A 248097-nucleotide genomic window follows, 5' to 3' on the forward strand; every position below is an offset into this window, starting at 1 on the left:
TGTTTTTTATCGTACCTCATTGACTCATTATGTGCATGGTTTCAGAACTCCAAAGGAAATGGGCCAATGACCATTTTTCTCAAGCAAAATACTTCAGTAACAATTGGGTCTAGAGCAGTGATTCTCAACCTTCCCTCCCCACCCACATCCCACTTTCAGTCTTCTTCTTTGGCTTGGCTTCGCGGACGAAGATTTATGGAGGGGGTAAGTAATCCCTTACTAATCACAGAGCACCGATGGCGAAGGGATTACTGAAAGTGGGATGTGAGTTTAGGGGACAATTTGAAAACCACTAGTCTAAACCTTTCCTACCCATGTACGTCCAAGGAAGTCCCATTTAAATCTTCCCCTCTTAAACCTATAGTTCAAGGTTCCTTTTATTGCCACATAATCATTAAAAATGTAACATACGTGATATACTTCAACTTTTGTCTATGGTAAGGCAGAAAAGAGACACCATTAGTGTTGCCCAGCGCCCCTTACAGTACGAGAGAAAGAGAAGCTAAAAAATGTCCCTTCAGAGTCACTGAGTGAGTGTCCATGGATTCGCCTCCACTGCTCCCGAAGCCTCTGCAACCGCACAGACTCCTGTTCGATCCATCCGAGTTCCAGATCCAAACCTCCGACACGATCAGGAAGCCTGCTTGCCCTCAGCGCCCTCTCGAATCCAGAGACAATCCTTTCATCCCATCATGTCCCTCCTGACCAGTGTATCTATCTAGAACAGCCATTTCCAATGGGGTCATAAGGCCCCCTTGGGGGCCATGAACTGAAATCATAAAATTATTTCGGCAGGAGAGAAGTACTGAAAAAAAAATTGGCTACTTCACAGTGAAAGGGGCTGTAAACTTTGAGCAGAGTCCTAAGGAGGCCATAGCCAAAACAATGGCTGCTCTCGAGTCATATAACATTGAACAGGCCTTCAGCCCATCTAGCTATGCTGACCAGGTTCGCATTCTGGATTAATCCCATTTGCCTGGATTTGGTTCATATCCCTGTGAACTTTTCTTTTCCATGTATCTTTCCAAACTTTTTTTAATGTTGCAATTGTTCAAGAACCATTGAAAACTATAGCACAGAAAACAGGCCCTTCGGCCCTTCTAGTCTGTGTTGAAACATCATTTCTCTAGTCCCAGTGACCTGCACCCATTTCCATAACTCTTCAGACCTCTTCCATCCATGTATCCAAATTATTCTTAAAACTTAAGAGTGAGCCCGCATTTACCACGTCAGCTTGTCCACACTCCCTCCACTCTCAGAGTGAAGAATTCCCCCTAATGATCCCCCTAAACCTTTCTCCTTTCACAATAAAGCCATGACCTCTCATATTTATCTCCCCAAATATGACTCTGTCTATACCCCTCATAATTTTGTAAACCTCTATCTAATCTCCCTTCACTCTTCTATGCTCAAAGGAATAAAATCCTAACCTGTTTAATCTTTCCCTGTAACTCAACTCCTGAAGACCCAGTGACATCCTAGTAAATGTTCTCTGCACTCTTTCAATCTTACTGATATCCTTCCTGTAGTTCGGCAACCAGAATTATACAAGGCTCCAAATTTGGCCTCACTGATGTCTTATAAAACCTTACCGCATCCGAACTCCTGTGCTCAATACTTTGATTTATGAAGGCCAAGATGCCAAAAGCTTTCTTTACAACCCAGTCTACATGTGATGCCACTTTCAGGGAATTGAGATTCTGTATTCCCAGATCCCTTTGTTCCTCCACAGTTCTCAGTGCCCGACGACTTACTGTGTATGTCCTACCTTGGTTAGCCCTTCTGAGGATTTCTCTCAAATTTTCTAATTTAAGTAAAAGTCTCATTTTCTTTTCACCTCATGTAACATAAATATTTTTATGCCTTTTTTAAGTAGTTGGCAGGACAGAAGTGCAGAAAAAAAAAACTTCAAAGGGTCCCATAAACTTTGAGGAGAGTCCTAAGGAGGTACAGTTGAAGAAAGGTTAAGAATGGCTGGTCTATATCAGTCCCACTTTGCCAGCTTGGTCTACATGGACAGGGTGAGATGAAGAGGCCAGTTTCTGAGCCTCTATGACTGAGAAGTACTGACTGGCCTTCATAGGCCAACATTACATCAAGGTGATGAATGTTTGCACAGTGAGGGAGGGAATCGAGGAAAATTACGAGGGGGCAGGGATATGGTGAAACGAGAGGACATAGGTTTGAGGTGAGAGGAGAAGATTTAAAGGGGGCCTGAGAGGCAAGTTTTTCCCACAGAGGGTGGTTGGTGTGTGGAAGGAGCTGCCAGAGGAAGCAGTCGGGGGATTTGGATGGGATCATGGGTAGGAAAGGTTTGGAGGGATATGAGTGATTGTAGGTATGTGAGATTTGATCAAGAATACACCTTGGCCAGCATAGATGAGTTGGGCTGAAGGGCCTGGTTCTCTGCTGTATGTCCCAATGACTGCATCTGATAGAGTAACTTGCTCGACAAGTTATTATTCATCCTAGGCAAATGCAATATTCAAATTCAGTTTATGCGTCAGCTAATAAACTGGCCAAATTTCTGATGACTTCTCCACAGCAGAGAGAACACCAGCTGAGTGGTCTTTCAGGGCAACTGAAAACAAGATACTCATTATCAAAACCTCATTTGGAACAGTCAGGGATAAAAATAGAGAGGGGGAGGGTTATGACAGAGCTCGCTTGAAGAAGATTCTGACACACAAGTTCAGGTTTATTGTTGCTTGGTGCTAACTGATCTTCCTTTTTTATTGTGATCCTACACTCTGTAAATTGTCTTCTTTACACGGCTGTGTGAATGTTAGAGATAACCTGTTAGACTGTTGCAGAAGAATTTTTCTCATTGTACAATGCACTTGTTTTTTTTAACATACAGCACACTTAATGGGCCCTTCCAGCCCACGAGCCCGATCCCTCTCAAATACACCAATTAACCTAAAACGCCCGTATGTTTTGAAGGGTGGGATGAAACTGAAGCAACTGGGCAAAGCCTACTTGCAAACTCCTTATGGACAGTGTGGGATTAGAAACCAGGTCACTGGCATTGCAACAGCTTCACACTAACTGCTGCATTGACGAGCAGCTATATTTTTTGGAAAAATTTTAGACAAAGAGCGAGTGACAGGATGGTTTGAGGGAACAGTGACTGCATTCCCTTAGAAGACTGAAGTGGGCAAGGCTACCGGACACCATCATCTCATCCTTCTACAGGAGCTCTATCGAGAGCGTCCTGACTGGCTGCATCACCATGTTGTTGCTGTGGAACCTTGGATTGGAGATCAATCCACCGGACCATAAGAGTGGCAGAGAGGAACACTGGGGTCTCCCACCCCCCACCCATCGACATGATGTATTGGGATATTTGTCTTCAAAATTATCAAGGTCCCTTTCAGCTGCTCTCGTCGGGGAAGAGATACAGAAGGATCAGAGCCAGCACCACCAGGCTGAGGAACAGCTTCCCATGGGCAGTGAGAATACTGGACGACTGACGAACTGCTCACACAAGACTGATTTATTTTTATATATGTATAAACATACTGCATATGTATCTCTTGTTTGTATGTGTGTTATGTCTGTAGCTGTGTTTGCTGAAACAACTGGATGACAATAAACTTGAACTAGATCTTGAAATTTCAGAGCTCAAGGCCTTTATAGGTGAGGCACACCAGCAGAGGTAGGATGTTTAAATGTTGGAGGCACACAATAATGTTTTTTAGACTGCAATGTCGAGAAAATCGCTGAAAAAAATTAATGTAATTGCTGCCCGTGTGGTCATTCACACTGTGTGCCTTTTTAGACTGCAAGTCCCTGAGTGCGACAGTCCAAGGGGTTGCAGTAGAGTGGATGACCGTCAATGAATTTTTCCGGTATGATTTACACTGCAGGCTTCCTCCAAAATGGTGTAGGGGTCCTGCAGGATAAATCACGGTGCAGAAATTGACTCAAAGTTCCCGTTTTAGACTGCCCATTGTTGGAATCTAGGGGTTAAAACATTATGGAAGAAATGATTAATTAATAAGGTTATATGTACTGCATGGGTCAGGGAAAAAGAAGAATGTGATTAAGTGGCAATCACAGCATGGAGCAAAGTTGGCTGAGCAAAATTGCCTGCTCCAAAATTCAGGGAGAGGAAATGCATAAAACGATTTAGGAGGAATGCTCAAACTGAAGGAGGTGGTGAGTAGCACAGGAGACACAGGCCAGACCAGAACAAAGAATGGCCTGCAAGAAACAAAGGGAATGGAAAACCAGTCTAGGAGGAAGATTAAGGCAGGAGGAGGTGTTAAAGAGAACAGCAGAAATTGGCCAGACAGGAACAAAATGGTGATTAGAAATGTCTGGGGATGAATTAATTTCTGATCCAATCAACAGGATAGTCTGGCCTGGAGGATTAAGATGGGAGTGCTACACCCCAGATATCTGCAAAACAGGAGATGACTTGTGATAACCCTTATGCAAAAAGATCTAGCAAAGGAAGCCAACTTTTGTTCTGTATGATAATGAAATCTAGCAAAGGAAGCCAACTTTTGTTCTGTATGATTAGGTTGATCTATATAAACTGAGCCAACTGGACAATAGGGGTCAGTCTTGGGGAATAGCTCACTGTGCAGGTGACATATGAACTAACGACTGACCCAGAGTTCTGTTAAGTTTTATTCTTGTGCTGTGTAATAAATTGACTGTTGAACCGAATACCTTCTCCTATCACTTCATTCAAAGAACACGCTGGACTCAGACCACACATAGACTAAATTAAGAGTAAGGTAAAGCCAGAGTCCGACACCATGTAGTGGCAAAATTCCTCGATTGTGCCGTTACATGCCTGTAGTCTTAAAAACCATTATTGCCAGAATTAAATGTGCACAGAGCTATAAACATTGGCGCTCCACATCTCGTGTTCAGCCTCCTGGAGTTCCAAGTACGAAGAATTCTCTGCATTTGCATTGTGCCCCATATCATGATAAGCCTCTCTTTAGTAAGTTTGTAAAGCAGTAATCGTCACCTGTGATCTACTGAGGGACCTGTATTTGCAAGGCAAATTGTAAATGACTCATGGCTACAGTCAATTATCAAACACTTGATATGTTTGTTTAAGTGTCCTGGATTTGTGTAAAACAGGTTGAGGTAGCACAACTTCCACACTGCAAACTGTGTGAGAACACAGGTGAGCTGCAATCCTACCCTGCGTCGGAGCATTCACAACTGCACTGTAAGTAGAAACTGCTTCAGGGTGTCAATTAGACTGCTTATATATTTTTGGCTCTCCTTGAGAGAGCTGGCTGATGGGGTGGGAGAGTGGGTGGGGATTTGATTTAACTTTTTTTATTATTTTTTTATATATATTTATATAAAAGTTTCTTTATGGAATGTATTCTGTATTACTACTAATGATCCTTCAAATAAATAAAGTTTAATTTAAAAAAAGGTGTCAATTAGAAATCTTTTAATGTTGAGAAGAGGTTAAACTGATTGGCAGTTAGGCTGGATTGCTTTATCTTAACTCTGTGGTTCTCAACCTTTTTCTTTCCACTCACGTCCCACTTTAAGCAATCCCTACACCATCGGTGCTCTGTGATTAGTAAGGGATTGCTTAAGGTGCGCTTTAAGCAATCCCTTAAGCAATCCCTTACTAATCACAGAGCACCGATGGTGTAGGGATTGCTTAAAGTGGGACGTGAGTGGAGAGGAAAAAGGTTGAGAACCGCTTTCTTAACTCTTCTGGAGTACATTCCATACTGAGAGATGAGAGTTTCTGAAGGTGATTCAGAAGAGGATCTTGCAGCTACGATATGTCAATGCTCAAGGTGTAGAACCAGATGAAGGGTTAGCCTTTAACCAGGAGACCTGTGGTGCCGGACGCACAGACAGATTTTAAGAGAGGCAAGGGTTATGAGTACAGGAGGAAAGTGAAGCACTCAAGATTCCTTTATTGACATGTACAGGACATGTAATATTTCATAAAATTGGCTTCTGCCTGCCTTAGGGGCTGACAAAGTGTAACCATTAGTGTCGCACAGTAAGAGAGAAAGAGAAGCAAAAGCGAGTCCTGTTGGAGTCATTAAGTGTCCGTGGATTCGCCTCCAGTGCTCCCGCAGCCTCTACAACCCCTGTACATTTTGAACAAGTTGTTGAGGGATGCAGACGACATGACAAATTTCCTCTGGTGCACTTGTTGACCATTTCATCGATGAGGGGGAACAGGGCAGGTCACGGTGATTTGAACTATAGAAATGAACCCTCTTTGGTTTTCCTGTCTCCAAAACAATAGACTAAAGTCTTTGACCTTCTCATCTCTTCATAACTGCTCCAGACTTGCCTTTGCTCCCTCAGCGAAGCCACGGTCGTGGGTTGTATAAAGGCAGGGGATGAGTCAGCACACAGGAGGGAGATTGAAAACTTGGCTGAACAATGCAAGAACAACAACCTCACTCTCAGTGCCATCAAAACTAAGGAGCTGATTGTTGAGTTCAGGAGGTTTACAATCCAGTGATCATTGGGGAATCAGAGATGGAGAGGATGTGGACCACACCAGGTGACACTATCAGAGGGGGTGACACCAAAATGAGTGTCTATAAAATGTTTGTTCAGTGTTTCAGCAGAAATGTATTATTTTTTATAAAAACATCCCTATCATTAGTTATAACAACAAAGACATTTTTCGTAAGTCCAGCTTACACATATCAATATACCTACAAGGTTAAAACTCAATGCTCATTTACTTCTTGAACCTTCTAATGTGCTCCATTCAGACCACCTGCAACTCCCCCTACCCCCGCCTGCTCACCACCCCCCCACCCCGTTCAGCGCCACTGCCGCCACCCCAACATACAAGGAAGATGAACCTATTTCTTCTACACTAGGTACACTCATACACTCAGTCCATAGGTGGGGGTGGGTGGGGTGACACCATGAGTCATCACACCGGGTGACACCAACCCTAGTGATGCCACTGAGGGTGAGCAAATTTAAGATCTTGGGAGTCACTATATCTGAGGATCTTTTCTGGATCCAACACACTAATGGCATCATGAAGAAAGCACGTCAGCACCTCTACTTCCTCAGGAGTTTGCGGAGGTTCGGTGTGAGACTAGAAACCTTGGCAAATTCCTAGAGACGTGTGGTGGAAAGTGTGCTGACTGACTGCATCACGGTCTGGTATGGGGACACCAATGCTCCTGAGTGTAAAGCCCTGCAAAAGGTAGTGGACACAGCCCAGGACATCACAAGCAAAACCCTCCCCACCATCCAGAACACCTACAGGGAACGTTGCCGTCGGAGAGCAGCAGCAATCATCAAGGATCCACACCACCCAGCACACACTTTGTCTCACTTCTGCCATCAGAAAAGAGGTCCGGGTGCCACAAGACTTGCACCATCAGGTTTGGGACCACCATCAGACTCCTCAACAACAAACTCAAGCAGGGACTCACTTATGGACTCTTACTTGTGCACTTTATTGATATTTTAAAAATTCTCTCTGTATTGCACAGTCATTTTGTTTACATTCATTATCTGTTTACATGTTTACGCTGTACAGTTTTTTTTGCACGACCAATTGTGCTAATTCTGCCTGGCCCGCAGAAAAAGGAATCTCAGGGTTGTATGTGAAGTCATGAATGTACCCTGACAATAAATCTGAAATCTCTGCAGTTGATGAGTTGAACTGTTGTATAGGGTCAGTGAACACTTTTTATTCATTCCCTAAGTATATGTCCTTGGCAATGCCTATCACTGGAACTATTTTCTCTCCGTTTAACCCATCTCTTTCCCTTCTTATCTTCAAAGTTCTATGCAAATCACAGTTAACTTCTTGGATTCCGTGAAACGCACCCCAAGTTTCATCAGAATTTAACCTCTGAAATCCAGATATCATTCTGATAAACCTACACTGTGGTCTTGATTCAAATTCAACATATCCAAAGAAGTAAGCAATCAGTGGGTTAATTGTTCACATGGGTGTATTTGGGCGGCACAGGCTCGTGGGCCAGAATGGCCCATTACTATGCTTTTTGTCTAAATTAAAAGGTTTAAAGAATTAAATATCCTTCCTGGGGTTAGAAGGTTCAATGTGAATTCATTGTCAATACAGAGTAAAAGTTCAAGTTCATCAACTAATTATATAAGCAGCATTCTTTGATCCACCGTGTAAAAATATGCAAACACATATATTGACGCAGCACACATATTTACAACCAATCCATACGTAGTGTGTATATAAAATTAAGTATTGCTATATAAATAGCAATGAACAGAGACACTGAAATTCTTAACTTGCTGCAGCCACTCAGGTTAGATCTGCAAACAAAAGCAAGATATTAAGTTACCACAATAAGCCAAGACAGAAAGGAGATAATAAATAAAAGGATAGATGGATAAAGTAGCAGTGCTGTTGGTTAATGCAATGCTGTTAACTGCGCCAGCAACCTGGGTTCAAATCCGGAGCTATCCGTAAGGAGTTTGTGCGTTCTCCTCGTGTCTGTGTGGGTTTTCTCTAGGTGCTCCAGTTTCCTCCCACCCTTCAAAGTATACTGGGGTTTTAAATTTTAAATGTATTCAATTTTAAATATATAAATTTAAATCTGGACATACAGCATGGCCACAAATGTGCACCACCCAATTTACACCCAATTAACCTGCATCCAGGGTACATTTCATACAGTGGGAGGAAACCGGTGCCCCTGGGGTAAACCCAGACAAGGTTATAGGTTAATTGAGTGTCATGGGTTTAAATGGCTGGAATCAGCTTCTACTGTTTTGCAAATAAATACATTTTAAATTTTAAAAAAGGTGATGTTTCAGAACACATTGATTTTTTTGGTGGTTCCGGAAAGGTTCATGGGTTGTACCTGGAGGTTCAAGAGCCTGTTGAATTATAAATTGTCCTAGAACTTACTGGTATCGGCCTTTAGGCGGTTACGAGCAGTGAGAAGAGGTCATGAGCAGGGTGTGTTTAAAGGCCAATTACTCTAAACTAAGCCGTTGATTCTGAGACCATTCTGATTTGAGTGAGTACGTTTAACTCAAGATTATGTTTTACAGGAAAGTGCAAAGAGATCAAGTCGTTGCCAAATATGACCACCAACATCATCAAGGACTTCCTGAAAATTCCAGAGAAATTTTACTTTGTTCAGCAATTCAACCAGTGCATCATCTTTGCCTCTCAACGAGCCAAAGAATACATTGATTTTCAGGACCCTGAGGGCAAGCTGAAGATAAGTAATTCCATGCTGACTGACATTTTCTTGATGACCTACATTAACAGGAGCATCCAGTGCAAACTCACCGATGCCATCAGTTGTACAAGAATGACAGAAGAGCAAGTCATCCTGCTGGGGGCAGATTGGGTTTGGGCTGTCCATGATTCTCCTTCGAAAAACCCCAAGCTACAGATTGCAGTGCAAGTAATCCACGTGGAGAGGAAGGAGGAGGAGGAGGTGGAGGAGAAGAAGGTTAAGATCACCGAGTCCATGAAAATAGCAAGGGAGGAGTCGACGAATAAAACCCACTGGGAGAAAATCGCCGATTTCTGCTCTTCCATCGGCAGAGATTGCTACAGCCTCTTCCTGTTTTTTGGCTCCCATAGGGACCCAAAGGCAATCTGTGGCGTCCTGAGCAATGACTTCCACACGCACCTGGCAAACGACCAGGAGCTCGACAATCACTTCCTGCTGGAGACCGTCGAGAAGGCCAAGACCTTCGTCACTCCGGGAAGGATGTTGGAGCTTATCCTTCAGAAGGACGGCCCACCAAAGGACCTGAAACCAATCTGTGTCAAGTTCACTCAGTGACTTTCACTGAGACACACACCTTTTGGGGAGGTCCAAGTTGCCTAAATCCTTTGGTTTTCTGATGTATGACAGGAAGGAACATTTCCTCCCAAACCATACACTTCACCACTCCTTCTATCTGCCAGTCTTCCACCAACTGAAAGATATCTCCACAGAAGATCATTTTCAGCCTCATCAAGACTAGAAATTATAAGAGCATAAGATGTAGGAGCAGAAATATGCCATTCGTGAGCTGATCCATTCTCCCACTCAGCCCCACCGTCTGGCCTTCTCCCCATAACCGTTGATGCTCTAGCTTGAGAGATGTATGAATTTGGACCCCAAGATCCTTCTGTTCTTCCACACTCTGAATAAAAAAGTTGCCCCTCATATCTCTCTTTAAGCCCTCTCCCCCCCCCAGTTTGAGTTTCTACCCTACAAAACAGACGGTGAACACATATTATGCATACATCTCATGATTTTACCAAGACGGAGCTGTTTAACTTATACCCCAAACTTCTCTTCTTGAAATGATTATTTGTTCAGTTTTCTTGTTGTATAAAAGGCCATAGAAGGATAATGTAGGCAAATGGGATTAGTGTAGTTGGGCAAAGGGGCTGAAGGGCCTGTTTCTGTGCTGTTCACCTCCAGTAATCCAACACATCCAGACAGGCAACACATTCCAAAGATGACAGCATAAAAATTATTTTCTTCAATTTGCTTCGAATCCTAAATTACTTCAAATCGGTGGCTTTTCAACCTTCTTCTGCAGATAGTTTCTCAATCCCTGGTTTTAATGCTTCGATAAATGACCACGAATGGAGACCTCTCACTGATGATTCAGTACCTAGGTGCCTGTAAATGCTTCTAGTTATCAAACAATGCTAGGAGATTTGGCCAGGAATCTCTCAAGTCTCCCTCCCCCACCCATCCATCCCCTATTGCCACTATCATCGAATATATAGAACATTCCAGCACAGTACAGGCCCCTCAGCCCACAACATTATGCCAACCCATGTAAACCTACTCCATGACCCTTCCCTACCTCACAACCATAACCCTCTATTTTTCTTCCATCCATGTGCATGTCTAAGAGTTTTTTTGAATGTCCCTATTGTACCACCCTCCACCACTACCCCCAGCGATGCGTTCCAGACACCCACCTCCCTCTGTGTAAAAAATGTTACATCTGACGACTCCCCTAAACCTTCAACAATATTTGCTGTTGTCACCCTGGGATAAGTAATTGATCAAGAATTTTGGAAATTCTGATAGTGTGATGGGGGTCGTCAACGCCAGATACAGGAAGGTGCGGTATAATTTCCTGTACCTTACACCTCAGAAGCTGCACAGATTTCAGAAATGTATTTCGGATGTGCTGTGGAGGTGGGAACTTTTATCCATTCTACCTGGCTGTGTTCAAAGGTCAGGTCTTTTCGGGAAGACCAAGGGGGACATTCTAAAAATAAAATTACAAAGAGTGGATTTTACACAGGACTCTGACCTGTTCCTCTTTGGGGAAGTGCAGTTTAGACTGACTAAATACAGCGGTTTTGTGGAAGTCCGACTCCCAGCTAAATACCACACAGTGGAATATGGAAATGCAGAGTTGCATTCCCCTGGAGAAAATCATATAGAACCTACAGGGGAATCATGACACATTTGGTAGAGTGTGGCAACCTTATTTACAATACATTGGTACTCGGACAGATTGATTCACCCCTTTTAAATAGAGATAAGACAAAAATCATCACAGTAAGGTCCAGAGGTGTGAATCTGGAAATGGGACGGCGCAGACCATGTGCCTTTTCTTTTCTTATCAGGTCTTTGGTTTCCTTCTTCTTTTGAGTTCCTTTCTTTTCTTTTTCGTTTTTTTTCTTTTGAACGCCCTTGCCATTGTTACTTCTTTTCATTACAGGTTTTGATAAGGGGTCCCACGATGACTGGGGTCGAGATGAATTATTGGAATGTATTCATTCAGGCGGGTGAGGATAAATACGGACTTTGGGTGTGTACACGCACATGAATGGAATACTGGAGGGATGGCTTTGTTCATTGGGTTTGTAAAGTCTGTGGAAACTAAAATAAAATGTTCCAAAAAAAAAAGAATTTTGGAAATTTCCAATAAATTCTCCAAGAGCTGATGAAGGGAACTGTTGGAAAACTCGGTGCAAAGGTTTACCCCCAGATTCTTTGTGGAAAAGGCAAAAGGCGGAGGTTGAAGATGGAAAAAAAATTACAATGGCATGCTCGTCTAATAAAAATTACACTGGCATGTTCGTCTAATGAAAGTAGGTCTGGTAGAATTTTAGGCTTATTTTTCAAAACACACATTTGCTCATTCTTTAAAGAAAAGCTAATAAAGTTGTAAAATGTAACAGTGTGTTTTTAATAGAATAAACACAATTTTAAAAGTTGAATTGATTTTTTTGTCCATTATATTAATCAGGTTTACAGGGAAAAGCTAAATGCATTGTGAAACCAAAACATTTTCCTAAAACAGTTGTGTGAAGAATTACTTAATCATCGCAGAATGTTATACCTCAGTTGAATAGACATTTTAAACAATTAGCAGAGGCCTGTTGGGCCAAATGGCCTCTGTTAGAACCCCCATCCCCATCTTTCCCCCATCTCTTCATTTTTCCCTTTGTCTTCAAAATCAATTCTTACCATATAACCGTTTACAGCATGGAAAAAGGCCATGTCGGCCCTTCAAGTCCGTACTGGTTCACTTGAACAACTCCACTAGCTCCTCCGCAAACTACTGAGGAAGAATTGCACTTGAACTTCTTCCCTGCTGATCTCGGTACGGTCATTGACAAGCATGGTGAAATGTTTCACCAGGACATTGCGACCATAGAAAAGTGGTATCCGTGCAACTGGAATCTCTCAATGCTGGTTGACTATTGTTGGACACTGACATGAGAGGCATCAGATGCTGAGTACAAACAAAAATCAGCAGAAAAATATTTTTAGGTCAGTTGAACTAACGCAAAGTGTCATCATCTTTATGTGATTAAACATGCTAAATTCAATATCCAGTTAACACCTTTTGTCTGTTGGTCGCCCCCTCCCACTCTTCCCTTTTCCCCAGCCTTCTCTACAGACACACCTCTTTTTTAACTCACAACCTGAGGAAGGGTTTGTAATGCGTGTCGAAAGAACCAAAGACTTGTTAATCCAAACCAAGGCTTTTATTAACTAAAAGACTGGAGCATATCACAAGTAGGTCAACCAGTCCAGAATGACCTGGTCTGGCTAGGAGCAATCCTTTAAGACCTGCCAGTAGGTGTGGCTACACTCTCAGCCAATCACAGTCATCCTACACTACCATCTGTACATATGTACATATACACAGTAGTGATAGAATCTGTACTATCACAGGGTTCAGGCCTGAAACATTGGTTAAATGTCTCTACTTCTTATGGGTGCTGGGAGATCTGCTGAGTTGCTCCAGCATCTCTGCATTTTTTAACACTAATGGTTCCCACTCGTCAGTATGGTGGGATGAATAACCTGATCCCGTGCTGTGGGAGTCTGCGATTCTAAAATTGTGCACTCGAAGACTGTATTGATTTTACTGACCCTTAGGGTATAAGAACATAGGAAATAGGATTAGGAGTCGGCCACTTGGCCCATCGAGCCTACTCCGCCATTCACTGAGACCATGACTGACCTGGCGGTGGAATCCGCTCTACTTACCCTCCTGTTCCCCATAACCTTTAATCCCCCTACTCTTCAACAATCGATCTTCAATACATTTAGTGAGGCAGCCTCTTCTGCTTCCATGGGCAGAGAATTCCACCGATTCACCATTCTCTGGGAGAAGCAGTTTCTCCTTGTCTCCGACCTAAACCTACTACATATTTCAAGGTCAATATCTAAAAAAATAAATTGTGGAGTAAAATGGTGTAGAGCAAGAAAATAAAATATACAAATCTGTAAAGAAATAACAACTGTGAGACAATGGAAATTATTCAGGAAGCATTTTAATTTCTGTTAGATATTAAACTGTGGACAGTAACATAACAATAAAATACAAATCACCAAAGAATGAAAGTATAAAATCCTTACTGTCCCCAAGCACTGATTGATTTAATGTTACATGTATAAATATAGGTTAACATGTAAATTTTCAATACTTGCTCAAAATGCCAGGTGAAGCATTAAAACATTACATTCCCAGCAAATTAATACCTTGCAAGCAATTGATATTCAAAACCTGTTTACTATATGTTCAAGATTAAGTAAGCCATTCAGTAAAAAAATGTCTCCACAGGTTTAAGAGAGAGAAAGAGAGGGAATGTGCAGAATTAGACCATTCAGCCCATCAAGTCTGCCCCACCATTCAAGTCACAGTGGATGTACTTCTCCTCTCAATCCCATTCTCCTCCCTTTTCCCCACCACCTTTGACATCCTCACTAATCAAGAACCTATCAACCTCTGCTTTAAATCTACCCAATGATGTGACCTCAACTGCCGCCTGTGGCAACGAATCCCACAGATTCACCCCCACCTCCACCTCTGGCTGAAGCAATGTCTCCTCATCTCTGTAGTAAAAGGACATCCTTTTATCGAGACTGTGCTTTCTGATCTGAGTCTCCTCTACTACTTGAGAATCCAGTAATAAATATAAAGATTCTCTGAATAAATTATTCTTTTAAATATCAAGATTATTTTGGTTATAATGTGTATCATTCTACAATGTTGTGCATAATATAATATTGAAGGTGGGGTTGAGAAAATATCCTTTACATTTGATTGTTAAACATGGTTTATTTTCAGTTCGTCATTTAAAATAAGAAAAGAAGCATTAAACTGACGGGTAACAACACCAACATGCTGGAGCAACTCAGTTGGTCTTTTTAAGCGACTCTCCTTCTTTCCCTCCCTCCCTCCCTCCTTCCCCCTCCCTCTTTCCCTTCCTTTCTCTTTATATATCTCTATCTCTATCCCTGTCTCTCTCTCTATATCCATGTCTCTCTCTCTCTCTCTCTCTCTCTCTCTCTCTGTGCCCCTGTAACGCACTGCAGTGCAAACAAGCAAGCTCAAACCACGAAGGCTGTTCTACAGGCTTTAATTAGCTTAAAACTTACACATGAGGTTCAATATCCCTTCTGGTTCCATGTGCTCTACTGCCTACAAGAGGGCTGGTGTGAGACTTTATATGGGGTTGGTGACTGATAGGAGAAGGTGGAGCCATCCTCCCAGGTTACCTCCCTGCAGGTACAGTAGGTTGCCCCCTGTTGTAGGCAGGTAGGAATGCAGACAGGTGCAGGTAGTCACAGACAGTGCAGTGTTTGTATAACCACACTCCATCCGCCCCATTTCTCTGCTTTTACAGCCTCTGTCCCTTTCTGCCTCGCCTTCCATACCCCCTCCCATTCCCCAACTCACCTCTCTGCCCTTTTGTCTGCATTTTGCACCTCTCAATGGGTCATGGGTCTCCAGCCAGTTGCTATTGTCTTTCAGTTGGCTTGGCCTGTGTTTGGGGCAAGGTCAGTGCTGGGGTGCATGAGGAGATCTCTCATCACTCCATGCCATGCAGGTGTATGCTATGAGTCGCTCACACTTTAAATCCTTCGATGGATTTGGGGGAAGTGATATTTGAGTGTAGAATTGATTTTTAAGATAATTGTGGCTTAATTGGGTGTAAACTGGGCGGCATGGACTCATGGGCCAAAATGGATTGTTACTGTGTTGTGTTTGCCAACCTTTTTGACCTGAGTCCTTCCTCAAGGAATCAGCAGAAAGCCAGAGCAGGAAATCTCAGAAATTCTCAGAATTCAGACAATGCCGGCTGGGGATGGAATCCAGACCAACAAAAGGTTGTATATGATAAAGGAGGAGGTAAAAATTTATCATGTTTGTGTGAAAGGAGACTGAATAGAGAAACAGAGAGAGAGGATGTGGCAGAGGAAGAAGTAAGGTGTGGCCAGAGAAGTTGATGTTTATGCCGGACGGAAGTTGACGTGTTGCTCCTCCAGTTTGCGGGTGATCTCAGTCTGGCAGTACATGAGACCATAGACAGACATGTCGACAAGGGAATAGGATGGAGAATTGAAATGGATGGCTATTGGGATGTACAGAGCCGAGGTGCTGAACAAAGTGATCTCCCAGTCTGTGTTCAGTTTCTCCGATGTAGAGGAGACCACAGCGGGAGCACCGGATGCAGTGGACGACCCCTGCAGATTCACAAGTGAAATGCTGCTTTACTTGGAAGGACTGTCTGGGGCCCTGAATGGTGCTGATACCACTTTTCCAAGGTCACAATGTGCTGGTGAAACTGCTCACTGTGTTCGTCACCAACTGTGCCAGGATCAACAGGGAAGGAGTCCACGTGTGAACACAGTAAATGAATTTTCAATGACATGTTCCACTTCATGGTTTGGTATACTTAACTCATCTTAAAATATGACAGGAAATCAGGTTTATTTAAAAAACGGTACTTGACAGGAAAGTTTTAAGGTAATTTTCATGATTAGCCCAAAATCCATAAATATACCCAAAAATATTTAGGAAGCAAAATCTTCATTGTCCAGCATTATTGGCTCAGAATTCTAGCAGCTTCTAGTGAACGTGGGGTTAAGGAGAAAACCAGTAGCGCTATACAAAATGATGGTCCTCTTACATAAAGTGGAGCAAGAAAGGTTCCTCTCATTCGTGCATCTTATCAGGACTGTGGGACATAGTTTCAGGCTGTGGGTGACAGGAAGGGGGAGATGTCAGGAAGAACCCCCGCCCTACCCCATGAGTGACCGTAGCCTGGAACTGAGAGCCAAGAGGGTGGTGAAAGGAGAGAGGATCAATAATTGGGAAAGGATATTGAATCCATAGCCAAGGAAAATAAAGCTGCAGCTGCAGAACTACAGTGACTGAATGGGACAGATAGCATTGGGTAGACACACACTTGATGGACTGAGTGGCCTCTTTCTGTACACTCTTTGGTGGAGCAAAGTGAATACAACCAATCGTACTACATGCTCCTCTTTGCTGTTGTCTTGCCTCTCTGAATCCGTTACATGTGAAGCTCCATCAAGCGGAGATTGAGGCCAATTCCATGGTCTGCTGGATCCACGATCTCAGAGCCTCCACCCTGGTGAACACCCCGGGGGTCCCTCGGTCATTGGGTAATTTCCGTCCGTTGTCCACCCAGCTGCGACCGCAGCCTATCCCCCACGAGGTCACTCCAGCCACTGTCCAGGCACCTCCCTCACGACGACACATCAGAGGGCCGCCCGAGTCACCCTCCAGGAAAATAACAGCCAACACATTAAAGTTTTGTCCCACTCTGGACGCAATCTCTTCACCCCCTCCCCCCCCAACCTGGAAAAAGATTCACAAGTGTGAAATCACGCACCACCCAATTCGAGGACAGCTTCCCAACCACTGTTATCAGACTGAATGATCCACACTGGAAAAATAATGTTGCCTTTGCTCATTCCCAACTTTTCTCTGTAACTCCGTGGTCTGCACTGTGTTTCTACTGCCATTCTACGTCTGACATACAGCAGGGTAACAGGCCTTTTTGGCCCACGAGTCCATAACCAATTGACCTGCAACACCTGTAATTTTTCAAAGGGTGGGAGGGAACTAGAGACCCCAGGTAAACCCATGCAGATGCGGGGAGAATATACCAACTTCTTACAGACAATGTGGGATTCGAACCCAGACCCAATCGCTGGCGCTGTAACAGCATTGCGCTAAACGTGCTGCCTTTGGGTTGACTAGCTGATTTGCCCCCCTGCATCTCAGTACACATGAAATAAACTTTAACTAGCAAAGGACCAAATTACATTGTCAGGATAAGTGGGGGAAACACTGGTGGGCATTATCTCCAATCGTGTGCCCAATCGCCAGCTATTGATCATCTGGCTATACATACACAGCCCAATGAAACACACACACACATATATATAAACACACACATATATACACACGCATACAAAATGCACAACACATAATAATATGTATACATAAAGATACAATTTAAAATAAATATATATAATTTTTGGGATGATTTACAGTTTACAAGACACTGTTCATTAATAAAATCATAGGAGCAGAAATAGGCTATTCAGCCCATCGAGTCTGCCCTGCCATTTAATCATGACCTGATCCATTTTCCCCTTCAGCCTTCTCCCCATAACCTTTGATGCCCTGGCTAATCAAGAACCTGTCAATCTCAGCCATAAATACATCCAATGACCTGGCTCCCAAACCTCCTGTGGCAACAAATTCCATAGATTTACCACCCTCTAGCTGAAGAAATTTCTCCACATCTCTGTTCTCAGAGGGTTGTTAATTCGGCCAGCGACTTTACTCCATCGAGGACATCTACAAGAGGCGGTGTCTTAAGAAAGCAGCCCCCATTCTCAAGGACCCCCCACCACCCAGGCCTTCCCCTCTTCACTCTGCTACCATCGGGAAAAAGGTACAGGGCTCTGAAGATGAGCACTCAGTGGCACAAGGACAGCTTTTTCCCCTCCGCCATCAGATTCCTGAATGATCAATGAACCACAGACACGGCCTTTGAATTTTTCTTGCACCATTTTGCTTATTTATTTTGTGAGGTGGTTTATATAAATGTTTGCACTGTGTGATGCTGCTATAAAACAACAATTTGTTCATGACAATTGTTCTGATTCTGATGTTTATACCGCACCTTAAGATGTCCTGAGATCAGAAGAAATTTGTCTTTTTATTTGGCACTCGATATTCCTTTATCCCTTTCCTTACCTGGCATGCATCCCTCCCCCCGCTGGGGTACCCTGCGCACAGAAGTGTCTCCCCTTTGAACTGCCGGAACAACAACGCCATCACATTTAGGCAGTTCTCGCTTTCGATGATGGGAAGTTCGACCTCTTGCTGAGTGTTGGGCAACCTCCCACCTTGAAGGACAATGCACATGGAACATTCGAATTAGGACAAGTGGTCAGGATTCTCACCCTTCCCCACACCCCCACTCGCCCAACTCCAAAACCGTTCCAGGACATTGCGGCTGGTCGGTTGCAACCCACAGAAGTGCTGGGGGGAATTCGGAAAGTCATGCTGCATCCGTGCAGAGCACTCGGCCACCGACCTTTCGGGCCTGAGCCCCCCCTTCAGGGGCTGACGAGCATCAGGTGGGGCAGGAAGTTGGACCACAGACTAGAAATGGTGGGGGAGAGAGGAGCTAAGAGGTGACAGGGGAACGGCAGGGGGCTGGAGGAAGAGGCTCCATGATGGGAAGGAAGGGAAGAGGTGGGGAGCTAGAGAAAGGAAGGTGTGGGCGTCGGGCAGGGGGGAGAGGGAAAGGAGTCAGACGAACGAGGGAAAGCAAAGGGAGGAACTGGGGGAGGGATTGCCAGAAATTGGAGAAGTCATCTGGCCCATCGACACTGCTCCGCCATTCAACAAGATCGCGGCTGATCTGGCAGTGGACTCAGCTCCACATACCTACCTTTTTCCCATTACTCTTAATTCCCTTCTATTCAAAAATACATTAACCTGTGTCTTAAATACATTCAATGAGGCAGCCTCTACTGCTTGGAATTAAAAGAGAAAGTCTGCGGACACTGGGGTGCTGTGAGGTACACAAATGTTGCAGAGAAACTCAGCTGGTCATGGTGCATCTGATGAAGGACTTAGGCTCCAATTGTCGGTTCCACTTTACTTCCTATGGACACTGCATGACCGGCTGATTTTCTCCAACACATTTGGGTGTTGCAGTCTCTACTGCTTCCTTGGGTAGAGAATTCCATAGATTCACCACTTCTTGGGAGAAGCAGTTCCCCACCCTAAATATATTCCCCTGAATCTTGAGGCTCTGTTCTCCGGTTCTTGTCTCACCTCCCAGTGGAAGCAACCTCCCTGCTTCTGTCTTATCTGCTCCTTTCATAATTTTGAATGTTTCTATAAGATTTCCCCTCAAGCTTTTAAATTCCTGTGATGCAGAAGATTGAAGGCATCGGGTAGTTGTGGTGGACTTGGGCTATTTGTCACTATTCCAGGATTTCCTTCCTTCCCCTCGGACAACTGGGCTGCATCTTCAGGCCATGGCACCCTAACACTCAGCCCTTACCCTCAGAGAGACGTCCCCATCCAGTCGTGGTGCAGACAGTTCCTGTCTCGAACACATCATCCTCTCCGGGAAGGCAGGCTGGATAAACATTGGAACCTGGAATGGGATGGAGTGAGGTCACTGGGAGAGGCTTCCCATTTCAGTAAATGTAGGTCGGCTTTTCCCACTGAGGGTTGGTGAAATACAAATCAGAGGCCATGGGTTAAAGGTGAAAGGGGAAATGCTTAGGGGGAAACTTCACCCAGAGAGTGGTAGGAGAGTGGAACGAGCTGACAGCTGAGGTGGAGAACTAAACCTATACATCTTTGGAATGTGGGATGAGACCAGAGCCACAGGAGGACAGAGACAAAATGAAAACAGACCCTTCATCCTAACTTGCTCACGCTGACCAAAATGTCCCACCCACCCTCGCTCCATCTGCCCATATCCCTCTAAACCCATCTAAACCAGGTGCGTGTCCAGTTTTTCACTTATACAATGCAATAGTATCTGCTTCAACCACCTCCTCTGGCAGCCCCACCACCCTCTGTGTAATGAATTAAGTGGGAGAACACGGGGAGAACGTACAAACCTCTTACAAACAGCAGTGGATTCGAACCCCAGGTTGTTGGCACTGTAATAGAGTTGTGCAAACCCTGCCACCCATTTCTTCAAAGAAATTATGGAAATAAATAACAAGCATAGTTCCACAAAAAGTTACCAAAGGTGAAATTGCCATTGAGTTGCAGAAGAGCAGCATCATACTCGACAGGATAGGCAGCCGTGAACTTGGGGTGGACGATGATACGTTTGACTGTCCGCGTTTGCTCCTCACTGTCAGTTTTCCTCAGGTCATGTTCCCCGGCCATCACCCTCAACACGGACAAGATGTTCCTGAGGATGACAGGGATAGGCCGAGAGTCACCTCCTCCTTGCTGACCACCAACATAGGGACACCCCTGTGCTCAATCCCCCCCGCTCTACTCTCTGTGCATCCATGACCATGTGGCCAAGTTCAGCTCCAACGCGGTAAACACATTTGCTAATGACACAACCGCAGTTGGTCAGACAAACTGGAAATGAGGAGTTAGAATTCAGGATGGAGACCGAGAACCTGGCTGGATGTAAATGAAAAATGGAGGATATTCAAAAAAGAAATTTTGAGGGTACAGAGCAGATATGTCCCAGTCTGGATCAAAGGAAAAGCTGGAAGTCATAGGGAGGCTTGGTTTTCGAAGAATATTGGAAATTTGGTTAGGAGAAAAAGGGAGGTGTACAAGAGGTATAAAGAGCAGGGAGCTGAGAAATTGAAGGAGGACTACAAGGAGTGTAGAAGAAATCTTAAGAAAGAAATTAGAAAGGCCAAAAAAAGGCACGAAGAGGCTTTGGCAGACAGAGTAAAAATAAATCCAAAGGGTTTCTATAGATACATTAAAAGTAAAAGATTAGTGAGGGATAAAATTGGACCCTTTGTAGATAGCGAGGGTAGTCTGAGTGAGAAGTCAGAGGAAATGGGGGAAATTTTGAATGATTTCTTTGCCTCGGTATTCACTAGGGAAAAAAATATTGAACCAGTTGAAGTAAAGAAAAATAGTGGGGAGGTCATGAAGCATATAAGGATAACCGAGGAGGTAGTGATGGCTGTGTTGAAAAAGATAAAGGTGGATAAATCTCTGGGACCGGACAAAATATTCCCTAGGACACTCAGGGAGGCTTGTGTACAGATAGTGGGGCCATTAACAGAGATATTTAGGATGTCACTGGCCACGGGGGTAGTGCCAAAGGATTGGAGGGTTGCTCATGTGGTTCCGCTGTTTAAAAAAGGGTCCAAATGTAAACCTGGGAATTATAGGCCCATGAGTCTGACGTCTGTGGTGGGCAAGTTGATGGAAAGTGTTCTGAGGGATGCTATTTACAAATATTTGGAGGTACAGGGATTGGTAGGGAGTAATCAGCATGGTTTTGTCAGGGGTAGATCATGCTTGACAAACCTGATTGAGTTTTTTGAGGGGGTTACAAAAAAGGTTGATGAAGGGAAAGCTGTGGATGTTGTCTAGTTATACTTTAGTAAAGCTTTTGACAAAGTTCCCCATGAGAGGTTAGGAAAAAAGGTGGAGGCATTAGGTATAAATAAGAAGATAGTGAAATGGATTCAGCAATGGTTGGATGGGAGGTGCCAGAGAGTAGTGGTAGAAAATTGTTTGTCCAATTGGAGGCCGGTGACTAGTGGAGTTCCTCAGGGATCGGTCCTGGGTCCACTATTGTTTGTTATATATATTAACGATCTGGAAGTAGGGGTGGACAGTTGGGTAAGCAAGTTTGTGGATGATACAAAGATTGGTGGTGTTGTGGACAGTGAAGAAGATTATTGTAGATTAAAAGGTGATTTAGGAAGGCTGGAGGTGTGGGCTGAGAATTGGCTGATGGAATTTAATATGGATAAGTGTGAGGTGTTACATTTTGGAAAGGCAAATCAAAATAGGTCATATGCATTAAATGGTTGGCTATTAAGATGTGCAGAGCAACAAAGGGATTTAGGAGTTATGGTAAATAGTACCCTCAAGGCTGATACTCAGGTAGATGATGTGGTGAAGAAGGCATTTGGAATGTTGGCCTTCATAAATCGGAGTATTGAATTCAAGAGTAAGGAGGGTATGATGAAATTGTACAAGGCATTGGTGAGGCCAAATTTGGAGTACTGTGTACAGTTTTGGTCACCAAATTATAGGAAAGATATAAACAAAATAGAGAGAGTACAGAGAAGGTTCACGAGAATGTTGACAGGATTTCAAGGTTTGAGTTACAGGGAAAGGTTGTGCAGACTGGGGCCTTTTTCTCTGGAGCGTAGAAGATTGAGAGGGGACTTGATAGAGGTGTTTAAGATTTTAAAAGGGACAGACAGAGTAAATGTGGATAGGCTTTTTCAATTAAGAGGGGGGGAGATTCAAACTAGAGGGCATGGTTTAAGATTGAAGGGGGAAAATTATAAGGGGAACATGAGGGGAAATTTCTTTACGCAAAGGGTGGTGGGGATGTGGAATGAGCTTCCGGCAGACGTGGTCGAGGCGGGATCATTGGTTACATTTAAGGAAAGACTGGATAGTTACATGGATAGGAGGGGACTGGAGGGGTATGGACCGGGTGCTGATCAGTGGGACTAGGAGGGTGGGGATTTGTTACAGCATGGACTAGTAGGGCCGAACTGGCCTGTTCTGTGCTGTAAGTGGTTATATGGTTATATGGTTATATGGATGGTGCCAGAACAACAGTCTCAACATCACCAACACCAAGAGGCTGATTGCTGATTTTAGGAAGGACAGGCTGAGGGGTCTTGCACCTTCTGTGTTGATGGGATGGAGGTGGAGAGAGTCAGACCCTTCACGTTCCTGGGAGTCCATACTTCAGAAGACCTCTCCTGGACCCAACCACGAAGAAGGCACACCAACACCTCTACTTCCTGAGGAGTCAGAGGAGATTTGGCTTGTCATCCAATACCCTATCAAACTTCTGCAAGTGCACTGTGGAAAGTAACTGGCTGGTTGTACATCAGCCTGGTTTGGGAATTCGAATGGCCAGGAACGCAGAAGGAAGTAAACACAGCCAGTCCATCACCGGCTCTGACCTCCCACCCACTGCAGACCCGCTGCCTCAAGAAGGCAGCCAAAATCATGGGGGGCCCATCACACTAGTCACTACTTCTCACTTCAGGAAGAAGGTACAGAAACCTGAAGACCAGCTCCTCTAGGTTCAAGAGCAGTTTCTTCCCAATGGCAATAGACGTCTGCACTATTTCAAGTCGTTTTTTGCACTAGGATTACTGAGAATATTTATTCCCTATCTCATGAATCCAATACCTGATTACATAAATGCTATACTAACCCCATTTCACTCTCCCTACATTCGCAGGCAACCTCTCTCACCTTCTACCACTCAGCTACACAATCTACCAAGGCCAATTAACCACCTCTCTGGGACATGGGAGGAAACAAGGGACCCCAGGGGGAAACCACGCAGTCAAAGGGAGAACATGAAAACTCCACAAAGGCAGCATCTGAGGTCAGGATCGGACCCGGGTCAATGGGGAAATGAGGCAGCAGTTCTACTCACTGTACCCCGCCACTCCACTCATCCTCTCTCCACACTGTTCCTCCAGATCTGCCGCTCCCCGCCTCACACAATGACCTCTCAAGCAGACCTGTATAAACACTGTTTGGAAACCGACAGTGCCTCAGAATGTGACCAGCCTCCTCATAACCATGGAAACAGCTGTGTCCAGCTGGCTACCAACCACCATTGTATCAACCTTCTACAGGAGCTCTATCGAAAGCGTCCTGGCCGACTGCATCACAGTGGGGTACGGTTGCTGCAGAGAAATGGATTGGAGGTCAATCCACAGGACTTTAAGAGTGGCAGACACAATCACTGGGGTCTCCCTTCCCCCCATCGACATGATCTACCAGGATTGTTCTCTGAAAAGGACGCACAAATTCATTGAGGACCCCTTCCACCCTGCACACAGCATCTTTCAGCTGCTCCCATTGGGGAAGAGATAGAGGAGGATCAGAGCCAGCACCACCAGGCTGAGGAGCAGCTTCTTCCCATGGGCAGTGAGAATGCTGAAAGACCAAAAGAACTGCTCACACTCACCCTCCGAGACTCTCATATTCATGAAAATATTTATGTATTTATTTGTCCATGTGAACACTTGTTCTGCACATGTATCCTTTGTTTTTATATGTATTTTCTGGTTGTGTGTTTGTGCATTTTGCACTGAGGACCAGAGAATGCTGTTTCATCAGGTTGTACATGTACAATTAGATGACAATAAACTAAACTATTAATCAAATATCCTCTCAAATTTGAACCCAGTGTACCCATGCAGAATTCTGTCCTCAAAGCTCAGCTCTCTCCCACCATATACACAGGGTGAAGTATTCCATGAAAATACCCCTTGGGCCAGAGGAAGTAGACAAACTGCAAATTTATCTTTAGATGTGGCAAATAGGCAGAGGTGAGAGGGCAATCCCCTGGGTCAGTACCTGCCCCGGATGCAGTGAGCTGCCGTTAGCACCCATTGAGCATTGATGATGGTCCCTCCACAGTAATGAAGCTGCCGCCTCTTCAGAGATACCTGCCAAAGAAGAAAGAGGCCTGAATGTGGGGAGAGTGAACCAACATCACAGAGACAGACACAAGTCACACACAACACCAGCCAGCCAGTCTTGCCTACCTGCCAAGGATGAGATCCAGGCTGGGACTCCTTGCCCCCAACAATGCGTTTCCACAAACGCATCCAGTGATGGATCCCTCCATGGCCAGGTCGAACGCCACACTTCTCAGCTTAGACGGAGGGCAGAGCAGAACGTTAGTTTAGCGTGAAACAAAGCAAACCGCCTGATGCTGGGGGAGGGGGGCTGTCAAGCAGCATCTGTGGCACAGTTGGCGTAACGGTTAGCACAATGTCTTTACAGCGGGGAGAAAAGTTGAGAACCCAATTGTTACTGAAATACAGGTATACCCCATTTTATGAATACTTGAATTCCAAAAATTACAAAAATTCGCTTTAATGAAGAAAGCCATGTTCAGTTTTATGAAAGGATTTGAATGAGTTTTAAATGGGGTTTCATTCTGACAAAAATAGCCTCCAATAGTAGTGAAATGTTCTTCACTTTACGCCATTTCATCTTAAGGAAGGTTTCCTAAGAATGCTCTAGTTTCAACTATAGAACCACTAGCAGAATTGATAAGAACAGAAAATAATATAAAAGGGATAAAAATAAAAGACAAGGAATATAAAATCAGTTTATTTGCGGATGATGTTATAGTATACTTAACAGAACCAGAACTATCAATAAAAGAATTATATAAGAAATTGAAGGAATATGGAGAAGTGTCAGGTTACAAGATCAACGTAAATAAAAGTGAAGCAATGCCTATGAATAATGCGGATTTCTCAAAATTTAAGAAGGAATCACCATTTAGATGGCAAATGCAAGCAATAAGATACCTAGGTGTACAAATAAATAAAAATCTCGGCCAACTATATAAACTCAATTATTATCCACTAATGAAAAAATTACAGGACGATTTAGAGCATTGGAAAGATTTACCACTAACACTAATAGGAAGGATAAACTGTATTAAAATGAACATTTTTCCAAGGATATTATACCTATTTCAGGCATTGCCAATACAACTGACAGAGAAATTCTTCAAGGAGTTAAAGAAAATAATAAGGAAATTTTTATGGAAAGGGGGGAAACCGAGGATAGCACTAGATAAATTAACAGAATGGTATAAACAAGGAGGCTTACAACTGCCAAACTTTAAAAATTATTATAGAGCCGCACAATTAAGATACCTATCAGATTTTTATCAAACAAGGGAAAAGCCAGATTGGACCAGATTAGAATTAGATAAAATAGGGGAAAAGATACCTGAACACATATTATATAAATTTGATGAAAAATTGGTACAACATAGAAGTTATCCAGTATTACATCATCTACTCAATATTTGGAAGAAGATTCATGTAGAAAGAAATAAAACAAATTATCAATTACCAAAACTAATATTGACGCAAAACAATAGATAACCTTTTACAATAGATAACCTTTCCTTTAGAGAATGGGAGAAAAAAGGGATTAAAAGAATAGAAAATTGTTTTTCAGGAAATAGATTATTATCCTTTGAACAAATGAAAGATAAATACAATATAACTCAAGATACAGCGCTGGCATATTACCAATTGAGATCCTACTTGAAGGACAAATTAGGAAGCAGTCTGAGGTTACCAGAGGGAAGTAACTTTGAATATGTGATTACAGATACAATGATAATCAAAAGATTTATAACAAATATGTATATTAAACTGCAAGAAAAGGAGAATGAGGAAACAAATGGTAAAACTAAACAAAAATGGGAACAAGATTTAAATATAAAGATAAAGAAGGAAACATGGGAGAAGTTATGTTCTGGAACGATGAGAAATACAATAAATACGAGGTTACATATGATACAATATAACTGGATACACAGGCTATACATTACTCCTCAAAAGTTAAATAAATGGGACCCAACAATATCTGATAGATGTTTTCGATGTAAAAAAGAAATGGGAACAACAATTCATGCAATCTGGACATGTGAGAAAGTAGAAAAATTTTGGGAAGATCTAAATCAGATATTAAATAAAATTACAGAAAACAATATACCAAAGAATCCAGAGATCTTCCTCCTAAGTAACATAAAAAACAAAGAATTTGGAATTGATTTGGAGGATGCACAAAAAAGATTTGTTAAGATAGCTCTAGCCGTAGCAAAAAAATGTATTATGTCAACCTGGAAATTGGAAGATAATTTGAAAATACAACAATGGTATATAGAAATGAATAAATGTATTCCATTAGAAAAAGTAACATATAGTTTAAGAAATAATATTGAAATATTTGAACAAATATGGGAGCCTTACATGAAACACAATAGCGAAAACCTACCGGGGACATTCACTACCTAAATTAACGGAAGGAGAAGGAAATGAAAAGAATTGACTCAGTGGAATTTCTTGTTTATTTTTATTGAATGACAACATTGTTTGACTGGTTTAATGTATCCTAGATTTTGTACTTTAAATGGATGGGAGGGGGGAGGTAGGGAGGGTGGGATGGGAGGAGGGAGGGGGGGAGAAAATGGCACTGTATATGTTTGAAAAGGAAAAAGTGTGTATCATGGCTAATGTGGTTTATGGTGTGAAAAATAAAAAATTTAAAAAAAAGAAAAAAAAAAGAATGCTCTAGTTTCATAAAGCAGGGTATACCTGTATTTTGCTTGAAAAAAATTGTCATTGGCCCATTTCCTTTGGAGTTCTGAAACTGTGCACATAACGAGTCAATTAAGTACAATTAAAGCAGTCGTTTTCAAACTTTTTCTTTCCACCCACATCCCACCTTAAGCAATCACGGAGCACCAATGGCACAGGAATTACTTAAGGAGGGATGTGAGTGGAAAGAAAGTGTTTGAAAACCCTGATGTAATATATAGACAGACCCTGTGCTCTTAAAATAACCTCTGAGGTGATTTGTAATCATAATGTGATCTTGCAAGCTTTTCTCGCGGGTGTTATGTGACATCTATCTGCAACGAGATAAAACTTTGGTCAGGCCGCACTTGGAATACTGCATGCATTTCTGGTCGCCCTCATTACAAGAATGATGTGGAGGCTTCTGAGAGGGGACAGGAGAGATTCACCAGGATTTTGCCTGGTTTAGGGGGTGTGAGCAGTGGGGAAAAGATCGGACAAACCTGGGTTGTTTTCTCTGGAGCTGAGAGGAGACCTGATAGAGGTGTATAAAACCATGAGAGAGGCATTGATAGGGTGGACAATCGGAATTTTTTTTCAGGTTAAAAGAGTCACACACTGAAGGACATGTGTATAAGGTGAGAGTGAGGCAGTCGAAGGGAGATGTGCAAGGCAAATATTTTACAGAGTGTTGGGTGCCTGGAACAAGCTGCCGAGGGTAATGGTGGAAGCAGTTACAATGGAGGAGTTTAAGAAGCTTCTAGTCCAACACATGAATATTCAGTAGATCAGTTACAGTTCAGTAACAGGCCCTTCTGGCCCACGAGCCTGTGCTACCCAAATACCCCAATTAGCCTACAACCCTCCTCCATACATTTTGAAGAGTGGGAGGAAACCAGAATACCCGGAGGAAACCCACACAGACACGGGGAGAACGTGTAAACTCCTTACAGAGAGCGCCGGATTCAAACCCTGGTCACTGGCACTGCAATGGCATCACGCTAAGCACTAGGCTAACCGTCGCCCTAATTATCATCCGTGCCAACATGAAGGGCTCGGGGGGATATCTACCAGGTGCCAACAGCAGAGGTTTAATCTGATTTGGGCATCATGTCTGGCATAGTCATGGAGGACAAATGGCCTGTCCTGTGCTATTGTGATTCCTACATATCACCTGTGTGGTACAGAGTGTCCTTAACTTGGAGAAATCTTGTGCCAAGCCTCAGGAAGTTTGAAAGGATGGGGGGAAAGGGTAATGGGAACAGGCAAGTCACGGGCAGAGCAGCCATAAATGGCAGAGCCAGATGTATGACTCCTGTCCTGTTCTGAACATCTCATTTGAAACCGGCTTCTCTGATGCTGGACCCTTGGCATCAGTGAATGAAAATCAAAAATTCGTGGACGTTTGAAATCCAAAACAAAGACGGAAAATGTTGAAGGACACACCAGGTCAGGTGGCATCTGTGGAGGGACAGACAGAGTCAACGTTTCAGGCCAAAGATCCTTCGACAGCAACTGGGCTGATGGCGCAAGGCCACTGACCTGAAGCATTAAGTATTTCTCTCTCCGCTGATGATTTCTGACCTGCTGATTGTTTCAAGTAACAACCGGAGTTTAGTACTCAAGTCTCAGGACCAGACTGGGAGGAAGGAGGCCATTTGGCCCATTATTTGCCCAGATTGGGTTAGAACTCTGTACAAATAGGAATCAAAGGAAACTCTTCAGTGTCTCATTAGTATCAACCAAGGGTAATTTCTGCTTCAGATTAAACTTATCTTTTTAAGTCATTATACAGTGCGGCCCCATTACAAGACAATCATTGTGGCCCATAAAATGTCGTCGCAAAAAATATAGGGTCGTGCAAAATCGGGGTTCAAGAAAATCACTGTTCAAACCAACCCAATGTTGACCTAACATCCTAAAACAACCCTATTTTCACTCAATTTGACCCGTTTTTTGTACGTTTACCTTCTGGCAAGTAAATGACCTTTGAATTAAATAATTCCGCAAATAAGTCGGTGTTACAAAAGAAATTAAAACACAAGTTAATTTTAGTAAACAAAGCAACAAATAAAAACATTCAAGAACATTAGCAATCATCATTTACAGTTTATTTCTTTAAAAAGTGATCGCATTCCTTGCTTGAACATAGCTGGTGGCAGAACTGTCCGTGGAGCAAATTTCTCCAGACACTCACACTTGAGAAATCCTGTGATGACATTTAAACCCGTCTCGCCATCCACTGCTAGCTTTTCTCCGTGGATCAGCTGGTCAAACTTCTCGGCTTAAGCTTTGAGAATAGGAGCAGAGATTGGAAGGCCTCCTGAACGAGATGGAACTTGTACAGGGAATCCTTGAGGCTGACTTCCTTGGCTGTCTTCACGCGTTTGGCTTTTAGTCCTGCTTCTTCTTCAACTTTGCAAAGTGGCGCACGTAACATCTCTTCTCGAGATTTCTAGCCACGAAGTGTTGATTCTGGTATCCCAAGGTCTCGCGCAATATGAGTTTGACTTTTAGTTTTGATCGCATTAAGTGTGTGAACCTCATCTTTCACAGAAAAAGATTAAATTGGGGTTTCACTGTAGTTGTATTTGATTCTTTAAATGATTAAGCAAATAAATTTAGTCTTACCATTCTGACTCTGAACTGGAATCGAATCAGTAACAGGGGTGAAGTACAAGAACATCACCGTGAGCAAAATCTTGGCAGGAGTCAGCAGTATCATGACCAAAGTAGGGGGGTGGGGAGAGAGAGAGAGAGAAGGACAAATAGACAGAGATGAGAGAAAGAGTGTGTGAGAGAGAGAAGTGAAAGAGAAAGAGGAGAAATAGAGAGGTGTTAGAGAGAGTGAGAGAGATAGAGAGAGAGAGAGAGAGAGAGAGAGGACAAATAGACAGACAGAGATGAGAGAGAGAGAGCGAAAAGGAGAGAGAGAGAAGGACAAATAGACAGACAGAGATGCGAGAGAGAAAGAGTGTGAAAGAGAGAACAGAAAGAGAGAGGAGAGGTAAAGAGATAGAGAGGCGTTAGAGAGAGTGAGAGAATGGACAAATAGACAGATGAGAGAGAGAGAAAGAGTGTGTGAGAGAGAGAGAAGGAAAAGAGAAAGAGAGGAGAGGTAGAGAGACAGAGAGAGAGAGAAATGTCCTGTTCTCCAGAAAAGGTAGAAGAGGTCAGAGATCCCAACAGACACTGTCCACTTACTGGTTAACCAGGTTAGCTGTAACTGATTGAGAACAGGGAGCTCACTGCCTGGGTTTATAGTGGAAGATGATTCATTGTAAAGGTTGCACAGGAACCATAAATTGCATCGCTGCATTTTACGCAGCTCGAAAGAAACACTGAATTCCTAGGGAGTGAGAAGTGATAACTGACATCACCCTCTCCTGTCCCAGAGGGTGAATGGAAACAGTCCTCAAAATATACTGACCACCTGTCTCTAGAACATTGAAACATGGACTCACGCACACATATGGGGGCTTTGTCAACATCATCATGAGATGCAGAAGTTATAGACAGATGGGGTGGCGCAGCAGTTAGTGCAACGCCCTTACAGCACTAGCGATCGGGACTGGGGTTCAAATCTGGCACTGTCTGCAAGGAGTTTGTATGTTCTTCCCGTGTCTTCGGGGGTTTTCCCCCCGAGGGCTCCGGTTTCCTCCCACCCTTCAAAAACATACCGGAGGTGTAGGTCAGTCGGGTGTAATTGGGTGGCACGGGCTCATGGGCCAAAATGGTCTGTTACTGTGCTGTAGGTCTAGACTTTAGAGGAGTCTCTGACCTGAAATATTAACTCTATTTCTTTCTCCATGAATTCTGTCTGAACTGATGAGTGTTTCAAGCACTTTCTGGTCTTGTTTTACATGTAGGTTTTCCCCAGATGTATATAAAATGGAAGCGAGAAGAGGCCATTCACACAGAGTGGGATCCTGGAATGGGCCACCAGAGGCAGTGATGGAGGCTAATATGATGACACTGTTTAAAATGCATTTGGAGAGGTGCTTCCATAGGAATTTAGACATACATGCAGTACAATAACAGGCCCTTCTGGCCCACAAGCCCGCGCCGCCAAAATTCTCCAATTAATGGAGAATGAACATTTTTGGAGAGTGGGTGGAAACTGGAACTCCCGGAGGAAAGTCACGCAGAGAAGGGAAGAACACGCAAACTCCTTATAGACAGCGCAGGATTCGAACCCCAGCTCGCCAGTGCTGCAATAGGTGGGTAAATGGGAGTTTGGTGGATAAGCATCGTGGACTGCACTGAGAGACGGGTCAAAATGTTTCTTCGACTATCAGCGTGATCCAGGTTCTCATTTTCCCATCTGTATTTGGAGATCGTTTTGGGAAGATGGAATTCCAGCTGACCTGTTTCCCAGGGCAGGATCAGCAAACACCAGAGGACATGTGTACAAAGTGAAGGGAGGGAAGTTTAGGGGAGACGTCAGGGGTATGTTTTTTTATGCAGAGTTGTGGGGGCCTAAAATGCCTTGCGAGGTATGGTGGTGGAGTCTGAAACATTGGGGGCACTTAAGAGACTCTTAGACAGGCACACGGATGGAAGAAAAGAGGAGACTTACAGGGTAGGGAGGGTTTCGTACTTTTTTTTAGAAATATATGGGTCGGCACAACATCGAGGGCCAAAGGGGCTGTTCTGTGCTGTAGAGTTCTATGTTCTAATAAAGGAATCTTGAATGTGAGGTGGGGAGGGGACAGGCCAAGGACAGAGCTGGAAGAAAATAGTTGCTGCCATGACTGACTCCACCAGGTCAAATCAGCAGAGCTTCCAGGGCACCAACTCTGGAAGAAACCCACAGTAGCTTGATGCCTCTGCAGAGATTCTCTCTTTTTAATTCCTGTTTTTTTTAAAATGTCACTGGGTTACTTGGCCACTGTTTGAAGGGCAAACTAATGATTTTTTCGCCATACATGACAATAAATTAGATTTTGAATCTCCAAAGCCCAGCAGGAAATGTGATGAGCAACATGGGGGATGGACGGAAATAACAAAGGACAATGATTTCCGAGACATGGTCTACCTTTCAGTCAGAATGTCACAAGCCCCCCCAGGGACCAGTATGACCAGGAGATACTGTGAGATCTTTCACACCCTGCAAAAGCAGTTTAATTCTTGCCTGAAATCTGAAATAGCATCACATCTGGAAATTGTGAAATTCTTTTATTTAAACCGAAGAGCTCACAGCTTGGACGCTGGACTTCAGGTAATGAAAGCATTGTCCCCTGCCAGCCTTGCAGGGACTTTATCCAAAAAGTCCATTTCCATTCTTGTGGATGGAGAGGCGGCTGTTACGTTAACTCACTCCAGGCCAACACTTTACAGATACTGTACTCCGATTATCCAAAATGGCCAGGGCCAGGCCTACATTGTGTGAGAAACAGAAGTACCTTCACAGAAATTGCTCGAGACAAAAATTGAGAACAAAGAACATTTATTATACAACAATGCAAAGTTGGGTGCTTCCTCTTACCCTGGGAATACACACATACACTGGGGCTCACCCAACTTTTATACAGTTCATTTCAGTGTAGAGGTACCCTCCCCCCAACATTCTTCTGCCTCCTGGATAAGTTTGGCATTAGGCAATCCTGTCTGCCTACGTGCTGTTTCTGTGAACTTGGAGGACCAGGGGGTATCCTCTGTGTCCCATCATGTCATTGTCCTTTTTCACCTGCCTTTGTCCTTATTCACACCCTCCCGACCCTCAGGGCTTACAAACTCTTATATGCCGAACTTGCTAATTCTGTCTAAGCTAGAAGACCCCCCTTATCTTATTCAGACTAACCCTTATCCTATTCATACTGGCTTTATTCATTACACATATTTTCATATTAGTTTTACTCATCTCTCACAATTGGATAAATGGTTATTACAGAGAACTGGTCATTTTTAAAAAATACCCCAGTAGCATCAGCACTTATAACTGTGTTTAAACAACAACAACCCACAAAGGAAGGCTTTTAAAGCATGAAATAATTTTTAATTCTCACCAAAAAAAAACTGAACAAAATGAGATCAATCCATCACCAAAAGCTCAAAATTCTACTCAGAGGTTTTTCCAAAATTCCAGAATTTCTTCAACCTGCCACATTTGTACGGCTCCAGAAAATCTTCGGATAACTGAGGATTTCTGATGGTTTCAGATATCCTCATTTATCCAAAAAATTTCAGAGGCGAAGCGACATCATTTCGGCTCCAGAATTTTTTGGATAAATGAAAATTTCTGATTTTTCTGAAATCCTCAAAAATCCAAAAAATGTTTTGGAGCCAAACAAACATCACTTCAGGGTCCAAAAAATTTCGGATAATTGAGGACTTGGGATAATCTGATTTCAGATAATTAGAGCTGTACTCTACATACATCCCCTTCCATCTCCCCTTCCTCTCCAAAGTGTTGGAATATAGGGGTTAATCAATCATAGAAAATATGTAGAATATGTGCTTATGTACTATTCAGTTTATTTACATGAATCCAGTACTATGTAACAATTTAATATTTACCTCATGGTGAAGGGAAAGAGTAATGTAAGTAAGGGGCAGCCACAATATGTAGCAAAGTTGACTGATTACAGTAGGTTTAGAATTGTCTGCTCCCCAAATACAAAAGAGAGGATATGTATGAAACAATTTAGAATGTGTAAGGCAAAAGGAGGTGTTGATGGGCACAGGAGACCATGGCCAGACAAGGAACAAAGATAATCAATCAAGTAAGAAGGCTAAGACAGAAGGAGGTGTTGAGTAGAACAGAAGAATATGGCCAGATGAGACAAAGAAATAATTAGAAATATCTGGGGTATGAATTGATTTCTGATCAAAACAACAGGATAGTCTGGCCTTGAGGATTAAGATGGTCTACGCCCCAGATATCTGCAGAGCAGGAAATTACTTGTGATAAATCTTATGCAAGAAATCTAGCAAAGGAAGTCAACTTTTGTTCTGTATGATAAGGTTGAGACTGGACAGTAGAGGTCAGTCTTGGGGAATAGCTCACTGTGCAGGTGACCTATGAACTAACGACTGAACCAGAGCTCTGTTAAGCTTTATTCTTGTGCTGTGTAATAAACTGATTGTTGAACCGAATACCTTCTCCTATCACTTCATTTAACGAACACGTTGGACTCAGACAACACATAGACTAAATTGAGGGTAGGGTAATGCCAGAGTCCGACAATTTGGTGACCCCGACGTGATGAAGATGGAGAAGTGACGGAAGAGAAAGAGACGAAACAACGGTCGATTGTGGTGTGGTGATAACAACAAGTGGCCACTCAACAAAAGGAGGTAAGCAGACGCCTGTTTAAATGAAGTTCTGCTATTGGCAATGATAAAATTGTGTGTTGTCACCACTCTGCAAAAGTTCTAGTAGAAGCCAAGGAATAAAGCTTAAAAAACCAGGGGTTAGAGTCCCCTGGAGACACAGGGGTTAGAGTCCCCTGGAGAAAACAGGGGTTTGAGTCCCCTGGAATAAAAACGGGGGTTAGAGTCCCCCTAGAAAAATAGGGGTTAGAGTCCCCTAGTAGAGACATAGATATAAAAGTTAGAGTTCTTGGCCAAATGGATTTAGTGAACATATTGTATAATAGTTACGTATTTTAGTAGTGTGCTAAGATTTCCTTGTTCAATATTGTATAATAGTTACTTGTTTTAGTATTGTGATAAGTTTTCCTTTTGTGTTTGTAGGAAAGTGTAAAGGTTCAAGGTAAATTGCCGGGTGGTGAAATTCTATCAGGTGAGAGACTCATTGAATTACGAGGTCTGAAGGAAAAAGATAGGAATGAAAGATGGAAGGAGAATTAGGGGAATGTCAGGAGTATGGGGGATGTGAATGGATTCCTCCATCTGTAAACCAGCAGTGGGAAAAAACAAGGAGTCAATTAATGGGCGGACTACCGAAGGGAGAGGAAGTAAAGGCTATGAAACTGTATGATCAGATATGGAAAGAGCTGCAGAGTCAGGGGAAGGTGCCGCTAGGATTAGGAAAAATCAGGCTTGTATTGTACTTAGGAGAAGCCGAAAGGGAGGCGGAAAAGGAGATGCAGGAACATGAGAAAGAGGGACAAGGGTCTATCTTGGATAGAATAAAATTTAAACAACAGAAGAAAGCGAAGGAGCAGAAGAGAGAATATTTACATAATATGACATTGGCTTGCATGGCTGTGGAAACAAACCTTCAGCATGCTACTAAAAAGGCATCCCCTATCATAAAGGAGAAAATGGGAGAGGAGATGACAGGGGAGGTTAAGCCATCAGCCCCGCTAGATCCAAAGTTACCAGAGACATTGCCAACACCTTATCCGATTCCCCAGATGCCAGTGATGCAGATAAATGAGGGAATAGTGAATGTCACTGAATTAGCAGGTCACGAACTCCAGGAGGCGAAGGAGAGACTTAAGAGAGTTATGGAGGAAAGGGTGGAGGAAATGAAGGAGTTAACGAAGGAAATACAGAACGATGTATGTAAAGTAAGTGAAACTAGTATGCGACTGGAATAAACAAATGAGAGAGAGCAAGAACAGACACTTGAGAATGCCTTCTCGGTAGGAATGTCAGAGGATCACTCCACCCCCTTTACAGCTTGGGCTGTGGGAAATACAGCAGGTAGAAATGGTCGCAGGAACCACTAGGTGCCCTGATGCCAAACCATTTGCAAAACATGCTACGGCACTAGGAGGTGCAATGCGGGATAAGTTTCCTGTTCTCCCCGGTGTCATGTAGTCCCTGACATTTTCCATTAAGGAGGATGAGGAGATCTCGATCTTTTTAAGTCAGTGTAAAGAGAGTTGGACGGATACAGCCGGAGTACACCCAGCCACAGGACCCTTGCAAACTACACTATTTAGGTCTGCCGTAACAAACGGGTTGCCAGCTGTAGTTAGGGAGGCATTAGAGAATAACCCTGATATCCGGGTTGCTTGACTGAGCAATGGGAAAAACATTTGACCCATCACATGAAGAGTTATAGGAGGACAAACAAATTATGGAGTCGGCACAAGTGCAACTCCTTAAGCTTCAATTGGAAGAGGCTAGGAAAAAGGTCAATGAGGCAAAAAAGAATCCCTCAAAGGGTGCGAACCATATGATTCAGCAGCCACCGCAGCCACCACAAGGGAATAATATAAATTGGCACCCGGCCCCAAATTGGGTACCGGGTTCCAGCTATGGGATCAGTACTGGGGGTCCAATGGGGGGATTCCGAGTAAGAGGGAGAGGTCAGGGTGTTCCACGAATGCAGCCAGCCGTATGATTTGGATGTGGTCAGCCAGGACACTGGAAGAGAGACTGCCCCCTAGCATGGGGTCCTCAGGGCACTGGGGAAAGGGGATATGGACCACCACAATATGAGCCTTGGGTCCAGCCCCAGAGATCGTCAGTTCCACCCCCAGTACATCAGGCACCCCATGCGGCTCTCGCTCCGACGAGACAATTCCCATTGCTGACGGAGGAGGAGAAATGTTACCAGCAGTGACGGGGCCCGAGCACCCAAAAGCAGGTTAGGTTGGCAGACCCCTTCCTGCAGATTAAAGTGATGGACATGGAAGTATCTTTTTTAGTAGATACGGGTGCCAGATTTTCAACACTTAATGGCGCTGAGTTTCAATCTAAAAAGTCATCCTCTAGCGTCCAGTTGATAGGGTTCTCGGGTACACCAGAAAATCTGCCGTTTTCTACACCACTAATCACTTCTGTGGCAGGACAGACTTTTGCACATCAATATATTCTGTCGGCAATGTGACCTACTAATCTTTTGGGCAGAGATCTGCTGGTCAGGTGTGGAGCATCGATCCTTTGCGGACCCAGCGGAATAGAGGTCACCTTTCCAAATGGGTATTCAATGAACTGTTAATTAACTACACTTCGTTCCAGTTCCCAGATGTTACTGTCAGCCGCTGGAGGATCCACGTCTGAGGGACTATGGGCCGACATTTACTGGGGGCTGCTGGAACCAGAGGACCCACAGAAGGGAGGGCTGCTAAAGCTTTATAATCAATGGAAGCCATGGATCCAGACGTTACACCCATAGGACCCCCTCCATGTTACCCTCTTTTACGATAGAGATGGGGATGAAATTTATCAGCATGCCTTTTATGAAGAGGTAGAGGGCATGCAATGGGAGATTAATTCGGACTACATTGTGGTAGGAAAGGAGGGAGTGGCCGCTACGGTAGCACTGACATCTGAACAGCTGGAGTGGTATGTGATGGCAGGTGAGGCCATCCCGCATGTCACCCTTGCAATTGGCACTACTCACCAGGCAAAAGATTTGGGACCGATGTGTCGGAACTTGATGTCCTTGAGGGACTGGTCCGACACTCAATTACTGATAGTGCAGTTCTCTCTATCTGGTCAGGCGTACAGGACTTTGTACCCTTCAAATGATCGGGTCCTCCTTGAGCATAGACAGATTGAACGCTTTCATGGTAGAGAAAGGATGGATCATCCCGACTCTGCCCCTATGTTAGATTCTATCCCTGAGGACCTTTGGTCAGTGGGACCAGCAGACGTGGGTTTTTCCCAGCAGGTTGATCCCATAACATTTGAACTTTCAGATTATACTCCCATTTGGCAGACACAGTATCCCCATAAACCCGAGGCTGAGGTGGGTCTGGCAGATACCATTGATGGCCTTATGTATTCAGGGGTATTGGAACATTCGTGTTCAAGTTGGAATACACCCATCTTACCTGTTCTGAAACAGGACACGGACAAATATCGGATGGCCCATGACTTAAGGCATATTAATGGTATTGTGCGAACACCCACAGTTCCAGTACCGAACCCATATACCGCCATGACTGCTTTAACTCCAGACCACAAGTGGTTCTCTTGTATAGATTTAGCGAATGCTTTCTTTTGTTTGCCGCTGGCAGAACAGTTTAGAGATGTGTTTTCCTTTACGTATAGAGGTATAAAGTTACATTATATTCGACTCCTGCAGGGCTTTATCTTATCCCCAGGGATTTTCAATCAGGTTTTGAAGAACAGCTTGGGGGGGGGGGGGCTAGTACTGCCAGGTGGGGTAGTTCTGATCCAGTACGTAGATGACATCTTATTGGCAGCACCTGATCATGTCTCCTGTTTGGAGGCTACAAAGCTCCTGCTAATGCAGCTGTTCAAGGCAGGTTTTAAAGTCTCTCGTTTAAAGCTGCAATGTTGCAGACAAGTGGTCTCCTTTTTAGGAAGAATGGTCTCAGCGAAAGGTACAGGGATATTCCCTGTGCATCGAACAGCGATACTACATCATCCAAAACCTAGGATAGTTAAGGAAATGCTTTCGTTTTTGGGTTTGACAGGTTATAGTAGGCAGTTTATCCCATCGTATGGTGAGTTGACACATCCACTGCGAACTTTGGTGAATGAGCAGGGGATGAGGAATCTGGGAGCTACACTTGATTGGACTGCACAGGCTGAGATGAGTTTTATTCTACTTAAGCAAGCTCTTACAACCGCTATAGATTTGGCGATTCCAAATTAAAGACACCCTTTCTTTTTGGATGTTTCTGAAAAAGCACACACGATTGTTGGTGTCCTTTTTCAGAAAAAAGGGGGTGGAAGATGCGCGCTCATGTATGTAAGTATAACACTAGATCCGACTGAAGACAAACACCCACCATGCACTAGACATGCAGCGGGGGTAGCAAAGATTTTACAAAAGGTGGCACACATAGTGATGGGACATGCCCTGACGGTATTAACAACACATAGTATTGTAGCATTTGTGAGCTCGACAGCGTTTACAATGACATCACTGAGGCAGACGAGACTGGAAAAGATCCTGAATGCTCCAAATATTACATTTACCCATGAAGGCATTAATATGGCAGACAATATGGGAGAGGGAGAACCACACTGTTGTGAAAAGAGGGTTCTAAGGGATATTAAAATAAGACCTGATTTACAGGCTTCACCCTTGAGAGAACCAGATGAAACCTTATTTACAGATGGTTGTTGTTACAGACATCCCACAGACGGATTAAAAGTCGCCTATGCAGTAGTACGGAGAACCACAGAAGGATTTGAAGAAATTATTACAGGGACAGTGAGAGGAAAGGAATCAGCACAACTGGCCGAACTACAGGGAATGATAGCAGCATTAGAATGGGCAGAAGGAAAGGAGGTAAATATATATACAGATTCGGCATATGTGGTAGGGACAATACAGGTTGAGCTGAGTCAATGGATTAGAAGTGGGTTTTTAACAGCAGCAAGGACCCCAATTAAACACGAGAAGGATGTTAGGAAATTGGCTGAGACCCTCTTGAAACCAAGGGCATTAGCAGTTATTAAATGTAAGGGCCATGATAAAACAGATACGATGGTAGCTCGGGGAAATCAGGAAGCGGACACGGCCGCAAAAAGGGCAGCAGGGTACAGCCTTCAGTTTATTATGATGCAGGCAGATAGAACGGCACATGACTTATTGCCACCTTGTGAGGTAGGAGTAATAATTCAGGAACAAGCGCAGGCATCACCCCAGGAAATGATGGTATGGAAAGAAAGGGGGGCAACCGAAGATCAAGGACTGTGGAGATCAATGGACGGTAGGCCAGTATTACCATCTGGACTCATGAAACCCCTCCTTGAGGAGGCGCATGGGTTAACCCACTGTGGGAAGAAACAGATGATAAGGTATTTGGTACATTGGTGGCACCCCTTCCTGCCGGCGATGGTGGAGAATCATATCAGAGAGTGTAAGGTATGTATAACATATAATGTCAAGGCGACTGAAACCTCACGAAAGACAGTTTCCGTTGCCTAAGTTACCAGGGCAGGAAATTGTAATTGATTACACGGACATGATTGAGAGGGCAAGTGGCTATCGATACCTCTTAGTAGCAGTAGATGTGTTCACAGGGTGGCCGGAGGCAATCCCTGCCAAAAGAGAAGATGCAAGGACGGTAAGTAAGTTCCTGATCAACCAGTATATTCCGAGACACGGATTCCCTTGAAAAATTAGGTCAGATAATGGAAGTCATTTTAAGAATGAAGATCTACAGGAGGTAGAAGTGATGTTGGAGTTGAAACATGCCTTTGGAACGGTGTATCATCCACAATCCCAAGGAAAAGTGGAGAGAATGAACCAAACAATAAAAGGTAAGATCGGGAAAGTACAGGCACGGCCCAAATTAAATTGGGTGGATGCGCTGCCCCTGGCATTGATGTCAATAAGGAGTTCGGTAAGTTATGTGACAGGATTTACTCCGTATGAACTACAAATGGGGCACCAGTTTCCAGGACCTGGAGCTGGGATTCATACCTCAAAGGAAGAGGTAAGCCCAATGAAATGTAAGCTTTATTATGATAAACTAATGGCTCTGGTATCAGCTTTTTCACAACAGGTTACAAGTACCGAACGGAAAGATGAAACCCCGATACCATCAGCCGCGGAGTGGGTTCTGCTAAAGGTGATCAAGAGAAAGTGGTCGAAGTCCTGGTGGACAGGACCCTACGGAGTGGTGGAAAGAACGTCCCACGCGGTTCGACTACAGGGAAAAGGAGAGACGTGGTATCATTGGAGTCAGTGAACAGCAACGGACCCACCTACACGGACACTGGAACAGATTCGAACGGAGATGACTGGGAACCTGTGAAGCAACTATGGACTAAGAACTTTTTGAACGGGTCCCTTTAAAGAGACTATTGGATTACGGTGACTGTATTTCAGTATTTGAAGTGATATTTCTATACTGAAGTCAACAGAATTTAGGGGGCTGTGATGGACACTATGTGAGGACTATGGGTGATGTTCCTAGCCCTTGACGCGTCTGGAGAAGGAAACAACTGTACAAAGTGTTTGCGGTCAGCCTGGGAGGCCCATAACGAACCGAAACAGTACTTTGCGGATTGGACTGACTTTCCTGAACACTGTGTTGGGGCCCCCACAGGACTGAAGTGTGTTCATAATGGCCAAGTTTATGAGGTTAAGTTTAATAAGGGGTCGGAGATGCTGGTCCTTGCAAAAACTCCTGAGGTCTCGGTCCCATAAGTGGTTGGACTAATTTTCATGAGACCAAAAGGGGGACTGTTGGAATATAGGGGTTAATCAATCATAGAAAATATGTAGAATATGTGCTTATGTACTATTCAGTTTGTTTACATGAATCCAGTACTATGTAACAATTTAATATTTACCTCATGGTGAAGTGAAAGAGTAATGTAAGTAAGGGGCAGCCACAATATGTAGCAAAGTTGACTGATTACAGTAGGTTTAGAATTGTCTGCTCCCCAAATACAAAAGAGAGGATATGTTGAAACAATTTAGTAGGAATGTGTAAGGCAAAAGGAGATGATGGCCAGATAAGGAACAAAGAGAATCCTGACAGAGACTGTCAGAAACAAAGAGAATGAAAACTAACTCAAGTAAGAAGGCTAAGACAGAAGGAGGTGTTGAGTAGAACAGAAGAATATGGCCAGATGAGAACAAAGAAATAATTAGAAATATCTGGGGTATGAATTGATTTCTGATCAAAACAACAGGATATTCTGGCCTTGAGGATTAAGATGGGAGCTCTACACCCCAGATATCTGCAGAGCAGGAAATTACTTGTGATAAATCTTACGCAAGAAATCTAGCAAAGGAAGCCAACTTTTGTTCTGTATGATAGGGCTGATAACGCCTCAAACCGTGCATCTTGGCGCCTCACAGTTTGGCGGGCAGCAACCTCCTTTGAAGAAGACCGCAGAGCCCACCTCACTGACAAAAGGCAAAGGAGGAAAAACCCAACACCCAACCCCAACCCACCAATTTTCCCCTGCAACCGCTGCAACCGTGTCTGCCTGTCCCGCATCGGACTGGTCAGCCACAAACGAGCCTGCAGCTGACGTGGACTTTTTACCCCCTCCATAAATCTTCGTCCGCGAAGCCAAGCCAAAGAAAGATAAGATAAACTGTAGAGACTGGACAGTAGAGGTCAGTCTTGGGGAATAACTCACTGTGCAGGTGACCTATGAACTAATGACTGAACCAGAGCTCTGTTAAGCTTTATTCTTGTGCTGTGTAATAAACTGATTGTTGAACCGAATACCTTCTCCTATCACTTCATTTTCCATCACCAAAAGCTCAAAATTCTACTCAGGTTTTTCCAAAATTCCAGAATTTCTTCAACCTGCCACATTTGTACGGCTCCAGAAAATCTTCGGATAACTGAGGATTTCTGATGGTTTCAGATATCCTCATTTATCCAAAAAATTTCAGAGGCGAAGCGACATCATTTCGGCTCCAGATTTTTTTGGATAAATGAAAATTTCTGATTTTTCTGAAATCCTCAAAAATCCAAAAAATGTTTTGGAGCCAAACAAACATCACTTCAGGGTCCAAAAAATTTTGGATAATTGAGGACTTGGGATAATCTGATTTCAGATAATTAGAGCTGTACTCTACATACATCCCCTTCCATCTCCCCTTCCTCTCCAAAGTCATCGAGACTAATGGCATCCAGTTTTAAGCACACACAGGCATGAACAACCCGGTCACTCCTTGTCTGGAATCCAAGCTCCTGAGTCTTCTTTGTCCCTATCTCTCTCCTCTTTTCAGGCCTTGTTTAAAGCCTGCCTCTCTTGCATTCCCTGAGACCTTTTAATGCGGCTGAGTAGGTTTGACAAAAACTGCTATGGAATGCCTTGGGACGTTCTAGGGCAGCCAATCTCAACCTTTTTTTCAGCTATGCCTTCCCCCTAACAACCCCCCCCCCCCAAACCCTTCCCCAGGACTTGAGCAACGTTATGGGCCCCCTTCCCTATGACTCAGTCAAGTTTTAGTTTCTTCTGCACTTCTCTCCTACCATCTACTCAAAAAAAGAAAAAAATATTCATGTTACATGAGGTGAAAAGAAAACAAGGCTTTTATTTCAATGGGTTGTGGTCCCCATTAAGAATGTTCTAAGGCATTGTTTAATCAAGGTTCTTGTCCCCATCTATCACGGTTGGAAAAGGCCATGTTGGGGAGTGATGGCACCCTGTCAATTAAAGGAGGGGAAATCCGTGATGTGTCTACAATCCATGAAGGCGGTGGGTCTAGTCACGAGTTGAGCTGATTCACGGACTCACCAGCTGTCTGTCACTTCAGCGGCTTGGTTGAGACCATGTTTCACAGAGATATGGAGTGTGTGAGGGTGTAGCCCCTGCTCACGAGATTGAAGGGGTTGCCATTCAGCCCATTGAGTCCACTCCACCATTCACCCACTCAGTCCCACTCTCCTGCCTTCTCCCCGAAACCTTTGATGCCCTAACTATTCAGAGACCTGTCTTAAATACATCCAACGACCCTGCCTCCACAGTTGCCTGTGATAGCAGATTCCAGAGGTTCGCCGCTCTCTGGCTGAAGAGATTCCTCCATGTCTCGGTTTTAAATGGGCTGAAGTTGTGCCCTCTCATCCTAAGTCAGTAAAAAGAGTGACAGCAGGTGATGGACGCAGAGCCCAGGAGGAATTCAGCAGGTCGGGGGCCCTCCAATTGGATGGCATTAACATCGACTTTTCTCTAGCTTCTGTTAGCCCCTGCCCCCCCCCCCACAACCCTCCCCCCATCCTTCTCTGTCTCCTTTCCTCCAGCTCTTCCTTTCTCTTCCCTTTTCCCTCTGTCTCCTTTTCACCAGCTCTGCCTTCATGGAGCTAACCCCTCCCCCCATCAATTCTCACCTTTGGCTCAGCATCATAGGGAAACATTTCCAGACCATTCCCCCCACCCCTAAATGAGTTATTGTGCCCCCCCACCCCAGCACTAGCATCTCCACGTGCTATAAGCACACGTGTTTGTCTGTTACGTTGGAGGGCGGGGGGAAGTGTGACAGTGGTTCACGGAGGAGGTTCATGGCAGATTATGGCTCCTGCTCCACTACATCCCCAGCTGAGTGAGTTTTCAAACGTCAGTTTCCTCCCTCCCCCCCCCCACCGCGGTTACCCTAATGCTCCTCCCACCCCGATTAGACTTGTTCTGACGCCGACTCTGGCTCTCCTCTCTCCAGCCCTCCTCTCCTTATCCAATTAACACCTTTTGTCTGTTGGCCTGTATTCCTCCCCCCTGTTCTTTTTCCATTTTTCCCAGCCTTTTACTTCAGGCACCTGCTGTTACACAGCACGGTAACAGGCCCTTTCGGCCAATGACCCCCTGCTGCCCAATTACACCCAATTGACCTACAAGCCCTGGTATGTTTTGAAGGGTGGGAGAAAAATGGAGCCCCCGGGGAAAACCATCAGGGAGAATATATAAATGCCTTACAGACAATGCGTGATTCAAACCCTGGTTGCTGGCGCTGTAACAGTATTATGGTAACCCCTACACCAACCATGCTTCCCCTTTTTTTGCTTTTTACTCATACCTCGAGGAAGGCTTAGGCCCGAAACATCAGTAATATATCATTACTGCGAGGCCGGCTGAGTTCCTTCAGCATTGCTGTGTTTTTACTACAACTGCCACGTCTGCAGATGTTCGTGTTTCACTAGAAATGATCAGTCAACCCTTCAAGTCAAAACCCTTTATCCGATCCAACATTGGAGACACTGGGAAATCACTTCGTTGAGCACCTCAGCTCTCTCCACCACACAGCGTGGATATCCCAGTGGCCGCCAATTCCAATTCTCCATCCCATTCCCTTGCTCATGGTCTTGTGTACTGCCAGACTGAGTCCACCCACAAATTGGAGGAACAATACCTCATCTTCTGATTGGGCCCTCTCCAACCAGATGGCATTAATATCGACTTCTCTGACTTCTGTTAAATCCCCCCCCACCTCCCCTTTCTTCCCCCGTCCCTCCCTTCCCTGTCTCCTTTCACACAAACAAGATCAATTCTAACCCCTCCCCTTTTGTGGGTCTGGATTCCTCCCCCATTGTTTGAATTCTGAGACTTTTTGATATATATTGCTTCTCCCTTTTCTGATTTTTCCTTAAAGAAGAGCTCAGGCCCGAAACGTTAGCGATGTATTGTTGTCACCTACGAGCGCTGAAAAATCAGCTGAGTTCCTCCAGCATTTCAGTGGGTTTTGCTCAATTCTACCCATGAATGCTCTCTGACCTGCTGAAGGCCACCAGCAACTCTGTTTGCTCAAGATTCCAGCATCTGGTTTAGTGTTTCTCAGAGGGAATGGAAAGTGTATGTGAGCTTTGGAGGTTGGCAGGGGTGGGGGGAGAGGGAGGGGGAGGATCACAAAGTTCTATAAAATCATGAGGGACATGGACAAGGTGAATGATCACGGACTGTTTCCCAGGGTAGGGGAGTCTAAACTTAGAGGCTGGAAGTTCAAGGTGAGAAGGGAAACAGGATCTGAGGGGCAACCTCAGAGAGTGGTGGGTGTGTGGGGCGAGCTGCCAGAGGAAGTGGTGGATCTGGCGACAGTTGTGGCCAATATTTAGAGAGGGACGTGAACGGGGAAGGCTCAGGACATGAGGCCAACGCAGGCAAATAAGGTCTAGCTCAGGTAGACAGCCTGGTCAGACTGAACAATGTGGGCCAAAGTGCCTGACCCCGTTCTGCACAATTCTGGAACTCAGAGAGAATAATGTACCAGGTAAATAACAAGGGAATGGGACTAATGGAATTGACCTGCTGGGTGCTAGCATGGGTCTGATGGGCTAAATTCCCTTCTGCATCTGAATAAGTGAATGAAGTAAGATGCAATAACTCCTCTGAACCAAAACAGCCCTGCTCATGGACTTAAATGTTCTTGCAGTCACGGTCATCAGCTCCCATACAACTCACAAATGACTTGCCGCTCCCCCTGCATCACCATGGTGACCATTTTAATCAGTTACAAAGCCCCCGGAATGTCCCGGGGCTGGTGAAAGGTGGACCAAGTTAAAAACAAGTTCCATTCTTATTTTATTGGTAAAACAAACCAATAAAATGAAGCATTAGCAGAGAATCCTGGTCTCATCGTCATTACGGAGAATAGTGATCCAGAAACATTGCCCTAAAAGCTGACAAGGGCCTGACTCACCAAATACTATTCTGGCTTTTTTGGGTTGGTGGGGGGGGGGGTCATCAATGCCACCTTCAGTCATTTCCCTGCTGCCATGGTGACTGCAAACTAAATGCAGTCCCCATGGTCACATTGAGTTGGCTGTGGCCCAAGTCCACAGGTGCACCTTTACTGAAAGAGTTATAGTTTAGCGATCCCTTTTTTATGGCCTTGTAATCACTCCCTACAAACTCCCACCCCCATCTAAGTCTGTGCCAGGCAGTGGACACTGTTATATGTTGTGTAAAAGTCCCTGGAGAGGTCTTGTAAACCTCTTTAGTAATGTTGAGTTAGCTGCTCTCACTTTGCAACACTTCAGGAACTCATTGTCCAGGAAACCTGTGAATTAACAAGGGTGGCGGTTTCAGAATGCCCCAAAGTTCTCCTATAGAACTATAGCACATTACAGCATAGAAGCGGGCCCTTTCGGCCCTTCTAGTCTGTGCCCTACCATTTATTTTTGCCTAGTCCCACTGATCTGCACCCAGTCCCTATATCTCCATACCTCTCCCATCCATGTACCTGAGCAAATTCTTCTTAAATGTTAACATTGAGCCCGCATTCATCTCTTCAGCTGGCAACTCGTTCCACACCCCCACCACTCTCTATGTGAAGAAATTCCCCCTCATGTTCCCCCTAAACTTTTCCCCTTTCACCCTTAACCCATGTCCTCTGGTTTGTATCTCACCTACCCTCAGTGGAAAAAGCTTGTCTATATTTACTCTTTCTATTCCCCTCATAATTTTAAATAACCTCTATCCAATCTCCCCTCATTCTTCCATGTAATGAACCAACTTACTTACAATGACATGAGAGATCATTCATCCCTTCAGGCCCATGCTGATCCCCAGGAGAACAATCCCACCAGTGCCATTCGCCCAGTTATCTCTCTACAACCAACTTTCTCTCAAATGTCTGCAACTTCCTCCCATGGCCGCCCTATGCTAAAGGGGCAAATTTACAGCCACCAATTAACTTATTGACTTGCACATCTTGGAAACGTCGGAGGAAACCAGAGCACCTAGCAGGGCGTTGGTTACACCCACACGGTCATGGGGAGAAAAGCCAAACTCCGCAGGATAAATCGCGGTGCAGGAATTGACTAAAATTCCTGCACTTTCCTATTTAGACTGCCCGTGTAATGGCAAATCTCGTTGATTGTGACATTACATACCTGCAGTCAAAAACCCCTCTGAAGAGATTCTCTTTTGCTTCTCTTTCTCTTATTGTTAGGGGCGCTGGGCAATGCTCACAGTGACTCTTTGTGGCCTTACACCAGACATATGTGTATCACATTTTTAATATATTATGATGTGACAATAAAAGGAACCTTTGAACTGTGAGAGTACTTCAACATCTGAATTACCAGATCCGCTTCTCCCGGATGCAAGAGTTTCCTGAACGCTCAGTCCAATAAAAGTTTGTTGGTTTTGAATGGGATGAAACAGTATTTTGCATTGTAATGTCTGCGGGTCAGGAGAGAGATTGCAAGTGCTTCTGCTCAACAGTTTTCAGTCTTACAAAAGCAGTACTTTGGCAGGGATTCAGAAACAGAATCATGACCTGAAAAGCGATTAGAAAGGAGCAAGCTAAACATGAGGAGGAGAGTTACCCGGAAGATAACTCCCAGCATTGTCAAAAAGTTGGATGCTTTTCCAAAAGTTGTTGATGTCTGCATTGAAACCTCCGCTGTTGGGGGCACAGGTAAATAATCCAAACAACCTTCCTGTCGCAAATCTTTGTCCTTCCAGGGATAGTTTCTGTGACAATTAGACTCCCGTTTGTACTTTCTAGTGTGCACCACGCTGGATGGTGCATCTGTAGTAAAGACCAGCACGATGACAGGAACTTGTTCTGGGCAGCAGACATGCAGACAGAGACAGCAGGTGTGCTGAGTGGAGGTCCTCCAGCAGATTGGTTTTGTATTGGGCAAGGCGTCTCGGTCTTTGGTTCCACTCAGCTCTTTGTCTTCTCGTCAACCCCCTCTGAATGCACAGAGAGGATTTCAAACTGGCAGCTGATCCTCCCATGCTCACTTCAGGATGAGCTCCACCGCAAATTTCTGAGAGATTTCAAAAGCGGACAAACTGAAAAGGGAATCTGCTCATTTCTGGAGCGCTCTTCAAAAAAAAATAGGGAGCAGGGGAGAAAGTGGTAAGGCAAGAGAGTAGGAAGAGAAGAAAGAGTGAGAGAGTGAGTGAAGGAGAGTGAGAATGAAAGAGGGAAGGGGAGGAAAATTAGCGTGAGAGACCAGAGAACATCGTACATGAACAGGGCTTTCGGGTCACAGCTATGGTCCTACTCAAACGGAATTTCCTGTGCCTGAACGTGGTCCATGTCCCTCGACTCCCTGTACTTTCAAGGATCTGACATATTTAATGATTTTTATTTATTTTAATTTCTTAAAAACAGCGTGTCAAAAAATGGAGAGGGTGGGAGAGGGGCTCCTTCTACTGGAGGAATCCTGAAGGAATTCAGTGGGTCAGACAGACTCCATGGACCATCTCTGTTTCAGCCTGGACCATTACTTCCATGGATGCTAGCTGGCCCTCTGAGTTCCTCCAGCACTTGGTGTGGTGCTCCAATTTTCAAGAGTTTTTTGTCCAGTGTAGAGGAATTGGTAACCAGAAGACATGGGAGAAGAGGGGGGAGAAATGTAACAGGAACCAGAAGAATAACTTTTCTATACAGGGGGTGGTGGGTGTGTAGAACGGGCAGCCAGAGGAGGTGGTTGAGGCAAGTACTGTTGTAATGTTCATGAAAAAAAATTAGAGGGACACACAAGTGGGATGGGTTTAGATAGATATGGGCAAAACACAGGCAGGCAGGATAGAGTGGGTGGGACATTTTGGTCAGTACGGGCAAATTGGGCCGAAGGGTCTGTTTCCACGCTGTATAGGTCTTATGTCTGTTTCCACCGCACCGAGAAACCTCTGAGAGCACCATTTAAGAGGCATGCATCAGATCTGGGAAGCGAGAGGGTGCCGAGGACAAGAGGGGCTCCCGAGGGGCATTGGGCACTGAAGGCTTCCTGATGATCATGTCAGAGGTTTGTACCTGGAGCCCGGCTTCCCAATGGTTTGGACTGAAGACTGTGCGGAGCTGAATCCACAGACACTCAGCAACTCTGAAGGGGATTCTCTTTTGCTTCTCTCTTTCTCTCTGATTATAAGGGACAGTGGGAAATTTTGCTGATGGCGAATCTTTGTCAGCTTTATGGAAGACTAAATACAATTTCATGTAATATTACATCTGTTATTTTATAATAAAAAAATCTTGAATTAAGACAGATACCTGAACATGGAGGGATGCAGATCACGTCCACACAGGTGGGATCAGTTTAATTTGGTGTCGTGTTCAGCAATGAAAATGCACCGTCCTCTTCTACGTTCTGTAACCTAAGGTCGCAGAAAGCCCCCAGACGAGATGACGTGATGGATAGATTGTAGAGAAGGAGCTTTAATTTATATTGAATTCTGTCTTTGTAGTTTAAACACAGAAATGCAAGAGGAACTCAGCTGGACTCGAGACGTCCACAGGAGGTAAAGAGATAAGACTGACGTTTCGGGCCTGAGCCTTTCCTCAAGGTATGAGTGAAAAAAATCAGGCGTCTGAATTAAAGGCTGGGGGAAGAATGAGAGGGGGAGGAATACAGACCAACAGACTCAGGCCTGAAACGTCGGTAATACTGTGGTTTCCCCCCATCCACGGTTTTGCTTTCTGCGTTTCCAGTTACCCACGGTCAACTGCGATACAAAAATATTAAATGGAAAATTCCAGAAATGATCAATTTGTAAGTTTTAAATTGTGGACCGTTGTGAGTAGCGTGATGGAATCTCACGCCGTCCCGCCCGGGACGTGAATCATCCCTTTGTCCAGTGGATGCATCCACGTTACCCACCCATTAGTCACTTAGTAGCCGTCTCAGTTATCGGACTGACTGTCGGGTTACCACAGTGCTCGTGTTCAAGTAACCCTTTTTAATTATAATGTTCTATTTTATTATTAGTTATTGTTGTTAATCTCTTGTTCTGACTAAATTATAAATTAAACTTTATCATAGAAAAAAACATAGTGTATATAGGGGCTGGTTCTATCCCCAGTTTCAGGCATCCACTGGGGGTCTTGGAACATACCCTCCCATGATAAGAGGGGACTGCTGTATATGTCTACCTCCTCTGGATGCTGCGAGACCGGCTGAGTTCCTCCAGCATTTCTGTGGTTTTTACAACCACAGCATCTGCAGTCTTTCATTTTTCACACCTTTCCTTGTAGTTTCACTCCTTGCTTTCACACTGATAGCAACCTTGACAGTGGGGGAGTATTGGTTCTACCGTGACACCCGGATTAGACACAGCTATCAAGTTGACACTGAGATTTCCAGGTATTACTTACAGATGTTCTTTGAGGCCAGGTGTTAGAGGGGCGAGAAACAACACCTCATCCCTTGCTGGAGAACCCTCGCCTCCCTCCCCGTTCCTCTTTGTCTTGGTATTTGTCCCTCGCGGGGTGGTGGGGGGATGGGGGACAGTGGGGGAAAACAGACTACCTGAGGCCCTGCAGTCAGGGAGACCATGTGTTTGGGCAAGGGAGGTGCAGCTGAGGCTCGACAATCGTCTATTTCCCCACTCAGCCCTACTGTCCGGCCTTCTCCCCATAACCTTTAATGCCCTGGCTGATCAAGAACTTATCAAGCTCTGTAATAAATACATCCAATGACCTGGCCTCCACAACCGCCTGTGGCAACAAATTCCACAGATTCACCACCCTCTTCCTCCACATCTCTGTTCTAAGCGGACGTCCTTCAATTCTGAAGTTGTGCCCTCTTGTCCTAGACTCTCCCACCATGGGAAACAATCTTTCCACATCTACTCTGTCCACGCTGTTCAACATTTGAAATGCTTCAATGCGATTTCCTCCCCCCCCCATCATTCTCCTAAATTCCAATGAGTAACAGGCCAAGTGCTGTCAAACGCTCCTCATATGATAACCCTTTCATTCCTGGAACCGTCCTAGTGAACCCTCCCCGAACCCTCTCCAATGTCAACTCATCCTTTCTTAAATGGGGAGCCCAAACTCCAAGTGAGGTCTCGCCAGGGCCTTATAAAGACTTGACATCTTGTATTCTATTCCTCTTGAAATGAACGCTAGACATGTTCTGTACTATTACATGACAATAAAGGAATTTGAATCTTTAGAAAATCGAGGGTGATGATGTTTGCCCTAGAAAGTGATGCAGCTATGGATTTGTTGGATTCATCCTCCGATTGTGTATCAAGTTTCTAAGCCAGTTTTCCTCCTTCTTCCAGCAAACTCCAAGTAAATATTGACATTACAGTGGCCATGAATTGTGACCGTAAGTACCTATAGTTTTCCGAGCAAAGTGAAGGAACCAATCCCTCCTGATCTACTGCTGGTGGAGGTACATACTTTCTGTAAGATACCTTTGAATCTCTTCTGATATGCCCTTCATACAACTGGACTGGTTGGACTACCCCTCCCATGCTGGTCCTACTTTGACTAATCTGAAATTCCCTTCCCAGGAGCCAGGCTCAGCGTCATGGGGATGGTGGGAGCATTCGCGGGCCATGCCCCCCTAATGAGTTATAGTGCCCCTCCCCCCCACCTGCAGCACTAGTGTAACTAGGTGGTTGTGGACTTCACCGGGTGACGCTATTGGAGGGGGTGTCAACAAAATGAATCATGTGGTTTCGTCTCTATGCACTGTAAGCCTGGGCGTTTATCCATAATCCCTTACTATTCACAGAGCACCGATGGGATAGGGATTTACTTAAGGTGGTGTGTGAGTGGGCAGGGAAGGTTGAGAATCACTGCTCTACACCCAATTGTTACTGAAATATTTTGCTTGACAAAAATTGTCATTAGCCCATTTCCTTTGGAGTTCTGAAACCGTGCACATAATGAGTCAATGAGGGATGATTAAAACAAAACCGTGATTTTCAAACTTTTTCTTCCCACCACATCCCACCTTAAGCAATCCCTTACTAATCACAGAGCACCGATGGCATAGGGATTACTTAAGGTGGGATGTGGATAGAAAGAAAAAGGTTGAGAACCACTGTTTTAATCGTCCCACATTGACTCATTATGTGCACAATTGGGTCTAGAGCAGAGGTTCTCAACCTTCCCCTGCCACTCACACACCACCTTAAGGAATCCCTTACTAACCACAGAGCATCTATGGTATAGGGATTACTTAAGATGGTATGTGAGTGGAAAGAAAAAGGTTGAAAACCGCTGCTGAAGACTTCCTGTCCTGTGCATTGGCGCCTCTGTACCAGACAGCGATGCAACCAGTCAGAATGCTCTCCATGGTACCCCCGTAAAAATTGGAAGCCTTTAATCTCCTTCACCTCCGCCTGGGCCCTCTTTTTCACCCTCCCACAGTCTAAACACTCCCCATTCCCAGTGGCTAATTCCCAGCGGTCCCCAGAGTTGTAGAGCTATACCGCACGAGAACAGGCCCTTCATCCCATTTCTGAATGTGCTGACCATCCCAACTGACCCAATCCTGTGTGTTATTTTCAGTTCCGTCATTTTCCAGAAGCCCCTCCACATACTCTTTTGATGTAATGAGACTACCTGCTCCCATGGTTTTCGGGATGTGCGTTCCAGTATCCAGCTTCTGGGTGGATAAATTTCTTTATTAAACCATTACGAGAGACTTAGGCAACGTGGGTAGCCAGCACCTTTTTCCCAGGACGGTAATGGCCAATACTAGAGGGCATTGGTTTAAGGTGAGGGGAGGAAAGTTTTAAGGGTGATATCAGAGGTAAGCCTTTCACAGAAATAGTGGTGGGTGCCAGGAATACCTTGCCGGGGATGTTGATGAAGGCTGGAACAATAGGGATATTCAAAAGACTCTGAGACAGGCACATGGATACAAGAATAAGTTTATGGGTGTGAGATGGGGGTTTGATTGTTGTGGAGTAGGTTTACAATGGTCAGCACAACATCATGGGCTGAAGGGCCTGTTCTGAGCAGTAATGTTTTTTTATTCTGGAATTAATTTTTGTTGTTGTTGTTCTTTGTTGTCCAAAGACATCGGAGCAGACATCACTGACCGGATGGAAGAGGCGGACGGTACATCTGGGGAATTTCAGTATCAGCCAGTAAGGTTCCTTTCACTTCATGAATTGTCAGGATTTTTTGAGTTGTGAGCTGGTTTTGCGTTTCGAATGGTGGGAGGGACCTCCTGGGAAAACCCACACAGACACGGGGAGAACTTACAAACTCCCTTACAGACAGCACGAGATTTGAACCCTGGTCCCGTTCACTGGTGAGGTAACAGCTTTGCGTTAACCGCTATGGCAACCCTGCTGCCCTACACTGCTCTCCGGCTCCCTACCCCACGTCACTGAGAGGTGCCCCTAAAGGATTTGTCCCTATATCTCTCTACGTGGCTCTATGATCAAGCACTCCTCCGAAGGATATTGGGAAAATCTGAACACTGAAAATACATCCAGCAGTATTGCCCTTTAATCAGTTTCAATTCCAATTCGTCTTGGTTCACAGACAGACTGTGTGATACAGGTACAGGGTGAAGGGTGCAGGACAGGGTGTTGACGAAGGTGTCTGACGTGTTTGCCTCCATTGGTCGGGGCACTGAGTACAGGAGTGGGGAGGACCTATTACACCTGCACAAGATAATGGTCAATCCACGCTTAGAGTAATATTCCCAGATGTAGGAAGGATGTCTTTAAGCCAGAAAGGATGCTGGAAAGCTTCATGAGGATGTTATCTGGTCTGTTGGGTTTTTCTTCTCGGAGACATTCTTAAGGTTGGGACACTTTTATCCCATGGGAGTGTAAGGGGGTTGAGTGGGGGCGACCACATAGAGGTTTATAACATGATAAGGGGTGCAGATAAGGTGAATGGTCACAGTCTCTTTTCAAAGGTCGAGAAGTCTAAAGAGGCCATGGGTTTAAGGTGAGAGGGGAAAGATCGTAAGGAGGAACGAGCTGCCAGAGGACATGGTAGAGATGGGGACAATTACACCATTTAAAAGGCATTTGAACAGGTCCATGGATTGGAAAAGTTCAGAGAGATATGGGCCAAATTCTGGCAAATGGGACTAGCTGAGGTAGGAAACGTGGTCAGCACAATCAAGTTAGGCTGAAGGGCCTGTTTCTGTGCTGTCATACAGTCTCATGCAATCTCTACTTTTTTTTTATTTTTAGACCTACTTTGAGCTCTCAGCTGAGAACAGAGTGTGGCAGAGGTAGGCCTGGAGAAAGGTTTTCTTTTACTGCCTTGACATTCAGATGCCCGCATTAACCAATCATCACGGAAATATGTATTTCCCTGCAGAATGATGCAAAATATTCATCAACAGCTGCAGGAGGAGCACAACTTCTTGGACGCTCTCATAAAGTCACCGTTGAACAGGACAAGTCCAACTGAGGGCCCGAGGTAAGGTCACAGCTCTGAGGCAGAACAGTTCCAAGTCTTTCCCAGATACATAAATCTGGGCAGGCACTCACTGGGGAGAACTTGCACGTAGATGCTGAGGAAACTACAATCATGGAGAGAGACACTGCAGGAACAGGCCATTCAGCCCACTTTGTCCATACCATTAACCACCAAACCAACATTAATCCCATCATCTCTATACTCCCCACATTTTCATTGGCCTCCCCTCAGATTCTACCACTTATCCACACACTAGAGGTAATTTACAGTGGCCAACTAACTCACCAATCTGCACCCCGAGCAGCCCTCAGGGGAAACCCACGCATTCACGGGGAGAGCGTGCAAACTCCACATAGATAGTGGCATAGAGCAGAATCGAACCAGGGTCTTTGGAGGTGGAAAGCAGTGGCTCTACCCATTGAGCACACTGTTCCCCTAGCCACTTCTACCACCTCAGGAGTGTTGGTGCACAAAGGGATCTCGAGGCACGAGTCTGTAGATCCCCAGAGAGGGGAAACACAGAGGGACAGGTTAGAGAAGGAGCTTTCTATCCTTGCTTTTGGAGACCAAGGCACTAGTTGGAATGTCACATTGCAGCTAGTTGGATCGCACTTGGAGCACTGTGCACAGTGGACGTAGCAATAGAAAGAGCGCACAAGAGATTCACCAGAATGCTTCCTGGAATGGAGGGCTGTAGTTCTATGGAGAGAATGGATAGACTGAGATTTTCACTGGAGCTTAGGAAATTTACAGAATTATGAGGGCATCAAGAGGATGAATAATCAGAGTCCTGGGTTGGGGAATCTAGAACTGAAGGTCACAGATTTAAAGTAAGAAGAGAAAGATTTAAAAAGCATCTGAGGGGAATGCTTTTTCACACTTTAATAAGCTGCTAGGTAAAGGAAACTGCGATTACAGCATTTACAATGCATTTGGACAGGTACTTGGACAGGTGGATCATAGAAGGTTACAGGCTCAGCCAGACACATCAATTCCACAAGCCCCAACTGAGAAGATATATTTCCACTTTTCTTTCAGAGACGTCGACTCTGCCGACCCGCCAAATGCCTGCAGGATTCACGGCGCAATAGAGGTCAACAAAGTGGCAGGAAGTTTCCACGTTCTGTCTGGAAAGTGATTACAATGGTGCTCTGTGGTAGTACGGGTTTGGGGTGGTAATTTGGAATTGTATTAGAACATAGAACAATATAGCACAATACAGGCCCTTTGGCCCTCGATGTTGTGCCGACCAATATATTCCTTCCTAAAAGAAAGTACTAAACCCACCCTTACCTGTGACCCTCTATTTTTCTCTCAACCATGTGCCTTCCTATAATGAGGTGACCAGAACTGATGTGTGGTCTCACCAGAGATTTGTAGAGTCACAACATGACCTCTCTACACCTGAATTCAATCCACCTATTAATGAAGCCCAGCATCCCATTGACCTTCGTATTCTGGAGAAAACTTCACGGCCGTGTTCACAAGCTGGTCATGAATGAAGAATGAGTTTCTATGGATACTGCCTGACCTGTTGAGTCTCTTCAGCAGCTCAACTCTTGCTCAAGATTCCAGCATCTACAGTCTATGTGATTCTTGCTTACCCCCACAGCACCTCTTTGGGCTATTTCATTTTTATTTAGGGATATAGTTCGGTAACAGGCCCTTCCAACCAACAAGCCTGTGCCGCCTAAATATATCCACATGACAATCAATGTTTTAACCCCACCCATCTTTGGAATGATGGGAGGCACCCAGAGCACCCTGAGGAAGCCCACGCATACAAGGGGAGAACGTACAAACTCCTGACAGACAGCGCCAGATTCGAGCATGCTGTAATAGCATTGTGCTAACTGCCACACTAACCGTGCCGCCCTGACTGTGGCGGTTGCAGGGAGAACGTCCAAACTCTGCAAAGACAGCACCGGAGGTTGGGATTGAATCTGGGTGTCTGGAGCTGGTAAGCAGCAGCCCTCTGCACTGAGCCACAGTGTCTCTCCTGTACCTTGAAGTGTTTGCACCAACACTGACAGCTACAGGGGGCTCTGATTCCCTCCCCTGAAGCACACTCAGTCCACGTGAATCTTGCGCGCACCTTTTACATCATTTCAGTCAAGGTCAGCGTGGACCAGGACATGTCACAAGCTTGTGAGCCAATTATCTCCAACAGAGGAAAGTGGGAGGTTATGAGGGAGGGGGAGTTGGGGTAGTGCCCATAGTCCTGGCTCCACATTCAGTCAAAAGGCCCCCCCAGTGGGTGAAAGGGGAGAGGGGAAGAATGTAGCCTTCCCATGAGACAGTGGATCCCCACCCTGAGACCGGACCTTCACTCAGTCTCAACATTGGCTCTCCCATTATTTTTCAGATCATATCAACTCCCAGTGGGGCACACACATGTGCTTACAGTGAAGACTCCGGAAGGTACTACTGCATAATTTGTGACTTCTTCCCCAAGGTGGCAGGGATCTTCTATCTCATTGATCAGAATCAGAATTTATTGTCACGGACGTGTCATGAAATTCATTGTTTTGTAGCAGCATCACAGAGCAAAATAACTATAAATTACATTTGTAAAAAAATAGTTCAAAAGAAGAGAATGTGAGGCCGTGTCTGTGGTTCATTGTCCATTCAGAAATCTGATGGTGGAGGGGTGATGCTGTTTTTGTAACGTTGGATGTTCGTCTTCTGGCTCCTTCCTGATGGTAGTAGTGAGAAGAGAGCATGGCCTGGTGGTGAGGGTCCTTGATAGGAGCTGCTTTCTTGAGACACCGCCTGTTGTAGACATCCTCGATGGAGTGAAGGCTGGTGCCCGTGATGGTGCTGGCCAAGTTCACAACTCTCTGTAGCCTTTTCCTGTCCTGAGCATTGGCACCTCTGGACCAGACCACAATGCAACCAGACAGAATGCTCTCCATGGTACCCCTGTAGAAATTTGCAAGAGTCTGTGCTACTGCTGGTCCATCTATGAGTTGGTTATGAGCATGAATACTTTAGTGAAGTGTTTGACAAGGTGCAGCACACAAATGTGCTGGAGAAACTCAGCAGTTCATGCAGCGTCCATGGGATGGAGGAGGCAGTCGATGTTTCGGGCCTAAGCTGTTCGTCGGGAATCAGGAAAAACAGGCAGGCACCCCAATAAAAAGGTGGGGGGAGGAGGAGGAGGAAGGAAGGGGCAGGGGGAAGAACACAGGTCACTGGTGGGAGGGTAGCTGAGATGATGAGAGAGAGGTGGGCCTCTGGAAGGGGAAAGGGGAGGGGAGCTGATGGAAAGGATAAAGAGGGAAAGCGAAAGAGAGAGTCAGAATATGGGGAGACTATATAGATACGATCTGGTTGGAAACAGCCCAGACAGAATACAAGATGTTGTTCTTATCATTAGCTTGTAGATGTTTTCACCCAGAGGACATTGGGTCTGGTGTTCACCAGCCGAGATGCTGGGAGAGCTACAGACCTTGGTCACGGTTGAGCAGTGTTTAGGGAACACTGATCCAGGGGGCTGAACATGCGGTGATGGGACCAGGCTCATTGGCTCTTCGTCAGTGTGGTTATCAACGTTCAGTTAATCCGTGAAAATAACTGCATCGCTCTTTTTGCAGGCTACAATTTTTCCCACCGGATCAACCATTTCTCCTTCGGAATGCCGGGCTCAGGATTCGTCTCCCCACTAGATGGCAGTGAGAAGGTAACAGAGCTGAGTGAGTAAACCTGGACAGACCATGTAAATTCCAAACACATTTCACTTGAAACCCAGTGTGTTACAGCAAGAAATTAATCTCATTCGGTTTTATCACACGTGATTTGGGACTGTTTCCTTTTTGGATCTAGATTTTTGAACATTGTTCTTTGAAAATTGTAGCCCCAGATGAAGGGGAGATTAATATTTCTTGCATGCACGTGTCTAAGAATCTTTTCAATGTCCCACACCTCCTCCCTTAGCACCAGTCGTGGCCCCAGAAAGTCCTTTCAAGTGAAGCAACATTTCACGTGTGATTCTGCAGGGGTCATCTACTGCATCCGGTGCTCCCGCTGTGGTCTCCTCTACATCGGAGAGACCAGACGCGGACCGGGAGATCGCTTTGTTGAGCACCTCGGCACTGCCTGCCACAATCAGGGAGGTAAAGATGGCAGCACTGCCGGAGTCGCCGTAGCCCAGATTCTCTCTCCATAGATGCTGCTTGACCTGCTGAGATTTTCCCCCAGCATTTTCTGATTTATTCGTGTCAGTCGACCAGATGGGCTTTTAGATCAGTCCACTGGTTTCAAGGTGACTGGTATAGATGCATGCTCTTTATTTCAGATTTATTTAATTAAAATGAAAAGAAAGGTAACATTTATGTAATGAATTGAAAATCTCCATCTGTCACAATGGATTTAAACTCCTGTCACTGGATCCTTGTCGATTAGTATTATGTCCCGTGTACAACTGGCAGGGTCAATAAGCAGCTGGGAAGGAACAAGGTTTCATCTCGTTTGTGTCCTCAGGATACCCCAGAGCTCTTCCTTTTTAAAACAAAGTCCTCAGTTCTACAGTGAAGCGATGGCATTCACCACCAACCTCAAACGAACCTGCCCTCGGAAACCGGATAAGGGAAGTTCAACATTTCTTATATAATACACCAGAATGTAATATACACGATATACTTCAACCTCTGTCTGTCATAAGGACAACAAAGTCACCATAACATTTGTCCGGTGCCCTTAACAACAGATAAACAAAAGAAAGCCCCCACAGAGACTTTCAGTGATCGTGGATTAGCCTCCAGCACCCCCGCAGCCTCTACAGCCACACAGACCCCCTGTTCGATCCATCGGCCGCCCTAGCTCCAGGTCCAAAACCCCCCACACGATCAGGAAGCCTTCAGCCCCCTGAGGCCCCTTCAGGAGCTCTTCGCACTTGTGGAGATGCTGCCTCACTTTGATTCCGACCTCGGCCACTGTCTGTGGGTAGCTTGCATGTCCAATCCAGAGACACACGGGTTTCCTCCAGGTGCTCCGGCTTCGTGCCACATCCCAAAGACTTGCAGGTTGGATAACTGGCTGCTGTAGGTTATCTATGGAGAAGGAGGGATGGTTGAAGTTTTGGATCTAGGCCCTGCATCAGGATTGGTGCAGACTCGTGAGCCCTAACGTTGGCCATCGCATTGCTTCCATGAATTCTGCTCGACCTGCTGATTTCCTACAACCGTTCATTGTTAGCTCTGGATTCTAGCACACACCCTTATGTCCATGCCATACGCCTCCCTCACCACCCTATCAATCAGTGCCACTCCTTAACAAGGAACTATTGAGAGAGGCATCAGCTCTTTCTCTCTGCCTTTTTGTCTTTCTCTTTCACTCCCTGTCTCTTGCTCTCTCTGTTACACACAACTACACACTTACACCATCTCTCACAGCTCCACCCATTACTGTATATGCCCTACCCCATCTGACCTCTCCAGTAGCCAGTGCGGAGTGTTGGCACTGAATAAGTCTCCCTAGTTTTATAGAATTTCTGCCACATCAATTATATCTTCTCTTCTCTGCCCCACCCACAATTGGAGATGATTTCACCAGGTCCTCTTGTTTATGGACTTACATCAGCTCTGTCTCCGACTTACCCAGTTCCTGCCAACCTCTCCGCCCAGGTGACTAACCGCCACATGGACATTTGCTGCCACTTGTTCTTGTTTAGTGATCCTTCGAGGCACTCCAAACGCAGTCAAACTAAACTTCTGTAGACCTTCACAATTACCTTTTTATTCTGTTTGATTCCTGGTTTTCGTTTGAATTTAGAATACTTTTACATTCAGCGAAACTGAAACAGAAAACATTGGGAATCTGTAACCTTATGTAAACTACTTTTGCAGCAACAACTTTCATTTCTACCAAACCTTTATAGGATCGTAGTTCGTCCTTGCTGGCGAAGGTCCCAGGCCCGAAACGTTGCTTACCCCTTGATTTCCCACGGATGCTGCATGACCTGCTGAGTTTCTCCAGCACGGTTGTGTGTAGCCTTCGACCCCAGCATCTGCAGACTCTCTTGGTTAACTCCAGGTGAAGGCAGCATTTTGCGTGCTTGACTTTACAGCTGCACAAGGCCTTGGCAGGTCTACGCTTGGTGTATTGGGCATAGTTCTGGTCACTAGGCTGTAGGAAGGATGAGTTGAAAAGGGCGCAGAGAAGGTTTACAAGGATGTTGTCGGCACTGGAGTTAAAAGGAGCGAGAGTGATCCCAGAGCATAGGAGGGCGAGGGATCTAGAAAATCTTGAGGGACGCGGATAAGGTAGATGATTTAATTTAGACATACAGCACGATAACAGGCCCTTTCGGTCCACAAGCCGGTACTGCCCAATTACATCCAATTGACCTACAACCCCCAGTATGTTTTTGAAGGGTGGGAGGAAACCAGAACCCCCAGAGGAAACCCATACAGACATGGGGAAAACATAAAACTCGTTAGAGACAGGGCTGGGTTTGAATCCAAGTCGCTGGCAGTGTAACAGTATTGCGCTAACTGCTACACTAACCGTGCCACTCTCCCCTGGAACTAGATGGGAGAGGAGCAAGGGGAAAGATTTAAAAGAGGCTTGGGTGCAACATTTTGCAGAGGGTGGTGGGTGTGTGGAATGAGCTGCCGGAGGAAGTGCCAGAGGTGGGGTTAATGCTCAGTAGACATTTGGACAGGTCCCTAAAGAGGGTAGGTTTAGAGGGAAATGGGCTGCAGGAAGCAACTGGGGACCAGCTCAGGGAGGCAAATTGGTCGGCATGGACAAATTGGGCAGAAGGCCTGCTTCTGTGCTGTATATGACCATGTTGTGCAGGGTAGATAGGATGGGCAATAATTACTACCCACTGCCTCCCAGGCCATGTGAACTAACTTAACAAGTTCCACTTTCTGTGTGGCATTAGAAAAATGTGCTGTAAGGGAGAGAAGGTTGATTGACATGGAGTGGGTTGGCACATCATGGGCCGAAGGCCTGTACTGTTGTGTGCTGTTTTCAGAATGTGCTGGTTTTTTGCTCTCTAACCCTGCTCTTATGTCTATCCACAGAACTCTACATGTTCCAATATTTCCTGATCGTCGTGCCGACTGAAATAAACACCTCCAAGTTCTCCATGAGCACCCACCAATTCTCAGTTACGGAGCAGGTGAGAAAAAGGTCAGCCCGTTAGCCCCAGGAGGTGTAGACGCGGGCTCTGTCGAACTGGCATGCAAGCTAACTCAACCTCCTGTTCAACTACAATGAAAGTCTGAACCACCCTAGAATCCGGACTGCTTGAAAACTCGGCTGAAATCCAGACCAGCGGAGAATCCAGACAAATTTAAATTTAAAATTTTGACATACAGCATGGTAACAGGCCATTTTGGCCTATGAACCCATGCCACTCAATTAACCTCCAACCCCAGTATACTTTGAACAGTGGGAGGAAACCAGAGCCCCCGGGGAAAACCCATGCAGACACAGGTAGAACGTACAAACTCCTTACAGACAGCGTGGGATTTGAATCCCGGTCCCAATAGTTGCACTAACCGTTACGCCAAACTTCTCGACATCTCTTGGCTTTTGCGTGGCTGCATTGCATGCATTATGTATCGTATTAGATGTATTGCCTGAGAATTTGGAAAATCCAGAGATCTGGACTGACCCAATCTACAAGCAGACCAGGTTTTGGGACTTTTACTGTACCACATTCACAGAGGATTCACGGAGAGTGAAGGAGCAACAAAAGTCAAGCTACCAAAGGCTGAAATATTAGTTGATATATCAAGGAGCGCTATAATTGTGTCCAGTGGATAGAGGCTGCCTCTTGGCGTTGGAGACCCAGGTTCAATCCTGGCCTCAGGCACTGTCTGTGTGGAGTTTGCACCCCCTCCCTGCGACTGCCTGGGTGCTCTGGGACAGAGGTTAATTATCCACTAAAATCAGGGTGTGAGTGGAAGCTGGGGATGTAGGGAGAATGAAGTGGGATCACTGTCGTATTATTTTGAATGAGGTACAGAAAGGATTCTGTGGAATCAATAGACTGTAGGGCCTGTTTCCATGCTCTCTGACTAATTACTACGAGCTCACATCACATAAGTTTTGGGCAATGCCATGGTACACAGGATGACGCATCCAGACTGGTTGTAGAACAGTACAGTAGAGAAACTGGCCCATCAACCCACGTGTCTATGCCCAAATTTAGCCTAAATCTCTGCCTTCTTCTATCCTTGCATCACCTTCATATTCATGGGTCTAGATAGAAGTCTCTTAAACATCACTTTTGTATCCATTTCTACCACTAACCCTGGCAGCATGTTCCAGGCACCCACCTCTCTGTGCAAAATATTTGCCCCACACATCTCCCTTGAACTTCCCACCATCCTCACCTTAAATGCATGTCCTCTATTGTATAATATTTTTATCCAAGAAAAAAGATTCTGACTCCCTACCCCATTCACGTCTCTTATTTTATCAGGTCTCCCCTCAGCCTCTGAGGCTCCAAAGGCAACAGCCCAAGTTTATCCAACCTCTCTCCATAACTCATTCCCTCTGAAATAGGCAACACCCTGATAAACCTCTTCTGTGCCCTCTCCAAAGTCTCCACATCCTTCCTGCGAGGGGCAACCAGAATTCCACACAATATTTCAAGCGTACCCTTTCCAAACTTTCATACAGCTGCAATCTTACTAATCAGCCTACCTACACTTACATCCAAACCAGATAGAGACACAGACACAGATTTTTATGTACATATACACACACGTCACAAACAACAGAGGTCCCAGGACTGATCCCTGCAGAACACAACTGGTCACAGACTTCCAGACGTAGAAATATCTCCATTACCTATGGCCAGGTCAATTTTGAATTGAATCTTCTGAGTTCTCTTGGATTCCATGTGTCTTAATTGTCTAGACATGATGGACCTCGTCCATGACAGACTTACTGAAGTCCATGTAAACAACATCCTTTCTTTTTCACCTCATAAAACTCAATTTTTTTTTAAGATACATCCCTCACGTAAAACCATACCGACCATCTGGAAGCCTACACTTTTCCAATAATTTACCAACCCCTCAAGCAAGGTTTACTGGCCCATAATTTCCTTCTTTAACAGAGGAACAACATTGGCTATTCTCCAGTTCTGTGGGACCTCACCTACGGCCAAAAGGCACCTAAATATGTGTCAAGGCCCCAGCCAATCTCCTCACTTGTTTCTCTCAATAACCTTGGACAAATCCCATTAGCCCCTGGGGACTTATCCAACGTAATGATGTCATTTTGATTTCAAAACTGATTATTGCTTGTAATATACATCAGGTTTTGAAAAAAATTAGTTCTCATTTTATTAATTCTTGCTGCAAAATTGCAGATTCAGCAAAATTCAGCGGTTGTCCGGCTCTTATGGGATTGGTAGATGTCAGATAAGTGTATTTACCAGGTTCTTATATATTTTCCTTGATTTTTTGGCCAGTTCCTTGAATTCTAGATAACAGAATATAATTCCGTAACTGCCGAATATTCCCTAATATCAACCTTTTCCAGGCTACCCACTTGCTCCGGATGAGTATAAAACACCTTGGGATTAGGGTTAATCCTTCCCCAGCAAAGACTCCATGTCCTACGACCCTCATAATTTCTTTTCTGCCTCCTTTATATTCCTCAAGTGCCTGATCTGTATTTCTAAACCTTGCACATGGGTTCTGAACTTTTAGACTTAAATTTACAACACCTCTCATCATCCGAGGTTCCCGCACCTGCACCTTGCCATCTTCCACACAGGTTGGTGCCTTTAAAAGACACCCACGTGAACCTATCCAAGAGCTTCTCGTAGTCTCCCTCCTATCTAATATCATTGGGATTAGCCTTCCCCACAAGATCCAATCTTCAATTTAACCATCTGTGCATAGATCGCTGTTCCCAAAATGCTCTCTCACTGAAACTCCAATCTCGAGGGCAGAGGTGAGAGGCAATTAAATTGAAGAGGGACCTGAGGAGCAACTTTTTCACTCAGGGGAAGATCTTTACCTAGAACAAACAGTTAAAGGAAGCAATAGAATCAGGTACAATTACAAAAGCCAGATACACTGATACAATATGCAGCAAATGGGATGAGGCCAGAATGCGAATGGGGTTGGCAAGGATGAGTTGAGCTGAAGGGCCTGATCTGTGCAGTACAACTCTATGATTGGGCTAGGCTCATTTCCAACAACCAACCAGGAACTGCTGTGGCGCACCCAGTTGGATGAAGTGTGACTCATCGAGCTTGCATTAGAACACCCAGGCCACAGACAAGTCAGAACAGGAAGGCGAAGGGGAATGATAGCACATGCGCTTGAGAATGAGATGGAAAGGTTCACATTGCGCAGCAAAACACCAATGATCTCACCAGTCGGAATGATCAGGCAGATGCTCTTTTGTATAACTGCAGGAGAAAAAACTAGCAGGAATGTCCAAGAAGCACGATACTCCTGGCATTGTAGTGAAATACGACTTCAGCTGCCTCAAGATCTTGATCTCTGAAGAAGGAATGTCCACCACCCAGTTCCTAGTCCGCCTTTGTGGTTTAGTTGGTGGGATCTTTTCCACTGCAGGTGAGAGATGGAACAAGCCTACAGAATGTCACTTGTTGCTCTTATACATCTAATGGGGATCGTTTACTTCAGGCAGCCAGGCATACTGTCACATGGACTGAGATGCGGTGAAAAGCTTTGTTCTGTGTGCTATCCAGGTAGGTTAACCCATTGGTAAGACAGTAGGTGGTGCAAAAATAAAAACAGTTCAGGAGATAGCGTTACAGAGAAAAGTACAGTTGACCAGAGCTTGGCATGGGGTTTGGCTGATGGGAGGTCTGCTCAAGGGTCTGGTAACAGCAAGAAAGGAATTGTCCTTGCATCTGGTGGTTCAGACTCTTGGATCTTTTGCCAGATGGAAGGTGGGTGAGAGTGTGGCAGGGTGGGATGACCCCTTTGGTTTCAGTGGGAAGTGCTGTTGATGGAGAATGCAGATGTTGGAATCTGATCCAAACAATCTGCTGGAGGAACTCAATGGGTTGAACAGCATCTGTGGGAGAAAATGAACAGTTGATGTTTCGGGTTGAAACTCCTCATGGAGATGTTTTGGCCCAAAAACATCAGCCAGTGACAGAGGGGAGGTTCATTTGTGTGATGATGACTCCTACCATCAAGCCAACCTTGTATCCAATTGGCTAGCAGACTGGATCACATGGAATCTGACCTTCTGGACCAGCCTACCATGCAGGGCTTGTCAGAGATCTTGCTGAAGTCCATGAAGGCAGCATCCCATCACCCTGCACCTCACCCCTTTAAAAAAAATCTATCAACCTGGACTTTTATGCTCAAGCCTCAGAAGTCGAATGCAGGAGTCCAAATTGGGCAAGATCTACCATGACTGATGCTTAATATTGGAACCAGTCAGAAACAGGACATTTGTTTATTAGTTCCTAAATATTATTTTGCATTTGTCCCTCTAGGACTTCTACATAATATTTGTGGATTTATTGTTAATCTTCTCTGCTGCCACTGGGAATCCAGAAAAAAGATGCAGAAGTGAGTTTAAAAACAAATTCCAATTTCTTGCAGTTCTGTTACAGGAACCACACAGCCAGGTCAAACTCCAACATGCACAGGACATGAATCTATCCGCAAACCCACATCCTGCCAGAGGTATCAACAATTCACTGGATTTCCCATTATCCACACCACTCAAGCATTCTGCAGCAAGCTCATTATATTTGTGAAATTGCTATTTACAAATGGACTCCAGTTTTCAAAACTTACTTTTGCTTTTTTACCATTTACCTCTCACATGTGTCAGAAAGGATAAAGAAATGGGTACCTCACAGATGAAGGGGAAAGATCAGGAAAGTTGGATTTTAAATTTAGACATACAGCACAACAACAGGCCCTTCCGGCCCGTGACACCCAATTACCCTAATTAACCTACAACCTCTGTACATTTTGAAAGTTGGGAGGAAACTGGAACACCCGAAGGAAACCCATGCCGACACGGGGCAAAAATATAAACTCTGTACAGACCATGTCAGATTCAGACACGGGTCGTTGGTGCTCTAATAGCTTTGCACTAACTTGTTCAGCTTGGATCAAATGATTAGAATTAACAGAGACCATAGGTTTATAGTGAGTCCGAGGGGATCTGGGGAAGAATTATTTTTCACCCGGCGGATGGGTGGAAGCTGGAACACACAATTGAGGCAGTGGAGGAGGTAGGTAGTCAATATTTAAGCAGCATCTGAGTGCTGGAATCACTAAGGCACAGATGGGCCTTAATGCTGGCCAATGGATTAGCACAGATAGAATTGAGATGTAAGGTAAAGGACAGGGTGCAGCAAAAATACAGCAAAACCACAAAGTACAACACACAGATAATTTATTACAGTTACACTAGCGGGAATGAGCAGTAATTAGGATTGGGTAGACAAGGTCACCTCCCTAATACTGTTGAACCTCATTCAAAGTACAAGGTTACAGAGTACAATATTTAAGGCATTTTTTATGCATATACCATTCCTTTGAGGGTATTGTTTCAAGCTGAGGTGTTACAGTCAGTGTTTGCTTATTTCTTGACAGAAAATTGGTTATCATTGATTGGCTTTCAATAATTAAAAGAATGGATTCGTGGCAGACATGAAAACAGTTGTTCAAAAGGGTCCTTTAAGACAGTGGTAGCCTGGCTCTTGGCACATGTAAATGGTTGCTTCCTGAGTGATCTCCATATTCATTACTTTTAACACGGTTAGTTGAATTCTAGACACTGAAACAAAGCCATCGGCGCTGTCGTTCTGCAGGCTTTTGATGTTTCCACTTTCTGCTTGACAAGCTTGTAGCGCGCCGAGGACCAGGAGATGCTTTGTGGAAGAGGTGATACGGATAGTTGTCTGGAATGTTGTTAATTGCAGCTGATCTGTCTGGGTGGAGGTTCCAATACCCATTTCTCAGCAATCGTTCAAAAGTCTATAGTTATAACAATTGTTTCAACTTATTACACTTCTACACGGCACATTCATTTCATGATATTGTCAACCAATATCACAGAGGGAGAGTAAAGGCAAGCAATAAAGTTTAAATTTAGCGGCAGAAAGGAACATCTCATTCGGAGTGCTCCATCTAAAAGGGTGGGAAAATATACATCATTGGTGTTTTCAAAAAACATTTCATCGTGTTGTGGAAGGAGACCCGTCTGGGGAAAAAGCTGGGGTACAAAGTCCAAGGAAAGCTCCCTCAAAACAAATCGGGCAACGTCACAATGTGGTGAGTTGCCTTCCCCTGTTAAGATTCAAAGTCTCTTTGAAGTTGGCCCAGGTTTCTCAAACAACCAACTCTGAAGATCAGACTTGAACAGAACAGGCCTTTCGACACATTTGTGATTTGTCTGCACTTGAGACAGCCCTAGTGCACACACACTTCCAATCAGCAGGATGCCATGACAAACATTCCCCAGGAAGCCCTAGCATGTGACCCTGCCCCACATTAGAAAATTCCCACTCTACTGCATGCTTCAATCCAATGGATCAATGACCAGTTGCCTTCAATCTGAATTAGCAACGTCACTTTCCCCCAACAGAGAACAACACAGCACAGTACAGACCCTCAGCTCACGATGTTGTGCCGACCCATGTAAATCTACACCACCACATTCTAACAAACAAAAGGTCCCTCAGTGCCAATAGGAAGCAAAGATATATAACCAACGCTTTTGGCCTGAGCCCTTCGTCATGGCATGAGCAAAAAGCAGGTAGGCGCCTGAATTAAAAGATGGGTGGCGAGGAGAGATGAAGGGGCGGGGGCGAAGCACTCAAGAGGCTAAAGGTGAACATGGATTGGAGGGCAGGAGGGGGGGGGGAGGCATGTAGCTGTGTGAAAGCGGAGCTGCAAGAAAGGAGAGACACTGTGGATCCTGCTTTAACTACAACCAGAGCATCTGCAGACATTTCACTCCACAACAATCTAATCCCTTCCCTCCCTCAAACCCATAACACAATTTTTCTTACATCCACAAGCCTAGAAGTCTTTTAAATGTCCCTATTGCTCCAATCTCCACCACCACCCCCAGCAATGCATTCCAAGCACCCACCACTCTCTGTGTAAAAAAAAAGAGGTTACCTCTTGTATCTCCACTAAATGTTCCTCCACTCACCTTAAACAGATGTCCTCTGGCATTTGATTATTGTCGGCCCGGGGAAAAGGTTTTGGGTGTCCAAGTTATCTAAGCCCCTCATCATTTTCTATACCTCTGTTAAGTCTCTTAATAGAATGTTTGAATCCACATTCCTGGACGAGAAAGCCAGGTACGTTCTGTGCAAGGCCATTAGGGATGCCAAGAGGCAGCATTGAACTAAACTTGAATCCCAGTCGACTCACAGGCACCAGGTGCTTATGGAGGGTATGCATGCCCTCACTAGCTATGATGCAAAATCGAGCAGAACAGCAAACAGTTCCCCTGGATGAATTGATGCAAAATTATGCTGCCTTCGAACTCTCTCTACAACTCTGCACAAGTTGGATTATGTCTTAATCATTGAACTTTGAGATAACTAACTGGACTGCTTGGGAAATTAACTTTATCAGAATAGTTGGATTATTGGGCTTCATTTAAGAAAGGATGTGTTGATAGTGAAGAGGGCTTCAGAAGTTCACAAAGATGATTCCAGGAATGAAAGGGTTATCATACGAGGAACATTTGAAGGCTCTTAGCCTGTACTTATAACCATATAACCATACACATTGGAATTTAGGATAATTATGGGAAGGTCTCAATGAAACATTTCAAATGTTGAAAGGTATGGCCAGAGTAGATGTAGAAAGATTATTTCCCATGATAGGAGAGTCTAGGACAAGGGGGCACAACTTCAGGATTGAAGGCTGTCAGCTCAGAACAGACACGCAGAGGAATTTCTTCAGCCAGAGGTGGAATTTGTTGTCACAGGTGGTTGTGGAGGCCAGGTCATTGGGTGTATTTAGGCAGAGATTGATAGGTTCTTAATTAGCCAGGGCATTGAAGGTTATGAGGAGAGGGGCGGGCAGTGGGACTGAGTGGGAGAATGGATCAGCTCATGATTAAATGGCAGGGCAGACTTGCTGAGCTGAATAGCCTATTGCTGCTTCTCTGTCTTATGGTCTTATCATTGCACATGACAATAAACTGGAACATTTATTCTTTTTCTCATTAGACGAGAATGAAACTACTTCAATCAAAGAGCACCAATATCAAGAACAATGTAACTGTGATATTCCAGTTGTTTTATGTGGAAATACAAAATAGAACGCATGAAAGAATTGCGAGCAACTGGGGACTGCAGAAAAAGGTCTCATTTAAATGAACAGTCCAGTGTGTAATTGATTCTGAAAGGCACCCATTTAATTTTCCATTCACAAATCACTGTTGTACTGCTAACTGCAACATTGAGATGCTTGTCTCTTTTTCATACTAACTGTAAAAATATGAATGCTGACATAGGATGAAAAAGTATCAAGTGTACAGAAATTTTTCTTAGTTAATTCTAATAGAGAAACCCTACTTTTACATTAGCTGATACCAATAAATATTTACCTTTCAATTACAAATGTCATCTATTGTCCTTTGTAGAAACATTCACTGAAAACTGTCATTGTTTAAGGCAGCCAGTCAAACAGTGCACACTGAGGTACCTTTCTGACAACCGATTTTAAGTGCACACGAAAATCCAGTACCATTCACAGACCAATGTCCCCTCACCCACCACCCACGTTGGTCGAACTCCGCACAAGGACCAGTAGAGGCAAAACAGACCGGCAAATGATCTGCTATTTACAAAAAGGCCAAGGTCAGTCACTCCAAGCAGGCAAAAGTGGATAGGGCTTGCACTGTTTACAACATGCTCTTGCCAGACTCAGCATGGTTTAGATTACAGATCCAACCGCACCATAAGAGATTTGGGGGAAAAGCGCTACCCCAGCCTGTTTCGAGAGATAGGCAGCGATGGGCAGGAAAATGGAGAGAAACAGGCGCTGCAGAAAGCCGAGAGCATTCGGGAGATTGATGTATTTCACCAGGGTTTAATGCAGGTCTAGTGCAGAGCGTGGTCACACAGAGGCAAAGAGGGCGATCGGTTCTCTCACTGCAGCCCAGTCTTTGTGCTGCCAGCCTTCCACTGACATTTCTCCCACACCTCGTGAGCATGGGAGGTATCGCACGAAAAGTATGGGGATACTTTCAGGTTGTGATATGAAGGGAGTCTTCTAAATATTGAGGATGCAGTAATTAATGTGAATGAGAGGCTGGCAGCTTTGGGTGTTTGGTTTAATTTAACTTCCCAGCAGAACCTCCAGTTTCTTGAAATGGTTCATCCAATTTAATTTAGATAGAGATTGCTCTGACATCACATCCAAAAAGGATCAGTAACTCATACAGCTGATTTGGTTAACATTGAGTACATCCATAACCAAATGGGCTTGACACAGGTCTACATTTTAGTCATCAGACTGACCAGCACTCAATATTAACATATACAAGCTTGTCATAGTTGAAACACAAGATTGCACTGGTGTGCAAGGCCACAGAGAAATAAATGGGATACTCACAGTTGACATCTTAAGGGAACTCTCTTTGAAAACCAATTTCATAAAACAATACAATTCCCAAACCAACAATTTACTTGTGTGAAAAAAGACCAGCATACCCAGCTATAAATAAGAGGCCAGATAATATTTTGGCATCAGTTTTCCATTAAAATACAACTCTACAATGAAACCAGGCACATTCGACCACTCCCATAAGACGGAACATCTTCCCACAAAGATCGAGGCAAAATTACATTCCGAATGCTTTCCAAAACCCAACCATTTGCACACGTCTGCAGAGACCACAGTGCAATACTTCAGCAACACCACTTAACCTTTCACGAACGTCTTCAGGCACAAAGATTGGTTGCATCTTCTACATAAAGCACGCCCCCTCCCCTTATTTAGAAAACCTTGGGCTGAGGAAAAGGGTGAAATTGGTCATGGGTACACTGTATACTGCCAGTCTGTTCCATCAGTCTGTACTTCAATTGAAGTCCACCAGCCTTTCTCCCTGCTCTCTCAACCAGCCTATTGTTCTGCAGCCAGACATCCAATTAAAGTACAAACTCTGTGCTGCAGTATTTATAGCACCCAAAAATAAAAGGTCCCCTCTAACACCTTCAGTCAAATGCATCCCAAGCTGTTTGCATTTTTCAGCCAAGAGCAGGTTTTAATATTTACCAATTAGTGCTTTGTTCAGCTAAAGCAATTAGTACTATGACTGAAAGGTTACCAAGAGGCCAGTCAGAAGCTGTTTGGAGGAAAGCTCAGCTACACTGCACGGTTCCATGTGGAGAAGCAAAAAAGCAGAAAACTTGAGCCTTGCTGTCAATATTAGGAGACTTTCATCCGTTTCGTTTTATATCACTGAAGTTCTAACTGAATACCCTAGGCAGTGACCAAAAGGTAAATGAATAAAAGCATGCATTATGAGTAAATGATTAAGTATGGACAAACTCCACTTACAGTAGGACGCTTCACGAACTCCAAAGTGGCAGGGATGATCGACAGAAATTCAAATACAGCAATTCGATGGAAAAAAATAAACGTTTTCCCCATGTCATTCTTCCTTCAGTGTTAAAGCTTATTTTAAACCCTGAAATAGTTTTTTTTACTATACTTCAGTGCATTTCTGTACTTATAATGGTGCTAGATAGCCGTCCTAAATTATAATAAAGTAGCTTTAACAAATTACATACATGACAAAATAGAACCAGGTACAGGTTTTGTCTTTAGTACGAACATTAACACAAGATTTTATCAATGTCCAGTACAGCTATCCATCAATGCATAGGTGACTGAGTACTTGTAGTTTCTTCAGTATCGCATGGTACTTGATGCCCTGAAGTAGGACAGGAACTTGTAGCACAGGCTGACCACAAAGTACCAGATATTCCGTGCCATCTGTGATCTTGCGATGAAAACTCTCCAGATCAAGACGACCAGGATCGTATTGAATGCATAGCGGATATTTCTTAACCTGCAATTCAAAGAAACAGTTTCTCAGACTTTCAAGTATTAAATGATCAACAATGATTATCTGGATAATTGAACATTTCACATGGGGAAATGAATTGCAGACAGACATTGTGTAGCAATGGTTAGTGTAGCGGTTAGCACAACGCTATTATAGGACCAGCAACCCGGGTTCGTATCCAGCATTGTCTGTAAGGAGTTTGCATGTTCTCCCCGTGTCTACGTGGGTCACCTCTCGTCCTCCAAAACTTATCGGTGCTGTCGGTTAATTGTATGTAATTGGGCAACATGGGCTTGTGGGCTGGAAGGGCCTGTAACCGTGCTTTATGTTTAATTTTTTTTAAAATGGGCTTTGCTGACGAATCACATTGTTATAGAATCAAATCAGGTTTCCAGATTTAACCAACGAGGCAAGTCATGGCAGACAATTCAACTGTGAGGAAGTAAGTGCTTTAACTGAACCAAGTGTTCTTCAGGCAAAGCCCCATTAGCTGCCCTAGGAGGGGTCAGATTTGTACATCTACAGGTGGCTTGATCTGCTACGTTTCTCCACTGGATTGGAGAACATGACTTATGTGCAAAGGTTAAGCAATTTTCATCTTGGGACAACGGCCACATCATCTCACCTACATCAGAGAGACTGGATGCAGACTGGGAGATCACTTCGTTGAGAACTCTGACTCTGTCCGCCACAATAGCATGGATCTCCCAGTGGCCACCCATTTCAGTTCCTTATTTCATTCGCCTGCTGACATGTCTGTCCATGGTCTCATGCACTGCCAGAATGAGATCACCCGCAAAATGGAGGAGCAACCCCTCACCTTATCTCTTGAAGAACGGCTCAGGCCCGAAACATTGTCCCCTATGGAAGCCGAAAGACAGGCCAAGTTCCTCTAGCATTTCAGTGTGTTTTGACTTAATACATCATAGATAGAGGGGACAGCCAGAGGACATTTGTTTAAGGTGAGGGGAGGAACATTTAGGGGAAATGCAGAGGTATGTTTATAGAAAGAGTAGCTGAAAATAACATTTAATGAGATTTGGGGTGGGGGTGGGGGGGAATGATTTAGCTAGTAGCCCAGGCAGGAGAAAAACACATTAGCAAGAGAAAATCAGGTTAGTGAGTTTATTTTTGTAGATGTGGGAGAGGTGTTTCGAGCAATGGATTCAGAAAGACAGGGAGATGGAAGGAGCCCTCTGCAAATGGAAAACAGTTAAATTTAAAAAAAAATTGTGAATATACTAACAGCATAATACACTGCTGACAAACAAATAGAGTGGAATTCACAAATGTGTTGGAGAAGCTCACACAGCATTCATAGGAAGTAAAAAAGTAAAAGACAGTCGACGTTTTGGGCCTGAGACCTTCGTCGGGAATCTGGCCCATGGATGCTGAGTTTCTCCAGCATGTTTGTGTATTACACTGAACCCCAACATCTGGAGACTTTCTTGTTTAACTCTATATATAGAGCACATTTTGACTGGCCACTACAATAATGGTGTAGCACAGTATTTCTCAAAATGTGATTCATGGGCCACTGATTCTCCGTGGGCTTATTAGTGGGGATCTGCAGCAAGTAAAGGAGCCCACCACATAGTCAGTGGGTGGAAGTTGAGAACTACCAGTGCAGCATCTTAAAGCTTATACAAGGTGCAGTGCAGGGCAGATCAATCCTGCACTTAATCAATAGGCACGCACAGGCAAACGGGCACCTGCAAGCAATCGGTTAACCAGGCGACAACCAGCTCAAAGATGACATCAACAAGGCGAAGCATTGCAACACTGTGAGCAGATCCCAGCAGAATTTCTCCTTTCACACTCCTCCACCACTCTACTCACCTATCCCCCAACTCCGATATCTGGGAAATAACCAACTCTGCTTTCCAAAGTGGGGAGAACATACAAACTCCTTACAGACAGGGCCAGATTCGAACCCTGTAATAGCGTTGCGCTAACTGCTACACTAACCATGCTGTCTATCTTTCCAGAAAGTAAAATTGCTTTTCCTTTGCTCTGTACCATCTAATCTCTCTCAGTAAAATGCACATCAGAACTGTGTTGTTTGAGAATTTCTGGTTAGATTGCCTGCTAAACCAACTTTATTACTACATTTTGTTGCACATTACAAATAAAATTAAGTGTGGAACGTCAGGTTGGCTTGCCGTATTTCATCCCAACCTCACCCCCGTATTGGTCTCTTGCAAGAACAGCAAGTCCAATCTCACGTCACCAGGTAACTATGCCAACATACTTGATCAGATGTTTCCTGGCAGCAGGAAGCCCAGAGAGCTCTTCATTGAGCACATATTTCTTGGTTCCCATGCAGTAATTTTCCATGTATTCTGCCCAGTGAAGCTGTCTTACATCACAGTTGAAAACCTGAGGAGCAAACAGAAATCCTTGTTTAAACAATGCTCGAACAAAGGGGACAATGGTTTTCCAAGGAATTTGATGGTCAGAAATTCCTGGAAATGCAAATAAACCTGACCATTGCACATCTGGGTTTCTATCGAAGCAGAAATTCTGTTCAGCTTGTACCTCACAAAAAAACATTTCCATTGCTGGGATTGGAAACTATATTCATACCGTCATACAGGACAGAACAAGCTCTTCAGCCCAACTCATCTTTGCCAACCAAGTTGGTTACTCAAATGGCTAGTCCCAGTTACCTGCACTTGGTCCATATCCTTTCAACCCCCTTCCTATCCAAGATATCTTTTGAACATTGTAATTGTACCTACTTCTACGGCTTCCTCTGGCAGCTTATTCCACCAGAAAAGGGATCCAAAAGCAAGATTCTCCCTCCACAGAATGGTTGATATCTGAAACTCACTGCCTGAGGTGGTGGTGGAAACAGAAACAATCCATATGTTTAAGAATAGGCCAGGTATAGGATATGGGCCTAGTGAAGACAAATCAAATGGAGCAGTGTAATTGGGGGTGGCGGGGGGGGGGGGGGGGGGGGGAAAGAAAGATCGACATGGACTCAGCAGGCAGAAGGGCCTGCTTCTATGCTGTATGAGGCCTCCATCATGTCAGGTGGCATCGCGTGCAGCCATGTTCCAGCCAGTGGAGATTTTGCTTCACAGCCCCAGTAACATGGGTTCAATCCTGACCTCCAATGCTGCCTGAGTGGAGTTTGCGCGTCCTCCCTATAACTATGTGTAATGGGGGCAGGGCGTGTAAACCCATCAAAGATGTGTTATTGGTCAATTAAATGGTCACTGTAAAATTGACATGTGTCAGTAGGTGGTAGAATTTATGGGGATGTGGAAAAAATTGGTTTCAAAGATAACTACTAGCAGATGAGATCGCTTTGGAAGTTGGCACAGACTCGGCAGGTTGAATAAGGAAGTATGGAAATAGAAACAGGACCAATGACCTTTCATTGGAACTACGGAATGATCTCTGCATTCTCCTCTCCTTGGATGCTGCCTGATCTGCTGAGTTTTCGTTTGCATTTCAAGGACAGTGATCACGCTGGTAGACCAGCATGGGGCTCTGCAGCTGAAGGACACACAAGGCTATCTCCTGCTGGTGACTTGCAGGTGAGGAACCCACAGAGGCTGCGGTTGACGCGGTCAAGGGACTTGTGCCAGGCTATGAGCTGCTGGAGGCTGGCTCGTGGGAGATGGGTGTCTGGGCTGGGATTTAAGAGGGTGCTGAGGACAGGGAGGGCTCCCAAAGGAATCTGGGTGCCAAAGGCTTCCTCATTGTGTCGGAAGTTTGGATCTGGGCTCAGGTGGCCAATAGTTTGAACTGAACTGGAGTCCTGTGTGGTTTGCAGAAGCTGCAGGAGTGCTGGAAGGGAATCCATGGACACTCGATGTCTCTGGGGGGGCTCTTTTTTTTCTCTTTGACTGTAAGAGGTGTCAGACAATGCTAATGGCAAATCTAAAGGCAATTTTGTGTAAAATTAAATTTTTGTTTTATTACATGAAATAAGTAGTTTCTAATCTAGTTTCAAATGACTATTGAACACCATGGGGCAGGAAGGGTGGGAGAACCTTTCATGTTTACCTCTACCTGTACTTCCAGTCCAATGCCATGCATTCCATCAAGGAGGTGCAGTAATGTTCCTTCAAGATCAGATGAATAAGTAACTGATTTGCCCACTTGAAGAAATGCTTCCAATTGTGAACTGATTTTTGCCAATTAAATCCTGCTCACCTTAACTGCACACCCGAATCCTGATTTCGAGGCAACACCCGAATCAGTGATCCCCAGCCACTGCCAAATACACACTTTAAATCATTAGGGGTTTTTCAAAAATATTTTCTCCCCAAACATCCCAGGGAGTAGCAGAATGCTAACCAAAACAGAATCTGTGGTACTCAACAAGATATATATACACACACATATACCTCATTGCCATCAGAATACCACAGAGACAGATAGATTTTCTTTTACACAAAGTTCTTTACTGTACAACAACGCTACAGGCAATAAAGTCCAGTCAAGTATGTAATAAAATGCAGCAGCCAATTGAAGCTAAAAATAAAACCTTATGGTATAGGAAAGTGGTTCTCAACCTTAATCAATTACCACCTTAAGAAATACAGTGCACCTATGGCAAAGGTACTCGGTGATTAGTAAGGGATTACTTAAGGTGGTAAATGATTGGGGGAAAAAGGTCAAGAACCACTGATATAGGATGGTTGGCATGGATACAAGACTAGCTAGCTAACAAAACTGGGAGTGTGCTTTTCTGCTTCACAATGTGCAAGGAATGGCATGCCACAGGGACTGGTGCTGTTTGTCGAAATGACTTGGATGGAGGTACTGGCCGTGTGGGTGGTAAACTTGCTGATGACACAAAGGGAGTCAAGGAAAGCAAGTAATAAAGGGGATACAAGGCAATGATAAAAGGGACATTGAGAGAGAGAGAACATGGCCAGGCAAAGATCTGGCAAATGGAACACAAAGGGGAAAATACGATAGCGCCACTTTGGCAAAAATAAAATATCTAAATGGCGAGAGGCTGCGGTGTTGAAGGCATCTTAAATGTCTGCCTCTTGCTTTAGGTTCCCTGACCTTGTGAAAAAGCTCAGTGCTCCTTGTGATTTTATAAACTTTGAAGGTCCTCACTTAGCCTCCCTCACTCCAGGGAGAAAAGTCCCAGCCTATCTTCATAATTCAAGCCTACCAGTTGCAGTAACATTCTCGTGAATCTATTTTGCACCCTTTCTGGTTTAAGATCATTTCTCCAGCTGGGTGACCAAAACAGCAGTCTCACCAACACCTTGTGCAGTTGTAGCATGACATCCCTGCTCTGTACTCAAGAATGCCAAACGATTTCTTCACAACACTAGCTACCAAGAGCACCTCACTTATGGAACTACCTAACTGCACCCCTGTGACTCTTTGTTCTACAGCACTCTCCATCAGGGGTCCACCATTCACTGTGCAAATCCTGCCCTGGTTTAACTTCCCAAAGTGCACCACCTTCACTTGCCAAGAATTAAATCCCATCTGCCATTCCTTGCCCCACTTTCCCAGTTCATCTAGATCCTGTTGTAATCTCAGCTAACCAGCTTCACTGTCTATTATTCCACCAATTTCAGTACCAACTGCAAACTTATAAACCATTCTAAGGAGGTTTACTAGGATGCATCTGGGAATGAAAGGGTTCTCAATTTGAAGAGCATTTGACAGCTCTTGGCCTGTACTCGTTGGAATTTAGGAGAATGAAGGGAGATCTCAATGAAACATTTCAAATGTTGAAAGGCATGGACAGAGTAGATGTGGAAAGATTGTTTTCCACGGTGGGAGAGTCTAGGACAAGTGGGCACAACTTCAGGGTTGAAGGGCGTCTGCTTGGAACTGAGGTGTGGAGGAATTTCTTTAGCCAAAATGTGGCAAATCTGTGGAATTTGTTGCCACAGGCAGTTGTGGAGGCCAGGTCATTGAGTGAAGGCAGAGATTGATAGGTTCTTGAAGGGTCAGTTTCCATGCTGTATAGGTATATTACACACTGAAATGGATTATGAAGAATTTGCACCGCAGAGGTTCACTAGTTAAGCAACCTACCTTCTTGTCATCTTGGCTCATTTGACTCATGAGCATGTTTATGTTATCAGTGTTCCACACCCATGAATGGCTTGTGAAGTACTCCACCAACATCATTGATCTGTGAAGCCGATTAATGACCTTCATCATCCTAAAATCAAAGTTAATCAGTGCAATTAAACACATCCAGCGGCAACTAAAAGAAATAACTGGTATGACGCTAAGCTCAAGTTAAATCGGACAGAACCAGTCATGGACAAGAATTTTCACATCATTGGTTGAGCAAGTGTTAGGTTAAATTCATGAAGGTTTAAATCATCTAAATCAACTTATGGACCAGACAGGTTCAGTTAGATTTCCAAAATATGATCAAATTAATTTCACATTTGGCTGTCAGATTAATTCAGCTCCAACACAAGAGGGCTATTATCAGGTTCACCCAGAACATCTGCGTGACAGGTTTGTATAAAGGGCACTGAACAAAGATCAGAGATTCAAGGGACTGTATTTCTGATATTTTTGCAAATTTCACGAGTAAACAAGGGTACATGCCGGACGCAGTCAAACCACAAACAGTAAAAATTACCAGCAGAAACTATGGCCACACACAGCATGCCATATAAATTAAGGGTGAAAAGTTTTTCCCAGAGGTTGGATGACCAGTGTACACCAGAAATAAATAAGAAATCCCTTTTCTCATTGCAAATAGAGTTCAGGGGGGTAGGTATTCCAATCTGGAATAAATTTTCTCCTTAACTGCACACCAGAATCCTGATTTCGAGGCAACACCTGAATCAGTGTCAGAAGCCAGCCTGGAACGCTGAACTTCCCACATTTAGTACCCATATCTACAGCCGGGTACAACTGAAGACATTGATATATGGAGGGCATTCTACCATGCTGAATCGTGAGCAAATAAGTGCTGGAGGCCCTCAGCAGGTCAGGCAGCATCCAAGGATAGAAAGAGTCAGTCAAAGTTTCGACTCAAAACATTTCTGACCCGCTGAGTGCCTCCAACACTTCTTTGCTCCCTGCTCAGGATTCCAGCTGCTGTCACTTTACTGAGCAGTGCTCAGATTTGTTTACACACAGGCCTACTGTTTTCTGAAGTCCAGCAAACACAGCCGTTGCCAGAAATAAGGAACTCTGGTGTTTTGCAGGTGAAGTTGGACAGTTGAGGACATATCTTCTGTAAAATTTCTGTAGCAGTTCTTAATAAAGAACAGAATTTATTTTCCAACAGCACACCACATTTCATCATACAATATGCTGATGCGGTCAATCATTTTAAATTACAGAGCTAATCAACTGCAATCACATGCTCATTTAAAACCTGCAATCCCAATTATTATCTGAGAGTATTTATAAGCAAGCCTTTAACTTATTGCTTTCATTGTAAATGTACACTGTACTGGTATTTAGGACAAAAAGCTTTATTCATTCACTTTCACTTCCTGAACCTTTCAAGCATGGAATCATAGAATGCTACAGCAAAGAAACAGGCCCTTTGGCCCTTCTAGTCTGTGCCGAACTAATATTCTGCCTAGTCCGACTGACATGCACCATCATATTTAGAAGACTAAAAGTCTCTTGTTTAATCACATTATACCTAGAAGGGTTCTTTTGAGAGCAGTCTAATACGCTGTCTCTAATTCATAAAGCAGTGTAAAGTACAGAGCATAGAATTGCAATGTGAATTAGCACCAAGCAAGGATAACATAAGAGCACTGCTGTGGGGTTCATTCAGGAGCTTGATGGCTGTGGGGAAGAGACAGGCTTCAAGCCTGATGGTGCGTGCTTTCACACTCTTGGGAGGAGGGAGAAAAGAGTAGTTCTGGACTGTGATGCATCCTGTGTGTTGGTGACCTTTCCCAGGAGGTGAGGTTAGAGCCCATTGTGGGGGAAAGAGGTTTGTGTGATGTTCACCACCTTCTGCAGCTTCTCCTGATCTTGAGCAGAGCCAGCTGTTCAATCAGAAGGTTGAATCTGCCTTAGTTGCTTCTTAGGGATCAGCCCTGACTGCAGCATTCAATGGATACAAGGCTATCACATTCATTTCTTAAAAATCACACATCAACCTCATGGTTATTGATATAACCTCAATTTGTCCACTACTGGACTGACTCAGTCTTCCCTTGGTTTACTATCAGAATTTAATGCATCTTTTCCATAAAAAGATCCAAACTAAAAAAAAATGCACAGAAGAAACCTGGCCACTTGAGTCAAGCAGAAAATGTCCAATTGAAGGTGTTGAGACACCTGTAATCCTGCAACCCTGACATCCACCTCCTGCAGGAGCATCTGCATGTGCCACACTGCCCTCATTAGCTGCCTCCACCATACCAATAGTGGAGGTAAATCACCCCTTTTCCAAAGAAAACTGCCCGAGAAGCAGTTGTTTGGCTTCAGAGGCATCTCTACAAGGGCACCGAGTCAGATACTTTTCTCAGATCACACCTTAGCTGAAAGGCGACATAAACTTCCCTTAAATCTGAGACTAAGCATGCTCTGGCTCTCCATCTCCAAGACATCCTTGTGACATTTGCACACCAGTCCTGATGCCTCAACACCACTGATACTTTAATTAATTTATTGAACTCAACCCAGAAATCAATGATATGAGCAATGCAAGCATCAGTTTTTCACACTGAACCATGCCAATAAATTACTCTGGTAGGGACTCCAACCAGACAGGCCTCCTGCCTGGTCCATTTATTCAGTTCTCCCCGAAAAGCATGAAGATGCTTCTTAAGGAGAGGAGCTGACAGGAAGAAGTTACGAGGGTGAGATCCCACATTCAAGGACAGTTACTTTCCTGCTGTTATCAGACTCCTGAAAGATCGTTAAAAATTGGAAAACTATGTAGCCTTTGCTCCATACAAACTGATCTCTGCACTTCTGGACTCTGTCTTACTTGTACTATGTATGAGATATTTACTGGATTGCTTGCAAAACAACCAGGAAATGAAACCTCCTAAATTCACTCTGCACTTCTTAACATATCTCATTTATTCTCCCTTGTAAAGGATTCACCTAAAATATGCAAATTCTCCAACTTAAACATCCACTTCATCGAAATGCTTCACAAATTAAAAGTCTCCATTAGGTCATTTGAAATTGTGGCTTACTGATGAATCTTCCTCAGAAGTGCAGTTCATGACTTCTGCATTCATTAATATTTGCATATATTTAAATACTGTAGCTAAGTAAACATATATAAACCTTTATTCTACAGCACAGTATAGGCCCTTCAGCCCTCAATGTTGTGCCAACCCATAAATACTTTAAGAAAGTACTAAACCTCCCCCCCATCCTGTAACCCCCTATTTTCCTTCTATCCATGTGCCTGCTCCTAATGTTTCAGCCTCCACCACCAACCCCAGGAAGGCATTCCAGGCACCCACCACTCTCTGCGTTAAAAAAAAACTTACCCCTGATGTTTCTCCCAAACTTCCCTCTCTTCACTTTGTACTCATGTTCTCTGGTGTTTGCTATTCCTGCCCTGTGAAACAGGCACTGGCTGTCCATGCCTTTCATAATCTTGCAGACATCTATTAAGTCTCCCCTCATCCTTCTACACTCCAAAGTAAAAAGTACCAGCTCAGCTAACCTTGCCTCATAAGACTTGTTTTCCAATCCAGGTAACATCCTGGTAAATCTCCTCTGCACCCTCTCCATACACAACCTTCCTGTAATGATGTGACCAGAAGTGAACACAATACTCTTAAGTGTGGTTTCACCAGATATTTGTAGAGTGACCTCTCGACTCTTGAACTCAATCCCCCCTATTATTAATGTCCAGCATCCCATAGGCCTTCTTAACTATACTATCAACCTGTGCAGTGACCTTGAGGGATGTATGGATTTGAATCCAAAGGTCCCTCTGTTCATCCACACTCATAAGTAACCACCTATTAACTCTGCACTCAGCCTTCTGGTTTGTCCTTCCAAAATGAATCACCTCATACTTATCTGGATTGAACTCCATCTGCTACTTTTCTGCCCAACTCTGCATTGTGTCCATATCATTTTGTTACCTTCTACAACCTTCAATTCCATCCACAACTCCTCCAACCTTCGTATCATCCACAAACTTACTGACCCATCCATCCCTCCTTCAGCCAGGTCATTTATAAAAATCACAACAAGCAGGAGTCCCAGAACAGATTCTTGCGGTACTCCACTAGTCACTGACCTCCAGGATGAATACTTTTCTTCCTCTACTACTCTCTGCAAGCCAATTTTTTATTCATAGAGCCAAAGTTGCATGAATCCCATGCCTCAAGACTTTCTGAACAAGTCTCTCATGCAAGACCACGTCAAATGCCTTGCTAAAATCCATGTAGACCACATCTACCACCTTACACTCATCAATTTTATTTGTTATCTTCTCAAAAAACTCAATAAGGCTCATGAGGTACCACCTTCCCTTCACAAAGCCATGCTGACTTTAGTAGACGGCACTTCTCCAAATGTCATAGATCCTATCCTTAAGAATCCTCTCCAAATAGTTTGCACTCCACTGATGCAAGACTAACTAGTCTATAATTCCCAGAATTCTCTCCATTATCTTTCTTAAACAAGGAGACATTTGCCATTCTCCAATCCTCCAGCACCTCCCCTACGGCCAAAGAGGACTCAAAGATCATAGCTACTGTCCCAGCTATCTCTTCCCTCACTTCCCACAGAAACCTGGGATACCTCGCGTCTGGCCCTGGGGACTTATCAATCTTAATGCTTTTAAGAAGATCCAACACTTTCTGTTCTTTAATCTCAAGACAGTCCAGCACACAAGCCTGTTCTATTCAGACCTCACCCTAATATGGTTCTTTTCTCTTGTGAATACTGAAGTAAAGTATTCATTTAGGACCTCCCCAACCTCCAGGCACATGCTGCCTCCTTTATCCTTTTACAGCCTTGCATTCATTCTCATCATCCTTTTGTTTTTTATATATGTATAGAATGCCTTGGGGATCTCCTTAATCCTATATCTCAAAGCCTTCGTCCCTTCTAGTCTATGCTGAACTACTTTTCTGCCTAGTCCTACTGACCCACAGCTGGGCTATATTCCCACTGACCTGCACCCAGAACATAGCCCTCCATACCTCTCCAGTCCGTGCACCTGTCCACATTTTTCTTCAATGTCAAAATTGAGCCAGCATTTACCAATTCATCTAATGGTTCATTCCACACTCCCACCACTGTCTGTATGAAAAGATTCCCCCTAATGTTCTCCTTAAACATTTCCCCTTTCACCCTTAACCCACATCCTCTGGTTTGTATCTCATCTAACCGCAGTGGAGAAAGCCTGCTTCCATTTACTTTTTCTATACCTCTCATCATTTTAAATACCTCTATCAAATCTCCCCTCATTTTTCTAAGCTCCGGGGTATAAAGTCTTGACCTCTTTAAACTCCGGGGTATAAAGTCTTGACCTCTTTAAACTTTGCCTGTAACTCAGTTCTGGGCAACTTCCTAGTAAATCTCCTCTGCATTCTTACAATCTTATTGATATCCTTCATGTAGTTGGGTGACCAAAACTGTGTACAACTGTCCAAATTTGGCCTCACCAAATTCTTGTACATTTTCACCACAGACTCCCAATTCTTATACTCAATACTTTGATTTATGAAGGCCATGTGCCAAAAGCTCTCTTTACAATCCTAGTCATTTGTGATGCCACTTTCAAGAAAGTATGTCTCTTTATTCCCAGATCCTTCAGTTCTACTGCACTCCTAGGTCAGTGCCCTACCATTCACAGTAAAAATCCTACCTTGGTCTATCCATCCAAAATGTCATTTTTAATATTTCACTTTGCACTCGTCCATGTTAAACTCTACCTGCCACTCCTTAGCTCTCTTTTCCAAATTATCGATATCATCCTGTAGTTTTAGACAACCTTCTTCACAATCCAATACACCAATTTTGGTGCCATTCACAAATTTACTACCCTGTCAACTACATTCTCAACCAAATCATCAATATAAATGAGAAAACAGCAGATTTAGTACACCACTGTTCACAGGTCTCCAATCTGAAAAATATTTGGACAGATATATGGATAGGAAGGGTTTAAAAAGATATGGACCTAATATGAGCATATGGGGCTCATCCAGGATCCCAACCTGGTCAGCATGGACTAATTGGGCAGAAGGGCCTTTTCCACACTCTGAGCTTCCACTACCACCAAGCCAATTTTACATCCAGTTGGCTGGCTCACACTGGACCCCAGATGAGTTCACATTCCCAAACCATCTGTGGTGACCGCTTGTCGAAGCCATGTATTAGTGCACAGGATTTTTGACAAAGTTGATGAACTTTATGAGCACTGGTATTGTCAAAACCTAAAAGTCAGGGATTTTCACTGATAATCACCTGTGTTGAATGAAAATGTAAATTCGTTCTGTGGAGAGAAGGGACAGCGTTTCACACAGGAGTGCAGCAGAGAGAAACAAGCCATTCAACCCATCACATCCCCCTATTTCTACTGGCTACACTAATCCCATTTGCTATGTTAGGTCCACATCCTTCTGAGCCTTGCTGTTTAAGTTTCTGTCTAAAAACCTCAAATGTAGTGATTGCATCTAATTCCACCTCTGGCAGAGAGATCAATCACTTACCCTTAAATCTCCTTCCTCTCACCTTAAACCTATGCCCTCTTCTTTATGACAGCCCTACCAATGATAAAAGATTTTGCCTATCTACCCCACTCATAATCTTGTATTCTTTTGTCATTCTACCTCCTTCACTCGAGGGAATCCAAACCCAGACTACCTAACCTCTCCATTGAAGTCCTCTAATTTGGTTCTAACAAGTTTCCTCTTCCCTGTGCCAAATATTGGCGATGAGCTCCCATAACTTGGTAATCAGTTGCTGTTAATTTTACACAGAGGGTGAAAGGCAGAGAGGAAAAGAAAAACAAAACCTGCCTTTTACAGAATGCTTTTCACTATCTTGGGATGGCCTAAAGGAGCACACGAAGTCAGATCGAAGGGCTGCCAGGTTCTTAATGTGGCATAATAAATTAATGCCCTTTCTCTTGCCCCCATGTACTTGTGTTGAAAGATCTTTATGCAGAATGAAATACTTTTCAACTACAGGTATGCACTACTTAACGTCCATAATACGTTCTGTGAAACTGGATGTAACTTTTGCGATGTGGACATTGTGCAAACACCATATTATATACCTAGGAAAGCTATATGGGATACTGCAGTGTACCTCTAAACTTATTATTTGTAAATAGAGATCAGTATGGGGACCGATACAGGGCTGTGGGCAGAGGGCATGGCAGTGGGATCAGTTGGGACTGACACAGGTCTGTGGGGAGACATCCAGAAGATAGATGTGGAAATTACATTGGGAACTGTAGAACGTTCAAAAGACATATGGACAGATATATGATGGGAAGGGTTTAGACGGGTATGGACCGTATGCAGACATATGAGACAAGCTCCGAGTGCCTACTTGGCCAACATGAATGAGTTGGGCTGAAGGGCCTGTGTGATTTGAATTTCTTGACAGATTTTGACAAATCATCGAAGTTTGTTAGAATTAACAGACCTGCTCAGGAATTCAAACAACCGGCAAAAACAATCATGGAAAATAAATGGAAAAAACAAATTCACTTATCCGGCATCTACAAATCCCCAGAGGTGCTGGATATCGGGGGTTTCACTGTGACAGGCACTGGAAATCTAACCGTTTGTCAGAACCAGATCTTCTCCAGTTCAGACCCAATAACGTTGTTTCTTTTCTCACTTCATGAGTGTTGCCAATGTTTTTTATTTCTGTTTTTATTTATTGTAGTATTCCTTGGGGCTTTTTGTGAAACAAATGAATGGGTGGCAGAGGGGTGAAGCTCGACAAGCTCTAGTCTTACAGCTCCAGCGATCCAGGGTGCCATGTTGAGTTTGCACTTTCCCCATTTGACTGCATGGGTTTCCTCTCGCATCCCAAAGACAAGCAGGTTGGTGGGTTAATTGGCCAATGTAAGTTGCCCCAAGTTTGTGGCAGAATTGATGGGAATGGGGGTAAAATGGGATATTAGGAAAATTTGTCGGGGAATGGGATTTGCAGCAACTTGAATGGCTTTTGGCATAAGGAAACATCAAGATTCAAATTATTGATATGTACTCGAAATACAAAGATCTTTCCTATGTTTGCACTGCAAATGTAAGTTGGGCAAGCAACCCATTGCTATTAAAAAGTGAAGTAAAGGAGAGAGCCCATTCAGAGAGAGTGTCTGAGGATTTCACCATTTCCTCCGACATAATCACCTTACTCTCATTCCACCACTGCCTGTTCTCCACCTAACGTCAGAAAGGTGATAATCGTGACAGCAGTGCATGAGTAGCTCTCATGCAGGAGTTTGAAAGGCACAACTCTCACCATACAAACATAACCCAATAGCAACAAAGCCTCTAACATGGCTCTACTAATAGAGAACCACCCAACTGGGAGAAAACGTGGGAAAAAAAACAGACAAGCAAAATAGTACTTTTGTAAACATTCATCCACAGGTTCGGAAAATAAGCAGGCCACAGATCTCCAGGGTCATCTTAAGCCCCAGAGAATACAACACAAACATAGTCAACATACGTTTTGGAATGTACAGATAGAGCTTCCTTGGTATATAGGAACCAATGTCATATAAACCCCCACCACCCCATTTTTAGCATGAAATTTGGGACCAAATTGTTTTAGTGTATTTACGGTACCTAAATGGTTAGCGAATGGTTTCCTCCTGCAAACCCCCTTTCAATTTGCTCGGGGGGCCGTGTTCGTCGAACAAAGACTTAGTGTGGAGCCTGATCATCGAGGTCCAGCGCTCCACTCAAAGCAAATGATCGATTGTAACATCGTCATGTACTACAAATATGGCTGTGGCGCTGCTGGCGGGGGCCGCCGTGGCTGGCCTTCTCACGGGGAAGTGAGTGACAGCGGCGGAAAGCACGGGCCACCTGAGGGAATGTAGTCCGCGAGCCTACTTCCCGGACAGCCGCAGCACCTTTGCAGGCTTCTTGGAGCTGGGTGAGTAGTTTGAGCTTTGTATTTTGGTGCCCAAAACGGCGGCACCAAAATGTGTATAGAACTTGGGGTGGCTTTTGAGGTGATTTTTTTGTGGGAAAAATAGCTGGGGGGGTGGGGGGGGGTCCCTACACACTGTCAATTACGGTACTTGCATAATAGCTTCCAATGCAAACCATCATTTGCATTCATGTATTGAGAAAATGGAAATATTAAATGGCAGAAGTCCAAAGACAAAATTAGTACAAGCTTTTATTTGCATAAATAGGTTTCAAAGTCAGCAAATCAGATACAAAGAGTCTCCACCTCTTAATAGCCCACTGTTTGGCTACATTACATAATTTTACATTGTCCAAGATTAGACAGTCCTCATTTAGATAGATTAGATTTAGTTTGTTTAGATGTCTAATTTAAAAAAAATTATACAAGCCTCGTTGATTGATGTATATTCATAACAAACAGTATTCCTTTGCTCTATACTTGCGCTTGGTTTTTGTAATACAACACCCTGCACTTGTTGACTTACTATAAATACTACACCTTGCACTTTTGTTTTATTGCACTACTTGCTGTACTTGTATGAACTGACTTGCCTGGATAGCACACAAAACACAGCTTATAACTGTATCTCAGTACACATGAATGACAATAAACAACCAAATGTATCAGTTTATTTTCTACTCCAGCCTCCTCTGAAGTTCATCTAAACTTTTCACCCCATCCAATCTGTAATGGGCTTGTCCCAGAATCTCACCACTGATGAAGTAGCTTTGTTTGAATTTCTTGGTGATGTTGTTATCTTGATATCCTCTATTTAATTTTTAGACATTCAGCACGGTAACAGGCCCTATGGGCCCACAAGCCTATCCTGTCCATGTACGTTTTAAACAATGGGAGGAAACCGGAGCCCATGGAGGAAACACATGCAGACACAGGGAGGACATACAAACTCTTTACAGACAAGATCGCATTGGAAACCGGGTCATTGATACTGTAATAATGTCGCACTAACCGCTACACAAACCGTGCTGCCCACCAGTTGTGCACTAACTCACATGAAGAAATATTCTCTGCGTCAACTCTACAAAAACCTTAGTTTTAAAGACCAAACCTCATTTTCTTTTCTCAAACAAATAAGGATTGATAGAAGAGAAATGGAATCAGGTCGAGCCCCTTTCTCTGAATGAAAGAATACAGAAGCAATGGGGAAGGGAGGGAAAGAGACGACAAGCTACAGGTGTATCCTGGCGAGGAAGGGTTGATTGGCAAATAGAATCCAGTGGGAGTAGGAAGGTGAAGATAATGACAAGAGGCTGGAGGATAATTCGTGGAGGCTACAAAGGGTGCAAATTATGAAATTTAAGAAGGAGGGTGTAAGTGGAACCAAGTGAGAGGCATGGTGGGCAGACTGTAACAGTGGGGGAAGGGGATTGAGGATCCCATACCTGCCCATCGCCCGAGGGCACATGGGTAGATCAAACGGAGAAAGGGACAGAAGAGGAGGGGGTTGCACAAAATTGGTGAATTCAATACTCGTGCCATTCGATGAAGGGTCTCCACACAAAACATCAACCACTCTTTTCCCTCCCCAGACACTGCCTCACCCACTGAGTTCCACAGCAGGAGTTGGTTTTAGTGCTCCACATTCCAGGATCTCCCATCTCTCAAGTCACTGATGCCTTTTGCGCAGGCATGTAGTGAATGAGGGCTCTCTGGCAAGCCTGGAATCTTGCTCCAAGAGCTTACCACCTCAATGGAAAATAAAGCTAAATCCTCACCAACTGACTCGCCACTACTTACGGTGCCTCACATCAATGACAAATGTAATCAGCAGCTCGTAAATATCGATCATTATTCAGTTTCTTTACTTTCAGTCACTTAAAACATCAACTGGAAAACCAAGGAAAAACATGAAAGTCTGCAGCAAAAACACAATGCTGGAGAAACTCAGCAGGTCACACAGTGTAACGTATATAGCAAGAATAATGTTTCAGTAAGGTGAAGGTAAAGGTGCCTGCCTACATTTTGTTCATACCTTGATGAAGAAGTCAAGCCCAAATCCATAGAACAAGACAGCACAGAAACAGGCCCTTCAGCCTTTCTAGTCCATTCCAAGCTATTATTTTCCCTAGTCCCATTGACCTGCAACCTGACCATAGCCCTCCATACCCCTCCAATCAATGTACCTGTCCAAATTCTTCAGTATTGTGTTTTAACTGGAAAACCAAACTGCACAGCGGGTTCAGGATTCTCTTCCTAGATTTTCTCTCGACAACTCCATGCAATTTGTATCATCACCTATCTGATTCAGCCCAAATACCTAAGTTGAGTGAAATGGAAGACCCAGATTACACCATGAGACAAGAGAACAGAAAAAGGCTATTCAGCCCATCGAGTTTTCCCCTCCATTCAATCATGAGCTGATCAGCTGATCCATTTTCCCACTCAGCCCCACTGCCCTGCCTACTCTCCATAACCTTTGATGCCCTGGCTAAACAAGCACCTGCCAATTTCTGCCTTAAATACAGAGAGTGACCTGACCTCCACGATAAATCCTACATATTTACCACTCTGTGGTTAAAGAAATTCCTCCACATCTCAGTTGTAAGGGAACACCCTTCAATCCTGAAGTTGTGCCCTTTTGTCCTAAACTTGCCTCCAAGTGAAACAATCTTTCTACATCTACTCTGTTCACGCCTTTCAACATTCAAAATGTCTCAATGCGATTCCCCAAAATTCCAACAAATACTGGTCAAGAGCTGTCAAACTCATCATAATCCTTTCATTCCAGGAATCATTTTTGTGAACCTCTACATTCACTATATTCCACACCAGTTTCTATTAATCCCTGAATACAGCTTGTTATTTGTTCCAGATTCTAATGTCAGCAGTTTCTTGGAACGCCATTGATAAAGCTAGCTATCTAATCTCGGGGATGGATTCAGAGCTTGCAATTCATCTGCAAGGACAAAACAAACTGTTCTAGCTCTGAAAAAACAAAGTACACGGAAAGCACTCCTTCACCAGCGATCTTCAACAAATGCCAAAAGAGTTAACCGACAACCCTTTTTATTGCAAACTACAAATTGTGCTCCAGCTGTTTGGCAGATTTCGGACCACCAAAACAGGTAATTACATATTCAGGCACAGCTGAGCTTTAATAATACTTGTGCTTCTGTAATAAATTCAAACTGAATCATGTTCTACATTGACACCACACAAGTTTACCATGAACAACTCAATTTCAATGCCAGAGATTCATTTCTAATACTCTAAGGGCAAACCACCATCAGCTGCCTGATGAATGCTATCAATCTCTATACCAAACAAGGATCAGCAGAAGTTCATCTCAGCAACTACTCCATCAGCCGAGAGGCATTCAAGATCAATGAGCAGCTAATGGTTAGCGCGACACTATTACAGTACCAGCAACCCGGATTCAAATCCAGCGCTGCCTGAAAGGAGTTTGTACGCTCTCCCCATGTCTGAGTGGGTTTCCTCCAGGTGCTCTGGTTTCATCCCAGCTTTCAAAGATGTACAGGCGATGTAGATTAATTGGGGTATCTAGGTGGCACAGGTACTGTGCAGTATGTCTAAATTAAATTAAATCAACAGCAAGCATACAAGCAAAGAACCACCTCCTGGGTCGAGCTGCATCAGTGGAAGAAAAGAGAATGATAAACATTTTGGCAGAATCCTTCATCGAGGCTGGGAGATTTGATGAGTTTATAAATTAGATTGACTCTCTCCTCTCTGCACTCTAAGTCTTGATGATGGGTTCCGACATGAAATGTTGATCAGCTCCCACTGATGTCACTCGACCGAGTTCCTCTAGATTGATTTGTGTTCCAGCTTAGGCATCCACAGTCTCTTGTGCACCTCCATCGAGCGCAGATGCATGCTTTCTTCAGGTAGGCTCACTTCCCAACACTGGCACACGTTTTCCAATATACCTAAGCAACTGCACTTGGCATTCCAAAACAATTAATGAAGCAAGGGTTAGATTCCCCTCCAAATCACATCACCCCGTATTCCCTGCCGTTTGGTCTTGGAGGTAGTTTAGGTAGGGAAAATGATGGCGCTGCTGGAGTTGCTGTAACACAGCACTGCCGCTGGTGCAGACCAGCGGATAGCAGAGTCACAGCACTCCCGCGGGGTCCAACCGTCCAGTCCAACTGCTGTCAGCTCCATACAGGCTTTAAATGACCTGTTAATGGAGCCAATGGTAGTTTTATTTAAAAATACTGCAACCACGGGACCTGCGCCCGAGATGGCAGTGTCTGTGATCGGCAGCAGCCATGAGGGGTTACTAACTCCAAGGAAGCAGAGGATTGACGCAGGGCACCAGAAAATGGGGAGATTACCCTCCCTGTTTGAGAAGAAGCTGAGGAGATGACCACAGCGGTGGACCAGTGCGGTTGAAGAAACATGTGGGCAGCAAGCTGTTGATGATTCGAAGTGAGGAACCCACACAGGCTGTGGACTGCTGGCCACTGTGATTGAGGGATTCATACCGGGCTGTGGACAGCTGGAGGATGGCTCAAGACTGGCTGATTTAAGGGTAATTTACAGCAGCCAACTGACGTGATTAAGATTGGCGCACCATCTTACAAAAAGCAAAAAATGCATCGTTAAACAGCTTCAAAAATAGTGTTACCAAAGCCAGCTTTAGTGAGTTTCCAAAACACTGCCAATGCAAAGGCAATTCTTCACCGAGCTATTCTTACCGGGGTTTGTGACCAGTCAGCATGAGAAAAGCATCATAACACAATGCAGGTACTGTATGACTGACAGCAATCCAATATTGGTTCAAAATGGGATTGGAACGCAGGTTTACATTTGGGCGTCTCATTGCCCGTTCTAAAGGATTCATCTTGAAGGACATATTTACATGATACTCTGCAGAGAAAATAAATATTACTGCTTTTTTTGAACATCACATACCAGATACTAGTGGGATAGTAAAAGATTTAAAGGAAAACTCCAGGCTTCAAAGTCATAAAACATTGCTCCATTTCAGATAAAATTCACTCCTATAAATGAACTCAGAAAATACTGATAACACTCTGCATTTGTAGAAAGAGTCAACACCATTTTCTGGTGCCCTGCGTCAATCCTCTGCTTCCTTGGAGTTAGTAACCCCTCATGGTCAGACATCCAAGCTTCTCTCTCCACAGATGCTGTCTAACCTGCTGACTGTTATCAGCAGTGTCTACTTTTATTTCAAATTTTCAGCACCTGCTGGATGATGGGAAACATATCTCAAATATACAAGCACTTCTTGCCCATCCACAGGACACTATAATCAAGTGCAAACACAAGACCCTTCCCCTTCTCCAGTGTTTTCTCTGTCCCTCTGACCCAACTGTCCCCTCTCTGAAGCCAGAATCTGAGGAATGATCATGGTTGAATACTTTGAAGCTGGAAGACTTCCTTTAAATGGGTTAACAAATCTAAGCTTCACCAATTTCACGATTAACTGACATGAGAGCATTTAGTTGTGCACTATACTATTTCATCCCTTTGGAAAGTGTGACATCACACACAAAGACACACACCAGATCACCGATTAGTACTCATGGTAGCTCTGATCAAGCAGCCAATTGCTGAGGTCCTTTAGACATTAAATGGCTTTGTGGAGGCGCTGTACATTGAGGGCTGAGAATTAGAGTACATTTTTATTGATTCAGTTAAGCATACAGGGTAAAGCTAGCCACCATTACCTTGGTTTTCTTCCAGTAAGCCTGAGGTAGACATCATACAGGAATGCTGGGGCCTTGTGGCTTACAGCAATCCAGTACTGATAGATCAAGTGATTGGAGGTTAGATTTACATTGGGCCGTCTGAAGGCCTGTTCGAGAGGATTCCTCTTGAAAGTGGATATTACATGGTATTCTGAGGAAGAAAAGTTGCACGACAGTATGTTGATTTTCTGCATCTGCTCAAAACCTTCAAGCAAGGTCAACAAGGATTATTTGGGGGTGGGGGGAGGAGTTGTGAAGGAAGCATCAGACCCGCTGCACAAGTTATCTTTGGTCATCACAAGTGGCACTACCAGAAATTAGCAATGCAATTTCACAGGGCAATCAATAAAATGTCTCAAGATTTGCCAATCACTGATTATTGATCACGTAATTCTTCCATGATCAAGAGATAAGGACTTGCTATGTAATTCGGTGTCATTTTACAAAGTTCTGGCAGTATTACCACTTGATTTATGTTCAGTTGGGGAACTAAACAATCTGACCAAAGTAGAATTAAACAGTTCTTATTTTTGAAAGATGCATTAGGACTAGAATTTGATTTTCTGTTGTTGTTTTTTTCAAAAGAAAGAACTGCAATGCCAAAGTGACTACCCACTGAGGAGGCAAAAAGGCATTTCAAAATTCCAGCAGACCCAAACACCCAATTGTAACATGTCTTTAACACGTAATCCTGTCAGCTGCAGAATGACTACCATGAGATGAAACTGGCAGTGGGACACAAAGACTACATTAGTACACAGGAGGTGCCTTTCAAAATTGGCTTTGTGCATTGTATGAGAGGCACAAAGGGAACCTGCTTGGTTACTTAAGAGGTGAAATTAGTCTTCATCTGAAATACGAGGCAAGCAAATGATGAATTGGAGCATACTAAACTTTTGTCTGCATCAAAGTGCTGAGCTACTGCTTTAGACTAATTCTCCCACTCAATGCCATCTTTGTGTTACACTCGGGAAAATTATTAAATACAAATCTGCATTGATAAAGGAACATTAATGTTTTTTAAAAGCTTTTAAAGTTGAAATTTTACTCCTTTAACAGCCTACTTGTATTTTAATTGTAAAACACAATTACTTTTCAGTGTACTTTAAGACACTTCAAGATGTGCATGAAACATTTTATAATTGCATTGGCCATCAATAGCAATAGTTTGAACCTATACAAAACCAACTTTCACCTCAAATGGAAACAACTAACTTCCGTGGAATTTATTTTTAAATATCTGCTTACTGAAAGCACTTAAAAATGTAATATCCAGGTGCCCAATGCTCAATTGAAGTCCTATGTTCACAGTCCAACAACTCCAATTTCAAAGTCTCATTGGTTGCAGTTTATTTTGAACAAAGCAGTTTATTAAAAAGAGAAAAAAGCACGTTTAATTTGAAAGATGGGGAGGCTCGGACAAATGCGAAATGGTGAACGTTTAATGGAAATGAAGTTAAATGGAGTCAAGGCAACTTTGATTACAAAGGAATTGGCAACTTTTTTATTCCTGGGCCATTTGGGATTGCTTTGGAACACAAACTTAGCTGGACCGGAACTCCACCAATTTTGAAAAGCAGCATGGGAAGATCACGTGAAAGAAAATGTCACCTAAAAACTTAGAGTACACCACAGGAGAGCTTTCAAACAAAAGTAATCAAAAGCTAGAAACAATAAAACTTTGTGAAAGACTAGTTTGAGAGACAATTGACCCACAAAAATATAAAAATAAATTTGAGATATTTTCCAGGCCAAAATTGTGTTTGTTGCAAGTGGAAGAAAATTAATCTGAATCATTATTTTACTCACAGCAACATTAAGAAGCACACATTGTACTTTTCAACCTCAATATATTACCTAAGTTGTAGTGGTGACTTTCTTTTCTGTACAAGCAGCAGTGCCATGCAGGCAATTTGCCAGGAGACGACAGGGCAGTCAAATGATCTCCTTGTGTAATTTAACTCCATGGGTCATGTAACTGCAAGAGGCTTCAAAATCATGCAGGAAAAGCTACCCATGCAAAAGGACCATAACGTGTACACTTTTAGGTATCTCCCATTGCTTCCTCTCGGCAGAAAATTTCAGACCGCTGCTGCATGCAGTTGATTATTCCAATGCTACATTTCACGGTTTAGCACAAAACAAGGATGATACGAAAAAGTGCGGGCAGTTATCATCTGTGCAAACAATAAGCGACATTTCATACCAACTTCACCCCAGTGGAAAGGATTGGTGCCACCTGTGGTACAGTTGTAAACCAATATATTTCTGGGCCTGAAGGGGAAAATTAGAACACTCAGTAATGTGGATGCACCAGATGGTTCTGAAAATAATACAATGAACACAGACAATGAAAACAGCATTCATCTGTAAAACTTAAACCCAGGAGTCAGTATAAAGGTTTGTGGGAAGGGATAACCAATGGCAATCTGGTATCACACTAAAATCTCTACCTGAACGCCCCAGTTCTATGATTCATTTACATCCCTATCATGAGATAGGAAGCTATTCTGGGAAACATGAAGAATATTTGAACTGGTGAATAGGGACAAAATCTAAATAAAGTCAGAATCTAGGCCTTTCAAACGAGTAAAAACAATCATACTGTGTATGTAACATCAGTCGGAGAAAAAGAATGGTTAATGTTGATAAAGGGATCCGACCTGAAACGTTTGCCATTCTTTTACTCCCAGCAGATTGTTTTCTTTGCTCCAAATTCCAGCATCTACAATCTGTGACTAGTTGAGAATGAGGAGGGAACCTCATAGAAGCATTTTGAATGTTGAAAGGCCTGGACGAGTAGATGTGGAAAGTTGTTTTCCTTGGTAGTGGAATCAAGGACAAAAGGGCACAACTTCAGGATTGAAGGGCGCCTGTTTAAAACAGAGTTGCAGAGGAATTTCTTTAGTCAGGGAGCGGTGGACCTCTGAAACTTGCTACCATGAGTGGCTGTGGAAGCCAGATCATTGCGTGCATTGAAGACAGAGATTGATGGGTATCTGAATAGTCAGGATATTAAAGGTTATGGGGAGAAGGCAGGGGAGAGGGGTGAGTGGAAAAATGGATTAGCTCATGATGGAATGGCAGTGCAGACTCGACAGGCTGAATGGCCTAGTTCTGCTCCTATTTCTTATGGGCCAAATCTTTTGAAACTGGCCCTCAGCACCTAAGTTGATTCCTTCCAGACCTTCTCACTTTTGGAGATGACATTTCATTCTTCTCAATTTGAGCACCAACCAATCCTACTCTCTATTTGTAGGTCACCCTTCCAATGAGTACTTTCTGAAGAATTCCCGGCCCTGTTAAAAGTGCAGTAGCTCTTAAATTTGGTGGAGTCACCTGCTGTACCTATGAACTCCAGAGTACCATGCAGCTGCCAGAGTCATGTTTATAACCACGTCCACTGGGATCAGGTCTGCTACAGCACTGTTTGCTGCTCTCATAGTGCGCAGGATTCCCTTCCCAGCCTGCAAGATGAACCAAACAGATATGGGAGAGGGCAAACATTCACAATAATGCTACATTTCTCAACAGTACGTGACCAGCCAGAGTTTGCAGCTGAAATATTGTCTTTATGCACAAAACATTCAAGTGTTTAAATATCACATGTTCTCCATGCAAGCAAAATGCACATTGGGAGCTCCACTCAATTACCTGAAATGCATTTTTGGAAGATGAGGCTCTGTGACAGAAGTAGAATATTCTAGGTAAATTCTACGGCCAGTTACCATGTGGTACGTCTAAATTTAAGTGTACGTGTTTTTTTTAAAATCACTTTTCTTTCTTGTATTACCAATGATTAATCGCAAAATCAAATGGAGTGAATTTTGGCAACACTAAGCGTGCGTTGGAAGCATTTTGAATGCGTCTGTTCTGAAGAACTAAAGCAAAACTTAGTTTAGACCAGTTGTTCTTTGCCACTGATTCTACCATTGTAGGACAATGCGGACCAAACACGATTCAGTGTCCATAATCAGGCTGTTAATCATGTCCATAATTAGGAAGTTAATCACGAGCTCAAGCTACATTGAACAAGACAAACAGAGAATCCTTGGACAAAGAACGGTGGGCAGTCGCTGACTTGTGACGGCAACCAAAATCCATACCAATTCAACTTCTGCACCTAACATACACTGGGTAAACAGAAGTTGGAAACTAGCTTAAATATGCATGTAGACAAAACAATATCATATTAAACTGATGATTACACAAGTCTCGTTGACATGGTATTATAAAGTTCATTTGCCAGTACAGTTAAATATAGTCAAAGGTTTTGTAAAACACATTACAACTTCTTCAGGACATACCATGTGTTATCACAAACATTTTAAGATCTCGTGTGATGGTAGATTATAGGAAAAAAAATTATGGGGCTGCTGTAATGGCAGCGATGCCGCTGGTATGGACCCAGGAGAGCAGGAAGCGGAGACAAAGTGCTCCCTTCTGGGGTCCTACCACCCGGTCCCACAGCTGGTGGCTCCGTTACAGACTTTCAACAGCCTGTTAAAGTAGCAGACGGTGTTTTTATTTAAAATGCTGCAACCGCAGGTCTGGGCCCAAGCTGGACCCACCTGCGTTCAGCAGCAGACATGAGGGCTGCAAACTCTGGCAGAGCAGTATCAGGGAGAACACCCCTTCCTTCCCATTGAGAAGGAAAAGAGGAGACGACCCAAGGATGGCGACGGACCAGCGAGGAGCTCTGCAGCTGAAGGACACGCAGGCTGTGGGCTGCTGACTACCTGAGGTCAAAGAACTCACACCACGCTGCTGGGTGCTGGAGACTGCCTCATGAGAACCTGGTATCAGAACCAGGATTCGAGAGGTCATTGAGGGCAAGAAGAGCTCCCAAAGGGCCTTGGGCACTGAAGGCTTCCTCATGGTGTCGGAGGTTTGGATCTGGGGTCAGGTTGCTGATGGTTTGAACTGGAGTCTTGTGTGGCTGCAGAAGTTGCGGAAACACTGGAGCCGAATCCACGGGAACTTTGAGTCTGGGAGGACTCTCGTTTGCTTCTCTTTCTCTGGCTGTAATGAGCACCAGCCATTGCTAATGGCAAATCTTTGTCTGCCTTGTGGCAGACTAAAGGTAATATCGTAAAATATTACTTTTCTGTTTTACTTCATGACATTAAATAGTATCTGAATCTACATTATATCTTCCAGTTTCTAGCGATCAACATGAAGTAATGCGAGCGATGCAGCCGACACACTGCAATGGATATCACACAGCAGTATTAGCTAATAGCCTCTTGGGTTATAGGTGATGAGTACTTTACTTTGCTAAGGATAGTCAGCCTTGCATTACTTACAGCAATGAAGAGTCCACTTGGTCCATTGAAATTGTCAATCCAGCCCTGGTGGCAGAAGATAGAAAATAAAGCATACTCAAAGTCCTGATACTTAACAACAATATTAATTATCTTCTTAAAAAAAAACTAATCAACCCAAAATGCAAAACCAGAATAAAAATAGTACAGGTGACGATGAAAATAACTGAATGGTACAGAAGCCCATTTTATTCACCAATGCCCTTCCTGGATTGAATTTATCGTTCTTCAACCTGGAGTAACAATGCTGCCATAGAACAGATGTGTGGGGGAATTTCTTGAGCCAAAGGATGGTGAATCTGTGGAATTTGTTGCCACAGGCAGTTGTGAGGCCAGGTGTTTAAGGCAGTGATTGATGGGTTCTTGATGAACTAGGGCATCAAAGGTTATGGGGAGAAAAGGCCAGGCAGTGGGGCTGAGTGGGAAAATGGATCAGCTCATGATTAAATGATAGGTCATACTCAATGGGTTGAATGGCCTATTTCTCCTCCTATGTCTCCATAGTAGGGGAGGTTGTGGCAATATCTGATGGGTGGAAATTGTTAATAAGGAGGTTTGAGAGAAAAAGAATCTCATGGTTGTACGTGTTGCTGTGTATGTAACTTTGATGATAAATCTGAAATCTGAATTTGGCCAGTTATGTTCAAAACAACCAACCACCTGTTCAGGACACATCCTGGGATGCTGAAGGTGATCATGATTGTCTCATCCTCCCACGATACAGGGGAGTTGCTGGAAAACTGAGGCATGGCGGACGCAATGGCCTCATGGGATGTGACCCCTCCCTCCCCCTCCTGAGTTGGGAGACTTCTTAACATCAATCTGAAATAGAGAGCAAGGCCCCCTTAGAGAAGAAATTTAGGGTGAACATAAAATACAAATCTTCCTGGCAACATCCACACCTCATGAAGAATAAAACAACTGGAAACTAGCATTAAAGAAAGATACAGTTGAGAACCCCTTCCGCCCCTCACACAGCATCTTTCAGCTGCTCCCATCGGGGAAGAGATACAGGAGGATCAGAGCCAGCACCACCAGGCTGAGGAACAGCTTCTTCCCACAGGCAGTGAGCTTGCTGAATGACCAAAGGAACTGCTCACACTGACCATCGAGACTCTCATATTCATGAAACAACATTTATTTATTTGTATATATGAATACTCATCCAGCATATGTATTGTTTATCTGTATATATATTATGTCCAGTTGAGTGTCTGCAAGTTTTGCACCGAGGATCGGAGAACACTGTTTCATCATGTTGGACTTGTACAATCAGAACAACTTATCTGTTGGCAATCTGGCCCACCAAGACCAGACACGCTCATTGTTTAGCACTCTTGGGATTTAGTTGGGGGGGGGGGGGGAATTAGAGATGACTGCTGAAGGCACCACTGCTTTGGTGGTGGTGAAAATCTAACTCTAATGCGGCACTATTAGCTTAGCAGTTAGCACAAAGCAGTTACAGTGGTAGTGATCAGAACTGGGGTTTGAATCCGGCACTGCCTGTAAGGAGTTTGTACATTCTCAAGTCTGTGTGGGTTTCCTCCAACCGTTCAAAATGGTGGCACAGGCTCATGGGCCAAAAGGACCTGTTACCGAACTGTGTGTCTAAAATTAAAATTTAAATACCAGCAACTGTTCCAAGCAGCAGCTTAAAACACAGGGACATTTATGGGAACACAGCATACAAGGTCAGAGAAGCTCTGCAGTCTGCACACAAAATGTTAGAGAGCCGAACTTTTTGTCTGGTGACTCCCAATTTTCTTAACCCTTTTTGATTGGTCAATAAAATCTGGGACTGCTCCTTGTCCATCTTCTACTTCTTTTTCAGATGTTTCTTAATATCTACCTTTTTGACCAAGCACTTTGATTACTTACTCAACTGACAAACAGTTTATGGCTCAAGAGCTTCCTCTTCGATTCAGTACAATCCAGGCATCATGACATCTTAAAATTTAGTCTTCAATGTAAAGAAATTTCTCAACATCTCAGTCCAAAGTGGCTGTCCTTCTGATTGTGGGACTATGCTCCCAAATTCGGCAGTGCTGCCAAACAGTATTGTCATATGTCCAAATAATTTAAACCCAAATCAGGAATGAAAATCAGCCCAAAAATAATGGGGCGCTGCCAAAAACGGGGGGAGGGGGTGATGCCGCGATATACCACTCCGGTTCGCAGGGATAGCTCAATGCGGGAGTGATGGCCATCTTCATTACCCATAATCCCCACGCGGCTGAAACCACTCTGCCAGCACCAGAGCAGTTCCAGTGGCATGGGGGATTATGGGCAAAGAAGACAGCCATTGATCCTACATTGTGACACAATGTGCCTGTGACACAAGCGCTGACATCACGAGATTTACCAGGTAAGCCATTTTGTCCTTTCAAATGAGCAGAGGATGCCCCGGTAAGTTTTCGTGAGTTCCCAGACCACCTCTGAGGTAGGTCAGGACCTGGATCAATTCTGACCAGGCTTGCCCGGTTAGGAACTTTCAAATAACCCGATCCCAAAGTCTTTAACCGAGTAAATTGCCCAATTAACCCTGTTTTACGGGGCAATTTGAAAGGGGATACTATCTGTTAGGGAGATGCCAACACTCAAAACAAAGGGAAGGGAAGGAGAACGAAGAGTAGGTTAGCAGAAACCAGAGAAGCTGATGCTAATGCCATCCAGTTGAAGAATGCCCAGATGGAAAATCAAGTGCTGTTCCTCCAATTTACAGGTGGTCTTGGTGGAATAGTACATGAGGCCATGGACAGACATTTGAGCATGAAAGTGGGGTGCAGAATTGAAGTGGTTGGCTGCTGGGTGACCCCTGTCACTGATGTGGACAAAGTAAATATCCCAGTCTGCACCCAGTCTTTCCAATGTAGAGAAAGCGACAAAGGGAGCACCAGATGCAATAGATAACTCCCACGAATACACAATTGAAGTGCTGCTTCACTTGAAATGACTGTTTGGGGCCCCAAAAGGTGGTGAGGGAGGAGGTGTGGGCACGTGTGGCACCTCCTGCAGCCACTAGGCAAGGTGAGGGTGGAGAGGGGGGCGGGGGGAGAAAGCTTGGCGTGGGCAAGGTGCTAGGGGGATACTTGGTTAGGAGAGATGAGTGGACAAGGGAGTCACAGAGTGTCTGGTCCCTATGGAAGGCAAAGAGTGGAAGATGTGTCTCGTGGTGGGGTCCTGTTGTAAGTGGCTGAAATTGCAGAAGATAATGTGTTGGATAAGGAGGCAAATAAGTGAGGACAAGGAGAATCCTGTGTTTGTTACATCTCAGGGCAGAGGGGGCCAGGGCAGAGGAGCAGGAAATGGAGGAGTTGCGGGTGAGGCCTGAGTTGATGGTGGTGGAGGGGAAGCCACATTTGTGGAAGGCAGCAGACATTTCAGATGATCTGGAATGGAAGACTTCATCTTGGAAACAGATGTGGCAAAGACAGAGAAATTGCAAAAAGGGAATAAAATCCTTGCTGGGGTTTGAGTGTGAGGAAATGTAATTAAGGTAGTCGTGGGACTCGGTGGGTTTGTAAAAGCTCCTCTCCCGAGATGGAGACAGAGGCCTTTTTATAGAGGAAAATAAAGTGAATGTAAAGGCAGATATTCTCTTGTGACAGATTATGTTATATTTTATATTATGTATAGATAGGTTTTAAAGGAGATAAATTGTGGGGGTTTTTTTTAGTGTAGATCACAAACAAATACAAAAACTTAACCGGTGGACTTGAAGGGCCGATATGGCCTGTTTCCACACTGTAAACTGTAAACTTCAAAACAGATCTCATTTAAAATGCAAGAGCTTGGCTCAAACCAGACAGTCCAGGCTCCCAGTGCCTTTGTAAAGACAACAGAAACTGCTTTGCTGAAGGACTTCACAAGTAGGTGTTAATTGGACATGATTTAATGAATTATTGTTTTGGAAAGCAACAGATGATCAGCTCAGAAGACTGGGTCCAGTGCAACAGTCTGTCTGAATGCAGTTTGCTGTCCTAGATCAGGTGCTGAACTCCATGGCCCGGGAAGGAGGAGGACAGATGCTGAGGAGTAGAGACAAAAAAGCAGAGCCGGGGATTCCATTGGATATAAGAGGGGAGCAAAGAGCCGTGCTTGGCATGCCAGCAGGGTAGTGCCGGGCAGAAGAGCTAGAAGAAGGACCAATGGCCGTCTTCGTTACCCATAATCCCCCATGCAGCTGGAATCACTCTGCATTTCCTAGAGTGCTTCCAGCTGCATGGGGGATTATAGGTAACGAAGACAGCCATTGCTCAGCACGCATGTTAGACCTCATGGCAATGGACGCTACTCGTCCACCTCCAAATGCTCCAGAGGACATTACGAGGTGCCGCTCTTCATAAAAGCAGCTTTTTAGGGCTTCTCCATAAAAAGTTAAGTTCAAATTTTTTTCCATGGATGGAGCCGACCTTGAAGCAGAGGCCCGGCGTAAAAACACCTAGAAAGATATTGAGAAAGGGGAAAGTGTTGCTGGTTAACCTTTTCTATTCCAGAATCATACATGACTCATTAATATCACATCCCATATTTCTAATCCAGAGTGAAAATAGACAAATCTTACTCCTTATGGGTCAATCCCCTCATCCAAAAAATCAGAACGACTTTGATTTTAACAACGTTCAAGGTGCCAATTTAAATTATTACATGGGTGCCTTGTTTTAAGGAATTATTTATCAACTTACAGGAAATGGCTCTTTCCAGCTGGCTCCCACAATAGAAGGTCTAACAATGGCAACGTTTAAGTTCCCACATTCTTGCTGCACAACATATTCTGCCATTGCTTTTGTGTACGTGTAGGTGTTTGGCCTTTCACCGATCAGCTTTCTTGTAATGTCCTGAACCAAATCATCGTCCATCCACCTGTGGGATAAATGGAAAACCATGGGAAAAAAAATTGAAGCCTTCAAATTATTTGCTAAAATCAACAGTTTAATTGGGTGAAACACGAAATTTTGCAGATGCTATAATTGTAGTAAAATCACACTGAAATGCTGGAGGAACTCAGCCGGTTTTGCAGCGTCCGTTGGAGATGAAGCTATATTGCCGACATTTTGGGCCTGAGCCTTTCTTCAAGGGGTAGGCAAAGAATTCCTACTCCTTTCCTTCAAGGAAATGCCTATTAGAACCACAGAACATTACAGCACAGAAACAGGCCCCTTCAGCCCCTCTAGTCTGTGCCGAACCATTTTTTTTGCCTAGTCCCACTGACCTGCACCCACTCCATTGCCCTCCCATCCATGTACGTGTCTAAATTCTTCTTAAAATTGAGGCTGTCATCACCACCTCAGCTGGCAGTTCATTCCACACTCCCACCACTCTATATGGAAGAAGTTCCCTATAAACTTTTTCCCCTTTACCAATGTCCTCTGGTTTGTGTCTCACCTACCCTCAATGGAAAATGCCTATCTACATTAACTTTATCCCCTTCATAATTTTAAATACCTCTATCAAATTTTCCCTTTCTCTTCTATGCTCCAGGGAATAAAGGCCTAACCTGTTTAACCTTTCCCTGTAACTCAGTTCCTAAAGTTTGGGAAACATCTTAGTAATCTTCTCTGCAATCTTCTAATCTTCATGATATCTTTCCTGTAGTTAGGCGACCAAAACTGCAGACATAACTCCACATTTGGCCTCACCAATGTCTTCTACAACTTTACCATAACATCCAAACTCCTACACTCAAATCTTGAATAAAGGCTCAGGCCCGAAATTTTGTCAATATATCTTTACCTCCAGTATTCTGGTCAGTTTTTACTACAGTTTAATTGGCCTAATTTAAGGGAGGGGGGGCGGTGGGAAATCAGGAGCTTTTAGCTCATCGGGCAAAATTTATCAGTCCAACAATAGGACAGCATAAACTTAAAAATCCAAACAGAGGAAAAGCTTCCACCCTTTCAAAGCAGAACTTTACAAAGTTCAAATGTTGAATTAAAAAAAATATTATTTCCCTTCTCCTGAGCACAACAGTCAATTTAACACCTGATAGGTTCCCATTCAGGGATTAGATTGAGACTGTGGTGGACCTCAAGCACGTATTGGAGTGAAGCATGCAAGTAAAGCAGTTAAAATTCAATATTCCCAGAATCTATCCAAGTTTTAAAATGATTAAATTGTAAAGACAAAGTCATAATTTTACTGCAGGGGGGAAAAAATATCTAACTAATCACACCATTTACTTTTACAAAGAGCTGGAAAGAAATAAGACCACAAACATACTCCAGAGCTTCAATCAATTTTTTGGGGTCAACTGGAGGTGGATAAATGACCTCCTCAATGTGCTTGCGATTGCAGTGCGCATAGGCAGTGGAAACATGAAGGAAAACTTCAAGCTTCTTCATCAGCTGTGCAAAAGCAAGGAGCTGGCGTGTGGCGACCACGTTCAACTGCATTGCATCTCTGCAAGAAAAGAACCGTCAATCAACTCCTCAGTGCAGAGGGCAACAGGCAACAAAATGCATAGGAATATTCTTATACAAAGTGGAAGAGTATAGCAGAATCCCCATTACCCGCAACTGGAAAATGGCAAAAAAAAGTGAGTAAATAAATAAAGATACAATTTTAAATAAATAAAAGTTTAAAATTGTAATATCAAATGTTCTCCAAAGCAACACACAACCCCTTGGTGAAGATGGGAGCAAACATTCAGTCGTGCCCTGTTTGAATAATATGGCAACACCCAGGATGAAGAGTCAGTCAATGCCACTCACCACTGGGTCGACTCTCCCTAAGTGTCTCCCGATCACTATTTTGCAAGAATCGTTATTCTTATTAGGCATAAATAGTAAGGTTTTATCTGTAAACTTGGGAGAGTAGGGTTAATTACATGGTTAGTGTAGCATCGAGCACAATGCTGTTACAGCGCCAGCAATTGGGGTTCAAATTTAAATTTTGTAAGATATGGGAATAACCTAATTAAAGTGAACTTTACATAATACTACAATAATTTTTTTTTCCAAACGACATAATATTTTACACCATCTTCTGTCTTTTAAACTGTGTATTCTTCTATGCAGATGTATTAGTTAGTCATTGTAATAGCGTGTTTCAGTTAACCAGAAAATTCACACGTGCAGCTTCAGTGATCTCTGGAGGTGCCGGAAAATGGGGATTCTACTGTATATTAGTCTGGATTTTTAATGTCCAATCATTTTAGAAATGAATACAAGCCAACCATCACCAGAGATTAAAGTTATCCAAGTACAGAGAGTACCATAAGAACCAAGTATCATATCTATTGTAACTTGGCAGCATAGAAGGTGACTAATTATTTTATGCCATAACAACCTTGGTTAACTCACAGGAACCCAAACTTATTTAATGTAAACATTAAACTGCCTTTTAGAACAACCCTTTGGTTCAACATTCCTTCATTCAGTCTTGGGAACAAAGGTATGTTTATGCAGATCTCTGAATATAATCAAAAGTAAAATATTAAAATCTGCAGACACCCATGATTGAAGTAAAAACAATGCTGGAGAAACTCAGCTGTCAAACAGTGTTCAAGTTCGGGCGCCTGCTTACATTTTGCTCATACCTTAATGAAAGGCTCAAGCCCGAAAAGTTGATTATGTATCTTTATCTTTGCTACATAAAGTACACTGTTTGACCTGCTTAGTTCCTCCAGCATTTTGTTTTTACTATGAATATAATCATATCATGGAGCTCAATCTTGTGCATCTCAGTTGGGTATTTGTAACTAATGGACTGCTTGCACTGTAATTTGTCCCATTTTATTTCACTTTCTCTGAATGAACCTGTTCCTACAATTTCTAACTACAAGGTTGAACAGTTGGATTTCTGCCCACTTCTATTCCAACAGCAAAGTCACACAGAGCAGGTACAACCAGTTTAACGGCAACCCAGGTCAAGAGAGACTGCAGGCTCCAGAAGCTGGAACATACAGCTGTGTTGAGATTCTTCCAGGATCAAAGGAAACAAAAGTTGAAAGTTTCTGTTTCAGGGCTAGGATGAGGGAGGGTAAGATTGTCCTTGTGTGGCAGACCAGGGAGGTGGGTAAAAGTCAAACTAAATTGGGAAGGAATGATTGAAAGACAGGAGAGGTGAAGAAAGAACAAGGTGGAGAGGTGGGTGTGTTGGAGAAAAATGCTGGAGGCACAGATTACATGGAATTGGGAAACTGTTCATTCCATTAGGTTATAAACCAAAATATTTGCTGTTTGCATGAAGCCTCTCCAGAGTAATGGAGAAGGTGAAGAAGACAGGTCAGCGTGGGAGTGGGAAGGAGAGTTCAATGACATTCAACCAGAGATGGCTATTGCAGGAGGAGTGCAGTAGCTGCTCCAAACAGTCACCTAGTCTACACCTGCTTTCACCAATTTAGAGGAGGCCATATCAGGAGCACCGAATGCAGTAGATCAGGTTGGAGGAGGTGCATATGAACCTTCTCACCAGCAATGGATGATTAAGCCCTACTGAGGAAAGCAGTGAAGAGACTAGTGTTACCCTGCAATAGTGGAAGGAGAATGGGCCAGGGAACATGGAGGGGTGAATAGGCAGGATGAATGGATCAGGGACTTACCAACAGTGTGATCCTGAAAAAAAAACCCCAGAATAAGCAGTGGATGAGAAGATACAACTGATGGTGGGATTGTAATGGAGCCGTGGAAATGGCTGAGAATTTTGTGTTGGATTCAGAGGTCGGTAGTGTGAAAAGTGTGGACTGGGGTAAATCTATTGCTGTTCTCTCTGAAGAGGGGGTTGAGGGCAGGCATGTGGGAAACGTACTGGAGATGTAAGTTATCTGGTAGGCAGCAACAAACAGTGCTGTATGTCTAAATAAAAAAATAAGTGTCTTTGAGATGTGAGACCACAGGATCCAGGCAAGGAAGTGTCAGAGATTATCAGGGCTGAAATTGGTGACAAGATTAACACAAGTGTCGCAAGATCTCTCCGAAATGTTCACCTTCTCCTTTTGCCTGCTCTGCTGAGTTCTTTTAGCTCCCATTTTTATTGCAAGAATTGGTGATTGCTTGACCACCAGCCCATGATTTCTTTAAACAGTCACTCCCCTCAATCCTTACCCCAATATACCATGGATTGTATGGACTTCAATAGGACTTCTTACAACATCACTGGTGTAGAAGGTGAAAGTACAAGGGATCTGCAACTTGTCGGCAAGCTGAATCCAAAATTAGTTCAGTGATAGGAGGCAGAGGAGAGTGCTGCGTGGCTGTAAGAGCTGGGACCTTTGTTGCTTGTAACATAAGCAAATGATTTGGATGAGAACGTAGATGTTAAATTTGCAAATAACACAGAAATTGGTAGAGTCGTGGAGAGTGAAGCATTTGTCCTAGAATATAGTGAGGCCTACGGGAGTTATAGGTTAATTGGTGTATTTGAGTGGCATGGGTTCCTGGGCCGGAGAGCCTGCTACCATGTTGTACATCTAAATTTAAAATGAAAAAAAGTGTCGTCATGGCAAGTGTGAGTTAATACACTATGGGAAGTCAAATTCCTGTAGGACACATACAGTGAATGACAGGGACCTTGGATCATTAACCACATGGAAACACCTCCAGTTCCCCCACAATCACACACCACCCCACATTTCGAAATTGCTGTGCCTTCATTACCATTGCATCAAAGACCTTCAGATCTACGTGGCTCAAGGAGGCCCATCCCAATTTTTTTTAAATGGGTGTTGGAAATAGGCATAGAACCATAGAATATTGCAGCACAGAAACAGGCTCCTTCGACCCTTCTATTTTGTACTACTCTGCCTGGTCCCACCGATCTGCACCCAGACCATATCCCTCTATACCTGCTCAATTTTTTCTTAAATTTAAAATTGAGCCCACATTCACCACTTGAACTGGCAGCTCATTCCACACTCCCACCACTCTTGGCGTGAAGCTCCCCCAATGTTCCCTTTAAACTTCTCCCCCTTCACTTTTAATCCATGTGCTCTGGTTTGTATCTCACCTCCCCTCAATGGAAAAAGCCTAGCTACATTTACACTGTCTATACACCTCAATTTTGTGTACCTCATTCAAATCTCCCCTCGTTCTTCTACACTCCAGGGAATAAAGTCCTAACCTGTTTAATCTTTCCCTGTCACTCCTAACTGATGGCTATTCCTTGGAGCATGAATATTCTTGAAAAGTACTCACTTCAAAGTTTCATTGAAGCGCACAGTGGCTGCGCAGTGGAAGACAATGTTGATGCAAGATATCAGGAGTTCCTTGTCAGCCTGGCTAAGACCAAGCTCTGGCTGAGTCAATTCACTGCTCACTGCTACAACTTTCTCTTTGAAATCGGGCTGCTCTTCTCGCAGTCTGTCAAAAAGCTGCAAAAGGCAAAGGCAATAAATCACTGGAAGAAGAGCTATCCATATAGTAATGAACCAGTCAAAGGCATGAGCAAAACTGCACTGTCCAGAATCAGAATTTATGGTCATGAACATGTCTGAAAATTTTAGTGCAAATATTGCTATAATTTTTATTTCATAAATAAATGAATAGTGCGTGCAAGAGAGAGAGAGAGAGAAAGAGAGAGAGAGAAGGACAAAATGAGGTAGTGCTGAAGTTCACTGTCCATTTATAAATCTAATGGCGGAGGGGATGAAGCTATGCTTGTGCCACGGAGTAATCATCTTCAGACTCCTGTACTCCTGTACCTTCTTCCTGATGGAAGCCTAGTTAAGAGGGCACGCCCTGGGTGATCGGGGTCCTTGAGGATCGAGGCTGCCTTCTTTAAACACAGCCTCTTGTAGATGTCCTTGATGGGAGGGAAGACTGGTGCCCATGATGTCACTGGCCGAGTTAACAACTCTCTGGAATTTTTTTCCTGTCCGGTGCATTGGCACCTCCATACCAGACAGTGATGCAACCAGAAAGAATCTCATGGTGCTCCTATATAAATTTGCAAGAGTCTTTGGTGACGTACCGAATCTCCTGAAACTCCTCACAAAGTATAGCCACTGGTGAGCTTTCTTTGTGATTCCATTGACATGGAGGCCTCAGAGATGTTCATCCCCTGGAATTTGAGGTGCTTTATCCTCTCCACTGCTGACCTCTCGATGAGGACTGATATGTGTTCTCCCAATTTCCTTCTGAAGTTTGAGTGCAAGGTTGTATTGTGACACCACCCCATCAGCTGATCGATCTCCCTCCTGTACACTTCATTGCTCCCATCTGTGATTCTGCCGATGACCGTGGTGACATCGGCAAGTGTGTAGACAGCATTTGAATTGTGCCTGGCCACAGAGTCACAGGTGTAGAGCAGTGGGCAAAGCATCCAGGCTCTCAATGCTAAAGGTGGAGAGAGCAATACAATTTTTTTAACCAGGACCAGCACACTCACACACATAGGCCTAAGGTTATGGATTCAAATGTTGCAAGAGAGGCAAGCTCATTTGCGTACAAAAACCAGTAGAAATAACGAAAGCAATGATGTCTCTTGTTCAAAGGTTCCTTTTATTGTCACATAATAAATAATTTAAAATGTAATATATATGATGTACTTCAATTTTTCTCTGCCATAAGGCAAACAAAGAGTCACCAAGAGCAATGCCCGGCCCCCCTAACAATTGGAGAAAGAGAAGCCAAAGAGTCTCTTTAGAGTCATCAAGTGTCCATGTATTTGCCTCCAGCGCTCCCGCAGCCTCTGCGGCCGCACAGGCTCTAATTCAAACCATCAGCAACCCTAGCTCCAGATCCAAACCTTTGACACAATCAGGGAGAGCAGAGACTGGAAACATAAAGCAGTTTGGGCAGTTTGAGAAGGTTGTTGGCAATCACAAACATTACCTGGCACTCAAAAGCCAGGTCTGCTTCCTTTACAGAATTTTGAAAAGAATTGGAAATTCTTCAGGGAATAAACCCACTTCCGGCATCACATTGGAAAGCAAATCACGGAAGAAGGTGAAATGGTTTGTTCGAAGACAACCCTGAGGAAGCCCAGCATCAAAGTTCTGAGGCTGGGATAATTGATCTTCAATACCACAACCATCTTCCACTGTGTTGGATTAAACTCTAACCATTGGAGCATTTTTCCCTCCCCCCACCTCTCACAGACCCAGATGAGATTAGAGTTAAGAGGCTGCAGTCCACCTTCCCCTTCTCTGTTGACTACTCCATTGTGCCTCCTGCAAATTTTGCTTCATTTAAGTTTATTTGTCACTTTAAACCTGCTTCATTGAGAGGGGTTCTTCTGGAAACAGGTTACTCTAACATTCATGCAGCCGTATAAAGTAGAAGGGTATAAGCACAATTACAATTATAAAGTTACAATGAGAAATTAAGATCAAATTACACCAAGCAAGGAGAGCATGTTAACACTGTTGTGGGGTTCATTCAGGAGCCCGATGGCTGCAGGGAAGAAACTGTCAGCCTGTTTGTGCGTGATTTCACCCTTGAGCCTTATCCCCAATGGGAGGAGGAAGAAGAGATAGCGTCCATAGTGAGAGGGGTCCTTCAGGATGTTGGCTGCCTGAGGTGTAGATGGAGTGCTTGTTCTGAGCTACATTCACACCTTCAGCAACTTGCTTGGATCTCAAGTAGTTGGGAGCCTGCCTGCACGCCAGCTTTCCTTTCTCTGTTACCTATTAAATGTGTCAGCGACATTTCCTTCGATAGTCTTGCAGCTCTGCTCTCAGCTGTTACTTATCCCATGGCCATGTCCGATACGACAACTTCAAACACCTTTCCCTCTTTCACTGATTTGTCACATCCCTATTTCTCTGCACTTTCTATCTAACATAGTTAGAGGCTTGCAGAACTTCTGCAAGTTCCAGGCTTGCAGATTAAATCCCAGTCCAGACATAAACAGAAGAAATATAAACAGAAAATGGTGGAAACAGGTCACCTGAACTGGTTTCTCTTGGTCTTCGGATGTTTTCTATCTTTATTTTAGATTTCCAGTGAATTATTTTTTTTTAAAGTTCACTCAAGCACCAAAAGCTAAACTTAAACTCAAAAGAACACTGTACAATAGAATACAGAATTGCAAGGGACCTAGATAAAAGATCTTAATACAATCATACCCCTAGAGGCTCAAAGAAGCTGTCCTCGCTATGACTAACAGACATTTCCTGTAACTGGATTGTGGACCTCCTATCAGATAGGCCACTTTATGTAGGTTGGCGGCAGAACATCGAGCACCCTCACGCTGATCACTGGCACACCTCAGGATTGTGTGCTCAGCCCACTCAATCACTTTACTGACCCACAACTACAAGGACAGATCCAGCTCCAAGTGTCTTCAAATTTGCATACGACACAACAGTCGTCAGCCTCATCAGCAACAACGATAAGTTGCACTACAAAGAAGAGGTGGGAAATCTCGTGAAATGGTGGTGAGAATTGCAACCTTTTTTTTTTAAATTTTTTTTTATTTTTCACACTGTGAACCATATCAATCAAAATACATACAAACATTTCCCTCTTAAATGTTCACAGTGGCATTTTCTCCGCTTTTTTCCTGCCTACCTTAGAATTGCAACCTGAGTCTCAAAGTGGGGAAGATGAAGAAGATGATGGTGGGCTTCAGGAGGACGGGGATGACCACCCTTCATTACGCATTATAGCTTGATGGAGGAGAGAGTAGAGAGTGCCCAGTTATTTGGAGTCTACTTAAGAAATTATCTATCCTAGAAACATCTCCTCACTTGTCAGGAAGGTTTATCAACAACTGCACTTCCTGAGAAGACTGAGACGAGCAAGGCTACTAGCTGGCATCTTATCAAATTTCTACAGGAGCTCTATCGAGAGCGACCTGGCCTGCTGCATCACAGTGTGGTATGGTATGGATACTGTAGAGCAGAAGGTCGAAGGTCTATCCACAGCAACACAAGAGAGGCAGAGAGGACCTGTAGAGATTCCCCCTCCTCCCCCCACCAATCTAGGGGATTTACCGGGATCTTTTTCTAAAGAGGGCTTGCAAAATTGCTGAAGATCCTTAGTAAGCTGCACACAGCATCTTTCAGCTACAGATAGACCCCAACTTACGATGTTCCAACTTACGATATTTCAAAGTTACAATGATCCGAATCCATTTTGAATAAAGATAAGTCGAGGTCGATCTGTATCAACGTGGTTGCTTTTCTCTTGTAGTGATGTCCAGGAAACGTGCTTTGTTGCACCCAACACTGTTTTTTCAAAAAGGCAATTCAGAACACATGCTCAGATTGCTGAACTGGGGTGGAGGAGGTGGGGGGGGGGGGAAGAGCAAGAGAGGGGGAGAGCAGGAGAGGGGGAGAGGAACATCCTGGTTGGAGCGGGGACATCAGCCTCCCAGCAGGAGCGGCTCAGTAATCTCCCTGTACAGGTAAACCCTGACTTACGATAATTTCACCTTACGATGCAAGTCACAGAACCGAATCCCATCGTAAGTCAAATTCTACCTGTATTCCCATCAGGAAAAGGTACAGGTGTATAAGGGCCGCCAGACCCACCAGGCTAAGAAACAGCTTCTTTCCACAGGTGGTGAGGCTGTGAATGACTGATGATTATTTATAGAAACCCTCTGTGACCCAACTATTTATTTTTTCAATTATCATATTTATTTTAACATTTGAATTCAAGTACTGTGCATATGCATCATTTATCTGTATGTATGTAATATCAGTGTGTTTGCAGTGTGTTCACTGAGAACCAGAGAATGCTGTTTCACTGGGTTATACAATCAAGATGATAAATAAACTTGAACTTAATCTGGAATTATCCTCAGTGCCCGGACTAATATTTATCAACCAAGATCATCAGAAGGCACATCAACTGACTAATTATGCCCATTGATGTTGCTTAACCCTCGAGTTCCTTCAGCAGCACTTTGCATCAGGAAGCACATTCACGACTTGCTCTCTTGCTGTGTGAAACATTTAACAGAATTTCATTGGTTGGTAAGCATTCTGGGCCATCAGGTTGTAAAGGATGTGACAGAAATGCCGGTCACACTTTTCCTTTCCTCCTGTACTGTGCACCCCAACACATGTCCCCCTTTGGAGTCTGGATTACCTGTGATTTTCCCTCAGCCCATCTCACATTAGCATAACCACATTCTCTGCAACTGATCAGTATGCTTAACGTATTCAGAAGACATGACAATCAAATTCCTCAGAGAAATGAACGGGAGACAACGTTGAAATTAGAAGTAAAACATAAAAGACTGCAGGACACCGTGGGTGAAGTAAAAACACAACGCTGGCAAAATTTTATAGAGCAAAGTTAAAGATCCTTGCTCCCTAAAGTACACCGCTTGCCCAGATGAATTTCTTCAGCATCGTGTTTTCACACAGAAATTAGAGCAGAGTTCGAGAAACACCTTTCCGCCATTTGAGATTCCCTCTCCCCAGAGGACATGGATTCAGCAATAATCAATCTGCTGGAGGAACTTAGTGGGTCAAGCAGCATCAGTGGAAGAACAAGGATGGTTGAAGTTTCAGACTGGATCCCCTCGTCAAGACAGTGTAGATGGGGGATAGCCATAGATTCAACAGCTTGACGATGGAAAAGACTAATTTATTAGCTCGAGGAAAAAAAAAAGCAAAATATAGAGTTGCAGATCAGTCATGATCAAATTGAATGACGTGAAGCCTGATTATGTCCAAGTTCAAAGTTTAGCTTTATTATCAAAGTACATACTCGACATCACATACAACTCTGAGATTCTTTTTCATTCAAGATTCCTTTACCTTATACCACATCTGTTCCTCATGAATATCTTGGGAGGTATCCCATACAGCATCCCTCAAGGTCACCATACAGGTTAATAGGATAGTTAAGGAATGCTGGGATTCTTTAAAAGGGGGATTGAGTTCAAGAGTCATGAGGTCATGTGGCAACTCTCTAAATCTGTGGTGAGACCATATTTAGAGTATTGTGCTCAGTTTTGGTCACCTCATTATAGGAAGGATGTGGAAGCTATGGAAAGGGTGCAGAGGAGATTTACCAGGATGTTGCCTGGATTGGAAAATAAGTCTTATGAGGCAAGGTTAGCAGAGTTGGGACTTTTCTCTTTGGAGTGAGGAAAGATGAGACAAGAATTGATAGAGGTCTACAAGATTTTGAGAGGCGAGGAGTCACGTGATGGAGTAGTGGGCCTCTTCAGGAAAATATGAAAAAAGTTAGGAAAAAGCAAAGCATAACAGAAATAGAGTACAAGAAATAAAAGATAAAGATATAGAGAAGAGAAAGAAGATGGCTTCCAAGAAGGAGAAAGTAAGAACAGCTGGGAAAAAAAGTAAAAATAGTCACCGGAGAAGAAGGAAGAAGGCCTTACCTGCAGGGAAGAACAGGACACTGTGGTGACGAGGAGTGCCCGACCCTCGAGGTCAGTACCTGCCCTACAGAGTCGCGACCCACCGGCCAGTACACTACAAAAATGACTCTCGGAGCCAAACAAGATTACGCAACAAGAAAGAAGACACCGGCGGGAGGCAGGCTCAGCAGAGGAGCGGCTGTCACAGACCGAACAGCTGAGGGACACCCAACACCAGGGCTCTCAGCTGGAGGATAAGGAAGACAGCAGAAGAGGGTGCGACAAAACAGACGTGGACGACAGACGGAGGGAAGATCGACAAGAAGACCAACGTCAAGAAGCACAACAGACGAGCAGCCCAAGAGGGGAGGAACATCAACAAGACGCCCAGCAAGAAGAGGCCCGACAAAGAGATACAAGCAGCTCATCAGGAAAAACAGAAGAGACACAGACACAAAGAAGAGAAAAAGACACAAACACAGATACAGACACAGAAGAAGAGGAAGAAGAAGCCCAAGATCTTCACAAAGAAATAGAAGGTAAAACTGATGAACAGAATATAGATAAAGCCTTTTTTGAAGAACAAATGAGATCAGTAAAAGAATGGTTTTCATTAGAGTTTAATGCAATTAAAAGGAAAATGAAAAGAACAGAAGATAAAATGCAAAGGTTAGAACTGGTCATGACAGAAATAGGGAAAAGAGTAGAAAATGTGGAAGAGTGCAAAGCGGCTGTAGAAATGGAAGTGAATGACTTAAGAGAAAAATTGGAAGAAAGTGACAAAAAAAATTAAAGAGACACAAGAGTTGTTATCTCAGAAAATTGATATGTTGGAAAATTATAGTAGGCGAAACAACATAAAAATAGTGGGCCTGAAGGAGGGTGAAGAAGGCACAAACATGAAGGAATTTATAAAAGAATGGATCCCGAAGGTCCTTGGAACGACAGAAATGCAGGAAGAAATGGAAATAGAAAGGGCACACAGAGCATTAGCTCCGAAACCACAGGCATATCAAAAACCAAAATCCATCTTAGTAAAATTTTTGAGATATACGACAAGAGAAAATATACTGGAACGGGCAAGGAATAAAATTAGAGAAGATTATAAACTACTGGAACACAAGGGAGAAAAAATATTTTTTTACCAGGCATAAGTTTTGAACTCTTAAAGATGAGGAAGGAATTAATACAGCGAAATCAACTATATGGAAAAAAGGTTACAAATTCATATTAAGACATCCAGCTGTGCTCAAAATATTTATGCCCGGGAGCAAAACAGACTGTTCTCGGATCCAGAGAAAGCGCGAGAATTCACAGAATGTTTGCAGGACAGGAGAAGAGATGAAGAGATGTAACAAGAATGAAGAATGGTGATAAAGTATATATATAAAGATGTAAAAACAAGGTATATGTAAAGAACTAAAGAAGGAAAAGAGAAGGGAAGGAAGCGAGTAAGGGGGAAAAAAAGAAGAGAGAGAGCTTTGTTATATGTGTTAAAAAAGTGTTTTCTGGAGAGGGCTGGGTGGAGGGGGAATGGGGCAACTCAGAGGGGGGGGGAACCTTTGGGGTTAAGGTATTAGTCGATGTGGGAACTGAGGGGGTACTTTATGTCTTAAATGTGTTGTCATATATTAAGTATGTTAAGAGAAAACTAAGAGATGAGGATGGGGTGGCAAAGAAGTGGAAAAGAGATGTATGCAAGATATAAGATGGCCATGTTGAACTATATGAGTATAAACATTAATGGAACACATAACCAAATTAAAAGGAAGAGGCTACTAAATTTATTGAAGGAAAAAATAGATATAACATTTGTGCAGGAAACGCATCTAACTGAAGTGGAACATAAAACTGGATAGGACACGTAATGGTAGCATCCTATAATTCAAAATCTAGAGGTGTAGCCATACTAGTTAACAAAAAATGTACCAATCAAAATAGAGGAGAAAATAATAATTTATGCAATGATAAAAGTATCAGATATACTCAGAATTTTGGAATTTGCTCAATACATACACACCTAACGAATAGGATCAAAAGTTTATGCAGGATATTTTTTTGAAGATTGCAGACACACAAGGAAATATATTGATAGGAGGGGATTTTAACCTTAATTTGGACCCAATGTTGGATAAAACTGGACAAAAGACAAGTAAAAAGAATAAAGTTGCCAAATTTATGGTTAAATCAATGCAGGAAATGAAATTTCTGGATATATGGAGGAGGCAACACCCAAGAGAGAAGGAATTTTCATATTATTCAAGTAGGCACAAAACCTACTCAAGGATTGATATGTTTTTGTTGTCAGCCCATATTCAAGGGAGAGTTAGGAAAACTGAATATAAAGCTAGACTACTATCAGATCATTCACCCCTATTATTAGCAATAGAACTGGAGGACATTCCACCGAGAATATATAGATGGAGGTTAAACTCCATGCTACTTAAAAGACAGGAATTTAGGGAGTTTATTGAATGCCAAATTAAAACATATTTTGAATAAACACAAGATCAGTGAAAGACAAATTTATATTATGGGATGCAATGAAAGCCTTCATTAGAGGGCAGATAATAAGTTATGTAACTAGGATGAAAAAGGACTACAATCAGGAAATAGAGCAGTTGGAAAGGGAGATAGTAAGTACAGAAAAGGAACTAGTAAAAAGGGATGATATAACGAAAAAGAGAGAACTGGCAGACAAAAAAATTAAATACAAAACATTACAAACGTACAAGGTGGAGAAGAACATAATGAAAACAAAGCAAAAGTATTACAAACTGGGATAAAAACCACAAAATATTAGCCTGGTAACTTAAAACAGAACAAGCTAAAAGAACGACATTGGCATCAAGGAAAAAGGACAAACAAATTACATATAATCCAACAGATATTAATGATTATTTTAGGGAATTTTATGAACAATTGTATCAAACTGAGAACAAGAGGAAAGATGATAAAATAGAGGAATTTTTATCTAAAATTGAATTGGCGAAATTGCAAGAGGAACAAAACAAACTAATAAAGCCATTTGAAATAGAGGAAGTACAATAAAACACCAGGAGAGGATGGACTTCCAATAGAATTTTATAAAACATTTAAAGAGTTATTAATTCCTCCTCTCCTGGAAGTAATAAACCAGATAGAAGAAACACGAAACTTGCCAGATTCATGTAAGACAGCAATAATTACAGTAATAGCAAAGACGGGGAGGATCCACTAACACCAGCATCATATAGACCAATATCTCTACTTAACTCAATCTATAAGATAATAGCAAAATTATTAGCAAACAGATTGGCCGATTGTGTACCTAAAATAGTAAAAAAAATCAAACTGGATTTATTAAGAAAAGACAAACAGCGGACAATGCCTACAAACTTATTGATCTAATTCATGCAGTTCAAGGAAATAGGAAACCAACAGTGGCTGTTGCTCTAGACGCAGAAAAAACCTTTGACAGAGTAGAGTGGAATTACTTATCTAAAGTATTACAGAAATTCAATCTACCAGAAAAATATATAAATTGGATTAAAGCATTGTATAATGGACCATTGGCGAAGGTAACAGTAAATGGATATGTATCGAGTCACTTTAAATTAAGTAGGTCAACTAGACAGGGATGTCCACTATCCCCCTCATAGTTCACCTTAGCAATAGAACCTTTGGCAGAATAGAAAATAAAATAAAAGGGATAAAAATAATGGAGAAGGAGTATAAAATCAGGTTATTTGCAGATGACATCATAGTATACCTAACAGAACCAGAGGTATCAGTGAAATAATTACATAACAAATTGAAGGAATATGGAGAAATGTTGGGGTACAAGATCAATGCAAATAAAAGTGAAGTGATGCCAATGAGTAACGCAGACTATACAGAATTTTAAAAAGAATCATCATTTAAATGGCAAGCACAACCAATCCGATACCTAGGGATCAGGTTAGATAATAACTTAAGCCACTTGTACAAACTAAATTATCAGCCACTAATAAAGAAATTGCGGGAAGACTTAGAACAGAATTACCGCTAACGTTGATAGGGAGGGTAAACTGCATTAAAATGAACGTGTTCCCAAGGATACAATATTTATTTCAAACATTACCAATTCCCGTAACAGAAAAATTCTTTAAGGAACTAAAGAGAATAATAAGGAAATTCTTGTGGAAAGGGAGTAATCCAAGGGTAGCGTTAGATAAATTAACAGAGATGTATAATCAAGGTGGTTTACAGTTACCATATTTTAGAAATTATTATAGAGCCGCACAATTGAGGTATTTATCAGATTTTTACCAGACAAGGGAAAAACCAGACTGGACTAAGATAGAACTGGATAAAATAGGGGAAAAGGTACTGGAACATGTACTTTATAAGTGGGATGAAAAGCTGGTTCAATATAAAAACTCACCAGTACTGCATAATTTACTTAATACATGGAAGAAAATCCACTTAGAAAGGAAAAAAACGAAATTATCAAATACCAAAATTACTATTGACGCAAAATCCGCTAATCCCTTTTACAATAGACAACCTTTCCTTTAGAGAATGGGAGAGAAAAGGAATTAAAAGAATAGAAAACTGTTTTTTGGGCAATAATTTATTGACATTTGAACAGTTGAAGTACAAATATGGAATAATTCATGGTACAATGTTTGCATATCATCAATTGAAAGCATATTTAAAGGATAAATTGGGAAACAGCTTGAGATTACCAGAAGGAAGCAGCTTTGAATACATGATTACAGACACAATGAAAATCAAAAGATTTATAACCAACATGTACATTAAGCTGCAAGATAAGGAAAATGAAATAAACTATAAACCTAAGCAGAAGTGGGAAAAGAATCTAAACATAAAGATAAAAAATGAAGCATGGGAAAAGTTATGTTCTGGAACTATGAAGAATACAATAAACACAAGGTTACGCACGATACAGTATAATTGGTTCCACAGGTTATATATCACTCCTCAAAAATTTTTAAAAATGGGAGTCAACATTATCGGATAGATATTTTCGCTGTAAGAAGGAAATGGGAACAACATTACATGCAACTTGGGCATGTACGAAAGTAAATAAGTTTTGGGAAGAATTAAATCAGATAATAAATAAAATAACAAAAAATAACATACCAAAAAAACCAGAGATATTTCTTTTAAGTAACATAAGAAGTAGAGAATTCGGCCTCAAATTGGATAAAGTGCAAAAAAATTCATTATGATAGCCTTAGTGATAGCAAAAACATGTATAATGTCAACTTGTAAAATGGAAGAGAGCCTGAGTATACAGCAATGGTACATGGAAATGAATAAATGTATTCCATTGGAAAAAATAACATATAATTTAAAAAATAGAGTCACAATGTTTGAACAAATTTGGGAACCATATATGGAACATATCAGAGAGAGCTTGCCTATGACCCCCATCCCCTAAAATGAGAATTAAAATGATAAAAAGACAAAACGACGAGATTCAGTGTGTAATAGATGACGCATTTTTCTTGTTTATTTTCCATTGTGTGAAAATATTGCTTTATGGTTTTATTGTAATGTATATGTTGAATATGGGTATTGGAGCGGGGTGGGTAGAGGGGAGGGAGAGAAGGGGGGGTAAAAAAAAAGGGGGAGAAAAGACCACTGTGAAAATTTAATAAGATAAGTTTGTACATGTTTTGGTTGATATGGTTCACAGTGTGAAAAATAAAAAATTATATAAAAAAAAAGATTTTGAGAGGCATAGATAAGGGCAACAGCCAGCACCTTTGCTCCCAAGGAGGAAATAGTAAAGACCAGGAGACATCTCTACAAAGTGAAGAGAGGAAAGTTTAGGGGAGACATCTGGAGGAAGTTTTTAAGATATATATATATATATATATATATATATATATATATATACACATATACACACACTCACAGAGAGTTGTGGGTGCTTGGAAGGCCTTGCCAGAGATGGTGGTGGTGGCTAAAACATTAGGGGCATTAAAGAGACCTTTAGGCACATGGATGCAAGAAAGAGGGTTTTGAGATAGGAAGGGATTTAGATTTATTTTTAGTAGGAACATGTAGGTCAGCATCACATTGAGGGCTGAAGGGCCTGTGCTGTGCTGTAATGTTCCATGTTAACATTCTGTGACTTAGTTCCCCCACTTTTCCAATGGTCTCCTGCTTCGTCTGGTTGTACATATGCAGTCAGGTTAGAAAGAACTTGAACTTACCTTGCAGTTGAGCATTTCTTGAACACGTGCTTGAGAATTCTGGCCTGCCTTGGATCTCACGAGGATATATGCAGTCTTGACTCCAGGACAAGAGCGCAGCAATTTCTCAAGCAGCACCTTCCCCATGAAGCCAGTGGCCCCAGTGATGAGAACATTCTTGCCCAAGTAGAACTCTGGTATCGACACCATGCTGCCTTTACAATGTAGCCAGCAGCGATGATAGCTGGTTCTGTCGGAATTCTGAAACCTATGGCAGCCTGTCAAAAACAAATGTAGAGAACCGTTCAAAACAAGCATGAGAGCAACTGTAATGTTCCCTCTCCCCAAATTAATAGGAAAAGAACTGTGGACACACAAGACTGGAGATACTGGAATGCAGAGCAGCAAATAATCGAGGAGCATCAGTGGGAGAAAAAGAATGGCCAATGCTTTCAGCCAGAACTCTTCATCAAGATCTTTAACACATAATCTTCATTTCACAAATACGCAAGGTAAAGCACGATCAATTCTGCTTGCTAAATTCACCATGTGAGATATGTGGAGGATTAATAACAAAAAATAGAGAAATGGCAAAAATTCTGAATTATTTTGGATTGGTTTCAATAGGGACCCAATTACAAACATGGTTACAGGGTGATGAAGGTGACATTTAGCACATTTGCAGTGTCTGGGTAGTGAAAAAGGAGCAGGGATGTTACGTTACTGCTGTACAAGACATTAGTGAGACCATGAGGAGTATAGTGTGCAGTTCTTGTCACCCAGCTATCAGAAAGATATCATGAAGCTGGACAAGGTACAGAGAAGATTCACATGTTACTAGAAATTAGCAAGATTGAATTATAAGGAGAGGATAGAAGGGCTGCAGTTTTTTTTCTCTCTGGTGTGTGGGAGGCTGAGGGGTGACCTTGCACAGGTATATAATAATGAGGGGCAAAGAGGAGGTAAATAGTCATAGGCTTTTACCTCAATGTAGGGGAACCCAAAACCAGAGAGCAAGGATTTAAGGTGAGATGGGAGAGATTTAAAAGGGAGATGGGGTCACTTTTTCCACACAGAGGCGAGTAGGTATAAGGAGCAAGCTGCCAGAGAAAGTGATAAAGGCAGGAACAACCGCAATGTTCAAAAGGCCTATAGACAGGTATGTGGATAGGAGAAGTTTAAAGGAATGTGGGTGGAATGCTGGCAAACGGATCTAGCTTGGGTCGACAACTTGGTCAGCAATGGAAAAATTGGGCCCTGGGGCCTGTTTACATGCTATAAAACTATGATAGACAATTCATTTCAAAAAGTTAGACACAAAATAGTAGATATAAAAACACAAAGCTGGAGAAACTCAGAAGGTCAAACTGTGTCCTTTAAAGGTAAAAATACATAATTGATGTTTCGGACTTGAGCCCTTCATCAAGGTAGGGAAAAATGTCAGCAGGCATCCGAACGAAAGAGTAGGGGAGAGATGTGGAGGTGAAGGCTAGAGAAAGGAGGGAGGGGACAGCAGCGATCAAGGGGAGGAGGGATGGCTAGGTAAAGGGACGAGGAAGGGAGGGAGGAGAACTGGGGAAGTTGGGGGGGGGGGGGGGGGGGGGGGAAGGAGAGTAGGTTACCAAAAACTTGAAAAGTCAATGTTAATACAATACAATCTGGCTGGAGAGAGCCCAGACAGAAAATCAGGTGTTGTTCCTCCAATTTACAGGTGGAATAGTACACAGGGCCATGGACAGACATGTGAGTAGAGGAGTGTGACACAGATCTGAAATGGTTGGCTACTGGGAGGTCTCAATCACTGGTGTGGATGAAGGCAACAGGCTATCTTTAACATTCACATAGCCATATAAAGAGTACAAATATTAAAGCATTAGGCAAATTAGATTGTAGAGAAAAATTAACAGAAGCATGCATATTTCTTCACCACATCATTAAATTCCCACTACTGCAGCTTTTCTTAAATTTAATTAATTCCTAACTGACCTGTATTTCAGGTTAGCAAAGCCAACAATATAGATCATTAGAATTGAACTTTTGTGGCGGAAGTTAAATCAATCACAGTTTGACTTATACAGGTACTAATAAATTCTAATGCAGAAGCCCCCAACTTCCATGAGTTTTTATTTTGCACACCGTTGTGCTGAACATAGCAAGACAATGCAGTTGCCGAAAAAAAATGCCTACATTGCTGCCACAGGGATTGAAAATCTACACATGTTAAATAGACATCCAAGAAGTAGCTACATCTACTTTGCCAACTTTAAATGAGGCATAAAAGCCAGTACAAAGTATGGTGTTATTTGGAAGTTAGCTGAAAGGCAAACTTAAAAACTGGGGAGCACATTGCCGCCTGCAAGCAGGAAGGTTGAAGGTGACAAGGACAAACGCACAGCTAACATTGGAGGTTCAGACACTAAGTATCCGTGGAGGGGTTGTAAAATGGACTTCAAATTGGCTGAATGGGAGAAGACAGAGTGGTAGTGGATGATTATTTCTCAGACTGGAGGCCTGTGATTAGTGGTGTGCTTCAGGGATCGGTGTTGGGACCATTTTTGTTTGATGTCTACATCAATGCTCTGGATGATAATGTGGGAAAATGGATCAGCAAGTTTGCTGATGACACTAAGATTGGAGACGTTGTGGACAGTGAGGAGGCTTTAAAAGCTTGCAGAGGGATCTTTGCAGAGACCAAATAGAAAAATGGGCAAGAAAATGGCAAATGGAATTTAATGCAGAAAAGTGTGAGGTGTTGCATTTTGAAAGGACTAACCCCGTAAATGATGTGGCTCTGAGGAGTGTGGAGGAACAAAGGGATCTGGGAATAAAGATATATAATTCCCTGAAACTAGCGTCACAGGTAGACAGTAAAAACACAATGTTGGAGAGACTCAGCAGGTCAAACAGTGTCCTTTATGTAGTGAAGGCAGAGAGATACATAACAGACTGCTGGTGACTAGCTGAAGGGTACCAGGTATCAGAACCAAAATGCGAGAGGGTGCTGGGGGCTTCCTGATCGTAGTTCAATTTTAGTTAGAAATTCATCTATTTTCCCTTCTTTCCTTTCGTTTTCAGTTCGGTATAATTGTTCATAGAATTCTCTAAAGTTTTCCTTGATCTCTTTTGGATTATATGTAATTTGTTTGTCTTTTTTCCTTGATGCCAATACCATTTTCTTAGCTTGTTCTGTCTTAAGCTGCCATGCTAGAATTTTGTGCGTTTTTTCACCTAGTTCATAAAATTTCTGTTTTGTCTTCATTATGTTCTTCTCCACCTTATATGTTTGTAGTGTTTCATATTTTATTTTTTTATCTGCCAATTCTCTTCTTTTAGCTGTATCTTCCTTCATTGCTAATTCTTTTTCTATATTTACTATTTCCCTTTCCAACTGCTCTGTTTCCTGATTATAGTCCTTCTTCATCTTGGTTACATAACTTATTATTTGCCCTCTAATGAATGCTTTCATTGCATCCCATAGTATAAACTTATCTTTCACTGATTTCGTATTTATTTCAAAATACATTTTAATTTGTCTTTCAATAAATTCTCTAAAATCCTGCCTTTTAAGTAACATGGGGTTTAATCTCCATCTATACATTCTTGGAGGGATGTCCTCTAACTTTATTGTCAATATTAAGGGTGAATGGTCCGATAGTATTCTAGCTTTATATTCTGTTTTTCTTACTCTATCTTGCATACGCGCTGATAACAAAAATAGGTCTATTCTTGAGTATGTTTTATGTCTAGCCGAGTAATATGAATATTCCTTTTCTTTTGGGTGTTGTTTCCTCCATATATCCAAAAGTTGCATTTCTTCCATCGATTTAGTTATAAATTTGGTTACTTTGTTCTTTCTGTTAATTTTTATCCCAGTTTTGTCCATATTTGAATCCAAATTCAGGTTGAAATCCCCTCCTATTAATATGTTCCCTTGCATATCTGCTATCTTCAAAAAAATATCTTGCATAAACTTTTGATCTTCTTCGTTAGGTGAATATACATTGAGTAGATTCCAAAACTCCGAATATATCTGACATTTTATCATTACATATCTCCCTGCTGGATCTATTATTTCCTCTTCTATTTTAAATGGCACATTTTTACTAATTAATATAGCTACTCCTCTTGCTTTTGAATTATACGATGCTGCTGTTACGTGTCCTACCCAATCTCTCTTTAATTTCTTGTGCTCCAATTCAGTTAAATGTGTTTCTTGCACAAATGCTATATCAATTTTTTCTTTTTTCAGTAAATTTAGCAGTTTCTTCCTTTTAATTTGGTTATGTATTCCATTAATATTTAAAGTCATATAGTTCATCGTAGCCATTTTATACTTTGTTTATCTTCCCTTTCCGTTTCTCCATCATTACCTTTCCTTCCTATCCATTTCTGCTTTCTTGTTTTGAACACTTTATAAGACAACATTTCTAAAACATCAAACATTTCCCTTATTCTCTTATTTAAAACTTCTTTAGCCCCAATCTCCCCTTCCCCTCCTGAGTTGTCCTTTATCCCTTGTCGGACAACCACATCTCCCCTCTCCATTTGGATTTGCGAATTCACTCGCAAACGTCAGCTGATTTTGCAGTGACCGTAACTCCTCCCCACCCAGCCCCCCAGAAAAGATTTCAATTTTCATATGTAACAAAGGTCACTCTTTTAATTCCCTCCTTATTCCCTCTATTCCATTTCCTTCCCTTATTAATTCTTGTCTATACTCTATATATTTTCCTCTAAATACGGATACATTCATGTATGCACACTATATATATACACACATATACCTCTTTACCCACATACATATAGATCGTGGTCATTTTTACTCTTATTACATGTCTTCATCTCTCTGCTTGTTTTGTAGTTGTTCTGCAAATTTCCTTGCTTCCTCTGGATCCAAGAATAGTCTTTTTCCATAAGATCGTTTTCACTGTATTGAACTCCTTCATCTTCTTCAGGAGTTCAAAACTTATGTGCCTTTTTAGTTCGCAGTCTTCTGTACTCTCGTTACACGTCTTTAGCTCTCAGTCTATTTTGTAATTGTTCTGCAAATTTTCGTGCTTCCTCTGGATCCGAGAATAGTCTGTTTTGCTGTCCTGGAATAAATATTTTCAATACCGCTGGATGCTTTAGTATAAATTTATACCCTTTCTTCCATAAAATCGCCTTTGCTGTATTGAACTCCTTTCTCTTCTTCAGGAGTTCAAAACATATATCTGGATAAATAAAGATTTTTCGCCCTTTGTACTCCAGTGGCTTGTTGTCCTCTCTTACTTTCTCCATTGTTTTCTCCAGTACATTTTCTCTTGTAGTATATCTTAGGAATTTTACTAAAATAGATCTTGGCTTTTGTTGTGGTTATGCCAATGCTCTATGTGCCCTTTCTATTTCCATTTCTTGCTGTAGTTCTGGACATCCTAAGATCCTGGGGATCCAATCTTTTATAAACTCTCTCATATTCTTGCCTTCTTCATCTTCCTTAAAGCCCACTATCTTTATGTTATTTCTTCTGTTATAATTTTCCATTATATCTATTTTCTGAGCTAACAGCTCGTGTTCTTTAACTTTTTTATTAGATTCCTCTAATTTCTTTTTTAAGTCCTCTAGCTCCATTTCTACTGCTGCTTCTCGTTCTTCCACCTTGTCCATTCTTTTTCCCATTTCTGATAAGGTCATTTCTATTTTATTCACTTTCTCTTCTGTACTGTTTATTCTTCTTCTTAAATCATTAAATTCTTGTATGAATCCATGTATTCTTTAATAAGAGAAAGTATATCCATTGTTTTGCCTTTCTTTTCTTCTTCTATTTCACTGTACTCTTCCTCTTCCTCTTCCTCTGGGTTGGCCATCTGTTGTTTCTTTGTTGTCCTTTTCTTCTCTTCTTTCTTGTTTTCGTTGTCTTCTATGTTCTCCTCTTGCTGCTGCTATTCTGCAGCTGTCGTTGCCGGCTGTGGAGATCGACTCCCCAGCTGGTCCCCCCTCCCGTCGGTGTGTTTTTTTGCATGCGCGGTTGCGCACTTTTACTCGGCTCAGCGAGCCATTTTTGTAGTCCACTTTCTACCGACTTGAGGGAGCGGGTTTCTCTCTCCACCGCAGGCCTCTTCGAACAGGTAAGGCCTTCTCCTTCTTCTTCCGTTGTCTTCTCTTCCTCTCTTCTTACCGTTGGTTTCGATTTTTCTTTTTTCGTCGCCATCTTCTTTCCACCTTTATACTCACTTTACTTTAATTTTTATTTTTGTGCCTTTGTGTTTTCCTTTATTTTTTTCGACTTTTCTGGAGAGGGCTGGAGTTCACCGTCCGGCCACTACTCCATCACGTGACTCCTCCGGGGCTTCCTGATCGTGTTGGAGGTTCAGATTTAGACCTCGGATCATTGATAGTTTGGACTGAAGGTTGTGTGACTGCAGGAGCGCTAGAGGCAGTTCCTCTGAGGGGGCGGGGTACTCTCTTTTGCTTCTCTTCTGACTGTAAGGGGCACCGGGCAATTTCTACTGATGGCAAATATTTGTCTCCCTTCCAGTAGACTAAATGAAATTTTGTGTAGTATTATATTCTGTTTTATTACATGATAATAAAAAGAATTTTGAATCCTGATTGGGCCTATGTTGCGTTGAGTTTAGGAGAATGTGTGACCTCATTGAAATATATAAAGAGCAACGTCCAATTTAGCAGATTAAGCAGTGCCAATTGGAGAAAAAAGAATTGTCAATGCTTCATGTGTGAACTCTTCAAGAGTAGAAGCAAGAATGATGCTGAGGGAGTCCAGTCAGGGCTCAGCCAATCTGTATCAAGGAACAAGAAATTTCTTCATCTAGAGAGTAGTTAATTTACTATATTTATTCTCTTCTGCCTGTTTTCTTACTAATTTTCAGAATTCTAAACCATTGAGATTCAGCATGGAACCAGACAAGGATGCTCTTTAAGTCTTCTGCTTTTTGACCTGACTTCAGAACCCTTAGCTATCGCTTTTCGAGAATCTAATGATATTACTGGCATTTTAAGGAAGGGCAGAGCCCACAAAGTTTTGCTTTTATGCTTTATGATTTATTGCTTTTTATTTCTAATCTTCAAATTTCATTGCCTTCTACACTTTCTTTAATTTCTCATTTTAGTCAATTTTCAGATTATAAGTTAAATCTACCTCAGAGTGAACTTTTTCCTTTGAATAATTTGGCACCAATAAATATTAACCTTACTTTTAAAATTGTAAAAAATCAATTGACCTATTTGGGCATAACAACTACTAAAAATTATAAAAACATGTTCAAAGAAAATTTTCTCACTTCAACGCTATCCAATTGGTCGCCCCTTTCTTTATTGTTGGTTGGTCGAATCAACTCTATTAAAATGAATATATTCCCTAAATTTTTATACCTTTTTCAGGCTTTGCCTGTCTTTATTCTTGCCCTTTTTTTGATTCCCTTGACTCTTACCTTCTTATACAAGGAAGAATAAACATCCTCACCTAAACTTAAAAAGAATGGAGGTTTATTATTAGCAGTCAATATACAAAATAGTATATTTTGGTTATATATTAACTGTGGATTGGTGCGAGGACGCAGCCTTGCTTCACGCCATTGTTAATGGAGAAGGGTTCGGAGAGCTCATTGCTGTATCTGACCCGACCTTGTTGGTTTTCGTGCAGTTGGATAATCATGTTGAGGAACTTTGGGGGGCATCCGAGGCGCTCTAGTATTTGCCAAAGCCCTTTCCTGCTCACGGTGTCGAAGGCTTTGGTGAGGTCAACAAAGGTGACGTAGAGTCCTTTGTTTTGTTCTCTGCACTTTTCTCACTCTGATAAGAATCCAGACTTCGTTTTTTGAACAAACAGCTTATTTTTTGGTAGTGGGTTTAGATTTTCTTTTTTATATATAATAAAATAGTAATACAATGTAATTTGTTCGATTGAAAATGTGGGTATCTTGGATGAAATGATAGCATTTAAGTGTAATGCATCTTTTTGACTTTTAACATATATCCATATGTACTCTGTATTTCAGATGTGAAATTTCAATGTTAATAAAAATATTGAAAAATAAAGAGTAGTTAACGTGAGTTCACAACCCTCTTTGTGGAGACAGCTCAGTTACCATTCAAGGCAGAGAATTATAGACTCTTGAACATTAAATGGAACAAGGGACATTGGAGAAGTACAGGAAAATAGAGCAAAAGAACCTTCTCCTGCTTCTATTTCTTATACTATTTATGGACCTTTGAGAAGCAACACTAAATATCCAGCAATTGAAATTGTATCAGTATAATGAAGACCTTCTTTGCATTGAATGTGTACTGAATATGACTTGGATTTTTAAAAAGTTTAGAGGGTTTTTTTGGTATTTGACATTTGCAGATTTAGGGAAGCAGCAGACTGGCACAGGGCACCAGTAATGGGAGAACATTACTCAATGTTCTCGATTGAGTAGGAGAAACTGAAGAAATGACTCCAAGGACAGTGGTAGACCAGCGAGGAGCTCTGTGGCTGAAGGACACACAAAGACGCCAAGCTGTTGGTGACTTGCAGGTGAAGATCCCAGGAAGTCAAAGGACTCACACATGGTTGTGGGCTGCTGGGAGACTGCCTCAAGAGGACCAGGTATCAGAACCAGAATTTGAGAGGGTGCTGAGGGCAAGCAGGGCTCCCGAGGGGCCCTGGGCCCTGAAGGCTTCCTCATCATGTCAGAGGTTTGGATCTGGGCTTCAGTTCGGGCCTGAGCCCTTCAGTCTGTGTGGCTGCAGAGAGCTGGAGGCTAATCCACAGACATTCGGTGACTCAGGGACTTCTCTTTCGCTGACTGTAAGGGCCACTGGGCAATGGCTAATGATGAATCTTTGTCTGCTTTATTGCAGGCTAAAGGCAATTTCATGGAATATTACACTTCTGCTTTCTTTCATGACAACAAAAAGTGTCTGATCTGATCCTACAGCAATAAAACACAAAAGTCTGCAAGCACTGTGATTGGAGTAAAAACATACAAATGCTGGAGGAAAAATTCGAGCTCAGGCCCAAAACGTCAGTAATACATCTTTACCTCCTGCGGACGCTGCGAGACCGGCCGAGTTCCTCCAGCATTTACTGGGTGTTTTGATACTCCAGCAGACGTGAGACTAATTGTAAAAATACAATTGTTTCATATCTTGGTTATAAAACAATTTGGCATTACAAAGTTAAAAGAGAGGGCCAAAAGACACTAAAAGAATACTGTACTTTCTTTTTGAGTTTCTACATTTCCATCTATCTGCTACCAGCAACATGCTGGGGTCAAAAAAATTCCAGTGAATAAACCAGATCGTGTTACGGACAAGGTTGTGAAGTACTGCAACAAAGCAAATTTAGCTACGCAGCTAACATGCAAATAAATCATCACTAGTGGAAATGGAAAGGTCAACTTATCCAATTACAAAATAAGCAGTAACAGGAGTAGAGATTAAATTGTGTTGGTAGAAGGTTTCTGTGTACATTAGACTACCTCTAGCCGGAATTTCAACTGTAAATAGTCAAGGAAAATGAACAATTATTTAACCCAATAAGGATTCTGCAAATGCATCAATGTGGTCACATGATGATCTCAGTAAAAACACATAAATGCAGGTCTTGCACTATCCATAGGAGCTAAAGATATATAACCAACATTTCTGGCCTGAGCCCTTCATTCAAGACCTATATCAAGAAGGGTTCAGGCTTGAAACTTTGGTTATACTGTATATCTTAACCGCCTATAGACGCCGGAAGACTGGCTACATTCCTCCAACATTTCTATGTTTTTACTGCAATCGCACAAGCTTTCATGTTTCACACATTAAGATCTCAGAACAGAAATAGTGATAAATAAAAACTTGGAGATAAAAGGAGGAAGTTATTGCATTGAATAGTTTATTGTCACCTGGTCCATTAAACAACAAAAAGTTTTGTTTTGCTTACTATCTGGGCAAGTCTATCTACAGTATATGTATGTACAACAGGACAAAACAAGGTTTCAATATTTATTTGTGCATTGATCAATCTTGGTCACGTAAAAGTTAAATACTCCCGTGCGTCCAAAAAAAATAGCTTACAAAGGGGCCTTAAAATGGAATGAAAGGCAGTAGCCACCACCTTTGTAACATTTGCTGGATCAATGTCCACTGATGAGAGAACAAAAGAAAACAGCTATTTCAATACATGTGGGACTTATTTCAAATTGTCTGGACACATCACCTTGCTAATTTTTCTTTCCCAAGTCACTTTTAATAGCCACTTAACCAAAACGGTTTCTTACCTCACTTCCCCGCTTCACCCCTGATGCAATTTGACCAACACAATTCTTCTCACTAACCGCGCTGCCCTGATCAATATACTTTGTTACCCCGATTAAAAACACAAATCAGTCAAAGGGGATCTAGATCCAGCAGAACACTATCTTTAATTAATTCCTGCCGTATCAATTTGTAGATTAACCCTGTCCCTTGGAAGAATTTCCGTTAACTTTATAAGTCACATTAACATAACCATTGATATAAGACACTGTCTTTCTTTACCCATCTTATCTCTACAGCTATTTTTTAAATTAAAAACTGTGCATCTGCTGTCTCTGTTCATTTAGTACCTCACCCCTCAGCTAAAACATGTAGAACCTAAACAGTACAGCACAGAGACAGAACGAAGAAATCTCCCTACTATTCCACTTTTCCTAGAAGATCTCAATGATCTAGACATTGAAAGCCTTCACTCCTGAATCATTCTTCAAGCCACACAGACATTTGCTGATAAATGGGATTGGCAGAGATGGATACTTGATGTCCATCTCTAGGCTCAAGTTGCAACACAACTTGACAGATCTTGCTCTTCAGCCTGCCACTTGCCTCTCTGTGTGGCAAGATATTGTCTCTTCTTTCCTATGCAGTTGGGGTCAATATGAACAATGGGCCCAGCTACAAAAAGGAGGGGCTCAGTTGGACAGGCAGCATCCAATATTCAGTCAATGCTTCGGGTTGGGGCCTTTTATTGAGACTGAAAGAGGAGTCATCTCAAATGTATCAAGGGTAAATAAAAAGTGAGGAGAGGCAGAGGCTGGGGAGGGGCATGGGACAGAAGGTGAGAGAGGTGGAGAGGGTGAAATCAATGGGAGCAGGAGGGCTAGAGAGATAAGCAACACAAGTACAGAGGTAAAGTAGAGGTAAAAGAAGTGATCAGGATTACATAGAATTGGGAAAACCATAATGTCCATGCATTGGGTTTAAGGCTGTCCAGGAAGATGGTGTTCTCCAATGACCCCCTCGCTTTTCTCTTCACTCTTTCAGAATGTTCTGCAATCATTCAATGACATTATTGACTCTGGCACCACGGTCAAGATTAAATGCAGCAATCTACTTTCCAATTATTTAAACTACAGCCACTATCAAAGGTTTTTCTATTAATGATCAAGAGTGCAGGTTAATATGCTGATGACATAGACACAAGCACTGAAATGCATGCCAAACACTGTGACTATTTCAAAATGCTCGTACTTTTTAAACACTTTTATTTGCAACTGCAGCATTCTTATAACCAATGCCAGACTTCATTTGTTAATTTTTTTTATTTAGACATACAGCAGGCTGGCTATTTCGACCCAGCAGTCAGTTCCGTCTTATTTACACCATATTAACCTACACCCACAGGTATGTTTCGAAGAGTAGGAGGAGACTGGAGCCCCCGGAGAAAACCCATGCAGATATGGGGAGAATGTAAAAATTCCTTACAGACACCCCAGATTTGAACCCTGGTCCTGATTCCTGGTGCTGTAAAGGCATTGCACTAACCAGTATGCCAACCGTGCCATCCCATGCTTTCAATATTACAACTAGGAAAGCAAACCAGAGACTATTAGAAACTTGAGGAAGTTCAACACATCACTGAGGGATTTTTCCAACTTTTTACAGATTCAGCCATAGAGAGTATATATAGAGATATATCACAGCTTGATGGGGGCATTGATCTGCCCAAGACCGCAAGAAGCTGTAGAGTAGTAAATGCAGCTCAGCCCATCACGCATCAATCATGCCTCTATCTAAATCTCCTACGGTCTCAGGAAAGCTAACAACATATGAAAGGGTCACTTCAGTCACATTCTCGTTTCGCCACCACCTCCCTTCCATCAGACAGAAGATGTGTGAGCTTAAAAACATGAACCTCCAGATTCAAGGACAGTTTCTTACTTACTGTTATCAGACTCTTGAATGGACCTCACACTGGCAAAAGACGATGCCTTTGCACTGTCTTTTATAATTACTTTTCTCCACACTCTGCCCCATTTGAGAACTGTAACACTACTCCCATTTATTTATGGATATTGCACTACCTGCAGCGAGAAGGATTGCCTTGGCAGCATGAACAATGAAGCTTTTTACCTCATTTCAGTAAATGTCACAATAAAATATTTCAGTTGAACAAGAAACTCTGCAGGCACTGTGATTGTAGTTTAATATTCCATCTGGGCACTCTCCAACTAGATGGTTTCGGTTAGGCCCCACCCCTCTCTCTCTCTTTTCCTCCAGCTCTCCACCCCTTCCCTTTCCATTGAGAGCTATCCCCTCCTAATATCACTTCTCAGTTTGTTTCTCTTCTGCCCTCCCACCCAGGTCCACCTATGCCCTCTCGCCTGTGGACCCATGTTCTTCCCCTTGCCCCTCCCCTCCCCTCCCATTTTACCCAGGCACCTGTTTTCTTCTCACATCTTATCCCAGGCCTAAAAAACTTTGCCATAAAGAAAGTTGTGTGACCTGTTGAGTTTCTCCAGCACTTTCATGTATTAAACAAAATAAATTAGATTTATTTTTTACACATGGAGACTCAAGAGACTGCAGATGCTGGAAGATTTAAAAAAAACTGGAGGGTCTCTTAAAATGGCCCTGACCCAAAACGTTGACTATCCATTTCTTTCCATGGATGCTGCCTAACCTGCCAGATTTCTCCAGCTACTCACTTGCTCAAGATTGAAGCATCTGCAGCTTTTGTTTCTCTATTCTGGAAGAACTCAGGAGGTCAGGCAGCATCTGCGGAGGGAAGGAGATAGTTGATATATTGAGGCAAGACCCTGGATCAGGGCTGCAAATGTAAAGGGAAGAGGAAGAGGGGAGTCTAGGACAATAGGCCACAATTTCAGGGTAGAAGGGTGTCAATTTAAAACAGAAATGCAGAGAAATTTCTTTATCCAGAGGGTCGTGAGTGTGTGAAACTTGTTGCCACAGGTGGCAGTGGAAGCAAGGTGATTGGGTGTATTTAAGACAGAAATTCATAGGTATTTGATTAGTCAGGGCATCAAGGGTTATGGGGAGAAGGCCGAGGAGTGGGGCTGAGTGCTAAGGATCAGCTCATGATTAAATGGCAGAGCAGACCTGATGGGCCGATTGGCCTACTTCTGCTCTTATTTCTTGTGGTCTTGTGAAGACCATTATGAAGAAATGAGGGGCAGGGGAGAGGTAGGAGAAGTGGTTTCAACATTCAGTTTTAATCTCCAAGATTGTTCAATGCACCCGCCAACTCCTACCTCCCCACTCCCCACATGACACTAGTTACTTTCCCTCTGCACTCACCCCTGATGCAGGTCTTGACCCAAAACACTGACTGTTTCTTTCCCTCCATAAATGCTGACAGACCTGCTGAATTCCTCCTGCAGTTTGATTTTTGTCCCTTGATGCATTTTTCTGCATTTGGAGAGCAGGACACTGCACTAACACTAGTAAAATCTGTCAAGCATATGCCTTGAGCCAAATGTAATCACCCTGATCTGCTGATCTGGCAAACTGCTGCTGAATCAATAGGCAATGCCTGTTGTCCATCATGTGGCTCTGCAAGCTTTACAGTTTGTAAGTGAATTAAATGCTATTCAGTCATAGATCAGCAAAAGCTCCATGTTGCTGTCATCGGATTTTCGAGATGCGGCAAATGATTTTAAATGAATAGACACTATCCGTCATTTATTTACAGCATTGCAAAAAATAATAGCGGAACACAGCAGGCCAGGCAGCATCCGTAGGGAGAGGTGGCCAATCAACAGTTTGTTGGCTCCAGATTCCACATCTACAGTCTCTTGTGCCATCATTCATGTATTGCCAGGAACTCAAGGTTTCGTTTTATTTTTAAAATTTTTTTGCACCATGTCATATCAATAACAATATCCACAAATGATCAACAATATATACATAGTGACATTTTTTTCTTTTCCCCCACTTCCTCTCTCCCTTTCCCCACCCTCATCAAAAATCAATAAATGAACCAGAATGAAGAAACACAAAACATGCCAGATTCATGCAAAACATCAATAATTACAGTAATACCAAAGATGGGGAAAGATCCACTAACACCAGCATCATATAGACCAATATCTCTCCTTAACACAGATTATAAGATAATAGCTAAACTATTAGCAAATAGATTGGCCGACTGTGTACCAAAAATAGTAAAACTAGATCAAACTGGATTTATTAAGAAAAGACAAACAACGGACAATACCTGTAAGTTCATTAACTTAATCCATGCAGTACAAGGAAACAACACGCCGACAGTGGCGGTTGCCTTAGACGCAGAGAAAACCTTTGACAGAGTAGAATGGAATTATTTATTCAAAGTACTGTTCAACCTACCAGAGAAATATATTAATTGGATTAAAGCATTATATAAAGGACCATTGGCAAAGTAAATGGATATATATCAAACCAATTTAAATTAAGCAGGTTAACTAGGCAGGGATGTCCACTACCTCCCTCACTGTTCGCGTTAGCTATAGAACCACTGGCGAAACTTATAAGAACAGAAAATAAAATAAGAGGGATAAAAATAAAAGAGCAGAAATATAAAATCAGTCTATTTGCAGATGCCGTCATAGTATACTTAACAGAACCAGAAATATCAATAAAAGAATTACATAAGAAATTGAAAGAATATGGAGAAGTATCGGGGTACAAGATCAACGCAAATAAAAGTGAAGTGATGCCAATGAATAATGCGGATTTCACAAAGTTTAAGAAAGAATCACCATTTAGATGGCAAACACAAGCAATCCGATAGCTAGGAATACAACTAGATAATAATCTAGGCCATCTATACAAACTAAATTATCAGCCATTAATGAAGAAACTACAAGACGACTTAGAACATTGGAAAGATTTACCACTAACACTGATAGGAAGGGTAAATTGCATTAAAATGAATATCTTCCCAAGGATACAATACCTATTCCAATCGTTACCAATTCACCTAACAGAGAAATTCTTCAAGGAGCTAAAGAAAATAATAAGGAAATTCTTATGGAAAGGGGGGAAACCGAGGATAATGCTAGATAAATTAACAGAATGGTACAAACAAGGGGGCTTACAGCTACCAAACTTTAAGAATTATTATAGAGCAGCACAATTAAGATACCTATCAGATTTTTATCAAACAAGGGAAAAACCAGACTGGACCAGATTAGAGCTAGATAAAATAGGGGAGAAGGTACCTGAACATATACTATATAAGTGGGATGAAAAGCTGGTGCAACATGGGAATTCACCAGTACTGCACCATCTGCTCAACATTTGGAAGAAGATTCACGTAGAAAGGAAAAAACAAATTATCAACTACCAAAATTAATATTGAGGCAAAATCAACTAATCCCCTTCACAATAGATAACCTTTCCTTTAGAGAATGGAGAGAAAAGGGATCAAAAGAATAGAAATTGTTTTTCGGGAAATAAATTATTATCTTTTGAATAAATGAAGTGCAAATATGGTATAACTCACGGTACAATGTTTGCATACCACCAACTGAAAACCTACTTGAAGGACAAATTGGGAAGCAGGCTGAGGTTACCAGAAGGAAGCAATTTTGAATATGTGATTACAGACACAATGATAATTAAAAGATTTATAACAAATATGTACATCAAACTGCAAGAGAAAGAGAATGAGGAAACAAGCTGTAAACCCAAACAAAAATGGGAACAAGATCTAAACATAAAGATAAAGAATGAAACATGGGAAAAAGCTATGCTCCGGAACTATGAGAAATACAATAAACACAAGGTTACGCATGATACAATATAATTGGTTACACAGGCTATACACCACACCCCAAAAGTTAAATAAATGGGACCCAACAGTATCAGTGAGATGTTTTTGCTGTAAGAAAGAAACGGGAACAACAATACAGGCAATTTGGGCATGTGAGAAAGTGGAAAAGTTTGGGGAAGATCTAAATCAGGTATTAAATAAAATCACAAAAAGCAATATACCAAAAAATCCAGAGATCTTTCTTCTAAGTAATATAAGAACTAGGCCTCAATTTGGATGAAGCACAAAAAAGATTTATTATGATAGCCTTAGCTGTAGCAAAAAAATGTATAATGTCAACCTGGAAATCAGAAGAGAGCCTGAGAATACAGCAATGGTACATAGAAATGAATAAATGTATTCCATTGGAAAAAATAACATATAATTTAAGAAATATCATCACAGTATTCGAACAAATTTGGGAACCGTACATGGAACACAACAGAGAAGTCCTACCGCGGACCTCCACCTCCTAAAATGACTGAAGGAGAAGACAAAATGAACTGACCCAGTATGTAGAAGTAGATGACACAATTTTCTTGTTTATTTTCATTGTGTGATGACATTGTTTAATGCATCATATATGTTGAACGTTGAGTGGGTGGGGGGGGGCGAAGGAGAGAGGGAAGGGAGGGGGGGGAAAGGGGAGAAAATGACACTGTGTATATTCAAGAGGGAAATGTTTGTGTGTATTTTGGTCAGTATGGTTCATAGTGTGAAAAATGAAAAAAATTTTAAAAATCAATAAATGATAAAACACTTAAAACAAATAAACAAACTTTTTTTTTTAAATTGTATCATCTACTTTCACATATTTAAATCTTATTGTGCTCATAATTATGTTGTTTCATGAGATGGAGGTTTGTGGTCGGCATTCTCTGACGTATTTTATGTATGGTTCCCAAATTTTTCAAATAATGTACATTTGTCTTTCAGATTGTATGTAATTTTTTCTAATGGAATGCACTTGTTTATTTCTGTATACCACTGTTGTATTTTACTTCCAATTTTCAGGTTATCATAATGCATTTTTTTGCAGAGCAAGCCTTCAATAGGGTAGAGTGGAACTATTTGTTTTAAGTGTTACAGAAATTTAAACTACCAGAAAAGTGTATTAACTACATTAGAGCATTATATAATGGACCGTTAGCAAAGGTAGTAATAAATGGCTATGTTATCACATCACTTTAAATTGAGCAAGTCAACAAGACATGGATGCCCATTATCCCCTTCACTATTCACTTTGGTTATTGAACCACTAGCCCAGATGATAAGGAAGGAAACTATGATAAAAGGAATAAAAATAAAAGAGAAAGAATATAAAATCAGCCTATTTGCAGATTACATCATAGTATATTTAATAGAACCAGATAAGTCAATAAAAAAACTACACATGAAACTGAAAGAATATGGAGAGATATATCAGGGTACAAGATTAACACCAATAAAAGTGAAGAGATGCCAATGAACAAAATTAATTATTCAGAATTTTTTTAAAATACCCTTTTCAAATGGCAATCGCAGGCGATACGTTACCTTGGTATCAAAATAGATAACAACCTAAAACATTTATACAAATTAAATTATGAACCATTAATTAGAAAAAATACAGAAAGATCTAGAGAATTGGAAAGAACTACCATTAACTTTAATAGGAAGAGTATACTGTATTAAGATGAATGTGTTCCCATGAGCGCAATATCTATTCCAAACGTTACCAATCCCCTTGACAGAGAAATTTTTTGCAAAACTGAAGAAAATAGTAAAGAAATTTTTATGGAAAGGTAAGAAATTAAGAATAGCACTAGAAAAATTAACATCGAGTTAGAAACAAGGAGGGTTACAGCTACCAAACTTCAAAAATTACTACTGGGCGGCTCAATTTTATCAGAGGAGAAAAACCGGACTGGACTAAGATAGAATTAGACAAATTGGGAGAAAATATCCCGGAACACATACTTTATAAATGGGATGAAAAATTGGTGCAATATAACATCACATACTTAAATTATGGAAAAAAATACATCTGGAAGAAAAAAAGATAAATTATTAAATACCAAACATAATATGAACACAAAACACAGACAATTACAACAGACAATTTATTTTTCAAGGAATAAGATAGAAAAGGAATCAAGAAAATAGAAGATTGATTTTTGGGAAATAATTTATTAACATTTGAGCAATTAAAAGATAAATATGGAATAACACAAAGTACAATATTTACATATTGCCAATTGAAAACTTACCTAAAAGATATATTGGGAAATAGCTTGAGATTACCAGAAAGTAGCAACTATGAATATTTAATCACAGACATAATGAGAATTAAAATAATTATTACAAACATGTACATCAAATTACAATATAAAGAGGAAGATGAATTAAACTATAAAGCGAAACAAAGTTGAGAAAAAGATTTAAACACAGAGATAAAGAACGAAACATGGGAGAAGTTATGTACAGGAACTATGAGGAACACGATAAATAGTAGATGATGTATGATTCAATATAACCGCTACACAGATTCTATATTACTCCTCAGAAATTAAAAGAGTGGTACCCAACAGCTTCGGATAGATGTTTTCATTGCAAAAAAGAAATTGGAACATTACGTGCAATTTGGACAGGCTCAAAAGTAAAAATGTTCTGGGAAGATATAAACCTAATATTAAACAAAATCACAAAAAATAATATACCAAAAGATCCAAAAAAGTTTCTGTTAAATAATATAAAAAACAAAAAATTAGGACTAAAATTAGACAAAGCCCAAATAAAATTTATTATGATAGCGCTAGCAGTTGCCAAAAAATGTATTATGCCAGGAACTCAAGGTTAATGATTTCAAAATGTCACTTGGAGCAATTTACAGTTACTCTGCCTGGCCTACAGAAAAAAGAATCTCAGGGTTCTGTGATGTCAGGCATGGACTCAAATAATAAATTTTAACTTTGAGTCAGAGAAACTACTCTTCTACTAGTCAGCTGCTCAAGACCATGAGACACAAGATACACAAAAAGGAAGGTTATTGTGAACCAAAATCAAGACAGGCCTCTTCCCACAAACAGAAACTGATGCCAGGTTTAATTATTAATTTTAAATTAGATTTAATTAATTTTAACATACATATCTGCAAGAATCAAAGGAAATTCCAGGTAGATGGAGTCTGGTCTAAGATCAACCACTGCATATGGTTTTATCAAAGGCCTAGATACCAAAGTTTCCAGAATAATTTCAAGTAACTGGATATACCCGTCTACATTTTTTAAATGAACTGCAAATTATCAAAAGGCTTAGAACTATCTAGAAAATAAATTTGGATGAGGATAAAGGGTGGCAGCTGGCAGGTTCCTCTTTTACCATATTCTTAAATGCTTCACTTGCATCAAGAAAGGTGGTACAGGGTAAAATAAGGTTAATATTTTTCTTCTGTTCCCCATCCCAACACAGACCTCACATTTCTCTGGCTTCTGTTGAGTGTCTTTCACTCACACAATGATGGTAGAGAAATTCAAAGCTCAGATAAGTCCCATATGAACAAGTTAATTTGTTCTGAGAGATAGTGGAATGGATGACCAACAAAAAGCCTGGAGCCTGAGACAAGAGGGAAACTGGGTCAGATTCCCAAAACCTGAGTCATGTGCGTAAAGCCAATAAGAACCTCACCATATCGAATATCATAATGCAAACTATCCCAGGGATGCACTCAACAGAAAACCAGTGGCCCATTGAAAAAAAAAGTTGACCAGACCAGCAACATCTATCAACAAAATGGAAGGATCTTCTTTGCAACATCAAAATACAGAGGGATCTTGGGGTACAAATTCATAGCTCCCTGAAACTGGCTATGCCAGTGCATAGGGTAGTGTAGCTTGAATTTTGGAGGGTCACATAGCCTCTCTGTCTGGAATGTAGCCACCAGTTGCATCACCTGCCAATCAAGATGGACTACCCACCCATTAGTGCACACCTGACCACTGGCCCCTTTAAATCACTCACTGATGACCATTGGCCCCTTTAAATTACTTACTGATTACCTGGGCTGAACTCCCCAGCTTACTACACTTTAAAAGCCTATAATGTGCTGCAGCACACTCTCAGCTCCTTGATCCTGACTACAAATGCTGCTCTCTACCAGGTCGCAAACTGTGGACATTGCTGGAGGAGTTGTTGGTAAGGTGTGCACTGCACTGAGAATGGGACCAGAATATTGTGTTGGTTGCTGGTAGTTAGTGGTGTTCCACAGGGGTTGGGGTTGGGACCGCTTCTTTTCACAGCGTATATTGATAATTTAGATTATGGATTGAATAGTTTTGTGGCCAAGTTTGCAAATGACACCAAGATAGGTGGTGGAGTAGGAAGTACTGGAAAAAAAGCCCAAAAGATTGCAAAAGACGCTTGGCAAAAAAAAAAAGATGAGATACAATGTTGAGAAATGTACGGTTGTACATTTTGGAATAGGAAATAATCAGACAGATTATTATTTGGATGGGGAGAAAATTCAAAATTCAGAAGTGCAAAGGGACTTGGGGGTGGGGAAGAGTCCTTCTGCAGGATAACGTAAAGGTTAACCACCAGGTTGGATCGGCAGTGAAGAAAGCAAATGCTATTAGTGTATAAGAGTAAAGAGGTGTTGATGGAGCACGAGTGAGTCCTTGTATGGAGTATAGTGTGCAGTTTTGGACCCCTTAGAAGGGATGTATGATATTGGAGAGAGTATGGAAAAGATTTAATAGGATGTTTCCTGGAATGCAAGGGCTAACATATGGAGGAACTATTAGAGGCTCTTAGACTGTATTCAAGGGAGTATAGAAGAATGAGAGGGAATCTCAGAAAAATTTCAAATGTTGAAAGGATTGGACAGAGTTGATGTGAGTAAGATGTTTCCCTTGGTGGGTGAATCCAGGACAAGAGTGCATAGTCTTAGAATTAGAAGGTATCCATTTAAAACAGAGATGAGGAGAAATTTCTTTAGCCTGAAGGTCATTGATTTGTGAAATTCTTTGCCACATTCAGCTGTGGAGGCCTGATCACTGGGGGAGTTTAAGAGGGAGATCGATAGGTATCTAATTAATCAGGGTATCAAGGGATATGGGGAAAAGACTGGAAATTGGAACTAGATATGAGAATGGTTTAGATCAGGGAGAAGTTGCGGAGCAGATTCAGTGGGCTGAACAGCCTACTTCTGTTCCTTTACCTTGTAATCTTACGACGGGCAAAACTTTGTTTCAGCCCATTTGGGGTGCCAGTGCCGTTCCAGTTGCTGATTTAACAAAAGGATGTGAAGGCTTTGGAGAGGGTGCAGAAGAGGTTCAGCAAGGTGTTGTCTGGATTAAAGGGCATTAGCTACAAGGAGAGAGAGGTTGGACAAAGTTCAGTTGATTTCCCTGGAGCGTTGGAAGCTGACAGGTTACATGTATAGCAAATTATGAGGCAAAGATGGGGTAGCTTGAACCTTCTTCCCGGGGTGAGAATCAGAATCTATTGTCATAAAATTCGGTGTTTTGAGGCAGCATCATAAACATCCTACAACATTACTATAAAAATAAAAATAATAACAGTGCACGAAGGCAGTTCACTGATCATTCAGGAATCTGATGGCAGTAGGGAGGAAGCTGTCCTTGTGCCGCTGAGGCCTCATCATTAGGCTTTTGTACCTTTTCCCTGATGGTAGCAGAGTGAAGTGGTCGGGGTCTTTTGAGGATAGAGGCTGCTTTTTTAAGACACCACCCCATGTAGATGTCCTTGATGGAGAGAAATCTGGTCTACTGCCGTGAGCTCAGTTTATAATAGCAAAAGAAAGCAGAATCACTTTTATTCTGCACTTGCATGTTTTATAAAATTTCGTGATATTGTGCCGTATAATAATCCATGCCAGTATGTCAAATGTCAGCATTCATCTGCTTACTGTACAATTTTCAAATTGAATTGAAGGAATCCACAACCTGATCTAATATCTTAGTGGAGATGGTCGCTATACTGCATGCAGAAAGTTATCCACTCCCAGTGTCAATAAGCCACATTTGATGCACTGAGGTTTCATAAACATTTGCCTTTGGCCCAGATTGACAGCAGAAAGCAGATGGCATCATAAATGTCGATCATTTCTAGCTGGGTTTTAAATTCAGCCTCAAGCTCAAACATGTGCCAGAATGTTCAAAACCAAGCTAATTCTGTTTGGGAACAGCAATTAAGCCAAACTCAAGGTTGGGCTTATTCACAATAATCAGTAGACATTGTCACTACTGTAAACTACTTTTTAGGGGAGACAAGACAGGACTAAAATCAAAAGAATTGCAAATAAAACAGCACTAGATCACTGTTCTTTACTTGAAAATTTGAAGTCTACCTCCATGCTCTATTATTCATCTGCTAATATGGTTTCACCAGCTTTTCTTACCTAAAATATTCATGACTGTGTCAAAATCTCACAAATGAATACAGAACACAGAGCCTGCATCGTACTTTAGGATTCACTCCGTGAAAACGCTGCAAATGATTGGGCAGCCACGTCACACAAAGTGACGACAGCTACACAATAGGTAAACCTCATTCACTTGCTTCTGGTGTGATTGACAAGAATTACCTCAGCACAACTGCCATCATCCCAGCCAGAACCTTGGGATCACTCGGCCCTGGAGTGTGGGAGGCTGAAGGGGTGAGTTTGCAGAGGTATGCAAACATCATGAGGGTCGTGGATAAAGTAAATGCTCACAGTCTCCCACTCCCCAAGAGTAGATTGTGAAACTAGAAGGCAGGATGAGAGAGATTTAGGAGAGACCAGAAGGGCAACTTTTTTCTCACTCAGAAGAAAGACCATGTCTGGAACCAGCTGCCAGAGGAGTTGGATACAATTCTGTTCAAAAGGCATTTAAATGAATATATGAATAGGAAAGCTTCCAGCCATTCTCAACAGGGACCACAGCACATTTAAAGGGCTCACAGCCTGAAATTCTAAATGCTTTTTATGTACTCGGGAGGAGAGAACCATGGAAGAAACCAACTAAACTACTGCTTCACAGAGAAGAGGGGTCATAAACCTTGAGGAAAGTCCTATGGGGGGGGGGCACAGCCAAAAAAGGTTGAGAATGGCTGGTTTAGAGGGACATGAGCCAAATGCAGATATGTAGGTCAAGTCCAGAATGCCAACATGCTTGACATGAACAAGTTCCCTGTTGCAAATGCAGCCAATAGTAACCCAAATTTGTGACCTTTAATACAATTCCCAGGTTCCAAAGCACAAATCACTGTAGCATGGGGAATACAACAGCTGGCATAAAACATCAAATTTTCCTCGCAATCACAAGATTAAATTTTCCAGTTTACAAAACAGCATCACGTGAGATTTGTTCTAGTTCATTTATCATTCGATTGTAGGAGTTCAACCCAATGAAACAGCATTCTCCGGTCCATGGAGAAAAACTCTACAAACATGTATACCGACATAACTCAATACAGAAAAATTATGTATATACATGTCTTATACAGTATTTGAAGAATTCAAGATTCTTTTTATTGTCATGTAATAAAGCAAAATGTAATCCGACAAAATTTCCTTTAGTCTACCGTAAGGCAGACAAATGTTTTTTAGATAGACTTTGCGTGATTTTACCAGTCTGAAGAATGTCTGAAATCTCAACATTGGTCGTTCACACACAAGTGATCAAAACACCAAATCTCCATTTCTTTACACGAGTTTAGACAGCAGACTGTAAGTGCGATAAGTAAAAAGGCGGGACTTGCAATGTGGCGCCGTGCTAGTCATTAGCCTGCTGTTCACCAAATGCCTGCGGTTCACTTTTGACTGCAGGTGTTCCATGAAATTGACAAGAGGTTTAGGAGGTAAAATGTCGGAATGGGAATAGCGCCCTCATTCCCATTCCAAGCTTTTTACTCAGCAAGCATTCTGAGAAAATGGGAATCATTTCCTGGAGTGCAGGCTGTGTAAAAAAAAAATGAAAGATTCGCCAAATTGCCTAGTGCCCCTTACAGTCAGAGAAAGAGAAACAAGGAGTCCCCACAGAGTCATTGAGTGACCGTGGATTCGCCTCCAGTCCTCCTGCAACCTCCACAGCCACACAGCCTTCAATCCAAACCATCAGCCACCTGAGTTCCAGATCAGAACCTCTGACACTATCAGGAAACCCTCAGCACCCTCTCGTATCTCTGTTCTGATACCTGGTACTCTTTCAGCCAGTCTCGAGTAGTCCGCAGCCTGATGCAAATCTGTTGACTGTAGTCACCATCAGCCCACAGCCTGTGTGGGTTCCTCATTTTGAGTCACCAACAGCCCATCTCTTAAGCCCCCTCCCTTGTCCACTGTCATGATCACCATCCCATAGGGTGGTCTCCTCTGGTTCTCCTTCTCAAATAGGAATAGTCTCCCCATTTTCTGATGCCCTGCGCTGTCCTCTGCTTCCCTGAAGCCTGCAACCTCTCGAGACTGTTGCTGAACATAGATGCCGCTATCTTGGGCCGAGACCCTGTGGTTGCAGGATCTAAAAATAAACCACTGCCGGCTTAAAGCCTGTACAGAGCCGACAGCAGTCAGACTGGGCAGAAGGACCCCGTGGGGTGTGCTGTGCTGGCTCTGCACCAGCGGTAGCACTGCCATTACAGCAGCTCTGGCAGTTCTGCCATTTTTGTCTGTCCATGACCGACTGTACTACCATTCTGAGGCTACGTATAAATTGGCGGATCAACATCTTGCATCTCCAACCAGATGCCATGAATAATGCCTTTCACAGATGCTGCCTGACCTGCTGAGTTCCTCCAGCACTTTGTGTGTTGCTCCTGCTTTTCAGCATCTGCAGCTTTTCTTCTTTACCTTTCTTTGGTTTAGTCATTCATTAGGGAACCTCTGACATTTAGTTCGATAAATAGATAGATAAGAACAAAAAACCTGCAACATCTTAAAAAGAATTGATTTAATGTAAAATCAATTGAATTCACTGTTGTGTGATTAACCTCAATTCCTAAAGATCAAAGAATTTCCAGCCAGTTTTGTCAGCTTCTGGGCTGTCAGAGATTGAGCATCAATAGAAAACTGTACCAATGTAATCAAAGGGAACCGTGCAGAAGAAGATACCCGCATTGGATTGGTTGAGGGTACATTTTCATGACAAACTCTAGGAATGGCTATCTTAACAGATAAGGGTCTTCAGGGAGAAGCTATGAAGAGAAGAAATATAGACAAATCCAGTCAAGCTTCAAAGCTGCAGCGTTGCATGGCAAGTGACTACATAATAGTGAATAAATTTGCAAAGCCAATTAAAAGCCGCCTGAAAGGTAGATGGGAGGACTTTTTATTTAAATAATGCAATGGCAGTTATTGGGTCCTTTCATTCTCTGCAAAACAAATGTCTCAGATTTGAAGGCAGAGCCAAACCAATCGTGTGGGTTGTGTGATTTTGCAAGTCAGAACCTTAATGCAATGCACAAAAGTGTTCATCTCTCTTTTAGTTAAACGGGACAGCACAAAAACTACCACAAAATGTTGGCGACTTGCAAAACCCAATCTCCTCCCAGCACATTTGTTGAACACTCATAATTATTTACTATCCATCCTCCTTCCCAATCAAAAATCATCTGAGCGACAGATAACCCCCCCCCCCCCCCCCCCCACCCACCTCCAAAAAAAAGAGTTTCTGGCTAAGTTCAAAGCATTCCAGGCAAGAGCAAACGTTTTGTCTGCTCCATTACAGAGTGTAGATGAGCCATTTCTCAGTATCATAGAAAATAGGTGAAGCCCTTTCAGCCCTTTGAATGTGGTCCACCATATAATACAATTAAGAGTGATCAAATTAGTTCAATACCCTATTCTTTGCTTTTTCCCCATACCCCTTGATCTCTTTAGCCACAAAAGCCACATCAGCTCCTTTTTGAATTTATCCAATGAACTGGCCTCAACATCTCTCTCCACAAGTTCATAACTCCCAGAGTGAAGAGGTTTCTCCTCATCTCAGTCCTGATTGGCTTCCCCCCTTCTCCTTAGACCGTGTCCCCTTGTTCTGACTTTCCCCCAAATCAGGAACATTCTTCCTGCACCCACCCTGTTTAATCCTGACAGAATTGTATACATCTGTGAGATCTCTTCTCATTCTTCTAAATCCAATGAGTTTAAACCTGGTCTTTCCAATCTTTCTTCATCTGTCAGTCCTGCCATCCCTGGATCAGACTGATGAACCTTCACTGCACTCCCTCAATAGTGAGAATGCCCCTCCTCAGATTAGGAGACCAAAACTGTACACAATATTCACAGTGTGACCTCACCAAGGGCCTATACAACTGCAGCAAGACATCTATGCTTCTGAATGAAAAACCTCGATTTGCTTTCTTCACCCCCTGCTGAACCTGCATTCTAACTTTCAGTGATTGACTGCACCATGCCTCTCGAGGTTCATTTCACCTCCCTTTTCCTAATTTGTCACCATTCAGATAACAATTTGCCTTTCTATAATTGCCCAAGTGGATACACTTACATTTATCGACATTAAACAGCATCTGGCGTACATTTTCCCACTCTCCTAATCTGTCCAAGTAAACCTGCAGCTTCAGAACTTGCACTGTCACCCAGCTTTGTGTCACTTTGTCCTGTCATTTTCTGTTCTGCATTTAAAAAGTAGTTGGATGTTGCCCTTACGGATGAAGGGATTAAGTGTGTGGAGAGAAAGCAGGATGAAAGTACTAAAAGGTGTACGATATGACATGATGATATTGAAGGTGAAGCAGACTCAAACATCTGTCTGGCCTTTTCCTCCAACTATCACCCATGTTCTTCCAGCAGATTGTTGTTTTACTCTAAATTCCAGCCATCTCCAGTCTTTGTAGATGGCACTTTCCAAGTTCTAGTAACTTCCAATTCCAAAGCAAGTAATCTTCTAAGAAACATAAGCTTCGATATTCCAAATTACAATCTTATGACTTCAATAAACCAAACTTCATTGTTGCAGCTTTATGTAGCCTTTAATTCGATTTTCATAACTTGAGTAAGTAAAGCATTCTGTATAATATCGATAATCAACTTTAAACAAATATAAAAGAAATATGCAAAATAAGATTATTAAGACAATGAATTCAAAGAAAAATATTTCAAGAGCTTCGAAGACTGAAATACAAACAAACTCTTCGTTCACCTGGATATTACAACATATGATGTCATATAGTAAAACTACAACATATGGAAATATGGTAAAACTACAACATATGATGTCATATGGTAACACTACAAACCATTTATCCTTAAAGGGATATTCACAAAATTAACAAAAATTGAAAAACACAAGGTTTTAACCTTTATTATAAAAGACATTAATGACTAATACATAATAATTACAATTACAAATACAACAGTAAATATGGTAAGTGTAAAATTAGAAATCAAAACTTTCTGCTTTTTATGAAAGACAGATTTTAGTAATAGATCGATTTAAGTAAACAGTCTTTGTTTTAATTGCACTTGCCATACGAAATCTTTCTTGTCTGGAACTGTATCCACAATTCTTCCCAGTAACCAACAATTTCTTGGCGCAGAATTGTCCATTATAATTACAACGTCTCCACATACAAAATTGCATTTAGCTTCAGACCATTTTTGTCTTTCTTGCAATAATGAAAGATATTCTCTAACCCATCCTTTCCAAAATAAATCTGGAATAAATTGCACTTGTCTCCATCTGCATCTTACATAGATAGCTTCTTTCTGAAACTGACCTGGAGGTATTGAAGGTTTAGATTTAAAAAGTAAGAGATAATTTGGTGTAAGTGCCTTGGTGTCATTTGAATTGATAGAAATTTTCTTTATTGGACGACTATTTAAAATAGCTTCAATCTCACACAATACTGTCTGAAGATTATCATCATTCATTGTCTTCAATGAGATCTGTGATCTTTTACCATGAAGATTATTCATTAATTCAACAATACAAAATGATCCGGCACTTCCTGGATCAAGAAATGCATGTCTTCAATATGAAGCTTCCTTTTTTAGCTTTAACCTGTACAGGAACTATTGAGAGAGCTTTGTCACCGGACCCACTAAGACTATTAGTCTGAACCGAAGCTAGGCATTCTCTTTGACTGTGCCTTTAGTCTTGGATTAAAATCGTTTGACATCCTTCTCAACTTTACTTCATTGAGTATGCAGTAACATGGGATGCTTTAAACTGCATATATCACAACTGAGTCACTTGTTACAAGTTTTGCTGATTTGTCCTTTACATAAGCAACAAAACATATTCCATTCTTCTTTAAAAAAGGTTAATTTCTCATCATACGACTTTTTCTCCAATCGTGAACATTTTTCTAAAGCATGTTCATCTTTGCAATACAAACAGCTTTCCTGAACAGTCTGATCTTCCTTTTCCATTGTTTCCTTGTTCTTTCTTGTGCTTGAATCTGGCACAGCAGTAACAAAGGCACTTCATTTGGTTTCTATTGAAATGATGATTTAGACTTCTTGAAGACCGCAGAGCCCACCTCACTGACAAAAGGCAAAGGAGGAAAAACCCAACACCCAACCCCAACCAACCAATTTTCCCTTGCAACCGCTGCAATCGTGTCTGCCTGTCCCGCATCGGACTGGTCAGCCACAAACGAGCCTGCAGCAGACGTGGACTTTTTACCCCCTCCATAAATCTTCGTCCGCGAAGCCAAGCCAAAGAAGAAAAAAAACATCTTTAGGAACTATTGAAGCATCCTTAATGTTTCCAAATACTGGTATGGTGTTTACATACACATGCCAATGCAAGAATTGTACCATATCCTCAAAAGTGGCATCCCTTCCAGGAATCATTTTAAGCTCTAAAACTTTGGTTCTCCACAAATCCTTCAGTTAGTAAGGTAATTTATTTATAATAATTGATAAATTAGCAAGCAAATTCAACTCTTGCAAATGTACACTACTTCCCATTGCGTTACAACATCCTCTCAGAAAGAATATATATGCTTGTAAAGCCTTCGCGTTCTCTGATTTTATAGCTGACCAAGAAAGAATCTTGTCTATGTGGGCCCTTGTGATTTTATATTCATCGCCAGAATGATGATGTAATAATTTTTTTGCCATTTTAAAACCTTGATCTGATCCATATATTAGCAACTTTTGACTAGTTCCTTCACCTGTCCTCCAGTATACTGTTCTAGGTAATAAAGACAATGTTTTGCATTTTTAGTATTGCCTTCAATGTCATGTTCAAAGGATTTCATGACTGTCAGATATTGTAATTGATCTCCATTAAAAACTGGAATTTCCTTCTTAGGTTAACCATATGAACCCCGTTGCTGTGCTAACATAGCAGAAATTTCATTTTGTTTTGCTGCGAGTGATCAAATATTGTCTTGTCTACCATGGCTTGCGACTGGTTGTCTTGTGGTGAATGGAGCATACGAAACTTGAACTGGTGCCATAGGTGTTGGACCTTGGTAGGTAAGTGATGGCACTGGTAGAGATCAGTGACTTGTCACTGGTTCTTCAGCAACAAGAAGAGACATCAATTGTTGAGTATGATCAACTCGCATGGTTGAACCTGGTTGAAATGCTTTTCTTTCGGGAAGATTTATAAATTGTGCGCTCAGAAAAGATTGAATGTTCCTAGCTCTTTCAAAGGGTTGGTCAATGACATTCAAGCGCAACTCATGGCTCCTTGCTTGTCTCTTGTGGCTGCAGTACCCAATGACCTACTGGATTGGGTACTTCACTTTGAGTGGCAGATTTTGCGGAAGCCTGAGCTAACACTTTTACTCTAGCTATTGTTCCTCTAGTTTTTCCTTTTCACTATTCAAAAATCTTTTTTGTTCTTCTTGCCTTAATTGATGATTCCACATTTCAGCTTCTTGATCTTCTAAGACGTGTCTTTTCGCTATCCACTCACGTGGTGCAGATACAGCAGCCAAGTCTGTTGCGCCTTAGCAGGCATAGCCGATATGCTTGAAGAACATGAAGCTGTACTTGCTCTAGATGCCTTTGAAGACTTTAAAGATCTTCCTACGCTCATAACCCTGGAAATACTATCATCAGGATTCACACCTGAACATTCAGATACCTCTGATTGAGTCTCTACCTTCTGCATTTCGCTCAGTACAGCACCAGTGGGGATTTGCAACGTACATTCATCTGGTCCAGTTCCACTAACCTCTAAGTCAGCGAATGAGGTCTGCAGGGCCTTATCATGGTCCTCTTCTTGCTGGGTAATTGAAGCCGCTTCTTCCATGGTGGCTGACTCCAATCTCCTACCAAGCGTTGTCAGTCCACCTTGCTGGCTCAACTCACGACCAGACAGCTCTGTGAGAGGAACTATTTGCTCTGGGTCTTTAGCCCGATGAGACTTCTCCATCTTGGATTCTTCACACTGCAGCCTTTCTTCTTGCTGCTTCTTCTGTTTCCTGAGAACTGTAACCAAATTTGTATCTTACATGGTCCCTTTAAGAGGATTTCTCTGGTTGCTAGTTCTGTCTCTGTGCTTCACACAAATTGGCTTTCTTATCTCTGTTTTCAAAACATTCCTGGGCTTCCTGCCAACCTGGCTGGTAGCAATGGCTTTGATTCGATCTTATCTCATTCCCAAGGTTACAGGTGTCTGCAATCAGATATTCTTAGTTTGAATTTTAAATTGCACAATTCAGACCCACATATTCTAACAAAGGCTTCTAGAATCTTCCCAGACTTTCTTTACATCTTAAATTATGAAAAAATTGAGTTCATTCAGCCTTTCTTCCAAAGTTTACAATTTTACTTTTCTTTGAATAAATAATGTAGATGACACTTTACAAGTTCTAGTAATTTCCAATTCCAAAATATGTCATCTGCTAAGAAACACAAGCTTCGATATTCTGAATTACAATCTTATGAATCCAATAAACCAAACTTCATAGTTCCAGCTTTATGTAGCCTTTAATTAGTTGATATAATCATTTTGCCTAACTTCTCATCAAGATTTTCATAACTTGAGTAAATGAAGCATTCCGTATAATAATAACAAATATAAAAGATATAAAATGAAAATAAGATGAAATAAGATGATTAAGACAACAAATTCAAAAAGTATTTCAAGAGTTTACGCCTCCTCCATGGTTCTTCAAAGACTGAAATACAAACTCTCCATTCGCCTGCATATTACAACATACAACATCATAGTAACTATGGTAACACTACAAACAATTTATTCTTAAAGGGATAGCCACAAAATTAGCAAAAATCAAAAAACTCAAGGTTTTAACCTTTTACAGTCTTGTCTCAGGTAATGTTATACCAATATCAAAACAAACCTTCTTTCCTCAAGAATTATTTAGAAAATGAAGACTGTTTACTCAATAATGATGCTACATTATTCATGGATGAGCTGAGTCAAAGAGGAATAAGAACATTTGTAAAACCAGAGTCAAATGGCAAAGGAAGAAACTCAGCCATTCCAGCAATTTGAACAGAGCCATTAGTCATGCACTCTTGATTTTTGCCCCACCTATTATAATGAAATTAGTTGAGTGATAGCGCTCTGAGTGCACCAACATGCATCCCCCCAAGGCAATGACTCAACTCATATTTCTGCTTGTACCTTTCATGACATTAGGAAAGCCAATGGAGGAGTCAAGCCATATGACTGCACAAGTACAACCCAATGAAACAACGTTCTACAGTCCTCGCTGCAAAACATGCAGACACCCAACCAGACCTAACACACATATAGGACAAGAATTTATATATTCAAATAAATAAATAATGTTTTGGAAATATGAGTGTCTCGAATAGATAGTGTGGAGGAATGGAGATTTGGAGGCTTTGACTCGAGAGTCTTCGGGGAGTAAATGGCTGAGAATGTGCTACTGACAGGGTCAGGGAAGATCTTTTCATAATAACCCAGAAAAGGCAGCAGAGGGCATTGCTAGGTGATCTTTCAGGAATCAGTTGATTCTTAACAAAGGAAAAGAGGCAAAAGACAGGAAGTTCTAGGCTAGTTAGCCTGACCTTGGTGGTTGCAAGATGTTAGAATCTATTATTAAGGATGAAGTTTCAGTGTACTTTGAGGCATATGGTTAAATAGGTCAAAGTCAGCGTCACAAACCTGTTGGAATTCTTTGAGGAAATAACAGGAAGGACAAATAAAGGAGAGTCAGTGGATGTGGTTTACCTGGATTTTAAAAAGGCCTTTGTCAAGGTGCCACACATGAGGCTGCTCAGCAAGATAAGAGTCCATAGGAAAGATACTTGCATGGATAGAAGATTGGATGACCAGCAGGAGACAGAGTTAAGATAAAAGTGCCTTTTCTGTATTTTTGGAACAGAGAAGGTTAAGAGAGGACATGATCGAGGTGTATAAAATTATAAAGGGAATGAAACAATAGGGATCGTATGCACACAGCAGAGACTTAGTATAATCTGGACAGTGTTTGGCCCTGACCCAGGTGGTACAGTTCTATATCTCCTTGAAGGGACTATGAAGGAAGGAGGGAGAGAGTCAAAATTTTACAAAACAAATTTGTAAAGTATAATGACACAAACAGAAAACAGGTGAGGTAGGTGTTGCTCAGATTAGAATGTGTGCATGTGGTATAAAGCTTCAAATTTTCTCACAAATAAGACCATTGGTAAATGACAGGCCCTGCAAATATTAACATAAAATCCTTGCACTGAAGTTCTGATCCTCTCAGACTTCCAACAAGGTCTGCAAGTGACAATCAGATTTAAAAGTGTAAGGTATAGAGGTGGCAGATAAAATTTCAAGTGCAAATGAAAATTAATAGATCTGCTCCAAGTTCTCAGCATTTCAGAATACTGCCAATAGCTGAACAACAAGTGATTCACCACATAGCTCCAGACAATCCAAGATTAGCCCTGAACATAGAAGATTGCAAGGTGATCCAATTAAAATGTTTATGACCACTAAAAGGATTTGATAGGATAAAAACTACATCTGGTAGGCAAAGCCAAAGCACTGGGGTTTCACTTTAAAATTAGAATTTGCTTGTCAAGAATGATGCCAATTTCCATTTGTTTGAACACAGCACTCCCTCCCCTCCTCCCACCCCACCCCCGAAACAAGTCTTGCAGGAAATTGAAAGGTAAAAATGGTTTGATTGAACAAAAGGTAAACAAAGAGGAAAGATGGAACCAGCGACAGATCACCCACAATTTAGCTAACTGGATCTGTGTGCAGTACTGCACGTCTTGTATTTAAAAGATCTTGCGTGACCAAACTTTAGAAAGGCTACTAACATTTGCTTAGAGTCCTATAGTTTTAATCTAGGTTAAATTTCAAATCCAGAGGCAAATCAAAGACAATTACTATTGCCCAATTTTGTGGCTGAATTTGCATTGCTTACTGCTGAAAAAATTAGTATACAAGATGGAATGAACAAAACTAAACCAACCTTAACCTTCCAAAGAAAATTTGTTTACAGTTTGATTTTAGCCATCTAAAAATAATGATAAAAACCAACAAAAGAACAAACCTAGGCAACACGGTTGGTGTAGCGGTTAGTGCAACGCTGTTACACCACCAGTGGTCGGGACCTGCATTCGAATCCAGCACTGTCTGTAAGGAGTTTGTATGTTTTTTCTTTGTCTGCGTGTGTTTTTCCCCAGGGACTCCAGTTTACTTTCACCATTCAAAACGTACCAGGGGGTTCTAGGTCAATTGGGCAGCACAGCTCAAGAGCTAAAAGGGACTATTACTGTGATGTATATTATTTGTTTTAAAATATAAATACCTCTAACTGCCAGTGATGTGAACAAAGGCATTTTCAGTATGTGTGCCTTCATACTAATTTGCCTCAAATGTTCGTCAAGGGGCCAACTATAGACTCAGCACTTATTCTAAAGGATAGGACTAAGGGAGTGCTGATCAGTGGAAGTGTTGACTTTCCAAGGTTATGCAAAAAGCCCCTGCCTGTCCATGTCATTCTTTTCTTTCCTAAACCAATACTTAATCTAAAATATATTTTTATACTTTCCATAGATGCTGAGTTTCTCCAGAACATATGGCTAAAGCACTGGACTCCAGAATCTGCAGACTTCTTGTTTCCCTGATCAGCTTCACACACAGAACAACGAGCAGGCTTTGGAAAGGGTACAGAAGTTTAGCAGGATGTTAGCTGGATTAGAGGGTACAAGTTAACTTGGGTCTTCACTGGAGGGGAGACTGAGGGGCAACTTGATAAGTTTATAAATTTGAAGGGCACAAGTAGGGTAGACCAGCCATTCTCAACCTTTTTCTGGCTATGTTCTGCCCTTCCACCTTCCCCATCCCCCACCCCTGCCCAGGACTCTATCAGTTTATATGGGCTCCCTTCCCTGTGAAGCAGTCTAGTTTACTTGGCTTCTTCCGTAAATCTCTCCTACCACCTACATAAAAATATTTATGTGAGGTGAAAAGAAAATACCACGTCTTAAATGTGCTGTGGCCCTCCCATTGAGAATGACTGGGTTAGAACCTTACAGGGCAATAATATGAAATACTCAAGGACATGCATTTAAGGTGAGGAGGGGTTAGTTTAGAGATGCGTGGAACAATTGCGTGGAACAATTTTATTTATTTTATGCACAGAGAGAAATGTGTACCTAAAAGGGCTTCCAGGATAGTGGAGGAAATCAGATTCGATAGAAATGTTTAGTAATACGCAGAGAATAGTGGTTGGGGGGGGAAGTGGTGGGGGAGTGAGAGTGGAAATATGTATCATGCATGAGCAACATAGTCTTAGTTTAATTTTGGAATCACATTCGGCACACAGATACATACGCCAAAGGGCCTGTTCCCATACTGTTATGTTCTATGTTCACTCATATTTCACCATCTGGCTCACTCCTACCTTATGACCAACTACATTACACAAGTACAGTAAAAGCCCTGGTATCTGGCACCTATTTGTAGATGCTGGATAATTGTATTTTCTAGTTTTTTGAGACTTGCTCTTATAATGTCTAACAAATATACCTGTTTAAGAATAAACAGTTTAAAAGACAAAAATACTACACTGAACTTCACTTGCATAAATGTATAAACTTTAAAGCATTTTACTTTATTTTCAGTCACATTCTTTGAAAACATTTAACTGTTGCAACATCTGAAGGTTCCTCATCCTCCACAGAGCGACTCCAAAGACAAACAATGACATTATTGATAATTAACATCCCCTTACCCCACCCCCCCCACCCCCAAGTTTACAGATAAAGCCTCTGACTGGAGAAACACTTACTAAACAGGGATAAGAAGACACTTTAAGAGAGTCACCCCAACAGTGAGCGGTATCGACCAGCTCTTCATCCTGGGCGATGCCAACTGCTGTTTCACACAACTTTATCGTGTTCTATGGCGAGCTCTCCACTGGCCACCGAGACAGAGGTGCACCAAAGAAGAGGTACAAGGACTGCTTAAAGAAATCTCTTGGTGCCTGCCACATTGACCACCGCCAGTGGGCTGATATCGCCTCAAACCGTGCATCTTGGCGCCTCACAGTTTGGCGGGCAGCAACCTCCTTTGAAGAAGACCGCAGAGCCCACCTCACTGACAAAAGACAAAGGAGGAAAAACCCAACACCCAACCCCAACCCACCAATTTTCCCTTGCAACCGCTGCAACCGTGTCTGCCTGTCCCGCATCGGACTTGTCAGCCACAAACAAGCCTGCAGCTGATGTGGACATTTACCCCTCCATAAATCTTCGTCCGCGAAGCCAAGCCAAAGAGATTCATACAGTTGCTACAAGCAAAGTATGACCAAGGCTCCCCGCTGGCTGTATATTTGCTCCTATCTTCAAAGGTTTGTGTTACTTCAGAGAACATTTACTTTTACAATTTTAAACTTGCGCATTTTTTAACCTATTATTTTATCCTTATTTATTTATTTATTTTTCTTGGATTTTTTTTTGCTGGTTAACATGAATTCCAGATACCTTGGGTTCACTGTACTTCACTGGTTGGAACATACTGAGGAAATAAGAGGATGAAAAAATGCTGTGGAAATGCTTGTCTTTTTACTGAGAAGGATATCCAATTCCATTCTTGCGTCAATTATGGTTGATATTCAAGCATGTTTATAATCAAACAACCTATCCTATTCTCCAATAATACGCATGCAACAAAACATCAGCTCTGTCTCATTTCATAGCTTTGAGTGAGAATGGTTCTCCATTTCAGTGAGCTGAACACAAAATTCTAGACTGACACACCATGCTGCACTATTGAGTGTGGAAAATCATATACTTTTAAAGCCAAAAATGAATTTTATTCACAATAAATTATTTACAAAAAAGAAAACTGTTCAAAGTCTTTTTATACCCATAATGCGTCATATCCATACATTCTTATCAATGTACATTAAAACATTTGTTCTCTCAATACTTCTTTACCACCACTGAGGTATCTTGTCATTTCTTCCCTGTTTGTTGAGGGGCTTCTCCTCAGTTTCAGCCCCTCAATGCCTTGTAATGGGAGGACTTTAGATTGTGGTCCTCCCCCACAGGACCATCACTTTGGCTGCACCAAGCCTCAGTGCATCCCTCAGCATGTACTCGAGGGTGTTGTTCTGAAAAAACTTTTCCACGAAAGATAGGTGGTGTGGCAAAGTCTGACTGGGACGTTGCGCAGCAACAGGGCCAGGCCCATTCTTCACAACACCTGGGACACGTAAAACCTAAGCACATCACTGCACTTGGTGCCCTCGTATTTTGGCTCCACACATAGCTTGATGCAGCCACACACGAAGGTGATCACCAGGATGAGGGCCATGTTGGAAGTTCATACATTCAACCAGGACCAAAGGATGTAAATAATGTCACAGTACTAATTCCAAGACGTAGCATTATGGCCAACATATTTTATCTTGAAGTATGGTATTGTCTTTTGTATTTGTTATCAGTATCAATTTAATATACAGGTACATGATCCTTTATCCAGAACCCTTGGGGGACAGTGTATTCCAAATTTTGGATTTTTCCGGATTTTGGAAAACCCATCAGAATTGACTGCCATATCCACCCCCAACCCCTTCCAGTCACCCAGCCGCCTCCCCAACCGCGGTCCCTCGGCCGCTCCCTCAGCCACCTCCCCCGACCGCCCGGCAGTCCACCCCCGACCGCCCGGCATTCCACCCCCGACCGCCCGGCAGTCCACCCCCGACCGCCCGGCAGTCCACCCCCGACCGCCCGGCAGTCCACCCCCGACCGCCCGGCAGTCCACCCCCGACCGCCCGGCAGTCCACCCCCGACCGCCCGGCAGTCCACCCCCGACCGCCCGGCAGTCCACCCCCGACCGCCCGGCAGTCCACCCCCGACCGCCCGGCAGTCCACCCCCGACCGCCCGGCAGTCCACCCCCGACCGCCCGGCAGTCCACCCCCGACCGCCCGGCAGTCCACCCCCGACCGCCCGGCAGTCCACCCCCGACCGCCCGGCAGTCCACCCCCGACCGCCCGGCAGTCCACCCCCGACCGCCCGGCAGTCCACCCCCGACCGCCCGGCAGTCCACCCCCGACCGCCCGGCAGTCCACCCCCGACCGCCCGGCAGTCCACCCCCGACCGCCCGGCAGTCCACCCCCGACCGCCCGGCAGTCCACCCCCGACCGCCCGGCAGTCCACCCCCGACCGCCCGGCAGTCCACCCCCGACCGCCCGGCAGTCCACCCCCGACCGCCCGGCAGTCCACCCCCGACCGCCCGGCAGTCCACCCCCGACCGCCCGGCAGTCCACCCCCGACCGCCCGGCAGTCCACCCCCGACCGCCCGGCAGTCCACCCCCGACCGCCCGGCAGTCCACCCCCGACCGCCCGGCAGTCCACCCCCGACCGCCCGGCAGTCCACCCCCGACCGCCCGGCAGTCCACCCCCGACCGCCCGGCAGTCCACCCCCGACCGCCCGGCAGTCCACCCCCGACCGCCCGGCAGTCCACCCCCGACCGCCCGGCAGTCCACCCCCGACCGCCCGGCAGTCCACCCCCGACCGCCCGGCAGTCCACCCCCGACCGCCCGGCAGTCCACCCCCGACCGCCCGGCAGTCCACCCCCGACTGCCCGGCAGTCCACCCCCGACCGCCCGGCAGTCCACCCCCGACCGCCCGGCAGTCCACCCCCGACCGCCCGGCAGTCCACCCCCGACCGCCCGGCAGTCCACCCCCGACCCGCCCGGCAGTCCACCCCCGACCGCCCGGCAGTCTCCCCCGACCGCCCGGCAGTCTCCCCCGACCGCCCGGCAGTCTCCCCCGACCGCCCGGCAGTCTCCCCCGACCGCCCGGCAGTCTCCCCCGACCGCCCGGCAGTCTCCCCCGACCGCCCGGCAGTCTCCACCCACTGCCAATCCCCACTTACCGGATTTTGGAGCTTTCCGGGTTTTAGATGTCCGGATATATGATCTTGTACTTGTATATAATTGTAGTTATTTCTAATGAAGTACTTTTTCGGCTTCAACAAGCAAGAACTTTGGTGCATGTGTACTTTGTACAATGTACAGTACAACTCCAATTATCCAAAATCCTCAGTTATCCAATATTTTTTTGGACCCATAAGTGATGTCATTTCACATCCAAAAAATTTTGGATAAATAAGGATATCCGAAACCCTCAGTTATCCGAAATTTTTTCAGAGCTGAACTGATTTCACAGGTTGAAAACAGATGAGAATTAAACATTATTTCATGCTTTAAAAAGCCTTCCCTCGTTGTCATTTAAACACTGTTGCAAGTGATTTGCTGTTACTACTAGGCTTTTTTTAAAATTACCAGTTATCCAAAAACATAATTTATCCGAAATAGGCCGGGACCCAATCATTTTGGATAATCGGAGTTGTATTGTACATCACATTACTCGTCATCATCATTTACCTCAGGCCAACATCTTTCATGGTGCATGCTCCATGAAAACTTAGAGCCACATCGTTTCTCCGTCTGTCCCTCAGGTATGAGTATGACTCACTAGCTCAGCAGTTCTGAGCAGTCCACAGTGGCTGGTGATCCCAATGTAGGAGCTGCAGACTCTGCCTCAAGTCAAACAGGAGAATTTGATGAAACGAAGTTTGAAAGGTGGTACTCTCTTGGCTTGTTCCCAGCATGCACTTTAATTATGGGTTGATTTGCCCAGATAACACCCAAAACAAAGTTCTTCATTGTATGTTCGTACACAGAACAATAAACAATTCGGTTCAGAGTCTTACTGCACAGAAACAGGCTCAGCTTGTCCATGCTGAACAACATGCCTTCCTGCTTTAGTAACTTATCTACATTAGGCCTCAACCCCGCTAAGCTCCTCCTGTCCATGTAATTATCCAAGTGCTTCTTAAAGGAAGATAATATACCTGCATCCATCTGACAACTTGTTCCTGTGCCAACTACCCTCTGAGTGAAGAATGTCCCCTTACATCCCTTCTAAATCCCACCCCTGTCTGCTTATTGCTATGCCCTCTTGTCAGGTTCTCCCATTTTAGGAAACAGGCCACCACCTTACCTTTACCTCTGAATTTTATAAATCTCAATGTTCCTTCTCAACATCCTACGATCCAAGGCATAGCTTTTCTAGTCTCTAATAATAACTCAACTCACTGAATCCTAACAACAGCTTCATACACCTTTTCTGTACCTTTTCCAATTTTAAAATTTTCCTGAAGCTCGACGCCCAACATGGCACACAACATTCCAAACCTGACCTCACCATTGTCTTGTATAACTTTATCAGGTCATATCAACTCTTGTATTCAAAGTCTCAAATGCTTTCTTCACTATTCTGTCTACCTTCACTGTTATCTTTGAAGAGGTATCTACCTGCAATTTATAGTACACTTTGGGGCATTGCTTTTGATTTACCTGGTTTGATTTACCCAAATGCAGCACTGCACACTGTATTTCTCTTGAATGGAACTTCATATTCCATTCCTTAGCCCAGTCCCCCATCTGATTTAAACCCTGCTGTAAACCTAGGTAACCTTCTGTCTACTGAACACATATGTCCCCAGCAAATTTACTCACCTTGCCCCAAACAATCTTGTCCAAATCATTTGTGTGTATTACTAAAAACAAGGGTCTTAAAACTGAATTGCCAGGCACTCTGCTGGCCACAGATCTATAGTCTGAAAAATTGCCCTCTACAACCACTGTCCATCTCGTATCACTAAGCTAAATTTTATCCAATTGGCTCGTCAACCTTCTATCCCATGTGCCCTAACCTTCCATGTTAGCATACATGTGAGACCTTATCGAATACTTCACTAAAATCCAAATAAACATCAACCGTGTTGCCCTGTCCACCCTCTTTGTCAACTTTTCAAAAAAAAACTATCAAGTTCCTGAGACACCATTTTCCACACACAAATCCATGCTGGCTCTCTTTAATCGTCCACTCACCATCCTGTTCAATTCAAATGGATGAGGTTTTCATTGCCAGCCAAGATAATATAATCTATTTTTTAGTGGTCATAATAGCCAACAAGTTGGTAGAGGTGTTACTCTTTGTCAAGGTGTTTTTGAGAAAACCCTTCAAATTAATGTTCTAATATTACGATGACACTGAACATACTTCAAGGACTGAAAATTGTTTTGCCATTTCCTGAAAGTTGTTTATAGAAATGCAATTTTTTTCCCACTTTTGACTCGTTATTCAGAAGTCATGCTTAAAGATTCTATGCACGTCTGGGAGCATTCCATCAAGACAATTGCAACTATGCACAATTCATTGCATTAACTTTTCTACCATAGCAATAAATTTCTTTAATCTGATCAATTCCTTTTATGCCAAGACAAAATTTGCACTCAATCTGACTTACATACTCCTGTAACCTTATTACGCTTATCTTTTTAGTCCATTTGGCTGCATGCAGGGACAATAAAGGCATCTATTCTGCTGCTAACCAATGTAGCGACACAGAAATACTTTCAACTGAATTGGTCCACTGAAACAGCCCATGATGAAATTAGCCAATGAGGTTTGTACGTAACTGGTTCAAGTGGAGCACAAAGGATGTCATGCCCAGAGGGAATGCAACACCAGAGTTGTTTTCTCTTGGCTGAAACATTAGACCAGGCCCCCATCTATCACAACAGATGAATACAAAGATTCACCGGTGCCATTTATAAGATAGTCACAGAAGGTCCTCTCACTGCCCGGCAGCAGATATCAGTAAAAATAGCAACTTAATGATCAGCCGTTTGTGAGAGTTTTCCTTCTGGATATCCTGAACAAGTTGCTTTGAAGTGCCCCAAGATTCTATATTATTGCAGTCAAATTTTCTCTCCCAAATAAAAGTTTTTGATCACGACCATCTTCCCAAATCTTATTTTTTATCTGACGGCTCAAAGTCAGGGTCAAGCGAACATCAAGGAAACAGGCTATTCAGCCCATCGTCCACCAATTGAGTTTTGCCTATATCCCTTTAAACCTTTCCAATCCAGGTACCTGATCAAATGCTTTTTAAACATTGCAAGTATACTTGCTTCTACCACCTCATCTGGTAGCTTGAATCCTATAGCCTCCACACTGTACAGTAATACTTGGCCCTTAAGATCTCCTATAAATAATTTCCTCTCACCTCAAAATCTATACTAACTAGTTTGATACTCCCATGCCATAGAACCATAGCACAGAAAATAGGCCCTTCGAGTCTGTGCTGAATTATTATTCTGCATAGTCCCTTGAAAAAAGACTGCAAAATGTTACTCACGATGTTATAACCTCCACAGTCTCCAGCTTTCCAGTGACAGCAAATGCAGCCTATCCAATTTCCCCTTGCAGCCTTTGATTCCTGGCATTATCTTGGTAAATCTTTTCTACATTCTTTCTGTTGCTACCACATCCTTCCCAGAGTGTAGTGACAAAATTGTACACGATATTCCAAGTGTGGCCTTACCAATGTCTTGTGCAACGCAATATGATTTTCCAGCTGAGAAACACCTACAGGTGCTGGAATCTTGAACAAAGAACTGCTGGAGGAACTCAACAGGTCACAGAGCTTCCAAGGGCAGAAATGGTTTCTTAACTATGGATGCTGCATGACTAGCTGAGTTCCTCCAGCAACTCTCTATCAACTCAAGATAAGCCAAGTAAAAACACAATGCTGGACAAACTCTGGTGCTCCCTTTGTGGCCTTCTCTCCATCAGAGACTGGGCACAGACCGGGAAAGCGCTTTGCTATCCATATCAGTGACAGGGATCTCCCAGTGGCCAACCATTTCAATTCTGCACTCCACTCCCATAAAAACATGTCTATCCATGGCCTCAACCATCAAGACTATCCATAAATTGGAGAAGCAATACGATTTTTCTGTATGGGCACACTCCAGTCAGATTGCATTAACGTCGACCTCCAGTTTCTGCTGGCCTATTCTCCATCCTACTTCCCTTCCATATCCCTTTGTCTTCTTTCCTTCAGATCTCCACCCCCTTCTCTCTCCATTCACAAAGCTACCCCCCTCCCTTAGCTTGCTGATCTGCCCTCCCTCCCTTATCCGCCCATTACCTCCTGACCCCCACCATTTTGTTCAGGTGCCTGCTGACATTTTTGTATACATTGATGAAGGGGTCAAGGCCTAAACATTGGTTATGTATCTTTATCTTTGCTGTAAGTGCACTGTTTGACTTGCCGAGTTTCTCCACATTGTGCATTTGTCTGCAGACTTTCATTTTTACTTCTTTTTAAGATAACCCAACTCAAATACAAGAGTATATTATCCCTGCCAATTAAAACAAACAAGCTAAACACTTTCTTCACTACCCTAACCACTTGCCAGGGAGCTATGAATTTGCACCCCCAGGAACTTCTGTACATAAATGCTCCAAGGTCTTTGCTGTTCCATCTAGAGCTTGACTGCTGTTTGTGTGGACTTCGCAAACTCTCATATGGGTTTCCCATGGGTGCTTCAGTTTCCACCCACATTATGAAGACAGACTGAATGGTTAATGGTTCCAGTAAATTAGCCCTCGTTGTAGCTTAGAGGAAAAGGAGTAAATTGCAGGGAAATAAAGCAGGTAGGAACAGTGACAAATTGGACTTTTGAGTTTGGTCTCTTGGAAGCCAGTATGGACCAATGGCACAAATACCCTTCTATGAGTAGATAATTTAGGATCAGAAAGGTTACATCATTTTTCTCTTCATGGCTACAGCCAACCCTGCTAATTCTTTCAACAATTCTGCTTTCATTTCACTTTTCCAGTGTCTGCAGTATTTTGCTTTTGTAATCACATAATTCCAATATCCAACCTAGCCTGGAACACTTGGAGATTCACGATACATTTCATAGTAATTAGACTGTCATAATACAGTTGTTCTCAAAGAAGCTATGTGCCTATTTTAGTACTACTAAGCCAATACCACTAAAACAGATTTTTTTTAAATCACTGCTGGAGGAACTCAGCAGGAACTCGCAGGCAATAGGTGGATCCAGATTTTTTTTTGGGGGGGGGGGCAGGTGGATCCTATTTGGGGGGGGGGGATGTTGGAGGATGTAGTGCCAGAGGCTGGAAGATGAGGAATGTGATTACTTGCACTTCAAGAAGCCTCTGAACATCAACAATTCCAAAACCTCTGCAGTTCCAGCTAGGCTTTGTTTAGCAAATGTTTGTGGTTCTTCCGGTTTACTCATCCCTCTCCATGTACTGATCCCCGTTCCTGGAACTACAACCTGCACCAGTCCCTGCACTACATCCCTCACCACCAACCAGAGATCTAAAACGCCCTCCTAAGTGAGGCACAGGCACAAATTTGGTGCTCTCAGTATATGATCTCCTCCAAGTTGACAAGACTGGGATGATTGCTTTGCAGATAACACAATAACAATGTCATATTCCCAGTTTTATGCCATTTCACCTCCTTTCCCTACTCCCATATTGACAGCTCTGTCCTCAGCCTTCTCATCTGTTTCAAGACTATTTTGTTTCTTCCACACAACATTGTTACCATTTGACCTGCTGAGTTTCTCCTGCATTGTGTTTTTTTTTACTGCATTCCAATTCTATAAATGGTTCACTTCTGGAGTGTTTGTTCAACCTTGTCTGATAATGGCATGATTAGTGCAATGCTATTACAGCGCCAGCGACCCTGTTCGAATCTGGCGCTATCTCTAAGGAGTTTGTACATCTTCCCAGTATCTATGTGGTCTTCCTCTGGGTGCTCTGTTTTCCTCTAACCTTTCAAAAACATGTGGGGTTGTAGATTAATTGGTGTATTTGAGTTACACAGGCTCATGGGCCAGACAGGCCTGTTATCATGCTGTATGTCTAACAAAAAAAATAAAATTTTAAGTCTAGTAACAGAAAGCATATCATATTCCACCTGGGCAGTCAACAGCCCAATAGTACAAATACTCAATTTTCCAATTTCAGGTAACCCATACCTGTGTTCATTTGTCTCTTTCTCACCTACCAAAGTTCTCTCACTACACCCTTCTTTCCAACAACCTATCCCTGCCTTAACGTCTTTCAAAAAACACAGTACTTCTTCCTTCTTAATGTCAATGTGCTGTAGAACAGCCATTCTCAACTTTTTTTTTGGCTATGGCCCCCTTAGGACTTGCTCATAGTTTATGGGCCCCCTTCCCTATGAAGCAGTTAAAGTTAGTTAGTTCCTTCCATTCTTTTCACCTACCGACAACATAAAAAACATTAGAAACATTTCACCCACCCACCCCCATATGTGCTGTGGCCCCCAATGAGAATGGCTTCCCTCCTTGATCACCCAGTCATCCACATCTTTTCTTCTAGTTCTAGGCATAGATTCCCTCCATTGTCCTTGAGGGGGCTGACCTTTTCTCTTCCTACCCATTTACTTTTAACATACCACATGTAGAAAATGCCTTGGGATTTCCCCTTAACCCTCTTTGCCAAGGACATTTCAATATCCTTTTATGTCCTCCTAATTTCTTGTTTAAGTTCTTTCTTGCATCCTTTATTATTATTATTCCTTTATCATTTTGAGAAATATAATCTTTATCAGATCAGACCTTTCCATCTTTGTATTGGTCCTACACTCTAACCTATTGGCCTTTAAAGTATCCCCAAATGTAATATGTGGATTTACCTCCAAGCAGCCACTCCTATTCTCTCCTCAGTCCCTGCCTAATACAGTTGTAATTAACCTTCCCCCAAATTAGCACTTTCATCCAAGGGCCAGCCTGCCATTATTCATAACATTTTAAAACTTACAGAATTGTGATCACTGTTACAAAAATGCTCCCCCACTAAAACTTCCCTTCTCTGATCAGGCTTGTTTCCTAATACAAGATTGAACAACACCTCATCTTCTGCCTGGGCACTGTCAAACTGGATGGCATTAACATTGACTTCTCCCATTTCTGCCCACACCCCCCCCCCCAATCTTCTTCCCCCTTGTCTCCTTTCCTCTAGCGCTCTCTCCCTCTTTTCACTTTTCTCTCCATCTCCTTTCACAGAGCCAAAATCAGTTCTTACCTTTCCTCTTATCATACCCAATAACACCTTTTGCCTGCTTGTCTATACTCCTCCCCCTCCCATTCTTTCCCTTTTCTTTCCCCAGCATTTAATTCCGATGCCTAACATGTTTCACTCACGCCTTGACGAAGAGCTCAGACCCAAAACAACGGTAGAATATTTTTACCTACTAGGGACTCTGCAAGATTGGCTGAGTTCTACTTCCTAGTTATCTCTATGTATTGTTTAAAGAAACTCTCCTGGATGCATTTAACTAATTCTGTCCCATCCATACCCCTGACATGAAAGTTTTTAAAAAATCAACTTCAACTTCCTTGCTGCTTTACACCCTTCAATAATCTGCCTGCATTTCAATTCTTCTAGTCCCCATTACACCCTTCAATAATCTGCCTGCATTTCAATTCTTCTAGTCCCCACTGTAGCATAATCCTATCATAGGGATTGCCAGAGTTATTGAACCTTCAAGAAAGTTTTCTTCTCTTACAATTACTCTTATTTTCAAAGGATCACTAAAAACAACTGGATATAGGGAAATGAAACACAATATAAATACAACAATGGAGATCTTAATATAATTTTTCCCCTTAAGATCAGACAATGAGATATATAATCAAGACATCAAAAGGGTATGTCAATATCCAAACCTTGGGTTTGTTTGCACTGATTTCTTCTTTACATTTCTCTCTTTTGTGTATGTATCATTTCTTAAGTATAGATTTTTGCACCACAGATAAATAGAAATTGTGCTTGGGCCTCAGAAATAATGAATCTCAGGGTTGTATGTGATTTTATGTATGTACCCTGACAATAAAGTTGAAATTTGACTTTGGCAAAAGGTTAATCAAGGCCAAGCAGGCAACTCTTTCAAAACTTTGTCAATCCCATGCCATAATTCCAAACTTCTCTTCACAAAGGGGAGAGAGAGTTACGAGCCTGATATTAGTAATGACATTGTTATTTACAACCCCATCATCATCATTCGATTCCAGAAATGTGCCAATTGCGTGCAGGAAAACAAACCAGTATAGTTCAGGATTTGGAAGAATTGTAAACTTGAGTTTACAATTTGGTATGTTTTGAATCTGAAGTATCATAAACTTTTCAGCTCCTGAGCTCATCCCATTAATTGTAATCAACTAGGCCTCGGACAAAGACACAACCTTATGTTAACATTGCAGGGATGCAACCATTTACAGTACAAAGAGAAATACACTTCTCAGCAGCTACTCAAACTTACAAAAGCAACATCTCAGCTTTCAAATGTACTTAGTCAAATATCATTTGCCTCAGAAGGCCAGCTCTACATTCTCCCCAATCCCAGAGTAAGAATTCGCTTTTCTAAAATTTCCTAAATTGATAGCACTGGTCTTTCCGCACTATTGTAACTATGAACATTTATTACTGTCTTTTATATTTTATTATCCCTTTCCTTACAGCAATGTAATGCATACAATTGGAGTTGCTTTTTTTCTCCCCCACAAGTACAGTAAAACCTGGTTACACAAAATTCAAGCAACCGGTAGCCCAAGGCAATCTGCAAAAGAGTTTTTAAAAATTCTGAAATTTAAAATTGGCACGCCTCACCGCTAGTTTGCTGATCCACCCATAATTGCTGGATACCGGGATTTTACTGTACCCGTTTGGCTGCAGCAAGGAAGAATTTTGGTGCCTACGTACATTGTACATGTATGTATGACAATAAACTCAAAGTCATGTCCTCTTCTTTCCCCCACCTCCCCCCCCCTCCAAATGTGAAAACATGTTTGAGTTCTCTACTGTCAAGACATCTATTGGTCATGCCATGACCTTCAAGAGATACAGTTGATCCCTAAACCTCCTGGTATTGTCCTCGAAGATTCCCTGCACAATTGCTGATGCCTCTAGATAAAACAAGAAAATCTGTAGATCCCATGGTTAAAGTAAAAACATAATGATGGAGAAACTCAGAAGGTCAAATAGTGTACTTTATATAGCAAAGGTAAAAGTACATAACCAATGTTTCTGGCTGGAGTTCTTCATCAAGATATGGAAAAATATCAGCAGGAATCCGAACAAAAGAGTAGGGAGGGAGGTGTGGTCACAAAGTCAAGTGATAGGTGGAGAAGGGGGGGGAGGGGACAGCAGCGATCAAGGGGAGGAGGGATGGCTGGGGGAATAGAGAGGAAAGGGGAAAGAACCGGAAAGGGGGAAGGAAAAAGAGAGCAGGTTAGCAGAAACCAGAAAAATCAATGTTAATGCCAACTGACTGGAGAGAGCCCAGACGGAAAATCAGGTGTGTTCCTCCAATTTGCAGGTGGTCTTGGTGGAATAGTACTCAAAGCCATGGACAGACATGTGAGTATGGGAGAGTGAAATGGTTGGCTTCTGGGAGGCCTCAGTCACTGGTGCAGACAGAGCGAAGGTGCTCAGCAAAGCAATCTCCCAATCTGTGCCCAGTCTCTTCGATATAAAGAAGATATAGAGAAGACCACAAAGGGAGCACTGGATGCAGTTATTCAGTCCAGCAGATAAACAATTGAAGTGTTGCTTCACTTGAAAGGCCTGTTTGGGCACCTGGATTGTGGTGAGGGAGGAGGTGCGAGCACAATGGTGGCACCTCCAGCGGCCACAGGGGAAGGTGCCAGGGAGGTGATTAGTGGGGAAGGATGACTGCACGAGGGAGTTGTGGAGGGAGTGGTCGCTACAGAAGGAGGGGAGGAGAGGGGAAGATGTGTCTGATAGTGGGATCGTGTTGTAAGTGCTGGAAATTCCAGAGCATAATGTGTTGGATGCGGAGACTGGAGGGTGGTTGTTGATCTGGGGGCAAAGGGGGCCAGGGTAGATGAACGGGAAATGGAGGATGAATGCTGGTGGAGGGGAAACCACATTTGTGGAAGAAGGTTCACATTTCAGAAGATCTGATGCCTCTGTTCATTTGAAATTTCGTAACCAGAATTGCAGAGAACTTCTCATGTAATCACTATAGCATAACTTTAGAATAAGAGATATACAGCGTAGTAACAGGCCCTTTAGGCCAATGAGCCTATGCTTCCCAATTACAACCAAATGACCTACAACCCCTGGTATGTTTTTGAATGATGGGAGGAAACCGAAGACCCCAAGAAAACCCACATGGACATGGGAATAACGTACAAACTCCTTAGAGACAACCCAGGATTCAAACCCCAGACCTCGCTGCTGTCACTGTAACAGCATGGCACTAACCACTATACTAACCGTGCCACCCCTTGGTTGGTTTTTGTCTGCAATGGCCTGACTAACTTCCAGCCAACTTCTCCTTCATATCAATTCTTATCATTTACATATGCATGACTTCAACACTCATTTGTAAACTTGAAATTAAAAACACACTGGATGTTGAAGCTCCCCACAATACAACCCAAAGAACAATGTTTTCCAGTTAACTGACAATTTCTCAGCTGCACTCCAAAAGGTATCATTGACTCAGATTTTTTTCAGATTCATTGTCAAGAATGACATCACATAGATGGGGAGGGCAGAAATAGGAGAAGTCAATGTTAATGCCATCCTAAGATTCTTTTTTCCTGCAGGTACAGCAGAATTACCAGCAACTGGTAGTGCAAAAAATAATCTGTACACAGCATAAAACACGTAAAGAAACAAGAACTATAAACAAACTGACTGTGCAATATAGAGAACAAAAAGAAAATCAATAAAGAGCACAAGAATCCTTAAATGAGTCCCTGATTGAGTTTATTGTTGAGGAGTCTGATGGTGGAGGGGGAGCAGCTATTCCTGAACCTGGTGGGGCGAGTCTTGTGGCACCAAGACCTCTTTCTTGACAGCAGCAGCGAGAACAGAGCGTGGTGAGGGTCTTTGATGGTTGCTGCTGCTCTCCGATTGCAGTGTTCCCTGTAGAAATGATCAATAGTGAGGAGGGCTTTTGCCTGTGATGTCCTGGACTGTGTCCACTACCTTTTGGAGGGGTTTACGCTCAGGGGTATTGGTGTTTCTATATCAGACTCTTCTGGAGTCTGGAAATCCAGATTAGTACAGCAGGAGCAAATATGATCTGCGGAAAGCTAGCTCCCGGGCAAAGTGGAGATTCTGGATGAAAATGGAAACAACGAGGGAGGTGTGGCAGGACATAAATGACAACCTGTTTGAAAACCAAGTTTGGTTATGTAGAAGACAGCAAAGCTTTTCTCCCAGAGAAACTCAATGTTTCTACACCCGAAATGACAACAGTAACAGCAAAAAACAACCTTCCACACACCCACATACCCTGATGATCCCATCCTGTCCATATCTGAAAATTACATGTGGCTGCCTTCAGGAGAGGGAATCCAAGGAAAGCATCAGGCCTGGATGAAGTACCTAGCTAATCAACTTACCAAGGTATTCACAGATATCTTCAATATCTCACTCCAGTAGGGTGCGGTACCCACCTGTTTCAAACAGGCATTAATCACACCAGTCAGTGCCCAAGAAGAGTGCAGTAACCTGCTTTAATGACTATCGACCAGTAGCACTTACATCAACAGTGATGAAGTGTTTTGAAAGGCTGGTGATGAAGCCCATCAGCTCCTGTCTGAGTGGTGACATGGATTCATTCCAGTTCTCCGACCATAGAAACAGATCTACAGCAGATTCCATCTCACTGGCTCTACACAAAGGCCTGGAAACCCTGCACAGCAAAGGTGCCAACGTTAGGATACTCGTTATCAACAGTTCAGCATTTAACAACATCATCCCCTCAAAACTGCTCGACAAACTCCAAGACCTAGTCCTTAACACCCCACTGTGTAATTGGATCATGGATTTCCTCACCTCCAGACCATAATCAGTGAAGACTGGTGAGAACCTCTCCTCCACAATCTCCATTAGTACCAGAGCACCACAGGGCTGTGTTCTTAGCCCCCTGCTCTACTCACTTTACACTTATGACTATGTGGCTCAGTAGAACACCACCATCTACAAATTTCCAGATGATACCATGGTAGTGGGTTGTATAAAGGAAGGAGATGAGTCAACATACAAGATGGAAATTGAAAACTTGGCTGAACAGTGCAACCACAACCTTGCACTCAATGTCACCAAAACTAAGGAGCTGATCGTTGACTTCAGGAAGGGAAACCCAGAGGTTTACAATCCAGTGATCAGAGGTGGAGAGGGTGAGCAAATTTAAGTTCTTGGGAGACACGATCTTGAAGGATCTTTCCTGGACCCAACACACCAATGGCATTGTGAAAAAAGCACATCAGCACTCTACTTCCTCAGGAGTTTCCAGAGGTTTGGTATGACATCAGACCCTGGTTTTTCATGCATTTTATCCATATTGACAACTCAAGCAGACTCTGTCCAAGCACAGACCCTTCTTTCTCCCCTGTCACCATGAATGTCATCATCCCTGCCTGCACCACTGGTGTTTTATCTGCCATAGTTACTCTTATTTTAAATGCCCATATTTTTGGAGGATCATACAACTTACTCTTGAATCAGAGTCCAATGATGTGGCTCCCGTTTGGTATGAGGCTATAAACTGACATTGGAGAAAGGCAACAAACCAAGATCCTAGATGACTGAAGAGGCACAGAAATAATTCCAGCATTCAGCTGGGTAGCTAATTAGTGAAGAATCCATGCTGTGATCCAAAATAAACGTCAGCTTCAGCATGACAAATGCATGAGGCAAATACTCAAGGTTTATAAAATCCATGAAGGGCACAGATAAAACGAATAATCACTGTCTTTTTCCATGAAAGGGGAGGAGAAAATTACATGAAATGTATTTAAGGTTGGAGGGGAGAGCACCTTTTCCTATAGAGGGTGTAGATACAGTTAAAAACAAAACCAGTATCTAGCATCTATGGGGATTAGTAGATACAAGAATAGTGAATTTTCTGGTTTCTTGAGATTGCTTGTAGCATGCATTGGCCAACTAACCGTGAGTTGGCGGTGGGGGGGGGGGGATGCCAATTTTAGATTTTTGTATTTTTTACTTATTTATTTTGCGCTTATTTGAATTCCGGATTACGGGGATTTTACATACATGGAATAAGCTGCCAGAAGAAGCCGTGGAGAAGTACAATTGTGATGTGTAAAAGACATTTAGACTGGGACATAGATGAGAAAGGGACATGGTCCAAACACAAATGGGAATATCTGGATGGACACCTGGTTGGCGTGGGGCTCCATTTCCCCCACTGTAGACATTGTCTTTAACCATGGAAATTGAATGAAATGTAAAAGACGAACTGCTTTGGGTGGCCACAGCAGCATGCTTTTGGACAGTGCAGACACTTGCTTAAAGAATTTTAATGTATGCAATACTAAGATCAAGACCAAACAAGCCCACTGGTCGAAGTAATGATGGTGGATTGGGCTCCACAGGGAAGATAATTACCTAATGCCCATGGATGAAGTAAAACAAAAAAGTCTGCAGACATCGTGCGTGAAGAAAAAAAAACACAAAGCTGGAGAAACTCAGCAGGTCAAACAGTGTCTTTTATATCTTTGGCTTGGCTTCGCGGATGAAGATTTATGGAGGGGTATGTCCACGTCTGCTGCAGGCTCGTTGGTGACTGACAAGTCCGATGCGGGACAGGCAGACATGGTTGCAGCGGTTGCAAGGGAAAATTGGTTGGTTGGGGTTGGGTGTTGGGTTTTTCCTCCTTTGTCTTTTGTCAGTGAGGTGGGCTCTGCGGTCTTCTTCAAAGGAGGTTGCTGCCCGCCAAACTGTGAGGCGCCAAGATGCACGGTTTGAGGCGAGATCGGCCCACTGGTGGTGGTCAATGTGGCAGGCACCAAGAGATTTCTTTAAGCAGCCCTTGTACCTCTTCTTTGGTGCACCTCTGTCTCGGTGGCCAGTAGAGAGCTCGCCATAGAACACGATCTTGGGAAGCCGGTGGTCCTCCATTCTGGAGACGTGACCCACCCAGCGCAGTTGGGTCTTCAGCAGCATGGATTCGATGCTTGCGGACTCTGCCAGCTCGAGTACTTCGATGTTGGTGATGAAGTCATTCCAATGAATGTTGAGGATGGAGCGGAGACAGCGCTGATGGAAGCGTTCTAGGAGCCGTAGGTGATGCCGGTAGAGGATCCATGATTTGGAGCCGAACAGGATCGTGGGTATGACAACAGCTCTGCACACGCTGATCTTTGTGTGTTTCTTCAGGTGGTTGTTTTTCCAGACTCTTTTCTGTAGTCTTCCAAAGGCGCTATTTATCAAAGATTAAAATACATAACTGACATTTCGGACTTGAACCCTTCAGGAGTCAAGTAAAAGGGTAAAGGAGGAGGCGTGGTCGCAAAGGCAGGAAGTGATAGGTGACGAGAGGGAAGGAACAGAAGCAAGTAAGGGGAGGAGGAATGACTAGGTGAATAGAGAAGGAAGGGGTTAGAGAGCTGACAGGGAGAAAGGAAGGGAGGGGAAAGCTAGGTTAGCAGAAACTGGCAAAGTCGATGTTACCTACTGCCCATACTGTGGGGCAGCTTGCTTTACATTGGCTGCTAGACCATTTCAATCAACTACAATTGCCCTGACCTACTTTAATAGCTTTACAACTGCTTTCCACTGATACCAGTCCAATGTGTTAATTGGCTTTTTATGACCTTAAACATTACCACCATAATGCTGTACACATTCACAATTCTGACAAATGAAGCACCATAGTTTAAACATATCTGAACTAAGTGATCAATAAGATAATGTGTCACTTAAATGCAATACCATAAAACCTATCTAGTTGAGCACTGCTTGTCAAAACTTCTTGTCAAAACAGATGAAAAATAATACTTTTTACAATCAAAAAATATTTAAGTTCTTGGGAGTCACTATCTCAAAGGATCTTTCCTGGACCCAACACACTAATGGCATCGTGAAGAAAGCACGTCAGCACCTCTACTTCCTCTGGAGTTTGTGAAGTTTTAGTACGAGACCAGAACCTTGGCAGATTTCCACAGAAGTGTGATGGAAAGTGTGCCTGCCAGCTGCATCACAATCTGGTGTGGGGACTAATACCCCTGAGCATAAAGCCCTACAAAAGATAGTGGACACAGCTCAGGACATCACAGGCAAAACCCTCCCCACCATCGAGAACATCTACAGGGAACGCTGCCGTTGGAGAGCAGCAGCAATCATCAAGGATCCACATCAGGAAAGGGATGTAGGCGCCACAAGACTCACACCACTAGGTCCAGGAACAGCTACTACCCCTCCACCATCAGACTCCTGAACAACAAATTCAATCAGAGACAAATTGAAGGACCCTTACTTTTGCACTTTAGTGATTTTTTTTCTACCTCTGTATTGCAGTTTATTTACATGCGTACGTCGAGTTCTTTTTTTTGCACTGCCAATAAATGGTCATTTTGCCTCACATACAGGAAAAAGAATTTCAGTGTTGTATGTGATGTCATGAGGGTACTCAGACAATAAATCTGAATCTAATGAAACCTATGATCATATTAGACTAATACAATCTCAATGGTAAAGGTATAGAAAACAGACAACCCATTTGGTCAAGTTCAAATTTATTGTCCAAATACCTACATGTGATCGCATACAACCCTGAGATTCTTTTATTCCACAGGCCAGGCAGAGTTTCTACATTTCCAGTGGAGCAAAACGTTCTTCTGCCACAACCCTATTGTTTCTTGGAAAGTGCACATGAAGACATCATGATAAGACCACCAGCCAAACTCATGAACAACAGTACTACCTACACCACAAAAAAAAACCAAAATACTCAACGCAACTAAAGATATTTTCACTAAATGAAACATAAAATATTAGTTCAACTAATACCAATGGTCCTTTGAACTACTTGAATCTTATGGAAAAATTAAATCAAACATCCATTGTGCAACCATAATATTGCAATATTTATCAAAAGACTCATTCTTCTCCCACTTATCCCCGACTGTTAAATTGTGGTATTAGTAATTGAGTTCCTGGTCTGCTGAGAGAAGACCAAGTTTTTTTTTTTAAACACCCCAGTGGCTTGTTAGGACAATTGAAGGTCAATTACAATGGGAGATTGGCGTTTCATGAAGAGTTTGAGTTTTAAGTAACTGTAACAATTTTGTCTCTTCCACACAACATTCCAATTCTCTAACTGATTCAACTGAATTACCATCATCTGGAGTTCAACCTTCTCTGAAGGTGGCATGGTTATTGCAATGCTATTACAGCACCAGTTACCCTGGTTCAAATCTGGCACTGTCTGTAAGTTTGTACCTTCTCCCTGTGTCTGTGTGGTTTCCTCCCACCCTTCAAAAGCGTGTGGGGGATGTAGGTTAATTGGTGTATATAGGTGGCATTGACTCGTGGGCTGGAAGGGCTGGTTACCGCACTACATGTCAAACAAAAAACAATTTTAAGAGTTCAGTAGAAACTAATACACTGCTGGCCCCACAAAATGATGATCATGAAATATTTGAAACTTATTCAAAACACTAAAACAATAGATATTTTATTATTTCGGACTCGAAAGGCCAACATGGCCTGCTCCGTAAATGGTTATATGGTTATAGTGCTTGGGCTGAAGACACTGTATTTTATACTGGTGAAGAACATGTACGAGGAGCAGTCTGAAAACATTTATTAAAGACAAGATTTTTTAGGAAACACAAAAGGCAAGCAACTGCATGTTGCACACACCTTTCATTTATTTTTTCAGTAGAATTTGTACTGAACAGCTCTCAAGAACAATTTGTGGACTTAAAAACACTCTGCTTTGAGCATGGATTATGCATTTAATGTATAATGGGTGTGACATGGAAAATTGTAATGCATTCAGACATGGGACAAGGTTGATCTCTCAAAAAATGAAATATCCAAATTATGATTTAATTCAAGAGCAGTTTCTACAGAAGTAGTACTTCAAGGAGCAGAACAGCCATCTTCAAGTACATCTTAAAGAGACGGCCAGGTGAAGGGAGAAGGAAGAGCTATAACCAGAATTCCAGATCTCAGCCAAGAAGGGATGATACTTTATAATGCTTAATAAATATAGTGAAATTTATTCCATGTTTTACACCCTTTGCACTAATGAGCATCAGTGCAGTATTTAATGATTAAAAATTCAACCCATCATTTCTTTTATTTCCATACAGCAGAACTGAATCCAACAACAAACAAGCTCTGTACCATTTTACACCATCTGACACATCTCCCTGACCCAATTTGTCCTGGAAGATTGCAGGGTTAAAGAGTCAGAACTCGAGAGAAACCACCATTAAGTACAAACCAAGAGTCTGCAATTGCTGGGGGGTTTGATTGAGTCTTACAGAGAATCTATCCCACTTACAGGATCATTAAAAGAAAACCGATTCACGGGAGAAAAAAAAATCCATATAGCGTGAAAACAGGCCTTTCGGCCAAACATGCCCACGCCAACCAAAATGTCCCACCCACCCTGGTCCCACCAGCCTGCATTTGGCCACGTCCCTCCAAACTTATCCTACCCATCTATTCATCCAATTTTTTCTGAAATATCGCAACTGTACTGCCTTAACCACTCCTCCGGCAGCCTAATCCATACACCCGCCACTCTCTGTGTTTAAAAAAAAAGTTACCCTACAGGTTCCTGTTAAACCTCTCCCCCCCCCCCCACATCAACTTAAACCTTTGTCCTCTGGTTACCAATTCTCTTGCTCCTGGCAAAAGACTCTCCCATCTATTCCACTCATGATTTTGTACATCTCCACGAGATCACTCCTCATCCTACTGTACTCAAAGGAATAAAGCCCCAAACTGCTCAACCTCTCTCTGTAGCTCATCCCCCCCCCCACCACCCACCCCACCCACACTGAGTCCTGGCAACATCCTCGTAAATCTTCTCTTCACCCTCTCCAGCTTGAGAACATATTTTCTGCAGCAAGGTGACCAAAACTGAACACCATGCTCCAAATTGGGTCTGACCATCATCTTATACAACTGCAACATGACCTCCACTCTTATACTCAATACTCTGATGGCAACAACTATGAAAATACTATGCAACTGTACTCTTTGATCCCTCTGCTCTACAACACTCCTAAGATCCACATTGTGTAGGTTTGACCCACATTAGACCTCCCAAAATACAAATCCTCATTATTTTGCTGTATTAAATTCCATCAACCATTCCTCTGCTCATCTGGCCAAGTGATTAAGATCCTTGAAGTAAGTACAAAAGCCTGCAGACACCGTGATTTATGTAAAAACCCAACATTGGAGAAACTCAACAGATCAAACAGTGTCCTTTATGTAGCACAGATAACAAACGTTTTGGGCTTGAGTCCTTCAAGATATGAGCAAAATGGAATTTAATGCCATTTTTAATCAAGATTCTGTTGCTATCTTTGGCAACCATCTTCAACACAAGACCAAACACTTTATGTCTTCTTTCACTCTGCCGATTCCTGCCAACCCTCCTAGGAACTGGGTTAAATTCCAGGGAAGGCTGCGGGGCCTTTAACACTTCAGCATGAATTACCTGGTAAATCGGCAACCAGGGATTTTAAGCTCCAGTGATGACAATGTGAGAGCAGGTTATGATGTCACACAGCCAGAAGCCCGGTTGGGCATGATTACCGAGTAACTTGCCCAGTTAAGCCACATGTACTCGATAGTGTGAAAGATAACAAATAGATACAGTACTGAAACCCTGTAGAACACCATTACTGTAGTCACAGGCCTCCTGCCCATCTTCCACCATCATCTTCTGCTTTCTACCATGAAGCCAACATTCTATTCATTCAGCTACCTCATCTCAGATCACCCAATTACAAAAACGTGCTGACTACCACCAACCAGCAGCTATCTAGTGCATGTAGATCTTCTCCCTCAAAATACTCTCTGGTAATTTACCAACCTCATATGTTCAGTTCATTTGCCTTGTAGCCCCCAGACTTTTCCTTATTGCCCTTCTTGAATAAAGGCACAACATTGGCCCTGTTTCACTCTTCCAACACCTCACCAGTACTGAATGACAGATCAAAAATCTCAGACCAGCCACTTGTAATTTCCTCTCTGACTTCCCAAAGTGGACTTGGGTATATCTCGTCAGGCCCACGAGCTTTGTCTACCTTTTCAACTATCAGGACCTTCCTCACCTCCTCAACTGTAATAACGACTGTTCTAAAGACATTACCAAGTTCACCCAACACAGGATATACCCTAACCACTAGCACTTCCATCGACATCTGCTTCTCATTCCACAATTAATCTCGTTTGCCCAATAACCTTGCGGAGGTGTTCACTCAAATTCTTGCACCAGAAACATTATTTTTATTCATCTTTCGACATATACTCGATGGAGGGGTGGGGGGCACGAGGGGTGGGGGGCACGAGGGGTGGGGGGCACGAGGGGTGGGGGGCACGAGGGGAAGGGGGTGGGAATGAGGGGAGGGGGGTGGGAATGAGGGGAGGGGGGTGGGAATGAGGGGAGGGGGGTGGGAATGAGGGGAGGGGGGTGGGAATGAGGGGAGGGGGGTGGGAATGAGGGGAGGGGGGTGGGAATGAGGGGAGGGGGGTGGGAATGAGGGGAGGGGGGTGGGAATGAGGGGAGGGGGGTGGGAATGAGGGGAGGGGGTGGGAGCGACGCCGTGTGGGAGCTTCATGGGTCGGGAACGCGGAACTGCCCGCCGCCCCGTCACGGAAATGTGAGGTATTATCTGCCGATGTCGATGTCGATGCCGATGCCGATGCTCCCGCCCCTCCGGCCCCCGCCCGTCCGGCCTCCCCCCCGGCCCCGGGCCTACCCGCTCAGCTCCGGCCGCCACCCGCACTCAGTCCGCCACCGTATCTGTCACCCGCTCGCCGCCACTCATTGGCCGCCCCAATCCAACCTCCGCCACACGACGGGCAGGACTGAAGGTTCAGCCAATCAAGGGACATCCTTCCATGTCCTGCCTGTCCATTGGTCAATATTAATGTCAATCATATATTAGATTATCTCCTCTCTTACTATTGGACATGAGGAAGTCAATTAACTTTGTCTAGCCAATCTATAAATGGAAAAATTGTGTTCATGGCTATTGGTTAATTTTAAAGCCATTCAGATGAGAGGTGGTTTTCGAGCATCCAACTCAGCACCTATTGTATTACATTTTGTCAATCATGTATGTTCTCGTTTCTATTGGATAATTTTAACGTCCATCAACATTAAGGCGGAACCATCATGATATTTCCATTTTCATTGGATTACTATAATGTCAATCAAACAGCTCGGCGGCAATTCATTTGGAGTTCCTTTTCCATCTGATGCAGAGATGCGAACCAACCAATGGACGACCATTGCCATTAGATGGACACAGACTAACCAATAGTGGATGGGTTAGGTGAGCTTTGATGGTTATTGGACAAACGTAAGTCAATCAAATGTTGGACGGGTTCCTATTGGGTGATTGGATGACACTGTTGTATCACGATGAAAACTTTGCATGGCTGTGAACGATGTGGATGGGATGGGTGAACTGCATGGAGTTAAACCAGAAAGTCTGCAGACGATTTGAATGCACAAAAATGCTGGAGATACTCAGCAGGTCACACAGCGATCTTTATCAAATCAAGTTTATTATCATCCGATAGTCCAAGGACAACCCAACGAAACAGCGTTCTCCGGTCCTCAGTGCAAAACTCGCAGACACACAACCAGACATCATAAACATACAAACACACCATGCATAGCCAACATCTCCTCACTTGTCAGGAAGGCACAACAGCAACTGCACTTTCTGAGAGGACTGAGGCTACCGGCCACCATCATGTCAACCTTCTACAGGAGCTCTATTGAGAGCGTCCTGGCTGGTTGCATCACTGTGGGGTATCGTTGCTCCAGAGAAATAGATTGGAAGTCAATCCACGGGACCACAAGAGTGGCAGAGAGGATCAGTGGAGTCGTCCTTCCCCCCCCCCCCCCCCCTCCCTTCGACGTGATCTACTGGGATCGTTGTCTGAAGAGGGTGCGCAAAATCATTGAGGACCCCTTCCACCCTGATCACCAGGCTGAGGAACAGCTTCATACCACGGGCAGTGAGAATGCTGAATGACCAAAAGAACAGATCACACTGACCATCATGAAACAAATTTTATTTATTTATATAGATGAGTTCATGTCCTGCATATCTGTGTTATGTCTGGTTGTGTGTCTGCATGTTTTGCAGCAAGGACCGGAGAACCCTATACAAATACAGGGTTATATTTGTACAATCAGATGACAATGTACAAATAAATAAATAGATATTGTTTCACGAATATTAATCTTGGGTTGTTTGTGTGAGCAGTTTATTCAGTCGTTCAGCATTCTCACTGCCTGAGGGAGACAGCACAGAAATATGCCTTTTTGGCCTTCTTCTTGTCTATCAATTTCCATTTGCATTTATTATTCAAATACCTGTCCAAACCATACGGTTATGGTTACAGATTTTGACCAATGTGTGAAAAAAGCAGCCCATCAGATCTTTAAATTTGTCCCTTCTCACTTTAAACTTTTGCCCTCCAATTCCAAGCTCCCTGTACTCGGAAGAATACTCCGATCCTACCTATGTCCCTCATAATTTGTGAGCCTTCAGCCTCCTGTATTCTGGTGAGCACTACATTCCCGGCAACATCCTGATGAATCTCCAATGCACTCTCTCCATTACTACCACATTCTCCTGCAGAATGGTGAACAGAACTGTTTCAGACAAATGGATGCTTGATTCTTGAGAAGTAAGGGAGTGAAAGATGATCATATGTAGACAGAGATGCAGCGTCAGGGTAGAGTCAGATCAGACCTTCAGACACTATTTATTGTCATGTAATGAAACAGAAATGTAATATTATACAAAATTGCCTTTAGATTCGTCATTAGCATTGCCGATGCCCACTGCAGTCAGAGAGAGAGAAGGAAAAGAGTTCCCCCAGAGTCACCAAATGTCCGTGGTTTCTTTTCCTGCGCTCCCACAGCCTGTTCAGTCAGTTCAGATCAAACCATTAGCAACCCGAGCCCAGATCCAAACCTCCAATACGATGAGGAAGCCTTCAATGCCTAGGCCCCTTCAGGAGCACTCCTTGCCCTCAGCACCCTCTTGAATCCCAGTTCCGATACCTGGTTCTCATGAGCCGGTCTCCAGCAGCCTGCAGCGTGGTGCGAGTCCTTTGACCTCAGGTTGCCAGCAGCCCAGAACCCATGTGGGTTCCTCACATTCAAGTCACCAACAGCTCGCCGCCTGTGTGTCCTTCAGCTGTGGAGCCGCTGCCGTGGTCACACTCCTTAGGGTCACCTCCTCTGCTTCTTCTTCTCAACAGGGGTGTTCTCCCCATTACTGGTGCCCTGCGCCAGTCCACTGCTCCCCCCTGAGGCCGTTGCCGAGCACAGGAGCTGCCATCTTGGGCCCAAACTCCGCAGTCACAGGATTTAAAATAAAACACCATCGGCAGTTGGTCTGAGCAGTAGGACCACACGGGGAGCACTGTGTCTCCGCTCCTCGCTCTTCCTCGGTCCACACCAGCAGCAGCCGTTAAAGCAGCTTTGGCAGCTCTGCCATTATTTTTCACCATGTGTCGACAGGGTTGCCGAGTTAGGGGTAATAGCCATTGATATCAAATGGTTAAATGTGCTAGGCCTGTGTGAAATGGGACATAGAAACTGAACGGTGATCGGCAAGTGGTCTTCCTGTTCAACTCTGCCTTTCATTGAAAGTACAGGTCGAGCACACCCTCGATATAGGGTCCCAACCCAACCCGATACGTTGACTGACCATTTCTACCCCTGGATGCTGCCTGACCTACTGACCTCCTCCAGCTGCTCTTTCTGCACTCAAATTGAGCCACAAGTTCTGGCCAGGGACAGAGATGGTCAAGGGTCAGTGAAGGTAGTGCGAACTGAGAAAGGTGGCATCAGACTTCTGCACTCATCAGCTGGAAGTTGAACCATCCAGGGCTGGGGGAGGCTCAAGAGAGGGACGCTAAGGCAACATTGGGTAAAAACCCTGAAATCCGGATCACGCGAGAATCCAGACTTCCAGAAAACACTCGAACTTCAAATTTGGCAGGCTTTTGTGCGCATGCATGTGTAAACGCCACAGATGCCCACCGGCAACAAGTGAACGCATAGAAGTTGAAGAAATAAAAGAAAAAATATTCATTTTCTTTTTTGTACTTTGTGTTTTATATGAAAAAATGTTTTGCCAATAAACGATGAAAATTCATCTGTTCATCTCTTCTTTATTCTCCTTAAATTTGAATTTTAGAATTCCTGCATGGTTAGAATAACAGTTATTGTGGGGCTATTACCATACTAGTGACGTGGGGTTTAAATCCCACAATGTCTGTAAGGAATTTGTACGTTCTCCCCGAGTCTGCGTGGGTTTCCTCCGGGGGCTACGCTTTCCTCCCACCGGTCCTGGGGGTTGTTGGATAATGGGGTCTAATTGGGTGGCATGGACTCATGGGCAAAGATGCCCTGTTACCGTGCAGTATGTCTAAATTTAAATGTAAAATAAAATGTAAATCCAGAAAACCCGGACCAGCCCAATTTCCGAGCAGTCCAGAATTCAGGACTTTTACCTGTACCTAAGTCCCAATGTGTGATCAAAATGAAGTAACCAAAGCTGCAGGAAGTTCAAATTTTGGGGACAGAAATGACCGCAGATATTGAAATCTGGAGCCAAAACAAATCTGATGGAGAGACTCAGTGCTTCGAGGAGCATCTGTGGGGGAGGGAGGGGGAAAGAGGGGGAGAGAGAGAGAGAGAGAGAGAGAGAGAGAGAGAAGTCTTTTCGGTTCCAAACCCTTTCTCACGACTGTGCCTTTGACTAAAAGGATTTGGCCTGAAATAATGACCATTCTTTTTCTCCCACAGACACTGTTCGACATTCTGGCACATTGTATTTACTTGTGTGTACGACCATAGACATACTCTTCTTTGACTTGGCTTCGCGGACGAAGATTTATGGAGGGGTAAAGTCCACGTCAGCTGCAGGCTCGTTTGTGGCTGACAAGTCCGATGCGGGACAGGCAGACACGGTTGCAGCGGTTGCAAGGGAAAATTGGTGGGTTGGGGTTGGGTGTTGGATTTTTCCTCCTTTGTCTTTTGTCATATACACATATAAACATACTAATATTGAACTTAAATAAAAATTGTTTGAAAGAGTAGCTGGTGCAGTAATCGAACATGGAGATGTTGAGAGGATCACTTGCTCCACCTAGTGTTGGAAGACATGAATTAAGTTCTGGAGACAGTGACCAAAAGCCCGACAGTAGGGAAACAGGCCCTTTGGCCCATTGAGTCCCTGCCAACCCATTTATACTAGTCCTACCTTCATCCCATTCTTTTATTCTCATCATTCTCTCTCACTCACCTACACACTAGGAGCAATTATCAGTGAATTAACCCAGCAACCCACACATCCTTGGGAGGAAACCAGAGCTCCCAGGGAAAGCCTTGTGGTCACTGGGAGAACATGCATTAGATTTTTTATTATTGTCACATGTTAATGAAAGACCATAGTCAGCACGATGTCTCCTTCTCACTGACAATCAACAGAGCAGCACCTCAAGGATGCGTCCTTCACCCACTGTTCTAATCTCTCACCATGGCACAATTCAAATGCAATCTCAAAATTTGCCAATGACACCATGATCATTGGTAGAGTTACAGACGGCGATGAAGAAGGGTACAGGAGGGAGATGGATCAGCCAGTTGAGTAGTGTTGCCATAACAACCTTGCACTCAACATTAGCAAAATTAAGGAACTGAGTGTGGACTTCAGGAGGGGGAAAATCAGTAGAAGATAAACCAGTCCTCATCGAGGGGTCGGCATTTGAAAGTATTAAGAAATTCCTGGGTGTCAAGATTTGACCTGGGGCCTCCATGTGGATGCTTTTTGCTCAAACCTTGATGAAGAGCTCAGAACGGAAACGTTGGTTATGTATCTTTACCTTTGTAGACGTTCTTGTTTTACTCCAGCACCTTGACCTCATTAGAAGCCTGAGGAAGGTCGACGTGTCACTTGTGTCCCTGCCCAACCTCTACAGGGGCACCATTCAAAGGATCCTGAGTGAAACACAAAGGCCTGCAGATGCTGTGATTGTAGTAAAACTATGGCAAAATGTTTTAAGAAACTGCAGAGGGTTGGTGCTCTCTCTCTCTCTCTCTCACACCGTCTCATCACTATAAGACCCTATTCTATTATACTTGCGTAACCCTTCCTCACACTCTTATCGGAATTCATCCCTACTCAGCACTTACTTAACTTCCTCTAATCCAGTCCAGTATTCCTTATTTCATTTATACTACTTTGCTTCCTATATTCTATTATCTCTCACAGCTATGCAAGGGTAAACTTTGTGTCTGCAATTGGCTTTGCAGAGACAATGGAAGTGCTTGTGAGAGTTTCATAAGTAAGTGTTAATGGACCAGCATGTTTGAACAGTGTCCAGGCTCAAGAACTGAGAAATCTCTTGGCTCCTAAACTGGTGTCAGCATTTTAAATTTCTGGTTGAAGTTTATTGTCCTAAGAGGGGCCATGTGGTTTTGCAAACACAGAGAAAACATCCATTGTTTGGGAGAGTATTCTGCAGTGGTTTGTGGTGAAAGCTGCAAGTTGGCAGACCTGCTGCATGAACCCATTTCAAGATGGGTTTTGAGTTCAGAGTTCAGCCTATTCTAAATCTCTGTGGTAAATTGCAGAGGTTGTGGCTGGTTATTGTGTTTCTCCTGGAACAGGGTGGGAGGGGGGAGAAAAGAATTCCTTGTGGTGACCTGGAAGAAGATGTTATCTTCTGGAAAAACCCAGGAGGGGAAATATATGATATATGTGGCAATAAACCTGAATTTGATATAATCAGTTGCTGATTGAAGAAGATCAGTTTGTGTGTCCAACGAACAACGAATATCTCTCTGAAACCAACAAAGACCTTCCTGAGTGGTAACAACAAGTTAAAGCATCAGAGCCCTGTGAATATAACATCTGTTCAATTCTGTGCACAGATTGGATGATACAAATAGACTTGGAAAGAAAAGAGTGAAAGAACTTTCCTGAATACATAAACATTACATACATATGCACAGAATTAGTAGGGGTTAAGTTTGGTTAAGTTAATAGGAATAAGTTAAGTATTGATCATATTATTCTGTATGAAGACAATTAAACCAGTTTTGTTTAAGTAGCCGTTGTCTTGGTGAATTTCTGTTGCTGCTAGTTTTAGAGCCCTCTGGGCTCATCACAGAAGACTTGCCCCACTCCGGTCACACTCTCTTCGCCCTGATACTGTGTTAAAGTTTGTATTTTGAGCTATTCAAAAATGATAGTCATTAAGAAAAAGCACCACTGATTTTGTTTTTATTAAAAACTCCAGACCCTAGTTTTGAAACCAGGGCCAGAGAGAGCCACTTATTCAGTGGGCATAAAGGACATCCCAGACAGACAATTAAGACTAATCATCTCCTCTTCCAAAGTCGTCTGTATTAATTTCTTCAGCCATTTCCTGGGTAAACAGCATGAAAACAGGGTTTACAGAATCCATAATACCTTTCAACACAGTCGCCCTGACTGATTGTGCCGGCTGAGTCAACGACCTACCAACGAGAAAGGGCTTCCCATACAACTGCAGTTAATTGAACTTTACAACCTGTCAGTCACGATTTGAGTTAACGATGGCCGTAGTGCGCACACAGCAACACTGGAGGCACCAGTTAAGTTTCGATTTAATATTGTCCCCCCCCCCTCTATTGTTGACCTTGATGGCATAAAATTATTGAAAGACTGACCATTTGCATGAGAGAGTTAAAGACTAAACTCAGGTATACAGAATCCAGATGTTACTGTGGATTGGAAGCAATCATCCCCTGACTTCCGCCAAATTTCAATGCAAGAAATTATATATTTTAATTATGACTTGTACATGTAAATAACTGACTGATGTCAGCTATTTCCTGTCTTAAGAAAAAATCTGTGCAGAATGTAAAACGTAAGCTTGTAACAATAAGTTCAAAGAGATGCCTATCAGATTTGTTTGCAAGAATATGACTTAAATATTGAACCGTTTCACTTGAAGCTTTAAATGAGGATCTGGTATTAACTAGGGTGATTTGGGTCTACCTGACATTGATACTACTCTGGTGTGACTCAATAAAATCTACGTTCTGTATTTCATGGTACTGCTGTGTATTTTTGTACATGGTCAGGCGGTGCGACAATCACACCTGTCAAGACGATTTATGAGTGAGATCACACAGCCCCCAGATTCAATAGTGGTTTCCCATTCCTGAATGAATCCCACACAAGAAAAATTGTGCTGCCTTTTCTCCATGCTCACTGATCTCTGTGTAACTCTGCACTAATATACTGCGTCTTACTTGTTCTATGCATGAGATGTCTATTGAACTGCCCGCAACACCACATCTCTCATTGCATCTTGATATATGTGGCAGAAAACCTGAACTTGATACAGTGAGCCTGCTGCCTCACCTGCTAAGAATTCCAATGTTTTCCATCACATTAAATTTACATCATTTGCCATTTGTCACGCAGTTCTCGGACGAGAAGGTACAATCATAGGATTGTAGAGTGTCCACTTGGGATATTGATTGAATGGCAGGGCAGACTAGAGGAGATGAATAGCCAACTTCTGCTTCTATGCCTTATGGTTCCAGCATCTTTCATCTTCTCTCTTCCATTGTCAATTTTAACGAGGCCGTTCAGATGTGAACCACCACTCCCCGACAGCCAGTGCCACCATCATTCAGCCTCTCCTGCTTAGCTCTGCTCTGCCACACTTACAGTGGGCACTTGGAGCTACTGGAGAGACACCACAGACCCTGTCACCACAAACACCGCCAAATCAACTGAGAGTATAAATGAAGCTATCATGTCCTCTCTCAAGGCAACACTGAGGTTCTCATTATACTCTGCCAACTACATCAGGCTCATTCTGTTTGGAGCTCAGCCACTGGAAGAGTCCATTGGTATTCAGAGGGAAAGATCAAACAAGGTTCTCAATACCTTATCTGGAAAAAGGTTCAACACTGAATCCTAGATTTCTCAAAGGATATCAACCTAAAGTTCATACCTCAAGAGTAAAAAGAACTGAAATTTTTATTGTTTCCATATTGAAATACAGCAGAAAGCGTTGTTTTGTGCACCTATCCTGGTAAGTCAACTAATAGTTAAATGCAGCAAGGAATGCAATTTAAAAAAAGCAGGGCACAGTGTTACAGTGAGTCACAGAGCGCAGGGTGGGGTGTTACTGTGGGTCACAGAGTGCGGTGTGGGGTGATACAGTGAGTCACATAGTGCAGGGTTGGGTGTTACATAGGGTCAGAGTGCAGGGTGCAGTTTTACAGTTTGTCACAGAGTGCAGGGTGTGGTGTTATAAAGGGCCACAGAGTGCTGTGCGGGGTGATACTGTGAGTCACGGGGTGCAGGTTGGGTTGTTACAGTGAGTCACAGAGTGCGGGCTGGGGTGTTCCAGTGGGTCACAGAGCGCAGGGTGGGGTGTTACAGTAGGTCACAGAGTGTTACAGTAGGTCTTCGTCCGCGAAGCCAAGCCAAAGAAAAAAGAGTGCAGACTGGTGTGTTTCAGTGGGTCACAGAGTGCAGGGTGCAGTGTTACAGTGAGTCACAGAGTGTAGGGTGGGGTGTTACAGTGCATCACAGAGTGCGGATGCAGTGTTACAGTGAGTGCAGGTGGGGTGACAGAAAGTCAAAGTGCAGGGGCATCACTGAGAGGTCCGTTTTGTTTCAAATAACAGCAGAAAGGAACTCAGTCATTTAGAAACAGCACGAGAATGGTACCATCACCCAGACCACCCCTCCACCCATCCTGTGACATCTGTGGGAGAGTTGCCATTTCCCATATTGGCCTCATCAGAACTGGCAGAATCAAGAGGGGATTGACTCTCATTCAATCCTGAGGGAGTGGTAAAGGTGAAGGCTCGAATGTACCCCGCCTCCCCGCTCAGTGCAGGGGACAAACACAAGGTCTGAATGTTCATGAAAAGAAAGAAGTAAAATGTAAATTAAAATACCCTCAGTCTTCCAGAGCCTGACATACTTCCAACAGTTTCTGCTTTTCACTGAACACAAAGATGTGCTCCGATCCCACAGTGGTGCTGTACTGTTTGACCTGCTGAATTTTGGACAGAACGTTGAAGTGAAACACCAGCCATCTTGTCAAACTTTCCCACGGCTCTATTTGGAGAACTGGGGAAGTCTCCCTGCTGTCTTGACCATCATTCCTCTCTCAGAGGGCATTTATAGCCAAGTCGACTTGCTTGTTGTTTCAGTTCGCTGCTCACTGTCGGCTCTTTTGCCGTTGACAACATGAGCTTTCCTTTAAGCAATGATATTGGGCTGAGATTTGAGTCAGTGGGGGGGGCGGGGGGGGCGGTGAATTTAGTTATCCGGTAGTCTTGTCTGCGTTGTCAGACCCAGATGCAAGTTCAAGTTCATTTATCACCTGATTGTACCGGTCGAATCCGACAAAACTCCCTTCTCCACTCCTTGGTGCAGAACTGTGCAAAATACATGTACAGACCTAACGCACATATAAGTGATACACATGCACATGATGTACTGTCTATACACGTGTAATGGTCGAATTCAGTGGACAAATTATCAGGGTAAAATTTAGGGGGTGGACTATTATATGCTGTTGACTATCTATGCTAACGCATGGTTGACGAGGCAGTTGGTGCAACACCTTTACAGTGACAGCAATCAGGGCTGGGGTCCAAATCCCGCACTGTCTGTAAGGAATTTGTACATTCTCCCTGGGCCTGTGTAGGATTTCCCGGGGGGCTCCGGTTTCCTCCCACCATTTGAAATGTATCAGGGGTGTAGGTTAATTGGGTATCATTGGGCAGCACAGACTCATGGACCGAAATGGCCTGTAACCGTGCTGTATGTCTAAATTTAAAGATTTAAGTACCTGCATCGTTTGAGGCGTCAGGAGCTCGGATGGGTGAGTGGGTGGCTGGGAACGAATAGTAAGTCCACATTCGGGGTGTCAGGAGATCGGATTGGAGGGCCTATGCAAGAGTCCAGGGTGGGGATGTTTGGGGGAGGGGGAGGGATTAAACTTTGACATGGTATCAAATATTAGACACATAAATACAGTATGTACATATATTAAAATAAATCTTCTTAACAAATAGCAGAGTGACAGAGAGTTGTCTCAGCAGTCATTCAGCGTTCTCACTGCCAATAACTTCAATCCCAACCACCAGCATTGTCTGTGGGGAGCTTGCACACTCTCACTGTGACCCCATGGGTTTCTTCCCATGTCCCAGAGACCTGTGAGTGGGTTGACTGGAAACACTGTGTTGTTGGAAGGACCTTTTTTGAAATGAGGTGAATGAGCAACTCCCTTGTGAACATAAATGATCCCAGAGCTCAACAGTAAGGAAAATGGCCCCTCGGCCCAACTTGCCCTGCTGACCACACTAGTCCCATTTACCTGCATTCAGCCCACATCCCTCGCAACCTTTCCTGATCTTGTACCCGTCTAAATGTCTTAAACTTCCCACCTGAAGAAAGTAGAACTGTTTTTCCAATGTACATAGAACAACACTTAACCCTCAGTGAATCTATAAGAAGAGATAAACAGTTGGGATCATACTGAGAACAAATGGATGACATACAATGTTGGAAAGGGTACGGTCATGCACTGGGAAGAAGGAATAAAAGGGCAGGCTAATATTTGGATGGGGAGAAAACTCAAGACTCGGATGCATCTGAGAACTGTTGGAAAACATTCTATTCTTGATAGCAATAGTTTATTGTCATGCACATTGTACAACACACATATCCACAGAAATTCCTATATGGTGCAGCTGAACACGTACTTGCAGAGAAAAGCTATAATAGTTAACCAATTGAAGTTTTAAAAATTTAAACATAAATTCAAATGTTGCCCAATTTCGGCCAATTGAGCTACAGCCCTGGGGCATTTTGAAGGGTGGGAGGAAACCAGAGTCCTCAGACGAAGCGCACGCAGATGGGGAGAATGTGCAAACTCCTGACAGACAGCACCGGATTTGTACCTGGCGCGGTAACGTGCCACGCCCGGTGGATTTAATTAATTCAATTAATTGATTTAATTAAAAGAGACAATTAAAAAGATAAGATAGATCATGAATATTCACTGTAATCCTCATGCAGAAAAAGAATGGCAGAATCGTGAAGATAGATCGTTTGTGGTGTTGGAGCAGTCCCTGATAAATGGACCAAGGCGAGGCCATTGGAGGGAATCTGTTCTTGAACCTAGAGGTGTGGGACTTCTGTACCGTCTGCCTGAAGGTCGCAGTGAGAAGAGGTTGTGACCAGGGTAATGGGGGTCCTCTATGATGTCGGCTGCCTTCTCGAGGCAGCACCTCATGTTTTCTGATACGTGGACACCCAGGAAGGTGAAGCTGCCAACTCTCTCCACTGCTGTCCTGCCAATGAGGCAGGTGTGTGTTCCCTCAGCCGCCCCTTCCTGAAGACCACAATCAGCTCCTTGTTCTTGCTGATGTTGAGAGGAAGATTGTTGTTCTGGCACCACCCAACCGGTTCCTCGATCTCCGTCCCATATTCTGAGAATCGTGGCCAACAAACGGCAGTTTGATTGTGTTAGAGCCACACTTGTGTGGAGGTACTGCTACGACAGGTAGTTGGATATGAAAGAGGTCTAGGTTTTCAAACTTTTACACTCACAAACCACTATAAGTAATCCCTTACTAATCACAGAGCACCGATCGATTACTTAAGGTGGTACGTGAGTGGAAAGAAAAAGTTTGAAAACTACTGGATTAGAGGGACATGTCCAACCTCAGGCAACTGAGACCAAGTCAGTGGAAGATGAATGAGTTGGGCCAAAGGGCCTGTTTCCCCGCTGCAGACTGGAGCTCCATGACTAAATGCACAAATATCATTGGTGGGTGGGGATGGGCGACATTCTCTCTTTCAGCAGCAGAGGGCGGACACTCCTCATGGTTCACAGCCGGGATGGGCGCCCTCCAACTCCTGCTGGGTCTGCTCACACTTCAGATTGAACCAGTTGACTGTAAAACAGACTGACGTAAGCAACCCATGACCTCAGGCAGAGAAATGGGTCCAATTTATGCTCCTAAATTTAGGATTAGGAACAACTGCTGTGAAACACGAAAGTTTTCAGATGCTGTGATTGTAGTAAAAACACAGAATTGCTGGAGGAACCTAGCTGGTCTCGCAGTGTCCATAGAAGGTAAAGATATATTACCGATGTTTCGGCCCTTTGCTCAGGCCCAAAAGATTGGTAACACAGCAAAACCCCAGGTATCCAACACCTATGGGGATTGGTAGATGCCAGATAAGTGTATTTTCTAGTTGCTTGAGACTTACTCTTACAATACTGAACTAATACATCTTCGTTAAGAATTAACAGTTTAAAAGACAAAAACTTCACTTGCATGAATATAAAAACCTTAAAGCATTTCACTTTATTTTCAGTCACATTCTTTGAAAACATTTAACCATTGCTGCATCTGCAGGTTCCTCCCCCTCCACGGAGCCACCCAAAAGACGAACAATTATATTATTAATAATTAACACCCCCCCCCCCTTCCAAGTTTACAGATAAAGCCTTTGACCGGGGTGACTCTTAGTAAACAGGGATAAAGAGACACTTTAAGAGAGTCACCCCAACGGCAAGCAGCATCAACCAGCTCTTAATCCTGGGCGACGCCATTTTATTCAAAAACAACTTTATTCAAACAGCTGCTATGAGCAAAGCACAACCAAGGCACTCCTCTGGCCTGAATATTTGCTCCCATCTTCACCAAAGGTTTATGTGTTACTTCAGAGAACATTTAGTCTTACAATTTTAAACTTACATATTTTTTATCTATTATTTTATTCCTACTTATTTTAATTTTTTTAGATTTAATTTTCTAATCTTTTGCCAGTTGCCTGAGGCTGCCAGATGCTTTTATTTTAGGTACTGGGGGGGGGGGGGCAGTGGTTTCTATGTATCTTTACCTCCTATGGATGCTGCATGACCTGCTGAGTTCCTCCAATGCTTTAAACAGGCCCTTCAGCCCATTTGTCTGTACTGAACATGATGGCCAATAAAATTATAGCTTGCTGCTTTCACCTGATCCATATCCCTCCATTCTCTGACTATTCCTGAGTCTGTTAAACACCAGTATTGTACCTGCTTCCACCCACCACTACCCCAGCAGTCTTCTCCATGGATTGTCACCTTGTGGTAGAGAAGTTTGTGGTCCTGAGATACCAAGAGCTCCTGGTGGGGTCACCCATGATGGTAAGGTCAAGGGGGAGGTCCCTGATGAAGAACAATCCAACCAAGACCTTAACGGTGGAACAGGCGGACGAAGTTACTTGGAACTCAACGTCAGTGAAGACGGACGAAGGCTGCAACAAATCCATCATCTCTAATTATCGTGGTTTCCAGGCCATTGGAACTAGTTGGACGATTTGTGAAGTATCGTGTGCTTCTTGGAGTGTAACATCAAGTCTACATTAAACAAATACATGCACAGGCGCCTTTGCTCTGTGGATCAACGGAAGGAAGGCCATCATCCTCATCCTCAAGGGATAGCCATGATGACAAAAACCTCAGCAGTCCGTTCCAGGGACCCACCACTCTGTGTATAAAATATCTGCTGCCCCTGCTCACCCTTCAATTTCCTCCCCCTCACCTTAAACTACGCCCCCTAGTGAGTGTCTTATAGTAAATGATCTCATGGTGTCACATCTCCTTCTCACCCCATTCTGCTTTATTTGCAAGAAATGAGTCTCTCTGAAACTCCCTGGTCCAGTCTTCTCTCCTTACCTACCCACCCACCTTCGTAGGAACTTTCCTCTTACCTATATCATTGCAGAAGATGTTCCTAATTGTGTGGTTGAACAGAGGGATCTGGGAATAAAGATACAAATTTCCCTAAAAGTGATGTCACAGGTGGAGAAGGTTGTAATGACATCTTTTTGCACATTGACCTTCATACATCAAAATATTGAGTGCAGGTATTGAGATGTTATGATAATATTCTATAAGACATTGGTGAGGCCAAATTTGGAGCATTGTGTGCAGTTTTGGTCACCTAACTACAGGAAAGACCAATAAGATAGAAAGAGTGCAGAGCAGATTTACTAGGATGTTGTCAGGACTTCAGGAACTGAGATACAGGGAAAAGTTAATCAGGTTAGGACTTTATTCCCTGGAATGTGGAAGAATGAGGGGAAATTTGATAGAAGTTTTGAAAATTATGCAGGGCATAGACAGAGACAGAGTAAATGTAGGTCGGCTTTTTCCACTGAGGGTAGGTGAGATACAAACCAGAGGACAAGGGCTAAGGGTGAAAGTGGAAAAGTTTAGGGGGAACATGAAGGGGAACTTCTTCACGCAGAGATTAGTGGGAGTGTGGAATGAGCTGCTAGCTGAAGTGTTGAATGCGTGCTCAGTTTTCACTTTTAAGAAGAATTTGGAGAGGAACATGGGTGGGAGGGGTATGGAGGGCTATGGACTGGGTGCAGGTCAGTGGGGCTAGGCAGAATAATAATTGAGCATTGTCTGAAGGCTGAAGGGCCTGCTTTCTGTGCTATAATGTTCTATCTTCTTCATCATCTCCATCCAGGCCGACAACCAGGCCTCCCAGGTGAGGCAAGCTTCCCTTGCACACCCTCTGACTGATCTACTTCATTAGGTGTACCTAGCGTGGGCTCCTCTACAACAGCAAGACCAGGCATGGGCAGGGCAACCGCTTCGTCCAATGCCTGTGCTCTGTCTGTAGCTCTATGCTGACCACTACAACTCCCTTCACCATTCCCACGCAGACCGACCATGGGTGAGAACTGAAGGAGCCCCAAGTTGTCGAAACTGCTGCCTTCCAGATGTAACAGCTCGTTTCCACCCCCCCTCCCCCTCCCCCCAGTAAGGATCTAAAGGATCCCATGGCTTTGGTTCAAAAAAGGGCATGGGAAATCTCTGCTGGTCAGGCACAATATTTATGCCTGAATTAACATCACCAAGGAAAACAATTATCTGCTGATTTCCCACTTGAGAGCTCGCTGCACTCTGATATCACAGGGGTAACAGCTCTGCATTGATTGCAGTCAGCTGGAGAATACCTGAGATGGAAGAGCCAATATGGCCTGTTTTCGTACTCTAATTGTTATATGGTTATACGGTTATATGATGTAAAAGGCTCTGAGCATCTAGCCATCTTTGTATTTAATACTTCTTTTAATTTAATGTTTACTATTGTAGCTTTTCTTTGGAAGTACCAGTTCAGCTGCAGCGAGTAAGAATGTCAGAGCGTATACACATTGTCCAATGTGTATGACAATAAACTCATCACCATTAGAGTCTCTCGGCCTATTTAACACATTCTAAAAGTTCAAGCTGAGCTAATGAACATTAAGAATACAAGAGCAACCAATATGCTTTAATTCAAAAATAGTTGCTCAGCACGGAAACAGGCCCTTCTGCCCAACTTGCTCACACTGACTAAAATGTCCCACCCATACTTGTCCCACATGCCCCGTGTTTGGCCCATTTCTCTCTGAGTGAAGCACGGAAGTCTGCAGGTTCTGGGACTGTGGTAAAAACACAGAATTGCTGGAAGAAGTCAGCAAGTCATGGGAGATATCTTGAGGAAGGGCTCAGGCCCGAAATATAACCATATAACAATTTACAGTACAGAAACAGGCCATATTGGCCCTTCTAGTCCGCACCGATTAAAGTGAAACTCCACTAGTTCCACCTATCCACTCCCATGCCCATAACCCTCCAACCCCCTCACATCCATGTACTCATCCAACCTCCTCTTAAATGACAGAATTGACAGAATTGACCCTGCGGCAAATGTCAGCAATATATCTCCAGTGGACACTGCGAGACCTGCTGAGTTTCTCCAGCATTTTTGTGTTTTTACCATATCTCCCTAAATACATCGTATCCATGCATCCATCTAAATGCTTCTTAAACATTGCACTAGTACCTGCCTTAACCACCTCCTCTGGCAGCCAGTAGCACACTCCCTTCACCCTCTGTGTAAATAATTTTATCCTGTGTTTCCTGTTAAATCTCTCCCCCACCCCCCCCACCCCACACCCACACCACCCCCCACCACCTCTGGTTACCAATTCCCCTGCTTTGGGCAAAAGACTCTGAGTTCACTCGATCTATTCCCCTCATGATTTTGTCCACCTCTGTGAGGTCCTCCTCCTGGGCTCCAAGGAATAAAGCCCCAGCCTACACAACTTCTCCCTGGAGCTCGGCCCCCCGAGTCCTGGCAACATCCTCGTAAATCCTCTCTGCTCCCTCTCCAGCTTGATGACATCTTTCCTGCAGCGTGGTGACCAACACTGAATACAATTCTTCAAATGGGGCCTCACCAACTGCAACATGACCTCCCCACTTTTATACTTGATTAAGGTAAAGGTTCCATTATTGTCATGTATTACTACTGATACGCACCATCAATATCTCCAAAGGCTAAGTGAGGAATGATAGGCTTTAAGACACATTAGATTTCGGCTGGCCCAACTCCATGTGCTCGAATGAATGGAAGGGGGTAGGGAGGTCGACCTTTATGGCCAGGTCACAGGGGGAGGGGTCATCAGTGGGCAGGCCAGCTACTTATGTACAGAGTAGCAGCAGTATATACATAGGTACATATCACTACAACTACATTTAGAACATAACATACATGAAATTCTTTAACTTTGTTTATTGTAAAGAAGACAGAGAGTCGTCACTTTGTCCAGTGCCTCTCACAGAAATGAGACCTCAGCTCTGACTGATGAAGGCTAATGTGCTGAAAGCCTTTTTGACCACCTTATCCACCTGTGACACCACTTTCAAGACACTATGTACCTGTACTCCTTTATCCCTCTGCTCTACAACACTCCCCACATCCCCACCATTCAATATGTAGGTCCGACTCACATTAGACCTCCCACAATGCAACACCTTGGATTTCACTGCACTAAATTCCATTGACCATTCACTGCCCACCTCCCCAACCAATCAAGATCCTGCTGCAACCTTTGGCAATTGTCTTCACTCTACAATACCAGACACCTCAGTGCCATCAGCAAACTTGCCGATCCTGCCATTCACTATTTCATCTAAGTCACTGATATAGATGACAAACAGCAATGGGCCCAGTACTGAAATCCTGGGGCACACTGGTAGTCACAGGCTTCCAGTCCAAAAATACAACCTTCCACTATCATCCTCTGCTTCCTTCCATGAAGCCCATTCTGTGATTTCCTTTCAGATCCCACGTGATCTAAGCTTCCACAGCTGTCTATAAGGTGTGCAGAACCTTATAAAATACATGCTGAAATCCAGATACACTAAAGCCCCTGCTATCCAGAATTCAAGTAGTCTCAAGTAACCAGCAAAGAAATCGTGGAAAATAAAGAGCTGAAAAATAGAAAAACTTAAAATTGACCCCCAGTGGTTAGGTCACCAATCACACAACTCGCAATCTTGAGCTATTGGCAAATTCGCTTATCCGGCATCTACCAATCATTATAAGTGCTGGATACCAGGGATTTTACTGTATACAATATGTACAGCTCTGCCCTCGTCAACCTTCTTGGTCACATCTTCAAAAAACTCCATAAGATTTATGCCACATGACGTCCCACATACAAAGCTGTATTGACAATCCCTAATCAGCCCTCGTCCATCCAGAGTATGTACATCTTCTCCCTCAGAAACTGCTCCAGTAACTTACCCACCACAGATGTTAGGCTCAGTGGCCTGTAGTTCCCAGGCTTTTCCCTGTGGATCTTCCAGAATGGAGGTGCCACCCTCTAGTTTTCTGGCACCTCACCTGTACTTAAGGACAACACAGAAATCTCAGCCAGGCTGCCTGCAATTTCCTCTCTCAGTCCAGGAGATGTGCCTACCTCATATCTTTCTCCACAGTAAAACCAGAGAAGGGATTGGTAAGGGATTGCTTAAAGTAGTATGTGAATGGGGAACAAAAGTGAGAATCACTGCTCTAGGCCCAATTGTTACTGAAATATTTTGCTTGAGAAAAATTGTCATTGGCCCATTTCCTTTGGAGTTCTGAAACCGTGCACATAATGGTCAATGAGGGACAATTAAAATAGTGATTTTCAACATTTTTCTTCCCACCCACATCCCACCTTTAGCAATTCTCTACTAATCACAGAGCACTGATGGCATAGGGTTTACTTAAAGTGGGATATGAGTGGGAAGAAGAAGGTTGAGGACCACTGGAGGGATGTGCGGACAGAATTTTAGTTTGCTTTGGGCATTGTGTCTGAACAGGACACATGGATGAAAGGGCCTGTTCCTGAATTTTACTCTTCTATATTTTTGTTTTATCCTGACCTCAGTTCCATTTTCTTGTCAGTTCCACATAAATTTTGATCTTCGATATCAGAAACCCAGATACAGCAGTGACTGCTCCTCCATACGTCTCTGAGGGAGAGATTCACAGGCCTCTGGGAGAAGAAGCTTGACCATATTTCTCCAATGGCCCATTCTGGACCTGCCCCCCCCCCCCCACCCAAGTTCTAACTGCTCTCATCATCCTCTCAGCACCCACACTGTCATCACCTCAGAGCAGTCATGGTCACAGACTTATACAGCATGGAAACAGGCTCTTCAGCCCAACTGTTTGTGTGGAGTTTGCACGTTCTTCCTGTGGGTTTCTCCCAGGTGCTCCAGTTTCCTCCCAAGTCCCAAAGTTGTGACAGATTAATTGGTCTCTGCAGTGAAAAAAGAGGGAATCAATATCTTAACAAAGCCAGCATAGACCCAATGGGCTGAATAGCTTTCTGTGTCAAGCTCTGTTTGCCATTAATTTGGACTAAAGTCTGTGCGGTGCAGAAGCTGTGGGAGCCCTGGAGGCAAGTCCATGGACACTCAGTGTCTCTGAAGGCACTCTCTTTTGCTTCTTTGCTTCTCTTTCCCGGACTGTAAGGGGCACCAGGCAATGCTGACGGCAAATCTTTGTCTGCTTTACAGCAGACTCAACGATATTTCGTGCAATATTATATCTATTTTATTACATGACAATAAAAAGAGTCTTGAATCTTGAACAAGAATAGTTTCATTGTGGTTCCAAAGCAAAATGGACAGTCTTAGAAACAATTGATCACTGTTAGAGGTGTGGGGGTGGGTGGGGGGGGGGGAGATTTTCATACATTCTGATTTTAAATGCTGAACAGAATTTATCTCCAGTTTTCAACAAAAAAACATTTGATTTTTTAGCAATTTAAGAGCTTAGAAAACATGAAATCAATCCAAGCAACTCAGTACTAATTTGTGTTTTTTAAATTAAATTTAGACGTTACAGGCCCTTCAGGCCCACGAATCCATGCTGCTCAATTACATCTAATTGACCTACAACCCCTGGTACCTTTTGAACAGAGGGAGGAAACCAGAGACCTCAGGTAAAATCCATGCAGAGATAGGGAGAACGTACAAACTCCTTAGAGACAGCACTGATTCGAACCCCAGTCCTGATCACTGGCGCAGTAACAGCATCATGCTAACTGCTACACCAACCGTACCACCCTTTTTCCAAATTGCAAGTGGACTCAGTCTGGCAGAGCACAAGGCTGTGGACAAATACTATATGTAGGTGTTATGTCTCTGAGTTACTCGGGAGGCTTCTTAAATAACTTAGAGAGGCAAGATTCAAATAAGAGAAGAGATTTTACTTACTGATGCCTTCCACCATCTCAGGACACTGTTCACACACACATACTTATACATATGCCCCACACTGGTGCACTACAGTTACTACAATGAGAAGGGTGTATTCTTACACAGTTACAAAATAGTTCACATTATCCTGACTATATAATATAGTAGGCAAGGGAATTGGGTGGGGAATTGAAATGGGTGGCAAGTGAGAAATTAATACATAGAGTGTGCAGAGGATATTCTGACAGGTTGATTACTTCAGCAGATCCTCACGCTATTGGTACTGCCTGGAGCATCGATCGAGTAATTTCTGAAATTGTTGAAATGGCAGGACGATTTATTGATTTCTGAAATCATTAGGCTTCATTAGTGCTGATTTAATGGAAGAAGATCGTAACTCACTTCTTAACCAGCTGGCAGTCTGTCAAGAATGGGTAACTTCCAGCTGTTCATTGTGTCAGGCTTCCTCCCAGACAGTCAACCAGTGGTCTGGTTTTATGTTTCAGACCCAACATACATGTTGCCCCTTTGTCCACAAAACTCAGGGTCCACAGCAGCTATTCTCCACGGGAGCCCAATAGCTTCCCCCTCCCCCCCCCCCCCCCCACCACCCGGGGGCCACAGCATATTTAAGTAAAAGCCTTGTTTTCTTTTCACCTGATGTAACATGAATATTACAGAATCAGAATCAGGTTTATTGTCATGAACATGTGTCATGAAATTTGTTGTTTTGCAGCAGGACTGTGCATTACAGGTGGAACAACTGGTATAAATTACATTTCCATCAATACACCATTTAAAAAAATAGATAATTGGTGCAAAAGAAGAGAAAGCGAGGTTGTGTCTGGGGTTCATTGTCCGTTCAGGAATCTGATGGCGAAGGGGAAGAAGCTGTTTTTGTACCATTGGGTAGTTTGTCTTCAGGCTCCTGTAACCCCTTCCTGATGGTAGCTGTATGAAGAGGACATGACCTGGATGACGAGGGTCCTGGAGGATAGGGGCTGCTTTCTTGAGACACTGCCTCTTGGAGATGTCCTTGATGGAGTGGAGACTAATGTCTGTGATGGCGCTAGCCAAGATCATAACTCCTGTAGCATTTTCCTGTCCTGTGCATTGGCACCTCCATACCGGACAGTGATGAAACCAGTCAGAATGCCCTCCACGGTCACCTTGTAGAAATTTGCAAGTGTTTTTGGTGACATACCAAATCTCTTCAAACTCCTTACAAAATTTAGCTGCTGGCGAGCCTTCATCATGATTGCATCGACATGGAGGTCCCAGGATTGATTTTCAGAAATGTTGACACCCAGGAATTTGAAGTTCCTTACCCTTTCAACTGCTGACCCCCTCAATGAAGACTGGTTTGTGTTCGCCTGGTTTCCCCCTCCTGAAGTCCACAATCAGTTCTTTGGTTTTGGTGAAATTGAGTTCAAGGTTGTTGTTGTGAAACCACTCAACCAGCTTATCCATTTCCCTCCTGTACGCTTCCTCATTGACGTCTGTGATTCTACCAATAACCATGATGTTATCGGCAAATTTGTAGATGGCATTGGGATGGTCCCTAGCTACATAGTGATGGGTGTAGAGAGAGAAGAGCAGTGAACTAAGCACACATCCATGAGGTGCGCTTGTGTTGATCATCAGTGAGGAGGAAAAGATGTTACCAATCCCCACTGACTGTGGTCTTCTGCTGAGGATGTTTTATGTATTCAGTAGAAGAGAAGTATGGAAGAAACCAAATCTTGACTGCTTCACAGGGAAGTGGGCCTATAAACTTTGAGTAGAGATCTAAGTAGACCATCACCAAAATAAGGTTGTCTACAAAGCTGCTGTGATCCCTGTGCTCCTGTAGGTTATGAGACATGAATAGTCTACCCAGGCATCTTCGGGCACTGGTGGGACAGCACCAACATTGCCTGGAGTAGCCCACACTTCCACTGGCATGGTGCAGTGGCGCCAACTCTCAGGACAAGAATAAACTCCTGAGGGTTGTTCACTTGGCCTGCAATATCACGGGCATCAGTCTTCACTCCATCAAGGATATCTACAAGAGAAGGTGTCTTAAGAAACTAGCTTTTATCCTCAAGGACCCCTCCCACTCTTCACTCTGCTACTATCGGGAAGGAGGTGCAGGAGCATGAAGACGAGCACTCAGTGGCACAAGGACAGCTTCTTCCCCTCTTCCCCTCTGCCATCAGATTCTTGCATGATCAATGAACCTCAAGCCTTATTTGTCTTTTTCTTTTTCTTGCACTATTTGTAAAGTGGTCTATATAAATGTTTGCTTCGCAATGCTATCACAAAATTTGTTCATGACGATAAATTCTGATTCTGATTCTGAACTTCTGTGATAGAATTCTTTCCTTCCTTCCTTTCCTGTGTCTTGTTCTCCCATCTTTCTAAGGAGGCTGGGGAGATTCAGCCGATCATTGAATATCAGGTGGAAAGTGGATTGACTGGTTGCATCACAGCCTGGTTTGGGAATTCAACTGTACCATTAGGTGTATGTCTTCAGGCTCCAGTACCTCCATCGTGATGGTAGCAGTGTGAAGAGGACATGTCCTGGGTGGTGGGGGTCTTTGAGGGTAGGGGTTGCTTTCTTGAGACACCAGCTCTGACCTCCTATCCACTCAGACATCTACATGAGGTGCTGCCTCAAGAAGGCACCTTAAAGGACCCTGTAACCCTGGTCACAACCTCTTCTCACTGCTCCCGCCAAGCAGAAGGTACAGAAGCCTGGAGATCAGCATGGTTTTAAGAACAGTTTCTTTCCAGCAGCTATCGGGCTCTTGATCTTCCCCTTGTTACACTGATCAAAGGTAGCTCTGGCATCACAACAGGACTGTCTGCGCTATTGCTGAAGTGCCAGTTGATGAAGTAGACAAAGACGATGTGGTCAAACAATAATCATGGCTTTTATTAGCAGAAACTCATGGTACAATAATGAAAGACAATAGTTGCATATACATTTATATCCAAGGGGAGTGTCCTTAACAGTAGAGATAATGCACAGCCAATGTTAGTACAGCAAGGCTGGCCAGAGGGGGGAGATAGGCAGCTTGGCAGACATTCACCAAAATTGCAAAGTCACTTTTTTTTTGCACTAGGATAAATGTAAATATTTATCTGTTTATTGAATTCAATTGGTTTATAAAATGTATACATTTTATTTGTGGCATGGTAGAAGCCGATTCTGGCTATTTAAACCCGTGCAGCCCAACTACACACAAATTAATCTACACCACCGGTACGTTTTGAAGAGTGGGAGGAAACCGGAGGACCAGAAATAAACCCACGCAGATACCGGGAGAACGTACAAACTCCTTACAGACAGCGCGGGATTGGAATCCAGACCACTGGTGCTGTAACAGCGTCGGGCTAACTGTGCCACAATTATAGTTCACAATTATAGTTTTTATTCGCACGTACCTGTTCGGCTGCAGCAAGCAAGAATTTTAGTGTGTCTGTACATTGTACATTGGGCATGACAATAAACTGATTATCATTTCGACATCCTTATTAAACTATTCCATCACTCTGGCCCATAGAGCTGAAAGAAACAGCATCTGCAGGGAGTTGACAAGCAGATTCTGTCCTTCACAAGGGCCCATGTGGTCACTTGTTCAGCCCACTCCCCTACCTGCCTGTGATGAATGATGGTCTCACACGCTTCCTATTTTTGGAAGCATGTATCACCAAGGTTACAGGGAGATTCGCTGTATATAGGCATCCAAATGCTTGTTGACTCAGTTAATGGCATCATGAAGCAGTCCTTTGAGGGTGACATAATCACCTCGTTTCTCATTAATTACAAGAAAGAGCTTAAAATTCAAGTGCATGAGAGGGCTGCAGCACTCAACACCCTGCCGCGTTACAAATCCGAGTTTGGATTTACAACCTAACCATTTCAACAGCTTGTACTGTGGCTTTAAATGAGGTCAGAGACAAAACCCTATCCCAAAGGGCAGGTTGGTATGTTATGTAGGACTAGATGTGAATATCCCTTATCTAGTCCTACATAATATACCAACCTGCCCTCTGGGAGGGGGTTTTGTCTCTGAATCCTGAAGTAAAATGCGAAAGTCTGGAGACACCGTGGTTGAAATAAAAACACAATGCTGGAGAATCTCAGAAGGTGAAATATTATCCTTTATGTAGCAAAGATTAAGATATATAACCAACATTTTGACCTTGAACAAAATGTAGCCCCACCCCTCCCCTCTATCACACCCCCGCCTACATTATGCTCATATCTTGATAAAGGGCTCAAACCAGAAACATCAGTTTTCTTTACCTTTGCTACATAAAGGACACTGTTTGACCTGCTCTGATTCTCCAGCATTGTGTTTTTACCAGAGGCAGGTTGCAATCCAGGGAGGGAATTCTCAGGTAAAACACCCTGGAGGGTTATGGACTGGGTACGGGTCAATGGGACTAGGTGGGAGCAGGTGTTTTGGCATGAACTAGAAGGGCTGAGTTGGCCTGTTTTTGTGCTGTAATTGTTATATGGTTATATAAGACCATGCTTAGAGTTCTGGTCACCTATCTTCCCTCTAGACCTGGAATTGTTTCTTCTGGGGAATTTGGCAGTTATAAAAGTTAACTTCTCCAGAAGTAAATTTATTAAAATTGCATTGTCAATAGCCAGGAAATGCATAACAGTAACATGGAAATCCAATTTCCTACTTCACACTTAAGAAGATTACTTGTAGTCTAAGGAATAGATACAGTATGTTCATTGAAATTTGGCAACTTTATTTAGCTTACTTCAATGCCCAGATTGTAGAAATTATTTTGATATTTGTCAATTAGTATACTCCTTATTAGAAATGTAATACTTTTAAAATGATGTGACTGAGATGTCGGACCTTGCTCCTGTTGCTTTTTCTTTTCTATTTTCTTTCTTTTTATCTCCCTCTATTCCCTGCTGCCTGCTTCCTTTTCATTCGAATCTGGGGAGGAGGTGCTGGGAGAAAACAGACTCTCCATTTTTTTTCTGACCTTATGATTGTTTTTCTATGATTTAATATTCAATGTATTATTGTTATTATATTAAGTGAGTCCTATATCCTGTATTTTCTTAAAACATAAATAAAATATTCAAAAGTTCATTATAGGAAGGATGTGCAAGCTATGGAGAGAGTGCAGAGGAGATTTACCAGGATGTTGCCTGGATTGGAGAATGTGCTTTATAAGGCAAGGTTCACAGAGCTGGGACTTTTCTCTTTGGAGTATAAAAGGATGAGAGGAGACTTGATAGAGGACTACAAGATTATGAGAGGCATAGATAGGGTGGACAGCCAGTTCCTGTTTCCCAGGGCAGGAATAGCAAACACCAGAGGTCACATGTACAAAGTGAAGGGAGGGAAGTTTAGGGGAGACGTCAAGGGTAAGTTGTTTTACACAGAGAGTTGTGGGTGCCTGGAATGCCTTGCCAGAGATGGTGGTGGAGGCTGAAACATTAAGGACATTTAAAGGACTCTTAGACAGGCACATGGATTTAAGAAAAATAGAGGGTTACAGGGTAGGAAGGGTTTCATACCAGGAGAGTCAGGAAAGGTTGTTCCTCCAGTATTTTGTATGTATCTCCAGTTTTCAGGCATTGTAGATGGAAGGTCCTGCTTCTGAACTGTGTGCCTCAATGGCTATGCCTACCAGCTTTCTGTGCAACAGCATGGAAGTAGATTCTTCAGCCAAACTAGTCCAGGCTGACCAATTCCATCCACACTCGTCCCAGCTGCCGCATTTGGCTCCTATCCCTCCAAATGCAACCTATCCACATTTCTGTCCAATTTCTTTCAAACATTGCAATAGTACCTGCCTCATCCACCTCCTCTGGCAGCCCGAATCTTACACCCACTGCCATCTTCATGCTCTGCATAAAAAAGGTTACTCTATACTGGGACTCATTTTTATTTTAATAACCTTATAAACCTCCATTAGATCTCTGCTCGTCCTCCAGAGAAAACAACCCAAGTCTGACCAATGCAGTACACAAACATGCTGGAGAAATCCAGCAGGTCATGCAAGTAAAGGCAGTTGACATCTTGGACATGTGCCCTGCACCAAGAGGGTCGAATATCAGGCAGATGGCGGGAAGGGGGAAGGGGGAGGAGTATAGCGTCAAGAGGCAAGAGGTGGGAGGATAGACTAGAAAGAAGGTGAGAAGTGCTGGGGGAGAGGACAGAGGGAAAAGAGCAGCTCTCTGAGAGGAGATGGAAAGAAAGGGAGTGGGAAGATGAAGAAAAGGAGACAGAGGGATGAGAAAGAGAGAGAGATACGGGCAAGGTGGTTAATGGAGTTTGGAGAGGTTCATTTTAAAAAATATTTTATTTATTAAATCATGATTGCTTATATTAAAACATTAAAATTAACGAATAGAACTTAAAAACAGATCAAAAAATACAGACACCCCCTCCCTAACCACCTACCCAACCCCACCCCCCACTAACCTACCCCAAAGAAAGGAAAAAAGAAAAGAAAGAAAGAGAAAAGGAGATCAACCATAACAAAATTCATCAATTAATTCCCATGGATTTCTCCAGCATGTTTGTGTACTGCATTGGTCAGACATGGGTTGTTTTCTCTGGAGGACGAGCAGAGATCTATTGGAGGTTTATAAGGTTATTAAAATAAAAATGAGTCCCCGTGTAGAGTAACCTTTTTTATGCAGAGCATGAAGATGGCAGTGGGTGTAAGATTCGGGCTGACAGAGGAGGTGGATGAGGCAGGTACTATTGCAATGTTTGAAAGAAATTGGACGGAAATGTGGATAGGTTGCATTTGGAGGGATAGGAGCCAAATGCGGCAGCTGGGATGAGTGTGGATGGAATTGATCAGCCTGGGCTAGTTTGGCTGAAGAATCTACTTTCATGCTGTCGCACAGAAAGCTGGTAGGAATAGCCATTGAGACATACAGTTCAGAAGCAGGACCTTCCATCTACAATGCTTGAAAACTGGAGATACGCACAAAATCCTGGAGGAACAACCTTTCCTGGCTCTCCTGATATGAAACCCTCCCTACCCTGTAACCCTCTATTTTTCTTTCATCCGTGTGCCTGTCTAAGAGTCTCTTAAATGGGTGGCCAGGGGGTTCCAAAACTCAACCCCATATAATCCAAATATGGGCTCCAAGTTTCAGGATTAAAATAATTATCACATAAGTTATATGTTATCTTCTCCAATGGAATACAAGACCTCAACTCCATCTGCCATCTCTGAATACTCAAATGAGTCTCATTTTCCCAAGTAATTGCCAAATATTTTCTGGCTGCAGCTAATGCCAATCTCAAAAATGCAATTTGAAATCTATTTAATCTTAATGTTACCCAACAAAAATACTGAAGGATCTCATGAAGTTTCACTTTCAAAATAACTTCTAAAAGTTCCTTAAGTCTATTCCAAAAAGGTATTACTATTTCACATGGCCAAGTAGACACTGAAGACATAAATCTGAAGAAATAAAATTATCACTGAAGACATAAATCTGAAGAAATAAAATTATATCTCCTTAATTTTTCCGGAGTTAAATATAATTGATGAATAAAATTATAATGAACTAATCAATATCTTAGATTTATAATTTTAGTCATACTATCCCTACATAAATTCATCCAATCATCTGAAATATGTATACCTAAATCTTTCTCCCACTTCAATCAAGATTTATGTAAATCCAATTTAGGCATTTTATTCTGTAATAAAGCATACATCTCAGCTATAAATCCCTTCTTACCAACCTCAGTAAGTAAAATTTCAAACTTAGACTGACAGTCTAAGTAACCGTAAAGTATGTCCAAAATTATCCAACAATAAAGCTTTAATTTGATAAAAAGAAAAAATAGCATTCAAAGATATATATTTCTTTCATTCTTTGAAAAGAAATAAAATAACCCGCTTCATAACAATCTTGCACAAATTGAATATCCTTTTGATCCCATAACTTCAAAAGCTGATTATTAAGTGTAAAGAGAAAAAGCTTATTTTGATACAAAAAAAGGAGTTTTACCTGAAATCTTACCTTGAATACCTGGATCTTCATTTATTTTTATACCATAAATCCATTAAGTGTTTCAAAACAGGTAAATTATAATTACTCAATAACTTCGGGTTCTATCTATAAATAAACTGATCCATCCTCTTCTCATCAATTTGAAATAATTCAATATTACCCCTTATCAGTTTATCTATTTCAAACATCCTACTAATAAATTTCAATTGTGCCGCATCATAATAATTTTGAAAATTAGGGAGTTGCAAACCTCCTAATTCATATTTGCAAGTTAATTTTTGTAAAGTTACCCTTACCATCTATCCTTTCATAAAAATTTTGAGAGGTCAATATTGATGCCATCTGGTTAGAGAGGCCAAGATGAAATACAAGATGCTGTTCCTCCAATTTGTGGCTGGTCTCAACTTAGTAGCTCACGAGGCCATGGACAGACATGTTGGTGTGGAAGTGGTTCAATTCTACACCGGCTGCCACACCGATATGTCTGTCCATGGCCTCGTGAACTGCTAAGTTGAGATGACCCACAAATTGGAGGAACAGCATCTTGTATTTCGTCTTGGCCTCTCCATCCAGATGGGAGGTCCTTGCTGTTGCTCAATAAAGCGATCTCCCGGTCTGTGTCCAGTCTCCTCAATGTAGAGGAGGCCACAACAGGAGCATCCTCTAGTATTGACTCCTCTCTCTTCTCGAATAACATGCTAATAAATGTATTGTCAAACACAGAAGTGCAACATTCCTATGCACCAAAATCCTTACCCTAACCGTTCAACTTACCTCACTTGGCTTTATAACCTCTATAAGGCTAACCCTCAGCCTCCTAGACCCCAGGGAAAACACTCGAGCTTATCCAGCCTCTTCTTGTAACTCACCCTCCCAACCTCCCTCAGTGATAATAACATCTTGATGACTCTTTCCTGCACCCTTTCCAGCTCCATGACATCATTCTTGAATCAGAATTTATTGTCATGAACATGTCATGGAATTTGTTGTTTTGCAACAGCGTCACAAAGCAAACATTCATATATACCCCCTTAAAAAATAAATACAAAGAGTGCATGAAAATTCAAAGTGAGGCAGTGTATGGTTCATTGATTATTTGGGAATCTGATGGCAGAGGGGAAGAAGCTGTCCTTGTGCTAAGTTGAGTGTTCATCTTCAGGCTCCACTATCTCTTTCCCAAAGGTAGCAGAGTAAAGAGGGCATGGCCTGGGTGGTGGTGGGGGGTCTTTGAGGATAGAGGCTGGTTTCTTAAGACACCGCCTTTTGTAGATGTCCTCAGTGGTGTGAAGTCTGCTGCCTGTGATGTCGCAGGCCAAGTTAACAGCCCTCTGGAGATTTTTCATGTCCTGTAACAAAAGTGTACACGATATAGTGTGGTTTGACCAGTGGTTACATGGCAATCTTACTCTTGTACTCAGAACCTTGCTCAATGAAGGAAAGTGTGTGAAGTACCTTCTTCACCACCCCCCTGACAACTGTCGCCACTTTCAGGGAACTATTCTGTAGCCCTGAGGTCTCTCTCTTCTGGAACATTCTCTCGGGCTTTTCCATTTACAAATGCTGGCCATGATATTGATAAGGCAGACCAGGTTCAGGGGATCGAATGGCCCTGCTCCTCCAATTTCCCATGTCCTTTCAAATGGAGGGGATTACTCAAACAATCTACTTTGGTGGGTGTTGCCTGGGGAGCAGACTAATTTCCTGCAACAACCGCACGGAACCTTACCCTTCCAGGCAAACTGGGTCTTTATTTTGGCTTTGGGCGTCTGTAGCACTCTCTCAGCCCTGCCAAAAGCACAGGAGGTGTCAAGAGTTGAACCCTCAACCTTCTCGCTCCCCCAGCTATCCAAGGCACAGGACCACGAGTCAGGGCGGTCGTTTGCGGAGATGATCTGATTATCATTCTTCACATGCCACAGATGATAACGTGAGCTCCCAGGATGGTTTTGCCTATAGAAGCCCATTACATCATCCCAGATTATATTCTTCACCTCCATCTCTGAAAATAGAATCTCATACCATGTTCTGTCATACCTCTGCCCTGGGACCTTATGACATTGTCTATCTGTCAGTCCAAGTATTGAGTGTAGGAGTTGAGATGTTATGGTAAAGTTGTACAAGACATTGGTGAGCCCAAATATGGACTATTGTGAGCAGTTTTGGTCACCAAACTACAGGAAAGATATCAACGAGGTTAAAAGAGTGCAGAGAAAATTTACAAGGATGTTGCTGGGTCTGTGGGAATTGAGTTACAAGGAAAGGATAAACAGGTTCAGACTTTATTCCCTGGAGCATAGAAGAATGAAGGGAGATTTCATAGAGGTATTTAAAATTAGGAGAGGTATAGATAGATTAAATGCAAGCAGGCTTTTTCCACTAAGGGTAGGTGAGACAAGAACTAGAGAACATGGGTTAAGGATGAAAGGGGAGAGGTTGAGGAGGAACATTAGGGGGAACATTCAAAATGTACCAGGGGTTGTAGGTTAATTGGATGTAATTGGACGGCACGGGCTCATGGGTCGAGAGGTCTGTTAACGTGCTGTATGTCAAAAAAAATTAAATTAAACTTCACACAGAGAGTGGTGGGAATGTGGAACGAGATGCCAGATGAAGTGGTGAATGTGGGCTCAATTTTAACATTTAAGAGGAATTTGGACTGGTTCATGGATGGGAGAGGTATGGGTGCAGGGCTGTGGGAAGAGGTAGAATAAGAGTTTGGCTTAGACTTGAAGGGCAGAATGGCCTGTTTACTTTACTGCAATGTTCTATGGTGCTAACTCAGACATCTCTGCAAGATAAAAGGAAAGGAGTTCCATGACAATATTGGAGCACAGTGTTCTTTTTCAAATGCCAGGTTTGCAGATTCAAGGTTTGTCATGGTATCCTTATATTAGATTTGTCTGGTGAGCAGAAATCAGCGGATCATGAGGCATTGTAAGAATCAGTCTCAAGCAACCAGAAAAGACACTAATCCGGCATCTACCAATCCCCATAGGTGCCAGATACGAGGTGTTTTACTGTAATCAGGAAAGAAATTTGTCCTTAGTTTCCAACAGTAAATATTCAAGTGAATATTGTACTAACCTCTGCAAACAAGTCCTAAACTCTGGTGAAACTGGCTGCATGCTTGAAGTGAGATGGCTGTTGATATCCCTGTACGTCAAGGATGCATGAGAGATGGGAGAAGCTGGAACATGGAGCAATGCAAAATCTGCTGGAGAAACTCAGCAGGTCAAGCAGCATCTGTGGGAGAAAAGCAATGTTTGTTTCAGGTCAGAGCCCTTTACTGGATATCCCTGCATGTGTTTGGTTCTGGAAAACAAATTTCTCCAGCCCTTTATGATGCCCCAAGCCCACTCTCCCTGTGGCTAAGTGTGAACTTCTGAAGAGAATGTGTCATGGAGATGTTATTATGTCAACACCAAGCATCATTCTGTGGTGATCACTAACAATTAGATTTCAGATTTATTGTCAGAGGACATACATTTTTTTAAAAAACTTTATTTAAAATTTTATGACATGAATAAAATAAAAATTACATTTAAAGAAATAATAAAAAATAAGATAATAAAAATTAGAATACTACATCATTAAACTACACAAATTAACCCCCCCAATAATTATAACACAACATTAATCATCTAATTTAAAATTAGTCCAACCCTCCCCCCAAAATAAAGAGTGAAGAATTAATTAACAATATTGTAAATAAAATAGAAAAAACCCCACTTACAAAAAAAAGGATAAAACTTAACAAAAAAATTACTAACAACAAAAAAAATATCAATACTAAAATAATACCCTTAAACATATATTTAAATCAAACATACTATATGTATTTAACAAATGAAATCCACTTTAAAACTAAGTTCAAATATTAAAATCATATATCAACCACATATCTGCTATACAAAAAATCATAATTAATAATACATAAATACAGAATTTCCATTAATACCAAGTTTCCTTTATAATTCATCGAGAGAACAAAAACATCCCTTAGAAAAACAATCAGATAAACTTTTTATTCCCTTCCCCTCCCCTTATATAAAAAAAGAAAAAAAAAGAAAAAAGTTCAAACTCTTATAAAATTCTCCATATTCTTCATTTATAACATCTTCAAAATTCTCTATCGAAATTAACTTAATTTTATTAAACTCTTCTCCCTCAATGTATTTGTATTTAATTTTCTTCTTTTTCTTCTAATCACCTTCCCCTCATCTTCCTCTTCATCTAATTCAACATCCTCAATTTTTGACTTATCTTCTGTGACATCATCTTCTTAAAAAAGAAAGAAAAAAGAGAAAAAAACCCCCCCAAAAAAAGAGAAAAAAAAGGAAAAAAAAACCTCCTAATTCCCTCTCAATTACAATCAGAAAACAAAAAAAGTTTAAAAAAATTATTTATTTAAAAAAAAAATAAAAAAAAACCTTCACTTCTTAACCCAAAAATTAAAAAGAAAAAAAAACAGGTCGGAGGTCACAACTACCTCCTCCTGTTTAAACCGCCCAAAGCGGTAACTCCCCCAAAATATTGGGTCTGTCAGAGGACATACATGACATCACATACAACCTTGAGATTCTTTTTCCTGCAGGCCAGGCAAAATTACCTCTTATTGGCTGTGTAAAACAAACTGTCCACAGTGTACGCATGTAAACAAATAAACAAACTGAATGTGCAATACGGAGTGAAAAAATCAATAAATCTCAAAAGTAAGAGTCCTTAAATTAATCCTTGAATGAGTTTGTTGTAGAGGAGTCTGATGTTGGAGGGGTAGCAGCTGTTCCTGACCTAGTGGTGTGAGTCTTGTGGTACCTATACCTCTTTCCTGATGGCAGCAGTGTGAACAGAGCATGTACTGGGTGGTGTGGATCCTTGATGATTGGTGCTGCTCTCCGACGGCAGCGTTCCCTGTAGATGTTCACGATGGTGGGGAGGGTTTTGCCTGTGATGTCCTGGGCTGTGTCCACTACCTTTTGCAGGGCGTTACACTCAGGAGTTTTTAGTATCCCCAAACCAGGCCATGATGCAGCTGGTCGGCACACTTTCCACCACACATCTGCAAAATTCACAAACGTTTCTGGTGTCATACCAAACCTCTGCAAACTCCTGAGGAAGTAGATTCTGAAGACTGAAGTTCAAAAATTTTAAATGTTAAAAATATGTCATAATTGGAAAAGTTTTGCTATTTTGATTATTACCGAGTCTCCTTAGACAACATCTTCCAACCCCACCACCTCTACCAGCTAGAAGGACAAGGGCATTGAGGCATCACCACCTGGAGGTTGCCCTCCAAGCCACACACCATATTGACTTGGAGAAATATCTTGTTCCTTCGCCATCATTGGATTCAAACCCAGGAACCCCTTCCTGGCCAGTACTTGGGTCCTCCCACACCTTTAGGACCACAGCTGTTCAAGAAGGCAGTTCCCTACCACCTTCTCAAGGACAATTACTGCTCAGAAGTGAATCATTTATTGTCGAGGATACACTCTGCTTTCCGTCAACCTCGAGATGGTCCAAAGTGAAGGGTGGAGTGGTCCAGAGGAAAAGCCAGGGACAGACACTTAAACAGTGGATCGATCTGCAAATTTATCCCTTGGTTGAATAAATTACATGAAAGGAACTTGGCGACAAGTGGTTATTTCAAAGCTGTAACATCACTAAAGAGTAATGCATTGAAAGTATCTGAGCAATGTGCTCTGACAGCATGGTTCAGCAGTTCAAACAGCGCTGATCGCATTACGTAACTATGCTTCACAATGGCATAGGGTTAGCTGTTGGACATCCTCCTTTGAATATGTCATGTTTCACTGATAGCCCTGCCACATCCACATGCTTTGGCAGGCTGATTGCAACCCAGAGGTGAAGTTTCTACAGGTGTCGACCAGCACTAGGGGTGGGGGGGGGGGGGGAATGATGGTGGGGGGAGGAAGTCTGGCTGTGCAACAGAATGCCAGCCCCTTCACAATCTGCTGAAAGCCCAAAGGGCAAATCATTTCTGCTTGTGTCTTCAAAAAAAAATTCATCAGGCCTTCTGCACTGAGAGGACTGGAACATGTTTGTCATTGCTGATCTGGTTCCTGACCTCATTGTTCTCCTTTTCTGTCAGGTTGCTGGTTGCCACCTACCAACGACTTCAATTAGCTCATCGCCAACAAAGGACTGAGCCTCTGCACTGCAAGCCAGCCCCACTTCCGAATAGAAATGGCCCTTTACATTTTCAAATTTAAATGGTACGGCACAGTAGAAAGCCCCTCCAATCCACGTATCCTTGTGCTGCCCAATTACACCTAATTAACTGCGGTTGGCACAGTTAGTGCAGCAGTAACGCCATTATAGTGCCAGTGACCCTGGGTTCGAATCCCAAGTTGTCTGTAAGAAATCGGTACACTCTCCCTGTGACCTGAGTGGGTTTTTCCCTAGGGGCTCTGGTTTCTTCCAACCCTCAACAAACGTATGGGGATTCAAGGCTAATAGGGGTATTTGCGCGGCGTGGGCTCATGAACAAAAGCTCCTGTTAATGTACTTCATTAAAATTTAAACCCACTAACCTCTCAGTGGGGCTGAATGGGAGATGGATCAGCTCATGATTGAATGATGAGGCTGACTCGGTGGGCAGATTAGCCTATTTTGGAGAGTGGAAGGAAACCCACACAGGTCACGGGGAGAACATGCAGACTCCTTACAGATGGCGCCAGATTTGAACCCAGGTCGTTGACCCTGTCCTAGCCCTATGCTAACCACTACACTAGGTTCAAAGTCTGCACTAGATGGTCATGGGAAATCCCAACTTGGAAAAGGTGATGAACCTCTGGAAATCTCTCCTTGGAAACTGGATCATTGGGAGTTGTTAAAAAGGAGGGAAATAAGGAGAATTGTGGGGATCTACTGAAACATTTTCAATGTTGAAAGGCGTGGACAGAATAGATGGAGAAAAGTTGTTTCCCATGGTGAGAGAGATTAGGACAAGAGGGCACAGCTTCAGGTTGGAAGTCAACTTAGAAGAGGCCAAAGGAATTTCTTCAGCCAGAGCCCTGAAAATGTCTTTCCTTCCTATACGAGAATGCCACAGCACTTCAGCCACCATCTCCCAGCTCCAGTGACCCGGGTTCGATCCTGACCTCTCCCATTGTCTGTGTGGAGTTTGCACATTCTTCCCTGTGGCTGTGTGGGTTCCCCCTCACCAGTTACTTCAGTTTCCTCCTATAACCCAGAGAGGCATGGATTGGTGGGTTAACTGGCTGCTGTGAATTGTGCATGGAGAATGGTGGAATCAGGAAGGGGGTTCTCGGGAATTACTGATGGGACCAAGTTGAAGTTTATTATGATGCGATTGTACAAGTACAACCCGGTCCTCAGTGCAAAACACGCAAGTGCACACACAGACAAATGGTACAAATATGCACAAACGTTAAAATAATTATTATTCGTGAAATAAATAGTAGAGACTCAGAGGGTTAGTGTGAGCAGTTCCTTTGGTCGTTCAGCATTCTCCATGCCCATGGGAAGAAGCTATTCCTCAGCCTGGTGGTGCTGGCTCTGATCCTCCTGTTTCTCCTTATCCGATGGGAGCAGCTGAAAGATGCTGTGTGCGGGGTGGAAGGGGCCTTCAACGCTTTTTCGAACCCTCTTTAGACAACAATCCTGATAAATCACATCTGCAAACTTGATGACTCTGTTGGAGCTGGATTTGGCGTTGAAGTCGTGGGTCAGTACTCTACACCTTGCACTGTTCGTCCAACTACATAAACACACTGCTGCTGTATCTTTATTTAATTTAAGGGCCTAATTTAAGAATAACAACATATTTTCTTTACACACCGAAGGAGTGAAATTAAGCAGCTTGAGCTATAAATAATGTGACCAGCATTATTTTAAGAATGCAAAGTGACATTTTTGACCAATGTGCTGGACATCAGATGACCATGAGACAGAATTTCTAAATGCGGTTGGAATGAAGGTATGTCATGACTCACGGTGCTGAGAGCATTCACCTCAGCAAGAATCTCCTTGCAGGTGAGACTCCGTATTGCAGCAAGCTAGTGTCTCGATAGAGTCCTAACGACACAATGACTGATCATTTCAATGCTAAGACCCTCTATCTTGTCGCTGTTCACACCTGAGTAATTAGCCTGAAAAGCCCACATCCCTTCAACAAAGAGTAATTTAAAAAAGAATTTAGACATACTGCACAGTCACAGGCCCTTCCAGCCCACAAGTCCATGCTGCCCAAATACCCCAATTAGCGCACAACCCCCATACATCTTGAAGGGTGGGACAAAACCGGAGCACCCGGAGGAAACCCACGTAGACAAGGGGAGAACACACAAACTCCTTACACACCATGCGGGGCTCACACTCAGGTCACTGGCGCTGTAACGGCATCGCACTAACCATGCTGCCCATAAAAGTTAAGTATTCTGGAGAGGAGTTTGTCCTGCAACTTCAGAGGGGAGAGGGAGCCTGGAATTATGCAGGAAAGATAGACATTCAGCCCTCTTTGTCAGTATTTCTGAGCGTTTTTCGGCTCTTCACCCACTCAGCTCCTCCAGCAGCTCATTGTTTGCTCCAGATTGCATTGTCTCCAAATCCCGTGCCTCGGCTGCAGTGAGAATAGTGTTGAGCCACAGGTTTGTCTGCTCTGGGATTGGGTGTGAGCAGGTCCCCTTGCTTAGATTACGTTGCCCTCTTGGAACAAATGCAGAATGGAGGGGTATTTCTCGGAGCTGTCAAATTTGAGAACATAGTTAAACTGGAAAGTCTGCGGTTGCTGGGGTTGAGAACAATACACAGAGATGCTGGAGAAACTCACACACCATCCACGCGAAGTAAAGGGTAACCATCGCTTTCTGCCTCACCCATCCGTGACCAAGGGCCCAGACCATTGGTCGCCCTTCACTCCCTGTGGATGCTGCATAACCTGCTGAGTTTTTGTACCTTATTTGTGTACTGCCAATTTGAGGACATAGAATATACTGCACAGTACAGGCCCTTCGGCCCACGATGCTGTGCTGACCTACATAAACCAACTCCACAACAATCTAACACTTCCCTACCTCACACCCATAACCCTCTCTTTTTCTTACGTCTATGTCTTTCAAATGTCCCTGTTGTATCAGCCTCCACCCCTGATAATGCATTCCAGGCACCCATCCCCCTCTGTGACATCTCTCCTAAACATTACTCTCTTCACCTTAAACAAATGTCCTCTGGTGTTTGCTGCTGTCGCCCTGGGAAACAGATGCTGGCCCGCCACCCTATCTATGCCTCTCATAATCTTATAGACCTCTGTTAAGTCTCCATTCATCCTTTGTCACTCCAAGAAGAAAAGCCCCAGCTCTGTCAACCTTGCTTCACAAGACACAATCTCCAAACCCAGGGCGCATCCTGGTAAATCTCCTCTGCAGAAGGATTCTGAAGAGGAGAAAGTCTACAGGAAAAATAGAAAACCATTCAACCAATCATGGAGTGCCCTGGAGATGCCGGAGTGGGATTGTGAATCCACACTAACAACAGAAGGGTTGTCCTTCACACCGAGGGCAGTGAGGAACGATGTGCCTGAGGGAGCAGTCGAAGTGGGAGCAATTAGAACGTTCCAAAATCATTTGGACAGGTCCATGAACAGGAGAGGTTTAGAGGGGAAGGGGCTGAACACAGGCACAGGCTACTAGCTCAGGTAGCTAATGAGGCCAGCGTAATTAGTTGGGCTGAAGGGCCTGTTTCATGTGCTGAATATGATTTTTAACTAATCTCTGGTGCAACAACCCCACTCAGTTCCAGACCAATAACTTTTGACATCCACATTCAGCGACGCAGCACAGTAACAGGCCCTTCCGGCTCAGGAAACACGTGCCTCCCAGTTACATCCAATTCACCTGCCAACCCTATACAGTCTGAAGGATGGGAGGAAACTGGATCACCCAGAGGAAACCCACGCAGCCACGGGGAGAATGTACAATTGCCCTCCAGACAGCGCGGGTTTCAATTTCTATTTGCTGCCACTGTAATAGCATTACATTAACTGCTACACTAACCAGGCCACCATATTGTTTGGTGAATGAATCTTTAATCCCCATGACCTCAAACAGCTGGATCCCGTGGTTCCAGTGACTTAACATGGTTGGTTGGGAAAGGCCAGGGTGGGTGGGGTGTTAAGAGAGGGTGAGAAGGAAGAGAGCCAATGTGTCCATTACAGATCACAATGTTTAGGCAATGCTAAAAAAAGTCTGCACCTTCATCATATCTTCCTGTAAACAGTGGAAGGCCATTTGACCCATTGTTCCTGTGTTGAGTCTTATCTACTTTAGTAAGGTAGCAAATATAGATGCCAATTTGTCAACAGCTCGATCCCACAAGGAGAAAGGGTCAACGACATGGCCCCTATCAACGTTCTCAGTGAGACTGCTCATGTTTCCTCCAAATCTTGTTCGATTCCTCTTTGAAAGTTCCGACTTAATCTTTTCCTTTGATCAGCAAAGGAAAATTCTCCTCCCCCTCACCAACCCACCCTTCTCGCCCCTCCCCTCCCTTCGCCTTCCCTTCCCTACAGTTCCCTACCATCTCCCCCCCCTCTCCTCTCCTCCCCAACCCTCCCTCCCTTACCATATAACCATATAACCATTTACGGAGCGGAAACAGGCCACGTTGGCCTTTCGAGTCCGCACCGGTTCACTGATTTTGTGCGCCCTCTTCAGGCATTGGTCTCGGTAGATCTTCATTCAATAACGATGGACTAATTCCTTCTTCAGCTCCCTGAGCAGCGCTCTCTCCTGCTCCAGAGTCACCTCTGCACTCTGGCGGTCCCTCTCTCCTTCCTCCCACTCAAGTGCGGACATCATGCTATGTAGCTCCTTGGATATTCATTCAAAATACACATTTAAAAAATTCTGGATTGTCAATGTTAGGAGCGTAAATATTCACCAGCACAACCTTGTTACAAAAGGAACCAGTTATAATTAAAAATTGACCATTAAAATCTCAAAAACTATCAAAATGTATAAATGGAGTGAAAGAATTGATAAAGATCAAAACTCCTTTAATTTTGGCTTAGGATGAATCTTCCATTCTTTCCCTAATCAGCTTCACCTGGTGACCTCTGGGCTGTGACCCCACATCCAAGGAGCAACCAAGGCATTCATGACACCAAAACGTATCTGGCAAGTGGACCCTGGCCTGAATCGTTAACTCTGCTCCTCTCTCCCTCCACAGATGCGGCCTAACCTGCTGGTTATTTCCAATAGGGTGTTCAAGGTTTAGATATTGGGGGGATAACAGTGTGCAAGATGGGTCAGGGAGCAGAGGTGAAGCCAATGAACCCTCAGATCTTCCCATTAGCCCTTCCACTAATCCCCAGTACAAGCAGTTGCAGTGCATGCATGGATGAAAGGCACAACTCCCAGGGAGGAGTGGTGCAGAACAAATCAGAGAGACAGACTGTGCTGGGAAACAGAGGGCTGAAGGAACTCAGCAGGTCAGGCAGCGTCCACAGGAAATAAAAGGCAGTCGACATTTCGGGCCTGAGACCTTGGTCAGGAGGGTCAAAAATCAGGCAGATGCCTCATTAAAAAGGCGGGTGAGGGAGGGGGAAGGGAGGAGTGCAGGCTAACAAGTAAGAGGTGACGAAGGGCTCAGGCCCAAAACATTGACTGCCTTTTACATCCTATGGACACTGCGGGACCTGCTGAATTTCTACACTGCTTCATCGGGCAGAGAATTTTGCAGAGATCTCTTCACTATTTCTCCAAAGTATAAGACACTGGGAAAATTCCGAGAAAATCTCCTTCAGTGATAACATTGTGGGCCTCCCTGGATTGCTCCTAATTCATCTTGGTTTCCCGACACACTGCAAAGGCCGAGAACAGCATGGGGCTCACCCTGCACTGGAGCATGGGTCCATATTTTTGCCTTCTGACTCAGTGAGTGGGCTTGAACCCACCATCTCAGACCCAGCTGCAATGGAGCACCCCATCGAGTCTGTTCAAAAAGTCTGGGCTGCTCAGTGGCGCTGTGGGTAGAGTCGCTACCTCCCAGCTCCAGAGACCCCGATTCGATCCCGACCTCTGTCACTGACTGTGTGGAGTTGGCACAGTCTCCCTGTAACTATGTGGGTCCATCTTCACCCCCCCCCCCACACCCCCTGTGATCCAGTTTCCTCCCAGGTCCCAGAGATGTGCAGGTCAGTGGGGTAACTGGCCACGTTAAGGGCTCCAGGGTGTGGCTGAGGCGTAAAACCTGAGGGGAGATGAAAGGATTGTGGAGAGGATAAGATGGGATTAATGAAGGTTGTGTCAATGCATGGGTAATGGTAAGCATATAGATGTGGGTCGAAGGGCCTGTTTCTGTGCCATATCTCTTCGTAACTCTTAGATCATGTCATTTTTCCAGTTTAACACTTTCCCCAATTCTTTCATCAGGTGAGCATCAGGTAGAACATTCTAAACATTTTCCAACTCCTGAGTGAAGATATTTCCCTTCATATAAAATTTTTATCCTCACCTTGAGCCTTCACCACCCGTGCCCTGATTTCCCCCTGAGGCTGCCCATGTTGCCTACCCCTTGCATACTGGGCTCAGCTCAAGAAGGGCTGAGTCGGAGGGATGGGTGGGATTGGGGAAACATAGAACATTCCAGCTCAGTTCAGGCCATTCAGCCCATGATGTTATGCCAACCCATGTAAATCTACTCCACAACAATCTAACCCTTCCCTCCCTCACACCCTTTAACCCTCTGTCTTTCGTACATCTATGTACCTAAGAGTCTTCTGGTTGAACCCATTTTTCCGGCCTCCACCATCACCCCCAGCAACACATTCTAGGCACCCACCACTCTCTGAGTTAAAAAAAACTTACCTCTGATGTTTCCTCTGAACCTTCCTTCCCCCTGCTTACGCAGGTGTCCTCGGTATTTGCTGCAGTTGCCCCCGTAAAAAGGTGCTGACTGTCCACCCTATAAATGCCTCTCAAAAACAGGGCTCAACCTGTCACCTGCAGGAGAATGATACTTCAGATACATTCCAGCTATGTTCAGTTGGACATTGCAAACAGTCCTGACTTACTCCTTCCCCTTCATTTTCAGAAAACCCCTTCCCACCATAAATGACACGTTTTGTTTAATTTTAGTTTAGACCAGTGGTTCTCAACCTTTTTCTTTCCACTCACATCCCACTTTATGTATTCCCAATGCCATCGGTGCTCTGTAATTAATAAGGGATTGCTTAAGGGGGGATATAGGTGGGAAGGGAAGATTGAGAATCACTGCTCTACACCCAATTGTTACTGAAAGATTCTGCTTGGAAAAAATTGTCATTGGCCCATTTCCTTTCGAGTTCAGAAACCGTGCACATAACGAGTCAATGAGGTACAATTAAAACAGTGGTCTTCAGACTTTTTCTTCCCATCCACACATCACCTTAAGCAATCCCTTACTAATTACAGAGTGTAATTAAAGTGGGATGTGGGTGGAAAGAAAAAGATTGAGAACCACTTGTTTACACATACAGCATGATATCAGGCTATTTTAGCCCTCGAGACTGTGCTGCTCAATTATAACCGATTCATCTACACCCTGGTATGTTTTGACGGTGGGAGGAAACCGGAGCCCCCGGACGAAATCCATGCAGATGCGGGGACAGCGTACATTTGTGAAGATGTCTCCTGTTCACAAGTTTAAGAATTTGAATTTCTATACATCGGAACATGCAATTAATCAATGCCAGTTCAAGTGTTGGCATAGAGCAAGGGAGGGTGGTGAGGAAGGTGTTTGGTGTGCTTGCTTTCATCAGTCAAGCCACTGAGTACAGGAACAGGGAGGTCATGTCACACCTGTACGTGATGTTGGTGAGACCGCACTGGGAGTTCAGCATCGAGATCTAGTCACCCTGCTGTAGGAAAGGTGACATTATTCTGGAAAGAGTGCAGAAAAGATTCACAATGATATCACCTGGAATGGAGGCCTTGAGACTGAAAGGAGGTTGGGCCATTTTCCCTGAGCCTTGGAGGCTGATGGGTGAACCTTGCAGGGGTGTATAAAATAAAAAGTAGAATACAAAAATCTGTAGACGCCATGGTTGAAGTGGAAATACAAAATGCTGGATAAACTCAGCAGGTCAAGCAGTGTCCTTTATGTAGCAAAGGTGAAAATATGTAACTGACGTTTCCAGCTTGAGACCTTCATCAAGGTGGGGGAAAATGTCGGTAGGCATCTGAAAAAAAGATTGGGTGGAGGTGTGGTTACAATGGCAGGTGGTGGATAGATGGAGAAGGAAGGGAGGGGACAGCAGCAATCAAGGGGTGAATAGAGAGGGGGAAGAGAGGGAGGAGGACTGGAAAGGGGAAGGGAAGGGCAGGTTAGCAGAAACTGGAAAAGTCGATGTTAATGCCATCTGGCTGGAAAATCAGGTGTTGTTCCTCCAATTTACGGGTGCTCTTGGTGAGATGGCCATGTGAGTGTGGGAGTGTGACACAGAACTGAAATGGTTGTCTACTGGAAGGTCTCTGTCACTGGTACTCAGTCAAGGTGTTCAGTGCAGCAATATCCCAGACTGTGTCCAGTCTCTCCATTGTACAGATGTATAAAATGTATAAGATGTATAAAATCTTGAGGGTAAACAATAGAGTAAATAGATTTTTAGGCAGGTCAGGTGAGTTTCAAACAAGGTGTGCGGAACGAGCTGCTGGAGGAAGTGGGAGAGGCGGAGACAAAGGTAATGATATGTGTGGATGGGAAATGTTCAAAGGAAAAGGGCCAAACGCTGGCCGATGGGACTAGCTCAAGCAGACAATTTGGCAGGCATGGACAAGATGGGATGAAGGGCCTGGTTATGCACTGTGAAAATCCTGGGGAGTTCATTCAAATACTGAACAGTAGGTAAAGGTTGTCAAGCAGCATTTGTGGAGAGAAAAATACAAGGTCTTTTCAATGGTGCCAGGAAAAGATGGAAATGCCCGGATGAAATGTCACCAAACCTCAGCTTTATTGTCAGAGTACATAGCACGACATCGCATACATCCCTGAGATTCCTTTCCCTGCGGGTCAGGCAGAATTTCTACTTAACAGTAGTGCAAAAAAAAACTGTACTCAAGAAAAGATGCGTATACAAAAGAGAGAAATATAAACAAGAAGACAGTGCAAACTATGCAATACAGAAAATACCAAGGTTCAATTTATTGTCATGTAATAAAAACAGTGCCATATTACACAAAATTGCCTTTTGTCTGTGGTAAGGCAGACAGATTCGGCCAGCAGAAACTGCCTGAAGTGTCTCTTACGGTCCGAGAAAGAGAAGCAAAAGAGCCTCCCCAGAGTCACTGTCTGTGGATTCGCCTTCAGCGCTCCCCTGCAGCCTCCACAGGATTTAAAATAAATCCTTTTATTTAACGGGTCTGTAAATTAGTCCCTGATTGAGTTTATCATTGAGGAGTCTGACAGTGGAGGGGTAGCAGCTGTTCCTGAATCTGCTGGTGCGAGTCTTGTGGCACCAATACCTCTTTCCCGATGGCAACAGCGAGAACAGAGCATGTGCTGGGCGGTGTGGATCCTTGATGATGGCTGCTGCTCTCCAATGGCAGTATTTCCACAGGGAAGATATGTTGGCAGTTTCTCTCTCTCCCTGGGTGCTGCCTGACCAGCTGAGTACCTCCACCATTTGCTACTTTTGTTTCAGAACTTCAGCATCTGCAGCTTTTGCTTTCATGTCCCAAGGCGGGAATAGCAAACACCAGAGGACATCTCTACAAAGTGAAGGCGAAGTGTCAGGGGTACGTTTTTTTTACACAGAGAGTTGTGGGTGCCTGGAATGCCTTGCCAGAGGAGGTAATGGAGGCTAGTACAATAGGGGAATTAAAGAGACTTTTAGACAAGGAGGAAAGAAAAGTAGAGGGTGATGAGTATAAATGACTTAGTTATTTTAATGTTTTATATTGGAGGGTTCAATATCGAGGGCTGAAGGCCTGTACCTGTAGTAGTAGTTATTTATGTTCATTGTTCTTTTTCACAGCTGTGGGTTGGTCCCTTCCCAATCCCCAAGCGAGCAGATGTGGTCATCACCCTCAGAACATCAGCCCTTGTGACAGTGCAGGTCCCTCCGCAACCACTCGATTATTAACAAGAATGCCTGCAATTCGGTGTCAAGTCCTCACCCTTTATCATACACGGGCGGAAGTGTCTCTCCATCTAAATCACTCCTGACTTAAAACGTCAAGCATTCAAATCTCAATCCACTGCACAAGTTCAAGACACAATATCAAAGCAGCCACTCCAAAGTGTTCATGAAGGCAATGCCTTTAGGTGGTACAGATACTTTTTTTTTTTTTCTTTGGCTTGGCTTCGCGGACGAAGATTTATGGAGGGGGTAAAAAGTCCACGTCAGCTGCAGGCTCGTTTGTGGCTGACAAGTCCGATGCGGGACAGGCAGACACGATTGCAGCGGTTGCAGGGGAAAATTGGTGGGTTGGGGTTGGGTGTTGGGTTTTTCCTCCTTTGCCTTTTGTCAGTGAGGTAGGCTCTGCGGTCTTCTTCAAAGGAGGTTGCTGCCCGCCAAACTGTGAGGCGCCAAGATGCACGGTTTGAGGCGATATCAGCCCACTGGCGGTGGTCAATGTGGCAGGCACCAAGAGATTTCTTTAGGCAGTCCTTGTACCTTTTCTTTGGTGCACCTCTGTCACGGTAGCCAGTGGAGAGCTCGCCATATAACACGATCTTGGGAAGGCGATGGTCCTCCATTCTGGAGACGTGACCCATCCAGCGCAGCTGGATCTTCAGCAGCGTGGACTCGATGCTGTCGACCTCTGCCATCTCGAGTACTTCGACGTTAGGGATGTAAGCGCTCCAATGGATGTTGAGGATGGAGCGGAGACAACGCTGGTGGAAGCGTTCTAGGAGCCGTAGGTGGTGCCGGTAGAGGACCCATGATTCGGAGCCGAACAGGAGTGTGGGTATGACAACGGCTCTGTATACGCTTATCTTTGTGAGGTTTTTCAGTTGGTTGTTTTTCCAGACTCTTTTGTGTAGTCTTCCAAAGGCGCTATTTGCCTTGGCGAGTCTGTTGTCTATCTCATTGTCGATCCTTGCATCTGATGAAATGGTGCAGCCGAGATAGGTAAACTGGTTGACCGTTTTGAGTTTTGTGTGCCCGATGGAGATGTGGGGGGGCTGGTAATCATGGTGGGGAGCTGGCTGATGGAGGACCTCAGTTTTCTTCAGGCTGACTTCCAGGCCAAACATTTTGGCAGTTTCCGCAAAGCAGGACGTCAAGCGCTGAAGAGCTGGCTCTGAATGGGCAACTAAAGCGGCATCGTCTGCAAAGAGTAGTTCACGGACAAGTTTCTCTTGTGTCTTGTGTCTTGTGTACTAAACAAATGATAATTCGCCTTCACAGAAATTTGCCCAATTATCCCCAGTGATAATATTACTTTTGTTCCCCTCTTCTGTCACAGTTTATTGAAAAAGTTTCACCAGTTACAACACGGTTGTGTGCAAACTGACTACTTTATATCCAACATGCTATCATATGAAATCTTCTTTCTTTGTGAAGGTGTTTTCAGAAGTTATTAGTCATTAAATTAGCCACTGAAAATTATCTTGAAGTCTTTTGGCAAAAATTAATCAGAGGGGAAATAATGGGAATGTGACAGGGAATAAATGGCAGTTCAGGGACTGGAGAAGGAGAATAGGGTTGCTTCTCTGGGAACTAGGAGTTTGAGATTTGGTACATCACCAAAGAGTCTTGCAAATTTCTACAGGTGTACTATGGAGAGCATTCTGACCGGTTGCATTACTGTCTTGATGCACCTGTTTCCCAGGGCAGGAATAACAAACACCAGAGGACACCAATACAAACCAAAGGGAGGGAAGTTTAGGGAAACATCAGGGGTAGGTTTTTTTTTTTTACACAGAGTTGTGGGTGCCTGGAATGCCTTGCCAGGCGTGGTGGTGGAGGCTGAAACATAAGTGGCATTTAAGAAACTCTTAGACACATGGTGAAAAAAAAATAGAGAGTAGGGAGCGTTTAGTACTTTTTTTTGGTAGGAATATATGGGCCAGCACAACATCAAGGGCCAAAACAGAGGACTGGAAAAGGCTACAGAAGGTTGTGAATTCTGCCTGCACATCATGGATATCACTCCATCGAGGACACCTACAAGAGGCAGTGTCTCAAGAAAGCAGCCCCTATCCTCCAGGACCCTCATCACCCAGCCCATGCCCTCTTCACACAGCTACCATCAGGAAGGGGGTACAAGAGCCTGAAGACGAACACTTAATGGTACAAAAACAGCTTCTTCCCCTCCGTCATCAGATTTCTGAACAAACAATGAACCACAGAGATCACCTCACTTTTCTCTTCTTGTGAATTAATTTTAAAAAAAATGTACAAAGCAAAGGGGGGGAAGTTTGGGGAGACATCAGGGGTAGGTTTCTTTTACACAGAGTTGTGGGTGCCTGGAATGCCTTGCCAGGTGTGGTGGTGGAGGCTGAAACATAAGTGGCATTTAAGAAACTCTTAGACACATGGTGGAAAACAAAATAGAGGGTTACAGAGTAGGGAATGTTTAGTACTTTTTTTTGGTAGGAATATATGGGCCAGCACAACATCAAGGGCCAAAGGGCCTGTACTGTGCTGGATGTTCTACATTCAATGTTCTACAATAACCCTACATGAGGGCCTTTTCTTTATTCTCCCCACATTCCTATCCAATCCCCCCAGATTCTACCACTCACACACACTGGGGGCTCATTAACTCACTGACCCACATATCTTTGCAATGTTGGAGGAAAATGGACCCCCGCTTTTATTAGGGTCTTGGGGAATGTGCAAACAGTGCACAGACAGCAACAGAGGGACATTAACGCATCTCAGGGCCCAACACACAAACCAACCTCCACTCTGTCAACCCTGTCGATGCCTCCCGCTATCCCAGGAACGCTGCCAAACCATCCCCAGTCACGTTCTCTTATTCCCCCTCCCATTAGGCAGAAGATGCACAAGCTTGAAAACACAAACCTCCAGATTCAAGGACAGTTTCTTTGCAGGCTCTTGAATGGACCTCTTATTTGTAAAAGATGAAGCCCCTGCACTGTTAAACTGTACTTTTCTCTGCACCCTGCACTTTGTCTTTTTAACACTGCACCTCATTCTCTTGTTTTGTGATTGAATGGCCTGCTGGTTAGGGTGAAAGGTAAAGGGTTAAGGGAGAGGCTCTCAACCTTTTGTTCCACTTGCATTATACCTTAAGTAATCCCTTACTCACCACAAAGGACCAAAACCATAGATGCTTCTGTGGTGAGTAAGGGATTATTTAAGGTGTTATGTGAGTAGGGAAAAGAAAACGTTGAGAACCACTGGGTAAGGAGAACAACTTCACGCAGAGTGTGGTGAAAGTGTGGAATGATCTGCCAGTGGGGTAGTGGATGTGGGCTTGATTTTGACTTTTAAGAGAAGTTGGGTAGTTAAATGGATCGGAGGGGTATGGAGGACTATGGTCTGGGTGCAGGGTGATGGGACTTTTTTTCACTCACATACCACCGTAAGTAATCCTTTAGTAACCTGTGGCATAAGATGTGGTAGGTGGTACTAAGGGATTACTTAAGGTAGTATGTGAGTGTAAAGAAAAAGGATGAGAACCACTAGATGAGGCAGAGTATAGTTTGGCACAAACTAGATGGGCTGAAGGGCCTGTTTCAGTACTGTAGAGTTCTATGAGTTAACTGGCCTGGATAGCATGGAAAACAAAGCTCTTTTAGCTGCATCTTTGTACAAATGACAATTTAATTTCGCTCAGCCAGAGGTCAGGAATTAAGTTAGCGTGATCTGGAATACTCTACCTGAAAGCTCAGTGGAGCTACCAGCAACGTTCAGGGCTAGCACCAGCTCAATGGGGCGAACGGTCTCCTCCGCTGTACCACCGCATGGCACAATTGAGATGGGAATTTAGGAGGACAACGCATGAGGGCTAGCACCAGCTCAATGGGGCGAACGGTCTCCTCCGCTGTACCACCGCATGGCACAATTGAGATGGGAATTTAGGAGGACAACGCATGAATTGCAAAGTCCACCGGACTGAAGCACGGGTCAGGTTGAAGGACAGGTTAATCTGACTTCCACGCTGCACATTAGATGCAATGAGAGTGCCTTTAAAATCTCGCCACCCCCAACGCCCCATATATAAACGTCCCCCCAACTCTCTCAACCCCCAATCTAAGTGCTTCTGGCAAACTGACAAGTTAATTCCAGCTGCAAACACTTCAGCACTTTGGTCTGGGTGAGTGTTGGAACAATGTTGTAAATGCGTGGAGCGTTATTAGGGTTGAACTCATCGCTCGAAGCCGCAGGGCGTTTGATTTCTGAGGCACCAAGAACTCAAAACTTTTCAAATGCAGAGAAAGCCGCCCCAAACTTCTAGCTGCGGGTTGGAGAATTTACCGATAGTTAAAATGTTTTGTAATTTTAATTCCAGGCTTCAAAGCAACAGGGTAAATTTGGTCTGTGACTTGTGCAAGCGACTCTAGTCGGTGGACCTGCCTTCTTGTTAGCGACCAACCCTCTCTGAAATCTATTGCTTTATTGCACGAATTTCGTATTGGTTGACTCTGAATGATTTTTTTTCCCCCTCCTCACAGTCTCAATGGGCTCGCTCGGAAACCTCTTCCATTCCCACAATCTGATCCTGATTTGTATCCTCTGCATCGTTTTGGCATCGGAGGGTCGGCCAAAGAGGTGATAAATCGACCAACAGACCAACTTGAATGAATGCTTCGTTTTTAAGTGACTAAACCTGCCTGTCCAGTCGTTCCTTGTCTGCGTGTGTCAGAACTGTGCCCCTTTGTCTTGGTTTCTGTTGCATCTGTACCCTTGGTCTAAGGCACTAGTTCTCAACTTTTTTCCCCATTGCATGCCACCTGAAGTCATCCCTTCCTCCCCACAGAGGACTCTGTGGCAGGTACTCTGTGGGATTGCTTAAGGGGGTATGTGACTTGGTGGGGAGGAATATTTCAAAGTGACTTTTAAGATCATATTTTGATATCTATCCCCAATATCTCTAATTATTTTGGATATGTCCAACAGCTATATTCTACTTTGAAATCCAAGTTTTGGACTTGTTTTGTGCCTAAAACCTGTACAATTCAAGATTCCTTTATTATCATGTAATAGTGCAGAACATGTCACATGGCGCAAAATTGCCTTCTGCCTGCCATTAGCCAAAGAGGCACTGTTATTGTCGCCCAGGTACCCCTTCGAGTAAGATGGAAAGAGAAGCAAAAGAGAGTCCCTTCAGAGGCGTAGAGTGTCCGTGGGTTCACCTCCTGCAGCAGTGCATTCTCCTGTTCAACTCATCGGCCACTCGAGTTCCAGATCCAAACCTCCGACACGATCAGGAAACCTTCGGTGCCCGAGGCCCTCTGGCAGCCCTTCTTTTGCACACATGCCTTTTGATGATATTTTTGTTCTTAAGATGTGCATTCTCCTCTGTTCCAGAACTGTTTCAAATCTTTTATTTTGATGCCAAGTGTGGCCAATTCCCTTGGTACTCCTCGCCCAACCCGAGTTCCTCTAGCAGCTTTTTCAGATTTCAGCATCTGTAATTTCCTGTGTCTCTTTATGACTGAGATTTCGATTGTCTTATTTTTGCATGGATGTGACAGGACTGTTTGTTTCATTTTCAAGTTGATCTTGAGATTGGAATTGTTCTTGGTTCTAGGTCTCTGAGATGAGTTGATTCTTTTTGATGGCTATATTCATTTATACATGTATCTATAATTTCCATTGAGTTATTTTGGAGTTCAAGTTTTATTTGCTTAACTCTGAGTCGCAAGTTTGTAGAATTGTGTTCCACTCTTTTTAAAAAAAAAAAGTTAGACTAGACCTCCAGCACAATACTGCAAGAGAGATGTAGCATCAGAAGATCTATCTTTCAAATAACATGAAATATATAGAAATGTATGGCACTTCAGCCCATGATTTTTGTGCCCAACCCAATACCAAAATTAAACTACATCCCTCCATGCTCATGTGTTTATCTAAAAGCCTCAAATGTTACTACTGTACCTACTTCCAACCATTACCCTGGCAGCTGGGTCCAGCACTCTTTATTGTATGTATAAAAATCTGCCCCACCTGAAAGCTCTGGCATTTTTACCTTTGGAAAAAGATCCTGACGATGTCTGCTCTAACTTGTAAGCTTCTATCAGGTCTCCCCTCAACCTCTGATGATCCAGAGACGACAACCCAGGTTTGTCCAACCTCTCCCCGTAACTCGCACCCTCTAAACCAAGCAACATCCTGGCAGACCCCTCCTGCACCCTTTCCAAAGCCTCCACATTCCTTCCTGTAATGGTGTGACCATAACTGCATTCTATAATTTTTAGCTCCTTATTTAGGAAAGGGTGTGCTGATGTTGGAGCCAGTTCAGAAGAGGTTCACAATTGATTCCAGGAATGAAAGGAGTCATGTGAGGAGTGTACTCGTTGGAATTTAGGAGAATGAAGGAAGCTCATTGTCCATCCCGTTCAACATTCAAGATGTTTCTGAGTAGATGTAGAAAGGTTGTTTCCCCAAAGTAAGTGAATCTCAGACAAGATGGGACAACTTCAGAATTGAAGGGGGTCCACTTAGAACAGAGATGTGGAGGAATTTCTTCAGCCAGAGGGCGGTGAATCTGTGGAATTTGTTGCCATGGGTGGTCATGGAGGCCAGGCCATTGGGTGTATTTAAGGCAGAGATTGATAGGTTCTTAATTAGCCAGGGCATCAAATGTTGCGGGGAGAAGGCTGTGCAATTGAGCTGAGTATAGGGAAATGGATCAGCTCATGATTGAAAGGAGGGGCAGACTCGATGGGCTGAATTGCCTTTTTTCTACTCTTTTTGGTGCAATTTTCCCCAGAATCCCAGCCAATCATTAATCCTTCAATCAGCACAACTTGAAAACCAGTTTACAGGGCCAGTGTCACATGAGCACTAGTCTTCTGGTTTGTAAACTAGCAGTGTTTCTGACATGAGAAAAGTAAGCACATTTCCAAGTTGTGGAATTCACCACCTAAGGAAGCAGCGAAGGATGCCTCATTAAGTATACTTAAGACACAGTTAAACAGAATTTTTGCAGAGTGGGGGAGTTGAGGGTTAAGTGAAAAGGCAGGTAGATGGACCCAAATCCAGATCAAGCCGTGATCTTACTGAATGGGAAAGGAGGCTCGATGGACCAGATGGCCTTCTCCTGCTCCTGTTTCTTGTCATTATTTAACTTGGAGGCACCACACAGTTACAGGCCCTTCTGGCCCACTCTGCCCAAATGCACCCATGTGACCAATCAACCTATTGACCCCATGCATCTTTATAATGTGAGAGGAAACCCATGCAGTCACGGGAAGAACATACAAGCTCCCTAAAGACGGCAGTGGATTTGATTGTTCACTTTGATGTCTTTGAGGGGATAGGAATTGTTCTTATTTCTAGGTCACTGTCTGAGATGAATATTTGTGTTCTGCTTGTGGATATTTGGGAAATGACAAGGTTGTGAAAGGTGTGAACTGCAACACGATCCTTTCTGTCTAAGCTGTTATTCTTGCACTTCTTCCAGGAGGTCAGTGAGTGAGGTGCAACTGATGCATGATCTGGGGAGGCTTCTGTATGACTGCAAGAGGCAAGAGCTGATCAAAGATGTGGTAAGAGACATCCACACAGCCAGCGGGAAGGACGTAACCCCCAACACCGAACCCCTGCGCCCTAAGTATTCTGGCTCTTGCCAGCTCTCTCCTGCAACTAGAAGACAAAAGAGCAAGGGTCGGAACAGGAGGCCAAGAAACAGTGAGCTGGAGAGAGCCAAGGGTGTGAGCGCTGATACGACAACACTGCAAGATCCTGGCCACCTCCCAAAGCCTTCTCACTGCCTTGCATAATGATCTTGCATCTCATATCCCCTCCCCGATTTGACAAGTCAGAATGCTGCTATGTTAATGTGATTCAGTACTCCATTGGAAACTAAACATGAGCTCAAAGCAATTATTGATGTTCTTGTCCAAAGCACAAGAGATGCAGAAGCAATGTGGCTACAGCCCTCGAAAACATCAAGGCAATCTAATCAGTTAATGGGCAGTTGGGTGAAGGTAATAATTGCTGACCTGTTGTATTGCCCAGATCCTAAAATATGAATAAATTAAATTAGTGTTGTTATATGACAGAGTTTATGTCCACTTTGGTTTTACAATGTACCCTCTATTCACAGTCAAATTCTTTTACCTGTTAATTCTAAAGCTCTCGTGCCTTCTTGTCTTGGCCCTGAATCTCTGTGTCCCTGCACTGAAATCCAACCACAACAACCTCCTGTGTTAATACACCTTCAAAGGAATGCTGAGTCCCATTGGGGGATGAATCTCTCACTTGCAAAGGCATGGGCTCTGGTGCTTCCCTTAAAGAGTTAGCATTTTACTGTATAATCTGGTGATTAGATCACACTGATGGCAAGTCACCTCTTCCCAGTACCCCAACCTCATTAACTTGAGCTAATTTGCAATTTTTTTTAATACACTTTCTGTAGCTTAAGCTTTTCCTCCTTAAAAGTTAAGTTGGCTTATTATCAATTGTGATCATGATACTGGAAGGATACCTCCAAATGGATGCAGTCATTGGAACTAGGCAGGGTAATAGATTGGCACAGACTAGATGGGTCAAAGGGCCTGTTTCTGTGCTCTACTATTCTATGATTCTATGAAATGTTGGGTCAGAAAGGAAGGGGAAATGAAGCTTTTATCCCATTAATTTTATTACAGTTTTCACTGTCAATTTCAGTAAAATTTAACCATATAACCATTTACAGCGCGGAAACAGGCCATGTCGGCCCTTCAAGTCTGCACGGGTTCACTTGAACAACTCCACTAGCTCCCCCCAACTGCTCTCTGCCCACAGCCCTCCAACCCCCTCACATCCATGTACACATCCAACCTTCCCTTAAATGATAGAAGGGACCCTGCCACAACTATTTCTTCTGGAAGATCATTCCATTCTGCCATCAGAATGAGAAAGCATCCTCTAATATTTCTCCTAAAGTTTTTCCCCCTTACCCTTAACTTGTGACCTCTTGTTCCAACCTCCCCTGTCTTCAGGGGAAAGAGTCTATTTACATCTAGTCTATCTATTCCCTTCATAACTTTAAATACCACTATCAAATCCCCTCTCGGCCATCTACATTTCAATGAATAAAGTTCCAGTCTCCGTAATCTAGATGCTGTAAGCCAGGCAACATCCTTGTAAATCTTTTCTGCACCCTCTCCTCCTTATTTATAACCTTTCTATAATTTGGAGACCAGAACTGAACACAATACTCCAAACCTGACCTCACCAATGCCTTAAACAGCCGCAACATCACTTCCCAGCTCCTATACTATGATTTATGAAGGCCAGCATACCATATTTTAAAATTGGAAATATTCCCTCTCAGAAGATATCTACTTGCACCACTTCATTTCATTGATCACATGAAAACATAAATGTCAAAAAGTAGTACCTGATAAAATAAATATCCCAATTTTCGGAAGCCAATCATATTAAATACCCAGTTAACAAGTTGTATTTGCTTTCATCTCCTTGTGAAAGTAGACAACTGTGGATTTTACAGTATCATGTCCACACTCCCAGTGCAGTGCTGAGGTAACACTGCTTTTGGCCAAAATTTTGAACTGCAGCCCCTTTGACTCTTCCAGGGTGTTGTAAAGATCCCATAAAAATGAGCTGAAGTGACAAAAATATTAATATAAAACATTGACTGGCTGCAATATTAGTCTGGAACATGTTCATTTCCTCAGAATTTCAAACCAATATTTTAATTTTTGGTGAATTCCATTACACAATCTTTAATTGGTTGTGGATAGGATATGAGAGGGAAGTTTAATCATAGAACATGGAACAATCCAGCAATGGTCTATGTGCCTGTACATGATGGCCAAGTTATACTAAATCTGTTGCCTATATTTGATCCATATCCACATACTCTCCTTATCCACATGTGTATCTAGAAGCCTCTTAAATCCTGTTGCGAATGCTCTATATTGTCATGTAATAAAACAGAATCTAATATATGAAACTGCCATAAGGCAGAAAAAAGATTTGCCATGAGCATTGCCTGGAGCCCCCTTACAGGCAGGGAAAGAGAAGCAAAAGAGAGTCCCCCAGTGTCCGTGTATTTGTCTCCAGAGCTCCCATGGTCTCTGCAGCCACACAAGACTCCAGTTTAAATCATTGGTGTCCTGAGCCCAGATCAGACACGATGTCTTTTCTATCTGCTTCCACCACGACTCCTGGCGGCCTGTTCCAGGCAACCACTCCTCTCCATCTAAAAACTAATTCTTTTCCCCCTAATGCTCTCTTTTAAACTATCTTCACCCTGTTTTAACACCCCACCTTAAATGCATGACATCTATTGCATGACATTTTTATCTAGGGTAAAAGATTACGACAGTCTACCTTGTCAATTCTTCTCATAATTTTATAAACTACTATTTGGTCTTCCTTCAGCTTCCAGAGATAACAATCCAAGTTTGTCCACCTTTCCCCATACGCAAATCCTGGGAACATCCTGGAGAACCTCTTCTTTGCCCTTTACAAAACCTCCGCATCCTTCCTGTAATGGGGTGACCAGAATTCCATGCACTATTCCAAGTGCAGCCAAGATGAAGTTTTATCTCGCTGCAACGTGGCCTCCTTACTTTTCTACCCAACAGTGAAGGCAAGTAAACCATTCGCTGCCTTTGCCACCTGATCTACTTGCATTGCCACTTTCAATGAGTTATGGACCTGGGCCCCAGACCCCTCTGCACATCATTACTTTTACAGTTTTTTAAAAGTTAGACATAGAACACAATAACAGGCTCTTCTGGCCCATGAGCCTATGCTTTCCAAATACCCCAATTGACCTATAATCCCTGCATGTTTTGAACAATGGGAGGAAACCCACTCAGACATGGGGAGAACATATAAACTCCTTACAAACGGTGTAGGATTCGAACCTCAGATGCTGGTGCTGTAACTGCGTTACACTAATGGTGAGAGGAAGAAGAGTTCAGTGGTTCTCAATCTTTTTCTTTCCACTCACATACCACTTTAAGTAATCCCTATGCCATCAGTGCTCTGTGATTGCTTAAGGTGGGATGTGGGTGGTTTGAAAACCACTGTTTTAATTGTCCCTCATTGGCCTGTTATGTGCACAGTTTCATAACTCCAAAGGAAATGGGCCAAGGACAATTTTTCTCAAGCAAAATATTTCAGTAACAATTGGGTCTAGAGCAGTGATTCTCAACCTTCCCTTCCCACTCACATCCCACCTTAAACAATCCCTTACTAATCACATCACTGATGGCATAGAGATTACTTAAAGTGGGATGAGTGGAAAATAAAAAGGTTGAAAACCATTAAGTTAAAGGGTATATTTCACTTAAAATAAACCCCCACCTTTGCAGACATATAGAGGTGTGTGGTAGTGTTCGCCTCACTGTTCAAAAAACGCAATTCTCCCTGGGCATTGTGAATGCAGCTCTAGATTTAACACTTTATAAAATCTTTAATGGACTTGTAATTTATGTAAAATTATAATGTTTAATAAGGTGCATATTTATTCTTTGTAATTTATGTTTTGAGTAATTTATGACTTTGCAAAAATGCACTTTTTGTATGATAAAATTGCACCAATATTATTTGGGAGATAAAGGAATTCTCTTGTTTCCATTAATGATGTCATAATAACCAGACACTTGCTGAATCTCAAGCTGCAGGGATCTCCTTTGCAACGTCAGATTCAGTGACTGGGTGAGTATTCTCTGACTGTGGTCACTGGAGACCTCGGTGAATTGTGGTCAGAGTTGTTAATCTTGCATTGTAGCCTTGCCAGCAAAGAGCAATGGGAAGTCTGGCACAGAGACCTGCATCCACATCATAACCCCACTGGGCAGAAAGTCGCCTGGGACACAGTGACGTTGAAAGCAAGCTCCTGCCAAGGACTTCCATGGACTCTGACAGGGATTGCCAAGACATTAAACTTGTGCTCCTTTCCATGTGGAAACTTAAAACTATTTAGTCCCTGCCAAAAATATTCATACGTAGCTCCATGTTTTTGAAACTTTGCGGTAATTACTCTTATGTGGACTGTAAGCTTTACAAGATGATGTTGCCCTTATCACATTGCATAACATGTTAGTTCTGACCAGTGACTTCCAAGTTATTCACATTGCTATGTTCAAAACAGTGTAATTCGACAGTTGTTCAATTCTTGTCTGAATGAGTTCATTACTGATGCATTTATTTTAGCTCAATAAAGTTGGGAAGATTATTAAATGATGTGTTTCTCTTTTGTCTTGTTGAGCAAGTTGTGAATAAAGACATCACCGTTCCTGAAAATTGCAGTGGTGGAAACTCCCAGTAAGTCAGTATGTCGGGGGGGGGGGGGGGTGGGGAGGAGAAAGAATGTTGATTTATCATCCAATTGTACAAGTGCAACTGAAGAAACGGCATTCTCCACTTCTCACTGCAACACACATATGGACATAATACATAGAGACAAAGGACATAGATGCATACTACTTATTGTATATACAAAAATTAAATAGCTATTGTCAAATAAATAGTTGAGTCACAGAAGCTTTGTGTGAGCAGTTCATCAGTCCTTCAGCATCCTCATTGCCCGTGGGAAGAAGCTGTTCCTCAGCCTGGTTCTGATCCTCCTCTATCTCTTCCCCCAGCAGTAGCAGCTGAAAGGTTTTGTGCGTGGGGTGGAAGGGGCCCTCGATCATTTTGTGTGCCCTCTTCAGACAACAATCCTGGTAGATCACGTCGTTGGGGGTGGGGGAGGGAGACCCCAGTGATCCTCTCTGCCACTCTTATGATCCTGTGGATTGACCTCTGATCTGATGCTCTACAGCACACGTCAAACTCTGGCCCATATTTGGCCCGCAAGATCATTTCAAAAATGTATTAGAGGTGGCCCGCCCTGCAGTGAGAGCCGATGCTGTTTTTTGGTAATGTCACCCCCACCATTCTCCCCCTTCATTGCACATCCTTCCCCATTGTAACACGAGAAATTGTAACACGAGAAGTCTGTCGATGTCATCAGCCGGCAAGCCAGTTGGAAGGCTCCCCGCACAACCAGTCACTTCTCCCACCTGTCGAGCGGTGCGGCGGATGGGCGAGCGCCTGTGATTTCCTGTCGGCGCGACGGGCATGGCAGGCTGCGCACGGCCCCCGGGCAGCGCGAGCCCCGCGCGACTGGCACTGGACGGCCCTTCCACAGCGCGAGCGCACTTCTCCCGGTCACCACGGCCTTCAGCGCTTGCACCCGCGTGGACCCCAGGGACGGCTGGTTCGGCCCTGCACGTGAAGAGAGAGATGGTGGCTGTCCGCAAAGGCTGATCGGCAGCGCGCTGGGCCTGAGTGGGTGGGTAAGCAGGGGTGGGCAGAGGGTGTAGGTGAGGAGTTATGGGCAGGGGAAGTTATGGTGGTGCGAGGGGCAGTTAGAGGGAGGGATGAGTAGAAGGAGGGGTGGATAGGGAAGAGGTAAAAGGGGAGGGGCAGGGCGAGTAGGGGAGGGGTGATTAGAGGGTGAGAGATGGGTAGAGGGAGGAACAGGTTGAGGGGAGAGGCAGTAGAGGGATGTGTATAGGATGGGGTGGGTAGAGGCAGAGCGAGTGGAGTGAGGGGTGAGTAGAGGTTGGGTAAAGGACTGGTCAGGTAGAGGGATGGTGGGTCGAGGGTGAATAGAGGCCTAGAGCCTGAGGAGTGAGCAGGAAATGCTGAGTCCTGATGCAGGCCAAAAAGGACACAGCCTGTGAATGCTGACTACATCTCCACAGGGACCAAATAAGTTTCCCTCAGGTCAAGCAAAGGGTGAACTTGAGCTACCTACTCCTGACCTGTAACATTATCCTCCTAAAGTTATATCCTAAAGTTTAACATTACATATGTTGAAAGAAGAGAAAACATGCAGATGTTGAAAATTTTCAATAAATATTTAGTTCGACCCTCGACTTAGTCCAAGTTTTTAATTTTGGCCCTCCGTGAATTTGAGTTTGACACCCCTGCTCTACAGCAACCGTACCCCACTGTGATGCAGCCGGCCAGGACAATCTCGATAGAGCTCCTGTAGAAAGTTTTGTGCTGAGTGAGAGAAAGAGAGTGAGGACTAAAAGGAGGAGAGAATAGATGGAGCAAGGGAAAAATGAGGATGGAAGTGGGGTCAATTAATTCCAATCTGAGTGAAACCTCTCATCTACTCTCTCCAGTGCTCCTGTTGTGGTCTTCTCTAGAGAGACTGGATACAGATAGGGACATCACTGAGCACCTCAGCTCTGTCTGCTGCAATAGCGTAGATCTCCCAGTGGCCAGCCATTTCAATTCCCCACCCCATTCCCTTGCTGACATCTCTGTCCATGCACTTCCAGATAGAGACCACCCATAAGTTGGAGGAACAACATCTCATCATATTCCTTCTGGGCACTCTCCAACCAGATGGCATTAACATCAACTTTGTAAATCCCCTGCCCTCTCCCCCACCCCCCAATCTTCTTCCATCTGTGTACTTTCCTCTAGGCTTTTTTTCTCTCTCTCCCTTCCCTTTGTCACAGAACTTAAATCAATTCTCACTTTTCCTCTTAACATATCCAGTTAACACCTTTTGTCTGTTGGTCTGGACACCTCCCCCTCCCATTCTACCCCCAGCCTTTAATTCAGAAGTCTATCTTTTTCCTTGAGGAAGGGCTCAAGTCTGAAATATGTTTCTTTATCTTTGCTACATAACATACACTGTTTGACCAGCTGAGTTTCTCTGTTTTTACTTTTTACAGCAATATATCTTTACCTCCGATGGACACCACGAGACCAGCTGAGTTCCTCCAGCATTTTGAATAATTCCAATATGACACGTCTAACGTGAAACACAAGCCCTCCGGCACCGCGACACATGCTCTTCCCTCTGTCCTGGGTCCTTGATTCTACACTGAAACCCCAGGAGCAGAACTTGAACCAACCGTAGCATGAGTTGGTGTGGGAGCAGTGCTACCCAATTATGGCAATTGTTAGGTCCAATATTTGCAAGAGTCACAATAAACCTTTCATCGACATTAATTCAAATGGATCAAATGCAGCTCCATCCCCGCCAGTCCTTCCGATGAAATCTCTACTGTAACTCACATCATTCAGCACTAAGGGACTGCAATTTAGCTAAATACTTCATCTCTGCACTGTGGGAAGTGTTGCACATCGGTAACCTTGGAGAGACTTTCGGTAAATCAGGCATGCTCCTTTCTGTGAGACACATTTTTAAAGTAACCAACCTCTTGTTTTTTTTTAAACTCCCAAAAGTAATAAACTCATAGTTTCCATTTCTGCTCTTGGAATGAGAAACAAAATCTTTAAACAAAAACACAGAACTCAGCAGGTTATGCAGTATGGATAGGAGGTAAAGATATACTACCGACAGAGGCCCAAAATATCAGTAATATATTTTTGCCTCCCATGGTTATAATGCCGGTTATATAATCTTTACCTCCTATGGACGCTGCAAGACCTGCTGAGTTCCTCCAGCATTTCTGTTTTTACTACAATCACAGTGTCTCTAGACTTTCGTATTTCAATCTTTAAACAATACTGCAACCTTAAATGAAAAGGTCATTGTGAAGGGTGATTGTTGTAAATCCACCATGTGAAAGGATTGATGTCATCGCTTCGCTTCAAGTTCAGGAACTCGTGAGCAATCGGGAATTACTTCCCTCTGCCCTGCCCTTATTCAGGGACTCTGCGTCTTGCCTCCTGGGAAGACATCACAGTGACATCAGCTGTTACGAAAAGAATGTTGATGCATGGGTTCTTAATTCCTTATAATAAAGGGAGTGTAGCCACATCAAGATGCACCAGCACAATCGCCAGCTGGGGACGAAAACTCTTCCAAAGTCTGCACAACGCCTTTTGGAGAATGGGTAAGTGACAGAGTGTGTGCGGGGCACAGAGTGGGATGTCTGGTGAAGGACAACGTGCATTGTAACGCTGGAGGAACTCAGCAGGTCAGGCAGCATCTAAGGGGTAGAAATGGCCAGTCAACATGTCCGATCAGAATCTTTTATTGAGGCGTAAGAGAAAAGAAGGTGATATTAGAAAAGGAGATGCTGAGAGAAGGTTAAAGAGGGGATGGGAGAGAAAGTGTGAGAGTTGGAGAGATAGGTAGAGGAGAAACCATTAAGGATGGGAAGAGAGAGGGGGACAACCAGAGTAGGTAAAGAGGAGATGGAATCAGATGAGGGTGGGGAGTTACCTAAAATTAGAAAAATCAATGTTCATGTCATGAGGTTTAAGGACTGATGTGTGTTGTTCCTCAAGCTTAATGTTTGTGTTAACTCTGACAATGGATGAGGCCAAATTCTGAGGGGGGGTTTAAATTTAAATTTGAAAATATATATTTACAGCTTGGTAGAAGCTGATTCTGGCCATTTAAATCCATGCTGCCCAATTACACACGATTAACTTACAACATTTTTGTAGGGTGGGAGGGAACCGGAGCACCCGGAGAAAACCCACGCAGACACAGGGAGAGCATAGAAACTCCTTGCAGACAGTGCAGAATTTGAACCCCGGTCACAGGCACTGTAATAGCGTCGCACTATCCGTTACGCTAACTGTGCGGGAATTAAAACGGTTGACTGTAGGAAACTCAAGCCTCGACCCCTAGACCCACAGATGGAGCAGAGATTCTAAATGGGAGAAAGGCCAATTTTGAGGAAATGAGAAAGGATCTAGAATGAGTGGATTGGAATAAGTTGTTTTTGGGCAAGGATGTGCAAGATAAGTGGAGGGCCTTCAAAGGTGAAATTTTGAGAGTTCAGAGTTTGTATGTTCCTGTCAAGATCAAGGGCAAGGTTCGCAGGCATAGGGATACTGGGAATCTGGTCGGAAGAAGAGAGAAGGTTATAGCAGGTATAGGCAATAAGGAGCAAATAAGGTGCTTGAGAAGGTAAAAGGTAAAAAGGTAAAGGTTCCATTATTGTCACGTAGTACTACATTTAGAATGTAACATAGATGGAATTCTTTTGTCAACCATAAGGCAGACTGAGAGTCGCCACTTTGTCCAGCGCCCTCACAGAAACCTACAGCACCTGGTGTTCCTAGGCGGTGTCCCCTCCAAGTACTGACCAGTCCAGAGCCTGCTTGGCTTCTAAGATCAGACAATCCCAGATGTATTCAGGGTATTAGGTGCAATATAAAAATACAACAGAAATGCAAGAAAAACTTCAGGAAGGCAAAAACAAGACATGAGGTTGCTTTGGCAGATAATAGGAAGGGAAATCCTAAAGGTTTCTACAGGTATATTAAGAGAAAAATGATAGTAAGGGACAAAATTGGTCCCCTTGAAGATCAGAGCGGTCGGCTTTGTGTGGAGCCAAAAGAGATGGGGGAGATCTTAAATGCTTTTTTTTTCATCATTATTCACTCAGAAAATGGGCACAGAATCGTTGGAATTAAGGAAAACGAGCAGTGAGATCATAGATCGACAGGGCAGGCTCAATGGGCTGAATGGCCTATTTCTATTCCTATGTCTTCTGGTCTTATGGAAACCTTGAGCCTGTTAATAAATGGTAATGCTTTGCTTTCTTAATTGTAGAGAGAATGGTCTCCTCAGCCTTGGCAAGAACTGGCATGATCGTCATCATTTACAGCATGTGCTGGATTCTGTCCTGTGAGGGAAACCCCAGAGGGTAATTCACCAGACTAACATCTTGCAATGCTATTCTGAGCTTCAGGGCTCTGGTGAAATTAACGGTCTTTTCTCCACAGGAAGAGATCGGTGGGCGAGCATCAGGAGATGCACGACAGAGGTCGCTTCCTGCAGGAGTGGAAGAGGCAGCAGTGGCTCAAGGAGGTGATGGAGGAGCTGCACACGGCCGTTGAAGTCCATCCTCACGATGAGGGTGTGGAGAAGCCTTTGGGACAAAGGGAACCTTCCCCACTTCCCCGGACTCCAAGGTATTGGGAGACCAGGAGTAGCATCGTACCTGGAGATGTTCGTGGCCTGGAGGAGGGGGATCTCTCTGGTCTTCACAGATGACCAATCCATCCGGAGGTTCGAGAGATGCACAGAGGCCCTGGCGCCATCTCATCCCAAATAAACCCAATTGTTCTCAGACACAAATACTTCATTTTATTATTTACTTTAATGCTGATATTTTAACCGCACACAAGGTATTCTTATTCAGGATTTCCTGAAGTAAACACTTGCTCAAAGATATTTATTGTTATTTATATAATTTATTTTTGAGATTAAATTTCTTATTTATCCTTAAGTGTGTGTATTGTCCGCAAGTTCCTGATGCTTCCAAAAATTAAAAATAAATATTCTTAATTATTGTTTCTATTATTTCCTGATTCAGGAGAGACTACCCATAAGTTGGAGGAACAACATCTCATCTAATTAGATCATAATAAATCTCACACCTAGGTAGAATTTGGAACAATACTAGCACAGGAGAGGTTCTTTGACCTATGAATGTGTGAACGTGTCACTGACTTATACTGGACAACTACCTGCACAAGGTTCCAGATCTCATCATAGCCAAGCTTCACATGTCTGTGCCAGTACCCCCATCCATATTTCCATCTTGACCCCACAAACTCTGATAAGCAACAGGTTACTCACCCTGTTGGCAGAGGGGACCCCCAAGGGCTGCGAGTGACTTGCGGTTGGGGACACCCGCACGGGCTGCTGGAGCCTGGCTCATGGGAACCAGGTATCAGAGCTGGGATTCGAGGGGATGCTGAGGGCAAGGATGGCTCCCAAAGGGCCTCAAGGCACTGAAGGCTTCCTGATCATGTCAGAGGTTTGGACCTCGAGCTCGAGTTAGAGACTGGGAAAGCGCTGGAGGTGAATCCATGGACACTCAGTGACTTTGAAGGGATTCTCTTTTGCTTCTCTTTCTCTCTTACTGTAAGAGGCACCAGGCAACACTAATGACGACTCTTTGTCTTCCTTATGGCAGGCAGAAGGCAATTTGTGTAATATTACATATTCTGTACTATTACATGTCAATAAAGGAATCCTGAACCTTGAAGAGCTCACAGAATGTTAACAGTGGGGCAGGAGCAGGAATAGCCTCTAAAACATAAATAAAATATGCTGAAGCACTCAGCAGGTTGGGAACCATCTGTGGGAAGAGAAACAGGGTTAACATTTTAAGTTCAAATTTATTATCAACTGGCAGAACAAATACAACCAGACGAAACAGCTTCTCTCCAGACCACGGTGCACACATACACACACAATACATTTCTCACACAGCACATAATAATCGCATACATACACGGAAACATCATATAACAGGAGTTTGTACATGGGTTTCCTTTGGGTGCTCCAGTTTCCTCCCACCATTCAAAAATGTAACAGGGGTTGTAGGTTAATTGGGTGTATTTGGGCGGCACGGACTCGTGGGCCGAAAGGGCCTGTTACCTGCTGTGTGTCTAATTTAAAAAAAACCATTTAAATTATATAAAAAATGTATAAATAATCTGAAATAATTTACTCAGTTTCATTTATAAGAGAGACCCAAGGTTTCAAGCTACCATTCATTAATCTCATAGACTGCAGGAAGAAGCTATTTCCCAGCCTGGCTATCCTGATTCTGATGGTCCTGATGGTGGAGTGTCAAAGATCCTGTGCGCCGGATGGTAGGGGTCCTCAATAATTATTTGATCCTTATTTAAGCAACGCTCCTGGTGAACGTTGTCAATAGAGGAAATGGAAACCAGAGTGATCTTCTCGGCTGTTTTGATGACCCTCTGTAGCAACTTCCGGTCTGATGCTTTGCAGCTACTGTCCCATACAATGATGCAGCCAAACAGGATGCTCTCAATGGTGCTCCTGTGAAGTGCTGTCTAGATGGGGGTCAGGAGCCTTTCCCTCCATTTCAGGTTGGACAGACCCAAAAAGGAAAACAAGGTGAACCTAGGGTAGGGGGATATCCCTGATTGGGTGAAGCGAGGGAGACCAAGGGGATCAGCAATGAGGAAATGGGAGCAGTCAAACAGCGAGAATGTGGAAAGCAGGTGTGGGAGTTTTGCAATGCAGTGCAGAAGAAAATGCCTGGCTGATCTGGCTGACCCAGATCTTAAATAAAAAGGAAAAAAGAGGATGAGAGGTGACTTAATAGAGGTAGAACATAGAACATAGAAAACCTAGAGCACGATATAGGTTCTTCGGTCCACAAAGTTGTACCAAACATGTCCCTTCCTTAGAAACTACTAGGCTTACCCATAGCCCTCTATTTTTCTAAAAGACCCTATTGTATCTGCCTCCATCACTGTTGCTGGCAGCCCATTCTACTCACCCACCACTCTCTGCGTAAAAATCGTACCCCTGACATCTCCTCTGTTAATGCAGACAACAAATTTTCAATGACATGTGGCACTTCAGAGTTTTGCCTGCTTGAAGTAGACTTGGAAATCACAAAAATAGGATATCTAAATAAAGGTACTTGATAGGAGAATTTTAAGGTGATTTTTATGATCAACAGCCCAAAATCCATAAAACATACCCAAAAGTGTTCAGGAAGAAAAGTCTTTGATGTCCAGTGTAAATTACAACAACAAAAAATAGCCATTAAATGTAGCCAAAAGTGAAGATGGAATCAAGAACATTAATGTGTGTTTGACGGGCAAGGCAAGCAAAGTCTGGAAAACAGACAGAAGAGCTGGAACGGCATGTTTAGCAGAGCGGTTAACGCCACTCTATTACAGCACCAGCGACCCGGGTTTGAATCTAGCGCTGTCTGTAAGGAGTTTGTACGTTCCCCTGTGAAGATTAAATCAATGGCATGAATGTTTGGTTGAGGAGTTTTAGAAAAAAAAAATATACAAACATAACAACACTAACAAATACTTTAAACTTTTAAACACAAGCTAACAAGTTAGAAGTAATAGGTGGATACAGGTGGGAGTGTAGAAGAGAAAGAAGTTGAGAAGTGATGAGGGAAGAGGGCAGCTCTCTGAATGGAGAAGGAAGGGAGCTGGAGGAAGGGAGATAGAGGGGTGAGGGATGTTCAAGAAACAATGTCAGAGGCTGAGGGGTGACCTGATGGAAGTTTATAAAGTTGTGAGAGGCATCGATAGGGTGAACAGTCCGAATCTGTTTCTCCAGGGTAGAAATGGCAGATACCAGAGGACATGTGGTTAAGACGGACATTTGCAGGAAGGAAAGTTTAAAGATATGCAGAGTAGGTATTTGTACACAGAGAGAGGTAGGTGCCTGAAAAGGGCCTTCACATTGATGCAATCACAAAGTAGGTTTGCCAGTGGCTATATATTTTGAGGTGTCTGAGACTGTTTGGTATGTTGCCGAAGACTCTTCTACAGGTGTACCGTGGAGAGCATTCTGGCTGGTTGCATCACTGCCTGTTATGGAGGTGCCAACTCTCAGGACAAAAAACTCCAAAGGGTTGTTAACTCGGCCTGTGACACCTCAAGCACCAGACTTCACTCCATCGAGGACGTCTACATGAGGCGGTGTCTTAAAAAAGCAGCCTCTATCCTCAAGGACCCCCACCACCCTCTTCACTCTGCTGCCATCGGGGAAAAGGTACAGGAGCCTGAAGACGAACACTCAGAGGCACAGGGACCGCTTCTTCCCCGCTGCCATCAGATTCCTGAATAATCAATAAACCACAGACACTGCCTCACTTTTCGTGCTCTATTTTTTGTTATAGTAATGTTGTAAGATGGTTATAATATGGACGTTGGCCCTATGACGCTGCTACAAAACACTGAATTTCATGACTTGTTCATGATAATAAATCCTGATTCTGGGTAGTGGTGAATGGAGGTACTATAGTAGTGTTAAGAGGTTTCTAGGTAGACACAAGAGGATGCAAGGGATGGAAGGATAGGGATCATGTGCAAGCAGCGTGGATTGAGTTTAATTTGGGCATCATGTTCAGCACAGATATCGGGAATAAACTAACAACAGGAGTGTGAATGAAATTACCACAATCTGTCACATGCCAAAAAAAGACATAACAAAACATAAAAGGATAGATAAATAAATATTAATTGTTGTACATTGCAAAAGGGTGATATTTTAATGGTGTAGACCAGTCATTCTCAATGAGGACTAAACAGCCACCCTCTCCCCCTTATCCCCATCCCTAGGGGCTACAACTTATTTAAGGTGAACTGAAATCTTTAATAAGAGAGTCCATGAGAAGTATGGAAGAAACCAACTAAACTTGACACCTTCACAGGGAAAGGGGCCCGTAAGCTTTGAGCAGAGTCCTCGGGGGGGGGGGGGGGGGGGGCATAGCAAAAAAAAAACAAAGGTTGAGAATGGCTGGTGGGGAGTCACGTGATGGAGTAGTGGCCGGTAGGGTAATACCAGCCCTCTCCAGACAAGAAGAAAAAAAGTGAAGAAAAGACAAAGTTCAATAAATACAAAATATAAGAAATAAAAGATAAAGTTGTAGAGAAAAGAAAGAAAATGGCACCCAAGAAGGAACAAGTAAAAACAACAGGAAAAAAAGAAGAAAAGACGCCGGAAAAGAAAGGAGAAGGCCTTACCTGCACGAAGAAACAGGGAGCCATGGTGGAGAAGAGTGCCCGATCTCCGAAGTTGGTGTCGGCCCTGCGGAGTCGCGACCCCCCCGACTGCTAGATTGCAAAAATGGCTCTCTGAGTGTGATAGTACAGATTCTATCATCAATGTGTATATGTGTATATGTACAGATTGTAGTGTAGGATGACTGTGATTGGCTGAGAGTGTAGCCACACCTACTGGCAGGTCTTAAAGGATTGCTCCTAGCCAGACCAGGTCATTCTGGACTGGTCGACCTACATGTAAGATGCTCCAGTCTTCTAGTTAATAAAAGCCTTGGTTTGGATCAACAAGTCTTTGGTTCTTTCGATGCGCATTACACTGAGCCAAACAAAAGTGCGCAAACTGAGGAGAAGGAGAACACCAATGGGAGGGGGGCTCAGCCAAGGAGCGGGCAACCACAGCACGACCAGCTGTGGGAGGCCCAACACCAGGGCTCTCAGCTGGAAGAAGACGAAAGCGGCAGGAGAGGGAGTGAAAGGAAAGAAGAGCAGCAGTAGGAGGCCCAACAGATGAGCAGCTGAGAAGGAGAGGACCAAAACTGAGAAGCCAAGCAAGAAAAGGCCTGACAAAGTGAGACAAGCAACTCATCAGGAAAGTCAGAAGAGACACTGATACAAAGAAGAGAAAAAGAAGACACAAACACAGGTACAGACACAGAAGAAGAGGAAGAAGTCCAAGATCTTCACAGAGAAATAGAAGGTAAAACAGATGGACAGAATATAGATAAAACTTTTTTTCCAAGAACAAATGAGAGCATTAAAAGAATGGTTGTCATTAGAATTTAGTGCAATTAAAAGAAAAATGAAAAGAACAAAAGATAAAATGCAAAGATTAGAGCTAGTCATGACAGAAATAGGGAAAAGATTAGAAAATGTGGAAGAATGAGAAATGGCTGCAGAAATGGAAGTATATGACTTTAAAAAATTGGAAAAAAGTGATTAAAAAATTAGAGTCACAAGAGTTGTTAGCTCAGAAAATTGATATGTTGGAAAATTATAGTAGACGAAACAACATAAAAATAGGATGAAGAAGGCACAGATATGAAGGAATTTATAAAAGAATGGATCCCAAAGGACCTGGGAATGACAGAAATGCAGGAAGGAATGGAAATAGAAAGGGCACATAGACGAGTCACAGGCCTCCAGTCTGAGAAGCTATTGTCCACGGCCACTCACTGGCTTCTCCCACACAGCCAATGTTTTTGAATAATATGAGATTTCACATCCAAAGTACAGAGTACCTATGGATAGATGTTAAAATTCTCAAAGATACACTACACTTAAAATCACCAATGCCTGAAGAGGGCGCACAAAATCAGTGAACCGGTGCGGACTCGAAAGGCCAACATGGCCTGTTTCCGCTCCGTAAATTGTTATATGGTTATATGGTTAACACTAGCTCCGAAACCACAGACACATCAAAAACCAAGATCCATTTTAGTAAAATTTTTGAGATATACGACAAGAGAAAATATACTGGAGTGGGCAAGGAATAAAATTAGAGAAGACAATAAACCATTGGAAATCAAGGGTCAAAAAATATTTTTTTACCCAGACTTAAGTTTTGAACTCTTAAAGAAGAGAAAGAAGTTTAATACAGCAAAATCGATCCTATGGAAAAAAGGTTATAAATTTATGTTAAGATATCCAGCTGTGCTTAAAGTATTTATTCCTGGGGAGGAAAACAGACTGTTCTCGGATCCAGAGGAAGCACAAGAATTTGCAGAACGCTTACAGGACAGAAGGAGAGATGAAGAGATGTAACAAGAATGAAGAATGGCGATAAAATATATATAAAGATGTAAAAACAATGTATAAGTAAAGAACTAAAGAAGGGAAGAAAGGAAATAAAGGGGAAAAAAGGGAGAATTTTTAATATGTGTTAAAAAAAGTGTTTTCGGTGGGGCTGGAGGGGAGAGAATAACCGTCACTGCGAAA

General features: G+C 43.1%; 6 protein-coding genes and 2 long non-coding RNA genes across 18 annotated transcripts; 6 read left to right on the top strand and 2 right to left on the bottom strand.

Moving 5' to 3' along the window:
* The first annotated feature begins 5113 nt into the window (after window positions 1-5113).
* rep15 (RAB15 effector protein) lies at window positions 5114-12108 on the top strand. The gene is made up of 2 exons (XM_069914407.1): window positions 5114-5194; window positions 9025-12108. Exon 2 carries the CDS (start codon window positions 9057-9059, stop codon window positions 9771-9773), a length of 717 nt encoding a protein of 238 aa, XP_069770508.1. The 5' UTR covers window positions 5114-5194; window positions 9025-9056; the 3' UTR covers window positions 9774-12108.
* A 4680-nt stretch (window positions 12109-16788) lies between these two features.
* Window positions 16789-30318, bottom strand: LOC138756545 (ovochymase-2-like). The gene is made up of 7 exons (XM_069923011.1): window positions 30225-30318; window positions 25026-25135; window positions 24835-24926; window positions 20517-20689; window positions 19817-19912; window positions 18493-18644; window positions 16789-17001 (listed from the first exon to the last, which is right to left on the bottom strand). The coding sequence occupies exons 1-7, from the start codon at window positions 30316-30318 to the stop codon at window positions 16789-16791; spliced, it is 930 nt and encodes a 309-aa protein (XP_069779112.1).
* Window positions 30319-48011: 17693 nt separating this feature from the next.
* LOC138745824 (endoplasmic reticulum-Golgi intermediate compartment protein 2-like) lies at window positions 48012-70555 on the top strand. The gene is made up of 12 exons (XM_069903184.1): window positions 48012-48267; window positions 50839-50947; window positions 51873-51919; window positions 53626-53696; window positions 54765-54805; window positions 54895-54996; window positions 56035-56130; window positions 57362-57417; window positions 58593-58691; window positions 62028-62125; window positions 65393-65555; window positions 70172-70555. The coding sequence occupies exons 1-12, from the start codon at window positions 48159-48161 to the stop codon at window positions 70261-70263; spliced, it is 1083 nt and encodes a 360-aa protein (XP_069759285.1). The 5' UTR covers window positions 48012-48158; the 3' UTR covers window positions 70264-70555.
* On the bottom strand, window positions 67355-179744 carry far1 (fatty acyl CoA reductase 1). 5 transcript variants are annotated; one of them, XM_069903141.1, is made up of 13 exons: window positions 179650-179744; window positions 134475-134544; window positions 121558-121814; window positions 109261-109436; window positions 105347-105526; window positions 103813-103990; window positions 99110-99154; window positions 97143-97270; window positions 96010-96077; window positions 93783-93954; window positions 79051-79180; window positions 75272-75399; window positions 67355-73023 (listed from the first exon to the last, which is right to left on the bottom strand). In XM_069903141.1, the coding sequence occupies exons 3-13, from the start codon at window positions 121744-121746 to the stop codon at window positions 72861-72863; spliced, it is 1557 nt and encodes a 518-aa protein (XP_069759242.1). In that variant the 5' UTR covers window positions 121747-121814; window positions 134475-134544; window positions 179650-179744; the 3' UTR covers window positions 67355-72860. The 5 variants fall into 5 exon arrangements, with proteins under 5 accessions (XP_069759242.1, XP_069759271.1, XP_069759260.1 ...); XM_069903170.1 differs by lacking the exons at window positions 93783-93954; window positions 134475-134544 and adding an exon at window positions 92787-92958 and having other exon boundaries at window positions 97152-97270; XM_069903159.1 differs by lacking the exon at window positions 134475-134544 and having other exon boundaries at window positions 97152-97270.
* On the top strand, window positions 101497-156205 carry LOC138745831 (uncharacterized). Of its 6 annotated transcripts, none has more exons than XR_011346537.1 (4): window positions 101497-101533; window positions 105317-105662; window positions 121893-122048; window positions 155530-156205. It is a non-coding gene; the product is annotated as an uncharacterized lncRNA (long non-coding RNA). The 6 variants fall into 6 exon arrangements; XR_011346539.1 differs by lacking the exon at window positions 155530-156205 and adding an exon at window positions 146563-146776; XR_011346538.1 differs by lacking the exon at window positions 155530-156205 and adding an exon at window positions 129884-130754.
* LOC138756651 (proline-rich protein 2-like) lies at window positions 158371-164068 on the top strand. Its single transcript, XM_069923063.1, has 4 exons — window positions 158371-158394; window positions 158444-159910; window positions 161222-161299; window positions 164021-164068. Exons 1-4 carry the CDS (start codon window positions 158371-158373, stop codon window positions 164066-164068), a joined length of 1617 nt encoding a protein of 538 aa, XP_069779164.1.
* Window positions 176055-176927, top strand: LOC138751734 (uncharacterized). Of its 2 annotated transcripts, none has more exons than XR_011350138.1 (2): window positions 176055-176128; window positions 176767-176927. It is a non-coding gene; the product is annotated as an uncharacterized lncRNA (long non-coding RNA). The 2 variants fall into 2 exon arrangements; XR_011350137.1 differs by having other exon boundaries at window positions 176067-176128; window positions 176762-176927.
* Window positions 179745-238568: 58824 nt separating the features above from the next.
* On the top strand, window positions 238569-241794 carry LOC138756724 (parathyroid hormone-like). Its single transcript, XM_069923137.1, has 4 exons — window positions 238569-238572; window positions 239325-239510; window positions 241187-241280; window positions 241360-241794. Exons 1-4 carry the CDS (start codon window positions 238569-238571, stop codon window positions 241628-241630), a joined length of 555 nt encoding a protein of 184 aa, XP_069779238.1. The 3' UTR covers window positions 241631-241794.
* The last annotated feature ends 6303 nt before the right edge of the window (window positions 241795-248097 follow it).

This window comes from Narcine bancroftii, chromosome 1 (assembly GCF_036971445.1).
Source record: "Narcine bancroftii isolate sNarBan1 chromosome 1, sNarBan1.hap1, whole genome shotgun sequence".
NCBI lineage: Eukaryota > Metazoa > Chordata > Chondrichthyes > Torpediniformes > Narcinidae > Narcine > Narcine bancroftii.

What these genes read in the sequence shown, in the direction of transcription:
- rep15 (XM_069914407.1), top strand. Translation starts at nt 9,057, where the DNA reads ATGACCACCAACATCATCAAGGACTTCCTGAAAATTCCAGAGAAATTT.
- LOC138756545 (XM_069923011.1), bottom strand. Translation starts at nt 30,318, where the DNA reads ATGATACTGCTGACTCCTGCCAAGATTTTGCTCACGGTGATGTTCTTG. An exon ending in CTGGATCTCATCCTTGGCAG is followed by an intron (nt 24,927 to 25,025) that starts GTAGGCAAGACT and finishes CTTCTTTGGCAG; the next exon opens with GTATCTCTGAAGAGGCGGCA. An exon ending in ATGGGGACGTCTCTCTGAGG is followed by an intron (nt 18,645 to 19,816) that starts GTAAGGGCTGAG and finishes TTGTCCTTCAAG; the next exon opens with GTGGGAGGTTGCCCAACACT.
- LOC138745824 (XM_069903184.1), top strand. Translation starts at nt 48,159, where the DNA reads ATGAGGAGGAGAGTTACCCGGAAGATAACTCCCAGCATTGTCAAAAAG. An exon ending in AGTCCAACTGAGGGCCCGAG is followed by an intron (nt 54,997 to 56,034) that starts GTAAGGTCACAG and finishes CTTTTCTTTCAG; the next exon opens with AGACGTCGACTCTGCCGACC. An exon ending in TGAGAAGGTAACAGAGCTGA is followed by an intron (nt 58,692 to 62,027) that starts GTGAGTAAACCT and finishes GTCTATCCACAG; the next exon opens with AACTCTACATGTTCCAATAT.
- far1 (XM_069903150.1), bottom strand. Translation starts at nt 121,746, where the DNA reads ATGGTGTCGATACCAGAGTTCTACTTGGGCAAGAATGTTCTCATCACT. An exon ending in CGCTTCAATGAAACTTTGAA is followed by an intron (nt 105,527 to 109,260) that starts GTGAGTACTTTT and finishes CTTTTCTTGCAG; the next exon opens with AGATGCAATGCAGTTGAACG. An exon ending in GGAGTTCATAGGTACAGCAG is followed by an intron (nt 96,078 to 97,142) that starts GTGACTCCACCA and finishes TTTCCCCTTCAG; the next exon opens with GCCCAGAAATATATTGGTTT.
- LOC138756651 (XM_069923063.1), top strand. Translation starts at nt 158,371, where the DNA reads ATGGCCAACATATTTTATCTTGAA. An exon ending in CCAACATATTTTATCTTGAA is followed by an intron (nt 158,395 to 158,443) that starts GTATGGTATTGT and finishes TTTAATATACAG; the next exon opens with GTACATGATCCTTTATCCAG. An exon ending in ATGTCCGGATATATGATCTT is followed by an intron (nt 159,911 to 161,221) that starts GTACTTGTATAT and finishes TAACTTTATCAG; the next exon opens with GTCATATCAACTCTTGTATT.
- LOC138756724 (XM_069923137.1), top strand. An exon ending in CAACGCCTTTTGGAGAATGG is followed by an intron (nt 239,511 to 241,186) that starts GTAAGTGACAGA and finishes TCTTAATTGTAG; the next exon opens with AGAGAATGGTCTCCTCAGCC. An exon ending in TGTGAGGGAAACCCCAGAGG is followed by an intron (nt 241,281 to 241,359) that starts GTAATTCACCAG and finishes TTTTCTCCACAG; the next exon opens with GAAGAGATCGGTGGGCGAGC.